Source organism: Melospiza georgiana, chromosome 1 (assembly GCF_028018845.1).
Source record: "Melospiza georgiana isolate bMelGeo1 chromosome 1, bMelGeo1.pri, whole genome shotgun sequence".
Lineage (NCBI taxonomy): Eukaryota > Metazoa > Chordata > Aves > Passeriformes > Passerellidae > Melospiza > Melospiza georgiana.
Genome location: NC_080430.1, coordinates 72778782 through 73067139, shown reverse-complemented (window position 1 = coordinate 73067139; position 288358 = coordinate 72778782). Strand labels below are relative to the sequence as shown.

The 288358-nt window shown below is 41.9% G+C and overlaps 3 protein-coding genes across 4 annotated transcripts; 2 read left to right on the top strand and 1 right to left on the bottom strand.

Annotated features, from left to right (window-relative positions):
- The first annotated feature begins 19357 nt into the window (after positions 1 to 19357).
- Positions 19358 to 63561, top strand: ZCCHC2 (zinc finger CCHC-type containing 2). Of its 2 annotated transcripts, none has more exons than XM_058024597.1 (14): positions 19358 to 20293; positions 33617 to 33728; positions 37026 to 37102; positions 39282 to 39353; positions 42536 to 42648; positions 44566 to 44660; positions 48065 to 48148; positions 50014 to 50071; positions 52752 to 52887; positions 54365 to 54429; positions 55280 to 55374; positions 58243 to 58371; positions 59068 to 60576; positions 61560 to 63561. In XM_058024597.1, the coding sequence occupies exons 1-14, from the start codon at positions 19370 to 19372 to the stop codon at positions 61625 to 61627; spliced, it is 3537 nt and encodes a 1178-aa protein (XP_057880580.1). In that variant the 5' UTR covers positions 19358 to 19369; the 3' UTR covers positions 61628 to 63561. The 2 variants fall into 2 exon arrangements, with proteins under 2 accessions (XP_057880580.1, XP_057880572.1); XM_058024589.1 differs by having other exon boundaries at positions 52749 to 52887.
- A 37745-nt stretch (positions 63562 to 101306) lies between these two features.
- Positions 101307 to 237207, top strand: PHLPP1 (PH domain and leucine rich repeat protein phosphatase 1; the record flags this gene model as incomplete). The annotated part of the gene is given in 20 exon segments (XM_058022654.1): positions 101307 to 101352; positions 101355 to 101401; positions 101404 to 102510; positions 102512 to 102770; positions 173928 to 174124; positions 176162 to 176287; positions 191273 to 191439; positions 201118 to 201264; positions 201791 to 202021; positions 204012 to 204214; positions 205822 to 205882; positions 207767 to 207862; positions 211684 to 211839; positions 220163 to 220363; positions 221328 to 221490; positions 225755 to 225885; positions 229616 to 229720; positions 231008 to 231202; positions 233001 to 233229; positions 235140 to 237207. Coding segments are annotated over 20 exon segments (4986 nt in total), but the record flags the coding sequence as incomplete, so codon positions are not given.
- Positions 237208 to 249360: 12153 nt separating this feature from the next.
- LOC131082532 (MARVEL domain-containing protein 3-like) lies at positions 249361 to 274163 on the bottom strand. The gene is given in 5 exon segments (XM_058022516.1): positions 249361 to 250061; positions 263549 to 263709; positions 267084 to 267239; positions 268740 to 268992; positions 274154 to 274163. Coding segments are annotated over 5 exon segments (1281 nt in total).
- Between the last annotated feature and the right edge of the window lie 14195 nt (positions 274164 to 288358).

Below are 288358 nucleotides of genomic sequence, written 5' to 3'. Positions count from 1 at the left end.
ATAAAGAAGGCCATGAAACTGTTAAGTAGCTCTTTTCACTTCCAGGGTACCTGGCCCAAGCCCAGTGTCTAAGACAGCCGAAGGCTTTCCACGAAGAAATTCCTGTGGGTTTCCGTGAAGAACCCACCTCCCCTTGCCACCAGCCCCACCACCCAGTCAGAACACAGACCTGAGGCAAAACCACGGCCTTGTTCCCCCTGCCAGAGAAATCTGCTTCACTCCTGCCCTGGCTGGAAGCTGAAATATGTGCTTCCTGTGCGTGGCTCGAGCTCCTCAGGAAAACTTCAGCTACATCCAAATTAATAACTGAACGCAAGCATCCCAGCCTAAGACCGGGCTTACTGTGGGAACGACTGGATGCTGGCAGCGAGATTGGCTGCGGCAGGAGGTGAGCACGGCCAAGCTAAACAACCACCGTCTGGTCCCATGTCCTCCTCCTCCTCCTCCTCCTCCTCCTCCTCGTGAGCAGCAGCCCTTCCACTGCTCACCATGAGGCCGGGATTGGGGAATCCTAGTCATTGGCCCTGCTAGCCGAGAGGTGAGGGAGCCCTTTCCACACCTGGACTTTGGGATCTAAAAACACGGGATACTCAATGCACCTGGCTGCGTGCACTATAAACCACTTTCACCTTCTTTCTCGAGCTGTGGGAATTTGCATGCAAAAAAGCCCCATTAGGCCCCATCAAAGGATATTTAGGTTACTGGTGTTGAATTACCAGAAGCAGGCAGTTTAGTTCTGAGTAGAAAGTGTTTCCCACTTAAAAGTGAAACGGTGTCATAGGAAGGTTTCCCTCACTTGTAAATAACAGTTGTACAGCTTTGTTTGCTGGGTCTTCACCACAATGTTGAAATTGAATTTCTGTAATGACAGGAGATTGAGTTTCAGGAAAGGTAAAATTTCATCCTGTTTTTTTTTTTTTCAGTGTTAAATATTTTTACACAAGGTGTTGACCATCATTTATAGATGTATTGTTTCACCATTACCAAGTGAAATAAATTTGGTTTATGCTACAAATAATATTAACCAACCAGACAATAATGGCAAAAAAGCTTCAAACAGAATCACTTCTCTACAAGTCCTTATCCCCTTTGTGGTTCAAGATATTGGCTCCAATGAGGTAAAGACTAGGTCACAGTTAATTATTTTCAACTAACTCCTGATTCACCAAAGCTCAGTTGAGATTCAAGTCACCCCTTGTTTCATATGTTGGGCTGTCTGAACCACAAATGTGTAACCTTCCCAGTTTAAATGGGCTAGGAGGCTTCATTGCAGGTGAGAAAAGCAGCCAAATGGAGCAGGCACAGGTACAAATATATTCTTGACATGCATTTCCTCTGGTGTGTACCTGTGCTTTTCCTGCCTTAGTCACAGGGGAAAATCAGAAGTCCTTGTGTGAAAACTCAGAAGTATTGATATGCAAATAGAGAAGTGTGACTAAGTAGTCTCACTGCTCCCACTATTTCACATGAGAAGTGCAGTATTGACAGTGCAAATGTGGCATGCTCTGTGTGCCCTATCAAGGCATTTCAACCCCTGACTGTGTGTTTGGGTATATGGATGCATCAAATCTAAGGTAAGAGAAGCACTTTTCCTTAATTAAACAACATTGAAATTGGTTGTTCCTTGGGATTTCCTACTGAATTAGTTCTTACGCTGTAAAAGGGAATTTTCAGCTCCTCAGGTTGAATGAGAGCTCCCTCTGAGATGCTTTCTGTCAGAAAAAAATACCCAAATGTACACAGGGAGGCTCAAGAGGAAATAGGCTGGGAAAAGCATCCTAGGAAAAGGGAGTCAGCAGCAGCAAACCAGAGGTGGCCTAGGAGCCCACAAAGCCCAGCTGAAAACCACTGTGGGGTTTCTGGGACACTGGTAAGGTCCTCACAGGTGTGTTCAGTGTGGTTCTGTCCCATGCTGGGGACGTGTAAAGCAGAGCACATGAAGATGACTGTGCCAACAGGGTGATGGAGGAAGGTTTTGGTCTGGAAACAGGAGACAAAGGAGAGAGCAGGTAGGTGGGAGATAAATGCTCAGCCAAGAAAGATGAGAGAAGGGATTCATAATAAGGTGCAGTAAGAAATGTGTTGGATTTCAGAGAACGACACATGCTGTCAATAAACCTGTTGTTTTAGAGAGAAAATGAATGAAAATTCATTTTGAAGACCCTAAAAAAGAATAAATCTTTTGTAGCAAAGCTGTATTTAATTTGGTTATAATCCACTGAATTGAGATATATTTCAACTTGACTGAAGACTCCTAAGCACGGCTCATGGGAAACCAGATCCTATGGCAGAGGGAAGAAAAACTGTGTGTTAGAACTAAGTTCTCTCAGCTGGCATGTTTATCACCAGAGATCAATGAAAACCAGAGCATAAATAAAAGCAGATTTTGAAAATGAACCGATAGACATTCAGGCACCAAAAAACATTTCTTTTTCTGTGTGTCTTATTTTTCTTCACTGGAGAGAAATCAGATTGAAAAATGTTTTATTGACAAGCGTGTATCTTATTTGCACATTTGCAAGACCAATAAACAAGTGGCCCAGTGTCATGTAGATCTCAGATTTGCTGCCCTTTCAGACCTATTAGTTTGTGGAGACTTGGATGGGGTGTGTCTTTCAAGGTGGGACACAGTGTTCTGCTTTAACAGGAAGCACATGGCCCAGCTTTAACCACATAGCAGGACTTAGATGGGAATAAAATTACCCAGCAGCATGCTGATGATTTTATAAAAGCTTAACTGTATTTCCCCAGGGTGCCTCGGTATTTCTAAGGGAAAGAGAGAGTAAACAGTATGTTTGTATTTAATAACAGAGATACAGGGGTGAGAGCGTCCCACATAGGCATTGCGATATTGCTCCCAGGATCTTGTGCAATGTAGAAGCATCTGTGATTAGTGTCCTTGCACACATCTTCTTGTGTGCCTTTCTTTGCTTTAGATTCAAATGTACTGGAAGAGCTGAGCTTCTATTCAGTGTCTGCCCCACCTGACCTCTCTCCTCTGTGCTCTTTGCCCTCTATTAAACAACACAGCATTTTGTTTCCATCCCCTGCAATATTATTGCCATATGTTGTCTGTCTTCCATGTCTCCAACTGCTCCCACTTGGCCTTCCTCCCTGAATTTGATTCTGGGCTCTTTTTTTCCCTTCTTTCTGCCTTTTTCTGTGCCCATGCTCTGAGGGACACCATGTCTGTCCCTGCCAAAATGGACAGCCCCTTGAGGTGATCTTCCAATGACCCTGCACTGTCTCCACTTTCTGAACAGCTAAGGAATTTAACAACACCAGGTTTTCTCTGACACCACTTTTCCTGCTTTAAGGGAGTTTACTGAAGGTATGCACAAGACTTTTATTAACTGGTTTCACTAGCTACCTTAAAGAACGCTGCTTTTTTATGGTGCTGATAAAAGAAAAAAAAAGGACTAAGCCACTAGGGTGCTGAGACCAGGGCACTGTACACAGATCAGTATGATTTCATTGGTTCCATATATTTGCCCATTTATTGTCCGCTCCATCTGGCCTTATATCTGTGCTGTGAACTCTCCATCCTTTTGTTCTGGATTTGTGCTGAGTACAACGGGACCCACCCCTTGACTAAGATCCCAAAGGCTTTCTATAACAAAATATTTAAGAAGAGGAAGAGTAGTTGAAATTTATCTGTTACCAACAGTTGTTATGGCTGGAGTGAGACTTTAATATAGAATTCAAACAGGGAAGTCTTTTACTTACAGACTATTCCTGTGCTTTTTGTATATAAACATGTGCTTTACAGTGGATTGTTTATAATCTAAGTAGCTTTGAATCCATATTTCCTTTAGAGAAATAACAAATCAAGAAAAAATATGACCAATACAGAAAGGTGGAAAGATGTTTTTGTTATATACTGTATTTGAACTAAAGCCTGTATGATAGCTGCTATGCAAGACAGAGAGGTCAGCATGCCTGTCCATCTTTTGATCTTACTTTATTTTTTTCTTTCTTTCCTGAGAACCACTAAAGTCCTTAGATATTAGTAGAAAGGTGTAATGCAGGAGAAAAATGAGGTTGGATGAAACAAAGACTTGATTCAGTGAAGTGTCATGAGAGAAGTTATATTTTTTCTGGTTAAAAGAAAGAATCTTATCAAGACTGTCTCTTTGATTTGTCCATACTATTTGAAGCAGATTCCTGGTATTTAATGAGCTGCAAACACAATGACAGCCATAATTTGGCTAATTGAAAGCGACAGGCAAGGATTCTTCCTCAAAGGCAGGAAAAACCCTACTCATTTCTCCTAATAGTTGGTTGGCCAGTCTGGATCTTCTCATCAGCACAATCTGGTGAAATACTTCTCCAGCTGGGTCAGTGCCTGGGCCTTTTCTGAGAGCACACCCTGGCCATGTGACAAATCATCATGCAGAGACCTGCAAGGCAGCGATGCCCTGACTGACACTGCAACCCAGAGCTGTCTGGTGGAATTCCCTGAGGAGCAAGGGGTGTTAGATGCCTTGGGAGGCAACGAGTCCCCACCAGCTTGTCAATTCTGTACATCTGCACTGCTGAGTTTTTGTTACTCTCATTACTTAGGGCAGCAGGATTAGAAATGGCCCACGTGTGTATCTGTTCCAGTCACACCATTATGTGCTTCCTTTATGCTTTTGTTGGGCAGTTTATTGTCACAGCTAGTAGAAAATCATCTCAGTTTAATCCCACCACCTCTTCCTAGCCTACCTTGTTTCACTGCTTCCCCTCCATACACATCTTCATCAAAATTTTTTATGTTCCCATTATCTACTCAATCTAATTTAACACTAAGATTAAAATATGGTCAAAGCAGCTTTCTTTTCTCGCTTCTTCTTTCAAGCCATTATGTCAGCAAAGCAGGGTTCTCATTTTGCTGAGTTGGGAGTTACTGGTCTGACTTGTGCTCAAGCCTCTGCTGCTTAAACCAGGTACTTAACATCTCTCAGCGCCTCAACCTTCTACCTGCAACGTGAAATGGCAAAAAAGCCCACCTGTTCTGAGCTTTACCATACTGCTCTTGGGAACTTGCTGTAGGATCTTATGATGGAAGGTTTGCAGGGACATGAAATGCTGTTTTCCTGGGTGCTGCTAATGGATTAGCACTGCATTTTTTGTAACCACTTATGTTTACACCAGTCAGTAAACAGTGTAACAAACAGCAAAGGGGAGCGGTGGGAGCCATTTTTTGTTCGTGCTGCATGTTTGAAATGTGAGTGAAAACTACTGATTGGGACCAAACCACCTTGTGATAGCATACCACCCCTCAGTCCTGTGTAATTTTTCACCTTTCATCTCTGTGGGATATATCCATTACTTGTACCCAATTGTTCAGTTAATTTATGCTTTACTCTGATGCATATCCATGTCACTTTGTCCTGACCACTTCTCCTTCCAGCCCCCCATGTAGGTGAGCATTCCTCTCAGTCCCACTGCAGCACTACTGTGTCAAAGCAGCCCCTTCCCTGTCTGCTGCCAGATGTAAATGGTCAGTCAGACAACATGTAATAAGTTGAACTGTGCTAGTCCAAAGGAATTGGATGACCCCAGGAATTCATAAGCATTCATAACTTATCCAAGAAAATCTGTGTCTTACAACTCTCACAGAGCAGGGTAACTTACCTGTGCATTAGCATATCCATTCTTATGTGATTGTCTCTGAAAAGGGAGCCCAAATAAAATGCACTCTGCATGTAACCTGGCTGCCATCAATCAAGTATTGATTTTCAAGAAAACCCACACCTACACACCATGCTATTATAAAGCTGTGTAGTTACAAATTTAGGAGGTCATCCCACAGTGTCAGTGAGACCTTACCAAGTTTGTGGTTTGATACCAATCAAATTATCTTCAAAGAATTAGCATAGGAAGTTCTCTCCTCTCCCCAGCAAAAGTGAGGAATAAATAAGCTCCCCCCTTCCTTCACTTGAGACTGGGAAGATAAGCTTATTTCCTCTCTCTCAACAGCTTTAGAGACTAAAGAACCCCATCAAGTTAAACAGAAAGAAGAGCAGCAGAAAGCACCACTACAGAGAATAACTCAGGGGTTTCTTATATTACTCCACCCAGAAGTGCATAAAGAAAACCTGCCTGAAACAGCAGAAATCACCTAATTAAAAAAGTGTATCAATTGCCTTTCCTTCAGCCTTCAGGCAATATTTAACATACAAACAAACACATACACCCTGCCTTGCCCCATCTTCTCCTTCCTGGAATAAGAAGCCCTGGCAGGTCCCTTCAATCTCCCCAAACTGTGAAGAATGGCCATGAGCTGTCGTGCTGAGCAGTCACGCTCCTCCCAGATCTGTGCATGCACCAGACATCACAGATCTGGCAGTGCTCTGCCCCATCAGACAAGAATGACACAGTGTCATATGATGCCACCACCGGCATCTTTTCCTGCTCCTCCTAGCACTCCAGGGAGAGCCCCTGATGGGGCAAAACTCAAAGTGCCTTGAGCTCAGCTCCTGAGGCCACTGCTCATCTCTTCTGCTGGAATCCTGGACTGGCACCAGGGCTGTGCATTTCAGCTCAGCATCACCACCACACATGGCCAGGTGCCCAAAGTCCTGACCAAAACTAGACATGCAAATTATTAAAACCAACACTGCTGCCACCAGAGCGCTGCACAAAAATTCTTGTTTTCAATATGACAAGTGACTGAAGTACCACCTCCCTTCAAAATAAAAAGGATATTGAAAATAGAGATTGAATAGTTCAAGGCATGTATAATAGGGGATGAGGCCTGTGCCAAATCAATTGTGAGTTTAAGTAAGCTCAGACTTGATAACTAATTACTATTATGTCTGGGATGTCTGTTTCGTGGTCTCTGCCAAATATCAAGTTTTGACCCTGAAGAGACTCGCAGTGTAGAGCTAGCAATAGCTCTAAAGCATCTACCACTGAACCAAGCCAGCAGATTTCATTCCAGGCTTAGGAAACATCTTGGGTGTATTTTCATGACAGCTTAAGCTGGTCTAACTCAGAGCTGGAACAAGCACAACTCCAGCCAGGTACTTGCTTTGCCCTGACACAATGTTTGTCTCATGATAAGAACAATTGAAAGAGCAAACCAGAAAATCAACAGACACAAAACTGAAATTACCAAGTTGGAAAAAAAAAAATCCTGTAACTTTTTCCTCACTCAACTGCCTGAACTAATGCGCAGTAGAGAGAGAAAAATGCCAGCAGCAGACACTTTTGCCCAGCAGCCTTACAGAGCTGAGGTACATGAACAGAGGTACAGGAGCAGAGCTCAGGCTTCTCTCCTGAGCACTGGAAATCACTGGCACCTTTTTTTGTCCTATGCTTTCTTCTTGACCTTCCTTTCCTTCACAGCCTTTCCATTTTAAGTCTCCCTCAGTGTGGCTAGCACCTGGCTGTTTTGCATTTTTCTTTTTCCAGCTGTTCTCTGTAACTGCCTCCTGTAAGTGATGCGACCTGCTTTCCTGTCAGCTACTTTTCCCAGTAGTGAGGTCTGGAATTTGGAAGTTGGAAAGACTTTTCTGTATGCTAAAGACAGCATGAGCCTAAAAGGCAGCATTTCCCACCAAAAAGATACGTGTCCCTTATACCTGTACAATAAACAGTATCTGGAATTGGCTTGTTTCATGGATTTTGGAGAAGGACAGGGTCTATTTATTTCAACTGTTCTTATTTTATTAGCTGTTCCTTGATGACACCTATGCTGGTCATCTTTGTAGGATTCTTGGCACAGAAAGCTACATCCATAAAAGCAAACAGTGCCCAATACTTATTCTGTGGGTGTATATGCAAGCTCTGCTTGAGATTATGCTCCCCGTGTTCCAAGTCTTACTTGTACAACAGCAATTCTGCACCCTTATAGGCACGTAAATGGGCTCTTAAGAAGACACAAGTATAATTTGTAGCCAGCCTCAAGATATGAATTCCCTCCCACCATTTGGAAATGTGTTATCAAGCTACATTAGGTTTCAAAACGATTTTTATGCAGCAGAACAAAATTGTGTTGAGGCTTCTATTGCAAGATCAAAAAAATTTCCAATGTTTGTTTCTGTTTGTGCCCTGGTCAGCATTAAGAAAGTAATGCTGTAGTTTTGAGAAACCATCAAGAATTTCATCACAACCAATGCATCCCTACAAATCATTTCAGCTTTGACAAGACAACATTTTTCAATGCAAATTCATTTTGTTGGGTGTTCTTGTTGGTCCCAATCATCTCGCTTCCACTTTACCATCCTTTTAAAATGGCTACAGCACAGTAAAGTGGATCTTCACATTGAGTGTCAACAGGGTTGGGCAATAGGTGTTAGGAATAATTCCTAACAAATTGTCCTGCTCCTGCTGTGTCCCTAATGAGACAGTTTGAAAGAGGATTTATTGCAAATAATATAGTTTATGAAAAACAATACTTTTTAAGTCTGACACCATTCACTAATTCACCCAGAATGAAATGCAGAATAATTTTTAAAAGCTTCGCCTTTTTCTTCCTTTCTTCCTTTTTTTTGTTTGTTTTTGTTCTGGATTTTTTTTTTGTTTTGGTTTGGTGGTGGGTTTTTTGTTGTTTGGTTTGTTTGCTTGGTTTTTTTTTTTTTTTTGTTAACGTCAAAGATTCTGACTGTTCTGATGATATTTAAAAGGGCAGATACTGCTTGGGGATAGATCTGTCTACTTGGGTGCCTAAATTTGTTGTATCACATTATCTCATTGGCAAAGTTCCTGATCTGCAGGAGTTTAAATCTGCAACTAACTGCACACTGTGGACCAATTCTGCCAACTGTCTCAGGCTAAAGCTTTGAGGTGGCCACAGGAGAGACAAGGCCGTGGGAAGCAAGCTATTAGATGTTGCCTTCTGGGTCTTACAGCCAACAAGTTAACCAGTGCTGCTCTGGTGATGCTGCATGGGAGGGGGAGCATGTGTTCCTCAGATATGCTATCATGGTTTTTCAACCTGCAGGTATTTTTATTGTAAGGCAATGTTTTTGGCCAGGAGAAAACAAGAGGACTGACAGTGCTAAAATGTGTGCTGGGTATACTCACCCTGGCAGTGGCAATGGTGCGTGGTGGTGGTCAGTGTTTGGCTAACCAGAGGCAATGAGGTGGAGATTCATTTCTCACTTCTGTCATAATGCCCTCCTGCTTTCCTGCCTGAGGAGATCTGCCCAAGCATTAGGTCCATTTCACAGACAGGACACAGGAAGATGAGAAAAGGGAGGGTTGGTGCACAGTGTGCAACTCACTCTGTGCTTCCTTGAGAGCACACAGGCTCCCCTGAGGCTCCCACTGCCCCACCAGGCCTTTGCATTTTAGTTTAACTCTCAAACATTTTACGGGTCTTCCAAGTAACTGTTCCTACTCCTCAGTACAATTCCAGTTCACATCCTCTTCTTTAACCTCTGTTCATCATTAAAGATCCCTTCCTCCAGAAACTTCCTAATTTCCTCATTCTTGTCCTCTCCAATTCCTCCCTCCAGCCACCACTTCTGAAGACAGAATTGCTGAAGAGATTGCATCCACTGGGATTGAATTCCTAAATGATGAGGCTTAACCATGTTTGCTTCAATTTCTATACCTTGAAAAAGAACGCACTAATTTCCCACTGGTCTCCCAGGAGAAGGTTAAGATCAAGTAAACAATGTTTGAAAAGCTTTTTGCAGATGGCAAAAGGAGTCCAAGCATTTCCAGAGATCTAGTGAGAGGAAACATCTTGTTAAGCTGCATGTCTCAAATCTCAAATAACAATTTATTTATTTTTCTCTTATGGTTACAAGCTTATTTAAAGGCAAAAATAATGTTCAGGTTATTTGGCACTTGCTGTTTGAAATTCATGTCACTGTCATACTCTTTCAGCTTTTCTCTTGTGCTCGTTACTATGCTCTCTAAGTGCTTAAAAAACATGAGCTCCTAGGACAGTAGAATTTTTAAATTACTCAGAATGTGATGTTCAGAGGAATTGAGGGATCTGGGAACTCCTTGGAATTTATTAGATGCCAGATTTAGACGACACATCCAAGCTAGATTTTCACATTTCAAAGATTATTTTTTAACATATTTAAACAGAGCATTCAGGACTGAGGAAGGGCAATCTCCAGAGACTCTTTAAAATAGGAAATGTAGAAAAAGAAAGAATTGGGCAGAATTATGTTGCAACTGGCTTCTGACACTGATTAGTAATTAAATCGGTAGAAAATTAAACTCTTGAAATTATTTAAAATGCATGCACAGAGCATCCTTTCCCAAGGAGCTGGAGTGCCTTTTTAAGGATCCTGCAAAAGGCTGCAATGGTAATTCATTTGATTTAACTGATTTTGCCACTTTTCTCTGGGAGGTGATAAAGCAGGTTTGTGAAGACAGATAAGGGTGCTGTATTGTGGACTGTGTGCTCACAACGTTTTTCAATTTGAGCTTACTATCATCAGGGCTTTCTCATCTTCAGGCAAACTCAAAGCATTACAGATTGCAATACTTTCAGTGTCTCAAAGTGCATCAGGCACATTAAAGATAGAGAAAGCAACGTGTCCCGAAGAGAGGATTTCTTAATTACTATTTTATTATGTACCTTATTATTTCCTAGAGGCTTTGCTCAATGCTTTGGCCACTGCACAAATACAGAGGAAGTCTCTGTCATGGCCAGGTGAGTTTATCAACAAAATTGAATGCAGAAGTACAGCACAGAAGAAAAGGAAGTTCTTGAATGGGGACTGGAGGCAAACACAGGAGTCCACATTGTGCTGGAGGCAGTCTGATTTCTATGTGTGATGTCTTCCCTTGCATTGGGACTTCTGCAGGAAAGACACTGAGCAACCTCATTTGGTCAGTGTTGCAAGAGCAGAAGGGATGGCAGGAACAGGAGGCACCAAGAGATTTGGCACAAGTCACAGCAAGAAAGCATCATTTGGGCCAAGAACAGATTTGTTAAGGGAATGGATTTCAAAACCCATCAAAAGACTTTTGAAGCTCATTGATATCCAATGGCAAGTATTTAAGAAAGAAGAGCAGTTGTGTATAAAATGGCCCAGAGAGAAGAAAACATGGGATAAATGCAGAAAAATCTTGAAATTGCTCAGTTGAAAAGAAGATGCTAAGAAGTTTTTTGACTGAAAAGTTTTTAAATTTAATAATTAAAAACCAGCCTATTGCCAATGATTCCTCAAGTAGGCTTTTTCTTCTTCAGAGCTTGCAATACTTCACAGTTGTCTGGGAAAGTAAGGGTATTTCTCTTTTAAACTCTGATTGCTCTTTCAATACATGCTAGAGAAAGCTAGGCATGACTAAACTATGATTTGAAGAGTTCGTAGACAATTGTGGATCATAATTATATCCTGTTTAAAACATCCCTTGAGGTAGGGATGGAATAGGGTAATTTGTGACCCTTGTCTTCAATTACCAATGACAGCCTGAACAAAAAAAAAAAAAAAAAAAAGAAAGAAAAAAAAAAAAGAAAGAAAAAAAAAAAAGAAAAAAAAAAAAAAGAAAAAAGAGAGGGGAAAACTTTGGGTTTCAGCCACATGAAATACCTCTCTTTGCTAAAAAAACCACAAGCATCACCCACTTTTACATTCAAGCATGTGCTGGAGTGCCCTTGCTGAACCAGAGTGGGAATGAGGTGAGCACCCACTCACCTCATGGGTACAGGATATAGCCTGTATTCTCCACTTAGAAATTGCTCTTCTTCCTTATGGAAAAGAAACACAGCTGCTCCTGAGCCTGGGCACCACTGCCAAAGCAGCCAAACCCCCCAGCCAGGGGAGGGCCTTGTGGTGGGAGTCTGTGCTGCCCCAGGGGTGAGGCTGAAGCCTGGCTGAGCTGAGGGCACTGCACTGGTAACTGCAGGCACCCAAGCTGCTCTTCAGTGCCCAGACATGCTTTAGATATTTTCTGTACTGCAGTCGCCTACTTCAGCTTCACTTGGGATTTGAGGTGTTGACACTAAATAGCAAACCTGATGCCTTGGACCATTAAAAACCACCAAAGTGGGGCTATTAATTTCAGTAGGAACTAGACCTTATGTAGGTTCCTTTTTTTCTTCTGTAGGAGGTATCCACTCAGCTTCACTTCATTGAATTATTTATTTTTTCCAGAGTAAATTTTATGATTTTTTTTTCAGATTGTAAGACATCCTGCTTATATGCTATAGTCCTAATAAATACAGATCAGACTTAAAGAGCTTCCATAAATGTCATTATTTTGAGGCAACCTACTCATTCTTCAGAAGTGGAAAGCCAGAAACACCTCCAGAATGAAACACCCACACACGGAGAGATTTCCAATTCCTTCTTTTATTCCCAAGATGTTGCCAAATGGAGAACTCTTGCTTTATAAGCAGGGATTCACAGCTGAACTGAATACTGGACATCCCCAAAGAGCAAACAGGAAAACTCTCAAGGACAATTGAACTATGGGCACGTCAAAATAAATACATGTATTGTGGGAGAGAGCATGAGGAAAGTGAAGGTTGCTTCTTTGGTGTTTCTTATTTTCACAATCTACCATAACTGAATGTCAGTGTGTAACACCTCCTCTGGTGAGCACTCCTGCTCCATTTTCAGGTTAGTGCATGCAGTGGGAACAAACAAACACCAACAGTATACCAAGTTGTGCTGAGGCTTGAAGATTTTTTTAACAGTGATGATGTGTGCCCTGAGGAAAAAAAAGTGGTGTGGAGCTGAAGACAAACAAGAAACAGCAGACAACCACTTCACACCTCCAGTAGCACTGGGCTGTAGAGCTGGGGCGGTCATTTTTCCACCAGACCCAGTCTCATCCATAAGCTCATGATAGCAATTCCCACCCCAGATGGAGATCTCTCCTTTTGCCTTTCAGCTCGGCTTCCTGGCAAAGACCTACAGGATCCCAGCTTTGTCTGTTTGTCTCTTGCAGCTACAATTCCTCTTCTGAGGGCTTCAGTGGGTCAGAAGCCATTCTTGGCATGAGGGGGTTCCCTGTCTGCAGGTGAGATGCTAAGCAAGGTTTGAGCTACGTAGAGCACCACGCTCTGAGCACTGTCGGCGATGGCTTTGCTCAGTGACGGCGAGAGCTGTGTGTCTAATTTGGGCAGCAGCAGATGGATCATTTAAGACAGAAAGAGACTGGCACTACCAGCAGAGCAAAAGGATAACGTGTTCCTTCTGCAGCACAAATCTCACAAGTGACTCATGACTCTTCTACAGCTCACGCTGGCATCCCTTGGTCTCTGTGACTGTAACTGCACATTTTAAAGGTCAGGACGTAGTGCTTTCTCCCTGGTACCTTGGAATCCATACAGGTGAGGGTTTTGCTCTGAAGAACCTCCAGTGTACATGGTGGTTTCCATATGGTTTGATCAGCAGGTTGCTCTTCTCCTTCTGGCCCAAGCGTAGAGATTATGAAATAATCTAGCCAATAAACCTCTCAGTTTGATTCCCGGGTGCTCGTTGCATACATAATTATCATGTACATGACTAATATCACGCAGGCCTGGTGCCTGAGCCACACCCACATTCCTTCTGCCAGCCCTCATTTCAGAACAGATTTCAATTAACTTTCATCAGATGTTTAAGGTGGCCTAAGTCTTTTCTTCTTTGTGTAGGTGTTTATATTTCAGTGCTTTATACTTAAGGATGTACTTCACTGCTAACTGGAACAGAGACTGGTTTGGGCATGCGCTTAAATGGTCTTTGGACTCCTGGTCTTATTTGGGTGGTATTTCCTCTGACAGCAAAGCCCTGGCACTAACTGAGCTGTGTGTGCAGGCTGCTCACGTTCATGAGTTAGTGTGCTACAGCTTGTGAAAGCACACACTGATGGTTCACCTGTGCCAACCTGGAATCACAGGCATTTCACCACTGTCCTTGCTGAAACATTAGGAAGCCTGAAGCTGAATGGTGTTGAAAAAGCCCATTGCTTTCTTGCCTGAAATGGAATTGTCATCTAGATTGGGTAGTAGCTTTCTGTGCAAATTTCAGTTCTGGGTACAAGGTGTCTGATACTGCACAGTTTATACCAGCCTTAACTCAGGCGGACTCAAATCAGAGCAGGCTGGGCTCGGTGATGGTAAAATCCCACGGAGAATTACATACTGTGCAAGGAAACCACTGGCCAGAAAGAAGACCCAAAATATATGAAAATACCAGTGCTTCTGCACATTTAACTTCCCCCAAATTCTCTTGATAACTTTACAAGGAAAAAAGAAACCAGTACAGACGGCCATGTGTTTCAGAGGCTGGAACACTGCACTGAAGTTGAAATAGGCCCCCCTATTTTAGCAGCTTGGTAATGTTTCCATCTTTCACAGGTTTCTGAGCTGGATCCAGCTGAAAAGAGCAATAATTCACCTTTGACAGTTATGTAAAAGGTAGACTGCAGCCTCAGTTCAGCTTCCCTTGAACGGGGAGCTGAAGTTTGCAAGCATGTTTCATAACAGTACCTTTACTGGCAAGCTTGCCAAACAGGCCTGGGATAGGTGACCTTTGCAAATGAATAACCAACAACTTTGACTTTAGAAATAGTCTTTCATAATGAAGCTGATCCTGGGAAAACACCCTCTGCCTACACTGAACTTTCTTTAAAGTAGCTTTAAATCCAAAATTATGTTTAAATAATTTAAAATGTGCTTAAAATTGCATGTTTATTCTTACACTGAATACTAACATAATTAGGAGTATGGGTCATCTTCTGCATTTAACTATTCATATTGAATATAAAGTCCTAAATGTCTTTAATATGCAATTTTCACTGCAGGCACACATATTTAAAAAGCACTTTTTAAAACCTATCTTCAGTTTTCAAACAAAAGCTTGCTCAACTCCTGCTGAAAAAGTTCGAAAGAATAAACCAGCTTGAATATTCAAAATCCACCACAGCAATAAGAATTAAAAATCAAGTAATAACAACCTATCAATTTGACAGGCTTTATTCTTTTTCAATTTCTAGTTGTCACATTCTCAAGGCTTTTTCTTCCAGATTCCAGGGCTAAAAGGTAACTACCTCCTATTTAACGAAAGGTAAGTTACACAAAAAATCCCAGCTGTCATGAGATAAAGGACAAATCATGAGTCAGCAAAATCATTCCAGAGCTTTAGCAAGGAACTTATCTTTTCTTCCAGGTTGTTTTCTTTTGTGTGACATTTGTCTGACATTGCCTGAAATGATTTCCTTACACCTTGGGAGTTTGGCTGGGAGACCTGACAACATTACTGACAGTGGATTAAACACATCTGCAAATTTGGTATAAAGAAGCAATTGATCATCCTACAGTCTGGGAAAGGGAAGAAAGGGAATAAAGGGGGGGAAAGGGAAGAAAGGAAATAAAGGAGGAAAGGAGGATAGGAAGATTTGTTTCCTTATTTATCTATCTTATAGCCCCTAGTATGGGCATCTGTGCAAAGACTCTCGTTGAGGATTTGTTACAGCCTTTGTTAAAAGTGAAAATACTTAGTAGCAGAGACACTACCTGGGGAACAGTATCAACATGAAAAAAAGATCTTGATATATATGAAATATATATTTATTACTCAACATGAAATATATATCTACATATCCTACAATTTCCTACTAATATCTACAATGTCCCTATCTGATTTTTAAATGGGCCACAGATCTACTGCATTCCTGTTTTTACAAAATAATTTTAGCAGGTCCTTAGTAGCAGTAAATGTACAGAGACTGTGAAACTGATTTTATATGTTGCTGAAAGAGAAGTCAGTATTTTTTTTAAAAGGATTAAAAACAAAAACCCAAAAAGAAGTGTATGCTGATAGAGCTGAAGGTTGCTTTGTTGGTTCCTCCCTTGGCTTCAGCACTCAGTCCAGTCTCCCAGTGTTTTGGTTTTAATTTTTCTTAATGGTTTTTCCCCCATCTAGAAGCATTGCTGGGAAGTTTTAGGCCTGCTCAACTAAATCCTGCAATGTCAATGACCTCTTTGGAAGAATTTGGTGAGGAAGGACGTGTCACTCAAAGGACACTGTGGCTGCCTCCACTCGGTGTGGTGGCACACGAAGTACAGGAAGCAGCCTCTCCAGGGTTTGTGTGTCTCCTGGTGCTCTGCACAGCTCATGCATCCCAGCAGGGGTGGTCACAGCCAGGTGAAGAGCTGAGCCAGCAGGCTCACAGAAGGACCTGTCTGTAAGGACATTTCTAGACTGGCAATGGAGCCTCTGTGCACTCAGGAAGCTCCAAGACTTTGGTAAACAGGGTTATGATGTACAGATGAAAAGAGAACAATGGGGAAGATTCAGAAAAGTCACTGTTCCTTTTGCTGCAAATCCAGTGGTGGCAACCACAGCTCACTTGGACACGGCTTCTTGCCCTTTGTCCTGGGGTGTCAGACCAGATCTGTACTCTAAAGAAAGCCATTTCCAAGAGAAGTGGCTGCTCCTGAACCAGCAGCACTGTCCTGCTGTTCCTCTGCCTGCTCTGTGTTGCATCAGAGTTCATCTGGCTTTCAGCTCCGACAGATTACACACATATTTTTCCCTCTAAGGCTCTGTACAGTTGCTCACCCTAAGTCAGCATGACTGTGGGCCCAAGTCATTAAGGACCTATGCAAGCTATGCATTTTTTTTTAAAGAAAACCAGGTTAGAAAACCTCCAGGGCACTTGCACTAGGCAAGATAATTTTATAGTAGCTTTTCCCATTGTACTAGCTTGTCAGTGTTTGAGCACTTCCCCTCCGTGTTCCCATTCCATTCAAAGTCTGGAGTTTCACTTTCATTTCTCTTGGGCACTTCAGTTTCAGTTCTCTTTCAGCACTGCCCTCTCCCTTGCTGACACCTCCCTCAGCTACTGAATTACTTGTAAACCCACTTGGAATATCTCTGTCTTCTTTTTGCTTTCTAATAACATTCCTTATCCTTTATTTTTTCTTCTTTCCTGACTTTGCATCTTTCTCATCTGTTTTCCTCAAGTATCATAGTGTAAGCCATTAAGAAGGGAAAATTAAGAAGAGCTGAGTTAATTAGGTTCTTAAGCTTATTTGTGAAAGTAAGAATCAGCTTGGGAACTGTCACAAATAGGGATGGGCTTCAAGCATTTTCTGGATGAGGAGAGTATACATTTAACCACTACCCTTGTGATTTACCTTACCTTTGTGGATTTTTGAATGGACCAGCATACCTTATCTTTCTGCCCTCCCCTTCCACTCATTCCCACAAAAAATAAATTCCTTTTTCACTCTCCATGGTGTGATCTGTTTGGAACTATGTCACGTTTTATTTGAATCACAGATTGTTAAAGTAGGAAATACTATTTCTAACATTTGGATCATTGCAATTCTGATCTTGCAAATTCTCTTCAGACTAAATATCTGTTTAAATTACTAAGCAGAAACCTCAAGCCTTATTTCTGTGCTTCCACAATTCCAGCTTGGCACATCCCCCAAGACAGTCCCAGTAATTTTTCTTTGGGAAAAAAAAAAAAGTCAAGAATTCTGTAATTCTAGAATTACTGCTTCACAATGACGACATAAGAAAATATTCTACTGTGGCATTATGATAGCTGCTTTGATGAATGACTGCAGGGATCCGGAGTGATTCACAGGTCCAGCCCAGCCATAACCAGCAAACAGAATCAAATAAAAGAGGATAAAACAAGTTTATGAGACTTCACAACACTTTTCTTCACATCCCTAGTCCTGGGACTAGCAAAGAACTGTGGCAGTCTGGGATGGAAGGGTAAGGTCTGACCCACTTCCCACTCCTGAAGATTTGGTGAGGCCAGTGCCAGTGCTCTTGTGATGCCAGTGAATGAGGAGAGCTGCTCTGAGTCAGGGTCGAGTCCAATTGTGTCACCAGAAGAGGACTGAGCAGCCACCAGGAACTTACAAACCCAACATGAGCTACCTTCACATTAGTCATTTAATGTTTAAAACTAGAATACATATGTTTGCTGTACATACATAAAAATGCAAGGAATTATATAGTCTGTAACTCAAGACTGCTCGGTGGCAAATCTATGTGATGCAGATAATACAAGACTATTATAATCTGCACAACACTTTCTTAGTTGTTGATAAAGCTCCTCATTGTAGCACCATCGCCTTCTGAACAAACAGGTAAGGGGCAGCCAGCTCTGGCAGTTCATACTCTGTAAGCAGCTCAGAGATGCTGCTCTGCATAATTGTAATTAAAATGAATTTTATTCTTCGCTGTGCTGTTAAGCAAGCCACAGGCTTGGTTCTCCTTTTAAATAGACTTCCTTTATGTAACTGTGGGGGAATCAAAATGAGGAGCAATGCAACTTTCTGACTACTCAGAGCACTGCTTAATCTTGTAATTGTAGGCTTTTCATCGTGGAACTACAACAGCTGGGGGAATGAGAGCGCAGCCAGCCTGCTACTTCCTAACAGAGTATCCCTAAACCATTTCACTATATTTTTTCTGCAATTTTTCCTTTATTTCTCTGTTGTAAAAAAAACCTGGATGGAAAGACATGATTCTAGAGCAATAGTGGTTTTAAAGAGGAGACATCTTACAACAGCAGAAGTTTCAACTGCATTAGAATTTAGAAAATAGGAAATAAGTTTAGAAAGGCCTGTAGCAGCCATGTTTCCACACTCAGCATTGTTCCAGCACCGGCACGGCACAGCTCTGGGCCCGCTCCCGCCGGCTTTGGGCAAACCCACGTGGCTCCGCACACCGGAGCCACCAGCCAGCGCACGGCCTCATCTCGGGGAAGTCTTTCATTCGGGAGACAGGGAGGCTCGCTCGGACTGCTCCAGGCGAACTACTGACCCGTTCCCACCGGCGTGTCCACCGGGACTCACCGGGCACACCCGGCCCCCGACCGTTCCCAAAGGGGCCGCCGGTCCCTGCGCCGCGCGCGGGGCGGGGCCGTGGCGGCCGCGCGTGCCCGGGGCGCGCCGCGCGCGCAGCCCCGCGCGCAACGCGCCGCCCAGCCTCGCGCCCCCCGGCTCCCGGCGGGCGCGCGCGCTGACGCGGGCGGCGCCCATAGGCGGAGAGGCGCGCGCGCGCTCCGCCCGCCACCTGCCCCCCCCTTCCCCTGCCCCCCGCCCCGCCGCTCCCCCGCCGGGAGCTCGGACCTCAGCCGGTCCCGCCGCGCCGGCCCAGGGCCACGAGCGCTCCACCGCCGGCGCCTACCGGCTCTGCGCGGGCGCCGGGCACAGGCGGGGAGAGGGGGAACCGCCGTGGGAGCGCGCCGGGGAGAGGCGGAGACGGGGAACGGCCGCCGCCGCCGCGAGCGAGTCGAGCCCCGCCCCGCCCGCCCACTCCCCACTCCCCGCCCGCCGGGACCGTTTCGGCCGCCTTTCCCCCGCTCCGCGTGCGCGCGCGCCGCTCCCGCGCCGGCCGGGCCGCATGAGCGGCATGAGCGGCTCCGCCTGAGCGCCGCGCGCGCCGCCACCTCCCCGCTGCCGCCGGGTCCCGGCGGGCGTCGCGTCCCTCCCGCGCCGCCGCCGAGGATGCTGAAGATGAAGCTGCCCTTGAAGCAGACGAGCCACAAGGCAGCGGCGGCGGAAGATGCGACGGCGGCGGGGTTGAAGGAGCCCGGCGGTGCCCTGGACTGTCACCTCCCGCTGCAGCAGCAGGTGCCCCGGGCTCGCGGGGGCGCCTCCGCGGCGGCAGGGAGGGGGTGCGGGCTGGAGAGGCCGAGCCGGCTGCACGGCCTGGGGCCGGGGCCTGGGCCCGGCCCGCCGCCCCCCCCCGCCTCGCTGGGCGCTCCGGGCGGCGGCGGTCCCGGCTCGGCGGCCGCCCGCACCGACAAGGAGACGGTGTACGAGTGGTTCGGGCTGGTGCTGGGCTCGGCGCAGCGCCTGGAGTTCATGGTGGGGCTGCTGGACCTGTGCAACCCGCTGGAGCTGCGATTCCTGGGCTCCTGCCTGGAGGACCTGGCCCGCAAGGACTACCACTGCCTCCGCGACTCGGAGGCCAAGGCCAACGGGCTCAGCGACCCCGGGCAGCTCGGCGACTTCCGCGACCCCGCCGTGCGCTCCAAGCTCATCGTCTACCTGGCCCTACTGGGCTCCGAGAACCGCGAGGCCGCCGGCCGCCTGCACCGCCTCCTGCCCCAGGTGGACTCCATCCTGCAGAGCTGCCCGGCGGCGCGGCGGGCCCCGGCCGAGGAGGAGGAAGAGGAGGAGGAGGGGGACGTGGTGGTGGTGATGGACGGAGCCGCCGAGAACGGGCAGGCCGGGCTTCCCGCCGCCCAGGGCCTGGGCTGCGGCGCGCAGGAGGAGCTGCTCCTGCTCTTCACCATGGCCTCGCTGCACCCGGCCTTCTCCTTCCACCAGCGGGTCACCCTGCGGGAGCACCTGGAGCGGCTGCGGAGGGCCCTGTGCGGGGACCAGGAGGAGGAGGAGGAGGGCTTCGGCCGCCACCCAGCCCAGGTAACGGCGCGTCCTGCGCCCATCCTGCTGCGCCATCTCAGCGGGTGGTTTCGTCCTTCTTGCATCGCTCCCTCCTGTTTTTGTAGGAGCGGCCGCTTGCTTTCCCCGAATCCCCCCCACTGGGATGTGGTCCCTTCCGTCCTCCCCCTACCACGGCAGTGTCAGCCCCGGCCGCCCCCACAACCTCCTGCGAAGTGTCTACTACAAATTTCTTGGCGGGGGGAAGGGCTGATTTTCCTAGCCTGCCATGCTTTATGGAACGCTGGTTTTTTTTTCTGGAACTCTGCCGTGCTGGAGTGCAGGGTGCACAGTACTGAACTGGCTGCCTTGTACGCTGTAGGTCACTGCACAAAGCAGGAGTTCAAGCAACAGCAACTAGCAGCTTGATTAGACTTGTAAAAATAGAAATAATAACAATGCTAGATAGAGACCAGATTGCCTAAGAGCACATTCTCTGGGGGCTTCAAACCAATAGAACAAGTTGAAATATTTTTTTTATATGGCGTCTGCTTCCTTGCCCCTTCACAGAATGAGACACAGGCTTGAACTTGGCAAGAATCAGGGCAGCAGTCGGGTCACCAGCTCTAAGGCTGGTTCTCTGAAACACCAGGTTCAGTGAGATGGCTGACAACATTAGGAAAGGGGTGGTAATGATTCCACTAAAGAAACATTGTCACAACTGGAGCTTCTGTCCAGAGAAATACTGATTTTTTTTGGGTGTCTATCAGGAAACAGCAAAGCTCATCCTGAAAGCAGATGTGCCACTTGTTGCTAGGATGAGGCTGTCACCAGGGATGAGGACTTGCAGTGAGTGACAAGGGAAGTATTCTCCTGTGCAGTAGCTCTGTTTAAGCAGAGGTTTTCCTGCAGTGCCATTCACTGCTGCCCTCTTTGATGAGCATGGGCTTTAAAAATTGCCCCATATTTATGCAGCCAAGCTGTTCTCATGGAGCTCTGCAATTTTTGGTCTATAGATGGCCTCTCCTGCAAAAGGGGAAGGAAGGGCTGGAAGATGGGTGTTTATAGTGCTGTTCCACTGAACCCATCAGGTTTTCATGAGTTACTTGACAGAAAAGGGTACAAAGCAGTAAGGGTTGGGGTTTGGGGATTTTGTTTCTAAGTTTGCTTGCAGTGCAGTCCATTTCAGCCACTTGTAAAAAACTTCTGCGTTGCCTGCCATGTGAAAGGAATGGCTCCTTCTGTTTGCTAAGGATGGGGTATGCTCTTGAGGAGTACCCAGAGGAGACAGAGATCAATTTCTTAGCCTTCTGATATTATATTTATTAACTAAATGTTTATATCACTTAAAGGCCAAAACGCAATTGGCAGGTCATAAACTAATGGGCAGAAGTTACAGAACTGAAATCACAATGAATTTGGAGCATCAGTCCAAAAAGTGTTTATTTTGGCTCTTTGGCCTGCAGCAAGTCTAGTTCTCTCCCAGAATTAATCCTGAAAGTCCATCTTTCCGGGGAAGAGATTGAATTGCAGGAAGTGGTAAGATTGGACACTGTCCCTTCTGGGTTTAAAGTGCTAGGAACCGGAAGCATACTTCCTGCCTGGAACTGGCACAGCAATTGTAGCTGCTCAGTGTGTCCCACCAACTGCAGTTGGGACAGCAGGCTCCCGTGAACTACTGGATTGAAGTCAGTTTTGTGCGGTGTTCTGGCTTAAGCATAAAAGCAGCTGTCCAAGTTGTGGTGGTTTTGTTTACTCGGGGAACACTGAGAGACCCGAGTCAGCTTGGCTGAACATGCACATCACATACTCCGTACTCGACACAGCTGACACGGCAGCGCTTCCGTAGGCCTTCCTTCCCCTTCCCCTCTTTAATGGCTAATTGTAAATACAGCACAGCCTTTCTGGGAAATAATGGCTGACAGAGAACCCACTGAGGGATCAGTGGGTTTCTGCTTAGTATTTCAGTCAGCGTCCCACGGGGACAGTGGGACCCTCGCAGATAAAACGCTAAAGGAGATGGAGCCAGTAGCAGAATTAAAGGCTTCTTTGGCAAAATGCTGCCGTAGCATTACAGTGAACTTGATTTAAAATCCTGTCGGGTGTCCACAGGCCTTTTCTCCTCCTTTAACCTCTGAAATTTGAGTGCCTTCAGGGCTCTGCGTTTGTGAACTGGAACAGTTCATAAAGACCTCTCTGAAATTTTATTCGGTTGGGCTCGTGTCAGGAGGGCTGGGCTCCATCTCCGGGAATAACCCGCTCCGTGCCGGGCAGCGCAAGCAGCTCCACTCGGGAGCCCTCGCGGTGGTCCCGCGGCCGCACGGGAAGCGCTCGGGCAGGCGGTGCCGGGGAGGAGGACGGGACGGCTCCGTTAGAGGGGCACAGCCGGGGGCGGCGAGGGCGAAGGACCGGCGGGAGGGGGAGCGGGGTGGACGCGGCGCCCCAGGGCACCGAGCACCGTCATGGCCCGGGGAAAGGGGGTGACTCCTCTCTTTGTTTGCGGGGAGGAGGGTGGGTCAGGGATCGCCGGCGCTCCGTGAGGGCACAGCCCCGCTGCCCCTCCGCGCTGCCCGCCGTGGGGCGGGGGCCGCCCGGCAGCGCCCTGCGCGGCAGAGACGCGGTGCCTGATGGTGGCCGCCGCTTCCCGCCCCGTCCAACATGGCGGCGCTGGCTCCCGGTCACGTGTCCCTGGGGCGGTGCCCGGCCCGGCCCGGCGGGAAGGGGCGGTGCCGCCATTGCATAACGGGGGGGGCTCGGCCTGGCCCCGCTCCGCTCCCCGGGCGGGAAGCGTGTGTGGGAACTGCGGCGGGCCCGGCTGTCGGGCGGGGAAAGCGCAGCAGCGTTCTGTGCACGGAGGCTGCCAGCTCTGCTCTGGTCTTGCCGTGCTTAGCGCTCCCGGGCGTTCTCAGCTCCCGGCTTCTGACCCGTCGGAAGGCGGTCACTGAGCTGTTGTTCACCGGCTGGGCTGTGAAATACCAATGCATTCCTATGGCTGGCAGCAGCCAGGCATAGGAAAGCAGCCTGCAAACTGAGGGAGTTCAGAGCTGGAGCAGAATCAGGCGGTTTGTCCGTTCTGAATTCTTTAGGGCAAAGGGCTGTGCTATTGCACGTGGCGTATCTAACTAAATGGCTCCGTTTGAGGTTTTGAGGAGCTGTAACACCTGGCTTCAGTGAACACCAAGGCTTGGGAGGTTCACCTGCAGAGAATTTATGGGTGATTTACTAGAACGTAAAGCAATTTGCTTTTGCCCATTGTTGGGGTTCTGTTTTCTGGTTAGGGTCTGTGTTGTCTGATAAAATTGAGCTCACTATAAAGTTGCTTCATGACAAAGGGTTAATAAAATTGTTGCTATTTTTAGTGTCTTATTTCAATGATTTTGAAAAATGTAACTTCTTTAGTGATAGATTTTAAAATATTCTACAAATTCTATTCAAGCTCAAAACACCAATTTGAAAGTGGGGAGGTCGGACTGCTGCAGTGGGATGGGTAGATCTAGGATTACCTTACAGTTGATAAACTTGATTTCTTTATGAAATGTTCTGAGTTAAGGTTAGGGAGTTTTTATGCTTAAAGTAGAAACACTTGATACTATTTTCAAATTCTTAATTTAAGGTGTAGTTTATAAGAACATCTTTTGGAAAAAAGTAATTGGTGTGTTAAACTGCAGAATATCAGCTTTGAATCTGAAGTTGAAGTATAAGAATAAATCAGCAGTATTGGCTGCTGAATAAAAGAAGCATGAATGTGCAAAGATCCTGTTGATACCTCTGTATATTGGTTTAAGTAACAGAACACATAGCTTAACTCATTTGTTGATTATTTTTGTTTAATAAGTGCATCATTATCAAAGCAGTTTGACTTTATTGTTTATCTTTCTCCATCCCATCCCATGTCTGGGATCAAAATGCTGAAATACCGAAGAAGCTCTGTATATCCACGAACATGATAAATGTGGCTTGTATTAGGCACTGGAGTGTTTAATCAGGCATACTTGACAGGAATAGAACCAAGGTTCTGTTGAAATAAGCAATCTCCTGGAGATAATAGTTGTTGAATAGTAATATAATTAGTTGGCTGCAGGATTCTTCACAGAAAAATTCTTTACTTACAAACAAAGGGGAAGTTTCTATTTACAGAGTACTTTTCTTAGTGCACTTCTATTTATAGGATATTTTGTGTGCAAATTAGAAGAGTGCTTTTATAATTGGTCTTCAGTGACTTGCAGGAGAATGAAGTAGTAGAATTTAATTTTAGAATCTAAGAGCTCTGTCTGCAGTGCACTGTTTTTAGTGTCATAGAGTTGAGTATAAGGAGAAGTTTATCTTCAGAGCCTGGTTTAAATAAGAGACATAAAGATTAAAAATGTCATTTCACTCTTGGCAAAGGTCTTTTAAATGATGATGCACTCCAGGGAAATACAAATGTTTTAGAAGTTTTGCATACTGAGATGAAAAGTATTCCAGATGCCTCAGAGAACCTAACAGCCTTGTCTCTGAACAGGAATTTCTGTGTCTCCAAACAGGAGTTAAGAATTTCCAGAAACATTACTGGAAGTCTTCTAGAAAGGAAGTCATAGCTAGATAAAAAACAATGCCTCAAATGAATGAGTTCTATCTAGATGTGCATGCTGATGTTCCAGGAAATTGCAGAGTAAAAACTTTCACCGCTTTGAGCTGTTTTAGCTGTTTAATTCTAAACATGAGGTGTTAGTACAAGTTTGTAGCCCTTCCCAGACCCATTATACCGAGTTAATCAGCCTCTTTGTTGTCCCTGACAATTTGTTGTCCAGCAGAGTCAATGAATACCGGGAGTGTTGAAAATACACCCCTGACTTCCTAATGCTTGTACTTCGATTGCTGTAGTTGAGCTGTGGTCCAGTTTTCAGGGTTGCCCAATGCTGACTTATTTATAGGTGGCAGGATCTCACTGGGCTTGGAGTGCAGAGGACTCTGAGCTTTTTCTAAAGAGCTGCAGAAAAGGGTGCAGACAGCAGCAGTAAGACGGTTGTGTCTGTGAACCCTCTGAAGTGTGTAGGATTCTGCCTGCTTAAATCTGTCACCTTGTTTGTTTGTCATTATCAGTCTCTAGCCATAGCTGTCCTAGAAAGCACTACAGCTGATTCTTCATTAGTGTAATTAAAACAAAATACCTACTTTTCCTTAAAGAGTTGGTGAATTTCTGTAGTTTCCTCCAAGTCTAAGGGTTTATACTTCTGGAGACCAAAACTGTAAGAGATCTGACTTGAAAGTGCATTCCTTTGTGAGTTTATTGCCTTTCCTCAACCTCTTTCCTTAACCTCCTCAATCTTGTCTTTTTGGGAGAAGAAAGTAAAAATATTTTGAACAGCTAAAGAAAATTTAGTGTCTTGGGAAGTGTCTTAGGAGCAAGATAACCACAAGACAAAGATTTTCTGTTATTTGGAAATGCTGTACATAAAATAATACTTTCAAACTATGCTGGAGTTCAAGGATTGGACAAAATGATATATTGCCCTTTGATGGTAATTAAATGTAGTAATGAAGGCATTGTCTCTTCTCAGTACTGACTGTACTTCAGTGAACTACTCTTCAGGGGCAAATGTTTTTTAAATCTTCCTATCACTCTAGACTGTTATGAGAATATTTTTTTGTGTTAGTCTGAACTGCTACATTCAAGTAATCTTATTTTTATTCACTCAGCTGACAATAGCACAAGTATGATGTTGCAGGGTTGTTGAAAGAGCAGCCACCTGGGGACAGAGTAATTCTTGAACTGGTGCTTGGCTGGCTCTAGCTTCAACTTCCCTGCTATGTCATGGACTAGCTAGGTTAGACTGAAACTGATTTAGGTCCTGTTAGAAGCTCAGGTGAGGCGAGACTTAAAACACACCGTGTTTCTAGCAAACACGAGGTGCATTATTTCCCCAGCACTGTAAATCATAGGTGTAGCCATGTCTAGTACTTCAAATGTAATTGCCACAGGCTGAATTTGTTCCTGTGATGTAACAGGGTTGGTTGCCCTTTGTCTCAAAATTGTTAGAATTTGGTAATGCTATAAGTTTGTCAGTATGTGATTGCTGAAGCTGTCACGTGGTGTCATTTTCTTCTCAGAATCAGCCGATGTTTTGTCAGGTTTCTCTCTCCACTTAAATGTTTTGTTGCTGCCTCTTGCAGGCAGACTCTTTAACATAGTTTAGCAGAACAGATATGCTTCAAAGTACTTTTAGGCCCCTGTGCATACTCTCTATGCAGTCCAGCTTACTAGATATGAGTTAATAGGGCAGTTGCACATAATCCATTTGAACTGTATGTTCAGCCAGTCAGGCCTTTACTGCACATATTATGGGATTTTATGTCTGGTCACAGAACCATGGAGGGACTGAGATTGGCTGTGACCTCTGGAGGTGATCTTGCTTAAGCAGGGCTACCTACAGCTCATTCCCTAGGACTATGTCCAGATGGCTTTTGAGTGTTTTCAAGGATGTAGACTGCACAGCTTGTCTGGGCAACCTGTGCTCAGTCACCCTGACAATGAAAAAGTGTTTCCAGATGTCCAGAGGGAACCTCCTGTGTTTCAGCTTCTGCCTGTTGCTTTTGTCACTGGTCACTGCTAAAAAGAGCCTGGCTCCATCCTTGTTGCACCTTCCCTTCAGATGTGTGCATACACACACACACACACATTTTTATAAGTGTAGATCTTTTTCTGCAAAGCCACTCTATATATAGTCTGTTAGGTCCCCGAATGTGTGGTGCCTGTAGTTCTTCCTGCCCAGGTGTAGGATTTTGCACTTTCCCATAGTGAATTTTCTGAGGTTCCTGTCAGCCCATTTCTTCAGCTGAGGTTCTGTGTGGAATAAGCATTATTGTTCTGGAGTATCATTGATTCTATTTAAAAGTTGACATGTAAACATCTAAGTTGTATGTTGGTTTGGCTAAAAGAGAGATAATTTGGTGGGTTTTTGTGGTCCAAGATCTTGAGGCTCATTCTGCTTTAGTCTTGTAGAACAGAACAGCATGTCTCCATCTTAGAACAATTGGATGGTGCCTTTGCATAGCTCAGAGTTTGCAGATTGGAGCATGATTTAGCAGCAGTGTCTGTTGGGCATTTGTTTGCAGTCTTGGTCTTGCATTTGCCTAGCAGCTTGTCTGAGACAGCACTGGATTTTTTTGGTTAGGGGACAATCTGTTGTATTAATGTGGTAAGCATTAAATAGATTTTGAAGCATTGCTGCTCTAGATGTTTGCATTTGTGAGTATTAAATGCATATGCTGGATTTCCATTTTAAAATGGCAAGAATGTTCTATCCCTGTATCCAAGCCACACCCCACAGTGATGGGGTGCAGGTACAGTTGCTCAGAGTGTTGAGTAAGGCTTCATCTCTGCTGCTGTAGTCATCAGGAGAGGGTTCAGCAGCACACAAATACTCAGGTGGTTTCATCTGGTTCTTGCTTCTGGAGAGGAAATGTTGAACCTTTATGCTACCACAGCTATGTAGCAATACATCTGTGTATCACAGCTGTGAGGCAATGAGAGCCTGCACGGTTTGTTATAAACAAATCATGGCTTTGGTCTTGTAATTGGCACCACATCTGTTAATGATTATTCTGACATCACTCAATTTTGTTGAAGGTGCAGATGCTGTAGTTGATAGCTCACAATCATGAGTTAGACCTTGATTTTTTCCAAAATGCCTTCTTTCATCTGGCTTTGTTTGTCAGTTCCCACTTTTAGATGAATGAACGAGCTGTGCCACTTTGCATCTGCACAGCCTGCAAGGCTGAGTAGTGCTGTCCCTCATAGCACATTTACTGTAGTTCTTGCAGAAAAATAATATTTCATATTTGGGCATGTAGAACTAATCAAGCTGTCCAGCTGCTGGAAGTGTGTTTCCCTTGTTAGTGCTCATCAGAGCTGATGAATGAATAGTTCTTTTATGAAAGTGCAGTGCAAGCATCAGAAGACTTATGTGCATCAATTGCTTGCTCGTGATGATTAGTAAGCTATCCAGTAACAGATTTCACTGCATACTGCCAAAGCAATGCCAGCATGACATTGTTTGATCAGTCATCTGCATTGATAGAAGGCAGAGTTTGGACATCTGTCATGTGTAGGTGAGCTGAGATCTCAGCTCACATGGAATCAGGCAGAGCAACATCCTTCTCAGCAGGATGGCTCACCACTTTAGATATTTGGTGCTTGTGTTACAGACAAGCACCCCTGGACCTTGGAGCATAAATACTTCTGGACTCCTCTTCAGGAGACTGATTGGTAGAGTAGCATGAAATAAGCCTCAGAGGGAAGAGGGGCCCCAGAAAATTGATTGATATTACAGAATCACTGCTTCTGAGCTCATTAGTGATGCATCCCAGTGAGGAGGAAGTCAGGCAGAAATACTAGGAGGCCTGTGTGGATAAGTAAGTTGCTTCTCGATGAACTCAAACATGAAAAGGAAGGCTATGAAGGGTGGAAGGCAGTGACAGATACCCTGGGAGAAATACAGACAAACTGTTTGAGTAGCCAGGTTAGGAAAGCTAAAACCATGATAGAACTAAATCTAGCCAGGGATGTCAGTGGCAACAACAAAATCTTCTGTAGATACATGGGTGGTAAGAGAAAGACTCAAAGTAAACGGCATATTTGGTCACTTGGGATATGGAGAAGGCCGAGGTACTCAATAAATTTTTTGCCTCAGTCTTCACCAAGTGCTCCAGCCCACACCATTGAAGTCATGGCAGCAAAGGTAGGATCTGGGAGAATAAGGAACCACCAGCTGTAGGAGAACATGTTGAAGACTATCTGAGGAATGTAAGGGTGCTCAAAACAATGGGACCTGATGAGATGCACCCATGGGTCCTGGAGGAATTGACAGCTGAAGTATCTCAGCATCTATCCATCATATTTCAGAAGTCATGGGAGTCTAGTGAAGTTTCCACTGACTGGAAAAGGGGAAACATAAGCCCCATTTTAAAAAAGGGAGATAAGGAAGACCTAGGGAATTAGAAGTTGGTAAGTCTCACCTCTGCCTGGCAAGATCATGAAACAGATCCTCTTGGAAACCATGCTAAGGCAAATGGAAAATAAGGAGTCATTTGATGGCAAACATGGCTTTGCTGAGAACAGATAATGCCTCATAAAATGGTGGCCTTCTACAACGGGATGGTAATGTTGATAGGAGGAGTGACTGTCATTATCTCCCTAGACTTGTGCAAAGCATTTGGCATTGTCCCACATGATGGCCTTGTCTCTAAACTGGAGAGACATGGATTTGACAGATGGACCAGTCGGTGGATAAGGAAATTGGCTGGATGGTCACACTCAAGGAGTTGTTTTCAAGGGCTCCCTGGTCCAAGCAGAGACCTGTGACAACTGGAGTTCCTTGGGGTTGGTCCTGGCACTGGTGCTGTTCAACATCTTTGTCAGTGACATGGACAGTGGGATCAAGGGTCCCTTGGTGAGTTTGCCAATGACAGCAAGCAGTGTTTTGCAGTTGTCACACTGGAGGGAAGGATCCACAGGGACCTTGGCAGGGTTCTTCTCTTTGAGAGAAGAATCTCTGTGAACCTCATGAAGTTCAGCTAGGCCAAGTACAAGGTTCTGCTGGTGGATTGGGACAATGATAAGTACAAATACAGGCTTGGCAGAGAATGGATTGAGAGCAGTCTGAGGAGAAGAACTTGAGAGTGTGGTTTGATGAGAAGCTGAATGTGACCTTGCAATGTGTGCTTGCAGGCTAGAAATTCAACCACATTCTAGATATTAGGAAGAAATTCTTTACTGTGAGGGAGGTGAAGCACTGGAAGAGGTTGCCTGGAGAAACTGTGAATGCGTCATCCCAGGAGGTGTTCAAGGCCAGGTTGGATGGGGCTCTGAGCAGCTGTTTCTAGGGGAAGGTGTCCCTGCCCATGGGAGAGGGATTGGAACTAGGTGATCTTTAAGGTCACTTCCAACCCAGAACATTCTGTGATCATATGATACAGTCCTGGGAGGTGTCTCAAGTGATAAGCTTTTTTTGATATAGTACTTGCTTTCAACCATATGAGGATAGATCTGTTTAATACAAAACTCTGGTCTAGGTTGTAAGAGGAGATAATTCTTAGGGTACTCTCTTAGCTTATTTCACTTTCAAGGAGAAATGTAGTTAATCCTTCAGCCCATCACTGAGATCTGTGTGATTATCAAATTAATTATCTGGCAACTGATTTGGGGCCACCACATTTCTTGCTTCACTGTATTTTAATCATTAGCAGCAGCACTGTGAGTTGCAGTGAAGTCTCACAGTGGCAGAGGCTTATGTGAGAGTTAGCCTTACACTTGTGTGTGTTGTGTGAACATGGATAATATGCTGTATTGACAGGAAAGGACGAGCACAGCTGGTTCTGTATGGCATGCCCTTCCTCAGCAGCGTACCGGGCTTTAAAGGGCTTGTGCTCCTGGTGTGACTGGCACCACGTAACAACATATGATGCTGCTCTTAATATTCTTTGGCCCTTCAGACTTTGCAGTCACTTGCCCTAGAGTTGTCTGCTCTGACAGTGGCACCTGTGTTTCAGTTACTTGTGAGTTTGATGTAGAACTGTCACAGCAGGTAACACCAAAAGTGAAGAGTAGTAATGCAGCTTAAGACAGGATCTGGAGCTTTGCAGGCTGTAAGATAAAGCTGTGACTGCTCTGGATTTCCCACTGTCTACCTTCTGTGTTGTGAAAGCCAGCAGTCAGAATAGATATTACTGGTTAACTTTGGACATGAAGAATTCTGCAAGTGAATAAATTATAAATTTATTATAGTTATTTTATAATAATTGGTATAATTATTTAAATAAGGTTTGAAACCTTAATGTAATATTTTGCAGTTTAGAGGGGGCATTCAACTGTGGTTGTAGTTTGCCTGTTACAGACTGCTGCCATGGATAGAAAAATAACCATTCTACAATAATTCACTGCAAAAGTATTTGAATGGTGTTACAGAGATGATATATGTGCTTGGTAAGAAGCAATTTTCTAGTATTAGAAGGTGTAGCAGCAGTATTTAATGCTTCTTTGACATGAGCTGAACAGAATACTTTTTTGAAGTAAATCCTATTTCTATAAATTTCCTAAAAACTGCTCACAGTTTATTTGACTTTTAAACTAGCTATTATTTTTTAGAATAGTCTGTAATTTGTTTTCCATTAATCAAAACAAATATCCTGGCTTTGAATGCAAGAGAAGGTCTGACCTCAGATTTGATTGTTTTTAGATCAGGAGTTAACACTTAACCAAACCAAAGTACTTCCACTTTTTCTGCCCACAGTTGTTATGAAATGTCTGCTGAAACAGTATCGGTGGGTTTTTTGAAGTGTTCTGGAAGTAGTTCTCTCCAGAGCATGCTTGTGGTGGCTTGTTTGAGGGGTTATTTTAGTAAACTAAACCTGAAAATGTGCTAAAGCTGTTAAAAATTGCAGTCTCATTGACATACAGCTGTTTCCCTTTCTTACCCTATATCTGACATTGAGCTCATAATTTATTAGATGTTTGCTGCGATTATTTACTGAGTGACTGGGGACTGGTGTGAGTTTTATCTTGAAGAAACAAAGCAGGCTTTGTATTTTAAATCTGATGGCTTTGAAACCTGAAATTACCAATGCTCAGCTCAGAGCACAAACCATACACTGGTTTGATGAAACAGCTGAAACAGCTTTAGACTGCAGTGCACTTGCTAACTGTGCTGCTGTGGGTGTCACTGACCAAAGTTAGGTTATCAGCATGCCCAGGGCAGCCTTGATGCCTGGACACTTCCTGGGTCGGCATGTGTTGGATGCACTGTCAGGAGTTGCCACAGTTCGTGCCCGTGCTGTAGGTGCAGTAAAGCTGGTTTTGTAAGATGAAGCCAGCTTTAGCTGGTATATCTGTCATATCTGAAGGAGTTTGTTGAAGAATTGGCAGGGAATTCCTATGTCTTTTGCCACCTTTGTGCTTTCTCATTCTGGTCTTTCTGTTGTGACAGTCTTGGGGTCCTCTTCAACAAATACAGCTACTAATCTTGGTTGATGATTTGTCTCATCACATTGCACAAATGTGATAACCCAACCAACCACATATATTCTGACACTTATTATGTGCTTCCTTATTTAAATGCTTCCTGCATTTAAAAATAAAGAATGCTCTCTGGAGATTTATATTTTTTCTCTACCCATCTTTTATGAAGGTCTTTCAGTGTTCTTCCTCCCGTATGAATAAATTTAGTTTTCATGCAGACCAGTTCCTAAATGTTTGTGGTGCATTCAGTTTTCCCGAACTTGCTATTTCATCAGCTCATATGTTATACTACTTGTTACAGATAAACAAAGGTTTTTTACTTAAAAAAGATTAATCCAAACACTTGCTAGTAACTTCCTGTATTTCCTAGTTCTTTGTGCACGTACCTTTCAAAGACAATGTGTTGTTTCCTTGAACATGGAATTAAATAGCTGCATTTAATGTTACTGTATGTTTCAAAATATTTCTGAGTTTTAACATGGTTGTTCGTCAGTTTGTTTGCTTGCTTTTGTTTTAGCAAGACCAGGTCATTGAAGAATGTGTAAATTGATACATTAGTGTTTCATCCTAATTTGGAAAAAATTATATAGGCTCTTGTTACCCTAGGGAAACCACTTGTAGTCCATGCTATTCTAATACTTTTTTCTTATTTATCATTGTTAGCCCAGATTATTCTTTATTCTCTTACTTAGCTATCTGTGTTATCTATCTCCTTCTTGTCCACTGTATTAATATGTCTTGGTATATAATTTTGAAGTCTTCCTGTAAATGTGGGGAGAGATGAGCTTTCAGTCTGTCCTTTTCTCTGTCAAAGTGAGGGTATTGGTGGTAACTGCTTGTGTTCTGAATTTTAGCTGTTAAGAGATGCATGGATTTCATTGATGAGAGATGCATGGACTGCATGTCCTCATAGACTGTCCAAGCAGTTACTCATGATTCCCTACATAGAAAAGGCGGCAGGCTGAAGGAACAGGGCATGAATATAAGCGAGGAGAATATATTTAGAATGTAGTGAGTAGATGACTGACGTGTTAGTAGTTGAAAGAGTTCATGCTAATTGTAAATTATCACTGAAGTTCTGAGCTAATGGTCTTGAATTGTCCAGCTTGAGATATCCTGTTCCTTACCATATTCTGTTTTTAAAATAAGGTCAGTGAAACATTGGAGGCTGTAGATGACATTTGATAAACAAATAAAGAACTGAAAGGAGCACCTTTTTGCCACTGTCAAGAGCTTCATGGTTTTTGTCGTGTGGAATAACAGATAAAGGGTTTGTGGGTTTTTCTGCAATACCTGCTGAGTAAGAGAGCAAGCTTTGGTAGCAGTCCTTCCACTAAGACGTGTCTTTTTTTCTCTCTTTCTTGATTTAGAACGACTTTTCCCATGGTGACTGCATGTCAAGTAATGAGACCAGTTTGCTAGAACGAACCACAGCGCCTCATGATGGACTCCCGGTGGCTTCCCACAGACCTCAGAGAGAAGGTACGTTGTCTGAGCTTCCTTTTGAGGAAGGCTTCTAAGGGTTTCCTTGAACATTAAACTCTGCTTGGAGTTGTAGACATCTTGTATCTTTCTTGCTGTTACAAGAAGCTGCAGTGATTGGTAAGTAAAATAGCTTCTCTGCCACCTACTTGGTCTTTTCTTTGTTATAACAAGTTGTCATTTGTGTTAACTGCTAACTGCTAGTGAATGCCTGCATGAAAATCAGCTGCAAATGGGCTTCCCACTGAAAAAAGGGTCAGGATTTGGGGGAAAACAAGAATATATAATGCAATTGTATTAAGAGTATTTGAATTTTTTAAGCAAAGCTAAACACAAAAATATTGGGAAGCAGTCCATAGATTTTGCTGCTTGATTCAGTTGTATTTGATGACATTTAAAAAAAAATTAGCGAAGAAAACCCACATTAGCAGGTGTTATAGAAATGGCAGTTTGGAGAAGTGAAAGGCTTAATAGGAGTCACTGTTTTGGCTTGAGAGGATAAGAACAGGCTTCTGAGCATAAACAAAACTCTGATATGCCATTGCCAGCACAATATTTTCTCTTTGAAGAAGTGAGCATTATTGAAAACAGATTTATTCTCACCCTTTATTCTTCAAGAGGATTAGCAAGTTACTTGCCTACTCAAAATTAGTCAACAGATAGTGTGCAGATAGGAAGGAGCCAACAATATGGAAAAACGATTGCTATTCATTTTGTCCTCATAAATGTCCTTTTGTCTCTAGTGTGGAGATTTAACTGCACTCTGAAGACAGGCAATTTGAGAGATTTGATTCCTTGAAAAAAAAATACAAGAGGAAGATAATGGCAGATTACAGACAACAAACCTGTTTCAAATCCTTTTATGGAGTTCAAAGTGTTCGTATTCATGAATTAGAAACATAAAAGGGGGAATCTCTTTAGTAACACTCAAATTGAGTAACAGAAGCACAAAAAATTTGAATAACTTAATCTAGCAAAGAGCTTAAATATTTTTCCGCATTTGTATTATCATAGTGAGAAACCGCAGTGAAGGATAAGAGTACCTTTGTGATATTTGCTACACAGTTATGTGGTAGAGATTCCCTGCTGTAGAAATCTCCTTACTGGTTAGAAATACCACTGATAGTAAAACTCAGGTTTTATTCTCAGCTGTGATGAATATGAATTTTTAAAATCTTGACTTAGAATGGAAGCAGTGTCATGTATACATGCTTTACTTCATCATCCTAGATGCATGTGCTGTGTCCAGAATAGAGGTAGAGATGTGACACGCCTCATTGGCTTGTGTATTCAAACTTTTCTTCCAGCCATTTAGAATATTTAAAATGTCTTTATGGAGACAGAATTATAAAGGAGTCTGTTGAAACTGTAGAACTAAAGCTGTTCAGCAACAACAGTGTAATTACCTGTTGTATCATGCATTACAATGAAGCATGCAGCAGAAAGAAGTTAAGGAAGTTGAAGATACTGCATTGTGTAATAAATTTTTTTATACCCGAGGACAAACTTCTAGCATTGAGAACTGTCAATAGTTTAAAATAAGCAGTCTCATTAGGGAAAAAAGCTTGTCTGTGAATGTTAATGGTCTTAGTTTCCTAATTGTGTATGCTAAATATATGCATGTAGTGGAATGCAATTTAAACCACTATTCTCAGTTCCAGTCATGGGAATCAACTTCTTAATTAACTTATGAATACGAATTCCGATATAAATTAGAATGTTAGCCATTAAGAAATTTTACTGCAACAAAACTTTTGTTGTGCCATGTTCCTCCTTCTAACAGCACTTTAATCTATACCAGACAGGTAAAAATTAAGATCACTAAACATTAATCTTTTCATGAAATATTGTTATTGTCTGGCATCCTTAGCTCATCTCAGATTTCTTTCCTTTGTAATAATAAATCTTCATTAACTGGTAAAAATGTCTGTCTACCTAACTCCCAGCTAGAGGATTACAACCATTGTATAGCAGCACATTCAGTATTTATCTCTCTACTAAGAAAATTGGAAGCTGTAGTACTATCACTAGACTTATTTGCTGCACTAGAGCTTATTGTTCCTTTATGGAAATTGTCAATGCTTAATTCTCTTAAAAATGGCTTGTTTGATGGGGATGAGACTTGATTTGTAACTGTAACAAAATTAATTTTAAACTGTTTACATTATATTAGATGATAATTAGTTAATACCCGTTAATAAATTTTGCAACATGAAATTACAGGAGGTTTAATTTTTATTTTTTTTTTTTAGGAAAAGACACTGTTGTTATGAGTAGTTCCCAATATATCCCATGTAAACGTGCATTTAAAAATTGAAAGGAAAACATTAACTGTTAACACCACCCACCTCCCTCCAAAAAAAAGTAGCTTCTAAAGCATTGAAAGGAAGCATTGATGATGTAGGGCAGGTCGAGCTGCTTTTAAATAATTTTTTTCTTTACATGTAAAGATGTGTTCAGGCTTGCACTGGAATAAAATTTTCTTGAATTCTTAGGCCAGCATAGGAGCAAAACTGGAAAGCCCATCTTGGCTATACAAGGGTTTTTATATGGAGTATTACCTGAGCAATGCTGTGTGCCCTCGAGAAAGTCTCCAGGCCCTGAAAGTCATATGGTGCTGCAGTTTGCCAGGTCACAGCCAGAACTCCCTGTTGTTGTGTACAGTAGGCTCTGGGGAAGGAATGTGAAATTAGCCACTACTTATAGTACCTTTGTTCCCTCTGGATTCAATTCAATGACACTCTTTGCAGTACAACTGTCAAAGCTTTCTGCTTCTTCTTTGTTTTCTGTTTGCTGACACTCATTTCTGTCTCCTTCAGGCCTTCCCTAACTAATTCTTTTCACCTAAGTACCCTCAGAAATGTGGGTATTTGGCCTTAGTTTGCCCTCATGTACTATTTTGATGCTCCTGATGCCTAGGTGTAGAAGGTACTGGCTGGTTTTTATCAGCACTTGTTACTTCTTGAAGTAAAGATACCATTTGACTTCCTTTTAGTGTCTTTTCACGTAGAGTGGTTATATTGTTGTAATTATGTGACATTTGGTGTAAATAAGCTCTTGGGTAATGCATAGATTCTCATGATGTGTGCCAAAGAGATTGTCATTAGGCCAGAGAAATACTTAGAACAAGGTTCTGCCTGCTCCCAGCAGTTTGTTGCAATACAACAGCTCCTAGGGAAGAGTTGCACTGTGTGCATCAGGATTTAGCCTACAGGCATGCTCAGAGAGCCTGGGAAAGTAAGGAATGGTTTGCAAACTGACAGTTTTGGAGTGCACAATAAGGTGTTTTTCTTTCAGCTGTACACATTGAGAAGATAACCCTGAAAGACGTATCAAGAAAAAGGGCTGACAAACATTTGGAGTACACATTCAAAGTAAGCAAATAATCTCTAGGATGTTAAAATTATTGTCTGTGTGCAGATACATACAGCTTGTTTCAAAAACCTTCACGGGAGGCAATTTTGAGATTCTTTGAATTATCTTGTGATTCTTTTGAATTCTGTGTACAAATCAGGTGTTTTACATAACTGTGGGCATAAAGTGTGAGGGCATAAGGTGGGAACGTATAAAACATCAGCCATAGCTAGGTGTGTGACATCAGTTCAGGAAACTTGGCTTTTTCTAACTCATAAGAATTCTGAAACTAGAAGTTTTAGAGTGCTCAAGTGGCACAGGAAAGCAGGTGTGTCTGCAGATTGCTTGGAGTCATATGGTCATCTTGGGTCTTGTTTCTCGCTGTTTACCATATGAGGGTGGAGCCTGTGCTTTTTGAGAAAACTGGAGATTGGTGCCTTTGTTTTGGACTTTGTCTCTTAAGGGAAAACCAAACAAGCTGGAAAACAGCCAAAAACTGGACAGCCTATCTAGTGTAGTCTTCATCTATGATAGTAGCTAAGGGCAGCATGTATTAAATGACAGTTACTAAGGCTGGTGGTGGTGATGCTCTAGTTGAATCAAAGTAGTAATTTTCTTAGCAAGGACTGACTAACACTATGAGTCATTGTGCCAATAGATGTGAATCTGGTATTATACCAGATTTGAAGTTAAAGTTAAATGTTCTCCTTTTTCACCCAAAAAAGAATGGTTCACATCAAACTTTCTAACTGATCATTTGACATGGGGGATGTTTTTAAAGAAGCAAACTTAAAAAAAGCCATTTTGAGCTGAAAGTTGGTGTGTTGATCGCAGAATTTGGTATTGTATTCTGTGATGTTGTATTCTCTAAATAGATGCACTCCTCTTTTGCTGAGGACAGTAATATGTAGAAGGTAGCCTTCAAAGTCTTTAAGGTTAACCTGGCCAAATATTTCAACCACATCATAGATTTTTTTTTTCCAAATAGTCTGTGAAGTGAGTATGAAGTAAACCACAGTAGGAGATGGGGAAAGTTTGTACAGAATGTCTATAGGGATTATAAAAATTTAAAATAAAAAAACTATTTTAAAGATTCAGCATGTAGACAGATTTTACAGTGGTTTTGAATTTCTTTGTTAAAGGGGGAATGTGGAGATATTCTGGCGATTATTTCAGTAATCTTGAAACTCCACCTCAGTTCTTTTAGGAAAGAGTTTCCTTTCCTCATCTGTGCAGGTATATTCTGTGCTCTTCACTGTAGATAATTTTGTACTTGCCCAGACACTGCTGTTTTTTAAGGTTGTAACAGCAATTGCAGTCATGGCTTCCCAGCTGAGGACACTGAGGGTAGTTGGCATTTTTGGGGACTAAGTTGAAGGCAGTTGGTGGGTGACATTACTCTATCAACTCCTGAGAGTAAATGAATGTTTGTAATTGTTGTGTCCGCTCCTGTTACCCTGAATGTTCCCATGTAACTAATTGGAATCTTTGGCCCAGAAGTGGGCTTAAAGCCAGGCAGCACTCATCTAACCAAGCTTACTTATTTTTTACTCAAAACATGCATGTGAAGGTGCTGTTTTACTACTTGCATGTCGTGTCAAAACAATAAGCCAGAATCATCAAAACATATACCAGAATGTTGTCTGATTCTTGAGTGCCTTCTTCAGTAACTTGCAGTACTTTTTATGACTTGTAGCCTAAAATAACTTCTATATGATTGTGTAAGATTTGAGTCTAAGGCAGATAAAATTATTTTATAGTAATATAAAGAGATTTTTTGTTTCGTTTTGACTTCTGGTAATGACAGTGAGAGCTCAATGCAATATATCTGACCTACAGTCATTTTCACTGGTACCTATTTTTTTGTGGTTAATTATTTCTGTTTGATACAACTTCCATAATTACAGAGCCTTCTGCCTGGCTTCTTTTTGAGTCAGTAATCTTCAGGGACTTCATTGTATTTCCTTGAATTTGCCCATGCTCCCTTTAGCCACAAATAACATGAAGGTGATCCTAAAATACACACTCAAAATTAGTATGCCTTTGAAAAAGTACAGCCTTATCCCCGTTTTGCCTGGTGTTTGCTTAACTGCGAGTGTTAATTCTGAGACTGCCAAATTTATGAAATTGTTCTGATAAGCTAATTGCTATGAAATTGGGAGAAAGGCACTTTCCTCATTCTTTTTTCCTTCATTCTAGGTAACCTGGTCTGATTTTTCTGTAACATGTGTAACAAAAACACATCAGGAGCTTCAGGAATTCCTGCTAAGAGTATGTATTCAAATATGAAAGTAGTGTTTATACATCAGAATTATAACTTCAGAAGTAGTCTAGGAGAGCTATGATTTCTGAGGTGTAATTATAGAAACAAAAGCATGCCAGCAGATTTTTGTACTTCACAATTGTATTAACCATTTAATTATATATATTGGAGTTAAGGATCTTGACAGAAGAAGCAGCCCTGGAGAATGTTTGGGGAGTTTCCCAGGAGGTGATTGTTTGTCTCATCTGAAATGGCACTTAAAGTTTTAATTGAACTACCATAAAACTACCAGATGAGGTTTTAATATTCCCCACAGACCTCATGTATAGGTACAACCACTGGTTGTTTGCTTGTGTTCCTGCTAGAAGGACCTTAAAGAGTATCATTTGTTACGTTTAATTAGTGGGACACAGCCATAAGCATAATAGTTTTTAATTTAGCTGTTGTATTCTTCAGTAGCACAAAGGCTGGCCTGTTCATCATCACAAGAAGTTCAACTTGAGGAAAATCTAGCAACTATATGTGTGTGTGTGTATCCATGTTTAAAAAAGCCAAAAGTTCTCTCAGTTGTTTTCCCCTCTGCTCTGATCAGAGAATACATTTCTGTGCATAGGCCATGTGCAGAGCCCATCAGTGTGATGACCTCAAACTGTGTTCATTGTCAGTGTCTGATATTTTGGGTTCCACCTATTCTGGGAAATTATTCTATATTTAAACTCTTCCCTACCCAGGGCAGTAATGAGGGATCTGTTTTGGACATGTTTTGATTGTATCTGGGGTTCTTAACTGCAGTGTTAATTGCAAGTGGAAAGCCAGTCACTGTACAAAGGTCATTGTCTTGTTCACTGTTTAAATTATCAACATTGTTTTCTGGTATTCTAGAAATTAAGCAGTGAATATTAATCTAGTTGAATATCTGGTTCTAAGAGTTCCCAGAGCTTGGGTTTTGGGACTTTAAATTATGGATGGGATGTCTGATTGCAAGTGGGTTATCCCACAGCTTAGGGTACATGCATCTGCACCTGAAGAGAGCCCTAAAAACAGCGATTCGTACAGGGTCCTGTGCAGCTCTTGGATGAACATTCACATGCATGCCCCCATTCTCCCACATGTGTAAGACAAACATCAGTGTCTGAAATGGACCTCCTAGAACCTACTTGCTTCCTGGAGGAGCCAGGAAAACAGACATGGTCCAGTGTGTTGAAGAGTTGTGCTGTTTGGCTGATATAGGATGTTCCATGTGCTGGCTTGCATGTTCCAGCAGTGTCTAGGACATGGCAGAACAAGAAGATGACAACCACAGGTTGCTATGAGCTTCCTGAGATCTTCTGTGGAAAATGTGCACAGCTGAAAAGTATATTTGGTTTGATAGCTGTAGGTATAGAAGTAAGACAGCATTGTTAAGTAAAGCAGGACAGAACTTATTTGCATTAAAAAGCATAAAGCACAAACATCCACTTCACATGCCCTTATGTTTTGGCTTTTTGTTGTTCTTGTTCCAATCTACATGGCATTGTTAAGCAGCATACTCAGGTTCCTGGGGACAGAAAAGAATGGTCAAAATATTTGATGGAAAATTCCAATGCTTCGTATGATAGAAATAAGATAATGGTAAAAATTGTTTCAGAATAGAGGCATTGTTGGGAAAACTAAGGTAGTAAAAGGCATAACTTGGATGCTTAAATTAAAGACTGGCTTCTCTTAGGTGATAAGCCAAAAAGTTTTTTGCAAGTAGGAAATTACCCACATATGTGGAAGGACTAATAAGCTTGTAAGTAAGTAACAAGGCTGTCCCATTACCTTAAGCACCTAATTTTGGGTTGATATAACTGAATCTTTAACTACAGAAGGAATTGCATTCCTTTTAGTGGAAGTTTTAAAGGCAAGAAGGTAACTGTTTCCAGAGACAAATCTACATACAAAATACTAGGATAGGAGATTTGATCATTCCTACACTTCTGCAGTAACTTCTTCCTGATGCCTTTTGGCTAGCACTGACTAATTCTTCAGTCAGAGTTCCTCAGTAATGCATATTAAAGCCAAAGGGTCTGTTAAGAACTGCTGCTTTCAGCCCTTTGTGGTTTTAGATATAAGACATTTCAGGTGTTGCAGTACTGTACTAACATAATACTAACAGCACCTGTCTGTCTGGATTCCAGGAGTTCCTCTTATGTATTTTACCAAGCAATTATCTGCATCAGACACAGCATCCCTCTGTTAGTACCACTTGATTCAGTGAAAGAATTACTGAGTGCTGGGCTGCTGTTCCAGTAGCTGGATGCAGTATCCAGCTGGCACTCTGGGTCAGGTGTATTCCAGATATACAAAATGAAGATGCTGCTTTAGTGTAAATTGCTGACTGCTGTTGATCATAATTGGTGGCAGATGTTTTAACCACATTAGCAATAGCTTTGAACTTCAGTTTAAAAAAAGCCTTTTTCAGTAGCAGTTTACTCTTAATTGCACCATATTAAAATATTTTTTAAAATGTAGATTTACAAGTTTGATCAGCTTTGATGTACATAAGTACAACATTGGAAGTTCTAAAGGTGAAAAAACTTTGTTCTGGGGAATAGTCTTCATTTAAAATAGATGTGCTCTTAAGTAGCAAGCATTTTGCCTTCTCAACTAGAACATCAGAAGACCTCACTTTGTAGTAATGGCATTGGAAAGTTATAATGAATTTTGATAAGGTGTTTCAGTGTTTATAGCAACTGGGGAGGGACTTGCTATTGATTAATCTCAGTGTTGCCTGCTAAAGTCTAGTGTATTAAAGTCTAGTGTTTAGTCTAGCTAAGTGATGATAGTGAGTACAGTGCATTCAGTCACACCTGTTTTATTTTTTTGTGTGTGTTTTCAGAACTAATTTCTATATGTGAAAGATTTAAAAAAATAAATTGTAAAAAAGGCTATAAACTATCCTGAAAAGACCATAGTATTTGGTAGTAATTCCTTCAAATACAGCTTTAAACAATTTTATGCCTGGATTTTCTGTGAGGATTTACAGCAAAGTGTTTCTCTTGCAAAACTAGATGATGTTGATTTGTTGTACCTTTGGTTTGTAAAACACATCACTCAAACTGAAACAATTGAGTTTCTTGTTGATACCAAAAGGTATAAAGACTCATAGTGAACAAATGCAGTCTTTAAAATGTCAACTACTCATTTTTCACATTAACCTTTTTCTCAGCTCCCAAAGGAACTATCTTCTGAAGCATTTGACAAGGCTATTTTAAGAGCACTAAATCAGGGTTTTCAGAAGAGGGAAGAACGAAGGCATGCTGATCTTGAGCCCATAATCAGGTAAATGTTTTAGCAAATAGCCTGAAATGCAACACCAGAAAAGTGATTGAAGTCAAGCTAGAAGACTTCTATGGACAGTGGAAATTCTGCTACCTAAACCAAATTTGCAAAGAAAATGGGAAGGCAGTGATGAAATAGATACTCTTGACTCTTAGATTTTCTTTAAATTAAGAATTTACTAAACTTCATAGAATTACTTCTTTGGAAGTAATTGCACAATTATGAAAATAATTGTCCTAAGCAGCATTATATAGTAATGATTGGCATTTGTGGAAGTATACTACCTCCTTTACAAGGGTATATTTAGAAATACTAGAAACAGTAACTCAGAGCACATATGTTCTACTTTTTATGACAGGGTAGAGTGAGAGACAGAATGGAAATTAAAAGGTATAAACTATAATAATGAAGTGAGTATATAAAAGTAGCTCATGTATTTATAAGAAAATGGCCCATATCTCATGACCTGCTCTTTAGTGATGAGAGAGCTTGGTGGTCAAATTCTATAACTCAGAACAGTAATATGAATTTGGGTTTACCTACTTGGTTTTGATTTTGTTTTTTTTTCCTGGTTTGGTACAGATACCTTGTTATCTTTGTCCTTTTCAGTCAGGATTGTTCAACCTTGTTGAAAACAAATTATTCATCATGTTAGGCAGTGTCTCTTGAGTTGGGGTAGTTGAGGAATCAGGCACTGCTTTCCAAACTCCTACTCATAATGTTCTGTTGGTTCTAGCATTTTGTCCTAGTATTTTAGTTAAAGAAGATTTGTAGCCACTCTGAGCCTCAACTACCCCCTTGCCAATTTTTTAATAAATCTTGGTCTGTAATATTTATCTGTCTTTATTGGCTTGATTGTCAAGCCAAAAATTAATCTCTGTGAACAGTTTTGGCTGATAAACATAGTGGTTTTAAATCAATAAACCTGTTAAACAGAGGTTGAAGGGAATGTATTGTAATACAGAAAGGTTGTGAAGCCTCACTGCACAGTAATTACAAACCCAAGAGACTCACTTGGAAGATAACCTTTGAACATACACAACTGTGATAGAGTAAGCAACTGTAATACAATTTGCAGGTTGTGTTGTGACTATACAGGAATGCTACATGAATAATCTCAAGCGAATAGCATTACTGTATTCAAATTCCTTTTTCTTTCAGTATCAGTTTTAACATAAATATATACTTATTTGGGGGTTTCAATATGTGACCATTTGCCAAAAATTGCTCTCCCCTGCCCCTCCTCCAAAGAAATAGAGCTGGGTAGTGCCTCTTGGCAAGTAATATCTGAAACCTTTGTGTGTGGGCAATGAAAACCATTAATTGTTGTCCTATTTTCTTATTTGAAGCTAATAAAATTTTGACATTTTGTCATTGACATCTTGGTAACTGACTCAGACCAGTACAGAGCAATGTTGAGCATCCCGCCCTTTGCTCTTGGAGATAATTGCAAAATTCAAATACCGACCTTACAGGTGAACTCAACTTTGTATTTACCCTTCAAATGTATTTAAGAAAGAGGTGCATTGTTTTGGGAAAATAAATGTGTTCTCAGTTTAAAAAAAAAAAAAACAGTTAAAATACAGAGTCCAGTGCTTTTGGACTCAATCCAAACTTCTCTTTAATAAAATGTTGCAGGCGGCTAAAATGTTTGAATTAGGATGACTCAAAAGCACCTATCTTTTTAAATTCAAAAAAATCATCATGCCATTTGCTTATATTGTCTGTACTCCAAGCTTACACTAGCACTTAACAGCTCAGCTCAAAAGTAGCTTTTAGCATTGTTGAACGTGCAATTTGAAGGGTTTGGACTTCTTAAGAACTGCCTATTTTGCTTTTAAATGGTACTGTAGTACATTTTTGTGTTTTTCCTATGATTCTGTTACTTAGTTTAATAAACTCTCACTTAAATTTCAGGCAGCTATTTTCAAATACATCACAAGCTTTTCTGCAGAATCAGAGAGTATACAACTTCTTCCAATCAATTTCATCAGAATCTTTGCACACTCACAGTAAGAAATATCCTAATACTGTTTTATATTATGAAAAGTCTATAAAAAGCTAGTCTTGCTGCTGTGCCTAAGTACAGTTTTACAATTTTTTGTTTGTGTGTTATATTCCACTGATTGTATTTGAACTCCTGGTAAATGAATAGTTTCTTGAGCAGATACTCATACTTTTGACAGTGGGAACATGCTATGTAGCAGCAGCTTGTGTTCTTTTTGTTCTTTCTTTCATTCTTTCTTTCATTCTTCTCTGTACCGTCATGCTCTTCAAGTAGGCTGTTATGAATTGAATATGTTTGAGTATGAGTATGTTTGACATTTCTTCATTTCACAAAATTTAAATTTTGGAACAAAAAGTTTGAACTGACTCGAAAAATCACATCTGCTTTTTGTTTTGGGTTTTTTTTTTTTTTTTTTTTTTTTTTTTTTTTTGGTTTTTTTTGGTTTTTTTTGGTTTTTTTTGGTTTTTTTTGTAGATAAGCATCTCTCTTGATATTTAAACTGAGATTTGTTTTGAGTACATAAATGATGGGATGTCCCTAATTTCAGAACATACAGAATTGTGTACCATCATTTATATTGTAGAGATTTCTTTGGTGGCCCTCTTAACCTACTGTGTATTACAGTTTGTGTAACCAAAGCTTGACTTCCCTGTATGAATGCCTTAGGATGATGTGATCTTTATTTCCATTTAATCTTTCCTTATTTCAGTGCATGTTACACACATGACAGTTGAGGCACTCACTGGGAGGCCACTACCTCAGAAGTTGCAAAAGATCTTAGTAGGAAATTGAATAGATTGGAGATTCCAAATAGACAGCTCATATTTGTTTGGGAAAAACTAGAGGAATGACAGCTGACTTCAGTTTGAAATGATGTGTGTGATCTGTGAGGGATGTATTCTTTCCATGATGAGACAGAAGTGCTGTGGTTAGGGTAGAAGCTGTAGGTTGCTTTGTAACATTTTTTAGTAGCACTTAGTACATTCTCACATGGCAATTTTGTGGAAATGTTAAACTAATTACAAGGTCATTGTGGAACTGGCTGGAATTTACTGCTGTAAGAGTTGACACCTCTGTTGCACTGAAAGGCTCCAAGGGGAGGAAGGAGTTTCCAAAGTCCAGAAAGATTCATATTAATGATGGGCACGCTGGACAGGGTGTGCATATTTTGGACTGTAGACTTCATCTGGTTTGGAAGTACTTGCAGATGCATTGTTGTACATGGTAGTAGTTTGAAATGGTTTCAGAAAAGAACCAGTGCCAAGTTCCATCAAGACAGGGCAGAAATGATCTGCAGGGTGGGTAGACCAGAAGGAGAACAGACAAATGTCAATTCCGTCATAAGTCTTACGGATTACAAAGTGATCTTAAATGTGAGATAATTTTTGTAGTAATAAATAATTCAGCACATGAAAGTTCATGAGGATTTGTCAGATGTAGAATGTATGACAGACAGGATGAGGAACTTAATTGTTTAGCAGAGTGGAGGAAAGACTCAAATGGAAAATTATTTAAATCGTCAAATACCAGAGTCCTAATGTAAAGGGGGGACGATCTGTTCTCTCTGATGGATCAGACAGAAAGCGCTAGGCTTAACTTCTTATGAAGAAGATTAGGACCAGGGGCAGGCAAGAACCTTGTGATTGCCAGACAAGTCCAGAGTAGTGAGGCAGGTCTGAGGTCAAGGCAGAAAAACAAGTCAGTAGGTCAGGGTTAAGAACAGGATCAGCAAGATTCATGTCCAGGCACAGGTGTGCCAGCAGTGCACCCTAGGCAAGAGCCTGAGCTCAAATGCAGCTCCTGAGCCAAAGGATGGAAGCCCTGGCTGAGGCATCTTTCAGTTCTTTTCCCAGCAGTCACACCCCAAATTGCAACACTGCGGTGTACTGGATTGGATCTTCACTGTGGGCAGGGGAATGAAGCCCTTGGGAGAGCAGGGGAGAGTTGCAAAGCCCATTGGCATGATTCAGGCCCTGACATTGAGTTAGATATTAAGAAAACATTTGATGAGGAGAATTACTGTGTTAGCAGTAATTAGCATTAGGTGTTTTTCTTTTGAGAAGGGGAAGTGGATGGCTTGTCCATGGTAGCTCACAGTCATATTTCCTGTGGTGCAGGCTATACTAAGACAAAAATGCTCACCCCACCTGTTGCCAAAATTGCCCCAGTTAAGTGGCCCTTGAGGGTTTTTTTTTATTGTTGGTTTCTGTGTTTTTCTGTGTTTTCCTGTTTAGGATTCCTGTAATCCTGCACCTTGTTACTGCAAGTTAGTCATAGTTGCACGTTTTGCATGTGCTGACAGTGTTGGGAAAGGAAGCATATATTTAAGAAAAAATCTCATCTAGTTCTCAAATAGAACATGCAGAATTAATTGACAGACAAAGCATTTGTGGCTTAAATTGGTCTTCAGTTGCTATACAGAGTCAGCGATAAAAATATCTTTTCACAGAAATACAAAGTTATTTAGCAAAACCTATGTGGAAGTAAATTCTGTGTTTGTGTAAAGTCTTCATACCTTAAATAATAGTGGCTTTCTCACACTGACTATTCAGTAAGCTTAATTATGCTGCTATGGTTCCATTAAGGAGGAAATCAATTAGCCTCCCTCTTGATTCATAAACTCAGTTGTTTAGACAATTTTTCAGGTTGGAGTAGACTTTTGATTCCAACATGATCTCTGGGGATGTAGTATCTTCAATGCAGATGCTATTAAGAAAGATCTTATCAATGTTTCAACCTCCTAAGCAGCAGCTTTCAGATGCTTTTACCTGCACTAACTTGAAACTTCTTGAGAGAGGAAGAGTGAACTCTTAGAGTTAGATTATTAAAGAAATTAAGTCCTTTCTCGGAGCATGGAAGTGGTGTTTTTGCAATAAAACTGTTAATATTATTCTTATTTATTTTTCATCCTGTCCGGCATAAAAAGGCAAAAATGGTGTGTGAAGACTGTGCTAAGGGCACTAGAAGACTTTATCCCAAATTAGGTTGCTTTTGGCAGATGAATGATTTGACAGTGGAGGAGTGTAATTTGTTGCAGAAGAATGCTAGTAACTATCATTGCTCTCCTCCCATTTCCTGTTGTAACACAAAAAGGTTATAAAGAAAAATCTGAAATGCAGCATAGTAGGAATATCTCTAATAATTATCACAATCACAACCTTTTGAAATTGTACCCCATAGCATTACAATTATTTTCGACACTATTTTCTTCAAAATAAAAGTATCTCCTAAGAGCCTTTACTCTTGGAGATGGCCTGCTTTGACAAAGGCAATATTTAAATTGCTGCCACATGCCAACCAGCAAGTTCAGTCTTCCATTTCCCTAGCTTCCAGTTTAGTGCAAACATTCAGGAACTGTCCAATTGTTCAAGATCTATAAAGTTACTACGTGAACTTTATTCTCTGCAGGTAACTTACAACCCTCTTTGAAGACGGTTAAGACAGCAGAACACTTCAAGGAGGACAGTTCAGAAGCTTCAAGTCAGGAGGAAGGTAGTTGTGTACTCAAAGGTGGTTCTTGGAGATATTTTACCACACTCAGTTCTGAAAATCATACACTCCACTGATTTCTCCATTGGTATAAAGTGGTACAAAAATTGAATTAAATCTGCTATGCAAATGAAGAATTTTCATGTACGTTCAGCAGTTTCCTTAAGAGGTTGTTCTATAACTCAAGAAGTGGCAGCATTCATAGACTGCTCAAAGGCAGAAGTTCACAGCTGTGTTGAACAACCAGGAATATATACCTCACAATTTACATGAGCCAAGATTATTTATAGACTTTCATGTCTTTACCTATTTATTCTTCAGTTACAGAGTTCAGAGTTAAGTGCGGTATTTCAAGAGTATTTCAAGACTGTTTTACATTAAATATGATAAATTTGTCTGGCTTCTAATTTTACACAGAAAGGAAGTTCAAGTTTTCCTTTTCTTGTTCTTAACCTATGTTGCTTTGATACTCTGGATGGTTACTGAGGTTGGGACTGTAGTGCATATTGATTACAGTCTGAAAGCTTGTGTTTTTCAAATGCCTCAAAAACAGTTCACACATGGAAGCAGCAGCCTGGTGACTGGTCAGTAATTTCATTCTGAAAGGAACAGCAAGCCAGTTTTGCATTGTTTTTAGAAGGAAACAAGTACAAGCTCCTGGTAGGTGGAAAGAACAGGAAAGGGGACTGATGGGTGAACACAGACCACTTACTTATGCTGGCTTTCAAGTAATGACAGCACTCTTATCCTCTTTCACATTAATAATTCATTAGAAGTTTGCTGTTGAATTTCTGTGGATTCAGTAATCTACATATGCAGTTTGATCAGCTTTTTCTTGTGTTGATAATCGTTGCCATATTCTTAAGAGTTCAGAGCACACCAAGTAAATTTACAATCTGTTACCCAAATAGTCTTTTAAATACTGCTCTTAAAAATACATAAATCTCTTCATCTGGTGAAACTACAAATGCATTTCAGAACACCTTTTGTGCCATTTTAGTGGTTACTAGAAGTTTAAAAATAATTTTTTTTTCTCAAATTTTTAAACTAGAATTTGAACTTAGGTGTAGCATTGACAGGAGTTCAGGCAAAATCCTAAGTACCAAGAATACGAAGATCATCAATAGTTGGAATTAAGGAAAGTTGCTTTTGTTAAAATGTAACACTTGCCTTAAAAAAAAGGGTAGACTATATCTCTGAAATTCTCAGTTTTTCTTTGTAGACTCTTAAAATGGTTTGGGTTGGAAATCTTAAAGTTCCAAACCATCTGCCACAGGCAGGGAATCTTCCACCGTACTGGGTTACTTGGAGCCCCACCCAGCTGAGCCTTGAGGCTGTATCTCTTTTTGCCAGGTGTAATTTGCAAAGCTTTACTTGCCTAGTGAATTTTCAGGTTGAGAATGCAGTACTTTAGTGTAGGACTTGTTTTTGTTTGCTAGTCAGAATGTGTGACATAGTTTTGAGATTAATTTCAGTATTCAGAAGAAATAACAAAATGTTGTATTTTTTTCTGATTCATTCCTTTCTTCTCTCTCTGATCTTTCATACTGGGTGTTACTCAGTCATGCATTCAGTGCTTAGAATTAAATACAGAGGTGAGCAAACATTGGCATTGCCATAGTTCCTCTCTTTCTGTTTTATTGTTCTGTGAAATGGAAAGTAAAGAGTCTTGTTTATATAATCTATACAAATTGATTTCTCTTCTATGCAACACCTGCTAATTTCAGCACTGTAAATGAAGCCTGATCTGTTTAATGGAGATGTCTTCTGGTATGTGCCTGGTAGTTATGGAAAGATGAATTTGCTAGGTTGATTTAAAAGATTAAATGGAATTTCTGTTGAAATTATGCTTTGTTTTTTTTTTCCAGATGTAATGCAGCACACAGCAGTTCACAAGAAACATAATGGAAAAAGTCCTGTTGCCAAGTAAGTACTAGGGTGTAATGTGACCATGTTACATGTCTGAACTTCCATTTGTTGGTGCTTTGAGAGTATGTGTCCTTCTAGATTAATACTTCTTTGTGGAGCTTTTGTTTGTTTGTGTTTGGCTGTTCTGGTCTTATTTTTACAATTTAGGAGGTTGTTACTAACATCTGAACTATTAAAAAAATAGTTCAGAAGACTCTATTTCTAAATCTGTAGGTCTAGGTCATTTGGATAGCTCTTCTTTCCCAAATTTTGTGGATCTTCACAATTTGAATGGATGTTTGATTTATGTTTATAAGATATGCCATAATTTGTATGGCATGTATCTTTCCTATGTGCACATACCCCCATGCTTGTACTGAAAATTTCCAGTGCTATTGATTTGAAGGCTAGGAAACCTCAAAGAGGAGCTTATAGGAAAAGGCAGCCCATTCTTGCCCTTGCTTACTGGTAGATGCACACACACCTCTCTGGTTTGTGTCCATTGTACGTGGAAGCAGTTCCTAACCATATTAAAGTAGTTTATATATGCCTTCAGATTCCTGAAGTACCTAATGTGAATTCAGTCATTAAAGTATTTTGATTAAAGACTTCAGGTATGTTTGCACATAGTTGTGCATAATTCAACTAAATCAAGGGAAAGGAATGGATACAGAATTTATTGTGATTTACAATTTTGTTCAGTGTTAATTTGCCTGTAAAAGGTATCTTTCTTGTAGTGAAAGTTTACCTGGAATTCCAATAATTAGTTATAAACATAGCACAGAACAGTGTTAGTTAACGTCTAGAGATCTTTACCAGACAAAATTCTTGTGAACTCACCACAAGACAACTTACTGCTTTTTGTCTGTTTTGGTTTTAAACTGTCCTACTTTCAGCTTATATTTCCTCAAGAAGAAAGTGTAAACTTGACAAAATCTGTGATTATAATGGTGGATATACAGTCTACTACAAATTTATCAGATCAGGATCCAAATTTACTAGCTTATGGTTATTCATAAAGAAATTGTCTTTTTTTTTTAGTCATTGTATAATGAATTACACTAAGGCTGACCATGGTTTAGGATCTGTCTTTCAGGTAGGAAGAGAGGGACAGACATTTCCACAAAGTTCTGAGAAAGAAACTTCTTTAGCTAACTATTATTTTCTGTTTATCTAGGAGGGGGAAATATATGTACTCCTTGACTGCTAGAGGTCTGTTAGGCCTTTCCTGTTTGGTTATGTGTCTGTCTCCTTAAAATCTATGCCTTTTGTTTATGGGTTTGTAAAGAAATGGCACTGAATGGAACTTTTCTGTTATAAATATGCATAAAGCTGTTTAGAGTCACAAGCAGTTCATCTCAAATAGCATTGGTACATTGTGCATCTCTCTGCCTCTTGTTTTCATTCAGTATTGCAGCCTTACTCTTGAAAAGTTGAAAAATTTACTGGTAGCAATGAGATCACACATAGAAAACAAAAACTTTAGTAATGTTACAGTTTCCATGAAATGACTGCAAATTTGGCAGTGAAACCATTCACCTCCACTTGGCAGAAGTTTCTAAAGTGACCTTACTTCTGCCTTTGCAATCAGGGGTTTATGTCTGTCTTTTGGGACCTTGGGTTCTTGCCATTTTCTTAATTTTTTAAAAAATATTCTGTTGTGTATATTTTAAGTAGTTTGAGTCCTTACTCACAGAGATATTTGGTAGGTAGCTACTGGAATTTGATGATGTCTTGTGCTTTCCAGTGAGCTGGATTTCTGCCATCATGGAGCTGAGTAACATTTCATATTGGCTTAACTTTTGTGAAGCAGCTTGCCAGCAGCCCTGAATTAAAAGGCACTTTCAATTATCAGCATAAGTATTTAAATAAGAATTTTGAAGCATTAACTCCTTTTTTCTTTTTTTCTTTTGCATCCAACCTGCAGTAAGGCATAATTTTGTATGAGATATGAAAAGGTTATAGGTCCTTGTGCCTTACTGACTCTGTCAGGACCTTGACTATTTTCCAGCAGCTTTAGCTGACCAGTGGTCTCAGACCTAGTTCAATATTTCTTCTGACTGGCTGCTGTAGAGCAGAGCTTCAGTGGAAATCACTATCAAGTCCAAAGTAAATGCCAAATGTAACTCCCCTCTCCCAGCACTACTCAAAACTAGCATTCCTGGAGGTAAAAATGCAAAGCAAGATGACCATTTCAAAATTAAAACAAACACAGCTGCAGTATGATCTGTAGTAACTGTGTCTCCATTCTTTAAATATCTCATGAATTCTGAAACAGAGTTTAAAAAGTAATTCCAGCTTTGTCATTAATGATAAGGAAGAAAGAAGATGAATTCAGACTACATTTCTGTCTGGAAAATTGCCACATGTCTGGTATGAAAATAGCAAAGTTTTTGTGTTATAGAAATATCCAAGGAAACTCTGCCCTCAATTACTGTTTTCTACAAATTCTGTTGTTCTGAATTTTACATCAAATTATAGTAGACAAATGAAAAAAGAACTCCAGTTATGATCAGATCATAACTTTGGAGCACAAGAACTGCTGTGATTTACATCTTTTAAACCTCTCGAAAATTCCTAGGGTTTTCTGAAAGCAAAATTTCCCAACATGCTGCAAAATATGTATGTTGGTAAGACAAGCCCGCAAGTTTGTTCACATCAGCATAACTTTTGGGGCTTTTTTTTTTCTTTTCAGCAGCACTAGCAGTGCGAAATGTTCTTCACTGGATAGCCTTAACATTCAGCACTCGGAGCAGAATGGGGTAATGGACTGGAGGAGAAAAAGCTGTATTGTCCAGCAGCACCCAGAGCACTGTACTAACCTACTTGACCAGGTGTGTTGCTGTTTATTCTTTAAAACCATATTCCAAGAAACTTGAGAAGATTGTCCACTACACGTGATGAGATTTAGCTTTAAAAGATGACAAGTGCTCTTGATATTGTACAAAATAAGTGTTGAAGTTGCTACTGACTTACCTTGATTAGAAAACCCTTCATAATTCCTTACCACACTCTCAGAAAGCTGAATATTTTGTTTATGAATTGGTAAATAAAATTCCCCAGGAGAATATAAGTAATCAGAAAAGTCTAATGTTAATTTCTGATCAGGCACTTTCCTATTACTGTAGCATTGTCATTAGAGAGGATTCCAGAATGCCTGGGCAGTTTCTGTTATTGCAAGGAACAAACTACTAGAAACAGTATTGGTAGCTAAACTGTATTAATGCTACAGTAGGTACAACAGGTTAAACATATTCTTTCTGTCTCACCTGCATTATTTAAGTAATAATCTTTGAAAAAAGTTAATAGATCGATACATATACACTTTTTCTGGGATTTGTGTCTCTTCAATGCTCAATCTCATTATGACTATAGGTAAGCAGAATAATTATTTATAAATAAAATTATCTACTACTGAATTTGGGGGAAGGAAGCTTGCTCACTGCTTATATATGAAAAACACTGAATGTTCGAATTGTTTGATATTGCTCTCATTTATGTTTGGAATTTGGCTATTGATTGTTATGTGTGGAATAGCAAGCCAAACAAAAATAGTTTCCTTTTTTGATAAAGCAGGATAGTGAATTGAGGTTGGCTTCTAAACATAAAATGGTAGGCTGCATCAAAGTTTGAAATACTGCAAATTTGAAGCAAGAAAAAGGTTAATTTACTAAAGCAAAGGAAAAGCTATTTAAAGGAAGTCCAAATACAGTGATTTGGACAGAGATTATTTCAGAATTTTCACAAATTTTACTTCCTTGCCAAATATGAGTTGTTAATGACAGTTATTGATAGCATACTTTAAGAATTGTTTTTTCTTATGTGCTTGTGTGCTGTATTCTAGAGTTCAGTTTAGCAGCTTAAACCTCCAATTTAAGGCTAGGTACCTGCTTGTCACAATGTAGAAATAATTTGTCACATGTATTTCCCTCACCCAACTATCAAATAATTCCATTTATAACAACAAATTTTATAGCTCCTTATGCTTGGTGATCGGCCTTTTTAGCAGGTATGTGATGAAACACATTTGTTTTTATCCTCTGGAGGAAGAACAGCATGCAAACACTAATTTGATTGATATCTCTGGCATACTTGCAAGTAGTAATTTGCTGAATGTTTTTCTGATTCTCTTGTAAACATGAGACATGACACGTTATTTTATAGGCTCAGATACACTGAACAAGTGGTTCTTTGAGTGGTTGTAGCACCCGTGAGCCCACTACTCTTGGACTTGTGGACCTGTCAGTCTAGAAGAGGTGTTGTCTTGGCTTTCATAATTGTTTGACTGGGGTCTTTCTATTTTCTGCCTAGCACACAGTGGAAAAACGAAGTCTGTCTGCAGTAAGCAAGAAGAAAGGAAAGCCACAGCTGGAAAAGTAGGTTTCTAATGTAACTGGTAATCCAGAAATGGAGTATAATGCATTCACTCTGATAAACAGTGTCTGCAGTCAATTAAGTGCTTTCATTTGCTGTGCTGGCACAAGAGCTGGCATGGTGTGAGGCAAAGCTGCATAAAAATCCTTATTTTATATTCTATAAAGAAGTAACTTGAAAAATAGAATTTTAAGTGAATGCATTAATTTCTCAAAATAGCACTTGGCATTTAATAAAAAGATGAAGGAGTGGAAGTATATTCTTAACCATATTGCCTTTTCCCCTTTATATTTATTTGAAACTCAAAAGATGTAAAGCTGTCCAGAATACACTGAAAATCAAATGAGGGTTGACAGCAACCTTTAACATTATGAAGTGGGTGATAACTGGCTGAAATGTCTTAATGAACATAATTTGCACATCAGAGGGCTTCCGAATTTCCTACAGGCCACACAGCTCTACACTGCCAGAAGTGAAAGCACTTCGACCCTTACGTACTACTCTGCCTACTTCCAAGTTTCCAGATACTATTATTCTAGACTGGTGTAGGACTGCATTATACACATCAGCTTTCAAAAATGACTTTACTGTTTGCTGCACCTATTCCTTTTCAGTATCTTTTCTTATATAGATATTCATTCATAGTGTTTAGTAATGCTGCTTGTAGCTTAATTCCTGGTATATTGCACCAGCAGCCTCCATTTAATTTTTTATTATTTGTTGTTATATCTATTAAATACACATTTCTGGCCTGGAGTCACTGCCTTTGTTTCCAGTGTCATTCCATGTTTATTCATGGTTGGTTATTTGTACTCATGCATTTGCAAAAAAGCCATGAAATTATTTACACAGGGAGAAAGCAAAGAAAACTGACTGCAGGTTGACTAACAGGAGCAATGGAGTTCGAGTTGCAGCATCGCAGCACATCCGTACTGGGACAGCAAAAGGTAAGGTGCTTTTTCCAAAGCTGTTAGTAAGAAACAGAACTTGCAGCTGATTTATTTGAGGCTTTCTGTAAAGGGGAAAGCACAAGTCTGAAAAATGTTCTGGTGTAAGTTGGTATATTGGCAGCCTAATTTGTGCTCTGACTTGCTGTGTAGAACGCACTAGACTCAGTCTTCTGTATCCAATTGCTTGGAGTGTGTCTCTTCGTGCATAGGTGGCAAAATACTTGTCAAGTCTGCATAAGACAGCTGATGGGGTGGAGTAATTGCAGAAACAGCTGCTGTTGGGCTACTTCCATATGAAATTCAGCAGTCTGAGTGTGTGGACATGGAGCATCTTGCCATTAGTGTGCTCTTTGTAGCCTACTAGTTTGTCCATCTGTTGCGCAATGGCCCACAAGAAACCTGTCTAAAACCTATGGTGTGAACCATTGATGAACTGTAGTGTTTATATCAGGTGACCACTGAGCTACCACACAGAACTGTGTATGCTGCCCTAGCAGGGTCATCAGTTTAGAGTAATCCTAAATGGAGTGTCTAGGCCAAGACTTGTGTACATCAGTCAGTTGTAAGAAAAACTTATATTTGTGTTCCTTTAGTAAACTGAGTCTTCAAGCTTTAATACAAATTTCTGTAGTCTGTGCTACTCATTGACTTTGCCATCTTGATGTTTTCTAAATTCCCGCTATCAGTTGTGACCTTGCCTGTCTTACATGTAGTTCTTGTGACGGAAGGTTGACAAAGAGTTCGCCTTTTTTTACGCCACCTAATTGGCCTAAGTGTTGAAAAGGACTCTTAAAAGTGCCTTGTCTTTCTATTGCTTCCATTTGTGATACAATCTTGATTAAGCTTTCAATCTTTTTTCTCACTGCTTCTCACCTTGGAGAGTTCCAGCTAGGTCCAGTTCAGAATTATTACTGTGTTTTATGGGCAGGTGTTTTTACCTTTTACAAACAGCTTTGAGTAAAACTTTTAAGAACTCACTGTTCACAAACTTAGCAAGACTAGAACCATTTTGGAAAGCTATAGTTAAGGGCCGTTAAGTAGAAAACATACTCTACAGCAGAGCCGTGCTGCATGCATTTCTGATTGATTACTGTTTTTGTTGTCAGGCAAAAGGCACTGGGTTTTATGAACTGACAATGACTTTAGGAGGTGATGCAATGGTGGGTAAGGGGAGACCTTATCAGTCTGTACAGCCACCTCAAAGGAAGCTGTAGCCAGGTGGGAATCAGTCTCTTCTCCCAGGCAAACAGCAACAGGACAAGAGGACACAGACCTAAGCTGTGCCAGGGGTAGTTTAGGCTAGACATTAGAAAAAAATGAATCACAGAAAGAATGACAGGGCATTTGAATGGGCTGCCCAGGGAAGTGGTGGAGTCACCATCCCTGGATGTGTTTTGAAAAAGACTGGATATGTGACATTTGATATCATGGTTTAGGTGGTGTTAGGCATAGGTTGCACTTGATGATCTCAGAAGTACTTTCCAAACCAGCTGATTTTCTGATTCTGCAAAGTTAGTAGGGAATGCTTTTCCATAGGAGTTCTGTTTGCTCACTACCCACCACTCTACAGATGTGAGACTGCCTCCTGTGAAATGGTTGGCCGGTTCAAAAAGAAGCTGTAACCCACAGAAGCTGTTAGCCATTAAATCCTGCTCAAAGACAAGCTTTCACCCCACATATAAACATCAAACTGTCTTTTGAGATACTTATTGGAGAAATAGTCTATGGGGAAAAATAACAATCTGAATCTCTGCCTAGGTTTATATATCCAGGCTTGGTTTGAAATGCCCTATTTTGAGTCTGTAATTCTTAACTACGTCATGTTTTCTTTCATTTTTAACTCCCTATTTTGAGCTTGTCTGAAGCATTAGTTAGTTACAATGGTAACTTTTAAGACTGGATACTTTGTGATTAGCACTTTACACTCTAGCTCTTAGTGATCCCTGGTTCACACTGAGGCTCCAGTTTATATTAGATGTTCAAAGTAGTTCTTAAAATAATTTAAGCAATTATGGGTTTAATACAGGAAATTATTTCAAGAACTGAAGCATTAAGGCAACTTTTTGGTGAGCATCCCAACCTGTTAAACTTCCGATAGCAATAAAAAATGGAGGAAAATTATTTTATTTATAAATTATTATAATAATTAGTGGTTTAATTTTTGTCCTGAGGTTTTGCTAACCAAGGTTTTGTGGGCTGGGGTTTCCAGCTTGTGTTTGTCATAGATTCTGAGAGAGGGTGCGTTTATCATTTTTCTTCCACTCTGAGGCTGTACTTGAAAGCCAAACCATAGTAGCTACCCACCCTGAAAGGTGGTTTCCAGCAAAAGTGTGTCCCATGATCCATTCAGAATTTAGAAAACAGTTAACCACTTTTTCAGTTCACCTCTTTTTCTTTAAACAGGATTTGTTGATAGAGTTTGGTTAAAGCCTGTTCTAGAAGAGTGAGTTGTGAAGTGGTGCATTGTTTTGCTGTGTCCTGCTGAGTTAGCTTCCTGCCTGTGCTGGTGTCACTGAGGAGTGCTACAGCTCTGCCAGTGGAAATGCTGGATCGCTACCATTCAGAGGAAATCAGTGTTGTACTGCAGTCCAGCATAAACATCACAGGAATCATTCAGGATCATCATTCTTTTCACTGCTATGCATAAATACCAATTTTCAGTATCATCTTTTTTAACACCAAGGATTCACTCATCACAAATTTAGGGAAGAGACCAGTCCTGAGTGCTGGGAACGGAAGTGATAGGAATACAGGGGACAGATGCTATTAAGTAGAAACAGGCAAAAATCTCAACTAGTGGGAAATGTGAGAAAACCAAAATAACCTCACTTCCATACACTGAGATCTGACAACTTTTATTTGTAGATCTGAATTTGGATGCTGGATCTGGTCATGATACGTGTGGAGAAACATCATCTGAAAGTTACAGCTCTCCTTCTAGTCCACGACATGATGGGCGGGAAAGCTTTGATAGTGAAGAGGAAAAAGACAGAGGTTGTATTTATGGAGAGTGTGCATGAATGCCTTTATTCCCAGACTAATCTCTTTATTGCATTTATTTTAGTTCATTTTTTAGTTTGATTAGGTACTTTGTTTTCTGAACTAGCCACAGAATACATTTTTCTTTGTGGATTTCATGACTGGGTGTTTTGAGGGCTTCTAGCACTGTTTTAATACCACTGAGTTCTAGGTTAATAAACATATGTCATAATTGTTTGGCCTCTGTGATACAGCTCTCTTGAGAAATTTCCACAGTACAATAATGTGGAAAACTTTGGCCTGAAAGGGGCTGGGTTTGTATGAAATTATGGGTGGCATGTCCAGGAGCTCCATCTTTTTGTACTGACAATTTGCCACTCCTTCCAAATTTAAATAATCTCTGTTAATATCTTTCTAGACAGATGCAAATTCCTAATTCATTCTGTGTCCTACTCTTTACATTTGCAGATGTGCACCAGTCAAAGATACAGTAGCTAGTTGGGCAGGGAGATATAGACAAGTCATGAAGATGGACCTAGCTTAATTTGGATGAATGAGAAGAATCTCGAAGTTGTCACAGTTTGGGAAGACATAACTATCATTCATGTCATCAAATTCGATAGGTCTTATATGGGTAAATGGGTCCAAGGGCATGATTCTCTGTTGCTTGAGGTTCATTCTTGTGACTGACAAATGCTTTTGTCCCCACAGATACAGACAGCAATTCTGAGGACTCTGGGAATCAAAACACAACCAGGTTTACAGGCTACAGTGCTGTCAGTTCATCAAATACGAACAAATCATCTGCTCAGATCTCTTCAGTGAATAATGAAAATGGGAGCCTTTCAGAAGATCCTTTGAATGCAAAGTTTCAGCATATTTCCTTCATGCCTGCCTTACACTGTGTGATGCACAGCGCTGCCCAAAAGCCTGAAGCAGTTGTCCCACCACCCATATCTGCAGATGGTAAAACCATGGGAATGCTGGTTACCACACCTGTCGCTGTCTCGCCCGTGAGAGAGGCTGCGAATTCCCCTCCTGCGGGAATGGGCCCGGTGACCTCTGGTGAACCTGAGAAACGCCTTGAGCTCATGGCTTCCCCTTTGCCAGTCCCATCCTCTTTCCTTCCACATTCTGTCCAGCCTGGTAGCCCTGCTTTGCATTTGGCAATACATAGGTTGAAAATCCCCTCTCCACAGGGATCATCAGAAAGTTGCACAGTTAACGGACCACAGCAGCCGACAGGAAACTTAAGTATTGGATCACCAAATACTGCCTTTATCCCAGTCCACAATCCAGGTAGTTTCCCAGGATCCCCAGTTCCTACTACAGATCCCATCACAAAACCTGCATCCCAGGTGGTAGGACTGAATCAAATGGTGCCTCACATTGAGGGAAACCCAGGAGCAATCCCTCAGCCTGCCAATCTCAAGGTAGTTCTTCCAGCAGCTGGTCTCTCCACAGCAGCACCGCCACCTCCACCAGCTTCGTACGCTTTGCCAGGCAGCCCTCACGCTACCAGCGTGTTGCCCAACCAGAATACAAACGTGCTGAGCACTGGAGCAACTTCCTCACCTCCTCAGTCCGCTGGCCTCGGTGTTGGTCAGGTCCAGTCCACTGTTCCTCCTGCAATCCCGACACACACGCCAGGCCCTGCCCCCAGCCCGAGCCCTGCTCTAACACACAGCACTGCACAGAGTGACAGCACATCCTACATAAACGCTGTTGGGAATAATAACACTAACGGGACAATGTTACCTCCGCAGCAGCTGGGATCTGGCCCTTGTGGTTCTTGTGGACGTAGGTGTAGCTGTGGGACCAATGGCAGCCTTCAGATTAATAGCTATTTTTATCATAACCCACTTCATGGACAAGTCTACAGAGTTCCATCTTTCTTCACTCTGCCATCACTTTGCAATGGCAGCTACCTCAACCAAGCACATCAAAGCAATGGAACACAACTTCCGTTCTTCCTGCCTCAGTCTCCGTATGCAAACGGGCTTATGCATGACCCAGTGATGGGAAGCCAAGCCAACTATGGTATGCAGCAGATGGCAGGATTTGGGAGGTTCTATCCTGTATATCCAGCACCTAACGTAGTTGCCAACACGAATGGGTCGGGACCCAAGAAGAATGGGAACGTTTCATGTTACAATTGTGGTGTAAGTGGACACTATGCGCAGGACTGTAAGCAGTCATCCATGGAGGCCAGTCAACAAGGTAATCATGATAACTCCCAGAGGACTTGCTTTTGAGTTTGGTGGTTTCTCTTTACCTTTCTGAATGTGCTGTTTCTGGTCTTGCAGAAAGGTGTGCGTGCGTGTGTATGTTTCGTGTAAATGGTTGTGCACTAGTGACCTGCTCTAAAACTGCAAAGTATCCTATCTCTGCCTGAAAATCTTGTAGAACAGTGCGAGGGAACGGGGCTCACAGTGTAAAGTTAAAAATGAGTTCAGAGCTGGAAAGTAAAATGATACCAGTCCTAAATTGTCATTGTTTTTTCACTGGTTTGGTTTTGGCATTATGTCGAGACTTGCATGTTGTTTCAATTTTCCCATTCCCATTCAATGGGGTGCTTTTTGAGGGAATTCATTGGCAAAAAGAAATCAGTTGTTGTTTATGATATGACCTTGGATTCCTTAAACTTCTGAGAATTGAAAGAAAAACCAGTAGACTGGCCATTTGATATTTAGCATTTTTTAGGGCTTACCTTTGCACAATCAGCCATCCTTCTGTGCCCCATCACGCAATACGTTTAACTTTTCGGACAAGTTGCAGCAAAAAGGCAGAAACTGGTTGGAGCTAAATATAAAAGGAATAGCTCCCATTTCTCTCTCCGTCCAGAAGAATGGGGAAAATGCAGGGTTTGCATCAAGCACAATCTATTTTTGATTCTTGCCCTTGTTCCCATTCTGACTTTAGTAGTTTGATTGGACCGGAACAGGAAAGATGAACCTTGAGGGGACCATCTTTTCATTTTTCCAGTAGAGCTCAAGTACTATATCTACACTCTATCTTTTTTTAAAACTTACAGTTCTAGCAAGAGGATGAAAGAAAATAGGATTAAGTCTGAGGACCTACTTTAAAAGGACTGGAGGATGATAGTGCCTTTTGAAGAGCATGTCCATTTTGATACCTTGTAGTGGTTTTGTAATCCATTTTAATTGTGAGCAGTGACTTAGTAGTTCTCTTTCCTGTTTTAGGCACTTACAGACTGAGATACGCACCTCCCCCTCCCCCTTCCAATGATACCTTGGATTCTGCAGACTGAAACAAGTAAACATTGCCTACTTAAAGTGAAGCTTGGGAAATTGGGGGAAGGTGTGTGTGGGAGGGGGAGGTTGGTCTTGTGTTTTGGGACATTCCCGGTTTTATATTCTTTTGGAATTTTTCATGGCTTTTGCACCTCTGTTCCGTACAAAAGAAGAAGGCTGAGTCCCTGGTCTCCTCCTGGTTCTACAAGAGGCTTGCGTAATGCATGTAATTCACACACACAGCCAAACAATCAGACAGAGCATTCGAACCATGCTTTTGCACTGAAGACTTGAGACATGTGCAATGTTTACTGCAGTTTTAAAAAAATTCCTCTGACCTCTGACATCACTGGTGGAGCAGTCACATGGTGAAAGAAGAAACTTGGTCATGTTCCCCACCACAATCTTCTTCCCTCCCTCCCTGTTCCCCTTATGCTGCTGTTTTCTTTACTTTCCTTGGTTGTCCACATGGATTCATTGGACTTACATGAGTGTTTAGCAGTTCATACAGACCCTGCCCGTACTCTAAATTTAATGCTCATGAATTGAGAGGAGATGTTCAAACATCCTATTAGCAGAGTCCAAAGGAAAACATGACAGTGTATGTGTACTATACCTGATAATAATACAGATCCGCAGCTCTCGAGGGGCCCAAACAAATGAAAATACATAGAGCAGGAAGGGGCTGAAACTGTGTGGACTGGAACAGATTTAGAACAATGAACGAGCTTAAATTGACAGATTTTTCTTCCCTTGTAGCTTTTTAGCCTGTATGTTCAGCAACAAAGGTGAAAAAATGGTATGAATGTTGTACTCAGTGTGTTTGCATTTGTAATGAAAGTTGACAGCATTTTTTCCTTTTTTAAAGCTATTCTACATCGTGTCAACACAGAATGAACATTACTTGATTGAATATTTTTTTCCTAAACTATTACAGTGTTGCATTGTACTTAGAATGTAAATGTTTTATTTCAAACTGAACAAAAGCTATGGTTTTCTACAAAATAGTCAGGTATTAGTATTAGAACCTGTCTACCAAATAGGAAAGTCACTATTTTATAACAATTTACCACTATGCGTAATTACGGTATAATGTGAAAGACTGAAATGAGTGTTAAGATGGTATTAAACATGTCAGTATCATGAGTAAGTAAGTTTAATGCTGCTGTATTTTTTATTTTATTTTTAAAAGCCAATATATGTACTAAATTGCTTCCAGGTAATATTTGATTTCCTAAAGTGCACTGAGGTTATCTGGAAGACGAGTGTGTTTTTTGACTGCTGCATTCAACACCGATGAACAACTACCACTGTATATCCATAAGGTTTGGCATTCCTCACAGTTCATGGCAGAAATGTTTTTTTCTTAAAATCAGACCCAGTGTCCGGTAGAGGGATGAAATAAAAATCAATCTTTGGTTCAGCTGTCTAATAAATTGCTAAACAAACAAAAAACTTGAAGAAAAAAAAAAGCTTGATTACTACATTTCTTCATAGATAGCATTTATATTTATAGCACCAGTGTACATTTTGAAACTTTTTTCTTGGAGGGGGGGGGGGAAGGGGAGGGAGGTAGATGAAAGCTTTAATTTAAAAAAAAAAAAAAAGTTTAAGTAGTAAATGAAAATTATTTTGATTAAAATTTTTATTTGATCTGGGTATTTTTGGACCACTTGAAATGACTGAACTGCGTTTGAGTTGAAGTGAGGGTGTTAAACCACCAATGGACTTGTATTGTGAATTACCTGCCAGTTGTACTTTATGGAACTTATTTTATGATTTAAAATACTGTACTGTAAATAGGAGGTATGTTACCTTCTCTTTATTTGTATGTTTACCATATACTTTGATATTTGAAATGTACTGGAAAGGTCACTTATATTTCTAGAAGAGATTGGATTTTATGCAACCTTTTTCCTTGAATTAACAGCAATAAAAAAAAAGAAAAAAAGTACCTGTGTGAGTGTATTGTCCTTTATCACTGAGAACGATGAATCACTGCTGCTGGGTGTAGGGATGGGATGATGGAGGTTTTGGCAAGCTACCACTTTGGGTGGAATTTGTCACTTTTGAGACAAAGCCAAGAGTATTTGACTTAACTGACGTCAGTCTTGTGTCTGAAGTCAAGATATTATATCTTGATTTAAACTTTTTTAAGATATAGGAAATCTCCTGGTTAGAAACAGGTTGCCCTTGTGTGACAGGCCTAGGACTTGGACCTCATCCCTTTCAGATCAGATAAGCCTATCCTAACCTGATGGCTCCTGGATTTGGGCTAAAATCCAGGTTAAATGTGCTTTTTTGTTGTTGTTTTACTGCATGCAAATAATGTGTGTCCTAGTCCTGTAGTGAAAAATAAAGTGAGACCTTTAGTGAAAAGTGAGATCTGTAGTGAAAAGAAAGTGAGATCTTCTTTTTCTAAAATAAATGGAAGGGTGCCAGGAGTTGCCAGGAGTAGGAAAGAAGCTTGGAAAAATTTGCCTGATCAGGGCAATGGAAGGGTCTGCTAGGAATGCAGTGTCTGGATGTGCTCAGGTTGTGCTTAGGAAGAGTACTGAGGACTCTGATCTCACTCTGCTGTAAGGAGAACTTCTAATTCCTACTGCTTGGCTGCAGTTTATCCATGGAGCCAAGTCCCACAGACCACCTTGGATTTTTATCCTCGATTTTTTTATCCCCTTGGATTTTTTATTCCAGAACAACCTACTTCTGGAGATACCAGTGCAGGTGATGAGGAGGCTGAAAGTTGCCCATAACCCCAACCTTCCTGGCAATTCCTATAATCACGGTGGGGTATTGACCCCAGGAGTCACACAGACACCATCACACAGTTTCCATTACTGCAAGTGGCCCATGTTCCTTCCCTGGACTCGAGGAAGCGCAAATACCTGTCCAAGGAGTTTGTAAAAGGTGATACTACTCTGAAAATGCCATCTCCTGCTTTCAGTGCCATCTTGAGTTGCTGGTACACTCCTTTGTCTCCATACTGCAAGCAGCCCTGCCTTTGACAGATCATGGCTGGACTCAACTCAGAAGTGTGAAAATACATTCCGTGTGGCAGAGCAAACAGCAGAAACACCTCACACTTGTGGTGCTTGATTTGCTGGAGAGGTGACAGCACTCGTGCCTGACTGTCCTCTCTTCTCTGGCAGCACCACTGCTGTCTGTGCAATCAGGTTTCACTCCAGCTGCAGCTGCAGAGATTCTCCCTCCCGCAGAAGCTGCTGAATGCCCGAAAGATAAATGAGAAAACCCACTAGTTGGTTGGCCTGAGCAGCTATCCAGGCTGTCCAGGAGTCACTCCTGAGTACTGTGCTGCTCCTGGTTTGCAGTGCTGCTCTGGATTGGAACCATTTGGTCCCTAAAGCTGGAAGAAAAAATGAATAATGAGGCAGGCCTGGGGAGGATGGGAAGGAGGGAGCACAAGGGAGTGTGATGATGCCCCTTGCTGTGGCTGAACATATGGCCTCATTTTCCCAGCTGAGTGACCTTTGGATGGTGGGGATGGCCTAGTGTCTGGGTCTTGGCTTAGCTGGTACTGCTGGAGAGGTGAAGGAACAGAGCATCTCTGTGTTCTGCCAAGGCAGAGGGGGAAGTAAAAGGGTGGGGAAGGGTACATTGAGAACTGCAGAACTTGGCCAGTGCCAAGCTACTTCAGTTTTAGAGAGATGGAAGTACTCTTGTAGTTTGTTTCAGCTTTGCTCATGGTGTGAGCCTCTGGAGGTGTGCTGGACTGGGCCTTCTGAGGCTGCTCTCCTGAAATAAGTTTGCCTAAATTCTGCACACAGGAAAAACAGAGTTTCCTGCTCAGGGCTGGTGACTGCAGCTGCTGGAATCGGGCACAATAGATATAATGGCCACATGGACTGCCCTTGTGCTTGGGGGAAAGAAGAGGGGTCCTAAAGGCACAGTCGTGTGTTTGTACTACAGCTCAAGTGCTGTCTCAGTTTTGTGGAACCAACCTATAGCCCTGTGCTCCTCGCATGAGGGAGGAAGGAAAAGCACATCTTAGAGCTGGAGCACTTTGCCTCTCTGCCCATGGCTGCATTCCTCGACCACTGATCCGAGTAGACAAGCAGGGTTCTCATTTTGGACCAGCTTTTGAGCTGACAGCAGCAGACAGAGCCAAATTAAACTGTGCATGTGGTAGATTAGACATCAGAGTGTATGAACATCTGTATTTGGTCCAGCTGAAAGGCCACCTACGCCTGCAGCCTCTCCCCAGCACTGATCAGTAGCAGATATTTCAGAATAAAGTACTTCTAATACAAAGAAGAGAAGTGATGATTATTGCAAACGTTGCCTAGCAAAATAACATGTGTCAGATTCATCCTCACAATAGGTGGCAGCATAACTCCACCAGTGGAATATATGGGAACTTTTGAGGTACCACTTAAGATCACCGAAATCACAGAATTTTCCACATTGGAAGGGCCTCACAAGGATCAAGTCCAGCTCTTAAAGTAATCAAACCCATAACCTTGGTATTATTGGCACCATATTTTAGCAACTGAGGTAATCTCAGATGCTTCAGTTTAACTTGGTTTCAGCATCCTCATGCCATCTAAGTAAGCTTTGACTTGTGATCCTGTAATGCTCGTTTCTGCTGAGTTTTCTCATGTTTATGTATTTTCTCACACGATGAGCATACTATTATTACCTCTCGAAAAAATAAGAATGGTAACTGTGTGGCCAGAAGGTTGAGGGAGGTGATTCTCCCCCTCTACTCTATGGTGAGATCCCAGCTGGAGTACTGTCCAGCTCTGGGACAGCTCCCTAACTTAAAAAGGATGTGGACCTTGAGTCCAGAGAAGGTTCATGAAAAATGATTAGAGGGCTGGAGCGCCTCTCCTGTGAGGAAAAGCTGGAAAGCTGAGAGTGTTCAGCCTGGAGAAAAGAAGGCTCTGGAGAGACCTTATTGTGGCCTCTGATACTTCAAGGATGCCTAACCAGGAAGGTGGTTTTAAACTAAAAGGAGGATGGTTTAGAATAGGAAGAAATTCTTTACTCTCTGGGTGGTAAAACACTGGCATGGGATGCCCAGAGAGGAGGTAGGTGCCCCATCCCAGGAAACATTCAGAGTCAGGTTGGGTAGGGCTCTGAGCAGTCTGATCTAGTGGAAGGTGTCCCTACTCATCACAGAGAAGTTGGAATAGATGACCTTGAAAGGTCCCTGCCAACCCAAACCAGAGCTAGAATAGCCCAGGTGTCATAAGGAATATTGAAGACCCAGAGAATTGCAGCTGGATGTGGAAGCTGTGTCTTAAGAACTATTGAGGATTAAAATTATTCTAGAATCTTGTATTCATACAATGAAAATTGCTTTCTGAGCACTCTGAAGGTTTGGGGGTATTTTTTGGGTTTTTTTGGTTTTTTTTCTGGGAGTAATTCCTGAGGCAGTCTGGTTATCTTTGAGGGTAATGTCTTACCTCTCTCTACTTAGCCTGAAGGTCCACAGATCAGACATTATCTGGAATATCTCATGCTCAGGAACAGTTTGCCCTTGAGACAGAACATAATAAAACTATTATTTTTAATATTGATATGTGTTCCCTGACTGGTGTACAGGGTCACTGTTACATGAATGAGTCAATAGCACAAGGTACAAAGGCAGAGGCTGAAAAAAGTGCTGAACTTGGAAAGCTGTATCTTAACCACTTGTGCATTTATCTTAGAACTTTCCTCTGATATAAAATGTCCATTTTTACTGACTTTTAAAGTATGCTTTTATCCTGAGGCAGAGGATGTTGAAGATGGATACAAAGATAAGAATTAACTCCTACCAATGCTCATTGGTGTGCCTATGGAAAGATGGAGATTGTTGCATTAAAAACTTACTTGCCACTTAGCTTTGGTGTTAAAATACTGCTTAGGAACTCCTTTAAAAAATATGGGATACATAATAAAATATAATTTATATAATCAAACATTACATTGAAATAGTCTTTTACATCATTTGTAGTTTGATGCCATTTCAACATCTTCAGATTTTTTTCTTGTTTTTACCAAAAATAAGATTTGAAACTGATGGCATGTCTAGGCTGAGTAAATATAATGTCATAAAAATAATTGTGTTGCTATCAGAATGCTCCTTTCCTTTCTTTAAAATGTTTTTTACAGGATATGCACATGCCTCAGCAAAAGAGCAGACAGCTTAGCAATCTCAAGATTTCTGGATGAAAGCATCATGGGACTTATTTTAATTGCTCCTTTAAGACCAGATTGGCTCTGAGGTACATCTTGCCAAGGCCTCCTGGGTATTTCAAACCAGGCATGTAAATCCTGGCCTCTGTCAGTGTACAAAATAAAGATCACAGATGAAAAGAGCAGTAACATGAGGAGAGGAGAACAGGGGAAAGCAACAGCAGCACCAAAAAAATAGGAACAGGCATTGGGGAGAGACAATTTCCACACATCACTTGATTTCTTACCACAGCTCAGATCAATTTCATAGCACAGAACTTCAAAGAGCAACTGCATCAATTTGGTACAAAACCAGCTGAATTCTGCATGTCACCACAGTGCAGATGGCCAGATGAGACACATGACAGAGGAGATGAGCCCTTCCAGCAGTCTGCACAGGGCTGAGCTATGTGGGCATGGGACAGACTAGAACAATACATTCAAAACCTTATGATGTGTTCATAATTGCTTTGGCTACACAGAGCTAGCTAAGACACTCAGAAGAGTGTTGTCTCCCTTTGATTTTTTTTTTCCATTTCTCATTTATGTTTGCTGGGGTTTTTTTCCATCTCACTTTTGCCCTGGTTAGCCTTTCTAAGTCTCTTACCCATTTGTGCTAAAGGCATGCACATGATGAAGGTGGCAGAGACTGTAATGTTAGGGTTCATGGCTTAAACATTGTTATGAAGGACGTGGAGGGCTACTTGAAATTATTTAATCTGTGATAGGGAATCTCCCAAATGATAGTACAACTTGCTAATTCAAAATAAAAATAACCAGTGCAAGAGGGTAGCTATCAGAGTCTGAGCCTGTGCCAGTGCCTGCTGTTGCAAATGCAGCTAAATGGGAGCTGGGACTTTGCACTGCACACTGAAAATACATTTTTCTTCCTTGCTGAGGAAGGATATCTCATTTCTAGCATGTTCTTAGTTGGAAGAGGCAAAGAACAGGATGTTAATTCAGAGTTAAACAGGAAAGCAAATGTGCTTGGATACTCTACAGCTAAAGCTTGATTCCCAAAGGCTGTCATGCCTCCAGCACCACTGGGGAGAGCAGCTGCCCTGAGGTGACAAAGCTGCCACTTTGTCCAAGCCAGAGATGTCTAGCCAAGCTGCTGGAGACTAACAGCAGCATTTTCCTAAGTTTAGTTCTTGACTATGGAATATGATAATGCTTTTATTGCCATCTATTGCCAGCAGGCTCCTAATGCTGGTGCCTGTGTGGGACAGCTGGTGGGAGGTGCTGTGCTTCACTGCCCAGGGCAGACTGGCAGGAGCAGGGCACTCATGCCCTGACCAGCACTCTGCCCTTGGGCTCAGCATGCAGGGACTGCTGCCCAAAACCTGGCAGGGAGCTTGAAGGAAGAGAATGCTGATGTGCCGTTTCTGAAGCTTTTTCAGGCACCTGTGTGAGCCCTGTTTTCATTTGCACCAACAGCCCCATCAGCAAAGACAAGAGGAGCAGGAGGTGTTGAGGCCCCGTCAGCAGGGACCGCCCTGCGGCTTGCAGGATACATCTCAACCTGCATTTAGCTGGTGACCTGCCCTCACTTTCGGGCTCTTTCCAGAGCACCTGGGACGCCCTCGGGCAGGAGGATGCCACCTCCTGGCCAGTGGCAGTGACATGCACAGCACTTGAGAGCAGGTTTTGACTTGCACAGGGGTGGGGGTCAGCATCCTGCGGGCAGAGGGGTGGGAGCTGTGATCAGGAGCCACCGGGGGACCACGACTGCTTGCTGGTGCTCCGTGCTACAGAAGCTTCATTTACAAACTTCATTTGTTTCTGGTTTTGGATCCATGTTAAAAGTACCTAGCCAGTGGTCTTCTTGCAAACAAGTAGAGCCTGGGCTGGGATGCAGTAGGGTGAAGCCAGCCTAACATTTCCAATGGTGTGTATAGGCAGAGCGTGGGCTCCTAGAAAGTTTAACCATTTATTTGGGCCCTTACTTTCTTAATTGCCAAACAATGCCTTCTTGATTAATGCCCTAAAGTTTCATCTTTCAGTGCACATCTTTAACCAGTTTTAGACAACTTCCATATTCAAAAGACTTTAGTGCTTCAGGCTTTCTCACTCAGAGGGAAGGCGATGGGAGCCCTCTCCCCTCCCCACTGGGTGTTGTCACTCACCCTGTATTTTTCAGCCTATTTTTGTTTGGAAATGTATCTAGTTTCCTTCGGAGCACTTTAAAGCTCCTTACTTCAATGACAGACATGTGTAACACATTCCATATGCTCTCTTCCCTTTGGTCCACGAGCTCTTCCCGTCTGTCTCTGATGGAGGGACATGCCAGGCTCCTCCTGTTGCCACTTAAAAGCTGGGAAGCTCCCTTGGTTCTTTAATAAAATTAAACAAAATTAATTTTGCTTTAAACGCTCGCGCCGCACACAGCCTCGCTTTGCTCTGCTGAGGTGTTTGCATATTGTGCCGTACTGCTCCATTCATGCCAGGATATTATTTTTACAGCTGGCCGTGCCTTTGATAGGGGGAAACGTGAGAGTTGAAAGGCGGCGGAGGGAGGGAGGGAGGGAGAGAAGGAGGGATGGGTGGCGGGGAGCCACGGCCGCTGCCTGCGCTGTCCCCGAGCGGGAGCTGCGCTGCACCGGCCGCTGTGCAAGCCGAGCTCCAGCGGGGCGGCTGCTCCACAAAGCAGAGAGGAGAACGAGCCAGAGCTGATACAAAATGCACGGCTGGGCCCTGGGGGCACCGATGGGCCTTAATGGGCCCGCCCAGCCTCCCCCGGGCCCAGCAGCCCCGGTTCAGCTCAGCCAGGGGCGTCGGTGCCGCCCGTGTGCCTCGGCCCGGCTCGGTGCTGGCCAGGCCTGCCCAGGTGGCTCCCAGGGCCATGGTTTGGGTGCTTCCCTCTCCTGCTGCTCCTGCCCAGACCCTGGGGAGGTCCTTGGGCCTGCCCCGTTGCTGCTCTTGGGGCTGGGGCAGTTCATGCACCTGTGTCCATCTGGGGGCTGTGGGAAGGCTGGGGGCCCTCTCCCTCACGGGGCAGCCTCGCTGTCCTGCAGCCCCCTGGCAAGCATCTCCTCATCTCGGTGAGGTCCCTTCTGCAAGGTGCTGTGTTAAAATCCCTCCCAGGTAAGTCATGGTTTCCTTCTTGCGGTCTTGGCTGTGGACTGAAAAAGAGAGGGTGGCAGATAAAGATGGAGGTCACCCAGATTGCAGAGGGCAGAACACAGATGGGGAGAGGGAAGGAAAGCTTCAAAGACTCAGACTAAAATGTAGCTAATAGAGTCACTCAGTACTGTTTATTTAAGGCTGGTTCAGGTTCAAATCCAGTCCCAGGTACTCTGGAACTGATTTTGGTCACACAACAAATGGAGAGCCAAAGGAACCTGGCGCTGGTTGGGGCCCTCCAGTGAAGCCCACAGAGCTCTGCAGGCACACTCCCACATGAGTGTTTGTGCAGCAGTGAGGAGGCCATCGAACTGTGCGGTGATGGATTTCATTGCTCACCTGAGACCTATTAAAATAAGGTATTACATCGTGTGCCTGAGGCAGCAGGGACAGGTGAAAGAGGGCAGATTTGGCATCAGACTGCAGTTGCCTTATCAAAGAAAGCAAAATAGAGTTCTCTAATTTACAGATACTGTAGTCTCAGCTAAAAACTCACTTGCCTGTGCTTGTTAGCACTCAGTGTCTAAAATGTCACTTTTCCCTCCTTGAGAAAAGGAGCAGCAATAATCCTGTGGTGCTGCCTCACAAATGTGAATGCAAATGCACTGAGTGGTGGTTTGTTTATTTCCAGAGACTTCTAATCCTACAGGCTCCTTGTTGCCAGTCTAGGGCTTTGCCTGCCCTTTGTTTTATCTGTGGAGAGCAGAGTGGTTCTGGCTGGGCTCTCACCAGTGGGGTGTGCAATAGCACATGTGAAGAACAACCTGGGCTCAGCTGGGCACACTTATCCAAATGAAAAAGGTCATTTTCCCCTTCATCTCAGCTTCCATTGTGCTGCCTCTGTTGGGTCTCATTTAAGTTTTGGCCACAAGCCATACTGTGCTACCACTTCCCATGTTCTTGCTTCACTTCTCTCACAGTGAGGCAATGGGATCAGCCACAAAATCCCTGCTTCCAGGCCTGCTGCTGGGTGAGTTGGACAATACTTTCTCTTCCCTGCTTATGCCATTTTCCTGTGTTTTCCCTTAATTTCATCTCCTTGTGAGTCTCGTATGCTGCTGTTTGTCTGCCTCGGCGTGTCCACAATGACCTTGCTCCATCCTTCTGTTTTGGGTTTCGCTGGCTGTAAGTTATTTCACTTTTAATTAGTTTATGTATTTTTGTTCTGTATTGTTTATTGTAGCATCATGTTCTGTTTGGATAATGTCATGTTTTGGCTCAAAGGGCTTTAAAAGCTCAGAAACTGTAGCTGGAGACAAACTCTCTCTCCAGACTGAGTTTCTCCTGAGCATCCAGCAGGTTGCCCTTGTCCTCAGAGCCGTGGGGAGCATCAGCTGCAGTGGGGAGCCAGGGCCTGCCTGTGCCCAGGACATGGGGCACTGGGCAGGAGCGTTGCTGTGGTTTCTGTCCCTTGCGGGATTGAAGTGGAAACTCGAGCACAGGCAAGGCTGTCACTGCAGTGGTTCCTGGAGCTGAGTGGGTGGCAGGAGAGTGGCTGAGCTCTAGACGGGAGTGGCACATGGTAGAAGTGCACGTGCATGTTCTGGATCTTTCTGCTGCCCAAAGGCCAAAGCAGGGCTAGACTTGGCTGCCCAGGAGAAGCACAAGGCTTGGACATGAGTACTGGTGGAAATCTCACCCAGCACAGCAGGTGAACCTCAGTGGCTCAGCAGTGCCCTTGTCTTGCTTCCTCTGCCTGGAAACTGCCTTCTTGTCCTCCCTGAGGTGCCTGGGGCGTCTGTTTGGGCCACAGGGCTCTGAAGCCACCACCAGCATTAGGGATTGATGATGTCCTTCCCTGCCAGGCTTTTCTCTTTGTTCCATTCTAAACAAAATTACAACATGTGGTTTGAAGGTAGACTGAGAGTGCTTCTCCTTCCCTCTAAAATTTTACATCTTCATGCTGAAGTGACAGCTGAAAAGGGAACAGCAGCAAAAAGCTTCCAGATTAATGTACACAGACAAATCACAAGCCAAGCAACTTTCACTCCTTCCCTGTCTCCGCCTTCAAGGCTTTTGTTTGTGTTTCTTAATGTTTCCTGTTCCCTTCCAACTCAGAATATTCTGTGATTCTGCATCTCCAGCAGCTCCCAGAGAATGCTGGTGAGGTGGGAATATTTCTTCATCTCCTGCCCCAGCCTAGCCAGGGCTGCCAGGTCTTAGAGGTCCCACAGACTGTGCTCCAGCTGGTGGCCTGTCATTCCCACTGCTGATACAAATGTCCTCTTTAAGCAGGCAAAGCAAGAACTGTGGGACATGCCCCTTTGGTGTTTGTCATTGCAATTCTTTGAAGAGTTGCTGTCTCCTCCTGTCCTACTTAATGCTGTTTTTTGGTGTAGACAGGGGGCTGGATTAAATTAGTCCAGCATCATTTGAGGAACCTGGGTACATCCCAGCAGGCCTTCAGCTGCCTCTCCAGGCATGTGGATGTCTCCTGTATGCCTTGGAGCTTTATTTTCTCTCTCTGCATTGCTGCCACAAGTAGCTGTGGGTGGCTCTGGTGGCAGTGAGAGACCATGGGGCTGAAGGAGGCCCTTTACCAATGGGCAAAATGATCAGCTCTCCACTGATTGCCAATTTTATCTATTTTTATCAAATTTTCCCTCAGTTGTACTACCTATAAATGGCATTGCATCCAAATGGAGGCACACCTGCTGGAGTCTGATAGCCAAGCTTGACATCACTGCTTCTGATGGGGCTCCTGTCTGCCTCTGGTGCTGTGCACTCCCCTCCTCTTTCTAGTGCTTTTTCCTTTGCTCTAAACATGTTGCTGGAGAAAGGGTGAATGCAGCCATGCACGTCATTCCCTGTCCTGATCAGAGGGAAAGCTGTCCTATTCTCCCAGTATCCAGCTCTTTGTGGCATGTTTGGGGCATGGGGGCTTTTTTCTTTCTTTGTCTGACTTTACAGACCATGACTCAAGGAGGCAGCTACACTATGTAGACAGGTCTCAAGATTCAGGTTATCTGAGCACTGAAGAGTTCTCTGTAGAATTACTTCCATGGCTCCATGGGACACAGAGATGCTTTTGTCCCCCATGGCACTGATGGTAAACAGCAGTGTGAAGCTGAAAGCATGAATCCTCTCCTCTCCAACAGGCATTTGCTCTGGGAGAAATGTGTCCAGCTGGTGTCAGGAGCCCAGGGTTACATCCCTGCTCCTGAATCCTGCTGGCAGTGGGATGGGGCTCACAACAGAGCTTGGCTGCACACAGCTGATCCCTCTGCCCCAAGGTGGGCAGGAGAGACTCGTGGGGGATGGCACGGTGGGCCACAGCGATCATGAGATGGTTGACTTTGTTTCTCAGTGTAATGAGGAAAAAGGAGAGCAGAGTTGCCACTCTGGACTTGAGGAGAGCTAACTTTAAACTACCTGGGAGCCATTTAGCAGGGAACTGGGAATCTGCTTCTGAGGGCCTCGGAGCTCACAAGTGCAGGTCAATTGTTAAGAATCACTTTTCAGACGCACAGGATCAGGGAATTCCACTGTACATCACCCCTGCAGAGAGTGGAGGGTCTAAGTGGGGATGGAGGGCCACCTGTGCTGAACCTTGCAGGTATTTTGCCACTGTGAGCTGTTCTTGCTCACTTGGTGAGGTTTCTGCTCAGAAATCTGTGTAACAGATCAGCTGCCCTTGTCCCTTAAGCTTAGTCTCCTCTTGCCCTCTCTGAAACCTGGATAAATAAAAGCTCCTTTAAGGGTCAAAATAAAAAATGAGAAAGCAGCTGTTTTGTAGGCAAAACTGATGGCTCTCTCTTACCAAAAATTGGTGGTGGCTTCTGCAAAGGCTTCCAAAGTCTTTTCCTAAGAGGTGCTGGGTTGTGCCTATAGGACTTAGGGACAGCTTTGCCTTGTGCCTTGTCCGAGGTGCAGCCTTGGCTGTGCAGGCTCAGCTGGCCAGAAACAGAGAGCAGAGTTAGCCCTGACTTCCTGGATGGGAAATGAGTACAACAGCAATTGGCTTTATTCCCTACTGCCTCCAGCCTGCCTTGCAGAGGGGTTTTAATGCTCCTGCCCATGGCAATTGCTCCTGCAAACCCTGGATTGGTGATTTTGTGAGTGGGAGCCTCAGCATTCATTTGCTGCCCACTCAGGGTCCCTTTGCCAGTGTAACTCCCCCACTGCCAGTGCTGCTTCCTTGGCTGTGTGTGGTCCTTTTGCCGAGTCCTGACATTTTTTATTTTTGGTTTACATCAGAATGGAGCTGCAGAATAATTGCTCTTTCACTCTGCTCTTAAATAGGCCACGCTGCTCGTCTGCATAAATGTTCTCTTCATGCATGCTGCCATTCTGCCTTGCAGGCTTCTTTGAAGGGAAAAAAAAACCCAAACCACTTTATTTTTTAAAAAGATGCCTTTTCTTCTTCATGAATTGCCCCTGCTCTGTATGATAGCCAGCAATTGGCCCTGAAGGATGAATAATAAGCTGTTTTGCCAAGGTGCAATTCAGCCATAAGGCATCCCATATATCCTAGGCTGCCCTCTGAGACCTTTCAAGCAGGGGATTGAAGCTGGGCAAGGCCACCTTGGCAGATCCACCCCACTCAAGCACTCGACCTTAAAGCCAAAGCCAGGTTTGAGCCACTGGTGTGCAAATCCCAGGAAGAGGGGCGGACGAGCCGCAGATGCAAGTCAGTCTTCTCCAGGATGAAAGCTTTTGCTGTCAAGCTGTTCAAAGGGAAACATCCTGAGGCTGGGAACTGCTGGTGAGCACTGGCTCCTGCTCCAGAGGCTGGCCACGTGCCTCAGATTGCCTCAGACTTGCAGGGATGGATGGATGGATGGATGGATGGATGGATGGATGGATGGATGGATGGATGGATGGATGGATGGATGGATGGATGGATGGATGGATGGAGATAGAGAGTCCCAGGGGAAGGGTACAGAGGAGCAAGCCAGGCTTTGCAAGGCTGGCCACAGAGCCCCTGCCCTGCTCGCCCTGCCCAGAGGCAAATGTTCCTGCCCCAAATGCGACAGGACTTGGCCAAGGAATGCACAAAGCTCTGGCTCTGCCATCGAGCACAGCACCGAGGGTTTGCCCTCCTTGCTGAAGAACTTGCCGGCAGAGCTCATGCAGCTGATCATGTCTGATAGCGTTTATGCGATCTGATTCCTTATCAGAACAAAAGCCAGCTCAGCCTTCAGTGCCGGTCAGCTCTCACTGAGATGTTTCCCAGCGCTCGGAGGCCGCCCTGAAGGGAAGGAGCAGAGGAAAAGCACCGCGCACCCTGCCGGGCTGGAGCCCGTGTCACTCTGGCAGAGCCAAGGTGGAGTTTGCTACGAAAGGAAAAGCAAAAAAAGGAGGTGTAAGTCAGACCATGGGGGAAATGAAGCACGTGGAAGAGAGGATGCATGTGGGAGCAGTGCCCGTGCCCGCAGGGGGAGCAAAGCGGGATGCGAGGAGCCGCTGGCTCCCCTGGCGTGGCTCCGCGGATCCGCAGGAAAAGAGGAGCGGCACCAGAGCGGAGCGGGCCGAGAGCGCTGCCGCAGGCTGTGCTCCGCTGTGCGGGCTCGGAGGTGAGGGCAAGCACAGGTTTTGCCTTTGAAAACGGCCAAGAGGAATGTAGGGGCTTAAAGACATCATGAGACTCCTGTGCGCGGCTGGCAACCTCTTCCATCGCCCACAGCTCGCTGTAGGTTTCTGTTTCAGACTGCCCTAGCTCTGCTAGAGTGGTAATTAGGCTGAATTTTGTCCTACTTCTCTCAATAAAAGGTTGTTCTGGAGTCTCCCTGCTCTGGCAATTTAGAAACCAGCCAAGAAGAAGGGAGCAGCCACGTGGGGTCAGCTGGAGGACCTTTCTGAGTGTCATTTGCCCAGCATTAGTTAGTAGTGTATTTTAGCTGGAAAAGTAAGACCTCTTAAATTTAGAAAACCTAGATTATAAACAAACCAAACAAATCTTCACCCTCTCTGGAGGAAAACACGAAGCATTTGGGAGGCCACATCTAAGTGTGTTGTGTCCAGCTGTAGGGTCCTTGGCACCAGAGCAGGTCCAACAGAAGGATGTGGCATACAAGGAGAGGACAAGAGGGCTGGGTTTGTCCAGCCTGAAGAAGAGAAGGCTGAAAGGAGACCTCAGTGCTACCTTGCAGGAAATACAGAGCCAGACTCACCTAGGAAGTGCACAGTGACAGGATGAGAGGCACCAAACAGAAGTTATGTACAAGGGAATCCCAATTAAGCGTTAGCAAAAAAATTTCACAGGGTTGGTGGTCAAGCTGTCTCCTGCAGGGATGTGCAAAACTCTCCCAACAAAGGCTTACCCTGACTTTAGAGCTGGCTGTACTTTGGGTGGGGATTGGGCCAGACAGTCCCTTCTAACCTTATTTATTGTGTGATTCTATGTATTGTTTATAGGTATACCTGATTCTTTTATTTCATTTGTATGTGTACCTGTAGCCCAGGCAACTGTAAGTGTAATCACACTTGTAATAAGACCTCATTTTCACTTCCTTGTGGTACCAGCAGATACCACCCATTTATGCTGAAATTGCCAGTGAAGCTCTTTGTGCAGCATCTTGTCTTTCAGTATGTTCATCTCTTTCCCTTTGCTGTTCCAGTTTCCATGCTGCATTTCAAAGAATGAGATTTCTGGCAAAGCCATGACCAAGAGCCAGGGGATGGCTTGGGAGCCAGGCAGCACCTCCAGCAGATGTGGCTGACAGGGTTGATCCTCCAGCTGTGAGGATGATGAAGGCTCACACTTGAGCTCAGCTCCTGGGTCTCCCTTCTGTGGTGTCCTTTTTCCCAGACAGTGACACAGCGCCATGTGGGTGTCTCTGAGCACAGCTGGGGTTGGTGGCAGCCCTGCTCTCACATCTGCAGAACAGGGCCCCAGCCCCAGGGCGTTGGTGCCCAGAGGGTGCCTGTGCCTCCTGCAGCGGCTCTGTGCCCACACCCTGGGGACAGAGTCTGACCTCTTGGTGTGGAGGTCAATCAGGCAATTACGAACCAAGGTGTGGCAGCAGGTCCAAAAGGATGTTGGTCCTTCCCCTCTGCCACCCACAGAAGGCCAACTGCTCTGGATTCATGTCTCTCTCAGGCAATAGCACCATGCTTGGTTGAAATGGCTGTGACCTCCACACCACCTTCTGTGATGCTTTAACTATATCAGGTGAAAAACACATCTCAAATGAAGCTGCTGGGGCTCTGGGCCATGAGCAAGCCCTTCAGCATTACTGTCCATATTGCCCTTTTTGCAGCCTGTCCTTTAATGCAGAAAGTGGTACATAAAATGGACAGTCATACTCGGAGGATCAACACTCACTTGTGAACCCTATGTGAACCCAGGAAAAAAATCAATAAGGGGTTTAAAAAGACCAGCAAAATAGCATTTAATCTCCTCTGTGTCAGCAGATCTGCAGAGCAGGTTTAGGGTTGTTTTGCATCTGGGACTGGAAAAAAAAATGCCATGTAGGATTGCCTGCAGGTGATTAGGTTTTGTTTTAAAACTTTAAACAAACATGAAAATCTTAGCATAAGCTTCTCAAAGATTAAGCACTCATGAATTTGGGAAGAAAGAGCACAAGGCTGGGATTCAGGAGATTTAGGATTGCTGTCTTCTTTGCCACTGTGCAGCTTGGAGTGTGGCTGTGTCCTGCTTCATTCAAGCCAGATCTTCCACTGAAATCAGAAGGCATAAGTTAGCCTGGGAGCTGAGGACCTGAACACAGTCAGGAGACATTTGCTGAGGTTTCTCTCCTCTCCTGTGAGCCATTGCAAGAGCTCTGGGATGAGGACTGGTCCCTACATGTCTGTAAAATTATGAGCTCTGATCTTTATTGCTCTCCTCTGAGGGTCCATGTAGGGAGTTGTGTTGCCACATGCTGGTGGTGTCCACACTTGGTTTGTGTCTGGAGATACTGATCCCAGCTTGAGGTCTGTGGCTGTACAGACAGACAGCAATGTCAGTGACCAGGGGTGGGCTCTGGTGATGTGCAGCCAAGGGCTCCAACAAAGCTGAAATGCCTTGTCAGGCTCTGGGACTGGTGCCAGTCCTGAGCTGCTGGGAGCCGCTGGCAGCAGGGTACACACAGCCATGCACGGCTCTTCATCCTTGCGTGCACATCCACAGCATGTGCAGGAGAAGGTACACAGATTACGTGTTTCCTCATTTTTCATTTTTTTCCCCCAAAAAAAGAAAAAGTGTTGAGCTTGTTGAGAATAAGACCCCCTCATATTATCAGACTGCACATTCCCACTCCCAGAGGTGGGTGCAGCAGAGCTGGCACTCGCTCTGTCCCACAGCCCCAGGCAGCACCAGTGACCCCACGTGCCCATGGACAGTGGCACCTGACTCACTTCCTTCTCTGGGTGGAGCAAAACCTCTTGCCTGGCAACACCTCTGCTGCCCCCGGGTACAAAGGTTGGCCAGGGCTCATGTGTGGCCAGCAGGAGCAGGATTTCTTCTCCTCTTTTCATGTGACATAAATGGGAATGAACCAGGGTTTATGAATCCCAGATGAAAAATGTCAGGAGTGGAAAGCAGAGCTGGTCCAGAAGCCACGTTTCCATTTGCAAGACTCATTTTGGAGAGAGGATGTGTGGCCATTTGGAATTTGGGGTAAGGGCTGGTAGTAAAACAGCATCCACTTGTGCAGTTCAAACCAAAATCATTGTCATGAAGCTGCTTCAGCTTCTGACCTCAGTTCCCTCCCAGTCTGTGGGGAAAAAGAGGATTGTTCCCTGTGTGCCCAAACAAGCAGGTGGTGTTTGGTGTGTGCCTGCACACAGTGGGGCAGGAAGAGGGATGTGCGGTGTACAAACGCACCCGTGCTCACAACACAGCTTTGATTGCACAGCTGTATCATAGATGGGGAGATACCAACCATGTTGTGTAACAACAGAAGGCTTTTCCAGACTTACACAACGGCTGGATACTGTAGATCAAGAAACTGTAACTAATTTATTCCAGGTAACAAAGCACACCCTAAACAGTGGAAGCTTGGTACATTACACACACAGCCCCCGCCCCGCAACTGCCCCAGTGTGGATGACAACATTTTAATTTGTTTTGGATCAAGATTAATGGGCTTGGCATAAGTGAGGGAACAAAGATAACCCTTCTGAACATATGTGATGTCTGCTCCAGTGGAAGATGCAAGGTGCCTAATAGCTTTCCATGGCGACACCATTTGTGAGCACAGGGAAAAAAGTCCAAGTGGAAGCAAAATCCAAGTGCATTGGATGATGGTGACAACTCCAAAAAGCACACTTCTGCACATGGTCACAGTAAAACCTAAATTTTTCACTTTGAAAAGCCAGGGAAAGCAATCCTTATCAAACCTGGCTTCCTCAAGATATACCAGATGTATCCAGTGCCACTCATGCTGCCACAGGAGCACATCCTAGGGGGAAAAAAAACCAAAAGAGGAAGATATGTAAATCTGGTTTACAGAGAGAGGGATGATCTGGAAGAGCCCTGGTGAGCTCTGTCCTAGGTTTGTTTTCCAGTTGCTTCTGGAAAAATCCTGCTGTATCTCTCTTGCAGTTGCAGCACCTCGAGTAGTTCTGGAAGACAGACCAAGTTGCCATCTTCTGCCATGTGCCCATAGACTCTTCTAGAGGACAACCACCTGCAGGCAGAGACACCTAAGTTCAGCTAGGAGCCTCGCAAGACCAGGCTAGGAGGGCTGAAGACTTTTCTCTGCATAAAACACATTGCAGGGCTTTTGCCAAATGTGCTGTGGCTGACGCAGTCGGTGTTGGTGCCTCTCCCTTTGCTGCAGAAACCCCCTGCAAGGCAGCCCTGGCCACAGACACAGATCTGGTAATGGCTCCAGGGAAAACAGAAATGGATTTCTGCTCTGCATGGGAAGCCAGAAAGAGCCTGGTACTGGAGTCAGGTTGGGAAAAATGACCAAGAAAGAGGCCACACTCATGACTGAAGCATTCAGCCACTAAATGCCCTGCTAAGGAGCTGATGTCACAAGGATGGGAAATCCATCATATCCTGCTGTGATATGATGTTTACTTGGCTCTGGAGCTGTAGCATGAAACTTGTGCAGATGCTATGGATTGAAAGTGTTTGTCGGGACTTGCACATCACTGCAGTGAAAACCAAAGTCAGGAGTTCTCCTCCACCACAAGAGTGGGTTCACACAAAGTCGTGAGATTTCATCTCTTGCCTTCAGTGTCTGCATTTTATATCAGCTCCCTGTGATTAAATGAAGAATACAGCATGATTTTATGGCACAGCCTGTGCTTCTCATAAAATCTCTTGGCAAGAAAGAATTTTTCTCAAGATACACAGTGAAAACAGCAAGGCTTTTTCTGTAACCACAAAATAATTGTTCTAGATCTACTACTGAACCAAGCAGAACCTCTTCTCTTTATATCTGGTATTTCTTGGCAAACAGTGATTACTGCAATGAAAAATGTTTGAAAGGCAAAATCTTGGGATGGAGTTTATCCAAGATATTTTTGTGTTCATCGGGCGCATTGCTGACAACTGCTCTGTTCTTCATGACAAGTTCAGAGAATAGTAAACTACTAGGAAAAATGTTTCCATTCCAAAAAAGAGCATTCATACCCCTCAGTCAGAACCTGGCTATGCTTACTAAAGCTGGTGAAAAGAAATAGTTGTCTGTATATTTTGTAAAAGCTTTGAATCCTTTTTACTTAGTTGCAGTTTTTAAACTTTTCTTTAGATAAAGTAAGTGCAAAGCCCCTTTCCAATTTCTGAGATCTGGGTTGGTTTTTTTCCAGAAGAAGCAGCAAATGCCAGCAGAGGACACTACCAGGATTCATGGCATCCCAGTCAAAATCTGCGTCCTGCATTGGCAAGCCAAATTCCCATTAGCACCTGAGGTTGAGCCAGCAATACAATTCCTGTTCTCCTTTCTGTCCCTTTTCTTTTTTTTGAGCTGATTCACCACCTTTGTCACCCCCGCACACGGGGTCAGCCTAAGGATGTTGCCAAAGGAAAGCAGTAACCTCTGAGCTGGTACCCAGGCTTAGGATCATCTGCTGGAAGCAGGAGGCATTGCTCCTGCTGCAAAAGAAGTTCTACAATTGCATGTGTTACAACTGGGATGGAAGAAGTTAGAGAACCACCCTCATGTTATAATTCCTTGGCTCCCTTATTAGCTCCTTTTTAAACCCTAAATGACCTAAATGGAAAGAACAGTGCCTGTGCTTTGCTCACCGACAATTAGGAAGGAAACAAGTTTGAACTGTGTGTGTGCAGTCTGTGGCAAAGGGAAGACTCGTGCTCCCCACTCTGCCCCCGAAATTACTCCTAATAGGACTAAAGAGTGTTTTGCAACCGGGCTCTGGGCAAGCAATGAGCTGCCTTCGGGAGGCTCTGCTGCATGCTACCACCAAAACGCCAGAGTGCTTTCGCATGTATCATGCTATTGTTATTATAATGGCAATTAACGAGCTGTAAACAAATTATATGTCTCGATACAGCCCTTTAAATGAGCTGGGTGCATACCTAGTGGTAGGTAAAAGGTAAAACAACAGCACTAGACAAGTCGTTTCTGGAGCCATTACAAGTAATTTGCAAGTGCAGGCATCTCAGTTTTGCAATCTCACTCATCTTCATTTCCTTGGAACCCCGCGTCTTGCCAGCGACAGCAGGCTCTGGCTTCTCTTTTGGAAAGATTTGCCTTTACTCAGCTCTCTTGCTCTGGCTGTGCTTGTGCAAGCGTCGACAAATGTTTAACTCCGTTGATATTTCTAGCCTGGAGTAAAAGAGAAACGCAAGTCTTCTATGGACAGGGATTAATATTTTCTCCTAAATTTGCCCTTTTAATTATTATGTGAAGAAATTAGGGTTATATTTGCCTAAGGGCGCTACTTTTGTTACATGCTTTGCAAGTGCCTGAAGTTGCTGCTCTAAGCTTCATTAGGCAATTTTGGCAAATCGTGGCACGTTCCTGAGCCCTGGCTGCTTATCCCGCAGCCTCGTGTTTCTGTGAGCTGCAAGGCAGGGAGCTGCGGTACGGAGGGACCCTGAGGAACAAAAGCAAAAGGATGCACTCAGCAGGTGCCTGCCAAGCAGGACCCCTGGAGTTCCAGGCTGTGGCAGCCAAAAAGGTGTGTGGGTTCCTGGCATGCAGCTGGGTGAGGGGCATAGGGGCACACAGGCAAACTGCAGGAGCTGTCAGGAGCCCCAGCCTCACTGCAGAGAGAGAGAAATCCACGTGCCAGCAAAGAGTTGTTGAGTAAAGCAGCACACCTGCACCAGGATGCTGGGGGAAAAGAGCCTGGCAGTGGGAAGGCACACTTGGGATTTAAGGGATGAAGCAAGGCAGTTTGTCCCTGCTTGTCTTTGAGTTTAGGGGTTCTGCAGAAGCACAGGCCCCTGCATTTTAACACAGCCCAGCACAAGGAGCCACCTGGCCCCACAGGCCGTGGGCACGGTGTGGACCCAGAGGCGCAGCAAACCCCTGGCACACTGGGGGCGCCATGACAAAGCCTCATGTGGCACAGTGGCTTCATCTCCCTGGGAATCTTAAAGCACTTTTGAATTGATAAACCATTCCCATGATATTATAGGATAATATTTTTAATCCTTAGTGTTTTGGGGGAAAAAAAAATCCCCAGCACAAGACAAGCCCAACCTTCCAGCACTGTGGCTTAGAGAAATTATGTGAGCTCAGCTGATCTTACCAGTGGGAAATGCTGGCTTCTCCCAGAGCAGTGTTTGCCATAAGAAGGAAAAAAGTAGGATGAAAAAAGGGTTGAATAAGAAAAAGGGAAACACATTTTACAGTAAGGGCTTAGGAATGTTTACCTACAAGGGCAGCTCATGTCACGGCCAGGGTGAGCAGGGCCCAGATGCTGAGTTTCTGCTTGTGCATGGCTGCAGGTGCCTTGGAATGGGAGCAAAACCCTCTTCCAAGGTGGGCTTTGCCATTTGGGGAAAGAGGGGCACACACGCCATGCAAAATGTAGGTCAGGGCCACGGGCAAGTGCTGGGGTGCTCTGCAGGGACCTGTGTGATGGACTAAGCAAGTTGTACAAAGAGAAAACATATCAAGATCCCATACAGCTGGCCTCAGCTTGTATCACTCACTAAATATTTGATGAATGCTAACTGCCTAACCTACTTTACTCCTCTCGCCTACTGCAGCGTTGACTGTCTCCTCCATTTTTTCTCTATTATTTATGCATTTTGGAGGAAGACCCTGTTTCATGACGAAACAGTGATCTTAGATGTGAGATAAAAAAGGAAACACAAAAAGGGAAGGTACAACAGACAACCTCAGGAAGACGAAAGCAATATGCAAGCAAAGGAAAATATAAATTGAGAGGCAGGGCACTATCATCATTTTACAGTGGAATGGAAACCAGCAAAGTCTGGTGATGAAATTGTGTGGAGAATCACATTAATCTTCTATCCCTCCCAAAAAAAAAGTGAAAAGTAAGATTGATTTTGCCCTGGGAATTGCACAGGCACGAATCTTACTGATATAACTATATGGAAGAATTGCCAAGGAACTTCATTCTTTATGAAATTGCTCATTGTGTAATTTTAAAGTTCCACGTAATTCATGCTATATCTAGTTTTGCCACCATAAATATTAATGAAGGAGAGGGAAAAGTGGGTGTAGGCAGGACTCCAGGTGGCAGAAGGGTTTTTACATGACAGGCACTTCAGTAAGGTCATTCAGTGCATGATTCTCCTCCTCCTGCTGAGAGCAGAGATTGCTGAGCCAAGGTGCTCTCTGGCCTTATCAAAATCAGGGAAAACAGATGAGGAGCAATAAAAATAAAACACAGTTATATTGGATGAAGTCCCACAACAGCCCCTGCTCCAGTGTTTCAGAAGACAGGGTTCAGTTTAATCAAGCATAGCTTTCCTGAGCAGAGCTGCTCATGGGACTTCTGGGGATGCGCAGTGGCAGCTCTGTCAACAAAGAGCCATTTTTCTTCATTATTAACAAAACATGGTTGGCTTGGGCTTTTTGGCCAGCCAAAGTGGAAGAAGAAATAGTGGGTAGAGTGGTAGAGAGCAACCACTGGCCTTTTTCAAAGATTATGTCAAATACCTGCACCCTGGCATTCCTGTTACCCTCTCCTTGTCTCTCCCAGGGCTGCCTTGGGGATGTTTCCCTGCTCCCCAGGTTCAAAACAGCACAACAGTTCTGGCATTAATGGTATGGCTGAGCACCGAGTTTCTGCAGGGCTGATTTATGCTGCAGGGAAGTGTTTTTCACTCTGAACCAACTCCTTTCAATGGCACTGTGAGAAATTGGCCTCATCAGTCCTGTGAGCTGGGGTGGGACATGGTGCACCAGGGATGGATCTGTGAATGCACAGGTCTCTTGTGCTGCCTCCATGAGCAAAGTCTGGACCATGCTGTTCCCATGAAATCTACTGATTTACTGTTTTATTTTACTTACAGTGACACGTACCAGGGCATGACTCACTTATTTGCTCTCTATAATCTTTTATTCTTTAATTGTTGCATCTTCCATTCTCAGCACAGGAGGGAAATGCCCAGGAAAAGGACACCTGGCAAGACAAGCACGTACAAAGCATTGCCCCAACATGCAGGGGCAAGAGAGGGGATTATCAAGGGACACCAGGAACCACATTCTGATGTGAATCACATCAGGAATCCCATTCTATGATTCTATGGTCTCTAATTCCTGAAAAAGGAATGCTTCCATCGTGCTCCTTTCTGTAGAAGAGGTGTTTAGTGCCTTTAATTTCCACTTTTCTTCCCCAAAACACTAGTTGCATGTGGGTAGGTAACACAAACACCAGCAGCACCAGTGGGAAAGATAGGTGACTCTAACAAGGAAAGAGTTCATGCAGAAGTTAATTATTTGCAAATTGGCAGCAATACTTTGACCTCAGATACTTGAAGACCTGGCTAATGGCACCTCTGGGCCATGAGTAGTTAGTTGTCTGTGTGACTTGATGGAGGATGAGTCAAACTGTGACTTTGTACAGAGATGGACAAATAAAAAAAAGCTCTCCCTTAAAACTGAGAGCAAAGGAGAAAACTGGCCAACTTCATGTCAATGCCCTGGAAATACTGGAGCAAGTAATCAAATGTGGGCTAATTCACACTTGGTGATAAAAGCAATGAACACTAAATGAGCTAAAGCAAATTTATTTCCTTTTGTGGCAGCCATCAGTCTTACAGAAAGGAGACACCAAGTACCGTATCTTGTCTTCCAAGTGCTTTTGACTGTGTCTCTGATGCCATTCTCACCATAAGTAAACTCAAAAGAGAAATTTACAAGAGGCTGACACAAGGCTTGTCAAATTGTAGCAAGAGGGTGAGTGACAGCAGGTGCAGTGGCTGTGCCAGGGACAGCAGGGCACACTGGTGCTGGGGCTGGCATTGTCACTGGTGTCGCTGAGGGGACACTGTGGTGGTGTTGGGGGAAACACAGGATGCAATTCAGAACGGGGACAGGCTCATATGAGATGGTGCCATCAGGCAGGAACAATGGACAAATCCAATCAGGTAATAGCCCAGATTGCTGGGCAGGAGCCTGGCTTGTGAGCTAAAGCCTGGGAGCACCGTGTTCCTGAGACGAAGGCGAACACCACACTGGGATGGACCAACGAGGGAACGGCTCACAAGATGCAGGCACAAGCCCTTTTCCTCTACCCTGCTGCAAGTCAGGCTGGTTTTGGGCTGTGGCTCTCCCAGAACAAGGGCACCCCAGCTGGACACAGGGGCAGCCATGTGGCTGGCAGGAGGCCCGGAGAACAACACCTGTGAGGAAAGTCCAAAGGCACTGTCCTTGTTCTGCCTGAGGAAGGAAAGAAGGGCGTTTCCACACGTGGGGCTGCAAAGAGGAAGGCAATTATTCTGCTCTCTGCCTGTGGGGCAGCAAGGCGGTTTCGGGTTAGTCACTGGGAAATAATTAGGGCTGGTCAGGGCAGCGGGGCAGAGGACAGACAGCAGCCAGGCAGGGAGGTGATGGAGCCTCTGTCGCTGCATATCTAAAAGACAACCTGTTGGAACATCATGGGTACAGTTTATATATTATTGCTGACATTATACTATAAGTAATATTTCTGTATGGTATCTATAGTACTCTAAGTCAGTAAGAGAAGACAGTAAATATCCCACTGGGATCCCTTCCAGCCTTCATTCTTCATTGAGCACAGCTCAGATTGAAATTCTACATGTTCCACATCACTTGTAGGAGAAAAATCACCCATGCAGAGCTCAGCATGAATGCCAAGTAGGAAATGTCCCTCACCACAGTGTACTAGTCCATGTTCTTCAGGCCATAGGACACATCCAGCTTTGGGGGGTCTGCCAGAGGCTCCAGAGAGTCAAGATCTGCAGAGAGTTAACAGCACCAGGGCAAAATCTGAACCACCCCAAAGTACTAAAACAGCACAGGCCAGAGACTGTGAAGAAGGATTTGGCTACACATCAGGGAAGTAGCAAAACCAGTATCCTTTTGGGTTGGGGGCTCTTAGGGCAAGCTTTGCACATAGACTTTGAACTGCACCCCCCTTTCTGAGTTCAAGCCCTTACCTAAGCTGGAGCTTTATGAGAGACAAAGTAATTTGTGACTTATGCCCTAGGATGTCTGTATCTGGGTCTTCTCCTGGCCCTGTGCCTGAGGCTGACCAAATCTGAAACTTGATGTGCAGGGCAGCACCAGATGTTCCAGTTTGCTCCAAAGGGACTGATGGCAAGAAGAAATACATTGAAGATCTTTTTAGTTGTGGGTGCAAAGCTGGCCTGTGCAGAGCTGACTTGTATGTCCCTGCAAACAGCAACCCACACTCCAGGAATTACTCTTTCAGCCTTAACATTCTCACCAACTATTGGAAGGCATTTTGATAATTACGTCAAGCATAAGGAAAACATCTCTATAGTTACTCAGTAACTAAGATACTTTGTCAACACAGAACTGACAGAGTTCTTATTGCCTAGTTAGTTACTTGAAAAAAATGGAATTATTTACTGTAGAGGCATTCAATATATTGTATTTGCTAATGCTGCATTTCAGTGCAATGGCCATGGAAATCAAGATGATTTAATAGCCTAGATCTTGTCATGTTTGCATCATGGAGGAGCTTCTTCAGAAAAAAGTTTGCAGAGGATACTTTATATACATAAAGTGTATTTTATTTGATGGAAAATTAAATTGACAATCAGAAGATACCAATACTGTAAAGTTACTTGTTATCATCTCCCTATTAATTTCCAAATACATGCATCACTGTGCAGCATCTTGCATTACTACGGACATTTGAAGGCCCTTGAGTTTATTCAAGTCAGGTTAAGAAAATTCTGGTAAATATGGCAGAAGGAAAAGTAAAGGATATTCACAAATGCTGCCTTCTGCCTGTGGGTCAATGAAGTTACCTCCTCCTAAGCCTCAAGAAAATGAAAGCTGTGCTGTGAGAAAACAGCTGTTTGGGAAGATCCTTTTAAACATAGATGCCGGCATGCTGCTGGGAGCTTGGCTCTTTTTCATGTTTTGCTACTGCCTTTTGATTTATTATGTGTTCCGCTCTCCCCTGGCCCCCTGCCCACCATTTCAAAATGAATGAAAGAGATTAGCTGTGACAACAGCATGGGGAATGTGTGCACGAAAGAGGTGAGCCTAGAAGAACGAAACAAACCACAGTATTCGATATTCTGCAGTTGGCTTTAATTAGGGTAATTAATTGTTGCTCTTTCGTGAGTGGAATGAAGTGTGCAAAGCCAAAGCTGAGTGGCTTTGGTGCCGGGGCTGCAGGGAGGCAGCAGAAGCCACCAGCTCTGCTGCCAGCTGTCTTTTGGGGAGCAGCACTGTGCTCCCTCGCTGCCCTCACACACCTTGCCACAAGCACACCCTTGTCACAAGCACATCCTTGTCACAAGCACACCCTCCCACTCCCAGGGCCATCCTGCTGCTCCTGGCCTGGCCTGCAGCTCCATGGGCTCACCCACACCTCCCTCCACCCCAGGGATCCATTCCCCAGGTGCCAGCGCTGCCTCGGTGCCAGCAGCAGCTCGGCCTTTTGGAGGGGCCTCCGTAAAAACTCCCTTTAATTGTCAGCGAGCATGAAGCATTATGCAAACAAATTTCACTGGAAACCAGGAAAAGAGGAAACCATAGGAAAAGAAATTACAAGATCCCCTGCTGCTCAGAAGCAACTCCCTTGCTTTCTAAAGTAGGCTGCATAAATATTGATCTAGCCGGGATATGCCCTACATTCATTTGCACAGACGTTATAAATGTGCTTGAGAATGAGAAATCAATCTTGTTTTCCTGACTGGTAACCATGTATAGCCAAAAATGTGTACTGATAATGCAAATCACAGTTCTCAGGCTTGCCACTTAAACAGGGAGTCAGAAAAGGTGTTCTTGGGGAACACAGGAGGAAAATATCTTCTTCCCTATTTGCTCATTTTCAGGTATTTCCATTAATCACTTTACAGACCACCTAAAACACATGCCCCCTCTATTCTAACCATAGTCTGTCATCTAACTAGTTTTCTGTGTTTTGCCTGCTGAATTTGTTTAGGTTACTGTTTCATAACCTCCTCCAAGCAAGGTGAGGTTCAACCTTAGGCATCCCCATAACTTTATGTCTCCCTCTGCCATCAGCCTTCCGTCTGGCTGAGCGCTGCAACACCGCAGCTGGGAAAATCATATCATTAGGTTGCAAAAGCAGTAGAGTTCCTGCACTAGAGAGCCACAGGGTGGCTTCTGAAGCACTGGGTGATTAATAATTAATATGTAATTGTTGGATAATCAGTTCATACAGTCCGAGCATAGGAAATATATGAGTATTTTTTTCTGGAGAATGCTGCTACTAAAATAATGAAATTTTAACAAGCCCCCTCTTGTTATAACACTACTTGATAACAGAAATAGTGTAAAACTGCCATATCTTGCTATACATTTTAGTGAAAGATTCTGCCTTTTTACCAAGCAAAGTGTATGTGTTCATAAAGTAGAAGATGTGGCAAATGTTAGGTGACAGAGATAAGAATTGCATGTCTAGCTGGATTTTTAAAAGAAAATTATTCAACTGTTTTTTTAATATGTGATCTGCCTTCTTTGAGCTACCATTTGGCTGACTCCTCTGCTAGTTTTATTGGCTTGACTCATTATTTTCAGTTATTTTCATCTCAATTTACGCATTCTAAAAAACATCACCTTTACAGAAAGCATTAGAAATGGTTGTATTGCTTCAAAGACAAAAAACTTAAAATTAAAAATGTAGAGTCCCTTTTCATAAACATAACTCCAGAACAACATGATGCAGTAAATGAATGGCATAATGGAATGGAATAAGCTTTAGATGGTGTTTAAATGTTTAAATGGTACCTTTAATGACCTGGCAAAGGCAGGAGGAAAAGATGAGTCAAGTGATCCCTATTTCTTCTAATTACTTGCCATGCTGATAGAGCTCATCACCATTGGCCTCAAAATGAAATAATTGTCATGTGCATTTCAAGGCTGTGATTCAGGAGTTGCAGGAGGTGTCTTTCTGTTTCACAACATTGTTATATATGGAGATACTCAACTATACTCTGAGGTTGCTGAACTTAGAATATTCCTGCATTACACAAGTAGGGTTTTTTTGAATGCTGACTGAAATATGCAGAATTTGATAACCCATCAATTTACTCTCGGTGACTAATGATCCTGCGTTAAAGTGCTGGATATTCTTATAATGGGCAGATGCTCGCCCCGCTTTATAGAACGTGTTTTGTTCAGCAGTACATTCAATGTGATTTGTAGCTACGGTGCAGAAGCGATCCAAAATGATAAATTTGCTTACTGAAGGTAGCTGTCAGGCTATACTAAGTGGAGGAGCAGAAGCACCCGCTTTCAGAAAGCAGTGTCTTCCAACAAAACAATTTCTGCCAAACATACGGAGCTTAGAGAATAATGCAATGTTACAGCTGAAGTATCAGGATAATTGAGCCTATAACATCTGCTCTAAATGTAGTGACACCAAAAATAAGCCCTTCTGTCTGTGTTGTTGTTCCTTGTTAAAGCAGAGTGCAAATATGCAACATGACCCCAGCACATCAGGGAATTTGGGAACAGAAGCAGCTTGCTATCACAATTACCCTTCCCCTGCCAAAGAAGGAACTTTCTCAGCAATATAACAAAGACATTGCTTGGTTTGGTTTCCAATAACCTTTATAAGAAAGAAAAAGGGATCATACTTAGTTAGCCCTTTTAATAAGAGATGTTCTGGTGACTGTTTTAAAACTGGAAGAATGCATTCGGGTTAAGGTTGATTGATTTTACCTTGATTTTTAGTCATAGAAGCACAGAATGGTTTGGATTGGAAGAGACCTTAAAGATCATCTATTTTCAACCTCCCTGCCATAAGCAGCGATACCTTCCACTAGCTTGCTCAACTAGAAATTGCTAAGTTTCTCATAAAATATTGTATTGAATCATTCCTGAAAGAAAAAGGAGGAAGGGAGGCAGTGAAAAAATATGGGTGTGTTCTAAGGACTAACTCTCCTAAGACTTTCTCTTTGTTCCAAGTTACTATTGAGTTTGATTAACCAGAACCCCTAATTTGTGTATTCCACTGTATTGTGATTTCCCCTGGTTTGAAGCAGTGGGAAACCAATCCCAGCCCTTGTCCAGCAAATCCACTCACAAATACATGCTGCTGGTTTCCTTTCCACAGTATAAACACAAAGGAATATTCAATTAAATTGAAAATGTACACATTTAAAACTGATAAAAATGAAATAAATTTTTTTTGCACAGCGTGCAGTTACTCAGCCAAATCCCTTCCTACCTAGTATCATCACAACCAAAATCTTAGCAGGAGTCAAAAGAGGACTGCTAATACATGCATAAAAATAAACAAGAGCTTTGGAAGGGATTTATACTCATGCTTCTGGAGTAAAGCCAGCTTCCAATCACTGCAGTTTTGGGAATAGGTTTCTAAGACTGGCTATCCCTCACCATCTACCACAACTGTCCTTTCATCTTTCCTTGAAGTGTGGGGTAACAGTCCCTTTGCAGCAGAATGCTATCTAGAAGGACCAGTAGTCTAATCCACTTATGCTGCTGAAAAGATGTAGGTAGGAAATCCTGCAAGTGATTTACAAATCATTTCAATATCTCAGCTCTTGCCAAAAAGCAGCCCTTGTTTAGGTATTTGACAATCTGTCGTTACACTCGTTCAACAGCGACCACATTGACAACTGATTCCTGGCTGAGTGACTCAGCCTGCTAATTCCAGCCTGCCAGAACTGCTCTGAGGTTTTGTGCACTGCCAGGCCCTGGTGATGTGATCTCGCTTTGACGTTGGCCCTGCTCCTGGCAGGATGACCTGAGGGGCCCAGAGGTCATCCACCATGACACACATTACTGACCAACACTTCCTCTCTGCAGTGAGACCTGTTCGTTGGACATCTCATGCAGAGGCTTTCCAAATTTCTTGGCTTTCTTCAGTCAGTGCATCCCTTCCGGGATGGTCGTGGAACAGCCTGCTTTTTTGCCTGCCTGACCTTTTTTGCCTGCAGTGTGACCACTCCTCTGACAGCTGGTCTGCACCACTGATGACAGAAGGAGAGTCACTGGAGCCTTTCTTGTAGCTGCTTTCTGCATGTTCCTACACAGCTCCCCTGAGAGATCCTCAGCGGGGTTGCTGGTCTCGGAGAGCTCCATGGTCCATCTGATCTGGAAGAGCATTCATTCTCAGAGAAAGTGAAGAGGAGCAGGCATACCTGGTGGCAAATTCTCCCTTGTGGCAGCAGAACTCTGGCTAAAGCACCTGAGAACAAAACATCACACACTGGGAATCAGCGGATACTTTTTGCAAGCAATGCCACCATGTGGGGGAATGATGTGATAAATGGGTTTCCAGCAGTCACCTCCAAATCTGCTGCAAGTTCCTTGTATGCCGGGACCTGATATGAAGAAAACATAAAAGGGCAGCCAAGAATGGTAGGACACAACATGCTTGGCTATCACCCAGAAAGGCCTGCAGCCCAGCTGTGCTAAGCTGTGGCGGATGTGAACCCTGGCCAGCAGCCTGGCTGCAATCATTGTAGAGAAGAGCTCCCTGGCTGGCTCTTGTGTGCTGGATTGTGGATCAGTCTCATGGAAAACCTCACCACCTGGGCTTCTTTCAAAAGCCTGACTGCTCACAGTCACAGGTACCAAGGGAGCTCTATCCCTTTGTCTCTTCAGCTCTGCAGGAAAACTCTTCACTGTGTACACCAGCTTTTTTTTTTTTTTTTTTTGTCAGAAATTGGATGCTGGAAAGCTTTGGCATTCCAGATCCACTACTGGTGCAGGACAGATCTGTTTGGCGAGGCAAAGAACTGTGTCAGGTTGCTGGAGGGTGAAGTTTGTGCTATTATTATGAAAGCAGGTTATCAGTACCTGTTGGCAGAAACAATGTTCCTAAAAATCTGGCTGACTTTCAATCACAGCATTTCCCAACTGCGTGGGGGCCACCAATGGGTTTTCACAATGGCTTCACTGCCTGTCCTATGAAGAGGCTGATGAAAATTCAACTCCAAGGCATGTCTTGATCTGCAGGGTGCTTAGGTCACAGGCATTAAATATCTTGGAGAACGTGCTACCAGTGACAGTGCCTGGGCATGTATCCTTTTGCGAAAATGAAGAGCTCATTCTACTCCAGCAATGAGAATTCACATCAGTTTGGAGAACCTGCTTTTTACCCTTGCTCTGACCAGAACAGGTGAAGTCTCACAGGGCATTCAGATCTGTTCTTGGCACTTAGAAAGCAACAAAGGACACCTTTAGAAAGCCAAAAGCGGGATGATGCTGCTGCTGAAAGAGTTTGGATGCCAGTTATATACACATGACCGTAGTTTGGTGTATCCTGACCAACATCTGCAAAGCTAACAATGCATGCTTTCACCTCAGTCAAACCTGGATCCTAAAATATTAGCTGTTGTCCCTTTCCTATGGCTTCCCTTCCTGACTGTACCAGGCCAGCTTCTGCACAGACTGACAGACAGCACAGAGCAGGGCACCGCAGTGACCCCCACTGTGGGTTGCTGCACAGGGAGCCACATGATCTGTCGGTGAAATGACAGACTCGTTTTCCTGGAAGTTCAGTTTAGCCTCGCCCATGAGTACCGAGCCCATTCCCATCGTTCCAGTGTATTGCAGAGCTCTCTCAGTCTCACACAAGGGCGTGTCACAGCCCTGTGACCGCGCAGTCATCGCTGGGGTGGCTGAGCCCGTCAAGGGAGGGCGGAGCTCTGAGGCCAGGGCAGCTCTGGTAGCCACGTCCATGTGCTGCTGGCACGGCACATGAGAGCCATTCTGCACACAAGTTCATGGCTGCCAGCCCACGAGTCAGTGGGCATTTTGTCACTAGAATAGCTAAGGAAGAAAAAAACCCTACTCTCCTAGATTTATGGTCATTTTCATCAAAGCTCAGATATGTTCCCTACAGCTTTCCTGAAAGCCCTTCTGAGAGGGGTGCCTGGGGAGCCACAGAAGTGACAGCGAGCTATTTTAGTACTAACTTCTAAGTTGATCCTGCCAATATTTTAATTGTCTAAGGCTTTATTTTGTAAATTTCCGTGGAGGATTTCTGTGTTTACTCTTAACAAGAGACACCTTTGGTGTTGAAGAAATAAATTTAAAAAGGCTGCTTCAAAGGACATAATGTGCATCTATGTTTATACTTCAAGTAAAGTACTGTAGATGCAGCTGTTGATAGCACTCTGTACTAGGATAAATCATGACTAACACATTTTTTGAGGGTTTAGCTTCCCCTGGGCTAGTCTCACTTCAGTGCTTATGACATTCACAAATAAATAACTTGCATTTATGTAATAGATCCTTACGGTATTAAAGGGATACCTGAGATTCTTCAGGCACAATTTGCTTTAATGCAGAACATTCCCATTTTCCTGCTGGCAGTGCTGCTCCCCTCATCCTGGCACACCAGAGTGGCAACACACCACGCAGAAGAGGCAAAGACAAGTGAGTAGGGGCATGACCTTTCTAAGCCAACTTTGTTGCCAAACCTGCTGTATGGCAGAAACATATCCCCAGTCTCACATGAAAGGCCTTTATGCACAGCCTTTAAACAACAGACAGTAACCTTCCTCCAAGATATTTACAAGGGAATTAATAGGAGATGACTAACCTCATGAAAAGCTGATACCAAAAATGTTGGAATCTCTTGGGTCACTTCAAATGCGCCAGTCATGCTATTTAGGGCATTATGTAAAACCATCACATTCGAGTCACTGTGTTGGCTGCAGCTTAATGAATCCCCATTAATCCATCTCTATCAGTAGTGATGAATACTGTACCTCGAGGAGTTGTAGAGCTCTGAAACAAAAAGGGCTTAAGACGCCATATGAGGAAGAAAGATAAAAAGAAATAATTACAAGGAAGGATTTATAAAGTTCTGGAAGAGAATCTTTTAGTGCATTAATATCTAACAGGCAGCAAAGCTCTTTTTCTTTAAAAAAGCAACAAACAAAACAAATAGCTTAAAATGGAAGAGTTGAAGACACAGTAAGAGGATTAGTGTATGGTGTTGCTGAGTCTACTGGCAATTACAAAGTCTGGCTTTGCAAATAGTATCAACACAAATTAAATGCAAAATTTGTAAAATACTGGTTTAATTTTAACATAGTATTTAACATAACACTAGAATGTATAACATAGACCTGTAATCAATCCAGGTATAACAAAGCTGAAGTTCTTTTCCTCGTGTTTGTCCCTCTGCATGTGGCTTTCAGCTGTAGAGTTAACTCATAATCAGCTGCTCATCACCTTGAACTGCAGCAGAGGTGCTGCTGTTTCCTTTCTTTCTTCATGTGATGGAAGCAAGAGGTTTGTGCTGCAGAAGAGATTCCAAAATTTGCTAAGGAGGCTGCACCTCATGACTGTTTAACTGCAATGCTAACAGAGCCCAGCCTGTGCATGTCACAACGGGAAACATTTGTGTAATCAAAGGATCTCCACACCACACTGCTGCTGCTGGCTTAGGAAAACCCTGCCTTGCTGAAAGCAATACAGGTTACCTCTACAAGAAACTGAAATTCAAGTGGCCAAGTACTGCAAGTGAGAATCACCATCACTTGAACAACATCACAGCTGGATTCTGCACCCACCTCCAGCCCCTCTGCCCAGAGAGAGCTGGGACAGGACTCCAGCTTACCAAGAAGGAAGTTTCAAAGCCTGGCACTTCACTTTCAGAACATGGGGATCTGATTTGTGCCTATCACCTTTAGAGGAGTCTAATGTACAGCCAAGAAGGTCCTTGCCTCTTTTCTCCGCTCTCTGTGTTATGAAAATATTTACACTTGCTCTCGTTTCTGACATGCTTTCAAGTGCACTGCTGAAGAACGTGTAGTAGTGTTGATATTACTTGTATGGAAGTGGTTTTGGAATCAGAAACACAGATCAAACCTTGCTGAAAACTATTTAGGGAGTTGTAGGTACAAATAACTTCCTGGGTCATAAGAATCCAGTGTTACTGAATGTTTAAACAAAAAGGCAACTGTAAGATCACTTACAGCCTCTAAATTATATTTCAGGCATTGAATAATGGAAACTCCCTGTTCAAGAATAGTTCTTAACCATATCCTCAATATAAGAACACTTTTAAAAGTAAACATTTCCCTGAATTAGCACCACCTTAAATGCCTTACTACCCTGAAGGCCCTACATGCCAAGATGAGAACAACTGCATGGAACATACACACACTACTGCGCTCAAGTTCACAGCTGGAGCAGCAATCAGCATAAAATTTCAGTTCCTTGTTATCTGTATATCCAATTGGTTCCTATAGCTGTGGCAATTGCAAATATGAATGAGGGCTACAGGTGCATACCTAGCATTTTGAAAAATGCCATTAATCCCTACTGATAAAATATTATTTTGAGAACAGTTTCCATATGACAACATTCAATTTCTCTTTAGAAAGAAGGTTATTCTTACTACATTGTTTAATTTGAAATGGTCCCTTTGCTCATCCATCTCCTGGTCTCTGAATTACACATACAGTGGCAAATGTCTTTTGTTTCAGCATTTTGACATTGAAGTAAGTGTCTTGCTTTGTCATCTGTAGAAAAATCCTCCCTTACTACAAAAACAGACTACTAAAGAAGAGAGCTGAGTAAGCTCCCTAACACTCTGCAGGGTTGAAGGACATTAAATTCTTTCTTTCTAAGCTCCCTCTCCACCTTCACACGTTAACTGGAATCACTAAAGTGATTCATACCTTTTTGAAACACAAATGAACATTTAGCAGCATCACTGAAGATGACTTATAGCAGAGAAAGTATAAATATAATCTTTCCCACACTAGCATTTCTCAGCACTCAGCTTCTGATCCAGAACTGACTTGTCAGTCAATTTTTCTGTAGTCGAGGACTGGGGATTAAGCAATTTCTATTTAATGATAGCATATTATTTTGCAGTGATATCTTTAAAAACAAAACTGAAACTGGGTATTCACTGTGTATTTGATATAACTAAAACCAATCCCTTTGAGTATAGTTCATGGTAAAACTGAGCCTACAAAAGCTGTTTACTATCCCACTGCAGCACACATTTCTGAAAAATTAGACAGAACAAATAAGCCATCATTGAATTGTCTACCACTATAATCATTAACTATAGCTAAACCAAGATGTTACCAGAAATGAAGGGGTATAATCCTAACAAAGAAGAGAAAGGAACAGAACCAGCAGCAATATGAATCAAAGCTGGACCTGGTCCTTTCTTCTACATTCATAATGAAAGAGTAAGGAAAACCACAGACATCAGCTGATGCCCATAATCTGTCCCTTCCCTTGCAGAAACATCTAATAACAGCACAGTGTATCCCTGAGGGCTTTAAAGGAATCTGTGAGAACGGGGGGAGGCAGATTTCAGGAGATGGAATTAACACACTCCAAGCACCACTGCAGTTCCTCAGCCAGCTCCAGGGCTGTGTGTGCAGCCTGATGCCTCCTGCTGTAGCAGCAGCACAAACGTAGACAGTGAAGATCACAACAGCTCCAGCCTCTGTGAGGATTTCAGATAAGGTCTGGTAACTCTGGACACAAAACTGTCCTCAAAAGTCTTCTTGTGGTTTCAAGACCTTCTGGCATTTTCTTGCACTTATGTGTGAGAGTGTATAATTTGTTCATTCAGTATAAAAAGTTTTGGTTTGGAGTAATTTATAGTAATCTCGGATAAATTACTTTTTATTCGCTCATTTTTTGTTGCCAACTCCTGTACTCAGAAAACTCCTCCTCAAGATCGCCTGAGTCTGGTCAGAAAACTGCAGATTGCAAACCACCCTTTTTCATTTTACCTGTCTCCCAAACAGCTGCCATCAATCCAACTTCAGAAAAGGGAATGTGTATTTCACCCTTCCACTTCCTCCTGTCAAACATCAATTTCACAAACTCCATTCCCATGTCTGACAACACCAGTTAATCCCTATCAAAATTCACAATTTCAGTAGAGTTTAAGAGTATATATGAGATACCAGGAAATGGAAAATAGCAGAGCTTTCTCATAAGCTGGAGAATTCAATTTAAATATGCATATACTTAGAGATTTCAAGCACACTTCCCTGCACAATGCAAAAATAATCAGGCTGGGTACTGCTAACATTTGGAGGTGCTAGGCCACTACAGAAACTTTCTCCTTCATATTGAGCAAAGTGTGAAAATCAACCCCATGCTCTCTTTTCTTCTCAGAGCTCAGCTCAGGGCTCACAGGATGCCAGGAGCCTCACAGCAGCCCTCTGCTCCTGAACAAACGTCATGGGGCAGAGATAAACCCAACAACTTCCCCACTCCCTCTGGACTTTAGAACAGCTACTTTGTGCTTTAATTGCATAAAGCCACTCATGAGTAGGGCTGCTGGCAGCGGTGAGTTAGCCTGGCAGGAGGGAGAGCGGGGTCAGCTCAGTCCCCGGCCACTTCTCCGAGCTCTATCGCAGACGGCGGCTGCCCCGTGTGGGCTCACGGGGAAAATCCAGAGCTGTGGCCGTACCATCCACCCCAGGGAGGATCTGGCCCAAGGCTGGCCAAATGACCTTAACTGCGTGTTCCTACACTGTGGGATTTATCTCCTCAGAGGACACAACAAGACTGTGTTTAAATCTACCCAAGAGAGAAAACAAAGCCTGCCGCGGGATATTGTTGCTGCTCCTAAGCACCTTGGAGTAAAGGCTCTGGAGCAAAAAAACCCCCAAGCCCACAGCTATTTGAGTCAAAGGGCAATGCAATGCTGGCATGTGAGCAAGTGTGCATAGACTACCCAAGTGTAAAATTCAGGCTGAAAATTGAGAGGAATGTCCCAACAGGGAGGACAGGGTGGCCCTTGGACAGTCTTCCAGTTAGGGCAGAGGACAAATCAGCTGAGCTCAGTTCAAACTGATGCTCAGCTTGTATATCTGCTGTGTTAGGGGGACCTCACTAACATGTAGCATGTGACATCTTCAGCCATAAGGGAGAAAACTGGAAGCCCCAGGAGATGTCTCTTTGGTTCTGTGTTCTGGACTTTTCCTGTGTGGATGAACATTCAGATATTTGAACAGTTGAGAAAGGTAGATCTTACCTCTTGCCACTCCCACTAAAGAAGAGAAGGGCTGGAAACTCTTTGCTAGAAACATTTCAAGTATCATCATTAACAATAATGTCCCTAGAGCTTGCTGTCTCCTTCTGAGTGTGTATGTCTTGTGTGTGTGTGTTTTTGCATGTAGAACATTTCTCTCACACATTTAAATCAGGGGGACCTGCTGCAACCTCTGTGAAGTAGGTGGCAAAAGGGTGGTGCAAAGCAGTAGAAATAAATCAGAATATGTCAAACAGCCAGAACCAGAGCTCATCTACTCAGTTCTGACTTCTGCTGAGTGTTGCCACTGCCAGAGGAGGTTTTGGGCACCAGTTTAAGTCTTTAATGGCCAAGTGCTGCCGTCATCTTCTGTCAGTTTGTGCTCTTGAATTCCAAAGAAGCTCCTGCTGGTGATGGCAGCTCTAGATACAGCTCTGCATGAACTTCCCAACCAGAACAGTTAATTTTTAGATTGTTCTGTTCAGAAAGTGGGTGGTTTTCACACACAGTAAACATCAGCTTTGTTGTTAAAAAAACTTTTAAAAGGCAGATACATGATTCCATTGTAAGTTCTTTGCTGTGCGCTGTTTAATCTGCTTCTCTGTAGTATGAACACATTGATGTGGAAGTGTAGAGAAATGTTTTATTAGGAGAGGGAAACCTTAATTTTCTTACGGTTCTGGTTTATTTTGGGGTTCATATATTACACATGTGCACTAAAAGACCGATCAGCTAAAAATAATGTTTCGCTAAGAGTTTATCTCAGGATGCTTAGTGATGATTTATCTCCCCTGATATTGACATAACTGGTCAATTGCCCAGAACTCCAAATTTATTGCAGTCTATTGCGTTTTTCATGAGTATCTGGCAAGATGCTTCGCCGTGATTTTACAAAATGTATTAAAAAGGAGAGATCTCAGGCAGTTACAGCCCCATCCAGCCGGCATTACTCAGCTAAAACATGTCCATGAGCATAACAGATTTCTCTGAATTCCACAGTATGGTGTACCTGCAGTATAAAACCTCACATGTTTGCACTGCTAACTGAATGTGTCTGATTTTCCTTTTCAGTGATTTGTTTGAAATCATGGGACATGTTTTTTCTAAAAAAATGTTTCTAATTAATGGCTACTTCTCAGCGACCTTCTACAAGTAGGCATCTGAGGTAAGTTTAGTCCCTGAAATACAACGACAGACTAATGCCACTGAAACCTTCCTTCTCTGTGCCTACTCACAAAGCAGCCCTTCTTACGGTACGTGCGTGCATATAAAGATACATGCTTCCACCCACATTTCCATGTCTCTCTCCATCTTGGATCTGGAAAAACCATCTCCCTTTTCAGAGGGGAAGACTGCCGGGGCTCTGCGCCGAGGCAGCCAACGGGGAGAACGCGCCAGGCTGGGCAGAGCGGGGCGAGCGCGCTCACTGGACCTGCCAGAGCCGCCGACCAGACCCAAGGAACACGGAGCGCGGGACAAAGTCCTGGAATAATTTTAACACGGATTCAGCCCCGCGCCGTGAGGGAGCGCCGACACCGCCGGTGAGCCGCGGCCTCCCGCCCGAAGCCTGCGCGGCCCCCGGGAAGCCGCGGGACTGCCGGGACTTGCGGCCGCCGCGGGACTACAGCTCCCAGCGGCCCCCGCGCAGCGGCCGGGCCGCCTGGGAGTCACGCTGTGTTTATCGGCGAGGCCCCGCCCCGCCGCGCGAGCGGTGGCGTCACCCTCGCGAGCCTCCCTCGCTCCCCGTGGGCTGGTTAATATTCATGAGCCGCGCGCGCGCGGGGAGCGGCGGACGGCGGCGGGATCGTTCGCTCCTCGCCCGCCTGCCTCCCTCCCTAATGGCGCTGGCGACAGCCGGGCAGCGGGACTGAGCCAGGCACCGGCGGAATGCTTCCCGCGGCTGCTACGTAATCGCCCCCCACCCCCGGGACGCGGCGCCGCGCTCCGCTCGGCCCCCCCGCGCCGCGCCGAGCGGCGCTCCCAGCAGGGCGGCGGCGGCGGCGGCATCCCCGGCCCCGCGGCGATGGAGCCCGCGCAGCAGCGAGCGGCAGAAGCCCCGGCGGCGGGAAGCGGGCGGGGAGAGCCGGAGAGCGGCTCCCCGGGCAGGAGTCGTCAGGCGGAGAGCGGCGCGGAGCCGTCGGGCGGCGGCGGGCAGCTGGACGGCAAAGCAGCCGGCGGCCCGCGGCGGAGGCGAGGGGGAGCAGGCGGCTTCGCTCCTCCCGCGGCACTGGCGGCCAGCGGGACTCCGGCGGCCCCCGGCGGGGCCGGCAGCGCTAACTCCCTGCTCCTGCGGCGGGGGAGGTTGAAGAGGAACCTCTCCGCCGCCTCCCCCTCTGCCGGAGGCGCCCCGGCCCCCTCGCTGGGCACCCGCAGCTTGGACAGGAAGGCGCTGCTGCTGCTGAAGCCGCCCCGGCAGCTGCAGCCCCTGCAGCCCCCGGAGCGGGACTGGGTGCGGCGGGACCTGCAGCGGGGCTGCGTCCACGTCTACGAGCGGCACATGAACTGCTACCTGCGCCCGGTGCTCTGCACCCTGGAGACCACGGCGGCCGAGGTGGCCGCCCGGCTGCAGCAGCTCGGCCACCGGGGCGGCAGCAGCGTGGTGCGAGTGCTGGGCAAGGCGGGCGCGCCGCCGCCGCAACCCCCGCCCGAGCCGCCGGCGGGCCCCGCCGAGGCGCCGCCCGAGCCCGCGGCCGAGGGGCTGCGGCCGCAGCCGGACGAGAAGCCCAGGAGCCGGCGGGGGATGCGGAGCGGGCTGTCCGGAGGAGGCTGCGGGGAAGCGGCGCGGCCCGACCGCCTGCCGCTGTGCAGCGGCGCCGAGGAGAGCGACTTGGCCGGCGGCCGGCCGAGCCCGGCGCCCTCCGACTTGAGCCCCGGGGCACCGCCGGCCGAACTGTACCTTGCCGGGCCGCCGCTTTCTTGCCCCTCCCTGCTGGGGGAGCTGGGGCCGGCCGGCTCCGACACCGAGAGCTTCAGCCCCAGCGCCGAGAGCGTCTCCGACCGGCTGGACCCCTACAGCAGCGGCGGCGGCGGTGGCTCGTCCTCTTCGGACGAGCTGGAGGTGGAGCCGGCGCCCCCCGACGGGGTGGAAGAAGCAGGTGCGGGGCCGGGCCGGGGCCCCCCCCTGCCCGGGGGAGCTGCCCCCAGGGCGGGCAGTGGGGGTGCCGGCGGGCGCGGCCGGCGGGCGGGAGCAGCCAGCGGGGCCGCCCGCCCTGTACGTACAGCTGCACGGGGAGACCAGCCGGCGGCTGGAGGCCCACGAGAAGCCGCTGCAGATCCAGAACGACTACCTCTCCCAGCTGGGCTTCCGGGACCTGTGGCGAGTGCAGGAGGAGGGCATGGACTCGGAGACCGGCTGCCTCATCCGCTTCTACGCCGGTGAGCGGGGCTGGGGGGCGACCGTGGGGAAGGGGGGAGCCGCGCCCACTGCCCCGGCTGATGGCGCGGCGGGCGCCGGGGTGAGCGGAGGGCGTGCGGGCGGCTGGGCGCTGCTCCTCCGCCGGGCCGTCTCCTGTCACGGGGAAGGCGGCCCGGGGCCGTCCCCTGTCACGGGGAAGGCGGCCCGCGGATGTCTCCGCGCCGCGCCTGGGAGGGGCCGTGCCGGGAGGTCCCCGGCGGCGGCGGGAAGCGCTCCCCGAGCCGGCTGCCGGGAGAAGCCGCGGTGTCAGCGGCGCTCAGGCTGCTCCAGCGCTGTGCCCGGGGCTGCCTCCCCTTCTTTCAGCGCCTCGGTAATGGAGGTCGCGCTCGTGTTGTTTTCCCGTTCCCAGCAGCGGCACTGAGCGTTCGAGGTTAAATCAGCCTTAATCTACTACTGCTTTCCCTAGTGACGAGGAATTGCATCGGTGCCGCTGCCGGGCACGGGAGGTCGAAGGTTCGTTCCACATGTTTGCGGGATGCCGGCAGCTGGCTCACGGTTTAGTGGAGCTGTGTGCTCGCTCCGGGGAGCACCGAGCACGCCCCATGGCGGAGCCGAGGGCACGGCCGGCTCGCTCCCAAAGGGGCAATGCCCGCAGTTCTTGCTCCTGAAATAGGTTACCACAGTACGGTGGCTGCCTGAGCTGAGAGCGGTGCATGCCTGCAAACAAGATCCTGCGATTGGCTTTCTACGTTATTGGCATCAGTTTTTCCCGTTAGAGTGGTGGGAGTTCACTGAGAGACTGAGGGCAGCAAGCGAGAGAAGTAGGGAAGCGCAGGTCATGGTCTTTGGAAGCAGGGTGGTGAAAACCTTCTTAATGGAAAGGGAGAAGCTTTGTAATGCAGCTTTGCTGTTACAGCATACAGTACAGAATTTGGAGAGTGTTGGGTGGAAAAGTTAGCTCCCACGTTGTAATTATGCAACCTTCTGCAGTTTTAGGGAGGTTTAAAAATACCTTGTGTGTCAGTTGAGTTGGTTTGTGTAAAAGACTTACTGTGATCTCGGAACTTCTTGGGTTTTAACTATCCTGTACATCTCTTCAAAACGAAGACGTTTAATGTCCAAGTGTGCATTCAGACACCTTGTCAGTTTTCCCGTGAAACAGGTAAATGTGATATCCCAAGAGGAGGTCATGCTAGCAAAGTAGCACATGCCATCCATCCCCTTGCTGGGTTGGCTGAGCAGAATGGTCCTTCAATGAACCGTGAGAATTCAGTGCTTTAACTTTGAAAAATACAGAGCTTCTTTTCTCGAGTGAATTCCCCTGAATGTCAAACGGAGTCGGTAATGGTGGGGTGGGAAGGAGCACAGTATGCTGGATAAGTGCCCTTTTTTATTCAGAAGAGAATGTGGGAGTGGTGGAAAGTGGTCAATTCAGCTTTTCTTCAGATTTTTCTGATTGTACAATGACCGTGGAATAACGAGTGCAAAAGTAGCATTTGTTAAAGGAATTGACAGAAATAGGTTAGCTGCATTGGGGTTAGAAAGCAGCTTAAAATACTTTTTTTTTCATATCATGATTGTGGTCTTTTGTGTTTCTTTGCCTGCTCGTGAGGATGGAAGTCAGCAGGTGATACTGGGAGGGATGTTACTTCCTTTATTTCCAGTCCCACCCCACCATTAAATGGGGATGCACACACGTGTTTTAAATTGGGACAGCTGTGTGCCTCCTTTTCTAACAAGATGTGTTCTAAAGAAAACACAATCAGGAAACACAGCGAAGTCTTACACACAGTTAAGCCTGTTTGCATGTAGTTTTAATGCATTAAATGATTAATTATACATGCTAAATGAGGATGTTCCAGCTTTGTTTTATTTCAGTGTCTCAACTTGACTGCTAATGTAGCTCGTACATTTTAGACTTCCTTGTGCAAAACTACTGGATAGAAGGATATTTCTGTGAGCATACATAGGATTAAATTAATGCAAATTTCTTACGCAAGTTCATATGCTAACAAGTATGCCTCTGTACTTCAAAAGTGCAGCGTTTTTTGAAATCCTTATCTCTTTGAGAAGATCTGTGATCAACATCTAAAACACCTGTGATCAGGTGCTTGTAACAGAAAGGTTGCAGCATTTAAGGTACCAGGCCAGCCAAAAAACAGCTAAGAAAATATTACTGACACATAATTATACTGATTTTATGTAACTGTCTTGGCAAGTTATCTCTGCTTCCTTATTTTATACAGACAAGATGAAAGGGAGGGAAGGAGAGACACTTAAAAAGAATACACGCCAAATTACGCTGGAAAAGGGAGCGATTTTTTTGGCCCCAAAGTTAAGTGTTTTGCTTAGGAGAAATACCTTTTTAATAAATGATCCTCCAGAATCATACCCTAAGGAAAGCTTTAAAACAGTGATTTCCTGTTTGCCTAGGACTTCGCTGATTTAAGTGGCCTGGCTTGTCCCAATGGATAGAGAAGCTCTAGCATCTCTATCCCTGTAATTTCCTGCAAGCTATCTCAGTAGGATTTGGTGATACTTGTCCTTTACTATGTGAAATGATATAAACCTTGGTTGGATTTATTGCATTGCTTCTCAAAGGAATTCTTTCACCTAATCCCCCTGGAGTAGGGAGAGAAGAAGAGAGCAAAGTGATGACTTTGGTTTTTTTTTTTAATTTCTGAGGTGAGACAGTTTTAAGACTGGAAGATGATTGTACTGAAACTTACCATTACAAATTCTACATAAGACAATACAGCAAATAGTTGTAGTGATTGCTGTAGGCTGGTCATTTCTCCTGTTGTGGAATCTGGAAAACACAGATTAAAAAATTATTGCTAGGAGAACTGCAGAGAATTAGATTTTTCTGCTATGACAAAACAGTTTTCTTAATAAATAGCAGTCCACAAATATTCTGTAAATGAAATAACTGGTCTTTTATAAACCCTCAAAATGGGACACTAAGAATGTAAAAGTGCTTCCTGTACATTGCCTTGGTTTATTTCAGAATGTGGTTAGTGCATGTTTATTCTGGTGTCTCCTCTCATTTTCTCCCTTAAGAGTGTGAATGTGGTTGACTTCATCAGTGTCTTGACTCCTAAGCATTAAATGGATAACACCACTGCTAAAACAAAATCCCTAACAGCTTTAAGGGGCTGATCTTACTTGTAACATCAATTTGAGCAAAACTGGGTATTAGTGATTGGTCAGGCATGTCAGTTTTTCTCTTTGTTGAAATCTACCTTAACAAAAGATAACGTCCTCAAAGTTTGAAATACTTAATCTCTATTTAAAAGGACATGGTTAAATAGCTTTCTGCTGAGATACTGTGTGACTGAGTTCTGGAACTGTGTAAGAATCCATAGTGCAGTTACAGTCACGATATTGTCTCTGGGAGACCGATTAGGTCAGACTTCCTAAACTGTTCCTAAAACCTCAAGAGTGGCTGTGATCCAGAAGGCTTCTTGCAAACAAGTTCTGATATTCCGTATTGCTTTGTAAAAATAATTGTTGTCACAGTGTCCTTGACGTCCCAATAATTTGCACGTGGAAGGAAAAATAGACTAATACAACAGTCTCATTAAAAGCTGCAAAACTGCTTATTTGTTTTAGAACAAAAATAAGCATGGAATTATACACAGTGCTGTGTTCTGGAGCTTCTGCATGGCAAGAAGCATGAGTAATATGAGCCTGGTCTTGGAGACTGGTTCAGTACAATGCGTGTTTGAGGCTTTTTTGTTTTAGTGCTGGAAGGTAATGTTTCTGATTCTGGCACTTGGCCACCATTAAATTCTCTGCCCCCTGATGTGAGATAGGGCTTCTGCACCTGCCGGTGTCATCAAATATATCAATTTTTCAGTAGGTGACTGCCTATAGGCAGAATACTAAAAAATGCCAGCTGTAATTAAGGGTGTTAATTTTGCATCTGGCTGTCAGATGTTATTTGGGAAGAGATCCTTTCGGCTCACGTGGCCTTTTAGAAAGCTGTGAAGAAAAATGAATTTAGCTTGGTCTTGAGGTATAAGTGATGCTGTTCTGTCCAGTAAAGAAAAAGGGGGAAGATCTTGTGTCAGGATCGGTTGCAGTGCTCTGAGCAATTGCGTTTGCTTGCCTTTTTTAAAATATGTACACCTTGTAGTTGGGGTCATACTGAGACTTCCAGCTAGATGGATGGAAACACAGTTTTAGATGCTTAGTTTAGAAGGTGCCAGACGCCTGGCAGTGCAGAGCTTTGTGGAATGTGTTGAATTGCTGGTGCTGTTTATGCTACTTGGTGAATAACTCAGTTCAGCTATTTAATACGTTGATAAACTCGATTTAAGGTGACTAAGTGCCGTTATGGGGGGAAGCATGCCAGAGACACTCTTTTTATTATTGAGTGTGGGAGAGCAGCTGTGCCCTAAAGAGCTGCTTTTGGAGCACTTGACATAGTTCTGACATCTCATATCTTTAACATGAAAGGAATTAATTCACATTAATGTGAATGGATGTCTTTTTGCAGGTGTGATTGGACAGGAGAGGTCTCCATGAACTTGTCTGAAACTGAAAGGAAAAACAACCTCTGCCTAGGGCTGCTATGATCCTAATTTTTTTTTTTCTTCCTAACGTGACTCGGATGAACATTCTTTACCTTGTAATCATTTATGTGTTGGCATGTCCTGCAGAGAGAAGTAATACCTAAAATTTTCCTCTTTGGGAAACTCACTTTTCAGCTACATAGCGGTTTAAATCTGGGCTTGGTCCATGTCGGTCCCAAGATAATGACATTTCTAGTCCTGTTCTGCGGGAGAGTTTAAAATGGTTGCATTGCCTTTGGCTGGCTCCACCTGTGCATAGCCGTGTGCTTATCTTCTGTTGGAATGGGGTCTCTCTGAGGTAGGCAGCTTTCAGGGGGCTCTGGGCTCCTACAAAGGAGGAGCCATGCAGATAAGGCTGGAATGCTGGTGCAGCCACAGCTGAGCTTTGGTATGTGACAGCTGTTAAGTACAATGGTCTTTGCAACTTTTAAATTCTGTTGTACTCCTGGCTGGCATCCATAACTTAAGTACGTGTTAAGTACCGACACGGGAGATTTTAGTGTGATGTACATAGCAGTTACCATATATACTGAATATGTAGTACCTAATTTGGTATATCCAGGAGCTGAATTTCTTCACTGCTGCAGGACAGAACATGGCATTCTTTCTCCTTTCTTTTCTCTTAATGTATTTTGATACTGTCATTGTTGCAATTCTTACCAATTATTCCCCCTCTCCCCTTTTTTTAATGGTATAAACATCCTCTTGATGATGGAATTGCTGATATACCTAAGAGCCCTTCTCTAATTAAAGCATCCATCTGTTCTATTAGTACACTGACAGATTGCTATGCATCTAAAGCACTACATGGTTCTTGGGAAGGTACTACCTAATAGTACGAAAAAAAAGGATTAATTCGATCCAGTGTTAGCAACTGGTGTGTGCTTCTTAACTACCAAAACCTACTTTGATAGTTAAAAAAATCTTTATAAAACAATATAAAGAGATATTTATTTGTTATTTAAGTGGTCCTGTAGAAGACAGGCATGTATAAGATAACCTGCCTGAGCAGGTCAATTTGAAAAATATATGCATACAGAATTCCATAGAACTTTAGAGATGAAAATCCTGAAGACTGCTGCTTCTTGTACTCAGCTTTCTAATTTGGAGGGAGCTTATGCCTCACATACTTACAGCTTCATTTCCCTCTGTGTTTAAGGGGTGATCATTTTGAATAACTATTTAAGCTATTAGTTTGTTAATTTAGGGGGAGGAAAAGAAAAAGAAACCAAAGACTGCCCATCTGTGCAAAGCAAGGATAGTTTGACTTAGTCTGCAGTGTTTCATTATTTCACTGCTTGTGGAATGGGGCACACTGGCATTTTAGTTCAGATCAAAGTCCTCATGTACTTGTTTTCAGCCTTCCTTGAGTCAGTTTTATTGCTGTATTTTAGAGCTTTTGCTCAAATGAGTATTTGCACTCTGAGAAGCTGTTTGTCTGGAGTAGCTCTGTAATAACTATATTTTTAACCCAGAGAACTGAATTAGTTGTAGCTGTAGTTACCTTTGAGGGTATGTTGGTAAAATATTTTGTGTGTGTATTCAAATGGAATAGATTTTGATGCTTCAAGTCAGTTGCAGTTTGTGTGTGGAAAACCCAAGTAAAAACGGTAGCGTGTGGTGTACCAAAACATCTTCAGGTTTGTAAACTTGACTGTCTTTGCCATACATTTCCAACTTAGTTTTTACTTCTCCGAAATGTTTAGGAGAAATGCAACCGACCTTCATAAACACCTGAAATGTTTTAAACTCACTGAGAAATAAATGTGTCTTAACTTTTTCTATATTTGTCTTTAAGACAGGAATTCTGAAACACTAAGACATTCACAGGATATTTAAAAAACATCGCAGGAGGACAATGGACCTCATTTAAAGGAACCCAAACAATATCTTTCTTATGAAAATCATCAGAGAGTTTGGAAACCTGTTAAAATTACAACTGCGTGGTAGTGTCGGAATTGTGTATAGAGTTGTGGTAGTTAAGATCTATAAAGTTTGGCAGAAAATTTTTGTACTTCATTCCAAAGTGCCAACTTTTATTCTTTTGTCCTTAAATAGGTTTTCTGAACAGTTGAATTAGCTGTAGTGTTGCCTTTTTTTGTGAGAATAATCTGTACATTTTTCACTAGAAAATAACCTGTATTCATTGTAGATTAGTTATTTTTTTCAATTAGTCTGGCATTTATCCACCATGGTATCTTAACATAGATACCACCTTCTAAAAATAACTCATGGCAGATTTGAATTGAACATTTTCCCACTGATTGCTGTTACATACTGACATCACCTTAGGTATCTGAGGATTTAAAACTTAAGTATAGTTATTTATGATATATTTTATTTAACTCTTTGTCTACTTTTTATCATATGTGTGCTGTATGGTAAACGTGAATGTCAAGAAAAAGCATTACTTGCTGTTTGGAATGCAGCAGCTGTTGTACCATCATGGAGGGATGTATGTGCGTTTTGCTCGAGTTCCATTCAGGATTTCAGGTCGGCAAAATGAATGGTAGAACTGGTTTTCTGTGGTGTTTGTGCTGTCACAGCCACGGTGGTGTTTGGTTTTTCTTAAAAGAGACACTGTCAGTAATCACCCTTTGGGGTCTTGTCTGCTACCCACCATGGATGTGGTCACCAGGTCCCTCTGTACTCCCTGCCACTGTCACATAAAATCATTTAGTTACCTAAGTGGATAGTCCAAGTTCTTTGTGGCAGTTGTCCCAACCAGGATTCCTTTTGCTTCCGTGGTTAGCTAGTCCTGACCTCGGGGTCTGATGGCTGGGGCTTTCTGCTCCCATGGATGGGGTAATATGTGAAAGAATGGGAATGGTACATAATCTCTTGGGGGTTTTGTACCCCCCTTCCTGCTCCATCTCCCCATTATTTAGGGGGCAAAAATTGTTCTTTGGAGGACATTGCATTTAAAAATGACAACTGTAAAATCAGGAAGAAAGACCTCCTGGAGTGAAGTCATTTAATTTCACAACATAGCATACTCTTCTTTGAAGCTTTTTCTGTCTATAGGGAAGTAAAATTTCTTCCAGCTGGCTTTGACTTATTTGGAGGGATGCAGAAAATACTCATTGCTCAACTAACTGTGTGTTCCTCGATTTGACAGCTAAGAATAACTATTTACATATTGATGCAAAATACTGAGTTTCAGGGAATTTTTGTCTCCAGTTTTATCTAGTTTAGTTTCTGGTAAAAGGAAAATGAAAATTGTGCAAGTGGGCAAGAGTTTTAGAGTTTAAGTCGAGGTGTTTTTGTGGGCCAGAGGTAAATTTGTTCCTCTGCAGGGTGTTAATTGTTCTTGGTCTTGTGCAGTGGCAATGGGAATCTTCAGCTTTACTAGGCTCTGGATTGTAGTCATAATTCTCAAAAGCCCATAATAGCTACTGTAACCGGTTCTTCTCATCTTCAAGCACTCCAAATGCTGTGCCAACTTATTTAAATAAAGACAAAACAATGGGTCTTGGTCCAGGGGGTAATGAGGAGCTGGAATGCCTTTGAAGTTCAGGACCCTGGGCTGTAGGTGTAATTTACATAAACCTCATTATGTAATCTGAATGCAATTTCTCTTCCTGTTTGTTTGATTTATGAAGCTTTGTGTCCGAAGAGAAAGAGATAGTAAGACCTGTAATTAAGATAAGTGGCAAGCCACTCATTTTCTGAATGTGTGCTGTGGGGAGGAGAAAATGTAGATGCAGCATTAAGGGTAGAACAGAGCCTGTGATTCAGGCACCTTCAGTTGATGAGAATAATTGACTCTTTTCCTTTGAAAAAGCAACATGCTTCTTCAAACAATAACTATGCCTAGTTCAAACTGTTATTGGCTCTAATATAAACGGTACAGAAAAGTTTGGAAGTCCTTACCAGCAGCAATTTTGCTTTTATATACACCATGGAGGAGCTCTATCTAAGCAGCTCTCCCGAGTTTTAGAGCTGCCTTGAAAGTTTTAAGTATCTAAGTGGACAGTGAGTTTTCTGATCAGAATTGCGTACAGTGACATTTTGTTGCTCTCATTGAAGCACTTGCTTTGTCTTACTGCCAGATCCTCTCTAACCTTCTTATTACAGCAGATAGTAAGTAGGAGCGCTGCATTTGTGCTTGGAGTCCTACAAGCAGCAAAGCTAACTATGTGTGCAATCTACTTACTTATTAGATGATTGATCAGCTGAACCAGTGACTCCTTATCCTGAATTCTTTATGATTATTGACTCAAATTCATACAATGGTGGAGGTTGTGAAAGACCTCCAAGGTCATTGAATCCAACCTTTGGTTGAACACCTCCATGCCAACTAAACACTAAGTGCCATGTCCTGTTGTTTATTGGATGCTTCCAGGGATGGTGACTTCACCACCTTCCTGGATGGGCTATTCCAATGCCTGACCATCCTTTCAGTGAAGAAATTCTTCCTGATTCCAACTTGAGTCTCACCTGGTGCATCTTGAGGCCATTTCCTGTTGTCCTGTCACTTGTTGCCTGGGAAAAGAGACTACCCCCCACCTGGCTACACCCTCCTTTCAGGCAGTTTTATAGGGTGATAAGGTCCCCACTGAACTTTCTTTTCTTCCGGGCTGAGACCCCCCAGCTCCCTCAGGTACTTCTCATCAGACTTGTGCTGCAGACCTTTCACCAGCTCTGCTGTCCTTCTCTGGACGTGCTCCAGCCCCTCAATGTCCTTGTGGCTGTGAGGGGCCCAGAACTGGACACAGGATTCAAGGTGCAGCTTCAGCAGTGCTGGGTACAGGGGACAATCCCTGCCCTGCTGCTGCTGCTGGCTGCACAAGTGCTGGCCAGGATGCCCTTGGCCTTTCTGGTCACCTGGGCATCTGCTGGCTCATGTTCAGCTGCTGTCAACCAGCACCTGCAGGTCCTTTTCCGCCTGGCAGCTTTCCAGCCTGTACCCAGAGCCTGTAGCTCTGCATGGGGTTGTTGTGACTGAAGTGCAGGACTAGTAAGTGATGGAGGAAGGTATTTTTCCTTGTTGTGTCTTACTTTGTGGCTCAGACAGACCTCTAGGGGACATCAGTGAGCAATCATTTTACTTATGAAACTTTTTAGGTTGTCTCAGGCATAATTACTGTGTGTCAGTGCTGACTTTCTGCATCTGTCTGTTTGCTTTCATGCTATGAAGCTTGTCTGATGAAATAAAGATGTTAATGACAAAGTGTTAAGAATGAAGTGGTGGAACATCTGGAAGATGGCTAGCATGTCTAATGAACTGAAGTTAACAGTCTAGGAGCTCTTGGTTTCTTCTGGTACCAGCATTTCGTGGTCACAAACACTAAAGCATGATCGTTTGCAGGTTGCAAACAGGATGTGTCTCAAAGAGAAGTTAATCATATATGTGTGGGAGATGCAATTTAACATTTCAGAAATACAAATAGGAGTTTGTTGAAAGCTTTGCAGTATGTATGTAATTATAAAAAATTGTTCCTGAGTTGAGGACTTCTAATGTACTGTCTTGGTAGATGCATGGTTGTCTGCATTAAAAATGGATTATTTAGAAGTAGACCTGAGTTTATGTCCTTTCAGAGCAAGCAGTTAACAATCTTTGTCTTGGGCGTCCTAGCTAATAAAAGAAAATACTGACTAAAAAAATTTGAAATGACCAAGCTCTGGGAAGTTGGTGGAATGTGTCTTATCTTTTTTTTTTTAATTTTTAAAATTTTTTTTCTTCCTTTTTGTTTGTTTGTTCTGTTTTTGTTTTATGGGTGAGGTGGATAGGTTTGTTTGATGGCATGAAAAACATGCCTCTTCTCTGTATAAATTAAAGTACCTATAGTCTGTGCATTCCCTGTGAATAAACAAAAGGTTAATGTGGTACATTTCATACTATCAAATACAGAAAGTGTTTCCATTTCATGACTTCAAGAATAATGGTATCATCTGTATAAGCATATTCATGCCTACTAAGATTAGACTGTAACACTGAGAACTGCTTGGTATGTATGTCTTTAATCTCCTTAATCAAATGACAATGTTAATTCCTGCTAATGCAAGAAGAGTACATTAAATTATTTTACTTATTTTGCTTTATGGGTTACATATTCAATGTGTCTCTTTTAAGAAAAATGCTTCAGAATGCTTCTTTTCTGAATCTTTGTGATAAGTGATCCTAGTTTATTTTGAAATTTGCAGCTTCTTGTAATTGAAATCTAAAATGAAATAATATTGATCAGTATCACTAGATACTGTAGTACAGAGATTAAGACAGCTTGTAGCCTGCAGTGGACTAGGCCATACTCTTCTGTGAGTGTCTGAGTAGATGTTTCTCTGCTGGAACCCGAGGTATATTTGATGTTTAATTTGCAGCACGGGGTGGGATGTGATCCTTTGTGCAGTGCTCCACTGGAATGTGAGCAGTTTCAGCACCTCAGAGCAGTTTCAGCTGCTTCAGTTCTGTGTTAATAGGAGATAGATTTTGAGTTCCTGGCAAATAACTGATACTACTTTCTTACACTGTGGAAATGGGAAATGCAGATTTGTCACCTTAGTTGTGAACAGTGCTGTCTTGAGAGTGTCAGCAGATTGCGAAGCAGAGATCGACTGTAGATCCTTTCAGCCCAGAACAGGCAGCTAGATGCTTCTCCCCCCTTTGCCTTAATTTTTTCCATCTTTTTTCCTACTTGTCTTTTTTTGTAGTGCTTTTATTTTTCTTCTTTTTCTGTTTTTCCTTTTTGTCTTTTTTTCGTTCCTGCCTTCTTTTCCTCTTTCCTTTCCCCCCCTCCCACCCCCACTTTCCTTTTCCTTTTTCTGCTGGAGGATTTTGGACATTCTTGGCTGCATTTACCAACTCAGCCTTTTTGTACATTTTGAGTCTTCTTATTGAAGATTTTGAAGGGTTTCTTTTCAATATGCATGTATCAGCAGGCCTCTTTGTGTGTTCCTCGTTCTCCTGTGCCTGTATCTGTAAGGCTGTGTATCAAACAGTTCCACTGCATTACTTGTGGAGAAGGGCATTTGTTCTAGCATGGCTAACACAGGGCTGCAAAAATAAGTAAGTAAAATTCTCTCCAGAGAGTGACAGCACATGGCTGTAACAAATTGCTGTCTATATATGTCAACAGTGTAGGATCAGGCAATAGTGTAGTCAAAAGAGATAAAATGAACAGAGCCTTAAAGCAGTTTAAGGTATACTGTACCTTTATATTACAGGAATAAGCATTTGAAAAGATTTTAGGGTTTTATTTTGTTTTAATAAAATCTCCTGTGTCACGTGTCGTGTTCTTCATCCAGCAGAGCATCTCTAGCAAATGTAGAGTTTTAAAAGGGAAGGCTTGTGGCCTGGGTTGTCTGTTATAAGAATTTGTAAACTGATTATGACATAAAGGAAAAAAAGGCTGATTTTGCATCGTAAGAACTCTGGCTGATGGTAGAAGAGTTCATGCTGTTATAGCCTTTGAACCTAGAATTGGATGTACTGATTCTTTAGCATTAGACTGACTTGTAAACAGTGGTATTGCATGCAGCACATCCTTAAAGCTTCTGCTTTTTAGGAATGCATACAGCAGACATGGAGGAGATTCAGCATTTGGCACTGCTCTCATGTTTGCTATCACCAGCTAAGCTAGGCACGATCAACTAGACAAGTTAAATAAAACATGCAGTTAACAATCATTGTCCTTTCTAAATTGTGAACAAAAGTGCTGCTAGGGAGTATTGTACAGGGAAAGTCTGGTCTCCTCTTGTAGCCCTGGAAAAGGTTAGGATTCCTGGTAGGCAGGTCCTGGGACCTCAGTGGTCAGACTTCTGTCCAGAAGAGGATTGCATGCCAACTGTATGAATTTCAATGGAGCAAGTGCCAGATTCTACATCTGGAATGTTGGAGCCCTAGATGGGGACACAGCCTGGGAAATGAGGGGCTGGAGAGAAGCCTCACAGAAGGAGATCTGGGGATCCTGGTCAATGGCAAGTAGAAAATGAGTCTGCAGTGTGCCTTTGCAGCCATAAGGGCTTATCAGCATCCTGAGGTGCATCAGGCACAGCACCACCAACCAGCTGAGAGAGGGGATTGTCCTGCTCTGCTCTGCACTGGTGCAGCCTCGCCTTGAACACTGTGTGCAGTTTTGGGGCACCACAGTATAAGAAAAATTTCAAGCCATTGAGAAGAGTTCAAAGGAGGGCTGCAGAGATGCAGAAGACCTAGAGTGGAAACTTTTTGAGGAGCAGCTGAGGTCAACTTGGTTTGTTCAGCCTGGAGAAGAGGAGATTGAGGGGGAAACCTCATTGTAGCCTACAGCTTCCTGCTAAGGAGAAGTTGAGGGGCAGGCACTGATCTCCTCTCATCTGTGACCAGTGACAGGAGCCAAGGGAATGGAATGAAGCTGTGTCAGGGGAGGTTTAGGCTGGATGTTAGGAAACCACCAGAATGTGGTTTGGACATTGGAAAAAGCTCTCCAGGGAAGTGGTCATAGCACCAGGCCTGCAAGAGTTCAGGAAGTGTTTGGACAGTGTTTTCAGACGCATGGCATGATTCTTGTGGCTGCTGTGTGCTGGGTCAGGAGCTGGACTTCAGTGACCCTTGTGGGTCCCTTACAACTCAGAATATTCTATGATTCTATATGTCCTTGTTCCTGGTGAAACAAGAACAACTGTAATTTTAGTAGAGGTGAACTGTTCCTGCATCTATGTCTTCTTTATTTTGTGAGATTCTTAACCATGTTGCAGTTGAAGCTGGAAAATTGCCTTTCCAGGTGTGGTATTGTTAGTTCAAGTTTGTTCCATTACTGTGTGTTTAGGTAATCCTTAATTAGAGATGGTATTTAACATGCTCTTCAGTAGGTTCTTGGGCAATTGTACCTTGGCACTATGGATTTCTGGTTGCACTGGCCTTTTTCTTCACATTTGCTTCACATTTTTCACATTCAGGTTTTACTTTAGCTCATATCTACTAATTTTCATATACAGCATCTTCTCAGTTGAAAATCCTTTGGACTGGTCTCTGCAGACATGACTTTTGCTTTGCAGCAAAAGACATAGTTGTCTGAAGATGGCTGGAGACTAATGTCTAACTTTCATTCCTAATGTAGATACTGTCCATACCAAAACAAATGCTGTGGCCTGAAGTCTTTTATACCCACTTTTTATTTTTATAAACCCACCAACTTTTTTGTAGCAGACATGTCTGAGTATAATGATGTCTTCATGCATAGCCAGGAAGTACTGCAATATCCTTACTTTCCTAATGAAATATTAGACAAACCTTGTCTTATCATTCATGCATAAACATCCTGTTCTGTCTTTTTGGATTTTCTTGTGCATTAGCTTTTCCACACTGGAGTTACAGTTGTCCTTTGGCAGCTGATGCTGAGGAGAATGCAGCCCTGTGGGACTGTGCTGGCAGGCACACCTGGCACTTTTGCTCTGGATGAGAGTATTTGCTTCCCTTCTTGGTAGTGAAGAGTGTGATGGTAGCTGGTTGCAGGTCTCATTAGCTCATGCCAGCATGGCCACCACCCTGAGCATTTCACTGTGACTGATGAGATGTAGGGCTGTCACCTTTCTGGCAAGGCACAAGGGTGAGGTGCTGCTGTCTCACGTGTGCTAGCCTGGGTCCCCAAATTGCAAGCATGGCTAGCTGAACTGTAAAAATGAGTGCACAGTGCTCTGGGTCATTTTGATCTTTCCCTCTGAGTGCTATTCTTGCCCTATCCATTTTCTCGTGTGTATGTGAGGCTGTTGAGAGATTTGATTAGTAACAGAGTCCTCAGTTAGAGGAAGCTGCTCTGACTTGGTTTCCTAACGATCTGTAAGGCAGATTGCTGAGTGCATTTGTTCCTTGGTAGTTACAAAGCGGGGGGAGGTAGCACATGATGGGGAAAAAAGAGTTTTTGCATCTCTGCTAACTGGTAGTTGTTACTCTTATTAATGTGTGTGCTTTGGTTTTTACTGAAGACACTTGAAGTGAAAAGAGGGTTTGAATGCTGATGTATGAGTTCATCCAGTTATCAGAGATAAATACGGATGTAGCTTGCTTGCAAGTGTCATGAGTTTCATGGTGAGTGAAGAGCAAAGGTAAAAATGTGGGAGAGAAGCACGACTTGTCTCAGGCTGGCTGGTGAGGACTCTTGCCTGCAGGTAGAGCAGTGCTGTGCCCCCATGGGAGGCTCTGCTGGATCTGGCAGCAGTGTGCTGGTGACATCACCCTGAGGAGAGGGAGAAGGTTAGGCAGAGTCACTGGGGCTGCTTGTTCTGCGCAGGCACTCGGGGAAAGGGTTTCTTTCGTATGCTGTCTAATAGATTCAGCCTTTTATTTTATAATATAATTAAATAACCAAGCCTTTGTGAGGCTCCTGAATTCCTTTAATTTAGCGGCAGCACAGAAGCTGAATTCAGAGTATTCATGGGCCTGTACTATCTCCCTGACTACTTGCCAGGTCTATTCATGCTGTTCTGAGTGCAGGAAGTTCTCACATTCATTCAGGGTTGGGGGTTGGGGGTGGAAGGCGTTGTGTGGTTGGCTTTTTTTTTTTTTTGTAATCAAGGGAAATGGTTATAAGGAAAATTCTTCAGCAATTCCCTGGGACCAATTTACCAACTGTTAATCTGTGAGTAAATAATGGGAACAGTTTATACACTTGGCAACTCTTGAGAAAGAGCAAAGAATCATGAGAAGTTCACAGTCCACAGCCTGAAGATAGCTGAATCCTTTGGTACATTTGGATTTGTCTGAACAGGGATAGATTAGCACTTTTTTGCTAGCACATGTAATCTTAGATATTCTGAAGTGCTGAGTTTGATGAGGAAAACTTTATGCTGGCATGTGGTGGCTGGCTGCTTACATTTAACTTGCTTGAGTTAAATAGTCCTTTTTCTATTTGAGTTTTAAGGCTCTAGCCAATATGTTTGTTGTCCATAGACTGTTGCTAATGGTCTCTCAAGGAGGGATGAGGAAGTGAACTTGCTGCCTGGTGAGAAGAAAGCTGGTAACAGGGGCTTTCCTTTGGGTCATGGAAGGGGAGAGAGAGGGGACAAGAAAAACTCAGAAAGGTGAAAGAAAACTCAGAAAACAATTACTAAATCAAAGCTAGTAATCAAAGCTACAAATTGCTCTGCAGACTTAAGCATTTATTTCACTTCTCAGGAGCTGTGCCACATCTCTGATCTGTGGTCTCTAATCTTTATAGCTAGATACTACTGTGATAGACATTACTGACATGTGTAAAGGGTACTGGAAAAGGGAAAGTGGCATATTGGTGTGGGTTTTCTGCTATTATGGCTGAGGCATTGAGAAAAGGACACAGCTATCTAGGATGAGTACAGCAGGATTTGGGCAAGTTGCCATTTTCACCAAAATAAACAGATTTGGGGTGGTACAGACCCTTCTGATATTTGCTTGTTAACAAGTCTTTGGATTGTCTGTTGGAAAATGGAGAGAGAAGTACTTGATGGAACTGTATATACTGGGATATACATGATTTGGTACCTGAATAGCAAGTAAGTCCATAGATGAAAAGCTTTTTATGTAGGCAGGATGGGCTACAAATGTTTTAAACTTGGATTACCTTAAAGCTAAGTAATCACCCTTATAAGGTTCCACCTTTATTGGGATCCCGGCATGTGTAGGACTTAAGCATTGCCCTGCTGTGAGACTTAGTTTGAAAACTCTGATGCTTTTGTAGGACAGCTTCCTCTTCTCCTGAAAACTGCAGTGTGTTTTTGAGTTTCATTCTGTTTCTTTCTAGTTTCTATATGGAAATGGATTGTGCTTGTTATTCCATCAGTGAGTACTTTGGCTGTTTTTGTTCTTTTCCCTTTCCATGCTCTAGCTTGCAAGTTTTAGAGATCAGTCTGAATTACTTTTCATGAGATAACAAGTCTTGTGAATGAAGTAGCTTTCCCAAGGTGTCATTGGTTCTGGATTGTGGTCTGTTGAGAGCATTTACATATGGATTATGGCACCTGTTACCACACGTGCAACTGAGAAAGTAGTGCCAAATGTCTGGATTGTTCTAGCAAAAATGAGGAAGTAAGGAGTGAAAAATTGTTGCTGGTAAATAGCCTCTTCATACTGCTTTTTGCCCCCCAACTTTCAAACTAGGAGTTTTGAATTCTGTTTTCTATTATAAGTACTGGTGCTGAATATCCATGGCAGCTTTCCTTTTAGAACCGCTTACCATTTTAAGCTCTGAAAGTACTGTGGCAGCTTTACTTTTTACAGATTTATATTAAAAACCTTCTGCTTGCCTGTATGTATAAAATTACACATTATGTGTAAGGTTTTAATCTCTTCAAAGTTAGAAGGTCACTACTTAAACTTACTTTGTGAACCCAATTTCATAACAAGACTAAAAAGTGCATGCAAGCACAGATTTGCTTCAAGGTTGGTTTTCTGGTATTTTTTCAACACCTTGTGAAAGTCTTCAGCAAAATGAAGACAAATAGCTTCAGCTATTCCACACATTCTTGAGTACTGGAGGAGGGGGGAGTATGTCAGTGGAGGGGAGATTTACAAGTAAAACTCCTGTTGCCAGGCAGCCATAGAAGTGCGTTGGCATCACTTGGAAATGAGTGCAAATTATGGGTTGCTGTTGAAGCAGAGTGGACAATGGAGATAAAAAGAGTGTTAAGAGAAACTTGACTATTTTGAAATTAGCTTGTTTCACCTTCCAGAATAGAGGACATTTAAAGTTAAGGTAACTATCTTTGAAAGTCTGAAAGTACTGTGAGTAAGAGGAGAGCCGGGCTACACAGAAAGTGTAATTCCTATCCTTTTAAAATTATTATAGCATGTTCTGGTGAGCTGATGATTGCTGCTACAAAAAGCGGTGTTGGAATGTGTGCTTATGCTATTGCTCCTCCTAGCTGTTAGCGTTGTGAGTAGATGAATGCTCAAGAGCTGCCTGTTCTGTTGTAATGCCAAGTCTTTTTGTTTGGCTTCTGGCTTACATAAGCAAATCGAGCACTTGCCACAAGATGCTGTGTGCAAGATACTATCTCCTGAAAGTACCAGTCTCCATAGGATTGTCTTGTTCCCTCTGCCTTTATAATGTGGTATTGGGGACCTATCACACAGGTAAACTAAAAGTCAAAGGCTTATTACAGTGTGGATGAGTTTTACATATGAAAACCATCTTGGTTTTTATTGAAAGCCACTTCTTGTGTGTCTCATTTCCCACCATCAGTGGTGTAGGATTTACTCTGTTGAAACACATGCCTTTGTGTGTGTGTGTGTTTAGCAGAATGTTGTAGGATAGTAATTAATACTGTAGCCATCATGTGAATGGAAAATATTTCTGCAAACATGTCTATATATCTAGATACTTAAGAGGATAAAATTAGGCTTTGGAATTTCCCTCTGGTCCTGTTCAACTTAGCCAGCTCTTAGACATTTTATTATGGTGATAATAGTTATCTGTCATTGTTTCACTTTTAATGTCAACTTTGTACTGTTTTTTGCAAGAGCATAGCATGCAAACTAGTAGCAAAGCTGGGGCAAATCAGGACAGTCAGATGGAGGTTGTTATGTCCTCTCACCTGGCAAGCTTCTGTCCTTTTTTTCAGTTTCCTTGTGAGCTATAAAACTGTTATAGTCACTGTGTAGCACCTTTCTTGAAAATATTTTAATATTTCTACTTTAAACCCTTGGAGTTGGAAAGTACAGGCATATATAGTCATTCACAGGTCTTCAGTGTTTGCATTTTATGATGACTGTAAAAGACACTGATTTACCTGAGACTCAAAATTCCTCTAAGATTCTTATGTCCATACAAGATAATACTGTATAATCTTAGTGATGCAACAGTACCATGTTCTTTTGGCTCACATATTTTTGTGATTAAAAAAAATTGTGAAGGCAACTCTATTGGATGCACTATGTTGTCAGCTTTTGTTATTTTTAAAATTATGTTTAACTTTTTCTTAAGTATTTTGAGATGAAAAATTGTTTAGGAGGGCTTTGGGCAAGATGGTAAACTTTGTGGCACCTGGTCCTTTCCTCTCCATATTCCTGATAATGGTGAGAAACTTCTTAGCATACACATTGCTTCCATAGTTTTGATCTTAAAACTACAGGGAGAAATGCTGAACTACTTTTTTCCTCTTCCCTTTCATTTCTGTAGCACACCTAGAAACCCCTGGTTTTTTGTCCTTCTATTGGGGGTTCTCTCTTGGAAGCCGGATGCTTGCAAGGTGGAGATTTCTTCTGTGGTATGACTCATTATGGAAAGTCACAAGAGCAGCAGCCTTTTGGTTTCTGCTGTGTGCAGGTGGGCACCTTCTTCCCAGGAAACCTTACAACAAATTGGCTGGCCATGATGCAGGGCTGTCATACCATTATCTAAAGTACTCAAGCAGTCTTCCATTTTAAGTCACTGGACAGTCCTGGAGCTGTATGTGGGTTGTGAGTACCAAAACAGATGTTTCATGTGGCCCTGATGTTGGAACATACAATAGCTTGCATTAGTAAATTGCTGGGCTAAATAATCCAAAAGTTCAGTAGCTACAAATCCCTTGTTTTCCTGTTGACTTGTAATCCAGTTGCAAGAAATCACTGGAGCACTTTTCCAGAAACCTAATTTACAGCTCTTCCTTTTTTTCCCACTTCTCCATGGAAAAAAAAAATTAAAAAAATCAGATTTTAAACATTCTAAATGTGAATTCTAGAAGAAAAAATGGAGGGGCTGGGAGGGGTTTGAAAGGCAGAAATTATTTTTGGCTTTAATAAAATTTAAGGAAAACAAGTTGTCTTTTAACATTGTCGGCTTTTAAACTTTATTTCTGCCTGGCTTCATAACAGGGCAGGTAAATGCAACCAGTCAAGTGCATTGCTCTAATTTTTGTACACTTTAAACCTTAATCAGACTTTATAGTGTTGCTTTCAAGCTTAGATACAGTTATCTAGATGACTGAGATTAAATATTAGTGATTTTTGGAATTTCACCTCAGCTTTTTTTTGGCTGTGTATACTTTCTACTGCAGAAAAAAAATGTGGTCATGGGCAAGGGCGTTGTTGTTGTCGTGGTTTAGGGACAGGTGATTGTAGGGCATGCAGAGAGCAAATACAGAATATCCCATGGGGGAGGCAGTACAGAGTGCTCTGCCAACTGTGTTGCCCTATTGCCTGTTAAAAAATGCTAATTATTAATTAGCGTGGATAATGGATATTCCTTTTTTTGAATAAAGCAGATTTGTTGGCAGCAAGGGAAGGGTTATCGATTGGCGTTTTATAGTGTGCTGTCCTGCACCGCTGCTCTTAGAGGCCCTGGGGAGTCAGTCACTGCTTGCACAGCTTCAGGCAGCTCTGACCCTTGAGTGCCAAAGGGCTGGTCTGGGCTGAATGAAAATGAAATCTGTTTCCTTTCAAGGGATTGCTGTACTGAAGAGAGCGCTCTATTACATTTCTTCTAGAAAGCTTCCTGAAGCAGCCACTGTTGGAAATTCTGGGTTTAGGTGGGGCATTGTGCTCAGCTTTTCTGAACCTGCATTAAAAGAACACCCTGTCTGTTCTTGCTAGGCTGCTGGGCATGGTTAAGTGAAATAAATGTATGTTGTCTCTGCCTTGAAAAGATAGCTGCTGTTTGCTGTGTCTTCCAGTCTGTAGAAATTAGTGGGAATGGGTTAAAACTTTTGAAAGGCAGAATCTTGCTTTGGCTGAGTGGGTAAGTGTATTTAGCCATGCTGGATTGGTTTTGTACTGTGGTGTGTGTAACACTTCTGTGCCCTGTTAGCATAGTCTCTTATACTCCTCCATGTGGAGTAATATGCAGTACTTTTTTCCAAGATTGGCTAATCTTTATAATGGATTAATTTTGTTTTGATGAGGTTTTTTTTTTGTTTTGTTTTTTGTGTTTTTTTTTTTTTTTTTTTTAATTTATTTCCTACGTTCACTTGCAGTGACAAGGCCTTGCTTTGACATCTCCCAGAAGTGATGCCTTTTCAGCATGGTGCAGTTTACATGGGCCTGATGCTGCTCACCAGGACATGCTACTTTCAGGGTTGCCTTCCATAGGCAACTTCTTCCATCCTAATGTCTGCAAGATATTGAGTCTGAAAAACATAGTTTTGGGGATAGCTTTCAGGAGGCAGTGCTTCTTGCCATCTCTTTTTTGCCTTATTGGCACTTGGGGGCTACAGAAAATTCTTAAGATCAATAGATGTGTCAGTACCATTTACTTGTGCCTCCGTGCATCTTTTATAATCTGAACAAGGACTAGTGCTGTCTAGCTGTGCACTCTTGTGTGTGAGCATTTTGTTTTTAAAAAGGTTTGGTATAATGGTCACTGCAAAATCAGAAGGTACTGATGTGACATCGTTTTATAACATCTTAAAAACCTGTTTTTGAAGTATCTAAAATAAGGAGTTTGCCTGTATCTCTTAACATTTGTTGAATTCTCACAGACTTCTAACTTAAGCCTTCTTAAAAATAAATGTGCAAATATTTACATGTTACCTTTTTCAGTGAGTGTCCTCCCACGACTCCTGCTGCATACCATCCAATCCACCTATTACAGGATAAAATTAGTAATATGTTGAATCTCTGCTATTACTCTATATTAAGTATGATAATAATGTAATTTTAGCACTAATAAATCAAAAACTTGAAACTCTAGTCTCTTTCACCGTTGTTTGTTTTAATGTCTGGATGCAGGAAAAAAGACAAGTTGTGTAGTTCACTGACCAACTTCTGTTGGGATACAAAGGGACAAAGTTAGAACACAAAATCCACAGTGTCTGGTTATTTGAAGTTTGAGACCTTTCTGTCAATTAGGCTTTTTGTATAAGGGTCATAAAATGTGAATAAAGACTGCACATATAAAACTTCTTGTTCAAAACAAAGGGAACGGCATCAGTATGATTGTCTTATTTTTAAGAAACTTACAAGGGGAAAGTTGATCTTCTTTCGTTTTCCCTACCTGGTGCTGGGCTGTCAGCTTGCAGAGATTTGCTAATTGTGTAATTGGTGTTTTGAATTATGCTTAATTCTGCAGAAAGCTTTCTTAGTACAGAGGATTATATGATGTGCTATAGCTAAAGAAAACATTTTTAAAACTTACAAATGACTAGTAAAAATGGTTCACCAGTGATGTGGAAGAATTTGAAATCAAGAAGATTGCACTTTTGAACACAAAAATTGAAGGTTAAGCCTGGATGCCCTAACTTGCATAACTTTTAAAGACTTAAGCTCCAGGCATAAACAAAACAATCTGCCCAAAGTAGCACTTGGTGCAGATTAGAGAATTGCTCAAGGGTAGCTTGCACAGTAGTGGTAGTATCATGTTGACGTGTCGCTGGCATCCCCTGGATCCAGAGGTCAGTAGGAAGTATTCAAAAGTCGGGTAAATTAGTGGCACGACACCATAAAAATGGTACCACGAATATTTTCATGGTACAATATTAGGAGGTTGGTTAAAACTGAGCTTTTTGCACCAGTACTTGCTTTTTCTCCCCACTCAATTCCTCCACTGTGCAGGTGGCCAAAATGTTTGGAGGGAAATCCTTTTGCTTTGTGAAGTGTTTGTTTTTTTTCTGGGAAACCCTTTGAGAGAAAAGGTTCTTGTGGCCTGCCTTGCTAACAAAGCAAGTAGACCACCAGATAGAAAAACAACTGCAGTGGGAAGAAGGACTCTCTTAGATCTTTTGGAGTTCCATATTTCTTCTAGGCATCTGGGTGGTATTTGTGGCATGGAGACTTTTTGGGCAGGGATTAAAAGAGCCTTGTTTTGGGCAGTATTGCCTTGCTGAGGTTTGTCTAAAATTAATCAGCTTGTGTAAGCTGTCTGGTTACTGAGAAAGCTGTCCAGTTACTAACTGGTGTTGCTGTATGAAATAGGTATGTAACCTCTTTTGCAGCAATTCTGTTGACATGTGTGTAAAATGCTCACAGAAATAAAATGTTGGCTGTAAAATAGGTATTTAAAACCACAAATTATAAATGGGTGGTTGTTATACTAATCAGATGTGCTTGCTAATACTTAAGACAAATGCATGATGAGAGATTCAAGAAGATCTTTTCTCTGTCTTGCATTATAGTGGTACTTACACAAGCAGTGCTGGTATGTTCTGTGCTTATGTTTTCTCCCAGAATGATGGCTAGAGAACAGCCTACTTGGCTAACAGGCTAGCTTGGGCAGCTGTTTTTTAATAGGAGGATTGTTTGTGTTGAGACACTGTTTTGGAAGAAGCTGGGTTTGTTTGTTCGAATTGCTAGAACAACGCTTTATTGCTTTCCTTGAAATTCACCTTCAGACTATAGCCAAAACAAATTGGTGGCTCTTACCTGTTCTTATGCTAAGATTCTAATGCTAAGAGAGAGACATATTTAAGCATAAAGATGAGCGGGGGGAGGGGGAAAGAATAAGGAGTTTACGTGTTACCTTGTCCCTTTTTCCTCACTGATCTCTTTGACGAGCTCTATTTCTAGAAGGAAGTGCTCTCCTAAGGCTATAGTAAGGTGTTCATGTATAATGGGAAAAGAAGCATGTGTTGTACTGATCCCCTCAAAAGTACAGCATTTACTGGAGTTCCATGTTCTTCTCCGTGAATGTAGGTGCCTATCATAGAAAAGGACTGCTACAAGTAATTGAGAACGGAATTTACGAAGCTGGAGTTGAGGTGACTTTAGATGCTGGCAAAATGGAGTTTGGGGGAGGATTTAATTGACACCTAAATGCTTAGGATTGAATACAATCCAAAATTCAGTGCTTTCATCCTATCTAATACAAGGTTGTTTCAGCCATCTCTGAACTGAGAACTGAAATGTAAGGAAAATAAGATTTGACTCTGTAAATGAGCATTTTTTAGAGGTAGGTCTATCTCAAAGTTTCTCAGCTACTTCTTGGAATGAGATTTTCAGAATTTGCCTTGGAGACAAATGAGCTGTGTAGGGAGAAAAGGAGACATTAGTTTGTGCATATTATACCCTTTCATAGATGCTTAGCATCATCTTTCAGTGCTGCACCACTTCTTAGCAGTTAAGATCTTTCCTATTTAAAACCGTGGTTATGAAGTTTTTCCTCCTAGAGAAGAAATGAATGTGACGTTTTTCTGCTGTCAGTGGGATGAGTTCTACCCCATTAAATATAGCTTCAGAGGTGTCTGCCAGGGTGTTCCTCCTACAGCCTTCTTGAATAAGCCAGAGTCTGCTTTCATATGTTTGAGTATCTACCCTGCTGCTCTGCTTCCTCACTCCCATCAGGATCTTGAGCTCCAGTGTCTCATGGTCGCCACAAGCACAGTTGCTTTTGGCTCCTGTAAGCCCAGGCAGCTGCTCTTTAGTCAGTAAGAGATCAAGCTGCAAAGGATAGGAAAATGTGTATTAAAACTTCCCTGAAGTGAGTGAACCTGGAAAGTCAGATTTGATATTTGAGTTCTTTTGTGGGTGTTTCTGATATCGCTGCTTGAAGAAACAGCTCTGAAAGCATTTAAATATCAGATTTGTTTGCAGATTTGCTCTCTAACTTATAGCTACTGTCACAGATTTACACCTGCATTTAATAGTTTACTTCTGCTGTTTCAGTTTGACATAATTACAGGAAGTAATTGGTGACTAGTTTTGTGTTTTACTTACACTTTCTCTTGTCCCCCAGTGTAGTTTTGGTTTCTTGTACAGTGTCTAAGGCCATTGAAGTGTACCAGAACAGTGGTAGGAGGGAAAATGGAAAATACTTCCTGAAATGTAGTAATGGAGAGGGGAAATGTGTAGCACCCTGCCACTGTATCTATCTTAGAATGGTTAAAATAATGTGTGTATGTATTTGTATTTATGGAGGAGCAAAAATACAGATGTAAAACTGCAATGTTAAAATCAGCTAACTTTGGTTCCTTACTAGTGCTTAGGTCTCTGACCTTTTTGAGTCACCCGGAACACATAATTCTTCTGTTGTTGCAGAGACAGCTTTTTATGATAAGTAAGTTATGTAGATAATAGGGGGCTTGGAATACTTTGGATGTTAGACTTCAGGGAGGGTACCTAGAGTCCATTTCTACAGGAAAAGAGGGAGAAGGTTCAGTTTCATAAATACTGCTGTAGGTATTAATAAGACTTTATGTATTTCAGGATTTTGCTTTAATCCATTGTTTGTCTAGTTTGGTTTATCCTTTTTATATAGGTATCTTTTGTCTTTGGAGGGTAATGGCAGGTATTCACAATAAACCTGTCTCTAATGAGGCTCTTGAATTTTTGTTCAAAGGTCCAATAAAGTGAAATACCTTTTACTGTCTTTTTTTCTGCTGGACTCACTTGAAGCTTACAATGTTATCCTTTGTTACCCATGTGACAGAGTAGGTGCCTCTTTGAGGCTGTTGGCTCAGGAGGAGACTCAGAAGCGTTTCCAACTGGGTTCTAAATGTCTGATACATTCATGAAACATTGTTTTAAGTGGGATGAAACTAATTGGTGGGCGATTGATGACTTTGGCCAGTTGAAGGGATGAGTCCACTCCTGAGACTGTGTGAAAAACTCGGGAGTTGGAAAGAAGTAAAGTGTTCTAATCAAAGGTTGCAGAGAAGGTGGAGGTGCTGCACAGCAAAAGCCAATGGGTATGGTACTTGGGTTTTTGAAGATAGGCTTCTCACAGATGAGCTGTGTTTGTATGGAAGTTGGCTGAATATAGTGCAGGAAGAATTGGAGGCAGAATTTAGACCAGACTGTTGAGGCTTTTCCAAGAATAGAGAGCAAGTGGAGTACCATTTGTATGTGTGGAGCTGGGGGAAAATGGGATGCTGGATTAAACAGATCTAGCTCAGAGGTGTTTAGTTAGGGTTCGAAGAACTTGTCAGTGGTGGGTCTTTTACCCAGATTTATGTATGTAAAGGCTATCTAATAATAAACAGCAAGCTTGTAACTTAGATTGTGAAAGCTGCATATTAGCGAGAAAGATATATTTCCAGGTTTCTAATGTTTCTGTTGCTGAATTGGAAATTAGGTCTCTTGTGAATTGGAAGTTAAGATTCATTAGCAACTCTGCGTGGAAATATATTTTCTTGTCCAAATTAGTACATTTGTGTGCAAAATTGCTTTCAAGCTGTTTTATTTAAAGCTTTCTATGTCAGTGGATTAATTTCTTGGTATTTTTAGAATATGGTATTTTGCCTTGAAAAGATATTAACTATTTCATGTTGAAGAACAAGTATCCCAAGGTGATTTGAAGTAACTTTGTGGAACATTGGCAAACCTTGTAAAAGAATCCTGCTGCAGCAATAATTTGAACTGCAAGGCTCATTCTCCTGCTCATGGCTGTTGTAGGTCCTCTCTTATTCTGCAGCTGTTTTATTGAAGTGAGGGAGTTGAGAGGTGTGCTGTGAGTTATTCCTGTTAAAGTCCACTTGATCTGTTGCAGCATCTCCTGTAGAGTTCTTTTTCTTGATTTTTCTGATTAAAAATATAAGCAGGAGATTGAGTTTAATAACAGAATCTTCAACCGTATGATCTAGAATAAAGTAACTTTGCATTCCTAAAAAAAGCACTACATATTATATGACTTCTCTACAGGACCCTGTCCAGGTAGTTTTAAATTTTAATATGATTAGTAGGAAATTGCCTTTTATGTTCCTTTTCAATTATGTAAATAATATCATTGTCAGAAATGGAGGCTAAATCCATGTGGATTGGGATTTACTTCCAAGTAGTTACTCTTTGTTTTATCTTAGAAATGCTATGCATATTCTTTAAAACAGTTTACACAACTTTTATTAAGGGGTTCTTTAATCTTCCAAAGAACATGTTTAAGATTTACCTTGGATAGCATGAGTAAGCACAATATCTTCAGTAAGCTGTGGTAAATAGATAAAGCAGTTGTGTTCATTATTTTGCAGAACTGGGCATTCACTGTGATAGAACTGACACTGGCTTTATTTGATAGTTTGATAGTAATGATATTTAATCTACAGGTGAAATCAGTCTTTATTTATGAAAAAGCTCAAAGCTTACTAAAGCTTACCAAACACTTGAATATGCATAGGTTGAAGTGCTTGTGTGCCTGCTTTTTCTAGCTAGAAAGTTGTCCAAAAATGTGCCTGTTTGCAGTATGTGAGGCTTAATTCATATCTGTGGGATGGTTCCAGAAAACACTCTAAGTCACTGACTTCTGTGACTAAACAAAAATAGATTTTAATTGTGATGTATAACTGAGTGCAGAAATCTGTCTTCAGTTTGGCTTTTTTATTTTCTGAGTAAGGCAACCTGTGTATCCTATTTGAATAAGTACAGAAGACTAGCACCTTATCAATGCCCTATTGCAGTGCTTTTTTTCAATTTTTATCTGTAGTCTAAAGTAATGAGCCAATATTACAGCCAACATAGAGGATTAACCTCTAAAATACTATAAATCCATTGACCTTACAGAATTAATTCTTTTCTTTATACACGTGATTAAAGTCTTCCTTTTCAACGTGACTCTAATGTCTGAGATGATGATTGTTCCCTGCTAAATTCCTTAATGCCTCAGCAAAGGTTTAGATGGCAGTTTTATCTGATTCTGCCCTTAACATAAATTACTCCATCAGGAACTTAAGTGTAAACATAAAAATAGGGAGTCCTGACTGCCAGGCCCTGCTGGATTAAAACCTGAGTGCATTTCTTGGGTTTGTAAGCTGAGAAGTTTTCAGGAAGAGCAGAAATTGAATAGAAGTGGTGTTAGTTATTTAAAAGAGAAGAATAAACAGTATTTTGAAGGTGCCATGGCGCTAAGTTTTAAGCTCTTGAGAGAATACTTAAGCTTTTCTGTTTAGTGGTGAACATAATTGATTCACCTTCTCATTGCACAGAACATAACTCAATTATGGTAGGAACAAACATTGTCTCCAGAGGTGCAAGCTTGAGTGGATATGTGAGATCCTGGCCTCCATCCAGCAAATGATGCCATTACTTCTCTTTCTTCTGGTGCTTAAAATCTTATAGCAGAGTCTCTCTGTGGGAATTAATGCAAGCAGAGCAGAGGGTGAACTAAAGTTGTCTGTTCAGTTTTAGATACCTCGATGAGACATTGCTGTCAGTTTAAAAAGCAAGATGGAAACTTGTTTTTATTTGTGCTCTTTCAGGATGCTTGCTTACTTCTGTTGGGTAAGCAGAGTGTTAAGGGTATTTTTTTTGTGTGGTGACTTTTGTATTTGGTTTCTGTTTTATTTTTCTATTTGAACTCCGTTTTGGGACCTTTTTGCTATACTATTCCTGATCTAAATGTATTTGACATATTTACCAGAATGGGTTTGTTGCAAGAGTCCATTAACAAATGTGGTGTTCTCTTTTGGCTTAGCACCTCAGCTGCAGGTCTATGAGGGTTTTGTTTGAGTGTTTTGTTGATGTTAATTCCCAGTAGGAGCCAAGTTGGAGAGTCTTGACTTGAGAATACAAGTCAAGTGTTGAGGCTTGTTTCAGAAAGGCTCGTGAATCTTTTAAGCAGAACAGTTACTGTCCTTTTCCATAGTACCTCTAAGTACTAAGAACATAGTTCTTAGTCCATTTCGTCTGCTGAAACCAGCAGGGTGGCAGAAACATAACATAAGTCAAACAAAGGCTGCAACAGACATTTTGGGTTTTCTTTAATTAAAAGCACAAAGCAGAGATCATGGTATAACTTAGGTCAGAAGGCATCTCTGGGTCTTAGTTGGTGTCACTTCCAACTCAGAGCAGGTCAGGTCTGGTTAGATTAGGTTATTCAAGGTTTTACTTGGTGAAGTTTGGAATTATTTCCATGGAAATGGGACAGCCAGCATTTGAGTTTCATACCACTGAGTTCAAGCCTTGAATCTGATGTTATTGTCCACTTAGTTAATATCCCTAGCTGAGGGTGCTGCGGAAGACCAACCAAAAGGTGTTGCAAAAATGGCAATGAGAAATGTCCACTGCTTTTCCTTTGCCTGTATATGTGCCTACTTGTGGCCCTTGAATACAGTCAGGTTGGCTGAGTGCAGTCTAAGCTCATCCCAGTAACATCCTTGTTGTCCAGGTGCCCAGAAATGGCTTCCTGCAGGACCAGCTCTTGGTTGTGCTGCCAGATCCTGTTTCTTTACAGAGGGACGTGCTGTTTGCTGCCCAAAGAGGATGGTGGGGCTAATGACCTCCAGACCTCTGCTCCAGCCACTGTCTGTGATCTTAATCCAGTGTGATTGCCAGTGAACCCGGCACTGGCTGCTGTGGTTTATGCTGCTGGCACCTGAAACTTCTTAAAATCTGCGCTTTCTAGCCTGCAGATCTGAGCATTATTTCACATGTGTGGTTCCTTACTCAGACTCTTTTTTGGCTCAGTTTTTTCTCTGAGAAATGAATTCAGAGCAGCAGCAGTCTTGTCTCGAGCATTTCATTTCAATGGTGTTTTGGTTCACTGAGGAGATAAGCCTTGTATGGATTTAGTAGGGAGCCATAGTTCTCTCGTAAAACTTCGGCATTTGAATTATTGTTAAGTTTTTGAACTTAACTACTTCTGTACTTAATTATTGAATTAAGTACAGAAGTAGTTTGTTTTGGACCTGCAATAATATATAGGGAGTGCACTTGATCTTATGTATCTATATACTGCTGCAAATGCTAGCTTCTATAAGAAATACAAAATGAAAATTTTACCTGTTTTTAGGAAGTTTTAGTAAGAGCTGTAGCTTCAGGTCATTTGGCTCTAAGTGTATTTATTCATAGGAAGAGCCAAAATACAGACAATTGTCTCCTGAAGCCATGAGTGTTCTCTGGCAGGAAGTTGCTAAGCAAGAGAATTCTTAGATCTTGGAATTTTTGGTGGAAGGAAAAGTTTGGCTGGGGAAGTCTGACTTCTACATAAAATATGATTTTAGTATTAAAGTGAAATAATTATCTATTATTGGAGCAATTGTTATGACTATCTGTTCAAAAGTATAAGCACTGGAAAAGGAAATAGAATTCCATTTCCAGTGCTCCTTCTGTGCCTGAGCTGAAACTTTTGAGATGGAGAAATTAGCCTTGACTAAGGGGGTACTGTGATTATTCAGGATTTGTAAGCTTGCTTAAACTTGTGTTTGTGTTTCTGGCAGTTTGGAAAAATTGGTTTGCCTCCGTGAATGTACTTCTGGCTTCAGGGGTCAAACTTGCGAAACTGAGCATGAGTAACGAACAGTGCTTGTTTAGTCTATTTGTGCTGCTAGGGTTGAGATTGTAATTACATGTTCAATCCAGGGTGCCCTTCTGGAAAGGTATGTGTTGCTGTTCTGCACGAGTCCAAACAAGTATTTGTATTCAGCTATCTGCATTCCTTCAGCCAATGTACAGTCTTTAAAAATTAGAGACTTAAATATACTTACCACAGTAAATTAAGTAGCACAGTTAGTCTTCTCATTTGTAACAGAATATATTTAGGAATAATGTTTATAAATGTTTTAGGCATGTTTCTGTAATAGAGGAAAGCGTGAAATATGTACTGATGTTATTTGACTTCATTATTTGAATTTCTTACTATCTCAGAGTGGGAGTATGTATACTCAGGGATGTGGTAGAGTAGCTTCTGAAATCCTGTTATTTCTGTCGTCCTCTGAAGATGGGACAGAAATATTCCAAGCATGGGATAGATGCTGCTTTTTTCTATTTCCCATGCAGTATGTGAGTGTTGCTGTCCTGCTGTCCTCTGCAGAAGCTAAGGGCATGCAAGTAAGGAGGGAGCTGGGAGCTCACACCAGTCTAACTATGGTTTTTTCAGTGTTGTTCTTAATGTAAACAAGGTAGCTCTTAAGATGCTACATGTTTAAGAAGATGGAGTCTGATTTTTCTAAAATCTGCCTGGAAGTATGGGATAAGTTTTCTCAATCTGAGTCCATATGTGGGTAAATTTGGTAGTGGTTGTAAAATAAAGTGGACATTGAGACACAGTTTGTTTGAGTGTGTTAAAACTTCTGATTTACGAAGGTCTAAATCAGCACTGCTATAGGATGTGTGGGGAGGAAAGGAATCCCAACTTCTCACCTGGGTAAGATGTGGAACATTAATAGCTTGTGCTTCTTGAAATTTGAGATGGAGCTTCATGTGGAGAAACTTGTGAAACCTCTCTGAGCAGAAAAAATGTAAATGTAGGCATAGGCACCTTAATTATGTTGGTTATGGACTTTGTGAGGTCAGAACATTGTTTCTGGTGTTAAACACATGGGTGCTTTTCCTCTTCACAAAGCCTGTGCCTCTGCTGTACAAGATGCAACTTTCCTTACTAGCAGTAGACCACAATGATTTAAATATTTTTTCTGCTGTGTATTTGCTGACCAGCTACACCTAATGCTTCTTAGATGAAGCTTGGATAGAAATGTGTTCAATTAATAGATTACTGGGTGGTTAAATTGTGAGTTGTGAGATAAGCCTTAGTCCTAGTGCTTGCTTGGATTTTCACCTGTAATTTCTTATGGTTAGTACTTTCAAGTTCTGTCTTGAGCATTTTTGAGCTGTCTGTTCTGTGTGTGATAGGCTTAGATAAATCCTAAATTGTAGTGCTGATGGTAACAAACAGCTATTGTACTCTCCTCTCCAGAATGATTGTCTGCTGTGTTCTGTAATTACTCTGGGGTAAAAGAGGACACTTGAGTTCTTAAAGTCAGCTATTTTCTGCTGCTTTCCTGGGTAGCAGTCATCTAGGCTGTAGAGAGTGTTTGTGCTGTCACTTCATGCAGAAGAGTATGATACTGGTTTATTCCAGTCTGCTCTTCCCCCTTTGTCTACCAGAGCCCTTCAAGTAATGGGGGAGCTCATGCAAGTTTGTTTTATTGCTGGTTTTGAGAAGGTCTGTGAGGTGAAAAATGGTGAGAAACATTGCCAAAAAGAAAGCTATATTTTAACTCCTTCTGTGGCTGGGACTGACTGAGTATGTGTTTGTCTGAATGATTCTGTCCCTGTGTCACTGATGTGTGGTTTCATGTGGGAAAATTCTATACTGGGACAGTTGAGCATCCAGACTTTGGGCTCCCAATCATCAGTGGATGTTGCTAGTCACTTTTTGGCTCAGTAACTGGGCAACATTGTGATGGATCTGTCTCCCCAGACACAGTTGGGATGTTCAATCCATACATTCCTTTGGTACCTTAAATCTTGGCCATTCGTTTTTGTTGCACTTGTAGCAAGAGAGCATGTGGTGTGGGGAAAGGGGAAAACAGTTCTTGATGGCATTGGCAACAGCGATATAATAGGTGGGATTTTGGGTTTCTCTGCTTTGCTTCTGTGGCTTTCTTCCTGAGTTGTTACTCCGTGCAAGAACTAATGAGCATGCATATGGTATGATGGATGCCTTACACAGACCAAAATGAATATTTCATCACACCTCCCAAAATGTGTAGTCTGCTAAGCAGCTTTTTTTACTGCAAGCAGCTCAGCTTCCTGAAAATATCACAGCTTCCAAGTATTTGTCTCTTTGAAGAAGAGAGGGCTTGGGCTTCAGACTGAAGTGGAGAAAGTGGTGTAATCTAGTTCTTGCTCACCAACCTGGGTGGTGAAAGATAAGCTGTAGATCTGATTTCACAATGATGCTTAGTTACTGGGATTATCTAACTGTACTTTTTAGGTTTTTGATGGTAGTTATTTGCAGGCTTTGGTAACCTAGCAGCTAGCTTAGAGGTAGAAGATGTCTTGTGATAGAGTGCTGAATGGGATTTTTTTTTTTGTTAGTTTGCTGGGTTGTTAGGAGGTGTGGGGTTCTTTTGGTTTTCTTTTTCTCCTCATCCTGGAATGTTTCTGGAAATAACATCTTTCTCATCAGACTGCTTTGTGACAGGGTGAGAACACTGAGAGTGCACTCCCTGGCTATGGTCTGTAATCGCAGCAGCACTGAAGTGCTGATTAGTTATCCTGAGAAGTTATTTGCCATAGGGCTGAGAATCCTGCTTCTTGAGAAATGGATGTGGTTTCAGCAAAGGATTGAAAGAACCTTTGGGGTTCACTAGTGTATTTTCTTCTGCCTTCCTTCTCCAAGAGGGGATAGATGAGATATGACAGGAGCAGTAGTTGATTTTTCATACATGGGTCCCTGCTTTTTCCAGACACCCAAGTGCAGGGAAGCATCATTGCTCTCATGAGGGTGCTGACAGCAGCAGGCGCTGCAGAGTGTTCTCCATGTCGCTGAGCACTGTGAAAGAGCTGTGATGGAGGTGTTGTCCTGGACAAGGTCTGTTCCCTTTCCATGGGCTGGCACTGTGGAGTTGTTTGAAGTCCCTCCTGAGAGGAGGCTTGGGTATTATATTAGGGCAGTTCTGATGCCTCCTGTAGAGACTGTGCTGCACAGCTTTTTGTGATCAGTGTTAGAGGCAGCTGAGGTGTATATGAGCTGCAGTTGCTGTCTCTAAAGATGCTTCTACTTTTCTTTTGGGTAGTCAAAGGCTGACCCTCTCTTTTAAGGTGTATGATTCATACCTACTTTTTTTCTGTTTTGATTGCTTTTGTTCTGTAAGTTAAAAAATAAATGGAGAAGGCTTTCTAATAAAACACAGACCATGATATCTGGATGATGCATCCTCTGCATTTCTAATGCAACACAGACCGTGATATCTGGATTTATGTCCTCTGCAGCAAATAGCTAAGATGGCAAAGAAAGAAGATGGGGTCTTTGAAGCAATTAAAGGACTAAAGTTTTTCCATTTTATGGCTTGCACAGTAAAGTCAAAACTGGTAGTGATCCTGCATTTGTTTGCTTTGTCAGGCAGCTTTCCTCTTAAAGAGATAGCAATGCAGTTGCTGCTAAGATGGCCAAACTGTATGGGCTTATATTTTCCATACAGAGTATCTGCTTTATTCTGGATTATTTTTATAAAACCTCAAGAAAAAATATTTAAACTACTTTCAGGAAAGATTAAAGCGATTAAATTGTCTTCCTGTGGAAGAGGTAGGGCTGTATGTTTTTAGTGAGGGGAGAGGTGTAACAGCTTTAGCACTTTGGTATTCTGGTGAAGTAGAAGTTTGTGGCACAGTGTGTATTTTACTCTTTCAGTGAAAATCTAAAACTTCTGTATCACTTTGCAAGCAACTGAAAATCTTACTGTATACGTAATTGGTGGAAATGTCATTTGGAAACTGTATTCTTGGAAGATAGCAGCTATGTCAAACATTGAGCTCCTGCCCCCCCGAGCTGCAATGAGGGTTTAGACTGCATATAGGATACAAAAATGCTATTTTTACATAACATGCCAGTGAAAACAAGGATATCCTTTTCCTTTACTAATTTTTTTTTTTTAGATTTTCAAAGACAATATTTGGAGTTTCAAGTCTTGAGTTGCTGGCAGAAGGCAATGAGAAACCATTTTGGTATTGCCCCTAAATTTGAAGCTTTTTAGATACCCATTTTATTCCTCTGATGGTGTTCCATTGGCAGGTTGTAGATCTTCATTTCTTAAAAGTGAATGTCCTATCCCTGTATTTCCATCTTTGCTTGAGCATTCAGCAAAGGATTTGCGGTGTAACCAGCCTCCTTGCATGATATGTCTCCAGTGCTCTGTTTTGCCCATATTGGAATCTCATTAACTTTCATGCATGTTTAGGAAATGACTTATGCTTCATGAAGGCTTCAGGTGCCACTGATAAACTCTTTCTCGTGGTCCAGCTGTTGGACTTTGTGTATACTAAAGGATATTTCATCCTAAAACAAGAGGAGTTGCTGGATGATTTCTGGCTGAATACTTAATCCAGTCTTACAAAATGAGTGAGCTTGATGTGTGTTTATTGTGGAAGAGGGTCCCTTGGTGTTTGTTATTAAAGACAGGAATTTAAGTCTAGTTTTCTTAACTGCAGAAAGTCACTTGCAGGCTTCAGACGAATGATTTTTTTGAACAAGATTTTTTTCTAAGCTAGGCTGTTTCAGGCTATTCTTGGGTTTTTTATCGCTTCTGGTGTTTCAAATTGAGACCTTTCATTTGTAGCTGAAGAATCTGTTGTAGGGATTTTTAGACTGTGAAAGGGTTTGAGATTTGGAAGAAGAGGAATTGTCTTGCTGTCTCAAATCTTTCAGGCAAATTGAAAAATTCAGGCAGGGAGCAGTTGATTCCAGGCCGCTATAAGACAAGGGGGCCTGATAAACATACAGTGTAGGGTTTTTTGTGTTATGTATAGTGTAGTACTCAGCAGAACTTCCAGAAGTAATTTTCTTTGTACACAAACCTGGGAAAGCACTAATGTCTTAACCAGAGGGAGAGTGGATTACACTTCAGAATGTAACTGCATTTGCTCTGACACACAAAATGAATAGATTGTATGGTTTTGGCCTTGTTAAATAATTGTGTGGTTTCTCTCCAAATATAACTGCTTAAATTAAAAAATAGAATAGGATTGCATTGAGAAATTTAGTAATGAAATCATGAAAAAGAGAAAGAATGCAGGGAAAAAATCACTCCTTTCAGCTTCTTTGCAGCTCTTCAGTGAGAAAGAATGGTATTCTGTGTCCCTGGGAAATCTTACTAGTGTGTGCTCTTGCTAAGTTAGCAGTCAAAGAATAATGGGGAATTCTTGTAATTGGTACCTTTTCTATTAAGGCTTACAAAGACTGGTGACAGGTTTTAAAATTAAATGGCAAACCCACGTCTGAATGTTCTTAAAGAACTTGTTAGTACCATGAGCTGCTGGAATACTGGTTTCTCTCGCAAAGAAGTAGTTTTGCCAACAATGACATCTTGACTGCTATGCAGAGTCCTTAAGATTTTGTTTTATGAGGAGGGTGAGAGAAAATTGGATAGATCTCAGCAAAACCTTTAGCAGGGAGTGGAGAAAATCTGAGAGAATTCCTCCTAATTTGCTCCCTGTTGTTAGATTTAAGATCAGTTTTCCTTCCATACCAAACAGTTGCTTCAGCTTTTGTTATGACACAATATGAAGAGCAGATTTTGCTGAACTTGCCTACATAACTAAAACAATATTGGTCAAATTCTTAAGCTGCTTCTTATTTCATTTTCTGTTACGTACTGGGAGACCTCTATGATACTGAGAAGGAAAAAACTTCAGTGAGCTGACCAGGATTGGAAAATTGAAAGAATAACTTTTTTCAGGCCTGAAAACATTGGGACTTTAAAAGATATGTACTTGATATTTCTTTTTCACTTTGGAATTATATTTCACTTACAGAATATGAAAATATGTTAGAACTTGTTTGTTGTTCTAGTCAAACTATGCTTTTGTCCAAAAAAGTACATTAATGTGTTTTAATTTCTGAAACTTTGAACTACTAATTTTACAATGCTCCTCTGCCTTACTAAAGAAGATTATGGTTGCTAGTCCTCTTCCAGTTGTACATGGAATTTTTCAGACATGTCTAAAGATGCTTTCTTCTCATTCAAGCCATAGAGTTCAAACATAAGCTTTGTGCAGGTGAGAATATCTCTTCTCATTTCACAGGGTTTTGTTTTTCCTATGTCCCTCATCGTTCAGCCCAGCCGCCTTTTGCTGAAACTAATTGTTACGTGTTTCCAAAGAATAGCTCAAAGCAGATGACAAGAGATGAGAGAAACCTTTCCTTGCTTTGAATTATTCAGTAGCGGGCCTCTAGTTGACATTTTTAATATTAAGCTTTGATAGAGGCTGTCTGGATTGCTTGATTAGTAGACAGTATTTTTTTTCATGGAAGTAATGAAACCATTTAGTAGGAAACCCTGTGTGTCCTTCTGTAAAAGGCTTCAGTCTGTATATCACCTACTTGCTCTGACAGGTAAGATAGCACATAGATTTTTGTCAAACTGGCCACTACGTGGCAGGTGCACTTTGAATGGTCACCAGCCTTTTAAGGGGACAGGATGAAATAATATTGGTATTTATTAGGTACTATATGAATACATACTACACAGTATGAAATACTACTGGTATTTACTGACCAGAGAGAGTCTTCATTCACCCACATCCCTCCTAGGGCAGTTTTCATCTGCGATCCTGAAGTAGCAAATCTTCAATGACTTGTACAGAAATCCCTCTTAGTGAGCAGCAGGCTGATTGCCATTACCCACCTGGCTTCCTCTTCAGGGCTTGATTGGCTTTTTGGCAAATAGGAGAAGTGATATTCTGTGTGTGTGTATGTGTGTGTTTGCACTTTTGAGTTGAGAGGTTTATCATTATGGGAAGTGCTGAGGGGAAGAAAAAAATCTCTATAATGCCATCAGCCCTCTGGGAAATGGTTGCTGGTGTGTCCATTGTGTCTTGTAAAACAGCTTTTACTGGAGGAAAAGCTTAATAAAGTCACATCGGTATTGGAGCACTGCAGCTGACTTTGTGTGTCTAACTTGCATGTTAATACATACAGCTTGACTTTATCTGCTGTAAAAAATAAACCATGTTAGAGAAGTAGTAGGAGTCTCAAGTCAAACTTTGTTCTGTAAGATGATGAGTGTTCTTTAGTGCAAGGGTGCTGTACTGGCAGCAGATGGGGGAAACAAAGGTCGACAGTCAGAGCTGGAAGACAAGGATAACTTCTGGTGTTTCTCTCCTAGCAGCTGGGACTCTAGAAAGCAGGAACACTGCAATGAAGGGTATGGAATGCAACAGACAGAAAAGATGAAAGGGAAAATATGCCTAAGCATACAAATTGCTGAGAGTTGCCGCCTTTTTTTTTTTTTCCTTTTCCTCTACTCGCACTAAATGTACACAATTTCCATAGCACGGGAACAACACAGGCTGTGAAAGCAACTGTTACTATTTCAAGGCAGTATTTATTGAAACTGTTTTAATTTAGCTTGTTATTTGTCTCACCTAAGTTGCACTATTTTATTTGATCAGTAAAACAGATAAAGGCTTTCTTCTCCTGTTCTGGAGACAATGAAAGTAAATGTTACTTATTTTCAATTCTGTCATCCTCGAGGGAAGTAGTCTGGTGTGCAGTCTTTAAACACGGTGTGTGGCACCCCTCTAAATACTCCTTCAGTGGCTGCTAGCAGAATAGTCTGATGCAGATGGGGAAATTCTACCATGGAGACTGCAGTTTCAAACAGACCAGCCCAAGTCTGCTGCTGAAGGAACTCTTGCTATTTCTGTCAGCAGAGACTTTGCACTGTCAGGGTATCTTATAAAGCCTGAGCCACATCAAAGCTTTAAATCACTTGGTAAAAGCTCTAGTGCTACATCAGTACTGCAGAGCCTTGTCAACTCAGTCATATGCAAAACAATTGCCATCTTAATGTGTGTTGGAGTGTCGTCTTCATAGGCTTGAAAGCAATTTTTCCATAATGGCATATTTTACATTTTTAAAAAGAAAATTTCATTTAAAATGTGTACCGTTGCCCAGAACTAGGCTTTGCTACTTTGTTTTCCAGTTTCCTGTTTCTCCCCTGCAAATGAATTATAGAGGTGCAAGAACTGCAGAAACAGACTTGCATGTAAATTGTCACCAGAAAGAAACTGTGGCTGTCATCGAGTCCCGAAATGCCCAAGTTTCATCCAATTATGACATAAGTTGTACTAAAAATACCACTGTTGTAGTCACACTTGGAAAACTGAAAGGGAAGGATTTTTGTTTTTTTTTGGAGACATATGCATTGTGATTGTCCACCTTTTGCAGGCAAACATAAAAGACTTGCTGTTACATATCAGGCTTGTAATGACACGGAAATAGTTTGGTGAATTTATGCTTTATTTGTGATAGAGTGATCAGTGACTGCTGGCAAGAGTGTCTTAGTAGTTAGCGTCATAGAAACAGTGCTTTATATCCTTATTTTTTATAAAGGCACTTACTGATTTACTTAAACAGCAGCTTTTTAGCAGTTATTTGTTTCTTGGTTTCTAGATCTTTCTTTTTAATTGTACTTTGACAAATCAAGATACCATTTCTTAAGACAGTGGGAGTAGTAAAACGTTGCTGTCTGAAGGAAGGAGCTGAGCAATGAGAGATGATGAGATCCTGCTTCTCCCACTGACTCACTGTGGCCTGGGGCAAGGCTGTCTCCCTTAACTGTCTGCAGAATGATGATGATGCTTGTCTTGTGGTGGTAATTGGGAGCATGTGAGACAGTGAATGTGATACTGGAGAAATGAAGTGTTCCCTGCATCTAAGGAGTAAGTGAGGCAGAGGCTGCTAACTAGAAGATAAAATAATTTTGTCTCCTTTTCAGAGGAAGGCCCCTGTGTTCTAAGGTTTGGGCTTTACCTAGGTAAACTCCCTTTTACAGTGTGAATGTTCTTTTGCAGAGTGAAAGATTCTTCCAGCCTTTATTTTCTGATCTTTCCCTTGTGTACTCATGTTAAGTTTTAGCTGATAATTTCAAAAACTTTGAAGGCCTAACTGATGTAGCTTCAACATCTTAACTACTACTCCATGCAGCATGGATATTTTTAATATGACAGTAATATTTGCAAGTCCAGTGACTTCTGTTGATACTCAGCAGAGCTTGTGAGCAAGCTTGAGCTCATGAACTCTCATTGAATACAGTAAGATGGTTGTATAACAGGAGATGACAGCTATAATGTGTGTGAAAGGAAGGAACCATATGCCACTTGTGAGGCCTGGTGAGAAGAACTTTAGTAATTTCTTCATGTCCTCTTGACATCTGGGAAGTAGGAAACTCCTTGTTGTTGCTCTTAGTATTGACAGAGTTGATCTAGAATATCTTTGAGTGGGTGCAGCTTTGACAATTTTCCTTATAGTGCTCTGACTGGAAATGAAAATTAATGTTTTCAAAGCCTTTTTTCAGGGAAGCAAGTAACTGATGACAGACAGTTGTCCACACCAGCTTCATAATATATTCCTGACACGAGTTCAACTTCTAGGTCCTAAAAAAAAACCAGTTTATTTTTGCTGAGGTCTCTTCCTTAGCAAATTGAGAAAGTTGTAGTAGTTGGGTAAAAATCTTGTTGTCTGAGAAGAATGCATTTGGAGCGTAACTGAGGTTAGAGGGTGTAAAAACAGTAACTACAAAGTAGAAGCACTATGTCTGATAATAAATTTGGTAGTTGTTTTATACGTGAGGATTCAAGGCATGTTCTTCACAGGAATGTGGAGGCATTCAGAGGAATGATGGTCCTTGAAAAAAGTAAGCTGTCTGGGACAAGCGTGTGTTTTGTGTGTGCCTTGTTTTTGGTTTTGGTGGGTTTTTTTCTGTTTGTTTATTTTGTTTTGTTTTTTTGTTGGGTGCATGTTTGCTGCTTGTATTTAGATATCACCTGGCATGGTGGATTCCTGTGCTATGATGAGGATTTCTAGGTGCTACAAAGTGAAGTAAATACTCAGAAACAGTTAAAGCAGATGGCTTAGATGAGAGCTGTTGAGACATCAACAACGTGGTGAAATATCTTTAATCATACCTTGCTCTGGCATGTAGCTTTTCCCTTTTTTTTGTTTTTTCTGCTTCTCTAAAGAGATCAGAAGGGTTCTGAGCTGGTCTGCAATGACTCACTTGAAGTCACTCAATTCTCTGGGATTCTGCATGTAAAAAGTCCATCCTTTCTAAACTCTCTTGACCTTCCTTTCAGAGTCACAGCAGTTTTCAGGAATGGCCTTTTTCTTCATGTGAAGAAAATCAATGAAGTTTATTCCCTGTGGCAAAGACTGTTGTTTGGTAGGTTCACAAAACACAAGGCAAAGGTGTGAGACTCCCCTTGAGCTGTTTTGTGTTTCTTTTATGTTCCTGGCATTCTTGCATGGTCTTAACTTACAAAGTACTTCATATAAGAAGGGGAGACTGAACATAAGTTCCGGGATGGTAAGGGAAGGCAATATGTTAAATTTGAATTAATGTTACATGGCTAACATTAATTCAATGTTAGCCACGTAACATTAATTCAAAGTTAATATATTGTGTGATGGTAAAGACATCATCAGCACTAACTGTGCATTGTCTGGGTTACCTGGCTCTGTTGCTGTGTTTTCCTCTGCTAAAGCTGGTTTGTTAGTTTTCTAATTTGGATTTAAAAAAAAAAAGTCTTTGTGAGACCCTGCTTCCTTAAGATGTCCTTAATTTGAAAAAAAACAAGGCACTGTTTTGCTTATATCTGGAAGGGACAGGATTTGTTCTTGGAGAAGTCCAGTGTGCTATGAGAGCAGAGGGGGAGGAGATACTGCTATGTTTTGCTTCCTGGAGCAAGAAACAGAAAGGGCACTGTATGCTGCTTAGATAATAGCATTGGTTATTATCTAAGGTTAAGGTTAAGTCTTTTAAATTCTAAAAACTGATCTGTGTGTGTTATCTTGTCCAAAAAGATTTTAATAATCCTTTTTTTTTTTTTAAGAAAAAGGAAAAAGTGGGAAACATTAAGAATGGGTACCAGGTTTTTCTTTAGGTCAAGTACTAATTTTAAATCTGAGTTGAGGGGAAAAAGAATCTTCACAAGTGCAAAATCAAACTCAGCCATGAAGGTAGGACAGATACCACAAATTTCCAAATTTCAAAATGGCTCCAAGTGATAGCTGTCTACTTTTTCCACTGATGGTATAGATTCCTGAAAGAAAATGTTTATTAGCAGAGCACATCTGGTTTCTTGTTCTGAAGTTTTTAAAAGAACTGGAAGCTTTGGTGTTGAGCCATTACACAGCTGGAAGGATGCACTCCTCCAGAAGTGAGTCTTTTTAGCATCTGTGGAAATCATTGTAACAACTTCAACTGTTGCTTTGGTTGATAATGGCTTAGGTTGAATGTTTTTTTTTTTCTTTTTGAGACCCCAGCCTTTGGAGAGTGCAAAGTGCCTGGACTTGACACCAGATTTGGTGTAACAAAATTACATATATTTTCAGCTCCCTGCTGATCAGCGAGGTTCTCTGCCAGGAGCCTGCAAGAATAAATTATCAATTGCATGGTGAAAGGAACTTCCTATGAGCTAATCCAGCTTCTTGCTTAAGTTTTACAAGTCCTTTACATGAAATTTTGTTTGGAAAGACTTTCTGTTTTAGAAAAGTTTCTAGCACCCAATCAAAACTGCAGCGTGTGTGTGTGTAAAATGTACTCCTGTGTCCTGCAGGATTCTTGGGGGGGTTTTAAGCTATTTTACCATTAAGAAAGCATTTATTTTTTTTTGTCTTGTAGCCTAACATGTTTAATTTCAGCTTTCTTCATTGTCTGTTGTTACATATTTCTAAGTCTGGAATTCTTGACTTTTTCATCTAGGAGAGAGGAATTGCCCCTTTTCCTTTTAATTGACTAAGTGAAATTTATGAACTGTGATCTATTTAAAGATTGATCTTCAATATTTTTATTTATTTTTTATTTTTTCCCTTTTATCAGATCTCATTTTAGTCTTTAAACTGTGGATTTCAGAGCTGGCTTTTTATTTTACTAGGAGTTGTACCAGTACTACAACATTATTAATCCTATTTACTATTGTCTATTTATATTCTCAAGGATGAAGTCAGCCCTTTTGACCTAGTAGCAGGGAGCTTTTCTGACTCAGGTGGGAAAACAGACTAGACTCATATGTCCAAAATAGCTATACAAGGATGTGAAATCTGACCTGTTGTCAAGACCACCATGTGTGTCTTGGGTTAGTACATGCTGAATGTATTTTTCATTGCTGTTGTGGAGATTTTTATTTGTTTGTTTTCCCCAGCAGCATAGAAGTAAAATGAAGTCTTTCTAAATTAAATGGCTTTAAAATATTTCACATACTGGCTGATGGCTAGCCATTTCCACTTAGCCAAAGAGATCTGAATTTCATCTAGGCCTGCTAATAGTTTTCTGGAAGCTAGGGTCTGTTACTTTTGCAGAATTATGTTTTTCAGCTACTTGTAAACTTATCCTGTGAGAAACAATTTTTTTCCTCCTCCCCTCCATTCATAGCTGCCACCAGATTAGATATTCCATTGGTACCACAAGACTTTCTTTGGCTGAACTGTCTTTAGAAGGAGTCTTTATAAGATCACTTGCCTTGCACCTCTTTGTGGATTTACAGTGATGCTCCACTAAAAACACCACCCACAAAGCTGACAGTCACCAGTCAAGGTAGTGGCAGTAGTTGCTGGGAAGGAAATCCCTCACCAGCTGATGAGGTGCAGTTACAGCTGTCCTTGGTGCTCTGGCCTCTGAGGGCTGTCAGAGGTGCCGGCTGGTTTGGTATCTGAACCTGCATGATCATTCATGGCTTCTTCACACATTGGCTGGTGTGTGCTTTCATCCTCTGCTGCTCCTCTTGTGGGCTGTGCATTGATGACCAGCCCTCCGTGATTTGCTGCTCCCTCTGATTTCTGTTACACTTGCCACTGAAAGCGTCCCTGCTGCCTCTCAGGAGGCCGGGCTCACCTTGAGCCTTCTGCATCTTTCATGGCCTGCTGACAAGTTCATTTCATAGTATTTCACTGCACAGATGAAGAAGCTATCAAAAGCTTGCCAGAAGTCTTTAGCAGAATTACCATTTTCAACTGCTTGCAAATGATCTGTGTTTCTGGAGGGATGAGTTTACATCTGTTTTGGTTAAAAACAGGTTGATTTGGTATGAATGGACTTATTTTACCATCTCATAAAACTATGTTGAAAGACTGTTTTTCAGCTTAGAAGGCCTTAAATACCTAGTTCACTTCTGAAAAAGGCATGACTTTCCTTCAGTGCTGATTTTTTATTTTCTTTTTTTTCCCATTTCTTCTAATTCAGTAGCATTGATAGAACAAATAGATTTAGGATGAGAGTGAGGTGGAGAAATCTTCAGAGCAAACTTTTTTTTTTGAAGTCAAGGTGATGGTTTGGGTTTTTTTCCTTATGTGTTTTGTTTGGTTGGTTTTCTTAAGCTTCAAAGTGTAAGCTGACTTTTTCAATAACCAGAGTTAGGAATCTAGCTTTGCCTAACTGTTACAAACAATAAAATTGGTACATAGGCAAGCTGACATTTAATAACATATTGTGCAGGAGCGCTTGTGAATAATTGGATTGGGTTCCTGCAATGCTAGGCATTGTACAAAATACTAATTCCTGCCCTTGAGATCTGTGTACAGGCAGGACAAAACCAAAGCAGTACAAGCAAGTGTAAACAAGCAGAGTGGGGCAGGTGTGTTTGTTAGGCAGCTGTGTTGCTTTCTGGTCTCAGTTAAGTGTGGGTGAATGCAGTGGAAGGAAGTGAAGGCAGGTTGCAGGGGAGAGGAGGGAAAGGTGGGAGTAATGTTGCAGTCAGCTATGGAGAAGCTGGATTTAGAAGTAGTGGGGGAGAAATCACGTCTGGCATTAAAGAACCAAGCCTTTGCCTCTCAGTCTATTAGAGGGAGGGCTGGAGGAGGAAGAGGGGTGGGGATGAGGCTGGCTCACAAGGCCAGCAGCATCCTTGCAGTCTGAAATGACTGCACTGTGAGATACATTCCTTCTGTCCTTTGGACTGTGAGAGCTGCTTCCCCAGCTTTGTTTACTCTTCAGTGTGAACTGTGGCAATAAAAATATTTACAGTAATTAGAAAAACTAATCCTTTATGAGAAGCAGAGGCAGTGATTATACCAATTACAAGTTGTCCTTATGCACTTCCCGGTGTGATGAAAAACAATTGTTTATCTGTGTGGTTCTCCCTCACCCTTTCTTCATTCCCTTGTCCTTTGGTATTTGAAAAACAAATATTTTCTCCCCTGCCTCTTTTACAAATGGCTGCTTAGTAACAAGGATGTTTCTGAAGATCTTGCTTTAACTGAGAGAAGTTGATCAATATGCAGTGTGGAAGGTTGTGAAGTTGAATTTTGCATCACTCCTGGCTTGACATCTTGCGCCCACGTTGCCAGCCATGAACCTGGAAGTACCAGTGCTCTGTAGGACATGGAGATTCCCCTGAGCTCTCTCCTCTTTTAAGGGGCTTAAAGCTCTGAATCACATTTGTCCCTCTTGTGGTGCCTGTGAATCATTATAGCTTTCCTAATGATGGAACACTGGTCTCCTGTGGTCTGCTATAATAAGATGAGTCACTGAAATGTTGTTTAATCGCTGTTGAAATGTCTTAAGGTAATTTTCTTATTTATTTATTCTAAAAGTGATGCTCATATTCATTATCTGTTACTTACAATATATCTAGTTCTACAGCACCCCTTCCTGTAGATGCAGATGGTGTGAATTTCAGAGGACAGATTTCCCTGGTGTTCGAGGGCAAAGGTGATTATCTTGTCTCCAAAGAGGAGCTTTCTTCAAAGGTCCTGGGTTAATTTTAGTGTAGGTAATTACAGTGAGGTAATTAAATGTTTTCATCTCTGAAATGGCTGAGTAAATACCTGGTCTATGCTCTTTTGCTTCAGAGAGGAATACCTTTTCTTGTTTACTGTAGTGGATGGAGCAGGCTGCTATGTAACCTCACAGTCCTGTGATTCCTGTATCTTGAATGCTGTTTTTGTTGCATTCTCTCCTTGATCAGTGTGGAAGAAGGCTCTTTTAAACACACTATAGTTGTCAAAATAATGCTATAGGTAGCAGCTTAGCACTGAGAAGAAGGGGTCTCAGCTATCACAGTTGTGAATCTCATGGTAGTTTTGGGATTTTCTTTTATTTTTCATGCTCATACTTTGGTTGGGAGGACAGGAGATGTGAACAGTGAACAAACACATCATCACATGGGAGGATTTTGTGGACGGGTAGTGGCTTTGGAGAAAGTACCAAATTGGGTTCACCTCCCTCTTGCAGCAGAGAAGTGAAGCTGTGGCTCTGCTGAAGCAGGATTGCTGCAGGGTAGGAAAGGTGTTGAAGTAAATGCGGTAGGACTCCAGTGCATGGAGGATACCTGAGCCTCCAGCAGGGAAAACACTGCTGAGCCTGGTAACAGTGGTGTTGCTTTTCTTCACTCTTTTCTGTAGACAAGTCTATGCCCCTTGGAAGAAACTACCAGGAGTATAATTGGCCCAAGACTAACTGCAACTGTAAGCAATCTCTGGTGGGTTGTGCTGTTGGCACTGAGCTAAATATTAAAAAGGGAGTTTAACCAAGAATGGGATATTCCACCAGGGAGCTGTGGCTGTTCCATCTGACTCTTCACATTAACTCTAGAGCTCAGATATGAAGTTTGAGAGCAAGCAGCCTGGGGGCTCAAACAATAAATAGCAAATCGAGAAGTGATATTTAAAGAATTTTGCAAGTGTAGGGGGATGAGGGATTAATGTGCTTAAGGCATGCTAGTATGGATGAAAGTCTAGTTTTTCTGTGGATAGTAGTTTTAATGTGTTGTTTTGTTTTAAAACTTTGTGACACCTTGCCACTTGATTTTGAGACATTTTAAAGGTTTTGTGTGAATTCAGTGAATTGTCTCCATAATCCCAGCCATTTGTTAAAGTAGTTATTTAAATGAAACAGTAAACCCTCATGATGAGTTTGAGGATACCTTGTCATAGTTCATAGGTTTTGTAGCCTTTGTGGAACATAAGGAGCACTTGTTCCAGATGGTAGAACAAGAATTTGCAAGAAATAGTAACAGAAAAGGCAAAAAACATGATGAATTGGAATAATGCTTGCGTTCACTTATTTGTGGGTAACTTTGGAAACTTACCTTGTATTGCTTAAAAGGTTCTATAAACTGATTGATTTAGAAGTAGGTGATAAATCTTGTCATGGAAATTATGTGATAAATGTTGTCATGGAAATTAAGTACTAATGAAGCCTTGACGAATTCGTTTCTTGATACTCTCACCTTACTTGTGAGTATGTGAAACTGTGTTTGCCGTTCTTGTCACTCAGTTTATAGAATCTTTTAAGAGATATAAGGTAAGTTTCCAAAGTTTTTGGCATTTGGAAGGTTATATGCAAATAAGTGAATGCAAGCATTATTCCAATTCATCAGTTTGCTGGCTTTTCTGTTACTATTTCTTGCAAATACTACAGCTGCTCTGATGAGAATAAGAAAACTATTCCTGGGTACAGGAAAAAGAAGAAATTTAATATTTCTTTCTGCTCTTAGTCTTTTTCCCTTGTGAGAGGATTGCATAATGTCACAGACACCTAGCATAATAAATATCCAGAATGTGAAAACTGAAAACACTATCAAACTTGTCATTGTTCCTTTTTCTTCTCTTGCACCTGGGGCCAAAACCAATGTTAGTTAGCTAAACAGAATTGCAGACTGTTTAGCTTGCAAGATATCTATTGTTTTGGGGGCTGCTACACAGTAAAACCCAACTGCTGCTTTTTTTCCTTGCTTCTGAAATGCTTAAAACTCTTTGCAAGGTATTTAAAACGAAAGCCAAACTGGAGCAAATTTATGAAAAACAAATGGATGAGGGAGCACAGAGGTGCGGCTGCTGACCTTACAGGTGGAATGGAATGTGTCTGTTTACAGCAGCACAAAAATAACCCCACCAGAACGTGTTGCCTGGGCAGGAATAGCCATGTGAGACTTTTGCCTTAGTTTATATCTTTCTTATGTGAACTATAGCAACTCACTCTGTTAGTCTATGCATTTATTAATCCAGTAAAAACTGAAGTTGAAATATCTGATATTTACTTGAAAGAGTCAAATGGTGCCAGACTTCTGTGGAAGTGTCAGACTGTCTGATGGAGATGCTAGACTGTAGCATTCAGTTTCCATGACCTTGCTTTTCAGTGACATTCCTGGCTGTTGCTGTTTTTCCTGCTGGTTAGTTAATGCAATAGCTCACTTTTCTGGCATAGCATTTCCAAGGCATTAAACCTATGGGCAGGGAGCCTGTAGAGCATTCAAAAAGAAGGACATGAGCCCCTTTTAGCACATTCATGTAGTGTAACTTCCTGTATTGCTGTACATTTCATCCCAGTGGCCTCTCAGCTCGGCAGCCTTTCTGCTTTAGAGAAAGATTTGACACATATTTAAATCAGCATGTTCTGCTTCGATGTATCAGCTGGGAGGCTTGTTTGAAAGGAATAATACAGAGACTTTTGTTGCCAAGGAATTAGAGACCTGCACTGACATCAAGGTCTGCAATGTGCTAGCTTTAGCGCTGCAACATTTGGTGATGCCTTGTTTCACAGGCAAGCAACTTGTTCAACAAGTTTTCCCAAATAAATACAACTTAAAAGATAATGAGGACTTGTGGTCAATTTCTTCCTTTTTGAAACACTATCTGAAGTAGGTTTGGTGCTCCTCTTTTATAATCTAAACTGGTTTTGTGGAAGTGCTTGGGGGTTTCCCTAGCTGTAGTTTGGAGACCAGTGTGCGCTTTGCACATGCCCTAAGTGGTTTTTTGGCATGGGAAAGGTTCAGATTTAGCCCACATGGTTTGGGTATGTTACATTCAACTGGTTGTTACTCTTTACCTTTTCTGAGTTTGTTCACAGATCTTAAAGATTACTTCAGCTGTTGGTCTCTGATTTGGATGTTGACATGCAAATGAACATGTGACTAATCACTTGTAGCTCTAGAACTTCTTGCCTGAGTGTTTTCCTGCTACATGTCCAGGTAGTGGCGAGTTCTCCTTTGTCTTCTGTGTTTCCACTGAAGACCACACATTGCCATCACTTCTGAAGACTGATTGAAGTGGTGTAATTTTATATAGTGGGAGGGATGGAATGAAATTTTGTGTCACGTTTATGGTTAGTTTGGGAGTTTAAATCAAAAGTATTTGGTTCATGAGCTTGCTGCCTGACCTAATGTTATCTCTCTGAATTTTAGCATGTGAGGGAAGTCACTTGCACTTAGCAGGTGTGGAAGTTAAAAGGTGAGAAGATGGGTGAGGTATTGGATTCTGAGAGGATTCAATGAGCAACAGTAGCTTAAAAAAACTAAAAGAAGATAGCTGTTTTGTAGCAGGGTAATTTCATGGTCTGACAAACAGTGTGTTCCCACAAACAAGTGCACTGTCATGGCTGTGGGTGGTAAGGGAAAGAAACACTGGAAATTAACTGCATAAGTGGGGGTAGGAGGGATGAGAATACCTTTGGAACGGTCCTGCTGCTGAACTGGTGACATGGTGTTAAGAAACCATGGTCTGAGGAAGAACCTTAAGGGAATGTGCACTTTTGTATTCTGAGTGCAGAGGCAGTATGTGAGGTGGCTGTATATGGAGTCAATTGACAGATATTTTTAATATTATTTTGGTGGGGGACATTTTTTGTTCTGTTTCAGTATTGTTAAAGTTAGATTGTTGAGGAACAGTGTGCAGCTGGTGGCTGGGCATTTAATGGAGATTTCAGTCAGCAAAGGGAAGCAACTCAGGGAGCAATCCTTTGGGTTGTGAGAGAGGGAGGGGTAAATTGTTGCAGAAGTGAGCTGGGGAGATAGCAACCTTGTGGTGAAACAATTTGAACTGCTTGTATGGAAGAGAAAGAGCCAGAAATAAGTCACCTCTCTGCAGAGCCCACATGACTCTGCTTGCCTGTACATAAAGACAAGTGGCTGCAGCAATTTGCAAAACTCATGTTGACACTGTTGATGCTGCACTACTGAGACCTGGTTTACGTGCTTTGCTGTTGAAACACTATTAAAAGATAGTATTCAGTGCTTCATCATTGCTGACAAAGCAGCCCCATAGCAGCAGCAGAGGGACCTAGACTGCCTAATGCAGCAGCAGCATAAACATACTCTGTTTCCTCCTACAATGTGAAAAGTGTGTTGTTCTGAGTAACTAGCCTGCTGGCTGTTCTGTCTGCTCTGGCTATGTTGAACACACCAAATGCTTATCTGTGCTAGAAGTTTTAAGAGTGGCTTCCCTGGATATTGCTTTAATGTGAAACTACTCAAAGTATTAGTTCAAAAGGCTTCAAAAGTTGTCTTCAAAAGTGTTATGAGCATGTCAGTTGTAAAGTAACTTCTCCCCTTACTTTAAAAGATGAATTAGATTGACTGTACTGTAAAAAAAAAATCAGGCTGCTACATGGACAAGTCATTATCAGAAAAGGGGTTTTTAATCCTTCCTCCCCCACAGTGAAAGTGACTCTCAGTTCAAGGCAGATGGAGATGTGATTTATGCTGCAAGCTCTAGTATGGATGTGGAGAAATGCTGAAACAATCCTAAGCATACATGATCTATTGCAATATTAATTAGAAAAAGTGAGACGTGGGAAAGTTGACAGCCCTTAGAAATTAAATGGGCAAACTCAGTGAGCAGAGTACAAAAAGCAGTAAATTTGGGGTTTTTTTGAGAGACTGAAAATGTTTAGTTGCTGTAAGTGTCAAAGGACAGATAACTGTTAAACACTAGCTGTTGATAAGATTTTTTTTTATTGTTTGGTAAACGGAGTAATAAAAGTCTAGTTTTTATTTAACAAATTGTTTAATTTAATTTTAAAATGTTATTTAGCATTTTAATTTATTACACCAAATAATTTATCCTGTAGTCAGTTTTACTGTATTTTCTGTAAACTTTCAGTTTAATTGACAAGACAGAATAAAGTTTTTCTTTAAAGAATGTAGCATTGCAGTTATCTTTATACTGTTGAGAAACTACTGATCAAAAAATTCAAAAAATTTTTGGTGGTTTTTTGGTTGATTTTTTTTTTTTTTCTTCCTCCTATGTAACAAGACTAACCCTTGTTATATCTTGTGGTGCCTTGAGAGTTGTTCACAAAGCATAGCTAACTTTGTCACCTTATGACTGGTACTGTTGTTTCTGCTCTTTGCCTCCATGTCATGCCACTGATGCTGAGTATGTGGCTTCTGTAGGGTTACTCCTGTCTGCGTTCCTCACTAATAGCTGTGGAAGTTGAGTGAAGAAAGACATCTATAATCTGTCACATGGCAGACCTTTGGTAGGAAGGCTGAGAGAGGAGGAGTGCAGACTTGTGTTTTAATCCCCACTTTAGTTTTAGACAGCATAGTGAATTGCAGCTGGGAAGCCCTTGTGGCTTTTTATCCCCTCCCTGCGAAGTTGGTCCTGTTGTCCTGTACCCCTTGTATGGTGTGGGTGTGAGCTTTAATGTCCTTTTGTTACTTTAGTAACAAAGCCTGAGAAATCAAAGAGATTAAGCATCCTGCAGCTGTCCTCAGAGTGTGGAGTTTCACTGCTGGATTTAAGCTGTAAAAAGGGAACCACGAGTTACAGGACTCGAGTGGACTTCATGTAGTTTAAAAACAGGACCTAAGTCTTTTCTGTCTGTAGGAATAATCTTTTTGTCATGAAGATCAGTATTGAAGTTAAGCTGAAGTTGGTGTGAAATACCCAAGTTTCTGAGGAAGGGTTTCAAAGGAAAGATAAATGGACAGGAGTAACTCAAACCAACAAAATTTTAGTCGCATTTTCTTCAGAGTAGCCTATTTCTCATTCAGCTGAGACATAAATAGGGATTGTATGTATTTGAATTTGTGTAGTCTCTGGCTGCAATAGGTGTTAACTCAAGTGAGATATTTGAAGAGCAATATTGTCATTTCTGCTCAGCTGAGAGTTCTGCTTCCTCTACTGCAGAGTGGATCAGCTATTTCTGTGTGGGCAGTGTTTGCTGATGCCACATCTGAGGTGGCTCTGAAAATACTGAACATCAGCAGCCTTCAGCTTTTGGGTTTTTTTATCCTTTTAAGGTGGTGAAGTTGATCTGCCACTTTGAAGTTGCCAATGTAGTTTTAGGAATCTTGTTTTAAGTTATGGCTGTGACTCATTACTCTTTTTCTGGTTTAAGAATGCACAGGGATTTGGGGAGAAAATGATGGTTTATGAATGTTACAGAAGAATGTTGTCTCCAGGAAACCATAGACAAAGATTTTTATTTGGAACACTTCGAACTTGCAGGTGGTTCCTTTTTCTTGTGCCTTACTGAGTAAGTTTAGTTTAATGTTGGAACAAAAATAGCTTTATCTAGTTCTTAATAAAATATTGTGCTCTAAACTTTAAGACTCCACTCTTGCATAATCTATAAACTTGTGGATAAGATGGGCCATCTCCCCTTTTCATCAAAAATAGAGCATTACACATAGGCTTTTTTTTGCTTAGGAAATGTGATTTATTTCTATTTTGTATACAGCTGCTTTGAAGTTCTGTTGCAAGCATACTTCACCCTAAACTTTAAGGTAGCTTAGCTCAGGAAAAGAAACTTTATCCGAGCTGGAATTTTAGCTGCAGAAGTTTGTCAGCATCAAGGCCCTTCAGAAGATGGGCTTATCTGTCTCTAAGTGACAGATTTGCTTTCTGTTCCTAAAAACCACAACATGTGCTGTGGAATCTCATCTCTGTTTGAAGTAAAGATATCTTTCATCTGAGCATGGAGCTGTTTTGTTTAATGCTTCTGTTTGCCACTGGCATTTCTAGAGCAAGTAGAAAAGTACATGTGCAAGTAAGACTTAGGAGCTCTTTCTGGTTGAGAAATGAACATGGACAAACTCACTTTAGGCTTTCTAGCTTTGTGTGATTCTGTCTTTTCCTGTAGGCTTTGGAAGAGATGAAGATAAATCAGTCTCAAAGAGAACTTTATATTGGAACAGGTGACTTCTCCTGCACTTGAAGACTAGAGTAACACATCAGCACACTATGTAGAGCAGAGGGGTCTTCCATGTACGTGCTTTCCTGATAGCTGACACCAGGTGGGTGTCACTACTTGTTATCTCTGACTGCCACTTCTCGTCGTGGTGTGCATCCCCCACTGTGCATGCTGGAGGCGTGCTGGCTCCTTTGCTCCTGAGAAAGAGCTTTGTGCCCTCCTGGTGATCTCTGCAGGATAATCTTGGATGGCAAAATTTGCACTCTACAGCAGATGGGGAAGAAGCAAAAACCACTTCTTGCAAATCAGAAGCAATATTCTTAGATTAGATCTGCCTGGAGCATCTTAAAACCCTGGCAGCCCTCTGGTGCTTTACACAGAGGTGACTGACCTTGAAAATTCATGTTAGTGGTGGGAAGATGGAAAAAAAGGAACCAGTGGGAGACCATAGTGAGGAGGGGTCTATGCACTATTAGTTTTGGTGTAATAGTACTTTTTTCCCCCCTTGCTATCATGTGACTTGGCATAGCATTAGTGTTTCAGGTGCTGGGATGTCTACTGTGGCATGTGGAAAATAGTTTCATGTGGCTGTAAGAACAGAACATACCAAAAAGACTGATCCAGAAATAGCCAATCTGGTCAGAGAATTGGTATTCAAGATGCCTGTCTGGTGTATGTCTATCCCTTTCAGAAATGATTTTTTAAAAGGTGGGGAGTGTTCTGGGGTTTTGTTTGAGTGGGGATTTTTGAGTTTGTTCTTGCTGTGTACAACAATCTGGCTGAAGTTGCTGGAATAATTTGGGTTTGTATATGGGAGTACTTAAACTGGGGAATCTTACACTTTAATGGAAGGATGGAAAATTTATGCAAGTTGTGAAATTAAATAGTACTCACCTCTGCAGTACTGAATCACTGTCCAGCAAAATCTGATGCTACCTCTTCTCTCCCCAGATTCTTAAGCCTAATGAAAAGAAAAAGCACCAAATACAGAGTCTCATTTCTGGTTTTAATATCACAGGTAGGGAATTCCTGAAACTGCATGGCTTGCCTTTTATGGATTTGGTCCTTTTTAGAAAAAAACTCAGGGATGTGAAATAGAGTCACAGAATTTTAGGTAGAATCTTTTTTCCAGTTTTTCTGAGGACCGGTGACTTGCACATTTAGGTGCCTCTAACCCTCTTGCGTACATGGATGATGGTGGGAACAGCACTTGTTGCTTCAAGAGAGGGGCACCTCTAGTAGAGCATTGTTTTCTTCAGAAATGCCATAACCAATATCGGTTTACTAGCCTTGTCTCTTGACATTTCCTTTCTTCAATAGAAACTGAAGTGCAAAGAATTACTTTCTTGAACACTGGAGAAGAGTGGAACTAACTCCTCCACTGCCATCAAGGATTCTTTGAGGAAAGTATGTCTCAGTATAGACTCTTGTCTGTTTCTACATCTTCCAAAAAATCATCATGGTCTTGATAGAGGAACTTGGTTGGGATAATTCCTGTGCAGCTGATGCAGTAGACTTGAGAGTTTGAGTTAAGCAGTACATATTCCTGCTTGTGTGTTAACTTGTGTGGATCTGTCAACCCCATCTTTGAACTTAAATATGCACAAATTTATATGTGAGAAAGTAATGAATCTTGTGTAAGAGGGCCTATAGGCAGGTAAGTAGGCTTGGGACAGGTTTGGGGCTCTGGCAGTCTTTGAGAATCTCACGGTGGAAGAGACTGAGTTGAGCTGGTGTGTGGGGCATGCAGAGCAGCAGGGGCAGTCATCGAAGCTCTGCTGCTGTCACGTGGCTTGTGCCAGTATCAAGAATCAGAAGTTCCAGTAACCTTGAAAATACAGTTTGCTTCATAAATGGGCAAGGGAAGAGTAGTGATGTGATTAAGTTTGTCAGTGTTGTCTGGCCCAGAGCCATGAATTTTCTTGACTAGTTGAAGGAACATATTTTTCTCTTTACATTATCAGGTAGTGAAAAAACACAAAGTTTTCCATCTACTTATTGTGAAAGGTACATATTCCCCCCACTACTAGACTCCTCACCAAGTGGTGAGCTATGGGAACCAGGTTTAGGGTACCAGATATGATACTGTCACCCTATAAACCATAATGCAATTTTTTTCCCCCGTAATTTCTGTCTGGCCTACGTATTGCACCTTGCTGACTGCACACCCATGACCTATGTGGTTTCTCGCAGCAAACAAATCCAAAGGCTAACTTGCTTGATTGTTTTCTGTGGGAAACTTTCCATCTTAAATAGGTACATTGAAAATGACTCTCAAGAGGGGAGCTCTGAGGATGTACCCACCAGTTCAGAGAAGCTGCTTGCTTTCTTCAAATCCAAACAAAGAGCAGACAGTGTATATTTGAAAGCCTTTTTGTCGTGATTCAGATCACTTGTCCTAGTTTCCAAAGCCAACTCGATAATGTCAGCTAGAGACTTACAATGGGGTATGTCAGTATTTATTCTACCTCTGCTCCACTTCATAACATCCTAGTCCCATTATTTCATCTCTGCTCTCCTCCCATTGTTAAATAGCTTGATTCTGTCAAGTTGAATAAGTATCTACATTCTGTCCATTGGAAAATGGCTCAGTTTCATCAGCAGAGATAAATGTGCACAAGGTCTCAAAAATGGAGCAGCACATTGTTGCTGCCTTTGTCTGTCTGTGGGCTACCCCTCTGCACAAACCCACTACAACTGAGATGAAGTGATGAGAGCTGCAGCTCCTGCTCTCCATGGGCTCTACCTTTTGTGCTCTAAGAGAGCAGGCAGTTGTGAGAGCCAAGCACCCGTGGGCTATGCTTTGGCTACCCATGCGCTCATATATCGTGGGTGATGGTAAAATAAAGTGTTTTAACTGCTGATTGCTGCAGACATGCTGAAGTAGCATGCTGCATTTTGTAAATATGATTTGGAGCTAATGAAGCAGATCAGAGTTTTACATAATGCCATTGCTTCAGCACTAATATGACTAATCTGTTTGGACAAGTAACGATGAACTTCTGAATGGCTTATTGCAGGATGCTTGAGTAACTCGGTTAGAAACAACAACCTTTGTACTGGCATGATAATCTTTTTATAAGAACAAGTGGCTCGGTTCTCTTCAGAAGTGTACTATTTTTGTTTCAGAGCAGTGGGATGACAAGTCTTGGGGTAATGCATTAATAAAAAGACAGAGAAAAAAATCAGCCGAACTGCATTATAATAGCAGACTGCAAAATGTTATTTGGATCGTTATCTGTGCATGGAGAGGAGAGTGGGACAAGGGATGCATAGTGATGTAGGATGTCTGTTGAGGAGTAGCTAGTACTGCTAGTGACTGCCCATAGAAGGTTTTCACCTTTTGCTTGAATATAGTTTAAGTATTTTGTAATTTATTCCTAAAGTAAGGAATTTATAACAAAAAAAAACCCCTAAGTTTCAATGTGCTTGGATTTTTACAGAATCTAGACAAATCTGCATTACTTCCAGGTCGAGGGATCTGGTCACAGAGTATTTTTGTGTTTGGTAGATTCATGGGGTTTTTTTACCTTTCTGACTCTGTACTTGTGTGTTATGTGCTGTACTTGAGGAACAGTACCAGAAGATTAAATCTCTATTGATGAAGACTGAATGTACTTTTTTCTACAGATGAGTGTAAATGCTGTTGGCTTGCCCTCTTTAAAATGTTACTCCTGGCCTGCTACTGTGCAGTGCTGGCTAACTCTCAGGAGAGGAGACAGCAACTCAACTTATATAGGTATGTGAGTTGGTCGTAGCTATGTAATTTTAATAAATTGAAGTTGTCTTTTGTGAATTAGTGGTATTGTGGCTTTATGCTTCTCCTGTAGAAGCTGGGTAGGATTTTTAAACCTCTCAACAAGATGATATACCACAGACCAATGTTCTGGTTAGGTGAAAAGTGTGCAGCAGCCTTGGAACTTGCAGCATTCCCCGTTTTGCAGCCTGGTATGTTCTTTGTTTTTGTCAAAGGTGTATCTGCAGGAAGAAGCTATCTATGCCATGCTGGATAAGTCTTGTGCTTGATAGTGTCTTTTATCTTTCAGTAATATACCTCAGAGAAATGTGTCCTAAATGTGTTCTGTTCTTCTTTTGTTTTCACTAAATAATAAATTTAGCATTGCCTTGGAGCATTGGTGTCCTTTAGCTTAAGGAGAAATGTAGAAGAATAGACCGAATAATGGCCTTATTCAACCAGAATCTTTTTTTATTTGGGTAGATAAAGCTGACGGGGACTTGATAAAGAGTCCTGTGCTTTGAGAGGACAGATTTCTTGAATGCGCTTTTTTCATTGTTGCCGTTTTTCCAGCCAGATCCCTCTCTAAAACTGCTGCTGTCATGTTTTTACCTTTCAGCAGGTTTCCTTTACAGAAGAGTTATGAGCCTGTCTGATGCATCTCTGGGGAGATTATATTTAGTAACAGGGAAACTCACTGTTGCAACTATTTCCAAGAAATATAAATGTTGTCCTGAGCTGTTGTACCTAGGTTATCATTGTGACAGTACCTAGTTAGGACTGTGAGGTTTGCAAGTAGATTTTGAAGCCTAACTTCAAGTATTGAATTGTATTTACTTTGTTCCAAAACAAATTTCTTCCCCCCTAATGAGTGTTGGATGAACACAGCTGCTCTGCTTGCAGCTTGCATAGAAAGATTTAGAAGCAATTTTGTGCTTGTGCTTTCTTTTCTTTTCCTCTTTTTCCCCCTCCCCAAAATGGTAAACAATGCATAAAATTTACAAGTTGAGAAAAGTAAGGGATAGAAGTTTGGGTTTCAATCCCATATCCTGAGGCCTAGCATAGTGCTCTCAGATCTCCACATTCTCCACAAGCAAACTTTACTGAGGGAACATGAGAATTTTCTTTCCATGCATTGGATTCTGTGTGGTAAAAACTTAATACCATGTGTGGATTCAGAATGTCTTTTTTGCATTAGCTTTAAATGTCTTAGAAGGGATCATCTTCATATTCATTATGAATTAACTGCTTCTAGTACAAAAAAACCCCAAAAACCAACCAAACAAAAAATCCAGTATAGCAGTACAGTCTTCTTCAGAGATGATCTATACTCTCAGTATAAAATGACAAAATTTTATAGATTTGACTATTTCAAGTTAATCTGTTAAGACCAATATCTCTTTTAGATTGGACTTTAAAGAAAAAAGTTTCTCAGTTAAAAAGCTAAGTTGTTTAAAAGTTGTTTCCTGTAGTGATTAGGTTCTGGTGAATTGATGAGTTTATGTTCCAAAGATACTCAAAGGATTTTGAAACTACATGAAGTCTTCAGACTGTACTTCATGATTCAGTAAGACAAGACCTCTGTGATAGCTGCTAAATCATTGCGTCCTTGGAGCTGAAATCTCTAAGTCTCCAAGTTCAAATTCAAGCAGAGCTTATTTTCTGGAGAAGAGTGGCCAGTTTTGTTTCTGTAGCAAGTTCTGGTTGGCTTGCTGTGTATATTACTGTAGAATATTCCTTAGTGCTGTCCTACAAATTTGATGGCCTTTTCCCTAGAGTTTATTAGGACAAGCTTTCCACAGTTCATTTCAAATGCAGAAATTTGTCAGGCTTCAGTGCCTAATACGGCACTCTTAGTTCCAGGTTGGGCATTGGTCTAGTAATGTGCTTTGTATAATTTTTACCATGAATTTAAGGTAGCTTCAGGGAAGTGATCTCTGCCATGTTAAGTAACTGTGGTCTTGGTTTATGGGATAAGCCTTCCTAGCAGGACTTTGGGCTGTTGGTGTCATTGCTGGGGAGGAGCACATGAACCACTGCTGAAGCCAGCTTGTGGAGACAGTGGTGACTTCTGCCCTGGAAGTAGCAAAACCTGAGGCAAAGGATTAGCAAAAGCATTTCCAGGAGATGGAAAGAAAGTGGATTATAGGGTAAAACAACTGGCCAAGAATGGCTGAAATGCCAAGTTGTATAAGTGTTTGAGTACAGTTGCTATGCTTGCTCAAAGCCTCTCTGCTTGTGAGCAGTCCAAACAACTGTATGCTTTTGTAGGAAAAAGACTATTAAAGTAAATGTGAATCAAAAGTGTTATTAAACTCACCTAGTGAGTTCTCACATTATATTAACAATTCTAATAGCAAATAGTTCAGTAGAGCAGTGAGAGAAAGTATGTCTAAACAGCTTTTCATACTATGAGTTAGTATGCAAAATGCAAATTTGATGAGGTAAACTACATAGTTCCTTTCCCTTAATTACGTTCTGGGTCACTGGCTTATTTGCTTCAAAAACCAGCAGGAGGCCACTACAAAAACTCAGATTAGAGCAGAATGTTGAGCAAGACAAACTGGGGCAATAAGAGGAAATGTTTTCCTGCTTTGGAGGGGCAATACTCCCTCTCCTTCCTACTTCCCATTACAACTTTGCAGATGTTCCCATGGTGTAAGACTGTTCTCAAGCCGCCTTCTCCTCATCTGGGTTTGATAGCAAAACCAAAATAGATATGCCAGTGTTCCTTGGAGCTGAAAGCAGGTCCTGATGACTGGTTGGTTGCCTTTTGCTTATGTTTTCAAGCAGTTGATTCCTCGAGTGTTGGGGAGGTGCTTCTGCTGGTGGCAGTGTTCCAGCCAGAGAAAGCCTTCTCAAGCAGGGTTGGTCAGAGCACCGAGCCTGGCAGAGTTCAAGAAGTGTTTGGACAGCGCTCTCAGGGACAGGGTGTGAGTCTGGGGATGGTCCTGTACAGGACCAGGAGATGCACTCAAGGATCATGATGGGTCCCTTCCAACTCAGCATATTCTGTGATTCCATGATGTGATTATTTTTCATTAAAAATGCTACATTGAATAATTTTATGGTGTTTCAGTTTAGTCTCATTGTCCTTATGAGTGATCTGTCTAGCTATCTAGAAATCATCTAGTAGTTAAAATGCCTAGAAGTTAGAGTATCTCATTAAATCTGTTAATGTTGCAATACTGTATATGAAATTTCCATTAAAAAAATAATTCAAAATGTGAGTTCTACAGATCTGAAGTATAATAGAATAATGTTCTTTTGGAGTTTGGCAATGCTTGGCATTTTGTACCCAACATGTTTCCCATGTGCAAAGTAAACAGTTTAAATTAATTATTGTTTTGCTCCTAATAATAAATTTCACTGAATAAATTCTTGTTGCTGTGATACTATAAATTAAAGTGCTGCAACTGTAATATATCCCTGACTTCTTCCTTTCCTTTATTGCTGAGGTGGAGATGAAGATATCTGGAACATAAATAGAAAGTGTCAAAAAAAAAAAAAAAAAGTCCTCAGGAGTCTCACTTCTCCCTCAAAGGAGGGTGAGTGGGCAGTGGAATCAAAATGATAGTATTTTGGGAAGGATTCTTTTCAAAATCTGTCCAAACGCTTTAGAGATTTAATCCTGCAAATGTTTGTGAATGAGAGGTTCACAGACCTCTCCTGTGGTTTTTCTGACAGCGAAGCTTCATGTGTGTTTTAGAGAGGAGAGTTTTATTGCTGTTCCTTGTTGTGGATGTGTGGCTGCCTCTACTCACACAGTTAGATCCCTGGACAGGGGAAGCAGATGAGGTGGTTTTGATCTTGTTCCTCCTCTCTTTTTAAGAGATGTAGCACAGGAGAGGATTTCTGCCATTAGGGTATGTGATCATAAAGGCCTGGCTGTTTGCACTCCTCTGCATGGAGGTGACCTGTGAAATGGCTTTCAGAAAGACAAATGTAATGTGATCCCTTCCTCTGGAAGGAGCCGGGCACTAAAGACAATTGGTCAGCGAGAGTGGGTGGGTCAAAATGGAGAGCCTGCTTAAATGACATCTTGCATATTTTAGGTTTTACCCCTGATTACAGGGTGGAGCGTTCAATACAGTTTTAATAAGTTTAAGATGTGCTGAACTTTGAAAGGATGTGCTTTGGAGAGGAATGATTTTGGTTTTGTTGGGGTCTTTTTGTTTTCAGATGCTAACATTGGGCAAGGATGGAGGGTAGAACAGTTTGATTTGCTCAGCTTCTTTCAAAGTAAACAGTTTAACTACTGTGTCTCTGTGTAGCCACAATATTTTTTCCAATGGTAGAGAAAGCATTCATTTGTAGGGCAGAAGAATGAAATACTATTATGGTCTGGCCACAATCAATATACTTAAATAGACTTACTTGTGCTGTGTATTATACTGAACACTGTTCAGCTGGATTGCTCTTGTGCTATTGAGAGGTCTTGGATTCAAATGCCAGTAAAGCTGATGCTTGACTTTCAGGATGGGGTCCTCCCATATGTAGGTGGGCTTTTCGGACTCCTCTGGGAATTTTCACTGAAAGGAGAAAACTTGGATGAGTAGCCCCAGCTTCAAGTTGATCCTACTAGTGTTGTACAAAGGACTCATGCTGGGTATTTATGGATCCTTTTCTAAAATTGTCAGGAACCAGAGTTAAAGTGGTGCTCTGATGAATTTGAATTCCTGAGGTTGTTTTTAGTACGCTCACTTTCCTGTCAAAGCTGAAATTTATTTATATCAAAACTTGTTTTGATTTCTCCTAGATAACTTCCTGAGGCCTCAGGAGCTCCAAATCAGACTGTGTACTTGGGAATCTGGACCTTTGTACACACTTTTTCCTGCTTTTGCTGTGGGTGTGAGAATTTTCAACATTTTTCTTACAGGGACGTATAGCATCAAAGAAGAAACTCTTAGAGTGTAGTCAGGCTTATGAGCTACTACTTGTGATTGTCCTTTCACAGACCCATGGAGTGCTTTGGACAGAAAACTGATGGGTTTGGAGATGACTCAGATGTGTGATAGTTAATTTAATTTAAAAAGGGAATGGAAAAAGCCAATGTCTTCTGTTTTTTTCCTCTCCTTTGTAATAAAACCGTATGATGTGCACTCCTAGACAATTCCCATATGCTATCCAGTTACTCCTAGTCTCTGAGGTAGGAAAGAGAAGAAACTGTGTCAAACCTGATATCTGTGGGCATGTGATAAATCTTCTCTGCCTGTTTCCAGGGGTAGAAAAGCATTGAGAAAATGTTCTCTTTCATGTTTCTTCATGATGCATATCTCTCCCCACTGTTTCTTTCTTCACACTTTATAAAATCAGCTTTGCTTCTGTCTTGTGTTGTTTTTTCCCCCCTGTGGAATGTGGTCTGAGGCACAGAATTTTGCTGCTGACACACATTTAATGTATATCAGCATAATCCAACCTTTGTCATGTAAATTTGAAAAAAGAAAACACTTGAATGATTGAAGTCAATTTAGTGTGAATCAAAGGGTCTGTGTTCTTCAGCAAGGAAACAAGGTGGATGGCTATAAGCAGGCAGAAATCCAGGTAGTGAAGCTTTCCAAGGGTATCTGCAAATCCTGTCTCTCCTTTTTCATCATCCAGGCTTCTATGTGGTTCTTTGAAGCTGCTTTTGCTGATAAGAGAGAAGTGAAAAATAAAGGCTGTTAAGGTGGTGTCAGGAACAGTTCCTAGAGTGTTGTAGGAGAGGGAGAAAGAGGCAACCGAGAGTGTCCTTGTGGCTTGCTGCAGCTCTCACTTTCTGCTGAATATGTGCTCCATGCCTCCTTACTGAAGTCAGAACAAAACCCATGATTGCTCTGACTAGCTCCTTAAAACAAAAGGTTTGTATGAGCATCCTGCATAAAATCACATGCACATGTAAACATTGATGACTAGTACATGGGAAAAGCAGCCAAGGTGTAGACATAACATGTATGGACTGAGCTTACCTAGCAAGTTGTAAACAAAATAGCTGATATGATGGAGTAAGATTGGATTGTAAGGTCAGCCAGGATTCCTTCTAGCAATAGCTTGAAATCTTATGTTAATGAAGCTGAATCTTAAATGACGGATAAGTCTCTGACTAATTGCTTGTGCTGTTTCTTCTGACTTTTGTATTTCTCTGTCTTTGTGCCATTTAAAGCAGTCACTCAATCTTTACATACTAATTCCTCTCTTTATTTATTAGGTATTGTGGCTTTTGATTGTAGATGTTGCCAATTCCAAATCCAGAATTCTGGCCTTCTCTTTGCAGGGCTAAACTTTGGAGGGACTTGACTGAACAAGTTATATATTTTTCAGTATAGTTTCATATCTCAGTTATTTGTGATTTTTTTAAACTAGACATAGTTGAGATATGCTAGTAATAGATGTGCCTTGCAATACTCTACAGAATATTTTGATAGAAGCTATTTATCAGTTGGGTCCGATGATAAATCTTGAGTTTAGATTTTGATCTGTGCAACAATGCTGCTACAGTGGCAGGAAGTGTTATACTTGAAATGTTTTACCTTAACAAGGATTTAGATTAGTACATGCTTTTAGATATGTAGGATGCCTGACTTGTTTCTTCTGATGAAAGAACAAGAAGAAAAATCACTGTACTTGGAACTTGAATATGTTTAAATATACACAAAGTAGCTTAATCATCATCATCTTGCAGTTGATGGAATTTTAGTCTAGAATACTTTGAAAGATAACTTTTATGTTATGTAAGAAGTTAATGCAAAACAATTCTTGACCTAGCATGCACGTGTTCCTCTGTAGCTTTTTAAATAAATGTTTGACCACCCACATCTTCCCTCCTTGGGGCAAGGCAGGTATGTTCCAAGGGCTTGTGGGGGTTTGCTAAGCTTTTGCTGATAAGGAGCATGAATTCCTACATTTCTGTTGTAGTACTGAGGCATACTGATGAACTTCTGCCAGGGGCTGTCATTCTTCCTCCTCAGAGGAGTGTGTGTTCAAGTGGTTATTTTGAGCTTACATTGCCATGCTTCATGTTGAGCATCTAACACTGATAAAACCTGAAAGCTGCTGCTAACTTCAGTGTAATTTTGCTCTTCAATTCCATCAAGACTCAAGCTTTGCCTAAACAGTTGGTTAGCTCAGAGCTTTTGCCAATACAGCAATTGCTTTAGACAGGATAAGTATCCTTTGGGATGCCAGGGATTTTACTGTGCTTGTGGCTTTATTGTGCTTTTGGAGTATAACAAGTAGAATTCAATTTTTGCATGACTTCACCAGAAAAAAGTGCATTTTCAGCACTTTGTTCAGCTGTGCTTTATAGGGGCTGAATTGGGAAGGAAGGGGAAAGGTCACTTGAGCATTCACTGGGTCCCATCCTACAGAAGCTGTACATGCTGTCATGAAAGTCATGGCAAGTACTGGTGACTTTGTAAGTTGGTTTTTTTTTTGCCCCTATCTATTACATTCTCACCTCTTTAATATCAGTGCATAGAAATGTAAAACTTGCAAGTGTAGTTTTTTGAGGCCATCTTAATTGGGGATAACTTGAAATGTATTGCTAAAAGTATTCTTTTAAAGAAATACTTGCAAGGAATTTGACCAGAATTTAGCACAAGTCTTCCCAGTGTAAGACTAACTCTGTTTTAAATTTACTTTGAGCAGAAATACTTGGTAGATTACGTCACTGAAGAACTTAGTCAGTAGCTTCCTTAAATGAATCCTAACTTCAAGATGGGAAAGTTGTTTTAGATAGGACTTCCTGGAAGCCTATAGACCAATATTGCAGCTTTTTGCAACTTTGTTAAAGCACAGGAGGAAGATGATATTTTTTTCTTGATGGTACATTTTCAGGATATTTCAGTTATTTCTCCTAGGAGAAGTGACATATGGTTCTTTCCTGAAAAAGTTGGTATTGAATTTTGCTAGGTGACTCTCTCCCTTTTATAAGCTTTCTTCAAAATGAGATATTTGAACAAAACAACAGAATTCAGCCTGCATCTCCATTTTAGTTTTAATACAAAAGTTAAACCAAACTTCTGCTTCCAAGCAGAAGTTTGGACATCAAGTGTGCCTTTATTTTGCTAAAGTAAACAACCCTGCCTGCATGGATTTCCTGCAGACAAGTGAAGTGAATGGGGATGCAAAGGTCTGAGAGTGAATGTGAAGGATCCGTGTTTCAGCTGCAAGAGTAGTCTGTAGGGATAGATGGGGTGAAGAGTTTAAGAACCAGGTGGCTTTTCAGTTTGTTGGTGGTCACTGTGTGTTTATAGATGTTTGCTTGTACAAACTGAACTTCAAAATCTGTCAAAATAACATTGAAGCAGCTAGATCTTGAGTTCACTTGCTACAATCAGAGCAATTGCATTCCAAGGCTTTGGGTTTGCTGTCTCTACATAGTAATCCAGATGAATTTCCACTGTGCTTGGGTGCTTTAAATTGCAAATAGCATCCTGTCCACTGCTACATATCCTGCTTTAGCTTGTTGCCTTTATTAGGTTGCCCTAGTGTAGGAGTTGTGCTGGTTAGCAATGACTCTTCAATGAATTCTGCTGAATCACTGTTAGGTTTTCCTTCAGAAGCTTTTGCTTATATTTGCTTATATGCTTCGATACTTAGGTTTTGGCATTATAGGTATTACAGCCATCATCCATGGATCTACGTGGCACTTGATAGAAAAGCTTTTCAGAGAAGGAATTTTTGTTGCATTTTGCCTGTGATATCCTTGGACGTGTTGATACCATGGTTTTAGAGCTCCTGTGTCAAGATGGCGAGTCTTGTTGAGAACAAGGTAAAGGGAATGATCAAGTGAAAAAAGACTAAACTCTGTCTCAGTGGGCAAAGAGGGATATTTTCTGAATTATTAAATACATACAAACCTTTCCTCCAGTGAGCATTTACTTTGAAGTAGAAGGCAGGATTATGGCTATAAAACTATTAACTAAGTTTTATTGTATCATATCACGTAATGGTAATCCTTGCTTTTACAGGGATCTTCCTGTAAAGTAGGAGGAGCATGTTTTACAAAGAATAGAGGGTTATCTGTGTTCTACTCTGCCAGTTTTGTCTCATATTGAATTTTCTTTCCTTAAAGAAAAGAATGAGTTTAACACAGTTCAGTAAAATTCATCATTTGGAGTCTGCTTTTCTTTCTCAGGTGAAAAGATAGAGCCTTCAAGTACTAGAGCCTGAACTGCTAATTCCTAAAGGATACTTAACTACTTCAGTTTCCCCCAGCACCCATACAATAGAGAGTGCAGCAGAATGAGGAGTATAATGAGTAAACTATGGGACTATGCTGATACTTACATGCCCTTAAGAACAGTATAATGGTGACCAAGTTCCTCCTTGACCAAGCAGTATAGAATCAGTCTGCAGCCTTGTGTTAAATCTTTAGGAGTCTAAGTAGCTTTGAGGGAAAAAATTCAATTGCTAATTTTGGAATGATTTGACAGGTGAAACTTTGGTATATATTCTTGGTCTGTTACCTTTGCAAAAGAAACCTGCTAGTAGAGACTGTGAGGTGAATCTTTGGTCTTAGTTAAATATAAAACCTGCTAATTCTGTGCCTTTGTTTCTAAATTAAGACAGCGAGGACAAGAAAAAATACTTCTAATAAGCATGTGTCTGTATGTAGGTTTTCTTTGTAAGTTTCAAATAAAAAAAGAGAGCAGTACAATAGTTTGAGGTTTTACTTTTTTTTTGTTTCCTTTGCCACCCTCTTTTTTCTTTTTTAAATCTCACTTGCTGCTTTATTTTTATCTCATTGCACTGGGGCTTGCCTGAAGTCATCACTGCTGTCCTTAGTTTGACGAGAATGAAAGGGGAAGCAGCCTTACATGACTGAAAAACTTCAAAAACATTGCAGACAGTAGTTTCATCTGTATTTAATGAAAGGACTTGAGCAAAAGTAGAAATCTGCAGAATGATTTGGCAGTAACGTTTCAGCAACAGCAATTGCAGCATAGTTTCCCAAAAGGTGGGCAAAGACACTCGAGGGCTTTCCACATTTTGAGCTAATTGAGGCCTCTTTGCACTTATATTTAGGCAGGACCAGTGTTGAGCTTTGATTTGCAGGTTCACAGGCAAGGTGGGATGAGCTGTTCTGGGTTCAGTGAGGTGGCGGAAATGGTGCTCCAGGTGTGAACTCAGGGGCTGCCACCCACCCTGCTGGCTTCCCCTGACCAGCTAGGGAATAGCCCAGCTTTCCCAACTGGATTCAGATCAAAATCTTCAAAACTGAATGGTGGTTTTTGGGTGTTCTTTTGCTCCAATGCGTACAAGAATTGAAATTCACAGAATATTTGTGTGTGTAATATCTTGTTTCTGAAATGACTTGCTGAAAGCCGTGGGTGGGTTTGATTGCATATCCGCTCCAGCAGCAGCCACTGTGTCACAGCCCTGGCCCTTACGTGCCATTCCTCTGCTCTCCATGCTGAACTGCTCACCATGAGCTGTCCCTAAGGCCTCTCAGTGAAAAGGAGAAGCAAGAAATGAAAGCAGCCTGTTTTGTCTGGAAGGGCTCGAGCACACCGTGCAAGGAGCAGCTGATGTGGTAGGGCTGATGCAATGCTGGCCTCAGGTTGGGGGCCCAACACTGTGCAGAGGAGGATGATGATCTCTGTAGCTGCCCAACTGTAGCAAGAAAAGTACATCCCTAAATTAGGCACTCAGAGTTAATTCAGTCACTTCTGAGAAGTCTCAAACTTTGACAGTATTCCTGCTGAATAATAACTTAAGCCTCTCTTACCACTGGCAAATACCCGAGATGGCTTGGGGGGTGGGCAGTCTCTCCAGCTGGCTGGGCTGCCTGCACCATGCAGGTCACGAGGAATTTTTAGTTTTCATTCCATCAAACCAATATTAGTAATAAAAATAAGACCTGCTGCACAGAAGTGAACGTGTTTCTTATGTCAACACTTTCCCCTGCTCTTATTTTGGTAATGTCTTAAGTCGCTCTTTAGAGACAGACTTTATTGGCTGTACTTTTCAAACAGGGGGAATGCGAAGTACTTGCAACTTAATCAGCCATATTGCTGAAGAGAGGTTTTTTTTCCTCCCCAAGTACTTTTATGTCCCATAATGAGCTGGTATTTTATAACTTCTGATGGTAATTTATTCCATATGCCTTTCATCGCTCGGATAAAGAGCTTTGCTCCAGAATCCAAAGCAAGTGGCTGTGGGTATTTATTTAATAAAGTTTGAAGTCTCTGCACCAAGCAGGATGTCAGTGTGTTGTGTACCCGGAGCTTCCCAGGCTGCTTGTGGTGAGATCTTAGTTCTTTAACATCATGGAAAGATTACCCCTGTCCCATTCTGCTTCCTATGAAGCAGGGTGGGTTCTGTGATTCTAAAGACAGTCCTGCTGTTTCAATCAAATTCCTTGCTTTTCTTTATTCTTGTGAATACTGCTAGTTTCCCTCCAGGACTTGGGAGGAGTTAAAACTGGGAGGAATTCAGCCATGAATATCAAGATAGCCAAATGAGTGGTCTGCTCATAATTCCTTGAGGCATCTCTTCTAATGCCTTGCACAGAACAAAAGTCCTGTTGTGGGGGTGCTTAGGAGTTGCTGTAGTCTTGGAGACCTGACAGGAATGAAAAATAATCTTTTTATGGTTTCTTGCTAAAATACTCAAACTGCTTTGGTTGGGCTTAGCATTTGAAAAACATTTTCTGGTATGTGACTCTTCTGGATGTTCTGGCTTATTTGCCTTCACTCTGATCAATTCAACAATAATTATATTTTAAGTTTTTGGCAGGATTCAAATTTATGTTTCAAGTCGCTAAGGATCATCATTGCCATTTTATCTGCATGACTGTTGGCTTTGGTATATTGTCACAGGCCCCTGTGAAAACTCATTTGCTTCCTTCAGGGATAGTTAAAAGTGAAGAATCATCTCAGTATGTGACTCTCATGCAGCCTTCTAAATCTTGAATTGGAGGTCTGTGAGGCAGATTGAGGGACATAATTTCAGAACTGCTGATGCTTTTACTGAAAACAGGTGCTTCCACTGGCACTGTTAGAGGCAGGGTACCTCAAAAACAACAGATTTTTGGTGGTGATGCTGTAGTTATGCTGTAATTTGTGGTGTTTGATTCATGGCCTGAAGGCATTCTGCTGTAGTCCAAATGGCTCCCCATCTTTCTGTACTCTTGGAAGAAAAAATGTCACTTGCCTTCTGATTTGGTTGTTTTCCAGGTCATAGAAAAGGCAGGTGCAGTTCTGAGCCTTTCCCTTGTCCTCCACTCCCCAGCCTGTCAGGGATGAGCCCTCTTGCAGGAGACTCTGCCACCTGCTGCTTTCCTCCCTGAAGTGAGGAATCTAAGCCAGCCTTAGATTGCTTCACACTCTTCCCAAACCCCATCCCACTTCTGCTGTGGCAGAGCACACTGTCATTTAAACTTTTCCTGCTTTTATGTTCTCTTGGCAGCTAATACCTGAGCTCTTTAAAGCTTAGTCTGTCCAAGCTTATTTTTTAGTAGGCTAGGCTGCTGCTTTTCAAACGGCTTTTGCTCACTGTTACCTGCAAAAAATACTTGGGTGGATTTATAAATCTAGGAATTTAGTTCCACAACTAGTTTGTATGTCCTTGATTAACCTCTGTTTAAAATCAAAATAAGCCAGTAGCTTTTGACTCTTTTTTTCCCCCACTTGCTTGATAATAGTATCACAGTGTTTTATCAAATATCAATGATGACAGTCCTTAAGCAGGAAGAAAATTGAATATGTGAGCAGATTGCGTCTCAGGCAACAACATGTGATCCAATATTAAACATGAGCTTTTCAAGTTACAGAATCAGGGAAGAGCCCAGGTTGGAAGGAACCTTGAAAGATCATCTGGTGCAACCAGATGGTTGGTTATGTAGTGAAGTAGACAAGAAATGGAAGAGAGAAACCATTTGCTTTAATGAAATTGGTCCAGTGTTTATTTCTGTATGTTCTCATCAAGAAACCTTCTGGTTTTCACTTAGCAAAGGACAGTACTTGCTGGGAAAAAAGCACCTTAAATCCTTTGAAGGGTTCCTTGAAGTTCAAAGGGCTGCTTTTTTTTTTTTTTTTTTCTTGTATTTGTAGGAGTAACTGAAGGTTCATATTCCAGTAATTTTCTAGTCAAATATGAAGTTTGAGAGAAAATACAGTTCATATCTAGCAGGAATACTTCTAGTGATAGCTCTCTTCCAGGTATTTTAGTAAACCTTTACTAATGGTACTAATCTTGCGACTTACAAATGCTGAGAATTTACATTGAATTTTAGGAACTACTTTTCAGAGACTTCTGAGTGTTTTTGCAGTTCCAGCTGTGCCTAACATAACGTACTTAGTGCAAGAGGGTCTGGTCCTAGAAAGCAGATTTCTCAGGCATCTGAATTTATTTTCCCTTGTAAATTTCCCAAGACTAGCTTTCCAGTGCTCCTTGTGAAGTGTGAGTACTAAGTGTGGTAGTCTTTTTACCACTGGACTAGGCAGGATAATGCATGCTACTACTTGATTGCCCCAGAATGCTGTTGTTTCCTACCAAGCATCTTGGCTGCAGCACTGTAGCCAGAGCTCATGCTCTTTCCTAACCATGATATTCCTAAAACATTTCTGAGGTTTGGTGTTTTCCAGGACACAGGTCTGCCCAGATTAAGTGCAAATTATGCCTTTTGTTCCTGAATGTTTGTGAAAGTTACATTTGGTTCTGTTGAAATGCTAAATGAGCTTGTCTTCCCAATTTATGTCTTGCAGTCTTAAGGGGTTTCTATCAGCAGCATGTTCTGCTTCTCCTGGGAAGTTAGAGAGCACATAGTCAGAGAACAGACCTAAGAATCAGGTCATAAAACAAAATTTTAGAGGTGCAGCTGCACGCATCCCTGACAGCTATTCCTTATACAGTTGTGCTATTAGTATTTATCAAGCACTTTTTACTCCATTACAGAGATGTGGTTGTTTGTGTGTGTTAATTCTTTAATCAGTGCTCTGCGACATTTTGCACAAGCTAGATAAATTCTCAGTTACTATAAGAACTAAATGTTTTATATTCCAAATGTACTGTTTGGTTCAGCTTTTGTGTTTGTTAAGGCTGAGTTGCTCTAATTTACTCACTTGTATTCTCTATCAGTTGTCTTGTGGCTTTGCACGGAACGGGTGTCCCATTTCCCTGTGTTAGGCAAAGAGTTAATCCACAGCTTCTATGGCTGGATATGAATTTGCTTGGCAGTGTAACTACTGCTTTCTTGGAGCACCTATTTTTGAATTTGATGCTGATACCTTGTGGGCATTAAAGTTTCTGTGTTTCAGCTTCAAGCAACAGTGATGTTCCTGCAGATCCAAACTGGCAGACGTTGGTAGCCTAAATGCTGGTGTTTATTAGAGCAGAGCAAGGCTTGAGGGTAACTGTGCCAAGTGTTGGCTCATTAAATTGGCAGGAAGATTCAAAAAGGCTGCTTTTAAAGATAAGGACAAGAATTGGCATGGGCTGGGCAGGGCTGAGAGAATGGCAGTGGATAGGGCATGTGGTAGGTGTCTTCTATCTTTCTGTAGACAATTTGAAGGCAAGAGCAGACTCATTGAGACAAATGAGCTGTCATGCAAGCAGGAATAATAGCAAGTTGAAGTAATAGTGTGCAGCACTTGTCACTGCTGGAGATCAGTAGGCACAGCTCTGAAATGTTAGTGTTAGAATCAACTCTGCTTTTCTGGAGTCCTAATGAGTTATTATTTCCTTGTATTTAGGAATTTTGGTAAATATTAGTGTGGGGAAATTAGTGATTTATCTTTTATTGTGATGAGGAAGCTACTTGAAATTAACATACCCTTTGGTTTGTTTATCCAGGGGAGCTCCCTCCCAAAGTTCATTGACACTGGTGTTCTTACATAAATTTGAACTGGTTTAACCTGAACATGATTAGCTCTTGTCTCTGTTTGCAAAATACTTACATGTATTTGGATTACTCAAATCTGGGCTGGACTGTTTAGGGTTTGATAGGGGAACTTGGTGTAGATAAATCAGATTAGAATGAGTAAATTGTGCCTCCCATTTACATCCTGAAAGAACAGAGTTGAGAGATGGTTGTCTTTGTGTTGCCATCGCTCATGATGTTTTCTGTAGAGTAGAATCCTATTAATAGATTAGATTAGTAGTATCTGAGACATTTAAAGTCATTTAACAGATTTGGTCTAATTGATTGATAGCTATGCTAATAATCTGAATTACTAAAAATAATGAATTCATTGTAATATACACAAAATAACCTCACTCCTTTCCAAATCTTTACTCAGACTAAAGCAGGGTCTTTGAGGGATTTCATTGCCCCTGCTAACGTAATGGCTGAGTGTGCTGCCTCTGCTGTGGGGGTTGGACTGAGCAGTGTGGGCTGGGGGAGGTAGGGCCTGTGTTCTTTGGGAAGCTGTTTGAATCATGACCTGAAGGATTGCCAGGAGAGATGTGGAAATGCAAAGATATGGGTCAGCATGCACTACATCTCCCCCTTCTGCAGTTAGCACACGCCTTGTGAACTCAACAGGAGCCAATTCCTTATTGTTGTGGGTGAAATTTGATTTCCAGGTTCCAGAGAGAAGGCTGATACCATTAATTGGTGCTTCTATGGTTATTGCAGATTATTTAATGTGACCTGCTCCTCATCATACCAACCTGTATGGAAAAAGACTGTACTGAAGCTAATATTAAATTACCTGCTTGCATGGTTTTGAAGCTGTACATCATTTGCCATGCTGCAGTTTGTAGCTTGAAAATTTCCTGATCAAGTCTCAGGATGACTTGAGTGAAAGAGGCAAAGATTTTCTGTGATTAAGTGGATGCTTTTGTTTCTATTTCAGGAAAGCCCCACAGCACTGGCAGCTCCGAACGGATTCAGCTCTCAGGAATGTACAATGTTCGAAAAGGGAAAATACATTTGCCAGTCAACAGATGGACAAGACGCCAAGCTATCCTTTGTGGAACATGCCTAATTGTCTCATCAGTAAAAGAAAGCCAGACTGGAAAGATGCATGTCCTCCCTTTAATTGGTGGAAAAGTAAGATATTTTATTTCATTTATTTGCTTGATTAACCCTTGTCTCTTTATGAAGAGAAGATTGCATTCAATTAGGATCATTCTGACCCTCCAAAAGCTTGTCTCTATAAATGGGATTTTCAAAGTATATAAATGACTTTTGATTATGGTCAGTCATATTTAATGATTTAGAATGTTTGAATTAAAACTACAAAGAAAAGCAATGGATGCACAATCAGTGTCTTTTTCTTGTGTGCAGTGTTAAGTGGTTTATGTCTGCAGTAGCATACAGCCAAAGGATACACGCAGGTCTGTTGTGTATGCTCTCTGCCGTTCCTCCTCATTGAGATTTTATCCATGCTGGATTATTCTTTAGTGCTGAAAATTAACAAATAAGGGCATGGGCTTATTCTGAACATAGTGTGAGTTTTTGAGTGTTCAGCATTGCATGAGTAGTGGTCTGTTGTAAGCTAACACCAACAAACATTTTTCCTTGTGAAAAGCAAAAACCGGACTTTTTTCTGATAGATTACATCTAAAACCCAGGAGTTCCAGACTGAACACAAGCAAATATATTTTTCCCACTGGGATGGTGACTGAGCACTGCCATGGGTTACCCAGATGAGTGATGGCATATCCATCACCCCTGGAGATACTTAAAAAGCATCTGGACATGGTTCTGGGCAGCTGGCTTTAAGTGGACCTGCTTGAGCAGGGGGTTGAGCCAGATGACTTCTGGAGGTCTGTTCCAACCTTAACTCTTCTGTGAAACTGTAGTGAAGACAGTAAGATTACAACATCACTCTTTTAACCTTAGCAGTGTTTCAGAAAACTATTGTTGGCTTGTTTAACTGAGGTAATAGGAAGAGAATCGTAATCTTGAAGATGAATTTACAGCTTAAGTAATTCTCCTTTACCTTACATACTGGTAAGTTGAATTCTAAAGAGTTATTTGGAGAGAAACAAGCTTCACAGTATTATATATGCAGACTAGAGTTGATTCATTAATATTCTATACTAGCAGTGTGAAAAGCAGAGCTGCCTTCTACGAGCTGTTTTTCCTGCCTCTTTTATGATTCTTCACATGATTTTCCAACTCTTCCTGGGAGATACTGAAGTAGAAACATTGTCTTCTTTTGGCAACAGTGTGTGAACTCTGGAGAGCGAATTGTGTTCTTGGCTGTGGATTGCTGGAAAGGACAGGATTAAGGTTCCCATCAGCCTTCTCTTTGAGATAAATATTCTTTTCATCTCAATATATTTCTTTTAATTTTAAAAGTGAAAAGATTATGTACCATTTTAATTGCTTAATGTGGAATTTCTAAGCAGCTTTTGCACAGAAATGCCTTATGTGATATAAAACATGCAGACTGTGTTAAGCAGAAAGTTGACAACAAATTTTAAAAGAAAAGGATAACTAAGCTCAGAAAAATGTACTGAGGGCTTCTGCTGACAAAGCTTGGGAGGAGGGTGTTTGGCACAGAACTAAGTGTTTTTTAAAATATTGCTCAAAAAATATTCTTCCTCATCCCCATAAATACTCTGCACTTCCTGGTTTGCAAAGGCTTTCCAAAATGCTGTACTGAGACATTGAGACCATAAGTTGTGTGGGACTTCTCATGTATGGTAGCAGAATGATGTACTCTGGGTGTTTTTTAACAAGTTGAGAAATGCCAAAGAATTTAATTGGGCTGTAAGAGCAGCATTTTGTTAAGCCTGTTTTTAATAACCGGAGAGTAAAAACTGTATTTTTTTAGGTTGCATAAAAACAGCCTTAAATGCGTTTCACTGGCAAACCTTTTATGGTGTTCAGTTTCTATTAAAATGTTTATGTTCTTGATGGTTTTCTCTGTTAGCTCTTTCCTTCTTCTTTTCTTATTCCTGCTTGTGTGTGTAGATTTCATATTTATTTGACACCCAAGATCCAGCTTGGTTGTTTGAGATGGTTAGTCTGGCTCTCCTTGATGATCTGCTCTTGAGCACACTTTAAGTTTGCCTTTGGGAGTTGCCAAGTGATTTTTGATTCTTGTTGACTCACAGTTTTGTGTCTCTGCCGTAGGTGGAAGAAGTGAAAAAGCACCAGCACTGTTTAGCATTTAGCTCCTCTGGACCTCAAAGCCAGACCTACTACATTTGTTTCGATAACTTCACTGAATATCTGCGGTGGCTGCGACAAGCGTCAAAGGTGAGAATGCTGCTAACTCTGCTGTGAATGGGATGTCTGGAGAGTTTCCCCCAGTTCAGTCTTCTCCATGCAGCAGTACTGTTCCTTTTTGATGGTCAGGAACTGCTATTGCTGCTGTTAGTGTTTTTTGCAAATACCCAGATTGAGAACTCGTGGTAATAGGCATGAGCACAGGCAATAGGGAGGCGAGTTTTTTCTGCATTTACACCAACACTTCTTTCTACTGAGGTTGTGTAAGCAAAGTGCTGTACTGAACTTCATCCATTTTCTTATCAGCTGGATGGATCTACTGAGATCATTATAACAACAAGGATGACAAATATAACTGTCAACATTTCTGTTAAAAAACATTTTTTCAGTGTTACTAAAACCTAAAGTAATGTCAGGGTTTTAAAAATTCATTCCTTACATAGAACCTAAATATTAAATTGCTAGAATAAAGGAATTTTTTCCTGCTTTGAAGTGTTGCTGAACCTCTCTCTAGTTTAATAACTGATTTTTGGGTTATTTGTAATAAGCAAATAATTTTCTGTCAGTGAAAAAAGGTTGCTAACTAAAACCTTTGTAAAGTAAATTTTATACTGGGCTAAGAACACAATTAATTATAGGAATTTAGGGCCTGCATTTTTTTGTTTACTCTTCAGTTCCACCTTCTGTTGTTGAAAGGTATTTTTGCAGTTGTCTGTTTTATCTCTTAATCCCTGCCACTTTTTTGCTAAAGCTTTGTATATCTTGAACCATTATATTTTTCATACTTACTACAACTGAAGTTTTTTTACTGTGCTTTCAGCGTGCTCTATTTGGTTTTGTAATCAGCCCTAAACCGCTCATTAGTTCTGTACTTGATAGGACTCTCTCCATGCTCTTTACTATGTACAAGCAACTTAGTTTTATGTAGCAGTACTTGGAGACACTTATGTAGCACTAGATCTGTTTTGTCTTTATATTGCAATAATGTATTATCCAGCTGATAGCCAATGATACAGCCTAGGTTGTGAGCTTTTTAAAAGGTTTGATTGGATGTCAAACTTCCTTCAAACAGTAACTAATGCACCTTCTAGCACATGCATAATTTGAAACGTTTTTTAGGGGTTTTTTTCTCCTAGTAAGTTTTAAAATTCTTTTAAAAGAAGCTGTTCTGGCATATCTGCTTAGGTCTGTTAAGCCTCAAGGTAAAAATCCCCAAGGCATGTTTTATGAGATGGTGAGGCACGGCCTGTCAGGTTTTTGAGTCCTTGCTGCTTTGGGGCTGTCTCTAGGACAGTGGTGTCCTTTCATCTCCAGAGGGTTTGACATCAGATAAATGAAAGGCAAATCTAATGAGTGAGGAAAACAGTGGAAAACAATGAACTTCAGAGCTAGAGATAAATGGCCAGAAAGCCCCTCTGAATTACTGGCAGCATAAGCTTGTTCTGTGCCATGCTGTGCTTCTCTCTTTCTCTCTGGTTCACCCAAATGACTAACAGCATCGGGATGATAGCCAGCATGAGAACATATCCCCATGTGCTCATGATAACCTCCCATTCTTATGTAAGTGTAGAAAGAAAATACATAGTTTCAAGTGTGTTTTCAGACTGTCAGAGGTGAAGAAACTATGCTATTCTTTTAGTTGGTAAAGCATGCTTTGAGGAAAAATAAAGGCATTTTAAACCCCAACTCCCCAGCTCCCAAACCTGAAAATTAGCATTCTGCATTCATGGATTTTCAAACAATATTTTGCCACTTCAAGTTGTTTTTTTGATGTTTGGGGTTCCTGTCCTGAGACAGAAAAACAGAGACAAGCATGATTGTATGCAAGCAGTCGTGTGGGAAGTGCTGCACAGTAACATTGTTTCTGAAGAACAGAAACAGGGAAACTAGTGATGCTGCAAAAGTAATTCAGATTTCCTCCAGCTGATGCTGTTTGTGTCAAAGAGCTTAATTGTAAGGCGTACCACACTTGATTTACATGTATAAAGAAATTACAAAAGTTGAATCTTCAGCTCTGTAGTTCAGGCAAACTAACATTCATTTCCTATTGCTGGGAAAAAACCCCAACATTTATATGAGGTATTCTGCCTCAGGTGTTTGGGAACTAATCAAGTTCAAAGCTGCTGAAAGAATCATGCTAACTAAGAAAATACTGTGTAAAGCACTGTGTTTCTAAAAGCAAGCATATTTAGCAAGGGCGCTATTATGGCTCTGAAACTTAGTTTCTAGTTGCTTGCTATGGGCTAGGTCATATGGTGCTTGCAGATTCTTCCCTGATACTGATGTGGTATATAGTACTTGCACTTTTGTGAGTTATGAATAATATTTAAGACTGTATTTTAAATATAGATGTTGTTTAATGACACTTGTTCTGAAAGTGACATTTGTGTTAACTTATATTCATCGGTAGTTCTTCAGAGTAGTTCCTCTCCTTTGTGCTCCTGATACGTGCTGCTGAAAACTGAGGCTTCTGATTCTTACTTAGTGTAATGAAAGCTTTAATTATAAATTTTATTGCAGAAGGAAATCCCTGGTAAAATACTTCATTAAAATGGCTCAATTCAGTTTTTAACTATGAAAAAGCAATTCATATCTATCTTCTGTATACTTCAGAAGAGGTAGAAGATGATGTTGTTTTAACTTTTAAATAACAAGCTCAGTCTTGAAAGGAAGCTTGCAAAGAATGCTTGCTCTGCAGTCTTTCTCCCCACAGAATATTGGCAATGTTGACTTTTTAGTGATGGTTCAGAATGAGACAAATCCTAATGCATCACTCCTGCAATAAATATGTGTATGCTAGAAAAGATTTGAATTTGTGTTTGTGGAGACTGGAGTTTAATTGAATTAAGAATAAGCATTGCTCCTGTATAATCAGATTCATTCTAACAGTGGAATCCATCACAGCCAAGACCGCTCTCATGCTCTGCCTCTGTAAAGTTTTGGAAGGTGAATAGGTATTGGGACTGGTTTTTCCTATATGGATGTGTCCTGAGGTGAACAGAACTTCTGTTTTTAAGGACAGACTAGAATTATTGCACAAATACTGACCTAAATATCGAACTTGGTGACATACTTATTCCAAATAGGCCACTTTTAGATACGCTGATTTAGCCTCAAACAGAATATTTTTAAAAGCTGGAGATCTGTCTTGTTCGTTAATATTGATAGTTCTGTACCACAGTGCATTTCTTTCCTTTTACTTTCCAAAAACTGGAGGGCTAATTAAGGAAGCTTAAAAGGAAAACAACAGCAACAGATTTGGTCCTTTGTGATCTAATGCATTCGTTCCCTTGCCAAGTGTTGAAAAATAGGCTTGTGCAACTGGGAAGGGGGAGCAGAGGGGAAAGAAAGGAACATCTTCACAGCTTTAAAGAACTTTGTCTGCATAAAGTTGTCATGATAGTTATGGAACTGGCACAATTACTTGCACAGCAGATCTGCCACTGTTTGCTACTTGAATGTCAAATGCAGAAGGACAGGGCCAAGAACGTGTGTTTAACAGTGAGGAGGACCTCACTGTTAAATTTGCCACTTTCAAAAAAAGCTACACCTTTACTGTAGAAGAGAGAGAGGTGTTACACATACGGTGTTAGGGAGTGGTGGGGCTTGCTGTTGTGAGGCTTTTATTTGGGATGTGGTCTGCTGTTGGCTGCTTCTAACACCTAAACCTAGCAATTTTTCATCATGTGAAATTTCTGTTGTGAGCATTGCCTGTGACAGTTCATGACATGGGTGGTTTGGGTGGAGTATAAAAGGATAAGTGGTCCTCTATGTTCCGAGGCATGCAGTTAAAATGTGATGTCAAGGTCTGCCTAGGAAATTCAGTATTGCAGACCTTATGCCAGGATGCATTACAGAATTTTATCTTCTTGGAAACAGTGTGCCCCACTGGGCATGCCGGGATGAGTTATGTGATCCCACAGACCCTCTTTCTCCCCTCCTGGCTGCAGGAGAGCAGGAAGGGTGTCAGCAGCTTCATGTGACAATTATTTCCTGCTTTAGTGCTTGGTTCAGTGGGGCAGGTAGAGGAAGAGAGGAGATGAAGGACAGGGGCTGTGAACAAGGCATGTCTGTGTAGGTGGGGAGAGATGTGCAGGCAGAGCTTTGTGTGTCTGCACAGCAGTGACCAGAGTTGGACAGCTGTGCCTGGGCACAAGTTGTCATGTGGGGCTTAGATGCCTGCATGCAAAAGAGGCCTGCTGTTGAAAATACAAGGAATGTCCAAAAATAGGATTTAAAACCTACGAAATTTAAGAGTTTTCTCTTGTGTGCTTTTATATTTTCTTTTCCCTGTTTCAGTTGTCTCTGTGTTAATGTCTGTCATGGAAGTATGTGGTGTTCCTAACAACTGTAGCCTGTGAAAAAGGAGAGATGATGTCAGTGTACATTATGTTTAAAACACAGTAAAAATAGCAAGAATAGCAAATTCAGCTGAGAAGGGCATGCTGCCATGTTGGCTTTATTCCTTTCATGTCAGTGCAGAATGCTCTCTTCATACATTTAGTTGCACTGTGAAGCTAACAGAAAATAAGAACAGATTAGAATTTAGCTTATGCTATACAAGTAAGTAATGCAGGAGCCTCTATAGCTGTAGTCTCCATCTTTCCTCAACTTGTGTAGAGATCTACCTGGAGCAGCAGTGTAAAATTATTAGTTTTGCTTTTTGCTTTTTTTTTTCTCTAAAGTTATCTAGTTCTGACCATCTGCCTCAGTCTTCTAACTTTTCAGTCTTCTTATTTTTTCAGTACAAATATGAGAACTGTTGTAAAAAAAGGGAGCCCTGTAAAACTGGTCTGTAACTCTAGTGATATGATATTTACTTCTGATGAGGAGAAAAGGTTTGAGTTCTGAACACATACTTGGTGCTACAGACCACATTTATATATATATATATATATATATATATATATATATAAATTCTGCAGAACTTAGAAAATAATTCCTGACCTTGACTGCAGTTCTGCAAAAATATTTCCAAAATAGGGCACCAAGATGATTAGCTTTTGGATGTGTTTTACAGCAACTGTGCTCTGCTTTTCAGCTGTGCTTCATCCACCTTTGAGACAGGGATAGATCATCAACTGTGAGACTGCTTTTTCCTTCAGCACAGAAGATTCTGCTCTTTAATTAAAGTGGTGGGAAATAAGGTATATCCACTTGTGCATATAGCTTCATCCCTGTTTCAGATACTTTCAGAAGTTAGTGTTTGTCTTTCTCCTGTCAGCCATGGTCAACCAGGAAAAGTTGTGTGAGAAACTTCCACCACAGCTTCATTGTGGAACACAGACTTTGCAGAGCTTTTTAATACAAAGTGCACCTTCCAGTCTGTACAGAAGGCTTGAAGCCACGAATCTCATTGTTAAGTTAGCCCTGCATTGTATTTGCCTTGGCTTGCCCTCTAGGTGATTGGCCTATTTCATATGTATTTCTGGATACTGTAACGAGCTGTCTTCACAGGGTTCATCACTGCAGTGATTTTTATTACCAAGCTTCAGTTGTTTCTGGAGGCATTAGGGACAGGCTTTTGTAATGCTTACTGGTCAAAATGGGCTCAGAATACCTTTTTGCAGAGCTTTGATCACAGAACAGCCCCAATGGTGAGTGTAGGAAAAAATCATATGCAAGGATAAAGTAGTTTATTTTAAGATATTTGGGATGTTACTTATTACAGTGCTGACAACTTTTATGTCACTGGATGCACTGTCTCCTTTCCAAGTGTCTGTTAAACCCCTAAGCAATAGATAACCTTCTGGAGGAATACTGTGGAGAATTTTACTTTCCATGCAATTTGAATTTCTAGATTAGCATTTTTGCTTTTACCTTTTGCTCTTGGTTGTCACTTGTGGTCATTCCACAGGGAATTGTGTACAACAGACTACTTGTGTTGCAGTTAGGAATTTCTGACATTTCCTTTTAGCTTTAGAGTCTTAGTCTATGTGCTTGAATGTACCATTGTGATTTGGGGCTGCCTGGTTTCATGTGTGTTGGGAGCAGTTTGGAGGTCAGGAACCTGCTGGTTGGTCACTGTGGAGGTGACCATGAAGTAGTTGGTTTGTTTCTTATGCCAGTTGAGCTTGGAGGCTGAAAAATTAGTCTTTATTCTAATATGACCTACAAATTAGTTTAGTATACTGCCAGCATCAGTGGGCATCTTTTGAGAATAGCCTTTAAGCAAAGCTCGTTTTCTTTGTGAATAACGATTTGTGTTTCTTCACACTTGAGACTAAGCAGCACCATTAGCCTCTTGGAAAAATTGATTCAACATCTAGTCAAGGAAAGAGAACCCAGGAAGATTTTCTCATTTTTTAGTATCTTTTTTTGAGCTGATCCTTACTTACAGGAAATATGATGACTCTAAGTTTAGTACGAGGAAACCATTTTTTCCCCTAATACCATAAAATGACAATGTTGAGATAATGCTGTCACTAAAAATAGATCCCTAAGAATAAACCTACAGCTTCCTTTTGGTGGTGATTACAAATACTCAAACATAAACAGACCTCTGGTTTCCATGTGGAACTTGACTTCCTTTTCTCTGTGTGTGCGAAATCCTCAGTATTTGGGACCTTTGCTCTGAAGTCATATCTGGTCATTCTTGCTGTTGATGGCTTCTTATCATCTGAAGTGTGAAAGCAGAAGATTGGGCAAAGCAAACTTGAAGCCAGTTTTCTTGCTCTTTTGATGATAGCACTTGAAAGTTTTCCTCCTCCTCTTTCCCTGAAAACCCTATTCTTTTGTGCCTTTTATTATTAGAGGTTAGTTGACATTTTGGAAATTAACTTCTGGGTGTGTTTCAGTGTAGTCAGTCTCTGTTTATGGTTCAGGAGGGAAGCCTGATATTTTGTCTCAGCTGATTAATTTTGCATGTCTAAACAGTTCAGCTGATTTTAAAGTGTAATGGTGACTTGAAGCTCTTCATTTGTATTTTAGAGAAATTACAGTTTCACTGTTTAGGTTTTTTTTTCTTTTGCTGGAATTTAGAGAGTATGTGGTTCTTGTTTTGGGCTTGCTGCCTTCAGTTAATAATGATTATTGAAGTATTGCAGCCAAGAGTGAGAACAGAGAGCTAGGTATCGCCCACGCATGTGGAATAGCATTCCAGTCCTGTATTTTGAAGCCTCTAAATCAGGTTCTGGTATTGTTGAAGCTGAATTTGTGCAGCTCTTGCATAATTACAGGAAAGCATCACCTGGAAGCTCAGTGAGGAGTTGTATATGTTATCTTTTAAGGTGTGTTCAAGCCAGAAGGATCCCAAAATGATTTCAGTAATCTCTGGAAGTGAAAGAGTAGAAACAAGTGGGAGAATTAATGTAATGTTGATCTTAATGAAGCTCAGGGGAACCAAGTGTCCACAGTGAGCACATCCCATAGGACAGGAGAGGATTGCAGGGACTGACATGCTGCACAGAATTTTGGTGTGTGTAAGGTGTGATAACGGAGCTGATCTTGAAACTGAATGGCTGTAACACTGAAAGCCTTTCCAAGCAAAGTCTAGCAGCAAGGAAGAAAGGATAGGAATTATTAGGAAAACCTAACTTTAGGGACATTTACTCTCCTTAGGCCTCTTCTGTAGTCAGTGGAGAAGGATTAAAGTCTCCAAGGAGAATAGGGAATGAGTGCTGGAGACCAGTTTTTGGCCACAGGCCAGTAGAGCTATATCCATGATTATTTGTATTGCAAAATATTGGGTCAGAAGGACTTTCTGTGTTAGAGTGGAATAATGGCATGAAAAGAGTTAATCTCATTGTTGAATTAATCCATATGATACAGCTGTGTCAAAGAACCTAGATCAGCAATTGAGGACCTAACATAAGCTCTTGCTTAACACAAACAAGAAAACCCTACCACCCTCTCCATGTGGGGCTGTGGAGACTCAGACAAGTGAATTTCCAGTGTAAGTCTTACTGGCAAGAGTCTGAAATCTATAGTGTATCATAGAATGGTTTGAGTTGGAAGAGACCTTAAAGATTATCTAGTTCCAAAATTCCCACCATGGGCAGGGACGCCTTCCAGCAGACCAGGTTGCTCAAAGCCCCATACAATCTGACTTTGAACACTTCCAGGGATGGGGCATCTGCAGCATCTCTGAGCAACCTTGGATTATCTTTGTAGCCTTCCTCTAGACATGCTTTGAAAAGTTCATGTCTTTATTGTGTTACAGACCTTAGACCTCGTTGCAGCACTCCAGGTGTGGTCTCACAAGGACAGAGTAGAAGGGGAGAATTATCTTCTTTGCCCTCTTGGCCACATCTCTTTTCATGCAGCCCAGCCTGTAGTTGGCTCATGTCTGGCTTTTCATTGACCAGAACCCCAAGCTGCTCTCAGTAATGGCTTCTACCAGTCTGTACTTACATCTGGGGTCGTCTCCTGACCCTGCTGCAGCTCCTGGGACTTGGACTTCCTAAACTTCATGAGCTCTTGCGGGCCCACTTTTCAAGTTTGTCCAGGTGCCTCTGGATGGCTTCTCTTCCTTCTCTTGTGTTATCTGTAAGCTTGCTGAGGGTGCCCTTGATCTCACTATGCCATTGACAAAGACATTGCAGAGCACCAGTTGCAAGACCTGTGATCCTGAGGGCCGCTACCCTCCACCTGACAGAGAGCCATGAACCACAGCTTTGGCTGCATCCATCCACCAATTCCTTATCTGCTAAATAGTCCACCCTTCAAATCCATGTCTTCATGGTTTGGAGATAAGGATGTTGTGTGGGACTGTGCTGAAGGCCTTAGGGAGGTCCAGGTGGATGACATTGGTTGATCTTCCCTTGCTGACTGCTGCAGTCACTCTGTCATAAAAAGGCCACCAGGTTGGCCAGGCATTATTTGCACATAGTGTCTTGTATGCGCTTTAGCATTGCTTCCATGAGGATCTGCTGCATGATTTTCCCATGCTGAAATGAAAAAATGCTGAAAGAAAGTCCTTGCTGGAGGGCTGCTCATTGCAAAGTCTGTGTGCTTGGCAGTACAGCAGCTTGTCTTTGTAAATAAATAAATCTAACAGGAATAGTAAGAAGAAAAAGGGGTTTTTCTTAATTTTTATTAGACTGTCACCTCTTTGGCAGTGTTTACAAATGAATTATTTTCAGTCAAGCTGTTCTAAGGATGTTAATATTCCTTGCTCCACCAAATGGAGATTCACATGTCTGAATTAGAGGTAGCTTAATGCAACAGCTAATTACTGTCACTTAACTCTAAGTTACGCCTGAAACCTTGTCCTTGCAGGGATCTTAGTGTGAGCATCCCAGTGTGACTACCACCAAGGTCCAGAGTTGCTACCATTCCCTGGGTAATATGGATACCAGTACATTATTTCTAAAAGAAGACTACTTTTCCTCCAGGAGGAACAAAAGTACTCATATTCTAGTAATGACTTCAGATATTACCCAGAATTTCCAAATAACATATGATGAATGTCACCTTTTTTGTCAAATTCTTGCTCTCAAGATCTTTATGCTAAACTTGGGACACTGGCTTTCACATCTATGATTTTTTTTCTGGTCTCCTGTCATGAAAAATAAGGGAGCCCAACTTCTGCTTAATCCCCTTCACATTTCCCCCTCTCCACACATATTTGCTAATGCTGTTTTCAGTTGTTAGAGGTTTGCACAAGGGCCAAAAGTAGAAGTGACCTGTCTGTTTATAGAACTTTGTACAGAGATAAGGAGAGCAGAGAAGTGACAAGTTGCAATTATTTTTGTTCCCCTGAGTCTTGCTGGCATGAGGTGTTTGTACTGGAGGCTTTTGGCTGCTTCACCTGCACAGGAGAGCTGGGGCAAGAATGCCCTATGAGTGCTGCCACACTGGCATGCACTTCTGCCCTGCTCTTAGTAGGGAGTTACTGCTCTGACCTGTGGCAGGGCCCATTGGGTTTGTGGATCTGAGTGACAACTTTCAAAAAAACCCTTTGCTGGGTTTTATGTTTTCTGTGGGAGGCCCTTAGCTTGAGTTGGCCTCTATCTAATTTAACATTTGAACGAAAACAAAAAGGAGATGCCAGAAAAGCCAGTACCCTTTTACCCTTGGGCTGCACCCATTTTAACAGTTGTTATTTAAAAATGAAAATACATGACTTTAAAGCAAAAGGTTTTTTCCCTCCTCCCCTTCATTAAGTTTTCTGGCATTAGGTTGTTTACCAGGCTAAGGAGTTCCTCAGCTCTTGGCTGTGGCTGAGGGCACCAATGTGCTTCCTGGCTGTGGGCTTCACCTCCATGGAGGGAACCTCTCTGCTGAGCAGGGCTTTGATGTTTGAATAGAAAGGGGGATTAGGATTTGAAGCAAGGTTAGTTGTGAGGTGAGGAGAACCTGTTTACTCAAAGTTAGTTTAGATATTTCAAGACAATGGATCACTGTTTAGTTAAGGCTTATGCCGGCCTCGGTGGGATGTGATGATTATAAAACTGTTTAAAAACAAATCCTAAAGGAGAAAAATTAAACTGCCTTTGTATTGCATGTCTACAGCAGGTATAATTTAACACTGTCAACTCAGTTCAAACAGACTGGGAATTTGGCTGCCTCTGCAGTGTGGGCTGTTTTGCTATTTTGTCTTCTGTTGAAGTCCTAAGCAGTAATTTCTTATCTGAATAGAACTATAGGTAATGGGATGAGGGTAAACAGGAAAAGGACATAATTACATTGGTTTAAATTCACACCACAGGTCACACCAAAAGATGTCCTTGTGTAAACAAGACTTGTGTTTGTCCATACAGCTGGGTTCAGCTGTGCCCATTGCTGACATCCATTGTCAGCAACAGATCATTTTTGTAGTGTAGCCAAGGCTTTAAAACAAAGACCATAATCAGTCTTGTTGCATAGCTCAGTGACAGAGGTGTCATTATACTGATGGACAAAGCAAAGTGGTTTTTCAGCCCTGTGTAGCAAAAAGCAACGAGAATATGGGTTGATGCAAGTGTTTTTCTGTATTTTTTTTGCCAGCAGATTTACAGTGAACCCATACTGTATTTTCACAGGTCTTGGAATACTGTTTCCTGTTTAAAAATAATAAGTAAAGAAAAAAAATAAAATCAGAACACTTTGGCAGATTTCTTCTATTTGAAATGTTGCATGGAATTTAGGCATCAGAGGTGCTGCTGGCTTTTTGGAATAGTTGTTTTTATTTGTATAGTGGCACAAGTAACATATGTGTAAAAGTGAGTTTTCATATTAGGGAGACTCCTGTTTCTTTGGCATGTGTGCTCCTCCCTTCTCAGGTGGGGAGGAACAGAAGACACACTGCCCAACGGAGGGAGAGAACTCTGCAACAGCGTTATTTGTGGTGGTATTTCTAGAACAAATCTGCATTTTGTTGCTGCTGGGAAAATGAAAAGCACAGTTATGGGTTTCTGGTGTTTGCAGTGGGTAGACCCATGACTTTTTGTAGTGATGTTGTGTATCACTTCTTCAAAACTATAGTTAGTTTGCTGTATTCATCTGAAGACTGAAAAAAGATAGAACAGTGTAGACCTAGGATGCATAACTGAGGTTGCAGCAGGAGCTGGAAAAAAAAAAATCTTCCCTTGGACTTTGTGGTTTGATGTACAAAGTTCAGTGTGGCCTTATCCCATTACTGTTCTGGTATTAGAGTGGGGGACATTGCAACACAATGACAGACTGTGAAGTATTTAAAAATCATATCCAGGGAATGGAGAAAGCAGCATATTTCATATATTTTTATTCATATTTTTTGATGATTAAATATCCCAACTGAAAAACAGACTTCAAAGAAGTGTGAGGTCTTGCTTTGTGTTTGAGCTGCAAGGGTGTCAAATGTTGCATGTCTTGCAGAGACAAGCCTTGACTCTACAGCTCCTTGCTGTAGCTCCTGTCATTGAGAGTGTGTGATGTACCATCTTTTGAGAAGGTCATCGCCCCAGCCATTTCCTCAGTGCTCTTGGGGCTGGAAATGCAGCAGTGGTTTCGTGTGACACAAGTTGAGGGGTCTGTGCAGTTTGGGATATGATGAGAAGACATTTGAGAGGGATTGGTTTGGGCCATGGCAGCTTCTGCGTGTGGAGTTTTGAATTGTGCTGCTTATGGTTTTATTTTTATATATGTACATATAGCATATCCAACAGCTATACTTATGAGTTTTCCACAAGAAAACACCAAACAAACCATAGCAGGCACTTAATGCAAGTTCCCTGTGTATCCAGAAAGCCTTTCCCTCTTGCAGTGCTATCACAACAACTGTCTTCACAATTTTTGTAGGAGCATGGACGTGTTGAACACAACCCAGATAACTTGATGGGATATTTATTTACAGTGGATTTTTTTTGTTTTGTTTTATTCCAGTGGAAGCATGACTTTCTGCAGATAATGTCCTTTTTTCCAGATGCATTTTATTCTTTGAGTGTGAAGGATATCCTACTCAGCATTTTCCTACCTTTTATCAGCTTATCTCTGCAGTGATTCTCCACAGCGAGTCAGGGAAACACAGTGCTTTATTAAAGAACTGCATCATCTTTTAGGAAAAAAAAAGTCTTTGCTTTTGATAAACAATAGCAAACTCAAGCATGTGCAGTCTTGCTATCTTCAAATCAATTGTAGACAATTGCAAGATTGATTGATTTCAGAATAACATGATTTCAGAATTTTGATATTCAACATCAAAATAACTGGTGAAAATTTCTGGTCAAAGAAAGAAAGTATTACAATTATGTTCTCCTTTGTTACTCTTCTTTTTTTTTTTTTTCACCTTGTTGTTCTATTCTGTAGGAATTTGTTATAGCACAGTATTGAGCAATGGAAAGAGAAGTTTTATCCCTGCCTGTGAGAATAACTATGTGTGCTTATATGAGCCTTCCTTGTAATAATTTGGGAGTTAATTCTTCGAGTACTGTTTGGTAACAGAAAGACTTTGATAAAATTACAGTTGATTCCAGAACTTAGACCTTTTAAAATAATGGTTTTATGTTTTACAGTTATCTCTCTGGTAGAAGCATCATTCAATATTTGTAAATTGCATGAAAATATTAATTAAATGCTTTGTATAATAAAGTGTTCCCTTTAAAAAAAAAGTCAAACAAAAAATAACCAGCGCATACAACCTGTAAAAACAAAATTACTTTTAACTAGATTTATTTCTCAGGATTTGACAGTTTTAAGAAAGGATCTGCATCCTTTTTTTGGGCAACAGTAGAATTTGTATATTTGATTTTGTTTGGCTGCATTATCATGATTCCCACTCAGAGTTACCATTTTTGGTTCTTGAGATATTTTTAGAGTAATGAGCCTTACTAAGTGCTGCTGGATTGCTTATTGCTGTTCATATCACATTCCAAACAAGTAGTTGGAGCAACAGTGTATGCAAGTGTTACACCTGAAATCAAACATTCCTCCTTTTTAATTTAACGGGTGTCAGCAGTGTGATCAGAACTGTACAGAACTGGGCATAAACAGACTGAATACCCAGCATTCAGAGATGACTGCTCAGTATAACCTGTGAATAATTCTTGTCTCATACTACAAGGGGCAGAAAAATACTAGCTACAGTAACAAAAGGACTGAACTAATTGAGTAACCAAATTTCACACATTTTAATGGATGTGGGAGGACTGGATTATTAATGGTTGCGTTGGAGAAAAACACTGCGGTGTCTGTTCCCCTTGAAGCTCTGTTATGTGTGTTTATAACAGCAACCACTTATCCTAAGGCCTATGCACCTTGCATTCGAGAGGAAAAAAAAAATTAGTGGCAAGCTACCTCCTCAACACGTGATGCCTTTAGTTTCAGAGTGCCTTGTAGCAGGGGCTCTATCTCAGCCCAGAAGGTTGAGTGGCGTGGCTTTCATCAGAGTTGAGAAGCTCTTATGTCACTGGGCATTGATGAGGAGTTGTTGGGTCTTTTACTCTTTTTGCCCCTTAGATATGGTATTTGTACCTCCAGAATCCCAGCGTAAAAGGCCAGTGAAACAATAGCTGCTTTTGGTATGAGCAGCTGACAGAACACCATAACTATTTGCGCACTGTTGGTGTGGTCCCAGAAATCTAAAATGGTGGTGAAGTTGTTTGCTTCTCTTCCTTTGGTCGAGCCATGCCTGCTCCAATAATGCCTCTCCTTCTTCTAGCATTTGGCTCCTCTTCCTTGCCCACTGCCTTGCGTTACTGTGTGGTGGCACTTTGCCATGTAGCATGTCTGTGACACTGCTTTGTGAAAGAACATTTTCAGTAGTGTAGGACAGAAAATATAAGCATTCTACATTGCAGATTTGTGTTTGTTTTTGATTTTGCTGGTGATATTTTATGGTAAAGTTTAGTAAATAAGTAAAACAGGAAGATGTAGTTCACCGAGGTGTATCCTAGAGATACGGAAAGGGGCAGTATTGCCATCACTTGAAGAAGTTTCCTATAGGTCTCTGTGGAATGACACTAGCTATATATATATATATATATATATAGTGCTAGGTGATAGGATTTTTTTAGCTGCTGCAGATTGTGTTTGTTTTACCTTCCTCTTTCTGGAAAACAGTGTTAAGCCTCCAAATCTCTGTTTTGTTTTTGTCATATTTTTTTATCACTTTTGAACAGTCTTCTAATTCATTGAGAAGAAATGAGTGTTTAGTGCTTTGCTGCTGGGTTATTTTTTCTCTTCAGTAAGGTGTAAATGGGATAACTTTTCTTCTGGCATTTAATACTCATTATCATCTTGGACATATGAAACCAAGACATTGGTGATGACTGCTAACTTCTCACTTCTGCTTACTTGGAGGAGGCAGTGCTACCCAAAGGTCTAAACTAAAGCTCATGTAATTTTTTTTAGATTCATTTCACATATTAATTTGACAAACCTTTGTTCTTTTCTTCCTGCTAGTCCTCTGTGCACATGGTTTAAGCACTGAAGCCAAGGAAGAGATCATGGCATAACTTGCAGCAATTATGTAAACTGTGTTAGATCAGCTATATATGCCAACACTGGCTTCTGCTGTGCTTAAAAAACAATTTATCATGTGCTGGTAGGAGTGAAGGAAATGTTATTTTTTTTTAATTACTGTATTAATATGTTGGTGTTGTACTTGACTTCCAGGTTGCATCACAACGCATCAGCTCAGTGGATCTTTCATGCTGCAGCCTGGAGCACCTGCCTGCCAACCTGTTTTATAGCCAAGACCTCACTCATCTCAATTTAAAGCAGAACTTCCTGAGGCTAAACCCCAGCCCATCCACAAGCAGAGCGCTTAGTGAATTACAAAGGTAAAGTAGGATGGTTCTAGCACTCTTCCTTTGTCCTTGGAGCCATGATCTGCAGGAACTTCCCTAAAAATTACTACCTCCTCTTGTGGAACATTGTAATGTTCTGACTGTAATGCTTCAGAAATCGGTTAACTTTGTGTGTTAGAAACAGACTGGCTTTCATAAGAAACTTCATGTTTTTCTTGTAAATAGAAGGATATTTTCAGCTCAAAATGCAATTTTCATAATATGTTTTTATGTACCTACTGAGGCCAGACTGTAGTTCTTCAGCCTTTGACTCGTGTGAGTGAGTATGAATTGGTGAGCTGCCCATCAAAGGCAGCCATTCTATGTAGGAGCAGTACTGCATGTGACCAAGGGAAGAAGTTTTCTCTTAGCCCCCCCAAGCAAAGGAAGCCCTGATTTCATAAATTCAGTCTGGTTCCTGTCTTCCTTCTACTCTGCTCAATCCTGTTTTTCTTTCTTAGTATCTGTGACCTTCCAGTTCTTTCCACTGCAGCTCATCCAAGAGTGTAACAAATGGGTAGACAGCAGCATGATTGATGCTCTGAATGATTTAATGTATGTGTTCTGTGGAATCAGCAGCCTTTCTGTGTTCACAAAGATGAATGTTCCCATACTGAATATAAAGCTGTGATTTTAATTTCGGTGGTAAGTGAATTGCAAAGTACCTCAGGATTGTATTTGTGGATGGTCCTGTTCAAACAAAATGTTTTAAACCACATTTCTAAATCCCTTCCTCTTTGAAAAACAACTGAAAAGTACGAGATGGATTATGCGGGCTGTTGTATTTTTATATCATTCCAATTTCATTTTGGAAAAACAGCTATTCCAAGACCTTATGAGCACAGTCTGGAGAGAAATTCTGACTGGACTGTGAATGTCAGCATAGGTGTCCAGATAACAAGTGGGATTTTGGCATAAGCTAGCGATGAACATGGACAAATAATCAGTGTCTCTTATTTTAATGACTTCTTACAATTTTTTTCCTTTTTAAGTATCAGAAAGTGTAAAGGAGATACTTGATTATGCTTTGTCCATGTACCTACAGCGAATTTCTGTTTGCAATAGGTTTGGATTTGTCTGTGTACCTGCAACTAATTCTGTTTGAGCTTAGAAAGTATTGATAATTATTGTGATAGGCAATGGTCATTCTCTGTTTAATGTTCTCTTGGTATTGCAGTTTTAGGAACAGCTGATGAGTCTTGCTGATAGTTAAAAAACCATTAAATTTTTTCTGACTAACATGAGGCTGAACATAAAAGAGTGAAAGAGTTCAGATGACAATATATACTCCTGTTTTCTGAGATGAGGAGAATCTGGAGAAGTGGTATATACCTGAGGTGGTGCAAACCTGATTGTCTCTCATTCTTCTGTGAGCTGGCCCTATTCTATAAGCAAGTAATATTCTGCTCTGCTTCCATTGCTTTGAGCTTGTCAAAAAGGCACAAGGCAGATCTGGGAACTTCTGGAGAAAAAAAAATTAGGTTACACAGCACTGTTTTGGTGTATCTGAGTTGGTGCACCAGAAACTCCTGCACTTGATGTTTCCCTTTGATGTCTTCCTTTGTCTGCTTGATGTCCTACAGCCTTACCTTCACCCAGGACAGGTGGGATCACCCAGACAGTGAGTAGCTGGAGGAAGCTGTTGCCACTGTTGCCATTGCTGTGCCAGTGGGAAGGGCTCTGAAGTAGCGGTAGTTCCCACGGAGGGTTCGGAAAAGCCATGCTCCGCTGGTTGCCTTTTGCCTCCATACTGCAGCAAAAGCCTGACCCTGGAGTGTGTTCCCAAGCCATTCTCCTTCCTGCCCTAAGAAACAGAGAACTGACTTCTCCTTTGGGTGGGAAAACTCGAGTTGTACTTGTATTCCCCAGAAGCTTTGAGCCAGCTTGACTGCTAGCAAGTCTGCTTTTCTGTAATGAGTAAACACACAAATATCTAGAAAGAAGAGAGCACCACACATTTTGAAATCATTAGTGAAACCCAGTATCAAAACAGGTGTAAAGTGAAGCTCGTTGTTCCTGTGAGCACACATCTGATTGATCTATTTTTTCTTTTTAAACTAATTCCATAAAACCATTTTCAGATTTATAGGGGTCGCACAAGGTAAAACTTCACTGAATAAACCAAAGTCTTTTTCTGTTCACCGTGTTCTTTCAAATCACAGGAAAACAAGTTCAAAATCTCTGCTGTTCTGATTTGGTGCTGTTGGCTTTTCTACAAAATTCTCAATTGCTAAATTGGAGCTGCACATGAGGCACAGCACCACTGAATCAAGCCTACAAGTATTTAAGGCTCCAAAATAGCCATGTGCTTGGATGTTTTGAACAAAACACATTGGCATTTACATACTTACCCTTCCCAGTACAATTTTAAAGTAAAACCTGGTTAGCAAGAAAGAAAAGAAGAAAATTACTATAAGCAGTTTTTGGTGCTGCAGTTCCTCTTAATAAATCCTTTTGGGTGGTAATTTAATGAATGCTGGATTTCAGAACAAGTGTGTCAAAGACACAATAAAATACCAACTTTTCAGCCACCCACTGAATTGACTTGCAAGCAGCTGGGTCATAGTAATGATGTGCTGACTAGTGCACTGTCATGGCAGGTACAGTCAGGAATGTATTAGGAAAAAAGGAATTCCTATTTTTGTCTACACAGTTGCTTCTTTCAGTTGTTAAAATAATACCATTTGTTGTATTTATGAATAAAATGTTTAGTCCTGATTAGTACATGACATCTGGAGCTGTAAAAAGATGTAGATGTAAGTTTTCCCAGTAACTGCACTTCTACTTGCTTTACTGTCCACTCAACCCCCTTTTGTTGCTGTAGATGCTCTGCAGCTGTGAACTTCCATAACTGAACACTCTGAATATTGAAAGGTGAATACAGCAATCTCTATTGTTTTTCCTACTTATCAGGGAATACATATTTCATGCTATATGTACAAGTAAGCCATCTGAAAATTCACCTGTACTGAAAAAAGTAACAAATGATGCTACTTGTTCTCCCTCACAGAATCTTTTCTAAAACTAAAGGAAAGGATGTTTCTCTTTTGGAGAAGAGAGGAGATTTCCTGGTTGAAATGCTAAGAAGAGTACAGGCTTGCTAATTTTGCAGAGTACTGTTGCTCTGAGATGAGGCACAAGAATAGACCATAGTCTTTATTTGCTGTTGCTCTACTTCACTGGACTGAGAACACTTCATCTTATAAGTAATTGTTTCAGTTGCTGTTGTTGGAAAAAGTGGTTGGCATCAAGAATATTATTTTCTTGCTAATATTGAAAAGTAAGTTATCAGTATGTGGATTTTAAAGATATGACTGTTGCAGATTTAAAAGAAAATTAAGAAAAAGAAAAGCGAGATGTAGTAAGACACTACAAGTTGTTTTTAAAATAGATAAAACACAAAAGTTGTTTTAAAAACAAATAAAATTATGCTTGCCAGTTTTATCTAATTAATGAATTATTATTCTGATTGTGGTTGTTAATTGTTAACAGTGATGATATAGATTTTTATCTTAAGCTGAGTTGGTATAGTTTTTCTCCCAGAGCCCTTATAGAAATCCACTGCCTTCTTGGCATCTCTGGTGAACCTCTTTGGACTAGTGGCAGAAATTTGAAGATGTATCTCTAAGTTATGAGAAAACTAGAGCACTCTGAATTACTGATGCAAGTGTTTCTGAAATCCCTTGCAACTTCCAATTTTTATCTAAACACCCAGGATTTCAGGGAACTCAAACTAAACTGTCCTTACAAATTCATTGTGCAATAAGGAGGTGAATTAAAATGTAATCTTTGTTCAGAGAACACTTGGAAGCAAGGGCCAACCAGTACTGCCAACCTAACAGGTATGAACCCAGCAGGCAAGGTTGCCTGAAGTCAGTGTGAGATGCAGCTTGATCTTGCTTGTACCTAGAGGAGCAGGGAGGAAGGTCTCCAGCCTGCCACTTGGTTGGCCTCAAAGTGCCCTGAGGTACTCCTTGTGGTTATTGCTATCAGGGTATGAAACTGAGGTTACTGGAGAAAGTTGGATGGTTTAATGGATGTCAACTATAAAACTACCCCTTTGTCAGCCTCACAGGGGCACTGGAAAAGATTTGAGCTTTCTCCTTTCCTCCCCACCCTCCCACTTTATTTTGGGGGCTGTATGTTTGAGTTTTGAGGCAGTTTTTTTTCCTTTGTTTTCTTGTTGTTGTTTATGGGGGTTTTTTTGTGAGTTTTTGTGGGGTTTTTTTTGGTGTTTTTGTTTGTTTGTTTGTTTTTTGCAGGTGGGTTGTTGGGGTTTTTTTGGGGGGGGTTAATGGTTTGGGTTTTGGTGGGTTTTTCAAATGAATCCTTGTTTGTGGATCATACTAACTTTGCTTGTTCCGTGTGTGAAGATGTGGGGAGCTTCTTCTCACAACTCTGTTGGTCTTGGACAGGAGGAAACCTTTTATATAGTTCCTTCTCTTTCACTTAAAGTCAAACACTGAAGTGCAGCTATCTAAGCAGCAGGGTAAGAGGAAAGGTTGGGATGGTATTGACAACCAGAGGTCTACTAGTACAAACCTCATTGAGTGCTTGCTGTATTTTAATGCTACATTTATTTTCTCACCTCTGTAGCTTTGGAATTATTAAAAAAATATTTGTTATGGTAAAGATGGCACTTGTAGTTTGTTTTTTATGTAACTTCACTGCTTTTGTTTTATCCAGCTTGTAAAGACATTGAACAAAGAGTTTGCTTTTGTTAGTGCACCCTTCCAAGCCTTCATGATACTGTGTTCTCCGTAACTCCTGTGTATCTTTGTGATCTCAAGGAAGTGCCCTCATGAACACCCAGCAAAAATCACTGATATTTAATTAAAGAAAAATTAAATCATAAAATTAAGTCTCTGCCAATGACTAAGTGGGGACAATTGCAAAATTGGCTTAATGCCTGAAACACATTGAATTATTTTTTATTTTTATTTTTTATATTGGAACAGTGAACTTAATAGTGGTGTGAGAAAAATAAATGGCAGTAAGAGATACATGCTTTTAAAATAATGTAGTCTAAAAGTGGAATTTGCATTTGGATTAGTTGGATTCACTTTTGTGAACTGTAAGGCTAAGTACAGCAGTCTCTCTTCCAAGTAATGCTTCAACAAGTGAACATATCTATGGGATCCAATTATTGTGTATCAGTCTCCAATTTACTTGTCTAGTTCTTTTGGATATGGCTTCCAAAGTAAAGGGTTTCTTTTCATGTAGTTGAACATGTTTCAGTTTGGAAGTCCACCCCTAGCTGATGCTTTTGTATTTCCATTATAAATTTCCAATTAAGAGGAAGTGAATATATTTTCACTACTTTTTCCTAAGAATTTTGTCCTTCCTCTGAGGTCGATCTTCCTCCCCATGTGAAGCAGTGTGTGGTAGGTATGTGCAGAACCTGAGAACTGCACTGTGTAGTAGTGTAGGTTCAAGTTATTTCCACTAACAAAACTATACACTTGGTTTTCTTGTCTTCATGGTACTCTTACCTATCATGTAATATAATAAAAGCTTTATTCTTGTTAAGTTTGGTGGTAGTCTGAATTTGACTTAACTATATTAACTCATCTTAACATCATTTGAATTATATTACTAATTTAGGGGTTTTGCAATGGCACCTTTCTGGAAAGGGAATGCTATGACAGTATTTCTGGCACTAGGCTGGCAACTCCCTTAGGCAGTAAGGCCATGGAGGGTAATCCAACACAACTGCAGAAGGAAAGTAATTTCCACATTTTAATTCCAGGGAGGAAATTGCCATGGCAGAATTTTAGGGAAATTGTCATCGTGGTTAAGTAAGTGGCCACAATAGCAGGTGTTCAAGAAGGTGGAGAGTTTTAGTTGGGTTCTAAAAGTTGTCACAGCACTGCAAGGCAAACACCATTGTTCTGCTCAGACATGGTGCTGAGAATGAGGGACACCGACGTTGATGCTTGAAAATATTACTGAGCTGTAGCCACAGCACAGTCATGAGAGCCCAGATTCTGGAGGTAGGTGTGGGAAAGTGATTGCTTTCCTTAGATTGAGTTGTTTATTAAGCCATGCCTTCCCTTGCAGATGTAGTAAAAGACCGCTTTTTAATTGTTTTTGTAAGAGTAGGGCAAGACCAGTTTTGTCAGATGGGCCTGTTATGGCTGAATTTCAATGACCTCCAGTTGGAATACACTATTCCCCTTGCCCCAAACATAGTGGAACACAAATGCTGTACTGTGTAATGGAAATTCCTCTGCTGTTCACACCAGGTAGAGCTGAATTTGAAATTAGCACGTCAGTTCATTGCTCTGCCATAATACAAACTTCTCTTGTTGGTCCCTCTCTTTATTTTTCATATGTCAAACTAAAGCCCTTCCTGAAGTGGCAGCTTCAGGATTAAATAAGTGGGCAGTTTTTGACTCAATTAGGGCAATTAGTGTTCAGTCATATTGCATGTTTAAATCCAAGGGTTGACATGTCAATATTTTGCTCTAGCTTAAAGTAGGGCTATTTTTGTGCAGCAAAGTGAGTGTTTATGTATTGGCCATTACAATAGAAAGCTTAGTAACCTAACTGAGCATAGTGTATTGAGAGATGCTGTTCTTCATTCAGGCTGACTTTTACTAAGATATAACAAAGTCTGGAACCATGGAAGAAGGACAAAAAACATATGTATGGGCTTGATGTGAGGTTATTACACTGTCATGCCTCAAATGAGCAACGTTGCGGTGCCTTTTTTTCTTTCTAGCAATGCCATGTGGGCAGCATTGGTCTATGTGCCTGCTTCTGATAAGAGTAAAGATTTGGGTGTGAGAAAACCGCAAAGATGTTGCTCTGTAAAATCTGTTGGAAGCCTGATACTTTGTAAACTCAGCTGCAACAGAAATCTGGAGTCTTTAGAATACTTCTCTCCTACGTTATTTATATTGATGTGATATACAAGTGATACTGGTGTGACTGACTGTAAATCTGTGTAGATATAAGAAGTACTATAAACAATGCAGCATTTTAAATGTGCAGTGTGGCAGTGCTCCATAATGGAAGTGATGTTTGTGATGTGCATAGTGTGAAGTGAGTAGCCAAAGATGAGAGGTAGACTTAGATCTTAATTTTGAGCAAATGCCTGCTAGTTTGGCTCAGTAATGTTCTGCACTTGACAATGCTCCATGGGAAGAAATACTACTTTAGCATTTTCTAAATGAACATGCTTGCAATGGGGGAACAAAATACCTCTTTCCGGCCAGATGTCTTAAATTAGTGTCTTAACTGTAACTAAGACTATGGTATCCATCTTTCAGTGTTTCTGTAAATGTGATTCAACAATTTGTCTATTTTTTGGTGTACATTTTGTACATTTTGTATGAGTGTATCCAATACTGGATGTACTATTCATTGTCACTTATGCACTAAATAGACCTGTTAACCAGTTCAGTTTGTTTCCTGCCTAGTTAGTTAGATTATTCACCAAAGACCTTTAATAAGCTCACAGTACAACATGGATTAGAGTAGTAGAGATGTAATCCAGATATGTTGGGTAGAGGGAACTTTTTTCCTCTCCTCCTCTTTGACCTAGGGCAGTTATGCACAAGAATGTATGCAGAAAGCCTTGAAGCTGAACATGGCACTGGATTTACTGTTTTACTTAGCTTCCTTTACCACTGCTGCCCCAGTCCTCTTTGCTCTGTTAGTTTGATCTTCTGTAATTTTATCTCGACATTGTGTTTGGGATCTTCTAGTGGATTTTTTAGTGGGCAAAAGCCCTGAGACTATCCTTTTGAGACTACAGAGTGGCACAGGTAAAGGCTGTAGCCTCACTGTGGTTGTTAAATTAGTTAATTCTTTTTTCATGGTTGGCTTGAAAATTGGAAAGGTTACATTTTGATGTTTCTCCAGCAGCTGAGTTATTTTGATTTAATCTTCACGTTTTTACTTTTTTTGTACTTGCCGAAATGGGAGAAAATATTCTAAAGGCTCAGAATCCAGTGCTTGGAGCACTCTTGTTTGTATTTGCAGCTAACTGAGGATGATGTGGGACAGCTGTTCCACCACAGAAACACCCCAAATTTCAAGGCAGTATATCTGTGCCCTAAATCTACAGTTATCTTCAAGATAAATGCAGGATTGTGTGTCTCAGTTCTAGGTTCAAGATTTTTAAGTCCTTTCTCTCGAAATAGAGGAGTATGAAGGTATAGTGTTTAAAACGTGCATATTTATTTTCCTGGCTAGCAGCTCTTACTAACTTACCTTTGCCTCCTTTTTAATTTACAGTTCTTCCTTTAGAGATAGACTAGTCATAGTTTCTGCACAGTAGCATTTTTTCCCCTGCAGCACTAATTTGATTGCAAGATTTCCTTTAGTCTCCATCTAACTTCGTTCCAAACTTCTTCTGCCTCCAGCATGGCACAGGGTGTTCAGAATTTGTGATAACTCTGGCAATGTTTTTTCTCTGTTTTTTTCCTGCCATCATTGCACCAAAATACCACTAGAGAGTACAACATTCCCTTGCTTGCTGCAAGCCTGTGTAAATGCTATATGAGTTTACAGCCTGCCCTCACTGAAAGTACCTGTTATTAAAACTCTTTAACCTTTTAATGCTTGATGCATTTGCTCTCCATGTTTCCTAGTTGGAGGAGAACAGAGTTCTCTGAGGTAGGAATGGGCTGATGCAGAGGCTATGGATACATTGGCACATGCTGCTGGAGATTACTTCTATGTGGAATAGCAGCACTCATGGGTGCAGTTTTGCTTCCATTGCCAAGTTATATAAAAGTCTGCTCACACAAATAAAGGTCTTGATCCTTAATGAAGGGTAAATTAAGTCCAGATAAAATGTCCTGGTATAAGCTGTGCCAGAATAGAAACTTCCTCCCATCTATCGGAGTCTGACACAGATCTTTTCATTCATCCTTTTACTTGGCTTTAGGCACACCTCCCAGTGGTTGTCAGGCAACCATAATAATGTTGCTGAACATGCAGGCTGGCTAATTGGATTGTCCCCTTCTTGGGTTTTTTGTTTAAATGATTTTGGTAATTTTTAGTAAGGCAAACTCATGCAAGTTGCTTTCTTTTTGACTGGTGTCATAAACCAAGGAGCTTTAAGAGTTCTGTGACATGTCAGGGGCAAAATTTTGCCTCTGTCACTACAGAAGCCGTGCTAAGTTCTGTTTTAATTCAGCACATTTCCCACTTGTATTTCAAACAGTCTATTCTAATCAGAATTTTTGTTTGGAAGGCAAACATGAATGGTCCTGAGCACACAGGTCAGCAGCACCACAAAAAATAAGTGTTCAAATAGTCGGAGAATTTCCTGCGCCTTTGGTAGTAAAACTACCACAAGGGTAGTTTTACTACCAAAAAATGGGTTCAGGAAAATAGCAATGCTTTAGTACAGGGTGGGATGCCGTGGAAGTGAAATATATAAGGATGGCAAGGGATTTTTTGTTACGCTCATTGGAAAATGCATTTAATGTGTTGTTCAGGAGGGTCTGTTCCTCTTTGTCAGCTTAACATGAGTGAACTCTTACAGGTGGTGTTGAATTTGAGTGTCTGGTCATTTCCCTGGTTGCTCTGAGCATATGAATTAAAAATGCATGTGATTTGTATGTAGATAATCAAACTTGCCTTATATTAATCTTGTGAGGCAACTTAGTATTGATTACTGATTTGTTTCCTTTATTTTTTCTTATCTCATTTTAGATTCACCAAATTGAAGAGCCTTAACCTTTCGAATAATAATTTAGGAGACTTCCCCCTGGCAGTCTGCAGTATCCCAACGCTGACTGAACTCAACGTGTCCTGCAATGGCCTCAGAAGCATTCCAGCAGCTGTAGGAGAAATGCACAAGCAAGTACTTTCTTAGAACTTTCACATGCACAGCCTGACAACAACAAAGGCAACAAGCAGTTTCATGACTCTGCATACTCCTGCTATGAGAAACAGTTTTAACTTGCAGGGTTCTGTCAGAGCAGACTGGCTTGTAGATCCATATGGAAGCAATTGTGGATGGAGGGAAAGCACACTTTGTGCTTTGAGCTCTTCCAGTCTCCAGCATTTGACACAAGGGTCACCTTCACAGTGAAGGAAATCTTTTAACCCTTCTTGCTTATGTTCTTCAGCTGTCATACAAGTTGTAGTTCTGGAGATAGAACTGTCTAACAGCCTACACTTCATAGTTGCCAAAGCTTTTAATTATTTGGTGAATATCTTCTGTAGCAGATGTTACAGCATTATTCATTAGCATTTTTCTTTCTGCTGCCCTTTTGTATATTGTATGTCACTGTAACTGCAGCAGATTTGTGTGTTTATAGGAAGGAAATAGGATTTAACAGGTCACTCATTTTCTTCACTCTCCCTTCCCCTCTTCTAATAGCTTGCAGACGTTTTTGCTGGATGGCAACTTTCTCCAGTCCCTTCCCGATGAATTGGAGCATATTCATCAACTCAGCTATGTGAGTCTGTCCTTCAATGAGTTCACTGACATTCCTGGAGTGCTGGAGAAGCTGACTGCCATGGATAAGCTCTGTATGTCAGGAAACTGCATGGATACCCTGAACCTACAGGTGTTAAAAAGGATGCCTCATATTAAGCACGTGGATCTAAGGTAGGTATTCAGAAAAGGGGAAGAATTAGTGAGCCTAAATTATTTGTGTTGAAGTGGCTTCTCCTTGGCTGTCAGAATTGCCTCTGGGTATAACTCTCTTGTGTTTGTCCACTGAACCATGTTTCTGGTGGTGTTATGTAACTCCCAGCACTTGCCGTGACTTAGCACTCTTCTTGGAGGAAGTTGGAGCATTTAGGGGAATCAATATGAAATGAGTTTTAGGGGAAATTAATGTTTGCACCAAAGGATCAACCAAAACAGAGCCTGGGACGCTTGTGATTCCTGCAGTTAGTGTTGTTGCAGTGTTAATGCAATAGACCTGATAGTCCCTGGCCCAAAAAGCTTCTGTCTGAAATCTTACAGATTTGTGAGGTGAAGAAAAGGGCATTGAAGGTGAAAGGGCAAAACCAGATATTTTAATATTTCTTGGTGTGTTAAAAGACCTTGTCCACCATTAGTAATGTTATTTTATTGATGCCCTCAGAGGGGTCCAAAGAGATCCTTATTACAAATGGCTCTGGTAGGAGATGGTTCTCTGTTATTATGGTCTTTGGGGAAGACAAATTCTGCAACCAGCTGGTCAAGGCTCAATTCAGAGCCAGGACCATGAGGTCCTTATAAATGAATTTTGGAACTATGCAGTTAAGCTAAAGTAAGATAAAACTTATTTTACTGTACTGCCATGTAGCTCTCAAGATGTTGCAGTCTAGGATGGGCCGGCATAAGTTTAGCTGAAATAGATAGATGAATTCTGAAGTGCTTCTGGTAGGGTTAAAATATGTCTGTGTTTGTACATATGTTAAAAGCAAATAAATTTGCCTCAGATGATTTTGTGGCTGACCTGGCCATGAGTTCCAGTGGTGCAGTTTCAGCCCTCTGATTGTCTGCTGCATCCTTTCTGCACCTGGCAGTGAGCAGTGGTTCTTTGTGGCACTAACTGAAATAGCAAATGTTTTACTTGTTGTACAATGAAGTGCTTTGCTTCAGTGAAATCACAGAGAAGCGCTGCGTACAAATTGAAAATATAAAAGGTAAGATGGTGTTGGAGGGGACATGTTAATTACCCTTATTCTTTTAAGTGGAAGATGTAGCTACTCTGAAAACACAACTGTTACACAGAGGTCAATGCTTGGAAAGCAGGAGCAACAGGAGAACTAAAGTATTTGTCATCTGCTGTAGAGAGGGCTCAGCTGGCTTAGTGGGCCAGCAGAAGTTACTCTACTGATTTTAGTGTTCTGCTCAGAGCTGGGAATTTGAAACTGATCTCTTTGGAGTGCTCTGCAGTCTTAAACTTTATGGGGCTATAGATAATCTCATTCAGTTATAACTTCTGGGGAAGTTGCTGAGTATTAACAGTATCAATGCACTGCAGTAAAGAAGTCTAAAACCTGTCCTCTTTATCTGTCAGACCAAATTGTCTTGGATTTTTGCTTTATTTTCTTTCAACACCCATTTTCAGGGCTCTGAATTTGCATGCTGTGAAGCATGGAGAGGCGAGAAGCAAATACATGGGAATTCATAAATCTCAATTTGGCCTTTCAGTAAGGCAAGGGTCTCCAATACATGCTGGTTACTTGTATGTGCTGGATTTTTCCAGCAGATGATAGGCCAGCAAGAACTGTAGAAGTTTTGTTCTTTTCCAAACTATTGGGCACAAATAACAGCCAGATCATCTTTTATTTTTATAGGCACAGTAACGCTTAGCTTTTTGCAGAGCTTTTCATCAGTACTTTTCAAAGTAGTTTAGAAAGGAGCTTGGTGTCATCATTCTTTTGTCATGAGGGATAAAGCTACAGAACACAGCTATCCTGCTTTTCAAAGGATTAAAATCGTAACATAACAAAGGGGAAAATATTAAAAATCAACCTTGATCAGAACCTGAAAGCGTGCTAGTTTAATCCAGTGCAGCTGATTGATTGTAGAGCAAGCAATGGTTTGTCAGCAGGAGCCTGCCTTCTGACTACAACTCATCTCCTTTTTTGTCTGCAAGATTGAATTCAATTAGGAGATTGGAGGCCGAGGAAATAGATTTTCTGCATCATGTGACCCAACTGGATCTGCGAGACAACAAACTTGGGGAGCTGGACGCGACAGTTTTTAACAACGTGGAAGTGTTGCACTGTGAGCGGAATCAGCTGGTGACCCTCAAAATCAGCGGCTATTTCCTCAAAGCTCTGTATGCTTCCTGCAATGGTGAGTGGCAGCTGTGGTACTGTCATTGTACCTGGCTCTCTGTGAGATGCTTCTGGAGTGTAGTGCACATTGTCAGGAGGTTCTTGACACAGTCCTAGATAAAAGGGTTTCTCATGTGCTGTGTAATGCTACTGGCAGTTCTGGGCTTTGGAAGTGACTTCCTAATAAAAATACAATTTGGAGGTCTAAGAACTGTGAAAATCTCAGAAATTCTTCTCTATGTCAGTAGGGAGGGTTCTTGAATTTGTCACTTATTTTGGTTGCATTGATGTGTTGCTCTACTAAAACCAGTAGGAATTTACTGCTTTTCTCTGCACTGAGAAAGTTTGAACAAGTGGCCATTTGGGAGACAACCCAAAACTCTAAATTTTTGCTCCTCCCTCCAGCTGCTTAGCCTGTCCAGAAAGGTCTGAAATTCATAATGGTAACTTAATTTCCTTGTATTTGATAATAATAATGCAGCCTTGTGCATATGCAGTTGCATGACTGCTGTGTTTCATGAGCAGGATCTGTTTGATCTGTCTCTGGAAACTGCTATTACTTAAAATACTCAGTTTGCACCACAATTTTTATCATTTTTTATCATTTAGAGTAGTTCAGTGTGGAATAAAGAAAATGCAAAGTAGGAGAACTGTGCATTTGATGAGCAGTCTGAACTGCCTTTAAAAGGCTGTCATCTTAGCAATATCTAAGCCTGTGCCTTCATTAAGTATTCATGCCAGGATCTTTGTAGCTGAGAAAAGTTAACATAATCTGAGCATGTGCTGTTCAATGTGGGCTGAGAATCCAAGTCAACCCATGTCTTGCAACCAACTGCCTATTTGGTCTTGCTCTTCCTCCTGGCTTGTCCTCTCATTACCCTCGGCCACCTTGTTTTCAACTCATTTTCCAAAGAAACTGCTTGTTACAGTTGCACTTCAGCTGATTTTTCTGTAGGCTCAAATAAATGTCTGTTTGGGTTTTGGGTTTTTTTTAACTTAGCACTAAGCACTAGCTACCTGAAACCTTAAGACATGAACTATATTTTGGATGCTTCAATAATAACATTACTAGCTCTAGTTGTGTTATAAAAGATCTGCCTGCAACTGGGGACTCCACAGGCATGCCAAGGCTTATGTAATGTGTTGACAAATACTCTGGATCTTGCCATGACCTAAAGGACTCTGGTATTCTGTAACTTGCTGTTCCAGCGTGGGGAGGTTCCCTTCCCATGCTTATATCTTAAGTGAACAGTGAGACAAAAGTAGAGCAGTTTTGTGACTGACTCTTCTGGGCAGAGGGCGGTGGAGGTGAAGTTACAGCTCTTGTGACAGAAATGGAAAAAATGAGAATTTGCCATGAAACTTTTAAAATCCTCTGCTCTACTCTCATCAGATCAGTTATGCAGTGTCAGTCGTAGCAAGTACAATGTAACAATGTACTAAAACATAATAAAGAAACAGAACTCACAAGGGGTTCACAAAGGTCCATATCTTCAGAAATTTTTTAGGTTGTTGATGTGGTCTGAAATCTCTGTGTGTTAGCTCTCAAAATAGTTCTTATGGAACAGTCATTTAAGTGCAAATCTTTATGACCACTTTTCTTGTTATATGTATTTTTTCCCCTAGAACTTGTTCACCTTGATGTGTATCCAGTTCCTAATTGCCTGGCTTATATGGATATTTCTAGGTAAGAGTATGTTTTTTCTTGGACCTGTGAAATATAAATCAAAGAGACTTATGGAACAATGACATTCACTGTCATCTTGCTGAGTGGGAATGGGGGTAGGAATTGGACCTTTGGATAAGAAAAGACAAATTTTCAGAGTTAGAGGATGCTTTTTTCCTGCAGTTCAGAAGGTCAGTTCTTTCCTGTTTCCTTTTTATAGATTTCCTCTTTTTTTTAAAATTATTGCCCAAATCAAAATTTCTATTTCTTTATAGTTAAAGAATTTCCATGATTTAAAGATTTCCTGTCTTATGGAGTTAGAACATGATGATTCAAGTGCACACCAATCTGAGACTTGTTGAGAAGTTACTTTCTGGATATGTCTGCAGCGTAAGCCCAGCGTAGGTGATGGTTTGATAGTTTACTCATCAGTTTGGCAGCTCCTGCAGCTCCTCGTAGTTCTCTGTAGCCCTGGCTGCTGCAGGGATGTCTGCAGTTGCCATTTGAAAGCATACATAAATTTCACCTTAATGAGGGAGGTGGGATAAGGGAAGAAATGGAAAAAGCGGGTGTTTTAGTTTGTTTTACAGTTCCAGGAATGAATCAGGAAAACATTTATACACGTGCCTAATGACTGTCTTATTTAAGAAATTACTCATCTGCATTTAAAGTGATAATCTCATTCATTAAAAAACCTGCGTAAAGTGCTTACGCTGTTGAGGGTGATCATAACAATTAGTGAGCTACCTGTGCTGGTGGCCATCAACATGGAGGTTCATCAGCCCTCAGTTACTCACATTGTCCTAAATGTAACACACTGGTGTGACTAAATAAGGGATTTGTTGAAAAACAATCTTTGAAAAGCTGTGTCCTCCATTTATTTGTTAATGAATTGGTGCAGAATGCATGATTTTGATCACAAAACCCTTTTTGTGCTTCATTGCAGTGATGGCATTGTAACTAAATGGGTAGGGTGTCCTTAGCTTTTTGACTCTCTTGGAATCTGGGAAATCCATTTGAGATCAGAAAGGAATATATCTCAGAAGAGGGGTTGTGTTGCCATTGCATACTTTGATTGAGTACTATTGCAGGAATAAAATAAAGGATATGAGTACATGATTGATTTATATTCATGCTTCATAAGCATCCTATTCCTGAACTTCAGGTCTACAAGTGTCTGACTATTATTTGATGTCCAGTTTGCATCTGTGTATTCTGACTGAAGTAGTCATGATGTGGATGCATTTGCACACAATCTCCTCTATGTGTCTTGTGCGGGCAATTTTTGTCATTGAGGCAGGATGCAGGAGTGCCCCACAGTGCCTATTTGCATGTTTTCATGCAGTATTTGGAAAACCTTGCCTCCAAGACGTTAGTTTCCAGAAGGGTTAGTTTCTGTGAAGATAAATGCAAGAAAAGCAAAACAGTTGGCTTGAAAGATACACAGAAAAAAATTTTGCTCTGTTCAGTGAGATAGCAAAAGAGTGGTTGAGTGGATTTCAGTGTACTTGAGAAATTGAAGAGATATTTCAACTGTGTAAGGTGTGAATATCTTCTGAGGAGCATCTCAGAAATTTTTTTCTCCATGGAGAGATTTCAGCTTTGGTACTGTGATACTCTTAATACTCCCCTGGTAATTTGGAAGCTTTTTTTTTTTTCCATTTTCTTAGTGACTGCACATGTAGGGAGATAGCACTGCTGTTAGCTTTCTTGCCCCCTCACTCAGGACCTGATTGCACTGGTACTGCCCTTGCAGAAGGATGGGTGGTAGAATCTCACAGGCAACATGCTATGTAGCAGATTTGTTTCCTGCAGGTATCTGTATCTCTCTTGGGGCTGTGTTCTTAATAGCGTTTACATCTCAATTATAATTTAGTTGCACCTCTTTGTGTTCTTTATTCACAGAAATCACCTGGAAAACCTGCCTGAGTGGGTGTGTGACAGCAGGAAACTGGAAGTGTTGGATGTTGGCCACAATCAGATACGTGAGCTGCCTGCCCGGTGAGTCTTGCATACCAGTTCCACAATGGGGAACAGGATAAACAATTCAAAAATAATTGCTGACTCAGTGTTTAGCTTGTTCCAGTGACTGTCAGAGCTGTTTTATCTTTTGTTTGATTTTATTTTTACCTTGTGGGGTGTAGTCATGCCTCGAGCTTCCACCTAGCCTTTCTTCTTTTACTTTCATGCAGAGAAAGTAGTGCCTTTGAAGCTGTTCATGTGGCTGTTCAGGCAGGAAAGCACTTCATTTTTAGTACTGAATATTAAATATTTACAGCCATAACTTTACATGACAGTTTAGAAATTCAGCACTTGCAGTTTAGTTTGTGATGCTTGGAGACTCCAGTTCACAGCCTTGTTTGAATGAAAAAGGATTTAAAAAAGAGAAAGCCTCATCAAGTAAGTAAATTCCTGCAAGAAGAACAATTGCCTTCACTACCAAGATGATCTCTTTTCCAGAAGTGTAAACTTAAAATTGATAAATATAAATGATAAAAAGAAGTCAAGAGGAAGCAAAATAGGAGTTGAGTTTAAATAATAAATGAGTCTTGCTATTATTTGTTCTAGAAAGAGCTGTCTGTTCTAGGTGAATTATACTGCTTAGGTGGTGATGTTGAGCATTTTTAAATTCCTGCCTTCACTGGAAAAGAGCTGTCATTTTAGGTTGTTCTGTACACTTTGAAAGAGATGTTGTGTAAGATGATGATGTATCATGAGCTACTAAATCACAGAATAAGCTGAGTTGGAAGGGACCCACAAGGATCATCAAGTACAAATATCTTCCTTAAGGAGCTGTACAGCACAGAAAAGCATCAGAAACCAAGAATGATATTTTTTTCTGGGTCAGGTGGATGTGTAAGATGGTGTAAACTTGTCCATTTTAGTGTTAGAAATGGGAAAAGAGTAGATTTCAAAAAGATGGGCAGAAGAGAATGTGAGGAGAGTTACCAAGCAAACTAGCAGGCTGATGTGCAGACTGTTAATCCCTCTGTTTTTTCATGCACACACACAAAAAAAATGAGGCTGTGCCTGCTCAGAAGGTGGAGGTGCAAAAGTTCATTTTTCTTTCATTTGCACTTCATAACAGCCAGAACTTTCAAGGCATACCGGATATCTCTGGGAGATTAATGATTAGCTGAAATTAGGTACAGTCAACATCCCACTTGTCTCTCCTGCCATCTTATCATTAACCCCAGGAAATAGCTTATCTTTGAAAGTTCTTCTTTGTAGTATATGTCTAGATAGCTTAGCTCCTAATAAGTCAGCTCAGTTTTAGAGTCCTGTTCCATTTAAAAAGCAGGCTTTGCATATCTTAAACTTTTGGGGAAATTTGGGTCTGGACTCAAATGCAAATGGCTCAACATGGTTAAGTATTAAGGAAATGCAAGTAAAAACTGAATGAGTGTGTTCAGGTGCTCTGCTCTGTACTTCTTCCACATAGAATAGCATTCTGGAAACCTGTGAAGTGAATCAGCAGGGCTCTCCTAGGAGGCTGCTTGTGACACTTAAATACAAATGTTGAAGCCTTGAGTGACTAGCATATTCCTGGTGGGGTGAATATTGCATCTGATCTAAACAAACTACACTTGATACTGTGTGTTTGCCTCTTGAAACAGAAAAATAGTCCTTGAAGACAAAGAGTTGAAGCAGTTGAGATAGAGGTTTTTGTACTAGCATTTGTCTCAATTGAGGGAAGAGGGAAAATGTCCTCTGGACTGTAATGCAACTGTTTTAGCTTTAAAAGTACTGAAAAATAACAAAAAAGGGTACTTGGTCTTAGCTATTCAGGACAAATTCATAAAAATCATACTGCCAAAGAGAAAGGAAATGCTTCAGTTAGGGGTTGCCAAAATGATCTTGTTGCCATCAGGGAATAGATGTTTGTATGTGGTTTTGTTCCTTTTTTTTTTTTTTTTTTTTTTTTTTTTTAAAGATCTATCTGTAGTCAACATTGCGTTCTCTTGAAGAGTTGTTTAGTAAAGGAGCTGGTAGAATGCTTTCCCCAAACGATGTTTTCTGAGAAGATGCTGCTGATCAATGATGTGCTTGTCCTTCGAATTTATTGATTTCACAAAAACTTCCAGTGGGAATTGGGCAAGTGGGAAAGCTGCCTGTATGGAAGAGCAGTCCCAGCATCCTGGTTCCCCACCCAGCTCGAGAACTAGGCATCCCAGGCTCATCAGGAGCTTGTTTAGTTAAATGCCCTTCAACCTCTTTTCAGCTACCCCAGGTCCTTCAGTGCTTGTCTGACTTAAAAAATAAGAGAAAGCAAATTAAAAAAAAAACAAAACAAACCAAACAACCAAAATCCCCCAAAGATTTACTGAGTTCTTCTGAGTTATGGAAAGAGAAAATCTCTGAGGATTTTGGCACAATTTCAGCTCTTTTAAAAATTTTTAAATGGTGCTGCCCCCAACCATCCCAGAAAAAATCCAAGGGAATTTTTTTTTTTTTTGCTGTCAACCAGTTCTGTTTTCTACCCTGATATTTGGTGTTGACAGTATTAGCCAGTCTCAAAAAATAGAATACAAAGGCAAATCCATAACTGAGAGATTTTTCAAGTAAAAATAGAGCAAACCAAAAATGGTTAAATAATGAATACATAATAGATAGGATTATCACTTTGGTAGGTCTTTTCATCCCGTGTTGAGCCTTCTAGAATGATAGGGCTGGCTGTTGACTTGTATCCATGGCCATAACTCAGACAACCCAGCCAAGTGAGATAACTGTTAACACTGGCATGCAGATACCGAGAGTGACGGTATCTGTCAAGGGGAAAATACTCAACGTGCTTGATTGATGATTTTGGCACAATAATCCCATGACCTGATGCATTGTAGGGAAGAGGGTGGGAGGCTTGTTATGTGTATTTGGGTCATTGTGACAGAGGGAAGATTTTTATTTTAATGCTGAATAATTCGAGAGTATTTGATTGAAGCAGGTCAGCATGTTGCATGGGCTCGCCAGATTAAACAGTACAGTAGCAGGCATGTAAGACAGATGTAAGACATGTGGCAGATGAGGAATAATCTTTTTTTCCTTAATTTGCTGAAAGTGGTTTCTGTTCAAAATTGAGAGTTGCTCTATTTTTGGTTTCTTGAGGTGCATGCCCTCATTCCTTTGTCTATCCTGTGAATTTAAGCTATACTGTTTGATCAGAACAGCTATTTTTCTCCTTATGTTGCCCTCTTCTCCCTTCCCCTTCTCTCTAGCCCCACAAAAAATGGAGCAGGGGGATGGGACTCCAGGTTGTCTATTGGTTGTAAAAACTCGAGAAAGTAAAGCCGATTAGATAAATTTCATTTGCTGTAGAACTGGAAAGGAGGCTTTATGTAAGTCTGGTATTAACAGAAAAGAAAAATTGTGGGGGTGGGGAGTTGCATTGGATTATGAGTCAGCACATGATGAGTAGAGCACTGTAAAGCTTGTGGGGTGACTGGTGATTTCACCCCCACTTCTGAAGTGATTGCATTGGCAAGGGGATCCCACCTGTGCAGATTTCTGCAGCCTTTGTTAGCAATTACCTCCTTCACTGTTGTGCTTCTATATTCATGTTTTATACAGTGTCATAAAATAACCCTTTGTCACTACTTTCACTCCTGAATCATCTGTGAACCTCTTTCCCTGTCTCTGAAAACCTTTTGAAGAAGTTGGTGTAGAGTGGGAAGACATTCTTGGATCTGTGCGTAATTAATATCACGTCTGCTAATCAGTTGGCTGAATCACTTCTTTGTAATGAGCCATGATACCATATTTAAATTATCAAAGGAACTCCTCAGCTTAATTTTTTCTCATTTTTGGTGTTTTTCATTTCTCTTAAGGTTGTTTTACAGCAGTAGCTTGCGGAAGCTGCTGGCGGGACACAACATGTTAGCAAGGCTCCCGGATCGGCTCGAGCGAACGCAGGTGGAGGTCCTGGACGTGCAGCACAACCAGCTCCTGGAACTGCCATCCAACCTGCTTCTGAAAGCAGACAGGTAAAATTATAAAGAAATTTGTTCCTTTTGACTTGTATGTGATGAGCCTTGCTTGGCCTGTTACTTCCTGGTTCAGAGGGTAATCTGAGGTTCCTCTAATTTGAAAATTGCCAAGCCTTGTGTGGTAAGAACAGATGTCTGCCCAACTCACCAGAGCACATTCTTTTTATTCTGGTTTTGTTTCCTTATATGGTTGCTTCTTTTTTCCCACCAAGCTCCTGCTGAACACCTACTTCTTGAAATCTAGCTGTAGAGTTAAGCACATGCTATTTTCTACTACATATACTGAAATGGTTTAGTGGCAGTTTCTTTAAATACATATTTCTTAGGCTTGTTTGATGAAGTGTGAAAGCTTTTTTTTCCCCCTTCAGTCAGAGGCTAGAACTTATTTATACCCGTCAAACAAAACAAAATCTATGCATAAGGCTGTCAGAATAATTCAGTTATTCCCCTGTCCCTACTTTTTTAATTTTTTTTGTGCTTTTTAAGTGTTTGTCACTAATTTAGCTGGTGTCACCACTTGATCTGCTTTCTGGATTCTTATTTTTATGGTGCTATTTCTTTACTATCAGAGTCTTCAAGGTTTTGGGGTATTTTTCCAAATATGAACATATTCTTCAAGTGACTGTGATTGGAATATAGGAGGTTGGTAGCATCATCTGGGGATGGTGGATGGGCTGGTCCCACTTGGTGTCAGCATTCCTTGCACTTCTTCACTTCCACATATAGTCATGGGATTTCTGAGTGCTCAATGCATGCATAATTTAGCAGACAGTGAGATTGTGTGCTGTGGTGGGGGGTTTATTTCTGATCCTAGCTGTGACAAAAGGAATGCAAAGCTCCTGGCTTTCTTGAGAGGTGCAGAAGCAAAAGAGGTGGTGGTCTCCCTGGCAGAGCTCCTTTCCCAATTAAGAGTATTGCAAAACCCCTCCTTTTATGCTGTTGTTAATTTTGCTATGAGCGTCTGGTTAAATTTCCTGGAATTGACTTGGAGAATTAGGTTGATGGTTGAGATGCTTTTTAAATAAACTCTTTAACTGTTAATGTGTTAACTTGAAAACAAAATAAACCTTTAAGTAATTTTCAGAGAGCTCCTGGTATTTTGAAAGCAATGAGAGAAATAATTTTGCAAAATTTGTATTAAAAACAGGTTGTAGGGCTGGGATGTAGTGTACCACAATTTTGGCAGAGAGAGAACATGATTTTTTTGGTACTGCAGCTCATCTGTAGGCAGGGTTGGGGTTTTTTTTTTTTTGGTTTTTTTTTTTTGGTTGTTAGTTTTTGGTTTGGTTTGTTTTTGGTAATGCCAAAATGAAAAACTACAAAGCTGAAACCAGGACTGGGGATAGATTCCCAGAAGTTTACTAGGAATACGCTGAGAAGAGGTAGAATTAAGGAATACTTTGAATAACAGTGTTAAGTGGCTGGTGAACTTTTTTTCCCTCTGCAGCTTTTGAGCAGTATAGGGCTGGTGTTTTCAAAGTCTTGTACAGGTCCTAACAAAGTCATGCATCATCACAGGAGGTAAACAGGTAAACCCATTCTGGCATCTCATCACCAATGCAGCCTCCCCTGGCTGTGATGATAATAGGAATAGATATCCAACCCAGGTTGGCTTGGGTAGCGTTTTCCCTGTTGATCCTTACCCTTTAACTTGATTTAAGATGATAGAGCTTGTCCATGCTGGTTCTCCTATGAGTGCTGCAAAAGTGAGAACTCTGAAGGGAAGCAGCAGTACAGGTTAATATATTAGTGTACAAAGTCAGAGTTTTAAGTTTGGGGTTTCCTACATAAAACTTCTTTCCTTTTGTTTTCAAATGGTTGCATCTATCAGCAGCTAAGTGTCAACAGAAATGTGTCTGGAAAGGCACTCAGGAGATTGTTCTGGTTTTAAAAAGGTAAGATGCTTCTCTTCTCCAAACATTCCCTGGGAAGCACAATCTGTACTGCCAGACGTGCCAAGAGAACTGGTTTTCCTGAGTGGTGTGCCATGGTCTCTACCCAGTGTGTAATATTGGACAAATCACTTTACCTTACAGTACCTTTATCTCTGCATAAAATGACTTGCCTTTTACAGCCTCAAAAAGATTTGGGCTTGTTTTGGTTTGGTTTTTTTTGAAAGGTACTCGGGTCTGTGCAACTGACAGATGATATCTTGTCTGGATATGAAGTCTCATGCTGTGAATTATAAATGCTTTCGCTTTCTCAATCCTGAATATTTGACAAAGTGGGTGTGAAGTGCCTTGGGCAAACTTCAGCACAAGCACTGGTGGGCTTTGACATCTAGAAGAACATCTGAGAAAGCAGAGGAAATGGGTGCACTGGTGCACAAAGAGAGAATATCACTTTCACCAAAAAAACCCCATCCAAACCCCAAATACTGAAAAACCTCAGTTCTCTTCACAGAGGAATCTATAAGCATTGATTTTCTGCCTTAATCCTTCAAAAAACAATGAAAAGGTGTAATTTTTTGCTGAAGAGTATAATTAGGGATATATTGTTGGTCTGCTTTTTAATTAATTTTCTATTTTAAACTGTTAGTCAAGGAGAAATTGAGGACTAGCCTATGACACATCTCTCTGACCGAGATAGAACTTGGTTCTGTTTATTGCACTGAAAGTATGCACATCTTGATCATGTTAGCAAGGATTCCTCTTGTGGGGTGGGGATTTTCTTGGCAAGATCAGTGCAGAGGCAGCCAGATAATCTCTTCATTTCTCATTACCATATGCTGGAAAAGCAGAATATTTCATGCAAGTGCTGCAGCTGATGGGGAAGACTCCCAAACTGAGTGCTGAACCTTCTTTTGTGCACCTGCATTCCTGAAGCCTTTCACTTCTATGCTCTGCTGTATCTGTTGTGATGCCTTTTCCACTGTCTGATTCTTGTACAGACATTTACTGCCTTCCTTGAGCAGTTTGCAGGCAAACTACCATTTAATGGCATGGACACTGTTGCACCAAGTGCTCTCCAGATGAGACAAATGAGCCTGCAAGAGATTTAGCTGGGCACAGTAGAAAAACAGTGGTCAGGGCAGGGTTAAAAATGGGGAAGCACAGTGGTAAGATGGGCAAGGGTTTGTCTCTTGCCTAAGCTCCTTTCCAGTTAGAATAAATGCTTTCAGTGGCAACCCTTAAAACAGCCATGAGATTTCTTAAAGCATTTGTGTGGTGAAGATTTGTAGCTGTGATGTGCACAGCTTAAACCTTGGGCTTTGTTTTGCAGTGTTTGGTAGTGGCCAGCTGTGGTGGTTTAGCCAATGTCAGCTATTCAGAGCTTGTCTAGACTCTGTCTGCAGGATTTTTGTTTTCAGCTTTGTTCAGCTGTTCCTACCTCATTAGATTTTCTGTTTGTTTTGAATTTATTTTATTTGTTTCAGTGGGTTTGGCTTTTGCTGGAGTTCTGGAAGGTGACCCAGTTAAATTTTCTCTTGTTTGATATTTGCCATTTCCACCCACTGTGGCTGCTTCTTTGTGATGCAGGGATTCAGTCCTATCCTGGATGCAGGGGAAGTGTGAGGGAGGAAACCAAGTCAAATGAATGCCAAGTGCTGTTTGATGCACTTGCTTGTGTTGCAGAAATGCTTGGCCACATTTGTCTCTTTGATGCTGGGTTAAGGATTGCAAGCAGGTACTTTAGAAACTGGGGAAATCCTGGTTTATAAAATAGCTAAAGATAGGTTAGAAAGTAAGAGCTGATGAGGGAGCAGCAGTGAAGTGGTTTTTCTGGCAGTCTGTCAACAGGAAGGGGATTCACTTGAGTGTTTCTGTCTTTTAATTTATTTTATTTATTTTTTTAAAGAAGAAATACTCTCCTCTGCACAGGCTGGCAGAACAGCTTTGATTTTTTTCCCCCCTCTCTTTTCCCCCCAGACATGCTTAGCTTACAGGATTCTTCCTCACACACCTGCTACCACATTCATAAATTATTTTAGTCTTTGACAATCAGAAATTGAGGGCATGTCTCTGCAGAAGGCACTGAAGAAGAAATTTTGTGTTTTGATTGCTCTGTACTGATGGAGATCTTGGGGCATAGGCCAAACTGGAGATCTTGATTTCTCTGCAAATTCTCTTTGCAACTGCAGTGTTCTTTCCAACTCTTATCAGTACTTTCAAGCTAAACACTGTGGTTTTGATTTGTTGCTGCTTCACCAAAGAATGCAGTTGTCTGTGCTCCTCTTAGTGTCAAACATTCCTAAGCTTTTTGGAGAATTTACATTTTTTCAGTGATGGCTGTGTCTTGCCCAGCAAGGCAAGTTTGTCAAACTGCCTCAGAAAATGGTGAGGAATTCAGAGGTGCTGTGTTCTCCCAATTGTCTCTATTCAGCTTTTGTGCATGCTAGAGGTAGGCAGTGGTAGGCAAAGTTCAAACCTTTTGCAGCTTTATATAGACTATATTCTTCCTCTGCTTTTAGAAGTTCAAATTTAGATGGAATCTTTTGGATATGAATAGGGAATGGATATGACAGCATATTAGGTGTTTTTAGTTGAATTAAATCCATGCCCCTTGTTTCTAGGCTATTCTTTTGGGACAGTCCTTTTTCTTATTTTTGTCTTTTGGAGAAGTCCAGCAAGGGACTTAATACCCCAAAAAAGCAAAGGTGACTTATTCCAGCCAGAGATCACTGTTTAAGTTATTATTCCAGACGAGAATATTCACCTTGTCAAAGCTGAAGAATTCAGACATCTCCCTGCCAGCATCTTCATTTCTTTCTTCATCTGCTGCACTCTTTTAGTCCTTGTTAATTCATGCTTTCCTGGCTGTGTTGTGCTCTGGTATGTGCACAGGCTGCTGCATCCAGGTCTTTGTAGTGATGCTGTAGTTTTTTCATGAGCTTGTGGTATAGTGTGTGGGTGGAATTGGAAAGGGGAAACAATTAATTTTGGACTGAGCTTTAATACTTGACATTCTGCTTCCATCTGATAAGCAGAATGAGTGGGAAATCTTCAAGGAACATGAATCAGTTTAAGTCCATGCACAAGAGGGATGGGAACAGTTGTGCCCAAGTAAATCTCCACTCCTCTGGAGGGCATTTATAAGATGTGCCTTCTAAGGTAGCAGCTGGCACATTGCACAAAGATGAAGAAATAGGGAAGTGGAAATAACCTGGAAGAGGACTTCTGTGTTAAACCAGTGTGAGGGAAGACCTGAGGGGCAACTACAGTTTTAGGTTTTGCTGGGTTGTTTTGGTTGTTGGGTTTTTGTTCTAGGGTTTCTTTGGGTTGGTTTTTCTTGTTTTTGTTTTTGGGGTTTTGTTGTTTGGGGGAGTGTTTGGGGGTTTTTTTTGTTTTGTTTTTAACATAAGATGATAGTACAGAATTGATAAATATTTGGTACTAGTAATCTGATTCATTCTGGTTCATTCTATTCTCTACCCAAAGAATAGTGTCCCTATTTTATTTTATTTCATTTTTATTTTTAAATCTAGACAATATATTGAAATAATTATTATGTCAGAATGTTTTTTGCCATTTTAATGTAACAACTGGTCTAAAAACATGTAAGCAAGCAACACACTCATTTCCAAAAGCTGATTTAATTCTAATTATGTCATCTGGAGACAGAGATGAGTGTGTGACTATTCTGACTCTGGCTGTCAGTTGTTTAAGGTCAGACACTCTGCTACCACAGGGTTCCTGTTCTAAGCTGTTGGCAAAACTCCTACTGGTTACCTAACCTTTGTTCACAACAAGGCAGTAGGCTGTAGGTTAGGCTGATGGGGATTTATTTCCAGTGTCATTGTATCACTCCCTGGAAGATTTAGGAAAAGATCAGGGTGAGGGGAATTGTATGTGTGTGCAGAGCATCGACTCTCCTCTCTCCCTTCCCCATTAGAAAATACATGCATCAAAACTTATTTCTGACAGGAACACGCAGATTTCACTCACTTTTATTACCAGTGAGGGAACAAATTGAAACATCTTGTTACATTTCACCGATGTTGAAAGTTTATTGAAAACAGAAGAATGGTTAATTTTTTCTTTTGAATCTAAAATGGCTACAGTATAGTACACTGTATCAATTTCGGCTGTATCAGTTTTTTATTATCTTTTCTTAATTGAAGCTTTTAGTTGTCCTTTGGGCTAGCAGTTCTTGATCAGACTTCACAGCCACGGGCTATGATGCTCTCTAAATCACCTCTTTGGCTGCTGGTACCTGTGAAGCACTGCAGGTTATTCTCATGCAGCTTGCAAGAGCAAAACTAGGATACAGGTCATGCTCTTCTGAAGAAGAACCATTCTCAGGGTGTGTTTTGCTGTCACCTCTTATCCCCATCTTTCTGTGACAACTCACTTTTCCCAGCACCCTTAAACCTAACTGTTTCTTAAGCCTTTCCAGCTTGAGCTGAAGATGACCATTTTGTACTATGAATGGTACAAAAAATACTGTGACTTTAATGTTAATCAAAGTGCCTTTATCTTGTGGAGAGGGGAGACTACCATGCACATTTGATTGAAGTTGCCAAAGTAGTATCTGTCTGTACTTTAGTAATAGCTCTACTTGCTGCTGTTTAATTAAGCACAGGATCTGTTGATGCTGTACGCTTCGGTTTAATGATCCAGCCTTGAATGAGCTTAGAGTATTTTTAGTTTGTAGCTAAAGGGTGAAATTGAGCATCTTTTTAGAATAAATAAATAAATTAAAAATCTCTTTCAGCTTCTTACTTTCTTCTCTGTACTAATCCTTCCTCTTCTCCCTTCCTTCTCTGGATTTTTAGCACCCTTGTGAATAATGAATGAGCCTGAGGATTAAACTGTTTCTCTGAAGTGGACTCCTCTGTCTGTGTAGAGCAGCTAACCTGGTTTCAGTTCTGTGCAGTGCTGAGAGGCTTTTGCTTCTGATGAAAATAGTGGGGGTTTTTTAATCCTTTGGCATTCCACGTGACTCCTGTAGCATGCCTGACCCTTATTTACTGCTGAGCAAGACTGAACCAGCTGCTACTCCTGCAAATCCACTTCATTCATTAATAGACCTTAAAGGTCAGTGTGGACTCCTGCGTGCATGGGAGCAGCCATCAATATTTTATTACTTTCTCTTAAGATCGAGGACAGGAGTGCATCTACCTTTTGTGTCCTGACCAGTGGGCTTTGCAGGCTTGAGACAGCACATTTATGTGTCTTCTTGAATGCAGCCTTGCTCTCTGCAGCTGCCTGTTCCCATTTAGTTGGTAGGAGCAGGACAGCCTGGTCTGAACGCAGTCGCTGCAGACTGGCAAGCCCACACTTCCTTCTGCATTGCTCCAAGGCCGTCCTTTCTGCAAACAGAAGGAAGGAAGAGAGGTCCCATATCTGTTGAAAAGGCACACTCATGCCAGAATTGGTTACTAAAGGATAAATAGGCTTATTTTTCCATTTGTTTGGAATTGCTGGTGAGAGTTCTAGCCATCAAGACACCTACAGTGCTGCTGTGATGGTCACCACACTCCCCTAACAAATCCTCTGCCCACAGAACTTCACTGGCAGGAATGGACAGTGCCTATACCTCAGCAGGTCTTATTCCCATCCTGGAAAAGGCCTTTGGGGGAGAAAGAATAGCTCCATTTCTGTGCTCCTTTAGTTGTTGTCCCTTGTGGTGAGACTACAAAAACACGGACTTCTGCTGTGTTGGGGCACAGGGGAAGGGCACTCAGAAAAGCTATGCAGAGATAAAGCTCTCTTGCTGCACACATCAGCAAGCAAGGATGTAACTTTTAAAGTTTAATTTGCTACTAGCACAGTTTCTCTTTAAAATTAAAAGCATAAATTACTGTTTGGTCTCAGGTTTTGGTTTTTGTTGTGATTGCTGCATCTTTATTCATTCAAATATTCAAAGAGTACTTCTCATATTTTGCAATTGTTTTCAGGCCTGATTGTTTGAACAAAATACTGTCTGCACCTTAGACCAATACTGAAAAATTGGCTGGCTTTTTTACCATTGACTTGTTTAGTCACTTGAAAGGCAATTCTCATGGTTCGTTGATGATGAATACAGAACTCATTTTTACATGTAATGAGTATGGAAATGATGTGGTTTGTTATTGCTCTTACCTGTAGCTACAGCTGTAGTAACATTGGAGATACAGAGCTCTTGATAACAGGAGAGAGGCGCTTTGATGTACTCTGTTTGCTGGTGTTTTGTTCTTACGAATGTGGTTATTAAAAACACGATCAGAAGTTTTGCTCATGTAATGCTACACTTTTGGTCCGTTGTGAACTTGTTGCTTTTGACCTTTACCTTATGACTATCTTAAGTTAACTCTTAAAAATAGAGATTTTTATTTATATTTCTAGACAAAACCTGCAGGATGTTTGACTGAACTCCTTTATGTAACTTCTCTTTGCAGCCTGAGATTTCTTAATGCCTCTGCCAACAAACTGGAAATGCTTCCTCCGGCCACCCTTTCTGAAGAAACCCATAGCATCTTGCAGGAGTTGTATTTGACCAATAACAACCTCACAGATAAATGTGTACCCTTGTTGACAGGCCACCCACACCTGAAAATCTTGCACATGGCTTACAATCGCCTACAGAGCTTCCCTGCAAGGTAAGGAACTTGTTCCGCTGTCTCTGGCACACGGGTGGGTGGGCATCATGAACTATTTTCACAGTGAGAACCGAATTGCACAGGAATGTGGTGGCAGAGGCTGCATTTTGGGTGCAGTGGTACCACAGTGGGTGGACTCCCCCACTTATGCCCTCCTGCACATTGGTACCCTCTCTTGCAGTACAGACAACTCTTCTCAGCTGGACTAAGTCAGCACGGTCACTCTGTGCTTTTGGAAGCCAAGCAAGGAGATCCTCTGTTCTCCCTGGCTTGGTAACTTTGCTTACACTTGGTGAGCTTCTCCTCACAAGAGATTTGTGAGCACAGCTGCCTGGAAATGTCCTCTGGAAGTGGACTAAACTCCACTAGGGAAAAATCCTCTCAACTCCAGAAGGAGATTCTGCCTTGGCAGCAATTTCTGTGCTTCCAGTTCACTCTGTTTTAATCAGAAATCTTTCAAGTGTAAGATGTGCTGTAAAACTGATGGGGTACAACCTTGAAGAAGAGATGCCAATAAATAATGGAAGAGACATCTCTGTCCTTGTGTGATATTCTGAGCAGCTGGGCTTCAGTAGCAAGGAGAAGATGCATTTAGGGGGAAGGGCTGGGTGGGGTGCTAGAAACAGGAGGGGAAAATGTGAGGTAGAGAGATGTAGTGAGAAACTAGAGTTGATAGAAAGGGGGAGAAAGGAGGAAAGAGTGAAAGTGAGCTGGTGAGTAGGGGGGATGTAAGCAAAATAAGTAATTTGAAAGGTAGCGTTAACAAACACTGACAAAAGTACACATTTTGTTCCACAACTGTGTTAGCATCTGACATGAGGAGAGATGACAGGCACTGCTGTGAACAAGAATCAAAGTCTGTGATGTTGTTCTCTTAAAGTAACAAAACCATTGGTCTTATCACCGCTTCAAAATAAAATATGCGTCTATTAGAAGACAAATTCTCAAATTCTTGTTTTTATAGCAAAATGGCCAAGCTGGAAGAGTTGGAGGAAATCGATATTAGTGGGAACAAACTGAAAGCCATTCCAACAACCATCATGAACTGCAGACGTATGCATACTGTAATTGCTCACTCCAACTGCATTGAAGTCTTCCCAGAAGTCATGCAGCTTTCTGAAATAAAGGTATGGAATGAATGTGCTTTGGAAGAAGCAAGCGTAATGCAATTTTACCAATTCTTTTCTGTCCTTGGGTCTCTCATTGCTATGGGATAGTATATTCTCAGAGAGTATGGGGATCTGACAGCTGCTTTCTTGTCTGAAATCATATGCAAAATATTTGCCCCATGTAGCCTCAGAGTGGAACGAAGAGGAGCCTCAAAATCTGATTTTACGCTTACCTTGGTTGCACTGTATTTTTTCTGGCAGATAAGTGTTAATTGTCTTCCTGTGACAGTCTGTTTTGATATGACTTAAACATTTGGCAAGAGCTGTGTGTAAGTAACTCTTGCTGCCTTGGCAATTGGTTGATTCTGTAGGAATGGACTTTGTTTAGAGCATGTCTTAAAAACCAAGGAAGCTACAGGATAGACCTCAGGGACAGAGATAAATTCAAGGAGCACAGGATTTGAGTATTTAGGCAATCAACTTTCATTTTCCTAATTGCAGTCCTATTTTGCACAACAGGAAGATTAGCTAATCTGTCTCCTGTCTGTGTTTCCAGAAGTAATTCTGTACTTTTTCCGATGTTTCTTTTTGAGGGAGGCGTTCTTCACTTGACCACACTATGAACGCTGTTCCTTACCTTCTGTGAACTGAGTTCCTGCTTCTTGCCTGCCTCTAGTGCAGAATAATTTGCACTGTGTGCCCTTTCTGCTGGACAGAGCTGGGAGACTGTTGTCTCACAGCATACAAATCTTGTGATGCAGCAGAAAAATCTGTCCTTCTCTGAGGCTGAGAACTGATTACCTATTCAGGGACTCCAAACAACTTCAGTGTCCTTCTGGCACTTTGCGAAGTCAAAAGGCTAAGTTCCCAGCCTGCTGTGTGTGCCTCAGTGTCTGGGGTCATGGAAAGCAGCAGGAGCAATAATTCTGTTGGACAAGTGAGTATATGTAAAGATGAGCTTTGTGGTTTCAGCCAGGAAATCTCAAACAAACTCGTGGGTTTGAATACTCCTCCCTCTTTGGAACAATGGTCAGAGGAAGCAGAGGGCCATTTAGAATCAATCAGAAGTAAAGCTTTTTTTCTCAGAGGAAGAATTGGGGTGGGGGAGTGAGGCTCTGCATGGTAAACATTTCTTTAAAATGTGAGGGTGGTGTTAACCAAAAAAAAAAAAAAAGATAGCATAAACATACTGATAGGGAACAGTCACCTTTTTCCTTTTGTTTGTGCGTCTTGGAACAAACAGAATGCTTTATAGAGGTGTCATATTTAAAGTGCTCCTTGGCCAGATTGAGCAGCAGAATGCTCTTGGAAGAGCTGGCAGTTTCTTCCTGCTGGTTCCCTATGGTTTAGTTCTCTTCAGCAAAAGAAAGAGACGTGGACGTCACTAAGTGGTTTGGGAATGCAGGGATAACGTGTGGCTTAATCTAAGAGGGCAGAGTGTTCTTTGACTCCACCTTGGTGGAAGGAAAATGCCTGGTCAGTAGTCAAGCCTAGTTTTGACTTACATGAGATGAGTGCATACAGTTGCCAGATGGGAATGTGCCTTGTTAGACAGACATAGGGGTTCTGGCCTTCGGGTGATTTCTCTAGGTCAGGGTTGGTGTTTATCAGTCTGGAGATTAAGCATGTGCTGCATGCCTGTATCCATTTCTTGCCTGTACTCTAGCTCCTTCTTAGATAAGGGGTGGCGTTCAAAATATGCTGAAGTGCAGAATTTATTCTTTAACCGTGGATTTGGTCACTTGGTGAAATAAGCTTGTTTGTAGCAAAGCACCAAGTCATCTAGTCTAATGTCACCTCTGAGATTATATCATATTTGATGATTAATTTTAACTGAAGTGACATTCGCTCTAAACTCCTGGGGAAACTCTGTTACCTGAGGTAATGGCTGTTTTGTTTCTGTATTTAATTAGCCTGAGAGGCTGACGTATTGTGTTTTTGGTGTCAGTGTCACTGGGACAGTTAGTAGCAGCAGTTACTATGCTGTCTGAAATGATTTTAGAAGGAAGACTAGGGTAAATGATGATGCTTTTACAATTGCAATAACTCCAGGACTTCCAGACACAAGGTCATTTTAAAGATACAATTGTCTCTAAGCCTTTTTTCACACTACAGTCAGGGCTACAGAAGTTGTGTGTTGTCCTCTCTTTTCAAGACCCCAGTGGAGACCTTGGACAATATATTTTTAGGGTTTTTATTGTCTTTTATGACAGGTATTTATACTGTCAGAGTTAGGTTTGCCCTGTGCACCCTGAAAGGTCTTCTGTGAACGGCTGAGCAGCTGGAAGCACTCACACCTGAGTCAGTGCCCCAGCAGACTCTTCCCTGCAGCTGTTGTGTGACTTCCTTGCTTTGCCAAAACAAACAAAAAAAGCCAAATAGGATAACATTGGTATGACCACCTTCAGCAACAAGTGAAAATAACCCAAGTCCCTTCTAGCCTTGCACACAACAGTTACAAAGCTGTGAAAGCAGCAGCCTAAGCAGATGCTCCCTGTTAAACCCTGTCTTCCAGCTGGCCCATCCAGTGCAAAATCCTGTGTGCGGTTGCAGTTGTTCTTCTGGTGCTGCAGGGGCGGGGCAAAGCCAGCTCGTATTAAAATAACACAGGAGGAAATTGGGATAAGTTAGGAAATAAACTTTCCTGCTTGCCTGGGGAGTAGAAAAAAGACTAAATTTAACACAGCAGGTCCCTCTTAGCCTATTCTTCAACAAGTACAAGCAACTCCTAAGAAACTCCAACCTGATAAATAAACCATCTTCACTAGTGCCTAGGAGCCAAGGGATCTGCTGTAGAGTGTCGCTGTCCTTGGCACACTGGGCATTTAAGAAGAACAATGAAATTACTGGTGCTTGTACTTTTCATTCCAGCATGCTCTTCCATCAAGTATGTAATGGCATGGAGGTGTTGAACACAGCAAGGCCTGCTGGCAGCTCCCTTAATCTGCAAAGTAATTCCTGGCTCTCTGGAAGCAGCAAGCAGTTGTGCAGAGAGGAGAAACTTGCCGGAATAACTGCTGCTAAGCTGTCTGCTGTTTTGTTTGCGTGACTGATTCAAACTTTGATTTCTTATCAGGCTTAGATAACGTCAGCAGTTTGTTCTTCATAGATAACAAAGCTTCCATAATAGACAATCTCAGGATTCAAGATTTGGGTCAAAAATTTTTATTTTCATTGTGCTTTTAAAATAAAATGTTTGGAGACTGTTCTTTTCCAGGATTTAGTAGGTTATCTTGTGTCTGCTTCCACATCAGGAGCCAATGTCTTTGAATATACCTACAAAAATGAAAGTGCCTCTCTTACAATGATGGAAATTACAGAATGGTCAAAATGTGCAGCTTGAAAAAGTCTCCCTCTGCCCCTTTCAGCTCTTCTATTAAAGTTTCTGAAGTCTCTCACTTTTGCAACTTGAAAGTAGAAAATGGCCTTTCAGAAAGATGTGGATAGTTCTTCTGTCCTCTCAGAATTACATTTTTTTTCTTCAGTTTTTGGGGCATACTACACTAGTCATCCTTCCAGTAGTTTGGAGATTTGATTTTGTTCTCATATGCCCTATTTTTCCCTGTGTATTAACTTTCATTTGAACATGCAGCTTTAAGCAATGTTTGGGGACTTTATCATATAGTGCACTTGTTCTAGCTAATTTGTGCTTAGCTGGTAGACAGCCTGCAATTTTCTTTGCTGTTTTGTATTTTTGAAATACTTTTTTTTTTTTTGTCTTTTTATTGATTTTGTATTTAAACACAAATGCATCTAAGATGACACTAATTAAAACCATGTTTAAAACTGCTCCAATATTTCCCCCCTATACTCCTCCCTTCCACATACATTATTAACACTGCTTTTTTTAATATCCCTCAGTAAATACTGAATTCCTGGGAGCCTGATGCCAGTGGCTTAGAAGCCCCAGCTGTACTTACCTCCATTTCCTTTGTCTATTAAGAGACTGTTTTCATTAATAACTTTTTTAAAATTACTTTGAAAATCCAATGACTATTTCTGTGAAGAGCAGACAAAACTTATTTGTTTTGTAACAAGATGACACCTGACTAGAGATGGAAATGGAAGGAACATATTTCTAGGTGTCCCAGACATCTGGCAAGATGGCTAAATGCCATGTAAGAATTTCTTTTGTAAGAACCACTTACTTAAATGAATGGTCTTGGGTCTTGATTGCAGCCTTTATTGTTCATGAAACATGCATTACCACATTTAGTCAAAATTTGTATGATCGTGATGACAGCTGAATTCTCTTGCTTTTTTGGCTGTTTTCCTTTTGCAGTGTGTGGACCTTAGCTGCAATGAACTGAGTGAAGTCACATTGCCTGAAAACCTGCCTCCAAAACTGCAGGAGCTGGACCTGACTGGAAATCCCAGATTAGCCCTGGATCACAAAACCCTCGAGCTTCTGAAGTAAGTTACCTTACAGAGTGGGGAAGGAGCAGGACAATTCTAGATGTGAAAACCACAATACACAAGTGGAATCTCTTTTAAGGGATATGATTCCCTGTTGCCAGTGGATCAGAAAGTAACAGATATTGTGAATAGGTCTGAAATTGATGCTTCATTGAAGAGGATGACTTTACCCAATTTGGTGCAATTGCTTTCAGCTGTAACTCCTGGAGGGTCTGCTAGCCTGATGTAAGCACTGTTGGGCCAGTTGGATTGCTTTTTTTTTCTGACACTAAATTCAGCCAAAAGATGTATTTTATACCACTGATGAGATATAGCTGCTTGCTATATCTTTTTGTTGCATTCATCCTGCTGGGGTCTGTCTTTGCCATTGTGCTGCTTTTTACCTCTTCACATACTGTTTCTTGTTCCCTTTCATATGTCTGCTTCTGTGCTAGAAATTGTATGTTTTTTTAATATTTAAACTGCTGAAGACTCACTCTATTTGCAGAGAAACTGGTTCCTTTGCTTTAGGACCCTCAGTTTCCTTCCTGTCTACCTGTTTGTTTCCTGTGGGATTTAAGTGTCATCCATAACTGAAATTCCCGAAGTGTTTTGTCCCTTCTTCTGCAGTGGGCTGAGGAGCTGTTGCAGTAAACCAGATAATCTGTGGATGGTGGTGCTGCCTTGAACTGCACCAGCTCCAAGTTTCCTTCTAAATCTCTTTTATTCTTAAACCTCAAATGGTTCCAAGAAGGATTGATTTACTTTTTATGGGTTGAGTAATTACTTCACGTTGTTTGCTTTTAAATGGTTAAGATCAGACACTGGAGCAGCAGCCCTCATCTGTTGTGCAAGCAAGGGAAATTTACAGTGTGAGTTTACTTATAGCTTGAATCTGCAGATTTTGAAAATATGGGTGGAAATTTGAGGAATGATGATTTCTCAGAGATGAAAACAAGAGTCCATATTCTGCAGCAGACAGTGAAAAAAAGGGCATGCCTCTGTTTTAAGAGTTGTTCTTAAAACAGGAAAATCTTACTGAAGAAAATCTTCCTGAAGAAGCAGTGTGTAATACTGCTCTGGTTCATAGGGGAAAAGCTACACATGTTTTATAGAGTTAATGAATGGTGTCAAAACTTAGAAAACACCAGCTTTTGTTATTTATAACCCAGAAGACAAGATGGTCACACGTTCTCTTGCCACTTTAGTATTCAGGCATCGTGCATGGTAGCATTCTTGTACAAATTTAAATTCAAAGTAGTTGAAGAGTAGTGTGGCCCAGTTAAATGCTGTATTATCACTGACATATGTGTGGTCTTTAATTCACAGAAAATTTTCCCTCTTGCACGTGCATTTTCCTTGCTGTTTGTTTTGGCATTGGCAGTGTGGGTGGATTTTTTGTTTGTTTGTTGGTTTGGTTTTGTTTTTTTGGTTTTTTTTTTTTTTTTTTTTGTTGTTGTTGTTTAGGAATGGGTTTTTTGTTGTTTTTTTTAAGGGCTGAAATGTATGTGTATGTTTTGTTTGGAGTTTTTTGGGGTTTTTTTGGGTTGTTTTTTTTTTTGTTGTTGTTGTTGCAGGATTTGGGTTTCTTTTTTTTAGTTTTGGGGTTTTTAAAAAATTGATTATTCTTAAAACCACAGGTCCATTCTGTTCATTTGAGTTCATTAAGCACAATCAGGTATTTCAGGCCTCCTGAGTGGTTTCTCAGTGTCTGATATGCTACCCTTACTTTTATGGTATTCTGCTATAATTGACTGTCAGGGAGGAGGTGCTTCTTTCACTTGATTTTTGTGGCAGGCACAAAAATACTTGTGCACTTGGTACTTTTTATATCCTCCTTCTGCATGTGAAAGGCAGCTCTCCATCTGTGTCCTGGCAGAATTCAAGCAGGTAGTAGGTTAATATGTATTCTCAGTGCTGGTGAGAAGAGTCCTGTCATGCATGCTTGCTTTTTTAGTATGTATGGAGATCTTAAAGGAAGCTTGCATACTTAGGAGGATGTTGCCAAGTGATTTATTGGATGCAAGAATTTTCATTAGCAATTAAAATCAAAATGAAGAAAAAAAAAAAAGATCTGTTACTCTGATTTTTAAGAGCCAGCATCTAGTTCAATTGTAACAGTAATTTTAAATTAAGGGGGAAGGAAGCCAGGCTGTCCAGAAGCCTTGGCCTGTATAGGATGTTCTGCTGGGTATCATTCCCTTCAGGACACATGGTCAGTTTGTACTGGTTTGTGCCCCCAAGGAGGCTGGAACCAGTGTGTTGAGGTAGCTTTTTTTCTTTTTTTTCACCACTGCTGGGAAGCCTTGAGACAACTCTGGGTCCTTGACCTGCCCAGGAGGCAGAGGTCAGTCAACCCAGTTAAAAAAGAAACAAAAAGAAACTTTTGTGACCCAGGTTCCTCTGCCCTGGAGATAAATGCCTTGTATGAGAAGTCTGCAATGCAAGTGTGTTTGCTCATGGGTGTGCTGCTTTGCCAGTGCAACAGAATTAAAATCTCTGCTACTTTAGAAGAGATCCAGGTTTCCAGTTTGATTTGGGGTTAGTTAACCTTTTTAATAGTCATGGCGAGATGTTTGCCTCCTCTTTGTCACACAGAGGGCTGCAAAACCAAGAACTTAAAACACAAGTGGTTCCAACGTTATTTATGTAATTTGTTGGCTTTTAGTCTGCCCTCACTGATGTACATCCTGGTTATTTATGTAAAAAGAAATCAAACTGGATGTGACAGTACTTAGGTTATTTGAGGAAGGCTTTGCAATGCAGAAAAGACTTTCCTGTGTGTTCAGGTCAGGTGGGGATTTAGAGGAAAAACGAATGCTCAGAGTGAACAGTTAGACCTTTCTGCTTGTGTCCTTTTATGTTCCATTTGGTTCATGAAAGGTTTGGGTGCCTTTGAAGTGTCTGCAGTGTGTGGGGAGCTCGCTTTTCCTGCCTTTGGAAGAGAGCAGTAGGGAGCAGGGGTAGGTCATCTCTCCCAGCAATGCAGGGCTGTGAAGAGAAGAGTATAAACAGAGAGGGCTGGGCCCTTTTTAAGTCTTTACTATGCTCCAGGAGATACTTGAAATTCAGGCTAAAGGCTATGTTGGTAGTAAATTGGAGGGTAGAGGATCAAGGGCCTGTGTGAAAATTGGACTGCACAGATGGGGAATGCAGAAGGGCTATGCCTGCTGTCAGGACCACAGGCTGGCTCTTGCAGGTTGGTGCAGGATCAGGATGGGGCTGATTTCTGTTTTGTGGGTGTTTTCATTAAAGGCTGTTATTACATATTGTTGTTTCTAAACAACTATTTTAATTTTTTTTCCATTTAGGGGGTGCTGTGGGTCATACAGGAGATTTCATTTGAGTCCAATGAAAAGAGCACAGAAACTTGTTAAAATGTGTGGAGATGCATAAGTTTAACAAGTCACTTTGCTATATTGGCTTTCATCAAACTAATGGCAAATTAGCTCTGTATTCCTGCAGGGGCTGGTTTGAACCAAATAGCTCAGGGGTGAAGGCAGGGAAATAGAGGCCAGCTAAACAGAGTGGTGCAGCTGACACCTCACTCATAGCAGCTCAGTTATTGTTGGTTGCACACAGGCACGTAAAGGTAACCACCACCTTGGATGTCCTGCTTCGTTTTCTACTAGTAAATGTCTTACTAACAACTGAGAGAGTAAAAGGGTGCTCTTTTCACATTTGAAGTTGGATCATCAAGTCAGCAAGTCCATCCATTGCCTCTCTCCCCTCTCCTTTCTCCTTGCAGCAATATCCGGTGCTTCAAGATCGACCAGCCGTCGGCGGGCGACGCGTCGGGAGCGCCGGCGGTGTGGAGCCACGGCTACACGGAGGCGTCCGGCGTCAAGAACAAGTACGGCCGGGCACGGTGCTGTGTGTGAGCGCCTCTGTGCCCAGACACAGAGATGCTTTCCTCAGTGCAAGCTTTGGGGACGTTCTAGGGTTTGCAGAGGCCAAGCCACGTCCCTCCATTTGTGCACCAAGCTCTCCTGCCTGGCTCTCCCTTTGGGTCTTTGTTGGGGAAGTTGCTAAGATACAAGGGCAGCCGACACATTTGGTCTATGCAAGACTCTGCTACTTGCAAAAGATCTGAGTGTTTAAAAGCATTTTCCTCTTTGCAAAGCTTCTTTATCTTCAATGAAAGGATGTTTACCAAGCAAATCAGAGATACTAAAAAGAGAAAGAATGGCCAAAACTCTGAATATTCATAGTGTGTGGCGCTCCTGTGACTAAAGGCAGCACTTGACAAATAATGTACCAAGAGTCTGCTAGTCTCTGTGTTGCTGGCAATGTCATGAATCTTTCTTTGTTCCTGAAATACCTTTTTAGAAATCTTCTGCTACCTAGGTTTCCGTAGCAAGTGCCAGCAAGCCTTTCCTGACTCTTAACTGATTTGACACACAACTTGGTTATCAGCACGCTAGATCCCAAGGATGGCTTTTGGAGCAGCAAGTGCAGTTTAAATTGGTGTTGCTTCAGAGATACTTTCCCTCCCATTTTTACAATAAAAAATTCACGTGCTGAAATGGAGGAATGTGGTGTTCACAGGGATCCCAGGACCAGGGAAGGGATGAGAATGTTGACTCCATGTTTCAGAAGGCTTGATTTATTATTTTATGATATATATTATATTAAAACTATACTAAAATAATAGAATAAAGGCTTTCATCAGAAGGCTAGCTAAGAATAGAAAAAGAATGATAACAAAGGCTTGTGACTGACCAAGACAGTCTGAGACAGCTGGGCTGTGATTGGCCATTAATTAGAAACAACCACATGAGCCAATCACAGATGCACCTGCTGCATTCCACAGCAGCAGATAATCATTGTTTACATTTTGTTCCTGAGGCCTCTCAGCTTCTCAGGAGAAAAAATCCTAAGAAAAGGATTTTTCATAAAACATGTCTGTGACAGAGGAAGAATCCTTATGGCTTAGCTGGAACCTCCAGTGTCTCTCCATGTTTTAGCACTGTTGATTGGCCTGACTCGACCCCACAGCTCAGAAAGCAGTCCTGAAATACCTGTGACCAGAGGTGGTTAAAGCTCAGAGCAGGCTGCATCTCTCTGGTCAAAATGACAACTTGAGAAACCAGTAGTGGGATAGAACCCCTGATGTTTTCCTGCTTTGTTTTTTCCCTAGGCTGTGTGTGGCAGCACTTTCAGCCAACAACTTCTGTGACAACCGGGAGGCGCTTTATGGAGTGTTTGACGGGGACCGCAATGTGGAAGTGCCCTACCTGCTGCAGTGCACAATGAGCGACATCCTGGCAGAAGAGCTGCAGAAAACAAAGAATGAGGAAGAATACATGATCAACACGTTCATCGTTATGCAGAGGTGAGTCTTGGATCTGAAGCTTTTTTTTACCTTGTCTGTGCTGACAGTACAGTTTCTTTGCTTTCAGGTCAGGCACCTGCTCTTGCTTGGAAGAAATGTGGGACGGGGGGAAGAGCCTTGGTATCTGGCTATAGTGCTTCCTTTTATTGCTTGTTTTGTGAATATTGCCTCAGTTCCTTTAAGGTGCAGGGAGAAAAATCCCAACACCTCTCCAACCAAACAAAAAAAATCCCAACTCACCTGCAAAGTTACTAAAATGCTTATGCCTAAGTGGTGGGTGGAGGTTTATTCATTTTTGGTATCATCTCCTGAGTATTAAGGTTTACAATTGGCCATAACCAAGTCAGTGGTATCAATGTCTTGATCATCTTTTCAAACTTCCTTGCTACAACTGCCTGCAAAGCCTGAACTCATCCTTTCTGTTTCTGCATACCAATTCAGGTTATTTAAGGTTATGCAAATATTTAAAACACATAGTCTGACTTCTTTGAAATCCCTTTGGCCTTTGAATATTATTTGAGCAGGACCTATCACAAGCTCCAGAGAGTTGTGTGAGTCACTGTGAGTGTAATAGTAGTTCTGTGTAGTGGTTTGGAAACTGTGTGTGCTGTTCTGGTCAGAAGAAGAAATTGTGCCTAGGGAGACACTGGGTGAAGGAGGAGTATGAAGGGAATTGAACAGAGGAGAGTGAAGAGGTCAGGGAAGCAAGAGGGGAAAGCAAATAAGCAGCTTAGAGACTGAGTAAATGGATCAAATTGAAACTAGCATCGCTTCTCGTTGAATTTCTGCACCCTTGGAAAGGAACAATACTGAAGCTGTTGTATTGGAAAAGATAGGGAAGCAGTAGGGTGGCATTGACTCTTACAAACATAAGGGAGAAAACACTTCCTTCCCATAATTGCTTATAACAGTGCCTCAGACTGCTAACTGAGAAGGTGGTTGCCATATACTTAAAATATTCAAAAATAATAACAAATTTGAGTACTGGAAGTACTTATTAAGTGGTTTTGTTTCTTGTTTGCTACTAATGCAATTTACAAGGAATGCAGCATTCCTACAAAAAGCCAAAAAGCTCTTTTTTTGTTGTTTTTTTTTTGGTCTCCAATCAAAATCGGCTAACCATTTCTTTGGAGAGCCAGAAAAAGTATTCATTCCATTTGCATTTAGCCACTCACTGATGCTTACAGATGATATGCAGCACTCCTAGAGTTTAGAGTTTTCCATTTGTAAAACATAATGTAGTAAGCACATTGAGCCTTGGTTTCAAATTTAGTTGTCCATTGTCTCCTCAGGATTCTGATATTTTATTTTTTTGGTCATAATTTGATAACTTTTAAGAGCATTATCCTGAAGATATCACAAAGCAGTGAATCTCTGCCTTTTGCTTTTGCTCAAAAGTAGAGGGTTCTTACAGACAGAATTATTATTTTTATAACAAATTCCATAGCTTCAGAAGCCAAAGCTCTATCTGACCTTTAAACAAATATCTGTTAGATGTAAAGGAGAAGACAGCTGTGAAACTCTTAGAAGTGCAAAGATTTTTTTTTTCTAAAATTGAGCATATTTGACTATCTGCATATGTGAAAATAACACCCTGCCCGAGAGTTGCACATGGGATCCCTGCAGTGCTGCTGCTGTAGTGTCACAGTCTTCAGTGGAGACTTTTGTTTCTGTCCCAGTGATCAATAGAGCCAGTGCCCCGAATGCTTCTGCTTGTGGAACAGCGGCTGTTTCTCCACAGTGCTCCTAATACTTGTTTTCCAATTAAAGAACAATCACTGTTTTGTTTAAATTCCAGGAAACTTGGAACAGCTGGACAGAAACTTGGAGGCTCTGCTGTCCTTTGCCATATAAAACACGATCCCATGGACCCTGGTGGATGCTTCACGCTAACCTCAGCAAACGTGGGGAAGTGCCAAACCGTTCTCTGCCGGAATGGGAAACCTCTGCCTTTGTCCAGGTGTTACGTGATGAGCTGTGAAGAAGAGCTGAAGAGGATTAAGCAGCATAAGGCCATTATCACAGAGGTTAGAGAGCAGCTGGGGAATGTTGCAATTTGCAGCTTCTTTGGAGAGCATTTGCACAGCAGTGCATGAAATTACATGTTGATATCAGTAACCTCTAGGAGGTGGTGTTCATGTGTGAGTTTCTTAGTTGCACTTCTGCTTTCAAGGTGATTCATACCATGCAGTCAAGTTGCTTTTCCATTCCATTGCCATGCTGGACTTCCATTAGCTTTCGAGAGTGAGCAGCTGTTAGCATGTTCCATTGAAACAGGAAAGCAGATACTCTCCTTCTAATGGGAGAGGAATTGCTGTGTTGGAACTGTCATGGAGAACTTTTCCAATTAAAAAGGATGAGAGGGCAGAGCACTTGGAGCAATGCCGTCCTTCCCTTAGGAGACTCCTTGCTCCTGGCAGGCTGACTTTGCTGTCTGAGCTGTGTTCCCAGAACTGCCCTTTGACAGGCTGCTCTTGAAGAGAGCACTTGCCCAAGAGGAAAACTCACCCTGTGCTCAGCTGAACCATGAGAGAGGAGAAAACTGTTTGTTCCTTTCTTAGAAGCTTGAAGCCACTGCTGTCAGTTTTGCTTTGGCTTTTGTGACACATGCAGAGGAATAGATAAGTATCGAATCCTCCTAATGGTGGGGGAAAGGGCAGAAACCTCCCTGCTGTGTGCCTGAGAGCAGGGTGGGCGTGTGTGTGGAGTAAGTCACGTGTCTGTTGATCTTGCCTGGGAAAGGTGAGGGCTGGGATCTCAAATGTGACAAGTTGAAAGGGAGTTACTCCAACATAGTGTGCATCAGGGAGGCACACTCATTCTGTGGCTCCATAGAGGAAAAGGGAAATTTCTGGGCTGAATCTTCAGATGACTGACTGATTTTATGTACACTGATGGCTTATCACTGCTGTCAGCCTTCTAATGGGAAAGTTAACAAGCTGACGTGGGGGCTTCTTTTTTTCCCTGAGTGATTTTAAAGAGGAAGCTTTTTTAGTCCTGGTTCACTTTTCTGTGGTTATCTGCTTTATAATAACCCCTACAGTTATTAGCTGGACCCAAGGAGTGTAAATCCTCACCTTTACTGTTCTTCTTGAATATGCAATTAGCAGGTGCAGCTATCCCCAGCAGGCTGACAGATAGCCAGACTTGCTGTTTCAGACACTTGCTCTGCTTATTCTGGCAGCTTGGATTCTAACCAGGACAGGATTCTGGGATTTGGACGTGCATGGGATTCTATTCTCAAATGCGTCCGTTTTTACTGATGTTATCCCTTTAGATACTACTCCTCCTCCCTTTGGAAATGTCATATCTAAGTAGAGATGTAGTAAGTAATTGGGGCGTGTAAAACATTTCACTACAACTCAGCTGACTGAGAAATGCAGACTTGCTCTCTGCTACATTTGACTTGCATGCTTAATTTAAAGGTTTTTTTAAAATGAACCTTGGTTTCTAAAGTGATGAGCCAAGATGAAACCTACAATTGTTACAGCTGCAAGAGAAGACTTGTGACTGAATGAGCTGCCCCTGTATCAAGTGTGTGATGCTTTGCTCTGTCTAAAGCCAGATACCGTGGGTGGAGGAGGGATAAGTCTGACTCACTGGTAAAAGATTTGTCCAGTTGGCTCTTGCAGCTGCAGGAGCAGAATAGATGGCTCTTTGTTGCAGCCTTCTGCTTTGTTGGTCTGTGCATAGGTGGTGCTGGTGACAAATCAGTCGGGTGTAGGAGGCGCAGCACAGCATTGCAAACCAGCCCTTGCTGTGCTCTCATCCCAGCTCTGTCACCTCCTTGCAAGTCACTTTGCTTGTCTGTCTCCTTGTCTGTGAGTGGCAGTGTTGGGGTTACTGCAAAAACAGCCATCAGTAGAATACAAGGAGAGGCAGGTACTGTATATCCTTGTCTATCTTGTTGCCAATTTCCTGTCCTTTCTAATTTCAGGATGGCAAAGTGAATGGTGTGACAGATTCCACAAGAATCTTGGGGTACACCTTCCTTCACCCAAGTGTTGTGCCGCGTCCTCACGTCCAGTCCATCACCTTAACTCCTCAAGATGAGTTCTTTATTCTCGGGAGCAAGGGGCTGTGGGACAGCCTGTCCATGGATGAAGCAGTTGAGGCCGTCAGAAACGTGCCTGACGCGCTGGCGGCCGCCAAGAAGCTTTGCACTTTGGCCCAGAGTTACGGCTGCAACGACAGCATCAGCGCCGTGGTGGTTCAGCTCAACGTGACGGAGGACAGCTTCTGCTGCTGTGAGCTCAACGGGGTCCCGCCCCCCAGCCCAGGCATCTTCCCCCAGTCCGTCAACGTGGTCATCAAGGACAGGCCCGCGGACGCGCTCGGGATGCCGTCCTCGAGCAGCGGCATGGCCTCCGAAATCAGCAGCGAGATCTCCACCTCGGAAATGAGCAGCGAGGTGGGCTCCACAGCCTCGGACGAGCCTCCCCAGGTGGCCATGAACGAGAACAGCCCCGCGTACCCCGGGGAGCAGCGCTGCATGCTGCACCCCGTCTGCCTGTCCAACTCCTTCCAGCGGCAGCTCTCCAGCGCCACCTTCTCCAGCGCCTTCTCCGACAACGGCCTCGACAGCGACGACGAGGAGCCCATCGAGGGCGTGTTCACCAACGGCAGCCGCGTGGAGGTGGAGGTGGACATCCACTGCAGCCGAGCCAAGGAGAAGCAGCTGCTCCAAGTGCCAGTGGAAGCCAGTGACGAAGGGATCGTCATCAGTGCCAATGAAGATGAGCCCGGCCTTCCCAGGAAAGCGGAGTATTCTGCCACGGGCACCATAGGGCGGCGGCGAGGCAACGGCTCTGTGGCACCACACGAGAGGAGCCATAACTTAATTGAAGTTGCAACGGATGCGCCGCTAAGAAAAACCGGGGGCTACTTTGCTGCTCCAGCACAACCTGATCCTGATGACCAGTTCATCATCCCTCCAGAGCTGGAGGAAGAAGTCAAGGAGATTATGAAGCAGCACCAGGAACAACAACAACAGCAGCAGCAGCAGAAGCAGTATCCCATGGACCACCTGGCAGACTATTATGACACACCACTATGACCCACTCTATTTACTGCTCAGAAATAAACTAACAAATAAGGAGACTTGACTGTGAGACCCAGTGGGCTTGCATTACAGCAGGGGTTTTCCTTATCCTTTTCCTTTATATACTTCCTTTTCCTTATCCTGCCAGTACAGATAACTGCAGCTTTTCAGTTTGTTAGGTTTAATATTCATTGACTTTCTTCTAGAGACGCTTGACTGGTAAAGTTTAAAATAGTTAACCCTCCCTTAACATATCAAGTGTAAAAACAGGAAAACAAAACAAAAAATAATAAAAAAATAAAAAGGTTTAATATATTGCTGAGAAACAGATGATGATGTAATATTTTTTAAAATGGCTTGTTTGTTTTGTTTGAAAAGCAGGGCAGTAGCCAGTGCTAAATGATTTAAGTAATATTGTAATACTGTATTTCTTTGAGAGAAAAGGCTTTTTTTGGTCTTGAAAATGATAGACATTTGTAGAATATGGAGACTAACTCCTAGGAGTTGCTTTACTCTTTCAGGTGACTTAAGTCACTGAGATTCACTAATTTTCTCTGAGAGAACAGTTGATTGGGAAATTCCTGTAAATAGCTCAGTGTTGTATAGTGATGCTTACATGTTTTGTAGCCTTGGCATTAAGGACACAACCTGAAAAACTGACCTTTTTTCTTAAGCGACTCTTTGGGCCATGGTCATTAAGCGTAATGGACTGTGTGGCTGTGTATACAAGTTAGCTAGAGCCCAGGTGGTGTAGACTGTTCAAAGAAACCCACTTTTTCCTCCAGTCTCTTTCTTTCCTTACTTTTACAGACACGTTTTGTTTGTGTTCCTTACTGCTGCCACAACCAGCATGATTGTATAGAGCTCATTTGCTGTAGAACATTTACATACCAAGAGTTATATTAAAGCCGAATGCACAAATGAACATGTCATAATTTTTGTTATAATAAATATGAAATTTACACCTGATGTCTGCTTTTATGTCTGACTAGCTGAGCAGCAGCTCTCAAACAGCAGTTTGCTGTGGTTCCTCAGCGTGCTGCTCAGTTAAACCAAGAAGTGTTGAACTTTTTCAGCTCTATCACATTTTTACACTAACTGCAGAAGCTCACTTGTATTTTCAGAATTCAAAGGTTGTGCAAAGTGGCCTTTAAAAGATACAAACCAACTCTCTGAGGAATTGACCTGTTCCATTTTTTTCTTTCTTGGTACTAATGCAGCACTATTGATTTGCCCTTTGCCACAGTATTGACAGTGCCAGAACACTGAAGAGGAGCGGTGTGCTCTGCTGGCTCTGTCCCACTGGGACTGAGTGACTGAAGATAGAAATGATGAAGGGATAACAAAAGGTAGAAGGAAAGCAATGGATACTGAGAGGAGAGAGAAAACATGAGGAGAAGGCAGAAAAGTGAATTTAAAACTACCTATGTAAATTTGCTCCAATGTGCTTCATGAACATGAGTTCGATGGCAATCAGACTTTGGTAGCAAAGGGGCATCTTTTTGTGATTCCTGTGGGAAAGGAAAAATGTAGAAATGTCCTTTCTCAGTATTGCCCTCAGCCAACTGCTCCTTTTTACCACTTCTCACTCTTTAAAAGCTGAAGTAGTGTGCAGTCATGACAGTGTCTTGTTCCTGTTTGGCATTTGGTCTGTATTTGGGAAGAGGACTGTGGTGACAGGCTGTTGTCCTTATTCTGTTCTAGGCTGAAATAGCCAAGTTAGAACAGGATTGCTGTTAACAGAAGATTTTTAGTTACTTTTCCTTAATAACAATAACAACAGAGGAGCAAACACTAAAATACCTGGTTTGATAAATGTTTATAGCACTGTGTACTGTAGATCTAGAAGATTGTATTTCATTGTAATTTGAGCTTCAAAATATCTCTTTCTTAAAGAAAACTCATTAAATAATGTATTTAAACAAAAAGGGTTTATGGTTTATTGGTCAGTAACTCTTAGATGTTCTTTAGTAAACAGTTTGTATATTTCAGATTTTGCTGAAGTGATTCTTTGTCCTTGAAAAAGGTTCTCTTTTTTTCCCTTCTGTTCTGATGCTGCTTGAGGCTGAAGGTGACAACTTCCTAGCAAGGACACTACCTTTATTTTCCTGCTGCTGGTGGAGGAGTAACCTTGCTGTCGCTGCCTGTGTGCTAAGGTGTCTGCTGTGCTGTCCATGGGGTAATTCAGAGAGAGGAGCAGAGGGCAGAACAGGGGTGGAAGGGGAACTGTTTCATGTGAGCTAAATGATGGTGGCTGATACTCCTCTTATGTGAATAGAAGGACATGCACATAGGCTCTGTAAAGACCTTCCCTTCCCTCCATTTGAAGGACAGACTCCCAAGAACTTGCCAGCCCCTGTGGTTTCCCTCGTTATGCCCTTACTTTGAAGCATAGATGGTCAAAACTGACAGCCCACTGAAGGCTGCCCCTTTCAGCCTGCTGCCTTCTGTAAAGTTAGCAGCAGCATCCTGGAGTCAGGGCTTCTGTGGCAGCAGAGTGACAGGATTTTGGTGGAGGAAGTATACCTTTGGATTATTTGTCCTGCCTTGAAAATGTGGCTGTGATAGTAGCCTGTCTTAGCAAGTTATAATGTGAAGGATTGATGGATTCATAGGGGTGATTCCATCCCTCTGCTGGGCTTTGTGTCATGTGTTTAGATTGCTAGGTTGGATGGCTTGCTGCATGTTTGTAAATAGCATTTATTTTTCAACAGAGGCAAAAGGTATTTTGTCCTGGCTTTAAACTGATTTGAAAAACAAGGTGCAGTGTTTGCAACTCATTATTTTTTCTGGATGTTACTGTCCCCTTTCACAAAAGTGAGTTGGTGTGTTCCGACCTCATGAGCTCACTGATTGCATCTACATGCACTAATAGTGCACGTGATTTTTGGATTATGTTCACAGTGTATTTTGCACAGTTTTGACCTACTGGGAACTGTCTGACTCAAAGAGATGTGGATTTATTTGCAGAACTTGACAGCTGTAGTAGGGATGATGGTTGGGAGCTAAAAAGAAGGCTTTCAGCCATGGAAAATGTACAACCCCATTACCTTTATAATCGAACCTTGCATGTCCTTTGAAATTTGCTGATAGTTTTATCTGAGACAAGCAGAAATGTATGAATAAGAGGAGGTAGATGGCTGATGGCAGAGAAATGAACATATTTACATTCTTTTCTGGAAGATAATTTTAAACAGAAAGTTGTGGTACTATTGAGAAGTAACTGAGTGGCTTCTGTGCTTGTAAATGGGAGCCTTTTTTTAAAAGCCATAAAAGCTTGTTTCTTGCTTTCTGCCCATAGTGCTCTAATGTAGCAATTTTGTTGTGCCAGAATAGCGTGCTGGCATCCTGCCTGTGGCACCACCATCTCCATGATGGCAACCACTATGGTGGCATCACTTTCCTCTGGCTTACTGGCCTCGGAGCATGCCACTGCATCCATGTGGGTTTTGTCCCTCATGGCTACAGAATGTGCTGCTGCTGTAGTGCCCCCTAAGTCCTGCTTCAAGTAATCTCTTTGTAGCAAGCTTGGTATCATCACCAGCCCTTGTGTTTGCTGCTCATACAGGTAATTTTCCAGCAAATTGTACCTATTCTATTTTCTTTTTAAGCATAACTTTGCTACTTCAGAAATGTATCTGTGTGGGGCTGGGTGCTAATGAAATGTCACACTTGGCTCTGAAGGTAATTTCTGCATCTCTGCACCAGTCATGGATGGTGCCTCTTGGGTGCAGCCTTGTAGGTCTGGGCTTGCAAATGTGCACTTGAGTGGGTTGGGTGCGATAACCCCGTGAAGGGTGTTCTGGTCTGGGGGGCAGGAGGGCTTCAATCAATTCAAGCAGAGCAGTAGGATTCAAAGGAGTGAACAGGACAGTACCTTCAGCCTGATCTGCCCGATTTCCCTGCACACTGCCAGCCCCTTGGTGGAGAGGTGTGCTTTTCCTAAGAGGAGAAGGCACCCAAGCCAAACAGTTCTCAGCAGTGCTGTTGGGTCAGGTCCCTCAGCGCTTTGGCTGCAGGGGGGAGCTACACGGCCAGAAGGTGGTAAAAATATCTTTTGGGCTTGGAACCAGGACAGTCTTAGCTCTTAAATGACTCTATGTTTACTTTTCTCTGTTAACCTGCTTTACTGCCCTGCTTTGTTAGTTCAGTTGACTTGTTTGGGGCTCACGTGTGCTATTGTTGCCGTAATTGCTTTGTCTTACAGATTTGTTACCTGCGTGCTTGCACTGAGGGTTTCACGGGGTGCTTTGTGAACCAGTCTGTTTCCTCTTGATTGCTTGCATTTTGCTGTGCCTTAGACTGATGCTCTAAGTGTTCAAATGCCCTGCCTAACAAGACTGCTGCTTCTATGGAAAGCTGAAAGTTAAAATTTGTCTGCTGCCTGAGAGCAAGTGACGCTGCAGCCATTTCAATCAAAAGGTGGGGGTGGAAAACCCCCAAATATTAAATAGATTAACTGCAGCCCCAGGGCAGAATCAGTATACCATTTATCTGGGACATCAGTGTGGGAAACAGTCCTGGTTTGCTCCAAGTCCCTGGTTTAAATGCTTGGTCCCTGCTTTTATCCAGACCATTTTATTTGTATTTCCATTCCTGTTGAGGTCAACAGTTCATCCTTTAGATCATCCTTTCTCCGGCTGACAAGTTTGGATTCACCTGTGGTTGACTTGGATACCTCATCCTACGTTTTATCTCATGCCATGAGCTAAGCTTGCCCTCTAGGCTGAGGCTGAGGTAGGATCTGAACGAGGCAGACGCTATCTCATCTTTTTCCATATTTTTTTAATATGGTAAGCTAAAGGGAGACACTTAAAACTGCAAGAGCTCATCAGAAGCATGATGGCATGAGGAAGCTGTTGTATAATAAGTGCAGTGTGACAGGGACCTGGGACAGGCAGGACTGGTCTGCTCCCTCATAGGGAGACCCAGGAGCCAGTGATCCCCTGAGGCTTTCTGCTGTAGGATATTCAGGGTGCCTGGTTTACAATCAGGGTGTGGATTCCTGCACGTCAGACTTTGGGGGAGAGGATGAAGTATGCAGTCCCAAGGCTGGGAAGTAGTTCCTGCTGGTGGATGAAGTTCAGCTGGCTCTTCTTGCCCTGTTGCCCATTAGGGTCTCAGTGCCAGTGTCCTGCTGCTCATCACAGCCTCTGGTGCATTTGGTGGTTTTGTTTGAGCTTGTTCTTCTGTTCTTCTGTGTCTCTCATTAAAATTAAGGAAACAGACAGAAAAGGGATCTTTTATCAATGGTTCTGTAGAATTGTCTTTGGAGGTTTGTGTTAAGGACATGTAGGTAACTAAGGGGCATCCCAGGGGCCATCAATGGGCAGGGATGGGGCGCTGGAGGTCTTCAGGAGCTCCCAGTGCCATCAGCCCTGTGATGAGAGCTGGGCACCAGACACAATGCTCTGAGCACAGCAGGCTCTTCTCCCCTTGTCAGATTCAGCACAGCTGCACCAAGAGAAATAAATGTGTTTTAACCATAAAGTTGTCAGTATTGACTCGTGGAACAGATGGGATTGTTTTGCTAATTAAATGTATGCTGTTGAATGCTTTAAAGGAAATTGGGATGCAGAACTATGAAGAGAGACTGGTATAGCAGAAGTCTGTGACTTGTAAAATGCTTTTTCATTTTAATTCCTCTTAAGGAGAGACCAGCATTTTGTGGAAAAAAATCTTGCAGTAGGTGCACTTGCACTTAGTACTTGGTCCTGAAATTACAGAATGTATAGTGACATACAGTGCACAGAATAGTGCATAGAATGCATAGTGAAGTTCTCTGCTCAAATGTATTTAAAATTGGATGGCAAGGAAGAGCAGATGCTGCTGTGTCTTTTTAAAGTGGCCAAAGCTGTCCTCCTGAAAGGAGCAAATCTCCCTGAAAGAAAGCTTTGCCAGGTCACCTATGGTAGTTTAACAAGGGGTTAAGGGATTTTTAACATTTAACAAGAGGTTAAGGGATTTTTCTGCTCTCTCATTTCAGTTGGGCAAAATTTGACCCTAAATTTTCAGAATTTGTTGCTTTGCTGTTCAGAATCAGCTCAAGTATCAGCAGAGTCATTCCCTGACATTTTTTCAATGCTTAGGAGATAAGAACATGGGAAAGGATGTCCCCAGACCATCCTGCACCTTCAGAAATAGGAATGTCTAGGAAGGGGGATCCATAGCAAGAGACCTTCCCCACTCCCAGTGGTCTGTGGCTTGCACGTGTTTGAACCAGGAGCATGTCGTTGTGAAGATGATCAGAGATGGCTTTCAGGCCTCCTGGCCTTTCCTGACAAGGAGCTGAGCGTGTATATTTGGGGCGGGGGAAGGCGTATTCCCGCTGTCCGTGTTACTTGGGAGCTGCAAGGGCTCCCCCTCGTGTTCCCGCGGCACAGGACCAGCGCTGCTGCGTCTCCTCCTCGGCTGCCATGGCACGGCGGCATCCCGGCTCCCACCCATCCTGCGAGCCGTGCAGGAGCCCCAGAGGCCCGGAAAAGCCTTTCTTCAGATCAGCAAGGGAGGCAGCAACACAGACATGGCAGGAGTCTGCTTTGCACCGACCGAGGGCTCTCAGAAGCCTCCTAAGTGTTACTAACACATTGGCTGTGAATCCAAACGAGGATGTGAGGGCTGAAGGAGCCAGGGAAGTCGCACCTGCAGTGTTGCCAGGTAAAACAGGATCTTAGCAAGATCTCTGTAGTCTTAGCAAACGATGTGCAATGAGATCTTGATCCCAGCATGTCTTATTTATTTGGACCAATAAACTGCCTAATCTTCACCATCAGAGCCCATTCACAAGTCTAAAACTCTGAATCCCCTTTGAGTTGCACAAGTGCTGAAGCATTCCAGAGAAGGGCAGTGGAGCTGGTGAAGGTCTGGAGCACAAGCCTGATGAGGAGCAGCTGAGGGAGCTTCTTTGTTTAGGTTGTTTAGGAGAAAAGGAGGCTCAGGAGCTGTTTCCACTCTCTGCAACTGCATGAAAGGAGGGTGTAGCCAGGTGGAGGTCAGTCTCTCTTCCTAAGTAACAAAATGAGAGGTAATGGCCTCAGGTTGGACCAAGGGAGGTTTAGAAAAATTTCTTCACCGTTAAGGGTGTTCAGGCATTGAAACAGGCTGCCCAGGGAAGTGGTGGCATCACTGTCCCTGGAAGTTTTCAAAAGATGTGGCTGTGGGCATTTGAGGACATGGTTTAGTGGTGAACACAGCAGTGCTGGGTTAACAGCTGGACTTGATGATCTTAGAAGTCTTTCGCAACCTTAGATGATTCTGTGATAGAGCCACCTTGTTGGGGAATTACTCTTGTACTCTGAAGCAAGGAAAACACCCTGTTTGCACCTGTGTGCATCTGTCTCATGAGCCTTTCTACATCCTTCTGAAAAACAAATTACCTGTAAAACACATGCAGGCATTTCCCAGACTTGAGCCCTTCAGCAGGGCCTGAGAGTTTTGGGGAGCGCAGTAGCAGGTGCAGGTCTGTGTGTGAAAGGCATGCCTGGAAATCAATAGACCATTCGTAGTAATGAAGGGCATCCTGTGACTTGCCTGTTTTGCACTGTCACACGCCTGAACCAATTACATCAAACCCCTTGACAAGTGGTGGACCTTGCAGGGGTCTCATGTTTTATTTATGACGGGTGATGCTGAGCATCTGTGACAGTTTTTATGCTGTGCTGGCATTAAGCTGCTGCAATACCCTGAGCGCCACCATTTCTGGGAGATGGATGATTTGAAGGAGAAGAGTAACGACGAATGTCACAGCTGTCATAAACACTGCACTTCAGTGGTGCCCTTCAGTAACTTACCTGAGTCTTGAAAAAGAAAAGGAGGTGTCCAAGTTCAAGTGGGATTGAGGGATCTGAGTTACTGAAGGTCTGATGTGTATCTGTAGCTTTGCTCAATTCTATGGTGAATGTAAGCTGTGGTGGAAAACTACCAGAAGAGTAACTTTAATGAAGCCAAGTCTGCACTAGGAGTAAAACACATGGATTATGAAAGAAAAATTCCATTCAAACTGTTCTTTAGTGCTCTAATCCCTGTATGTATTCTCATCAATTTAAAGCAGTTTCCCATGTAAATTGAGATGCTAACTTTTCTTAATGCTAAGCCTTGAATTCAGTTTCTGCTGTTGCACAACCTGTTTGTGTCCCTAGTTGCTTCTGCACATTGGATACACTCAAACTCTTCTCTGGAGGACTCATGGAGAGAGCTTAAATTGGGAAAAAATCTATTATAGTCTGGGAAAGTTTTAATTTTCTTTTGTCATTAAGAAAATAGGAGAGCTTCTTGTTTCTGGTTACCTGAAAATTTCCTTTCTGTGGATGGGTACAAAGGTCTTTCCCCCTCGCAGCTGCTCTGCAGCAGGATGGCAATACCCTAATACATGCAAATCTTCCAGCAGCACCAGATTTCCAATTCCAGATACATGAATTATTTGGGAAATGTAAAGGTTGTATTAAGCTTATTTGAAAGAGTAAACATCCTCTCTCCTCTTTGTCCTCCACCCCCCAGTTTTGCCTTTCACACTGAAACAAGAGACCTGTGTCCTTGGATGTTGATTTGCTCTCTTTTGGACAAGATTTACCCCAGACTAAACAGTTTTATCAATTTGTTTGAATAAAGGACACATCTAGGAAAATGGGTACTCAAAGGTGCACAGCCCAGCATGATGGAATTTTCATGGCAGTCTACTCAGTGTTGGGATGCAGGATCAGGGGAAAGGATTCCCTCCCCTCCTTCCTCCTCTCTACTTTCTTTTTTTAAATCTTTCTGTCCTTCTCAGCATAAATATCTTATGTCCTTTGTTTCCTCCTCAAGATTAGGGCACGGAGAGGCATTTTTTTTCAGACAGATTGTTTTTCTCTGAGAATCTTCTGTGGGGAGAGGTCCCTCTGTGGGTAGCTAATGCTGGGGGGCTCAGCTGGAGGCTTTTCTCTCTGACTGACTAAAGCTGTTTGCTCACACATTGAAGCAGAGTGGTGCAAATTGATGGTTTAGGTCCAAAGGGGCTGGCCAGGAGTCTCACAGGTAACTCTGAGATGAATGAGGTGCTCAGCCCAGTTCCCTTCACTGGTGACCTGTCATTTGCAGTGGGGCTTTTCTCCTGCCAAGCAGCTCCAGTTCACCCTGCAACCTGCATCCATTTCCTCGTGTCTCTAGGGATAGTTGCCATTTTAATTCTCTCTGTAAAGGTTCAGAAAAGGTTTGGTGTGTCAGAAGGCTTCGTGCTGTACCCAAGGCTTTGAGATTGAGAGATGCTGTGCTGTTTACCCCCAGCCTCTTGGAGAAGGGCAGGTTTGGCCCTTGCTATCCCTGCTTCCTTCACAGCAGGTGAGGAGCTGTGGTGGTCACAGAGGGCAGGCTGGATGCAGCCTGGGGATGCCCCTTACCAAAGAGGGACTGAGGGTGATGGCTGTGGGCATTCCTTTGGATGCAGGTGGATTAGGCTGTCAGGGGCTGTGCCAGAGAAACAGCTGAGCTTGTTTTCAGTGCTGCCCTTGAAGGCTGCACAAAGGCAATGCAGACACATGTGTGCACAGGGCCAGCAGCAGGGAAAGCTCAAAGGAATGGCAGGGCTGACAGGAGCATTTGCCCTGCCTTTGTTTACTGGTCCAAATGTGGATTATTGTCCCATACTAACTGGCAGCCACTGCTCAGAGGTAATGGTCAGGCACAGCCATCTCCAGCAGAAAGTGGGAAGGCTAATCTGCCCTGGAAGAAGGACCACCTGCAATGGCAGCTGGGGACAGCAGCCTGTTGTGGCCTTAGTCACATGTGTCTGCTAGAAAACCTCTGCTCTTGTATTACACCTTCCCAGCTCACACAGTCGGGACTTTGATGACTTCTAGGGGACATCAAGCATGGTGTTATAGTTGGAAAGCAGGGGGTTTGGATTGTTCTGATGGCATTTGGCTTCTCCTTCACCCCAACAGGTAAGAAAGCTGCTTCTTTCCTGCCTTAGTCCTCTGAGAAGTATTTCTGGGATTTTCCCCTCTCCTCTCCACTTCCTTCAGTGAAGGTGAATGGAGGAAATGACACTGTTTATTACCTCTTCACAATTATTTCTTAACAATCTTTCTTCATGGTATCAAGGAAGGAAACAAATTTGAGGCAGAAAACTTTCAGGAAACTGTCAATCACTGGGTTGTGGCTTTCTTTGGGGTCCCTTTTCTTGCAGTGTTTCAGGACCTCAGTGTGTTTGTTGAAGACGTCAGGCTGACAGCTGGAATGCCTGGGGGAAGGGATGCCATCCACAGCCACCTGTCAGGGTCTCCAGGCCTAAGGGCTGGGCCAAAGTGAACCTCACAAAGTTCAAATAAGGCCAAGTGCAAGGTCCTGCACCTGGGCTGGGACAATCACCAGGATCAGTCCAGACTGGGTGCTGAAGGGATCAAGAGCAGCCCTGTGGAGAAGGACAGGAGGGATAAAAAATAGTGCATAAAAATGGATTTGAACTGGCAGTGTGCATTTGCAGCCTGGAAAGCAAATCATATCCTGGGCTGCACCAAAAGCAGCATGGCCAGCAGGGTGAAGGGGAGGATTCTGTCCCTGGGCTCTGCTGTGGTGAGACCCCATCCAGAGTGCTGCATCCAGCTTGGGGGGTCACCAGCACAGAAGGGACATGGACCTTTTGGGGAGAGTCCATAGGAGGGCCAGGTCAATGATCAGAGGGCTGGCTGTGAAGACAGAGAGAGTTGGGGTAGTTCATCCTGAAGAAAAGAAGGCTCTGGGAAGATCCTTTTGTCTTTCAATATATAAAGGAGGGCTGAAAAATGTGGAGAGAGACTTTTTACTAGAGCCTGTAGTAACAGGGCAAGGGGAAACCATTTTAGATTAAAAGAGAGTAGAATTAGTTTTGTTATAAAGAATAAACTTGAGGCTGTAAATGTTAGAAACAAGAGGGGATGATGAGGGTCCCTTCACCCAGGGAAGCAACTGGGTGAGGAGCTGAGAGGATGTGATTGGGACTGACCTGTATTCAGCACCTACTTTTTGACTCTCCATGTAAAACACATTAAAGCTGCTCCTGCTAACAGGAAAGGGACCCAAAATGTTTGGACTGTGAGGGACTCGGGTGTCCAAGGGAGGAACACCACAGAAACAGTCCACAGTGGAGCTCTGCACCATTTTCCAAAGACTGAAATACCTTGCAGCAAATGAGGCCTTTACAACAGACATGGGGAATAAAGAGACAAGCAAAAAAAAAAAAAAAAAAAAAAAGAAAATAAAAAAAGAAATCGATGCTACGAAGAAGATTATTGCTTTTACCCAGTGATGGCAGGCAAGCATCCCAAAATGAATGGGACAGAATAAGAAGCCCTGAGATTAAAATTCATATTGTGCATGTATTTAAGGACCAATTTAAATTCATGCATTCTTACCTGCAACATTTCCCAAGCTTTTGAATTTGTCACTTCAAGGTGCTGCTTTTGTGTTGTTTGTGTAAGTTAATAACAGTGTGTCATTGTGTACAAGTACACAAGTAAGTTTTGTGTAAGTTTACATTGTGTACAAAACTTACTTGTTTTGTAACAAGCCTGCTTTCAAACTCTGCAAGATGTAGAGGTAGCACAGAACAGGAGTGCAGGCAGAGATGCCCAACAATTGGTCAGCTGCAGCTTTAGCTGCATGCCAGACATCCCTGGAACAGACTTTGTAGCTGATTACAGCATACCAGAGAAGGTCTGGGCTTTGGCAAAGAGCTAGAAATCAAAGTCCTAATTTCCTGACTCCATGATGACTGTGAGTCATAGCCAGTATGGAAAAACTCTATTCCTGTCTCTCCATAAGTACAATAATGCTTTGGAGCTTTTTGGTGTTCAAAGTGTTAAAGAGATGTTTAAGGAATTACATAAATGATACTTATTGGAAAGGCTCATGTAATCACTTCTAATCAGAACCATAACACTTTCTTGTTTGGCCTCAAACATAATCCTTTGAGATCTCTGTGTGTGTGTATACATACGTGTATGTATGAAGTATGCAGTGAACAAGCTCTACTTTGGTTCAGAAAAGCCTCATCTGGGCAATGATTGTGAGCCAGACAAAACTGAAAAGAATGAAAACGGCCAGAGCTTTCCCTCCTCTCAAGCTGACAGATCTTATGCACTTGAAGAACAGCCTTTTCTTTCTCCCACTCCCTCCTCTTTGAGGACCAGTGATCTGTTTCATCTGCCTCAAACAAAGGACTCTTGAAAGATGTTCTCTTAAATTTATTTTCTCAACCCTGGGGCATACAATTACTGCTGTTCACTCATGCTTTGCCTGTTTAGATATTGGAAGGATACATGTACTTTCTGTCATTGTTACAGCATTCCCAGGACAGGCAGCATGTTCCTGATTTGGGCTCTGCCCACTACTGGCTGTGGAGTCAGCAAGCCAAACCTCGTTTAGGTGCTTACAGAAACAAATGGTGTCTTTACTGAGCTGATACCTGACCAGCGTGATGCCTCTCAGGTTCTGATCTGTGCTCAGTCAGATGGGAAAACCTGTAGGCAACTGGATAAGGGCCCTGAATGCTGCCTTTGACATTGCAGCTAGTTCCCCCAGCGGCATTCCTCAGGGAGCACATGATCGGCATGAGTAAACTCCCGTGACTCCAAAGATAAAACGCTTCACTAGCCCAGGCAAAAAAGGTTACAAGTGTAACTTCGGACAGGATTCAGAGAAGCACTCGGGTGCTCTTTGCTTTGTGAGCACTGTAGGATAAAGGAACAGGACACACAACAGACAGAGGATCTGTTGAAAGCTGCCCATCCTAGCTGTGTGTTCAATTCCCTATGTCATGGGAGAGGGAAAGAAGTGGTTGTTAGCTCAAGTTTGGCAGCGACGCAGTTGTAACCTGTTAAAAGCCCACTGCTGTTTGGATTTGCTCTGTGCAGGATGAAAACATTACAATGAAACACATTTTAAATGCAGGAGTCCAGCTTGAGAGACCGGTGCAGAAATCCTTGTTAAAACAGTCACTCAATGTCGATTTTATTACATCGTGTTGTAGCAGTATGGTTGCAATTGGTGATTCAATGCACACTTCAGCACTTTGCAGGAAAATATACTGTGGGCTGGCTGCCTGTTTGTGAGTGTCCATCCTTTGCTGAAGCTTCAGCTCTCTGGCACAGTCCCAGAGCTGATTTCACACTAACGTGGCGAGAGCCTGGACGTTGTGGGAGCTTTCAGAGTTCCTGTGCACGGTGTGGTGGTTTCTGACGCTTCTGTCTCTAAGGCTGCCCTTGGGGCTGTGCCGAGCCTCGGCCACGTGGCTCCGGAAGGCCCGGACGGTGCGGATAGCGAGGATGCAGAGCACAAAGCTGGCAAAGTACAGGCAGGAAGCCACGACCCCGAAGAGGCCGACGGCCGCGTCGCCGCCCTGCACGTCGCAGCTCATGGAGGTGTAGCCACGGCGCGCGTAGAGCCGCTCGCGCCTCCTGCACACCTCGGTGGCGTTCACCTGCCTGACAAAGTGCAGGTACAGCCCCACGGCCGCCACGTACGCCAGGCCAGCCAGCAGGCTGAAGGCACATTCACCTAGCAGCAGCCCCGTCCGGAGCTGATGGATGGGTTTTGCCCCCACGACGAGGAAGACGAGGGTGAGCGTGGCCGCTGTCAAGCTGAAGGCCACTCCGCCGTACACGCAAGGGGCTCTCATCTGGGTGAACTGCATGTCCAGCTCCCTCACCTCCCGCAGCTCCGTGCCCTCAAAGGGGCTGTAGGCTGAATTCAGGTTAAAGGATCCAAAACCTCCGAGGGACGTGAAGCCTGCAACGGAGGCTTGGGAAGCGCCCACGCAAATCAGCACCAGGAGGTTAACCGTGATTTCCACGAACTTCAAAATGCCTGGGAGGAGCAGAACGATGGGAATAGGTGTCAAAACCACATCTTGTGCAAACTGTGGGTGACAGAAGTACACCAAAATCATAGACAGAGAGTACTAATACTGAGATATTCCTCTTGGCTACAGCTACAGAAAAGTACCTGGGAAAAAAAAAAAAAGAGAAGCCTGAACTCTCGCGGGTACATTTTGGAGGCTGGGCAAATTACTTTTTTTAATTTGTCAGTGTGCTTGATAGATGGATCTTCGTGCAGTGAAAAGAAATCCATAAAAATTTTACAGTGCTTGTGTTACTGCCAAGGCAAGCACACAGTGATTATATTTTGGCCTGTAACTACTTGGCATAAACACACTGAGCAAGAAATATCCAGTATGAACAAAATGCTGAGGCTGATGCTGACAAAAACCTAGAAGCTTCTAACAGCTTGAAAAATCGTGCATGTTACTTCAGTCCTTCAAAACACGTTTACTACTTGAACTTACACCTTTTTTGTTTCCTGCGAAGGTATTTGTTAATTTCAACTTATTATCTAACCAGATGCAACTTGCACTCTATCTCCTTAAGAGACAAAAATCACTCGTAACTCTGAAGGCGTTTCTGATTGCACAAAAAAAAAAAAAAGGCAAAAAAGGAGAGTAAGGGTAAGGAAGCAAAACTCACCTTGTATGCAGAAATAAATTAAGTGAATTTGATACTAGGTCATATGCACTCTTTCACACTCTGACCTTCAGAAGAAAGCCTTACAACTTCTGAGTTGGCTTTTCACTTTTTCTTATGTTAGGCTACTAGTAATAGTAACCAAGTATCTTTAAGGGAAAAAATACAAACAAAACTCAGAACTGAAAAGGGGAGAAATTACTTATTTTTGTGGTAGCAGCCTCTCAGGAAGCTGCCTCATGTTTGATAAATCTGATTATTCTGTGACAGCTCACTAGGGGTCAGACTAAGATTAGCAAACATGACGGATGTTGAAGCGTAGCACAGCTAGAGTTGCCTACTGGGGAAATGAAAACCCTTAGCGTGTCAGGCGTGTTGCTCCAAAGTTCTGAAGTTAATTACAGAATTGTAAATCTTATTATTCCATTGCTGTTTGACAGCCAAGAATGTAAGATGCTTGACGCAGTGGTCCTATATTTGTCTTTAAAGCGGAGCAGGATCTGTGGTTTGCACACAGACTTTCATTTTATGCTACTAGTGCTGATCCACATGGCATTTCCCTCTTGAGCAATGGCTCAGTTGTTGTCAAGGCCGTATGGGCTTGAAAAGGAAGGGCTGAAGCAGGAACACAAGGGAAATAAACAAATTCCTCTCTTGTGTTGCCAGATGCTTCTAACCAAAGCAAGCCAGTGACAGCCAAAATGAAGGATTATCAGATATTCCCATTCTGCCCCTTCTTACTCCCCCCACAGAAGGCTAAGGTAATGAGTCCTTTCCTGCTGCCACTTGCTCTGCACAGGAAGGTAGCGTTAGAGCAGACAAAAATTTTCCCCTTGTTCAAGAGGAACCAAGTGAGCAGTTCTGTGTATGTGTTCTGTGTTCTTCAGAGGTGATGCTGATTTCTGCATGGCAGCGTGCCTTTTCTTTGACCCTTCTGCACAACCACTTCTGTGAAGCAGGGCAATATCTGTGCTGGTTACCAAATCTCTTCAGGAGGCTTCAAGCATTTTAAAGGACGTGTTTGTGGAGCTAAACGCAGAGAGAAATTTAACTTTTGGCCCTGAAGTTAGGATTTGGAACTTCTTGTACCAAATTCAAATAATTCAGCCAAAAGACGCATCATTTTTAATAGGTAAAGAGTCATCACTTTACTAGGACTGTTCATAGTATTTTGAAAGAGTAGTAGCTGTGCAGAACATTAATTGGAACTCAGTCAGGTGGGGATTTTTTCTGCCTACTCAGTTGAGTTGTACATTATACCTTCCAAATACAGGGAGTCAACTTATATCCTCAAGGCCCTTAGTGTGACAGTGTTGGATACAGGAGGGCACTTCCCTTTCTAAAGGCTGACTATTGATTTCATAGATGTTGCAGCAGGAAACAGTTCTTACAAGTCTACATGGAGGAAAGACCATTTGATTAAGGGAAACATAAATTTTAAGTATGTTTGGCTACTTGGTAGTTGGGAACTCATGATCAGTCAGCTGCTGACTTCAGAATTTCCTTTTCATCTGTGTGTACTGAGGCCCCCTGACCTGCCAAGCATCAACTTTTCCTCCACCTCACCTTGCTGAGCTTTGGAAAAGGCAATTTTCTGTTCTCAAAGTAGTCACCGCCTGCTGCCAACCTCCCCACATTTATAACTGACCCCAATCCTCAGTGATGCTGCTCCAAAACTTTCTGTGTGTTCACATACATTCTGTATGCCACCCCTTAACTTTGCTGAGCTGGCTGATTATGGGATGACAAATGTGATCAGTGCAGGTCTACTGTATTTTTGACCACAGCAGTAGATGCTTTAAAGGCATTCCTGAAAAATTTCCTTGGACAGGGCTTTCAGGTTGGACAGGTTTTGTATGTACCCGCACAGTTGTGACACATGCCTGCTGTAGAATTGATTAGAGTGACTAAACAATGGAGAGAGGTTCAGCAGCAGCTGCTTCACCAATCACTTGTATCATCTGGATTAACTTGAATTTTTTTTAAAGAAAGTGCAAGAACAAAGCCTCCTGTATTAAAGACAATTTTAAAATGATAAGCAGTATGTAGAATGAATTACAGGTCTATGATGACAGCCAGCTGGGTTTATAAACGTAGCAAACAATTAGTGGAAATGCCTAAGACGTTGTATAATCACCAGGGCTTTGATGGAAATATTAAGCCTTACAGTATGTTCCAACCCTGTAACCCTAAAAGCCTCTTGCAGCCCTAATCTGTGATAGTTACAAGCTCATACAAAATTCTACATTATAACAGGATAGGGTATAGAGAGTATACAGAGTATATATATATATAGAGAGAGAGAGAGTATAGAGTATAACAGGATAGAGACAGATTTGAGAAGTAAGGAATAAAAGGACAGGTAAGTTTTGAATCTTAGCTCTGCCAAGGTATGGTCACACACATCCTAGCAGTGACCTGTGTCAAGCAGTGTGCTGCTGTTGGAAAGGACTGAGTTACTGGCCACGCTTCTGATTCTGCCCTGCCATTTCTGCTTTCACAGGCCAGTTAGCCATGTCGTCTTGGAGTTATATCTGCAGAAATCAAAAGGTCTTCCTTAGGGAAGTTGCTTATCTCTACAGTAATTCCCTAATCCCATGCAACACTGAATGCATTGCAAGATTTAAGTATAAAATAACCAAAGGGCTGAACAGCTCAGAATTCTATTGGTTTAGTTATTTTTTCCTTTTTCAGGTTCAACATATTTGGATTTACCTAAAATGTTACTCATTAGTATTAAAATCAGCACATTTGTATTTGTATTAAAATCAGCACCATCAACACCTGGCTTTAGGAATGAGCACTCTCCTTACTGAATAAATTACAGGAGTCCTGTTAGGGCTCCTGGATTGCTATTTCCTTTCCAATAGCCTCTTTCCTGCACTGTTTTTCAGCACTGAAGGTGAGGAGAAGGGCTGCAATCTAGAAGTGGGTGTTGCTAGATATTTACAGAGAATTGTTTCATTAGTTACATAAAATCTACAGTGGATAGTAACTACAATGTATCCTAGTTGTTAATTTTTATTGATTGCAGCTGTCTTTTGCTGTGTGTACACTTCCTGCTATAACCAATGATATGGCCTTCCAATTTATACTATTTATGTACTATTCACTTTTTCTTTCCCTTTATTTTCCTTGCTGGGATATTTCCATGGCATCAACCCATTGAACAATGGTTTTATCTTCTGTCAAATGTGGTCCTGACCATCCAGCAAAGCTGACACGTGGGCTGGTTAAGGGTACAGACCCACAGGCAGCTGACTTTAACAGCTCCCACTCATGGCTGGGCAGTCACTACTTTTCTCCCTTACCTCCACATTAGGCCCTTCTAAGAGCTGTTCAAATAAATTAAAAATAGCAGGAAACTATTTAACTCTTTTCTTGGTTTTGTTCTGCAGCTTTAGCCTCTTGAGGTGACTCACAGCATATCTTATGAGCAATCGTGTTGGCATGAGTTTAGCAAGGGCAGTAACAGCCAGGACCAGAGAAGGACCAGAAACTCCCCTTCTCAGGTGAGGTGAACTGTTAAATCCACGTGCTCTGCCTCACAAGACCACACTGTGGCTGAATGTGTGGTACCCAGCAACTCAGCTGTGCACTCAAGTCTCATGTCAGAAGCCCTAAAGAGGATTTTCCATCCAGGCACTGTAGCAGGGCAGCTCTGATGTTCAGGTGAGGGGGTCATGGTGTGTGTACACACGTGTACATAAAGTAGAATGGTCAATTCTTGCTTGTCCCTTTGTTTCTGCAGTTGCCATAAATGAATTTGCAGGACAGACAGTTCTGACTCTTTCATCTGAACTCCCCTGATCCCATGAGGGCCATACTAATGGAAAAGGCCTTCAAAGTGTCTCCCTCCACTGTATCTGGGACAGAAGTCACCTTCTTCCTCCACTGAATGCACATGGACTCCTCCTCCTCTCTCTTTTTGTATCATTCCCTCCTCTTCAGTGAACATCACTGTGTACTTCCAGAATATTCTATGTCTACCACTCTCCATTTTGGCTTGCCTTCTCCCTCTGCTTCCTTTGCAGACTACATACCACTGGGACCAGCAGGACCCAGGGCAGCCCTGGGGGTGTGTGGCTGCCACCCTTGGACACCTGGATCCCAGTGGCAGGGCTGGTGACACACAGGTCAGAGGTACCCATGTCGCATCCCATTAGGGGTCGCTCCAGGAGAAGGGAAGAGAGGAGTTAGAAGCTACAACACACATGAAAAAACTTTCTCCAAGCCTTTTTCACTGCAAGCTGTATTTTGTTTCTTTCCCCCACCCCCTGTTTGAGTAAAAGCTTTCTGCTTTTCAGAGGTAATCTTTATGTTTTTTCTTTTACCCCTCAAAAAGGAGAAGACAAGTATTTTGAACATACACAGCAACTTACAAAAGCAGCAGTCACTCCTGAAAAGGATCCCAAAGGGAGAAATCTCTTGCCAGTGCAGCTTTGGCATTCCCCAGAGACTGAAGGCACAGTTCAATGCAGCTTCGGTCACCCCTCTGCTAAACTGAGTCAGTAGAAGGAGGAAAAAGATAAGGAGAAAGGGAAAAAAATTCAAAGTAAAGCAGGGTTTGGTTCTGCTTTTGGAAGGGGACAAAATGTGACAGAAATGGGGAGAAATCAAAACAGAGGAGGAGAACTGAACAAGGAAAAAGAAATTAAGACAAAAGTTGCAAGAGATCAAAAATATAAAATCTGGATGCAAAGATGTTTTAATACCTTTCTTTTGATACCATTATTCCATTTATGTCGAAAGCAAGATCTTACTGACACCAGTAACAAGAATTCAACCAGCTTCACTAAAGCAGAATAAGGGCAATACACAGATTTTTCATAAACAAAGAAATGCCCCCCAAGCCCCCATACCACTAATATTTTTGCAGGTCTCTGTGTTCTTCAGCCAGTGGTGGGAATTAGCTCTCACTTAGTCATGCTAAAATCAAAGGCAGAAAAAAAACAACCCAACCCTAAAACACAAGAATTAGGCAATGTAACACCAACAAAATCTTGGCTTTTCAGAGGACCCAAGGGATGCACATACTCAGAGCCAAATGCATTTAAATTGCATGGATGTGCCCAACACACTTATGCTCATTTGAGATATCCATCTTACTGGAAATCATTGAAAAAATAGTTTAAAACTGGGAAAATTAAATTATTTATGTGCTCTAGAAAAAAAACTTTATTATAACCTTTTAATAATTTGTGTCTCTTTAGTCAAGATAATCACACTGTTAGGAAATCTCAAAGGATGACCAGCCTTGGTTTTAATGACTCAGAGAAGTCTTGCATTCACAGAGTGCTCAGATCCAAATGTATTATCCTGGTTTTTCTGTGTATCCTCTTCCCTTAAAGAACAACTATCCCACCTACTCTATTCTTTCTGCTTAATAACTTCCCATCCTCTAAAAGTGCTGTCCAATTTTCACAGGAAAGGGTGGACTTAAATTGTAGAATTACTGCATCATCCTCTATCCCCATATTTTCCCACCACTGTAAGACAGTTTCAATACAACCCAGCCCTTGCCTGGGAAAAACAGCTATGGTTTACTTGTACCCAGTAGTTCTTTAAAGCATCACTTCTAGAATGTTCTTGATTTCTCTCCTGCTAATTGAGCATGAGTCATCTTTCCTAATTTTGGAGAGGGTGGGAAGCAAAAGATCTTGCATTAAACTGTAGTATTTGACACTACTGCTTAAATTTAACCACTGTAAAAGGCTGCATTCTATTTGTAGCACTGGTAGGTCCCTGTGTGGTCACCTCACAGTCTACATTTCAGGAAATGGACTTTTTTCCCCTTTTTTCTTAATGTACCAATAGTTCTTTCAAGTAGTAAACAAGTGTCTTGGTATTGAAACCAGCTTGCAGGAGTTTTTTTAAAAGGAGTTCAGAAAACAATGAAAGGTTCTTGTTCCGTAAGCCAACTTTCCATGGCCACTCCCTCTGTTTGAACTGAAACTGAGCCACCTTTAGAAAGTACAAAGATTGGGGTGTTATTGCTCTTTAAGTAATCATAGCCTGGCTGAAGGTGGGTCAGGTTGGAGGCACCTGTGAACCCGAGCTTCTCATTCACTTCACTAATTGTACGTTGTCACACTTGGTGAGCAACATTCCTGTCTGGGTGGATTTTTCCCCTTTAAGAGTGCTAGGATCACTTGCTTGAGAAATAGAGCTACATTCAATAGATTGTCTGCTGTATCAATTGGCTTTGTGAGCCACTTTTTAAAGAGAAGAGTTTCCCTTTGTTCCCATAATTTGGGTCAGATGTAGGGAAGACAAACCTGGTTCTCTCACAGGAAAGATGCTGTAACTCTTCTTCTGTAATGGCAGCGAGCAAACCTAAGATTTGCCAGTATGGGAAGCATGGACTGGAGTCTAACACACAGCTAACAGCTAACAGCTAACAGCAACTTTGCCAGCATCTTCCCCTGCCAACTCCAGTGAGTCTTCTCAGTTGCAGCTCTCCCTTCTCTAAAAACAACTGTGTACATGTTAGCACAATGCCAAAAGGTGGATGAAAATAATTTCATATGAAAACGTGGGCAGAGTGAAGTCCCGAGTGTTGGCAAGGCAACAGTTTGCTAAAGGTAGGATTTGGCATCTGCAAGTAGTGTAGCTCTCCTGAGTGTTTTTATAGAGCCAACTGCTCAAGGCTGTTTGTATTTCACAGTGAAGAGGACTGAGCTCCAAATGAAATACTTTAACATCAGAACAGGAAGGAAGGTTACCTGCAGCTCTGCTGCTGTATCTTGTTACTCTGCTGCTTTAATTAAGCATTTTGAATAACTGGGATTATTTTAATCTGCACAGCTCCATCCAATTCCCACTATTAATATCATCTGTCTGCACAATTACAAGATTAAAAAACTTGATGGCAACTTCAGCCTGTTAGTCACACTGTATTTAAAATATACTTTGTAAAAGATAGAAGGGGAAGCTGTCTAATTACAATGAGACTATAGGGGACCTTAGTGCTCCCTTCTTAGGCAGAAATACATGGAAATTAACTGCCACAGGAACAGTGTTCAGCAGCTTTGGGCACAATTTAACGGAACTAAGCACAGCACACTGCGGGGGCAAAATGTGAAGATGGTGACTACAAAACACAACAGTTTCTAATCCTGTTGGGTGCTCCCACAGGAATACAGGTGTCCTGCATTGCCAAAAGATGCAACGTGCTGCTGAATGTACTTGGCAAATGCTTGTTTTCACACACAGAGTTACCTGCACTATGCACATTTAATGACCCTTCAGTGTTTCTGGATGTGCATCCCTGAAGGTACAGGAGATTTCTTTACTTCAGTCCAATGCCTCTTGCAGACCACTATTCTCCCCCAACATCTCCAGGGCACTGAAAGTGATACGAGTCCTCCACAAAATGTTTTCCCCCTCCTGCTCCCACATCTGACTCCAGGAGGAACAGTATCACAACATAGCACAAGAAAAAACAGCAGCATTATGGCTGAGAACAATGGCATAACTCAAAGCGAGTTTTTATTTGTGTGAACCTTGTGTCTTGGCTAACTTTTCATCTCAGTATTTTTTTCTACTCTATGAGTATTTCCCAGCATGCATAGCTCTAGGGGAAAAAAACTGTGTTTTGTAAAAACAAAAGCTTATAGATGTTTACATTTGAATTAATGCCGGCTTGTTAGTGCATGAATGTATCCTGGAGAAAGTCATTGTTACTCCCAAATTCTATTTCCTCCTCCAAAGAAATTCAGTTTGATATTTCCTCCTGGCTATGCTTGAAATTGGAGACTTTTCATGTTGTTACAAACCATAATGCTGTCTTTTTCTGAGAGGAAATTGGTCTGAAGGTTTTAACAATTGTGGATGTTAGAATGTAGGCTAAAGGCATGATTGTTTGGAAGTGCCTACAATATGCTTAAGAAATCTAACACTATTCAAGGAGCAAAGCTGTATTCATAGCAGCAAAGAACAGGGATTCAATTATACTTGCTCCCTCACAAACTGTTTCGTAACCTTTTCAGTGTTGTCTCCCTTAAAGGCCAAATGGGTTGAAAAAAAAAAGAAAAAAAGTTATTTGCTCAGGAATCATGACCAGCACAGTACAATTCTATAGAAAGCAAAAGCACAAGTAATTTTCTGAGTCACATACTGACCAAAGATGGCAGAAACTTAATTTTATGTTCACTGTTTAAGAAAAACTACAGGAGGCATTATCCAAGAATTGCATTGCTCCACTTCTTTCACACCAATATAATAAATATAATAAAAAGAAAATTAAAAGTTTTGAAGGTCAAGTGACCAAATATCTGAGGCCAATTTATTATCAGCAATTCACTCCTGGGTTCAACTCAGCTTTTCCTTTCCCTGAGGTGAAGGAAGGCAGCCAACCTTGAACACTTTTTTCATTCCATCTGCTAAACAAAAGCACTGAATCTGGTTATATTTTAAGTATATCTAGGGGAGTTATTTGAAAGGCAAAATGGTTACTAATTTAGGTTTTCTACATAGAAGAGAGAACTACATAAATTTTACTTGCACTGTGAAAAGCAAATTGAATGCTTCCTTCTGACAGAATTTCAGCCTTAAGCATCCCCAGGTCAAAAAACTCTTGTTGTTTTCAAGAGGTGCTGCTTTAAATGACGTATGTAATATATTGTGTGTAAGCAGTAAGAAATGGCTATTGCAAGCAGCAGTTCTTTACTTAATGAAAGGTTTGTCTTTATCACAGTTTATTTCAAATTCCCAGAAATTATACAGTGCATCTAGGCAGTTTGATAAGTCTATAAGCCGTCCCCTCAATCTGCTTCACTACTGCAGGAACAGAAGGTGGCACACTTCTGTTTCCACAGCCTTTTGATCTGTAACCTGCAGGCCCACAAGTGTAGCTTTTCTATGTAAAATTACCCAACATCTAGAAACTAGACATAAAGACAGCATAGTGGGGAATAGTCAAGAGTTTTACAGGCAAGTCACTTAAAAGAATCAGCAGATATATGAAGAAATGACACAAGCTTAAACGACCCAAGCTCCTGTGAGATAAACAAACATTTCACTGGTTAGCAGTGGTTAAAGGATAATAAAAAGGAAGCAGCCAGTTTTCAGGCAACTAGAGTTAAGGGAGAAATCTCTGGCTTGTGCTGCCTATCACCAGTGTGCCCATGTTGGCAGTGCAGTGGGAGGGGATTTGCAGAGTTGCAAATCTTGTTGAAGACACAGGGACTACAGGACAGGCATTTTCTGGGGAGAGAGAAGTATTTCTTTTCAGCTCTACTTTGTTCCAAAGGACAGAGTGCCTGCTAGTAGTTACAGCTCACCTTTCATTTAGTTCTATCCAAAGAAAATACTGTTTGTGCACCCTGGGTCTGCTCTGGAATATGGCCCAAAGGTCTGCAAGTGGAAGTTCCAAGCATGTTCAGCTCAAAACTACATACCAAAATACTGTGGTGGATGCACAGACTAATGAACTGAAATGATTGAAAACTGAGGTGGTGAAGTCTGCTTTAATAAAAATAATCATAAAAATTTCTTCATGCTTGCCAACAGTAAAATTGGTAGGCTGCTAAGAGCTCAAGCTTTGAATGAGCAATTAATGAAATCAGTGTTTCATAAGCAACCTCCACCTCATGGTTGTGCAGAAACACCCACAAACACAAATGCCCCTGTGACAGAGCACACAGATGGGTTCTAAGCAAAGCATTTCCATTTCAGGTAGCTTTCTTTGAAGACATCAGCTCAGTGTTTACTGACAGTCAAACACCACACAAAAGGTAGGAAGCATTAGAATAGGATTACAGAACCAGAGCCTTTAGGCAGATGTCTGATCATTTCTGGAATTTATAGGGAATTTTTACTGCATTTCTGGTCAGTCTATTTCAAAAAGGTGTGGTAGACCTGGAAAAGGTATAAGACTGGAAAACTGACCAAAGCTGGCTATTGTTCAATCTGTGAAGAAGCAATAGGGGCACAGGGAGAAAGGGAAGACTTCATTCTAAAACCATAAATCTCATAGAGAAGCTGAATATATGAGATTATCACTACATATTTAGAATACCATCAGAATCAGAAATACCTTCTTTTAAACATTCTAAGGAATGAAACAGTAGTACTTCAAGTGAAGCTCTGGAACTCCTTATCTTAAGGCAATGTGAAGGTCAAACATTTAAAAAAGTGATTCAGCAGAGAATTAAACCAATTTCATAGGCCTGTAAAGAGGTATTAAACACAACAGATGTGAGTGCAGTCTTCCAGTTCAGGAAATTCCACCAATACAAAGTCTGGAGTCTATTCCAGAAGACAGCTTACTCTCTACTGGTCCAAACTTTGATGGTCCTCCTAAGTTTGTACTTTAGTCCATTTTTTGGGGGGAAGAGTGATGAAGTGCCTTGTATGATGCAGCACTGCTATCCCTGTGATCCCACTCGAATGGCTTTGAATAGGTATCCCTCATGTAATATTTTAACAGACTTTTTTCTCCTTCTGTTTTCAAGATGGAAGGATTAAAAAAGAGCAGGTTGTTTTGAAGTTTCTTAGATGGTATCAAATGTTCCTACCAGCAAAAGGGGTCAGTATCAGTTTTTTCTTCCACTATATTTGGGTTTATTGTCCTAATGTGGTTGTGGGGGAAAAAAAAGGGGGCAGGGAATAGGGAGGGACAGGGGTAATAACAAAGACAGGAGAATGAGGTTCTAAAGCATCCTAAGGTCCTAAGCTGTTTAAAGGATCCCTAAAAAATCCAGCTGCTTATTTCTCAAATTCAGCTTTGAGATTTTGGGATATAGCTGGTAAAACCATGGATGAAGGGGGAACTATCTGGGTGAAGCAAATACTATTCATAGCTCTGGTTGTATAGAACTCCTCTCTAGTTTGCCAAACTGCTTTAGCAGTTTGCTGAACTGCTCAAAATGCATAAAGAACATAACCTAGGTGTTTGTCTGCTAGGCAAAAGATAAAAGCCCCAAAGCTCAACTACTTAGTGGACAGTCAAAAACTGAGGTTCACATTTCAGTTGTTGCTTTGGGAAAGACTGTGTTTCATCACTTGATTTCCCAGCCTTGTTTGAGTCTAGTTTATTTTAAAATTATGGTGATTGGGAAGGGGAAATTTCACCAGAGTGCTGATAAATCACTGGCAAAAGAAGGAGATGGTTAATAAGTATTTACAGGAACATTTCATCCTCTAAAGTGTTGCATCTCCAAAGTACTGACTTCTTAGTAAACAATCCATGTTGTTCATTTACAGCATCTACCATAACTGCAGGGAATACAGAATTCTGCAAAACAATTCTAGTAAAGTCTGCTAAATCTTGGTACTTCCAGAAACTAAACAGGAGAGTAACCTTCAATATATTTTATTTTTTGAAATAAGGTTGCTAATAAAAGAGTTTATTTTCTGCATGATCTCTTTTCCCTCCTCCACTGCAAGCTCAGACATAAAATTTTTGGAAAACACTGAGCAATACCTGGGGGAGGGGTGGGAGTAAAATCATCATTGTCAACTGATTCATCCAAAAACTAGGACGTTTAAAAAATCTTAATTATGTTTAATGCACTGAAATAATGAAAAGCAAATGCAGGGGGAAAACCCCCCAGATATTGATATTAAGCTATCCATAAGTCCAAGCAATCAGTGAAACTGGAAACTAAAACTAACTTGCCACTCCATTTTTCTAAAGCTCTGATAAAATAGGACATAGTGTTTTATGCAGCTTTTCAGACAAGTTAAAATAATTCAGTTTGTTTAAAGAAGAAAGTGATGATACAATTTTATAATAGATAAAATATCAGTATGGCTCCATGTCATTAAACTTTTACTAATTTTGCAGTTACATCTGAAAATGAAAACCAAACTGCATACTAATACACATAACATATTTTTAAGACAAAATAGTTCATCTCACTCTTAAAATTATTCACAGATCCACATACAGAGAAATACTAAATTGATTGTGCTACTTAAGTTTCCTACATGGAGTGAAGAAAAAATCTAACATTATGTGCTTTAATTTACTTCCAACAGCTAATCTTTTCACTTTTCTCTCTACTGGAGGACACTGAAAGTCTATTTATAGACATCAGCCAAAGATTTTGCACCTAGCTGCAAATTCAACTCAGACTGCAGTGGAGCTTTCCTACAGACAAGGTGAGAATGATCAGTGCCCTGAAAGAGGGAAAACTTTCAAGGGTAATGAATATTTTAACAACTTCTTTTTTTTCAGTTTACAGGAATGAGTTTACTAAGGCTGATTTCCTCCCACATTAAGGATCATTTCTGTCCTTGTTGCAGTTGCTTTCTTCCTAAGAAAAACCCAAGTTATTTCTCCAAAACTGTTTAATTGGATTCATGTCCAGAAAAAAAATTTGTTTCCCGCAATGATGCTTTATAAAGATGTATGAGTGATAACTGGAGTAAATCCAGAATTGATAAAAACTGTGAGAAGAATGATTGGGAAACAAACTATCATCAAACCTTCAAGAGCCATCTCTAAACTGCTCACAGATGTAAATGTCTATTTTATTCCTAAATCCCAAAGGCTAACTCTTGTTGCACAGACTGGCTGATTACACACATGACCTGCCCTGGGGCTCTGGATGCACATCCCAGAGATGTATTTTCAAGTATCTAAATATCTGTATAAATATTGCCTTTAGGTGTCTAAAATGGCATAACCCTCAGTTATGCCATTCATTAACTCTCTCAGTCCTTGAGGCCTTTTTTTTTTGGTAGCTTTTTTTCCCCCCATTTGTTTTCTTTTGTTATAATATTCCTCTAGCTCTACTTTGGTGTGCTTCTAAACACAGAAACCAAATCCAAGAGAAGTCCTTGGATGGAGAGGGGTGGATGGCAGGCAATAAGAGTCTCACATACCTCTTGTTGTGCATACCTTTGAACACTTCATTGAGAAGCTCTCCTTGGGAGGATAAAACTCTGGTGGAGGGCCAAAATACTCGTGTGCTGCTCCTGAGGTTTTAGAGTAAGGGTCTGAGCAAACAGGAGAAGTCCTTGAGTGCTGGCCACCTCGGATGTCTCTACAATGGAGTAAACAACTCATGGTTATACTTTAGGTCATAGTCTCTCCTGAACATGAGAAATGAATGTTCTAATGTCCTCCTGAACATTAGAACATGAGAAATTATCAGATGCTCCTCTCAGTGGAAGCAACTGGTTTGCTTCACAGGCCTCTGACCTTTTTTTGCTTGCCTGTTTTGAAAGCAAATATCCCAAAAACTTGCATAAATCCATGTTCACAAGGATTTTTGCATTCAATGGTCCTTATTTTGGAAAACAGTGTACTCATTGGGTCGGCTGGCTGAACTGTTTCGCTTACTGGCAAAAGGTAGAAGGCGGAAATAACAGCTTTTTCACAAAAACCAAACAATTTAGCTAGTCCATAGCAGGCCAGATAATAGAAATGAGAGAGATTTTGGCATAAGACACGTGCAAAGTAGCACAACTGTTTAATGGGTGTTTGTACTTCCAACCAGCGTCTCTCACAAAGATGTCTTTTAAAAGAATAAAAGCTATTAAAATAAACAGATAAAGATTTTAAACTAGGGAAAAAATAGCCTATTCAAATTTTTGAGGTCCTTGAAGATAATTGAAGAAGAATCTAAAATCAACCCTCCTCCCCAAAAAGATCCATTTCTCCTGTCTCCAGTTAGTCTCTTCATTGATACAATGGTCCAGTTTTCTGCAATGACATAAGCTCCATATCTGAAGCCTGATGATTTTTAAAGTTGGTGAGATTTAGGTTATTTTATAGGAAAAGTGCAATTTTCCCTTTAAAGTGAGCTAACACTCAAGTTAAAAGAAACATTGGCTGCAAATTTTTGTGTGGTCTAACAGGAATTTTCTTCCTCATTTGAAGAGGAATTGGAGCTTGCCTTTTTCAAGGTACAGCTGGATGAGTCTGTTATTAAAGGGTATTTTAAGTCTCATTCAGCATTATTAGTTTTAAAAGTCTTCTTTGTATTCCTTTTTATCTTGAATTTCTTATCCACAGATCAGCATTTTCAACTGTAGTTTTGTTTTCTAGTATCACTGCACTTCACTAAGGTTTATCTTCATCCAATTCCAGACCCAATATTATCTCGTTCATCCACATTAAATCATGTTCTTTGTAGTTCTTACATTTTAATTAAGACATTCAATAACAAGACCAATGCTAACGTCTCCTTGTTTAGCTGCCAACGGCTCTATTTGGCTGAAACATTTCTGATTTTTCTGACCTCTGTCCTGTGTCTTGTGCAACTACCAAAGCATCCTGTGCAGCTGTGTCACATAAATTAAATAAGCTGTGTGATTTATAAGACTTCCAGTAACTTGAAAGCAATCCCTTTGGTACTTCTGATGCAGCTGCTTCTCTCTATTGTTTCCTGTTACTTGCCAGAAAACAAAACAAGACAAAAAATCAAACCAACCCCCCCTCCTGCCTCAATGTTCAGCAGCAAAGCACATTTAGGGGGAAAAAACCCTTTTTTTTTAGATGCCTTTTTTTCTCACTATGGCCTGTTCTGGCCACCTTTGCTGTTGTTTTTCTTGAGGATTTTACCATTCTAGGTAATTCTCCTCAGCACTGGGAGGAAGGTTGCTGTAGGAGTTTCAGACAGAAATGCATTTGGAAAGAGAAATACTCTGGCTAGAAAGTCTAGTTCATCAGGGATGAAAGTATTAGGCACCCAAAGTACAGCTTCCACTAAATTCTTCCCATGTATTTCATTACAGGGTCTGCTGGTCTTCTGATCGATCAGCCAAAGTTTTCACCAAAACCCATGAGAACTCCATGAGAACCAAGCAGAGGAAATGCTGTTGGGTTAAGCCAAACTCCTTCAAAACAACTGACAGAAAAGTTTTTCAATCAGTTTTAGAGGGGTCTGATGGCCCCCAGATGCTTGACTTGACTCTAAGAATTATCTTCACGGCTGTTACAGATTTGCAACTGCAGCTTCCCTTCCTCTAATCCCTGGTGGATACAGGGATGTCTGTGAACCTTTACAGTCCATCCATCAATTTTCGATGTACAAGTCCAAACACATAAAACTAACAGCAAAACCAAGAAATCCAGAGAAGTGCTTTATTAAAAAGTGGTGGTTTAATTTATTGCTAGCCTCTCACACATTGCTTATATTATGCTACACATGAAAGGAAAAAAAGCCCACATCAAACCTCCAGCCCTTTTGTTTTTTTCTTTTTCTCTCCATTGTGCTATTAATGTGTTACTGGCATTAGCTACTCTCATTTCTAATATGTTCAAGATAACTTGACTATATTGCTTGCCAATCTCTGCTTTTGCTAAGGACAGGCATTCAGCCTCGGAGGACGATTCTTAGGCTGGTCATTTTTCCCATTTCTCTCCAATTTTCAGGATTTAAAAGAGACAGAAAAAAAAATTCATTAGCTACATTCATGATGCAATAGTTTTAGTACTATTCAAGTGTTTTATACTTATCCCTAAGTATTACTTGTAGTCCACACAGTGCTCTCCTCCGCTCCTTTTATTGTCATCCTGTTTTCCTTACTAAAATGCATATTATCAGGGAGTACTTCAGTATTTCAGCTTTTCAATAATCTCCATTATATTTATCTCCTCTCCCTGTTTGCCCTTATTCTTAAATTCTCCTACAGTCGTGTCCCCAGACACTAAATGGCAGAACACTCTGCTGCCATGGCAAATTTGCCAGTGGTGTTTGGATCTACAGAGCTCTCTCCTACAGTGCAGCCACGCAGTGGCATGACCTAAAAGGAAAACAGCCTAAGCTCACGTCTAGCGTGCTGCAGCCAGGCCAGGCTGGAAGGAGAAGTGCAATAGCCTAAGAGTTTACTTGGCACTGGAAACTCATTAGTTGATCTGCCCATTGTGCTGGTAGGGGCTGACCCACTCTCAAGTGCTGCCAACAGCCTTAGACACTTCAACAAGCACTCATCTATTGACAGTGACTACTGAAAGTAATTTTATTTCAGATTAACAGGAACGTGTTCACAGCAACTTGAGAGTTCACTAAGTCCCTGTGCTGGTCTCAGTCATGTAACATTCTTATTTAAGCAGTGCATATTTGGCAAGCCACAGCTTGCTGTCACCTGCTGACCAGTGTCTTCAGGAACTGTACAAAGACTCATAGCCACATTTCACCTACTTGTCACCCAACCTGACTGAGATCATCCCAGGAAGCTAACATCTCTGCCTGTGTTACACAGCCTTTCTGTCCTGTCTCCAGCTCAAAACAAAGAAAAAAGGTTAAATTTCTAAGTGTAAAATAGCTCCCTTCCAAGTGCAGTATGCTCACGCTTTCACAGCTGAGTAAAAGCTTTCTTTACCATTGTAAATTAAGCCTATTTAGAAGCAGAGAGAAGGCAGACATTATAGACCTGCTGTGATCTATTTCTCTGAGAAGAAAAGACGTACCTTGCATTGTGTGGGTATGGTTTTCTTGCTCTTCTGTCTTCCTTGTATCTGTCAGATCTATGGTTCTCATGGTGCTGGTGTTGCTTATCTTGGTATCGACTCCCAGCATGAGACATCTTGTTTCTCAGATGTATTCTTTCCTTCTAAAATAACTTCCTGAGCCAGAGAAATAAAACCAGTTCATTTTATTGCTCCACTTAAAAGTTATTCATTGACCAGCACTCACTTCCATTAAATGCTGATTCAAAATTAGTACAGACTTCTTTGGGTGAAGGAAGTAAAACCCTTTAAACTACAAAGTAACTTCATTAAAGCAGGAGTTTTTTCTTTACCTTTTCGTTTTCATCAAGCAAGAGCAATGTTTCTGTACCTGACATTTACTGCACTTAGCTTATTTACTAGGCCTGCTCTGATTCTCCTGCCTTTGCTGCCAGGGCAAGGGATCGTGTCCATCAAGAACTGAGTCTCGTCATCTGCAATGTTGTGTCTCAGGTAAAGCATTAAGCCCAGCAAGTGCCAGTGCACTGCACGAGTGTGCACACAGCTGCCCCTGGCACAGGGAAGTCTGGAAGAGCAGGCTGTGACCTTTGTCCTGGGAGTTTCTAAGAGGAGGGGACCCGTGGGTGTAAGCAGAGTCACTACCAAACCTTGCCTACGATTTACATAAACATTAGGTACAGGCAAAGCTGTGCTGGGCTGAAAGCAAGCTGGCAAGAAGCTTCACCCTGATAATTCCGTATTAAATACCACCAGTTTGTTATTTGCTGAAAGTGTCTTTATCTTTCCAAATGCGACACGATTAAGCCCAAACCTGTAAAATAGGGAAACAGACTTCAAACACCTGAGCAATCTTTAGGCTCATTTGCCTTCATCACAGCCCTTCATCATCCCTGCAGAAGTGTCAGCAGTCGGTTTAATTTGCACTGATCAAGGCCTGATAGCCTTCCTCCATCTCCTTTGGGCGCTATAAAGTCAACAAATATAAGCATACAAAAATATGGAATAAATTTGGATAAACATACAAAAATAAATGAATACATTCATTTCTGTTTACATCTAAGAGGGAAAGAGACAGCGCCTTCCCCCGAGGGCAAGAGCCATTCCGCAGGGAAAGGTTCCAGGTGCCGCCGCAGCGACCCGAGACCCCCGTGGGGCCGCGGGGGTGGCCCTGGCGTGGGCGCTGCCCCAGGACACACCGGGACACACACGGGACACACCGGGCACCCCCCGCGGGCACCTTCGCTCCCCCGGGGCCAAGGCCCGCGACCCCCGGCCCTCACCTGAGGGAGCGCCGAGCTCCGTCCCGCCCTCAGCAGCTCCCGCCGCCGCCGGCACCGCCCTCTCGGCCCGGCCGCCTCCCGCCTGCCCTGCCGGGCCCGGCCCCGCCGCTCCTGCCTCGGCGGCCGGGAAAGGTGAGCAGAGTTGCGAAATCACAGGGTCGGTTTGGTTGGAAATGAGCTAGAGATCTCTGCGATCATCACGTCCAGTCTGCGATCCAACACCGCCTTGTAAAGCAGACCATGGCACTGAGTGCCGCGTCCAGGCTTTCCTTAAATACCGCCAGGGATGGTGAGGCTGCCATCTCCCTGGGCAGCTCACTCAAATGTCTAATCACTCTTCATGTGAAGAAATTCTTCCTGATGTCCTGAACCTCACCTGGCACGACCTGAGGCTGTTCCGTCTCTGGTTCCCTGGGAGAAGAAGGCATCTCCCACCTGGCTACACCCTCCTTCCAGGCAGCTGTAGAGAGCGATAAGATCACCCCCGAGCCTCCTTTTCTCCAGGCTGAACACCCCCAGCTCCCTCAGGCGCTCCTCATGGGATCTGCACTCCAAACCTTTCACCAGCGTCCTTGCCCTTTCCTCCTCCCCAGTGAATAGGAACGAGGGCTCTGGGGATGGGCTGGTCTCTGGGAGCACACCACAACCCGGCCTTTCTTTAATTTAGTAAAATAATGTTCCTGTGCCCTACAGTGCTGAGGAAGAATTTGGTCACCAAGGATATAAAACCTGAGGGTTAATAAAGTTGAAATTCAACGTCCCCGCAGGTTGCCTTGTTGTTTTTCTAAAGTCACCTCCATTGACTGGCAGCGTTCAGAGCAGAAAGCCCCACAGAATGGGGGGTTGGTGGGGGTGAAGGGAAGGAGGTAAAAGATGATGGTAAAACTTGTGCCCAGGAGCAGCTGTGTGGGAATGGCCTGTGTTACACTAGACAGGTTGCACAGGGAGGTAAGCAGATAAACTCTCCTCTGGTGCAGAGCCATGTTTTGCATAAACAGCCATTTGAATGCATGCAGTCTCCTTCCCTGGTCTCTGCTGAAAGCCCTCACTTTGGTGCATCGGCAGGGGCTGTGTCGCCCTGCTGCCAGCCTGTGATGTTTCTCTTACAGAGCAACAATGTGCTGGTGTCCTCAGGATGCCTTCTGTTGGTGTTTATAATCTCTTTTTGGAGAGAGTCTGGACAGGCTCTTGAACCGGAATTGCAGCAAATGGCTTGTTGGTTGTGCAGTCCTGTACACAAAAGCAGCCTGTGCCTGGGAAACAGGATGATGGTGTTAACATGACACCGTGCCCAGCTAATACTGAGCTTTGGAAAGCTTCCCTATGCTGTGGCACTGTCCTGCACAAAAGCTGGGAGCAGGAAATCCCTTTCCTTCCAAGGACTTTCACAGCAGCAAGCTCGGGGTACCAGTGCTTTGTGAGTTTGGGCTAAGATATGTAGCCTTTAGTGCAGTCCCATGGCAGAAGTAAATCCAAAATCAAAGTAAGTAACACACAGGTAACGGAGGAGCTGCTGTCCCTGAAATGAGGAGATAGCTACAGGAATTGAAGGCTCAAAGTACATGTTTTGAAGTGTGGTAGGAGCGTGATTCCCTGCTCTGGTTGAGCTGTGTTAACAGCTTATTTTGCTGTTTGCCATTTTCACCTTGCCTAGACCTCTTCTGCTTTTCCTGCCTTTAGCTGTACACTTCATCTTCTTCTTGCTGTCTTGCACCAACTCTACTGCTTGCTTGATCACATAATAATCCAGTTCTGCTTGCTTTCCAGCCAAAACCAATTTACTTTCTGCTGTTTTAGTGAGTTGAATTGGCTTTGTGCTGCAATCAAATGTGCACTGGAGCAAAGACTTGGCAGAAGCACATGTCCCACAGGGAAGAAACTGGGGGAGGGATGGGGGAAGAGGGCTACCTCTCTTTGCAGCAGTGAGTGGTGACTGTAACTGAAGACCTGATGAGAAGTTGCAGTTTGAGACACCACTACCATCGGTTGCTATGCCTTCTCAGCTTGGGGCTGTCATCTGGCTAGCAAAGGCAGCCTAACAGCAGGAGTGTTTTACTGTTTCGTAGCTTTGTTTGTTTCTAATTCCTACTGTTTCTATTTAAAAGTTGTTTAAGCTAGTTTGGCAGATTTTACCCCAAAGATTAGGGTGCCTGCATGAACTCTGTTCTCCTGTCTAGATAAGAAATACTTGGGAAATCGATTCACCATTTACATCCAGCAGAGGATATCTACTCTTGATGGAGAGTATGAAGAATTACATCTCTCTTCTGGTGGGCAGGTTTCATACAAAGTTGAAAAATCACAAGGAGTCATGGCTGGTAATAGATTTTTTTGTAGGGGCTGAAATATAAGAGTATCCTTGACAGCCACTGTTTGCAGTATAACTAGTAGTTCTGTTAAAGCATTTCTCCTTCTGGCCTGAAAGGATTCAGGTGTGGCCCATTTTGGTTTGGAAGACTGGGTGGAACTGAAGGGATGCTATTATGGACTGGGTAAAATTCAGTGAAGCTGGTGGGCAAAGTAAGTGTTTAGAAGAGCTTAAAGTCATTATGGAACCAGGTAGTTGAAATAACAGGGTCACAACCAACACAGAATTACAAGGTGAGATCTACACTAAAAAACCCCTTAACTCTATGACATAAGAGTTTTTCCCCTGAAGACTCATAAAGAAAATACAAGATAGGTAATGACTGCTAGAGTTGCCTATATATGACATAAGAACCAGTGAAACAAGCCAGAGAAAATCATGCTGACTAGGGAGAAGCATCCAAATGTAGGAGTAGGACTGTGTTTATAAGGAGAAAATCATGAAGGGATTAGATATTGTACTGGCTAAATTTAAATGACAACCACCAAGGAAAAAGATCAGATCATTTGTTTTTACATTATAGCAGGTGAAAGGATGCTGTGTTGTATGTAAGCAGATGGGTGTGTATCAAAGATGCACTCAATTCTGTCAGCAATTTCTCTTTGTAATAGAAATAACCTTTGGGACTGAATTTTGGCTAGCTGATGAAGTCCAGAGGGACTGATGTGCAGAAAATGAAGTGTGAACTGTTTTGATATTTTTTTTTCCCCCGGTAATTTACTCGAGTAGGTCACATCTGTGTCCTGGATCAATGTAGTCCTGGATACATGCTCCCGCCTAACAAAACAAAACACAATGAAAAAAAAACAACAAAACAAAAAACCTAAAACCTAATCTAGGTACAGGGTACAAGGTGCTATAAATAGATCTCCAGGGACAGATTTCTCCAGCCAGGCAGGCAGGGCACCACTGGAGTTTGTTCAGTCTGACAGGAACACTAAGCGCCTGAGATCAGGAGGACTAAAATTAGCTTTGGAACACTATTTTCTACCCTTATGCTGCTGCTTTTATATGAAATCTGTTGTTTATTGTTATAAACAACAAGAAAAGAATTTGGATTGAAGGCTTTTTATTTCCCCTTTCTTAAGGAGATTTTGAAATCCCTGGTCTTTGGAATGGGAGGTAAATTCAGTTTGGGAACGAAGTAATTGGTGATGTGAGGTCAAATTTTTTCTGTGCTAATGGCAAAAAAAATCACAACATAAAAAATTTCTTCAGCAAAAGAAATGTTAACAGTCATGACTGATTTAATATTATATCCTTGGTGTGTGCTGTTACAAATACTTAATTTTAAAAGCAGTGGAACCATGAGCTTCTTTTAGTTTTGTCTTTGGAAATGTGTGAACTGTTTGGTCGGTAGCTGTTTCTCTTACAAGGCTGAGTACTTCCCAGCACCTTCTGAGTAATTGTCTAGCTCTGATTTAGAGATTTTACAACATGGCTTTCTGAAGAGAGGGATTTTGTCTCACTGAATCTTGACCCTGACTGGGGAATAACCAGTTTCTGGGACACATCCAAAACAGGCTGGAGGTAGTGAGGATGTTTCTATTGAAGCCTTGAATCCTAAAAGGCTGTTATCTGTGGGCCCCTTCATATTTACATCAGCTTGAAGTACAGAGCTGTAACACCAGCCTTGGTAATGCTCTGCATCCCCACAGCTGTCAGGTTCATGCTGGCTTTCCTCACCTTCTTCTGTTGCTGGCCACCCAAGATGTATCTGAAACCTTATCATTAATTTTCTTTTTCTCTGTTCCTAATTGGAGATGTAGTAGGCTAAAGCCATTTTCCCCCTTCTTAAATGTTGAGCAAAACAAAAATGGCTTTTGAAATCTGAGAAACTGTTAGCATTAAAATTTCTCCCTCATTTCTTAACAACCCATTCTCACAAATTCCATCTGTGTTGTGCTGAACTTGGGGGAACCCTTGTCTGTGTAAATCTTGGAGACTGTCTGCAACCCCATACTTAGTTTTCTGTAATAATTTACCACTTCAATGTGAAAATACGTCAGGACTGAAATTTGCTTTCAGAGGATTTTTAGACCTTGTGTAGATCTCTGCAATCTGGACTGCTGTAAAATTCACACTGGTGGACCTTTGTGCAGTGCTTTTGTCTTGACCATCCCAGAGGTCTCAGTAGTTGTGGGCTTCTGATTCTGTGTGCCAGTTTGTAAATTGCAAAAAATTGCAGCAAGAGCAGCTATCTGGGAGCTCAGGCCACTTTCCTGTCTCTTGGCATGAACACATTGCATTCCATTTTATATTAGTAAAATATTTATGAAGTTTTATTAACATGGTAGGGGCTCTTGCTCTTTCACAAGAGGTAGCAATTATGAGCAGCCTGCCTTCTCTCTGATATAATCTACTCTCCCATCTAGTGTTTTTCTTTTCTCATCTGGACACAGATAAAATCCAATAACAGGGTATTTATTTTGTGGACAAAACGACCAGAGTTTGAGTCAACACTTGGGGCAGTCGTTGGAAAGATTTCTTGTGCATAGAAATTTATGAAGGTACAGAGGTGCTGGGTTCAGTTATCGAGCCTTAAAAGGTATTCAGACATTTGCTCCTGAAGAAAACACTTATTCCTTTGCAGCTCTGAGCTATTTACAGCTGGATGGTCTGTCTGGGGCTCTAAATATCAGCAATTGTATGTGTTAAGAAGGAAAAGAGGTATTAAATTTAGGTGTCATCTTCATGCAAACAATTTGTCATTCTTTCTTTCGACCTCCTGAAAAAGAAATGCAACAGTGGCATCCTGTGGCCCGAGCAGTTCATGGCAGGTGGGTTTGGTTTAGGGCAGAATCTGCCACCAAGGTCTTTCTTCACTGAGCGGGAAATGGATCGAGTTGTTTCTAAGTTAATTTTCAGAAGAAGCCCACAATGTTTCAACACAGTGCACATTTAAAACCCGAAGTAAAAAACTTCTATATGCTTTTCAACCAGGATTTCCCACCACTTTATCTTATTCTGCTTATTTTTCTACCAAACACCTTGGTGTTTGGGACAGAGAGGATGATTCCAGTTACTCACCGAGGAGACAGAACTTCTGCATTGCTGTCTTTCTGCTGATGAACATTTCCTCCAAAAATAGGAATAGAGGAGAGACTCCTGTTTCTAATTAACCCACGGTTTAGTGCAGCATACTGAGTCTAAAAATGAATGCTTCAGGGAAGCCCAATGAAAACAAGATAAATAAGAGTTGTTTTCCCTTGCACCTACATCATACCCAAGTGCTCACTCCCGCACAGCTTATGTGGGTCACTTGAGTTTTTGGAAGTCCTGGCTTTAACTTGTTTAACTTGGACAGGCTGTGATTTGCTTACCTCTTCACCAGCAGATATTGGCAGCCGTGGCCACCAGGCTCTCTCCAAAAGCCTTCAGGCATGCCAGAAGGCACCTTAATGAGGAACATACAGACTCACCTGCAGCCATGCGGGCAGCTGGCCAGCAAGCTGCTGATAGCCTCACTTTTGCTTCTTCTCCCCCTGGTTTTATGGTGGCTTCTCTTCTGTAAGAAAGGAGGTGTTAAGGTGGTTTCTTTTAAAGCCTCTTCCTTCCTACTTCTTACCTTTGCACACAGAGGTGTAAGTGCTGTTGAAAGCTCAGCATCAGGAAGGAGTGGGGGGAAAATGAAACAACTTTCTTTGGTTTAGTTTTTCATTTTCTTGTATCCAGGAGGCTCTGCACGTTTTGAGTCATGTGTCTTGAGAACTGAAAAAGCAGAGTAGGAGCAGCTGTCCTCTGCTGCCTGTGCATGGGAAAACCTGTGGACATTCAGTTTTCTGTTGTGCAGGAAGGTCACCATGTGATGGCTGAAACAGGAGGCAAGGGAACAAAACCAGCAGCAGGCCGGGGCTCAATTGTTGCCTTTAATGACGAGTAAGTACTCTGAAGATTTTTGTGGAATTGCCTAACTGAGCTTGCACCACACTTTCTGGACGGTATTAATCCCCGGGCTGCCTCTTAAAACACGGACATGCATGAAAACAAACAAATGTTGAGACTGGCAGTGGCTCCAGAGATGTTAACCCTGCTCCTTTTTGTCAGTTAAACTGACAAGCCAGATAAGAGGAGCCGGTGTTGGTATCGTCTCTTGCATAACAAACCGCTCTCGACAAAAGAAGCAGCCTCCTGTCAAACGAATTTCCTTTACAACTGCCGAGGGGACTATTTTTAGTTTCATCTGCCATTCTTTACTCCTTAATCATCGGCTTCGCTTTTTCTCAGTTTTTCTCCCTTTTCCCCCTGCACAGCTACCTCTGGCACCAGGTGCTGCTGGTAATTGGCAGAGGAGGAGGACGGCACTGGGCTCTCGGCTGCTCCCCGTTAATGTGTGTCTGTATGGGATGCTCCTGACCTTGCCATGTGGAGCTCAGCTCCGGGCTTTGTGTTTCCACCTTCAGAGAAAAGCAAACAGACCACTCTGGACCTAAATGAGGGATGTCAAAGACCAGCAAGTGAATGGGATCAATTCCAGCCGGGAAAGGGTTGTTTAGCTAAGGCTATGTTCAGAAAACATGTTATAAGTTGCAGGAGTAGAGCTACAAATGTCCAATGTTGAAGTGACATCACAGACACACTGCACCAGGCAGCAAATTCTTCATATAGCATTGGCAAAGCAAAGCAGTGCCTGGCTTTTCCACTGGAGAGAAAATTCAAATGCTTTGGGAATGATGGTGTTTGTTTTGTGGGTCTTTACTCAGTGGTACTGGCTGCTTTTCCTATTGATCTGCTTGAGCCACTGCATGTTTGTAGCCTTTTGAGCAGCAGAGTAATTCTCGTCTTCTGGCTGAGATTTAAAACAGCAGTCCTGCCTATCTGTAACCATTAGAGATTTTGTAGTGCTGTTTGCAAGCTTAAGAGCATCTTAAGGCTTTAGTTATTCAGGAAGCAACACTGCTTTGCTCAGTTGAGCATACTAATTCAGTCAGGTCCATCATCCTCCCAGCATCTTTCTAAAGCCTAATTCAAGTGGGTTTTTATGCATTCTATACCTTCTTCCTCCACAGTATGCAAAAGCTTCAAATAATAAGCGGTTTCATGCCCATGGTGTTTCTGTAGAGTACAAGTTTTATACCCATTTTATAGATGGATTTGAGAAACACAAAGTCAAAGTGAATAGTCCAAAGTCAAGAGGGAAATCTCTGGCAGCAGAGGAAATTATGGTTGTGTCACCTGAGGGAACTTAACAGTACTGAAGGTAGTGTACTAGCTAACGTTTTCCAGGGAAGTGCCACAATTCTCATAAACAAGGAATCACTAGAAATGGTCAGACGTTTTTATCACCACTATTTTCTTAACAAATATGAGTTTCCAAATGATACAAGATGTTTGCAGAAAATATACTTATTTTGAGAAAGTGAAGTAAAATTTATTGGATTAGAACAAAAATGAGCTAGGTTTATAAGGTTTATAATGTAAATGTTCCAACTGGTCTTTTTCCCTAGTGTAAACAAAACAAAAAACCAAAAAAAATCCAAAACAAAACCCAAACCCAACAACAACAAAAACAAAACAAAACAAAACAAAACAAAAAAAAACTCCCAACAAAAAAAAACAAGCAAACAAAAAAAGCTGGAAAGAAAGCAAAAAAGAGACCTGGTTTCTTCAATGAAATGAGAATACTAATGTATAGTTTATGGAAAAATAAAACTACATTTTTCTTCAGGCTTCCCTCTATTCTTAGTCTTTTCTTTTTGTCCTTTAACTGACTAGTGCAAGTGTGAGCAATCTCCTTAACACTAATAAACATGCACCAGCACTTTGAAAACACTCATTAGCCAAGGAAAATGAGAGGGAGAGAGCCGGGCAGAGGTCTTACGGCTGATGACATGGCTGCTTGTGACTTTGGTTGCTTTACTGTCCAGTAGAACAGGGATCTCCTTAGCAATTCCTGCTGGCTCACCTCCTTCCATGGCCTGGCTTCCCATTGTGCAGTAGCCTCCAGATTCATGCACCTGTGCTGGGATCCACCTGGTATAATTTATGTATAGCAGAATTATCTGTGGGCTTCTCAAAGGCTGGTTACCCCTGGCTGGGGCATACACTACTGTGCAGCCTACAGCCTGACATAAAACTGTTCCTGCTTTTCTTTTACCAATATACCAATTATTTGCTGTTGCAAATAATTGGTTTATTAATTATATTGCTATTATTTATATATATATAATATAAATATATTTGCTTCGGCAGTGTGACTCTTTACTTTCTTTATTGGGACATTTGTGAAAATCTGTTTCTGATTCTGCTCTTTTGAAATCTCTGAATTTGATTTTGGTTTAGGAGCTGGAAGTAGAGAAAACATTAAAGGCAAAATTAGTTTTGTATTTTTGAAGATGCTTGAAAGACTGCCAGAGAGCTGTCAGGTTAGTGATGACTTGTGACATGTAAAAGCAGACAAGCAAAGGTTCATAATAATTCAAGATCTGTTGAAAACCATATTGAAACATGGCTAGCAGTGAGGGTTTTTTTTAAGAGAAAATTTTCATTGTGCATATTCAGACTCAGAATTTCAGCCCTTACTGTGGGAGAAAACTTGTGACTTTAGCTTTATGGGCATCCTTTGGATTTTGCCTCTCTTGCTCAGATTTTCAGTGCTTTCATCCCAGTTCATCTGTCACATCTCTCACCTGGCAGGAAGGTAAGAGGTATTCCTGCCTTTAGGTGTCTGCACACGTGGAGTCCCCATTTCACTGCTGCCTGGGTATGTGAAGCCTTTCTTTCATGCATTTACCCACTTGTTCAGTAGTTCACTTCCCTGCCTCTCTAGGCTTTTGTTGCTCTACAAAAAGGAGCAGTTAGCTGAAACTTCTCCTGGATCAGTGGCGTGAGAAGTAGCAAGAAACTTCTTGATGAAGAGCCTAGAAAATAATCTTTTCAGTTCCACTGGGTGAAGAGGGCCTGACCTTCAAAATTTCACACAGCATGTTAAGAGGATTTGGGCAAAGATCTCAGGAAAAATGAGAACTCTGCTTTCAGAATGGCCATGAAATGAGAAAGCCAAATTAAAAAACAAATTTTCCTCTCACGCTGTGTAAAGGGCTCTCTGCTGAACAATCACCAGCTGAATGCATATAAGAAGATGCCAGCAATCATTAAGCTCAATTAACCATATTCTTGTGCCCATGATACATCTGTAGATTATTTAAACAAAGTGATGGTGGGCAAGGAGGAGAGGAAAATGGAAGAAAAGAGATTCTGCTTTGAACACTTGTACCACCATCATCCAGCAATGCTGTAATACAGAAACTGGGTCAGAGACACCCTTCCCCCTCCATGCTGCTGTCAAAGTTATTTGAGTGTCTATTGAAACCCTCACAATAGAAGACTTTGGCTCCTGCATTTGCTGAGCAAAACTGATTTGTATTTCTTCGTTCAGAAAAAACTGCTGGGTAATTTTCTGAGCAAGTACAATGCGGCGGTTCAGTAGATCCCTGAAAGCTGATTTCTTGGTGATTTGCTTTTTGTTTACTAAGACACCAATGCTTTTATTTAGCATTTCAGAATTGACATGCTGAATCTGTGCTTCAGAGCCTTAAACGTATCTCTTGCCTCTGTTCGTTTTAGGACTGGCACTGGTGGTTCTTCCTCCAAAGTCCAAAAGACTGTGGAAAGTCTCTTGAGAAGTTATCTTACTGATGATTTAAATCTAAGTTAATTTCTTTATTTCCTTCTAGGATGATTGAAGTAAAAGATATTCATTTGGAAGTGTGGCTTGGCTAAATTTAAACACAGTGCTCTTCTGGACTCTTCCCGCTCACATTTTTAATCCTGAATTTGAATCTTTCATCCTTGTTTACAGCTGTTCCATTAGCAGTCTCAGCCTTCCAGTGCGCTCTGTCTGCTCTGGGATTTTTCTGTCTTGTTTTTCTGGTTTCTGTCAAGGAGTCCCAGTGGCTCTACCTTGTCCTGAAAAGAAACCAAGCTACATTTCATGCTCATAAGGACAGTGTGCACAGATTGTCAATAAGCACGGAACCTGGGTGTTTGGCTATAAGTAGTGACATTGTTTGGCAGTGGTTTTTAGCCCTTATTCCAAAAGAGACATGAGTGAAGTAAAATAGCAAGGTCCAGAGTTTGAACCTGTTTCCTGAGTTAATAAATTCTCTAATTTCACTTCCCCTCCATGCTGCCCTTAGCATGCAGGTAGGAGCATGCACATATGCCCTCTCACACATTATTTCCCTTATATAAAATGTCATTTCTTTCCTGAAAATTGCCCAACTTGATGCACACTCTGGAGCTGGCTGGGGGACTTAATTGGCTGTGGAGCCCCAGAAGGTGTTTGGGCCATGGCTACTGGGAGTTGTACACTCTAAGTAGTTGTTGTACGCTGTAAGTGTTAAGGAGGCATGTTTGGGAGTGGCAAAGGAGGAGGAGATGGAGCATCATTTCCTTGTCTTCTCTGTATCTCAGTCTACTCTCTGAACAAGGTATTTAATTGTTATCAAGCAAAAGTGAGAACCTTTGTGCCCTTTCATATCTAGCTTATTTCTGATTCTTCATATTATTGTGTGTTTAAAAGAAAAAGGAAAATAAAGGAAACAGCACCCCAGGTCAGGTGTTAGCTTCAACAGTGAGCATCTCTTGAGCTACCTTTCTTAACAGGCACATAGTTACCTATGTCAGCCTCTCTTCCTTGCATCCTATGTGCCAAGAGGAAGAAATTTAAATTCTTGCCATTCCACCCAATTGCCCAAATTTTGGGAGAAACTCAAGAAAAGAAGCTGTTTGCACCCTGAGGTCTGATGGCAAAATGACTTCTCTTTTTATCAAGGCTAATCACTTTCCAGCCCTGTTTCTGGCAAATCCTCTATCTGTAATAATCAAGTCAGTATATATGACATAGTTTTTTGAAAGAACAATATTTCTTAATAATTTAGTAGCATTGTACACACACAAAAACAGAGTTATAATTAGCTCTCATCCCTAAAGTTGGAAGAGCTTTTCAGTTCATTGGAGGCTGCTGGCCAATTCTCTTATCTAATTGGATGAAGTTCCTACTTTCTCCCATTTGTATAATGTCTGCTTTTACACAAACTCATTAAGTGCAGCTGAACTCCAAGTTTCTAACAACAGCCCCAGTGAAGACGAGGCAGAAGTTTAATAGCTGTTCTGTTCTCTCTTTTTCATCTGATCTTAATCCATTTTGGTGGTTGATGTGTGCCCAAACATCTTTCCCTAGCACCTAATTCTACCCCCTCCAGCTTTTTATTATGAATTATATTAATAATTAGAAACCAGACAAATTGCATAAGATTGATCTGTTTTAAAACTGGAGACTTTACAGCTTGCTTTCAAGGAAGATGGATTTAAAGCAATTATTTGTTTCTGTGAGGCATACAGAAGTGATTTTTTCCCCTTCATTTTGAAGCTGGCATTAAGATGAAATCACATAATCACTACACTATTCTTTAAATCTTCAGAGACATTAAACTGATTATACAGGTAGAATAGCAGCATCATAGTTAACATATTAAGGTTTTTCATTTAGATGGATTTTTTTTGCAAAATAAATACATTTTAAACCAAACAACACCCCCCCACACACTTTTGTCATTTTGTCAGCAGTCTGACTGCTTTTTTTCTCATGTTGCTGTGTGTAATTCTGAATTTCTACTTAACTGAGTATACAGAGTAATAGAAAGTCTTCATTTGCCAGAATTCAAATTTGTCTTACAGTACTGCCTACATACATTCAAATCACATTTGCAAAGAAATGTTTACCACACACTTCCAGCAATACAGATATGTCATTAGTATATCATTGGTATTAGAGTGATTTTATAACTCCTATGGATGTTTTTTTCCCACTGAAGAACTATTCCAAGGTTTACTGGGGAACTTCCAGCTATATAATTTCCTTTCCTTACTGTGTTCCATTTTCCCACCAAACAAGGGAGGCTGTAGGAGAGAGGGAAACTCAGAGAAGAAGTTTTCTCACAGCGTTGATTGTTTCACAAGGACACATATCTGTGATGATAAATGCTCCTGCTCAGATGGCTGGTGATAGGGAGACATGGGTGACAATAAGGATGACATTCTTTGGCACTGGGGTCTGAAGTAACAGATGTGTACGTGCACATGTCTGCAGTGCAAAAGAGGGGAGACAGCAAAGAAGCACAGTGAGACATCAGTGGAGGGACTCAAACTAAGCCCAAATTGAATAAGAAGGGAAATTTCCCTCTGTTGGTGCTCCAGCTCCTAGCACCAATATTCCCTTGGGTGTAGTGCTCTTCTGGCTCTGAAGGTCACCAAAGGCTTGACCCTTACAAGGTTCAGTACACCCTTAGCTCTGTCTAGCATTTAAAGATGCAAACATCTGGCAAAATCCAAAGGCCAGTATGAATAGGGAGGACCTGCTGAACCCTGCTTCCTCTACCTTAGAGTCTTCCCTCAGTTCAAGTCCTCATAAAGAGGTACCAGAGTTGAACATTTTGTTTCTATTCCTGAGTGTATGAAGACTGAGCAGTGTTGTAACCAAGTCCTAGTCAAAAGACCTTTATGTCAAAGTTGGCAAAATTCAGGAGTGCAGGTTGGATATCAGTCTTCTCAATAATGACACCAAGAAGTAGTTTAATTCTTTGTTATAATATAAAACTAATCTTAGCATGAGTCATGAGTAGTTTTTTGACTTATGTCTCTAATCAAAAACTAAAATCTGTGAACATCTCTTGTTTTCAGATAACTGGCTCCATCTGTAGACATGTTCCATCCTAGTCTCAATCCCTGTGTAGACAAACACAAAATATGGGCATTCTTGTTTAGAATCCCATTTGTTGTCTCCACTGGGCCTGCTACCCTATACATATGTAAGCTAAGCTTGTCTGACATTCAAAAGTCAGAACATTTAGGTCTTTTCTACCCAATAAAGACAATGTATTCTAAGTGTGCAAGCTTATTTTTAGAGGAAATATTTATGTTATAATGCTGGAACATTTGTTTTGTTAGCTACAGTCATCATAGGTACATCATTAAATTTACAACAGTAGCTGCTCTCTGCTAATTTTGTAATGTTTTGACAGAACTTAACGCATGAATGTATGTTTGTGCTACTAGTCATCGTTGAATCATACCACTTAATTGGATGGCTCAAGAAGATAAATAGATGTGGTCTTTGGGAAATGAAAATGGCTTCTTTCATTTGTGACTGAGTTTGTTTGTACACTGCCTTTGTTGGAAGTAGCAATTTTTGATGGGTTTTATGGAAAAAGCGGTGACTTATTTTCCTAACACTTGAGTGAGTGGTGATAGTTGTTGGAGGATGTGATGACAGAAGAAAAGCAGGTTTTAATTTTGGTTTTGAAGTGGGTGGGGGTGGGCAAGTGGATACTCAAGACACATTAATGAAGTTATGTTGACAACTGCTAAGTGTGAAGTCTGTCATGTATTTCATTGCAATGAATGTGTCTTTATAAGCAAACTGCATTGGAGACATCTGTGCAATTGTCAGCTGTAATTAAAGGATGATTCAGCAGTGGACATACAGTTGAAAATGAAGGACAGAATGATATTTTTTTATGTGGGTGTGTATACTTCTGTTTGCCAAAAGTGACATATCTTTTTGACTAGCTAATTCTTTCCAAGTATCTACTAAAACAAAAAATTATTTAACTTAATTTTTTTTAAGTACAATTTCCACAGTAGGAGACAACTTGAATATTTTAAGGCAAGAAAATTGATGCTTTTTGGTCATATCCTTGTTGCTGGCATTCTGGAGATACATAGAGAAATTACTTCCAGGAAGACTTGGGAAAGCATGAGGTAAAACATCACTTGTCAAGCATGCTAAATAAGCAAAGCAAAGGATAGTGCTTAGTGTAGGGCACATCTCTGCTGGCATGTGCCATGCTCACTTGTTACACATGCTGCAGATGTGTCAGCTGTGTGTCATGGTCCATTTTCCTAATACCTTTCTGGCTGTACTATGGATTTTGATGTTGCTTTGAAAGGAGCATGCAAGGGACAGCTGGGGTTTCTCCTCATAAGGGATGAGCAATATTCAGGATGGCTGTCTGATTTTTTCCCCTGACACATAGCTTCCCATCACAATCAACCTGAACTTAAGAAAAGTAAAGGTGTTTGAGGAAGGATCCAGGCTTTTCTCAGGGAGCTGAATAGCCTTGTGTATCAGTTAAAGCTGTTCTGAAGCTATCAGCACTCCACTTTCAGCGCAAGCACTAAAATTTTCTTCCTAGCTCCAGTTGATATCAATGGGAGTTTCCAAGTAGATGATGATTGGAGTAGTTCTCAAGTGGGTAGCATGCTTTGAAAAGCGTGTGATGTGAAGAGGAGGTTAAGCCTATCTGAACCTTGGATGCTGTCTCATCTCTTCTTGGAGGTAGCTGTATAAATTTTTCTTTTTATGCTTCTTGAATATCTTTTATGACCTCTGGACTGCCCTGCCTTTCCCCCTCCATCTTGGCAGAAAGCGAGAAAGCAGCTACAAAGTAACAGCACTGAGGTCTAATTCCAGAACTGGAAGTTGTTATTTGGATGTAACTGGAAGGCATTGCTATTTGTCCTTGGTTAAAGATTGATTTCGTGTCCCTAATGAAAACACAGGCATAAGGAATCATGCTGATTTAGGTGGTAGGCAGCTGGAGTGAAAGGCTTATTAGGTACCTAGTCTGTGAGGTGAAGGAGTGAGGAGGAGCTGAAAATGAGCATCTTTGTTTAAAATACATCTGTTTCTTTTCCGTGGACGTGCTTTTTAAGTGCAAAAGGTATCAGCTTCTTTTAGAGTTGTGAGTTGGAGGAAGCTGTTCCTGCCACTAGCAGTAAATGAGTTACTTAATGGGAAGAATGTTTGCAAAGCCTGGAGAGAAATAACAGCTGCTTTTTTAAGTTAAAAAAAAAAACCAAAACCAAACCAAATCAAACAAAAAAACCCATCAAAAGCTCAAAATCCCAACCCTATAACATTTCAAAACTGTAGCACGATCAGGGATTTTTTTTTCTAAAGGCCTGGATGAAAGGAAATTAGTAATGTGTAGGGGGTGCTGAGTGGCCCAGGCACCTCACCTGTTTTATTCCTAGCTGCAGAGGGAATTCAAACTTTGACACCAGATGTAAAGCAAACCCAGAGCCACATGAACTACTAGCCAGCTTCCTTCAGCAACATTAATTTACAGTCTCATGAGAGAGCACTTTGGCTTGCTGCCAGTTTTGACTTCAAGCCGCGCTGTCGGAGGACAGAGCAGCGCAGGCAGTGGTCCCTTTCAGGCCACGGCATCTGGGCACTGGAGCAGACAGCCCCGGCTCCTGGCCGGGCTCCGGTGCAAACATTACAGAGCACGTCTGTGCCCCAGCTCCCCGCTGAAAGGCAGCATTAATTATCCTGCATTAATGATCCTGCAGCTCCGTGGCTCTGCGCCGCCTGCCCGGTGCATTGCAGGCTGCTGGCATCCTTATGCCGCGGAAGTGGGCTTGCCAAAACTCCTGTCTGAGGTTGGCTGACGTGTTTGGCACTGCTGGGCCCTGCCAGTGGGTTCCTCCGCTGTTTGCTGGGAAAAGGGCAGTGCAGGCCGGGAAGAGGAGCTGTTTAGCCAAAGTCTCTCTGGTTTGCCATTGGCAGTGCTGTGGGATGACACAGTAAGAGGGAAGGAGGTGTGATGCCTCTCAGCTTTTTCCAGCGATCCTGTCTTTAAAGAAGTACATTTCCAAAGTTCCTTGATGCCTGCTAGGGTGTTTTTTGTGACCCATGGATTCACTTTCCAATCTTTTGCTGTTTTCTTTTGCTTTCTTTTCAAACTATCCATCATATACGGATATCCCATCCCTTGAGGCCAGAGTCCAAGTGAAATCTCATCTAGTGAATGGTGTCCCCCCCGTGACAGGGGGATGGACTAGATGATCTTTGAAGGTCCCTCCCTACCCAAATCATTCTGTGATTCTGTGAAAGGCTGTGCACTTTGAATGCTAAACATTCATGCTCGGGCAACTGGAGGTATGTGTTGCCAGTCTAGTGACTGGAGGGTTGAACCCAGAAGAGAGCAAGAGGCTTTTTGACAAGTGACTTGTTTTGAGGGGTTTTTTGAGTAAAATTTAAGTAAATCAGGGGTGATTACTTCCACTGCAGCAGTATTGTACAGTCTATTTTTTTTTTACTGTTTTTTTTTCTGAACACAGCGTTTTCTCCTTTCACAATTTCTGATGCAGTTGCCCCAACAAAGACAAAGGGTGTATCAAAGTTGTTGCCATGCTAATATGTAGACTGCATTCATTGACTTTTTACGTGTTTGCATCTGATATGCTCATCAGTTCATAAGATTATTATGGGTCAGTGAAACAATAAATCCAATTTTGGGATTCATAATAATTGACTAAAAGTGTGTTTTTTGAAAGACTATGTAGTAGTTCTATGGCACGCATTCGTGTAATTTCATTACACAAAGTGCTTCTCCAGTGTAAGCTTTTCCCTGCAGGGTCAAGTTGACTAAACATTTTCGCCACTACTGTAAGTAAACTTTCTGCAACAGGGCTTTTTGGGGAATGGATATGGTGGATTGACCCTGGCTGGATGCCAGGTGCCCACCAAAGCCAATCTACCACTCTCCTCAGCTAGGTGGCAGAGAGAAAATATCATGAAAGGTTCCTGGCTCGAGATTAAGGGCAGGTAGAGATCACTTACCAATTACCATCATGCAAAACAGACCTGACTTGGGGAAATTAGTTTAATTTATTGCCAATCAACTCCCGTTAGTATAATGAGTAATAAAACCAAACCTTAAAAACATTTTCCCCCCAACCCCTCCCTTCTTCTTGGGCTCAACTTCATTCCTGATTTTCTCTACCTTCTTCTCCCTGAGCAGTGTAAAGGAACTGCTGTTAGGAGTTGTAGTCAATTCATCACGTGTTGTCTCTTTCACTTGCTGCTCCTCAGGTGGAGCTGTCCTCCCACTCTTCCCCTGCTCCAGTGTGGGGTCCCTCCAACAGGAGACAGTCCTCCACAAACTTCTGCAATGTGGGTTCCTTCCCAAGGGCTGGAGTTTTTCACAAACTTCCATGGGGTGCAGTCCTTCAGGAACAGGCTGCTCTAGCATGAGTTCTCCCAAAGGGTCACAAGTCTTTCCAGCAAACCTCATGGGCTCCTCTCTCCATGAGTCTGCAGGTTCTGCCAGGAGCCTGCTTCCCATGGGCTCACTGACTCCTTTGTGCATCCATCAGACCATCTGCTCTGACGGTCTATGGGTGAATCTCTTCTCTACCATGGACCTCCATGGGTTGCAGGGGCACATCGGCTTCACCATGGTCTGCACCACAGGCTGCAGGGATGCCTGGAGCAGCCCCTTCCCTTCCTTCTTCATAGACCTTGGTGTCTACAGGGCTGTTTATCTCACATATTCTCACTTCTCTCTCCAGCTGCAATTGTGTGGTTTTCCTCCCTCACCTTCTTAAATAAGTTATCCCAGAGGTGGTGCCATTGTTGCTGATGGGCTCAGCCTTGGCCAGCAGTGGGTCCATCCTGGAGCCAGTGACATTGGCTGTAATGGACATGGGGGAAGCTTCTGGCACCCCTGTAGCCCCACAGCTACCAAAACCTTGCCATGCAAACATGATACAATGGGATAAAGCTGTGCTATTCTAACTAGATGGTGCTGGATCAGGTGTCATTCATCCCCCCCACTGCCCCTTAGCATGGTCTGTGGCTGCTTTGACAGAAATGTGCCTCTCCATGCTGGTGGTCTGCCAGTGCAGAGACCTCCATGGTGGTCATTCTCACTGTAGCACAGCCTGAAACACGCACTTTGGGCATTTTTGTTAATAATCCATGAGCAGCGTCATCCACATATATTGCACCCTACCTCTCAAAGGGTCTTTGTGTTGCCAGAGGGGTAAGAAGAGTAATAATCTAGAAGTCAAAGGTAGGAAAGGGAAAAGTTTGCTTACCGGGTACATAAAGGATCAGCAGATTTTTTGGAGTGCGAGCGTACAGGCGGGGAGAAATTTAAACAGGCACAAAACTCAAGAGTATGATTAACTAGGGCATTGGACAGCGTCTCTGACCACATGGGCAGAGAAATGCCTGCAGCTTATCAGGAGGACAAAGAAAGGGAAGGAGGCTCTTCTTCCATCTCATCCCCAAATAAACAGATTTGGCTGACTTCGGTCTCTGTCACCTGTGGCTTTATAAAGGTTTGCATCAGCACTGTCTGCTCCATATGGACACATTCAGCTGTATGACCAGGGCCTTTTCTGAGTCTGAATTTTCACCACAACCAAGGCATTGAATCCCCACTATTGTGATTGTGCTTTTAGAAAGAGTTCTGGAGAACACATACAGAGGAGGGCAGGCTGATGAGTTTCTCCAGCATATCCAAGAGGCAACTCAGTACATTTAATATGATTTGCATAGGTCAGTACCAGAATAGGTACTCCCACTGGAGAAGAAGAGGCGACTTCCAGGTGAACTAATCCAGAAACACACTTTAGTGTTCTTGTTGCTTCAAGATAGCAAGGAGCATGTCTGCACTACCTTTTAGAAGTGTTAAAAAATTAGATACACATGTTTTTAACTGACATGTATTTATCCCCATAAGATTTTAGAGATCCATTCTGGATATTTTCAGTACTTGTGCTCAATTGTAGTGGGGAGCAGTGAACTACAGCCTATGATGGGATGCTTCAAGAGCTGCCTTGTTGTTTGCCCATCTGAGCAAATCAGTTTCTTGCAGCGCACAAATCTTGACTCCACTGTCTTTTGCGCAGGGTAAGGTGTCCTCAGAGGAAGATCTGGATAGCAAATAGTTCCAAGTAGAAGGCCAAGGTCAATAGTTACGTGAAACTTAACATGCTCCTCCTCAGGTCAGTTGTTATGTGAAATTTAAATGCCATGCAGCTGGTACCCAGCCATTCATAGTGGAATGAACTTCACTTTCTACCACTTGTAGACTCCCATTAAATATTTAACAATTGAGGAGGACAAAAGCAGGGGCTATAGGTATTATGGGATGGAGAGCCTGCTGCTGCAGAGGGACAACTGCACATTGCTGCTTGTGCAGCTTCAGTAGAGACTTACAGTGCTTGAAACCACTTGGGAATGTTTTGAGGAGGGAGCTTTCTGGTTCTGGCCCAGCAAAAATTTTTTTAGGGTGCTCCTACCTAATTTTCAGACAGCCAAAACCCACCTTAGTTATCAGGTCTAAGGGCTCATTTTGTCTTTATCTGGACCTCTTCTGTTCTCCCCATCTGCTCACAGTGCTTGGTCCCAGTGGTAAGGTAAGTATTTAATCCCAGGCGCTGATCTGTTAGCTTTTAAGAAAAATGTTATGCCCTGACTGGGCATAAAGAGAAGAATCCCTGAACTAATTTACCTGGTTTTGCTGAACTCCCTGTAGAAAGTTAATCCCATCTTCCTTTGTAAGGTTTTACCTAGAAAAAATGCAGTTCTGGGTCTGCTCTCCTCCAAGACCTTGTCTTCTTATTTCACAAAATAATGGCAGAGAGAAATGGTAGTACTTGTCCTACTGCCATGTGTTTTACCTTCTACCTTGCAAAGCTTTACTAACCCAGCTCTCTGCTGGACAGTTAAATCCCAGAGCCCAGAGGACCAAGTCCAGCATTGCATTCTGTTGTGTTGCCTCTTCTTTCAGTTTCAGGCTGACTTCCTTCACCTTCTCTGTCTT

Excerpts from the sequence above, each read along its gene's own strand:
- ZCCHC2 (XM_058024589.1), top strand. The coding sequence starts at position 19,370 with ATGCTGAAGATGAAGCTGCCCTTGAAGCAGACGAGCCACAAGGCAGCG. Across the intron at positions 52,888-54,364 it reads GTACTAACCTACTTGACCAG|CACACAGTGGAAAAACGAAG; the intron begins GTGTGTTGCTGT and ends TTTTCTGCCTAG. Across the intron at positions 60,577-61,559 it reads CATGGAGGCCAGTCAACAAG|GCACTTACAGACTGAGATAC; the intron begins GTAATCATGATA and ends TTCCTGTTTTAG.